The sequence below is a fragment of the Rhinoraja longicauda genome, chromosome 14 (assembly GCF_053455715.1).
Source record: "Rhinoraja longicauda isolate Sanriku21f chromosome 14, sRhiLon1.1, whole genome shotgun sequence".
Classification (NCBI taxonomy): Eukaryota; Metazoa; Chordata; class Chondrichthyes; order Rajiformes; family Arhynchobatidae; genus Rhinoraja; species Rhinoraja longicauda.
The window spans coordinates 53,188,215-53,465,240 of NC_135966.1; the positions used below are offsets into that span (position 1 = coordinate 53,188,215).

The following is a 277,026-nucleotide window of genomic DNA, read 5'->3' on the forward strand; positions in this document are numbered from 1 at the left end:
AGCACTAAGTGACCGCGAATGTTTCAAAACCAGCACTTAACCGCGAATGTTTTTTTAAAAAGCACTTAACCGCGAATGTTTCAAAACAAGCAATTAAAAAGCACTTTTTTTTTTTAAAGTATTTTTTTTATTCCAAGAGAATGGGGGGGGGTCTGAGAATGGGGACTGGGGAGGGGGACAACAGGGGTCGTTGCGGAGGGGGCTTGGTGGTGGGGGAAAGAGGGGTACTGGGAAAAGGGGAGGTCCCACTTCCCCCTCAACCCCTTCCTCCCCCCTTCTTCCCACCTCCATCCCCACTCCCTCCCCCCCTCCCTCCCCCTCAATCCCAACCTCCATCACCACTCAGCCCCTAACTCACCCCTCCCTCCTTCCCTCCATCCCACCCTCCCCCACTCCCTCCCCCCCTCCCTCCACCCTTCCATCCCTCTCCCCCTCCCCCCTCCTTCCACCCTCCCTCCCCCCCTCCCGGTTACAATGGAAACCCTACGGGGACGGGCCCAACGGGGAAAGAGGGGTACTGGGAAAAGGGGAGGTCCCCCTCCCTCCCCTACCCCTACCCCCTTCCCCCCTCCCCTCCCTCCCCCTCCCCTCCTCCCTCCACACCTCACTCCACACCTCCCTCCTCCCTCCCTCCCCCCTCCCTCCCCCCTCCCGGTTACAATGGAAACCCTACGAGGATGGGCCCAACGGGGAAAGAGGGGTACTGGGAAAAGGGGAGGTCCCACTTCCCCCCTCAAACCCTTCCTCCCCCCTCCTTCCCACCTCCATCCCCACTCCCTCCCCCCCTCCTCCCCCTCCCTCCCCAACTCCCTCCCCCCTCCCTCCCCACCTCCCTGAACCCTCCCCACCTAACTCCCCCCTCCCTCCTTCCCTCCATCCCTCCCTCCCCCAATCCCTTCCCCCTCCCTCCACCTTCCATCCCTCTCCCCCTCCCCCCTCCTTCCACCCTCCCTCCACCCTCCCGGTTACAATGGAAACCCTATGGGGACGGGCCCAACGGGGAAAGAGGGGTACTGGGAAAAGGGGAGGTCCCCTCCCTCCCCCTTCCACCCTCCTTCCCTCCCCCTCCCCCCCTACCCTCTCCCTCCCCCTCCCCCCCTTCCCCCCTCCACTCCCCCCTCCCCTCCCCCTCCCTCCCCCTCCCCTCCTCCCTCCACACCTCCCTCCTCCCTCCCTCCCCCTTCCCTCCCTCCCCTCCTCCCAGTTAAAATGGAAACCCTACGAGGACGGGCCCAACAGGGAAAGAGGGGTACTGGGAAAAGGGGAGGTCCCCCTCCCTCACCCTTCCCCCCTCCCCTCCCCCCTACCCCCCTCCCTCCCCTCTCCCTCCCTCCCCCCTTCCCCCCTCCCTCCCCCTCCCCTCCTCCCTTCACACCTCCCTCCTCCCCCCTCCCCCTTCCCTCCCTCCCCTCCTCCCGGTTACAATGGAAACCCTACGAGGACGGGCCCAACGGGGAAAGAGGGGTACTGGGAAAAGGGGAGGTCCCCCTCCCTCCCCCCTCCCCCCCTCCCCCCCCTACCCCCTCCCCCCCTCCCCCCCCTACCCCCTCCCTCCCCTCTCCCTCCCCTACCCTCCCCCCTCCCCTACCCCTCCCTCCCCCTCCCCCCTACCCCTCCCTCGCCCTCCCCCTACCCCCCTCCCTCCCCTCCCCCCCTTCCCCCCTCCCCTCCCCCCCTTCCCCCCTCCCCTCCCCCCCATCCCCCCCCCTCCCTCCCTCCCCCTTCCCTACCCCCCACTGCCCTCCCGGTTACAATGGAAACCCTACGAGGACGGGCCCAACGGGCACACTTGTGCTAGTTACTCATAAAAGCCCGTATTCCCAAGTTCCAGATTTGTTTTATTAACACTCGTATTTTCTGTACTATCAGCCAAACCTCTAGTTTGCTTTTCTAGTAATATGCCACACAATACTGTTAGTAAAACTCAATTTCTGACTAATACCCCACACTCGCTTTCCCAACTTGCTATTGTGTCCCTCCTTTTCAAATATTTGTCACGATAAGAATCAGTCTAAGAGCTATTGGTTCAATGAAATGGCTTTGCTCTTCATTTATAGCTGTTTATGTTCTCCAACTCCCCACCGAGGAAGCAACCCTGAATTAGTTGTCTCCCTTTTCTCCCATTGCTGTACCCAGATTTGTAGGAATGCTGACACAAGGAGCTGGTTCGAGTTGGGACAAAGGATGTCATGTTTCTCCAAGATGAAGTTCTCTTCCCATGTGCCCAATCTCCCAGTCTGAATCCTTCTCCCACTGAGCCACCAGATTCCAATCACTCCAAGCAGCTGAACCTCTATTCTCCTATCTCATAGTTCATCCCCATTCGAGAATCCGCTTTGCGGATGACACGAAGCTGGGTGGCAGTGTTAGCTGCGAAGAGGATGCTAGGAGGCTGCATAGTGACTTGGATAGATTGGGCGAGTGGGCAAATGCATGACAGATGCAATATAATGTGGATAAATGTGAGGTTATCCACTTTGGCGGCAAGAACAGGAAAGCACAGTATTACCTGAATGGTGACCGATTAGGAGAAGGGGAGATGCAACGTGACCTGGGTGTCATGGTGCACCAGTCATTGAAAGCAAGCATGCAGGTGCAGCAGGCAGTGAAGAAAGCGAATGGTATGTTGGCATTCATAGCAAGAGGATTTGAGTTTAGGAGCAGGGAGGTTCTACTGCAGTTGTACAGGGCATTGGTGAGACCGCACCTGGAGTATTGTGTGCAGTTTTGGTCTCTTAATCTGAGGAAAGACGTTCTTGCCTTAGAGGGAGTACAGAGAAGGTTCACCAGATTGATCCCTGGGGTGGCGGGACTTTCATATGAAGAAAGACTGGATAGACTAGGCTTGTACTCGCTGGAATTTAGAAGACTGAGGGGGGATCTTATAGAAACATAAAATTCTTAAGGGGTTGGAGAGGCTAGATGCGGGAAGATTGTTCCCGATGTTGGGGGAGTCCAGAACCAGGCGTCACAGCTTAAGGATAAGGGGGAAGTCTTTTAGGACCGAGATGGGAAAACATTTCTTCACACAGAGAGTGGCGAGTCTGTGGAATTCTCTGCCACAGAAGGTAGTTGAGACCAGTTCATTGGATATATTTAAGAGGGAGTTAGATGTGGCCCTTGTGGCTAAAGGGATCAGGGGGTATGGAGAGAAGGCAGGTACAGGTTACTGAGCTGGATGATCAGCCATGATCATATTGGATGGCGGTGCAGGCTCGAAGGGCCGAATAGCCTACTCCTGCACCTATTTTCTATGTTTCTATGAGAACACTCTTACCAATTTGGGGAGGGGGTGGGTGGAAAGAGAAAAGAAAGTGGGCTGCTGGTATGGGAAAGAGATGGGACTTTTGGGAGTAAAAGAGATAAAATTACCCACCTCAGCTTGAGAAAATGGAGAGTGCCAAAATAGTAAAAAAATATTTCACAATAAATATTTAATACTGGTATGGTCACTCGCATGTTGTCAATGAAACAAAGTTCCTGGTCAGCTTGCAAATTGGTCACACTTTTCAGAGTGATTGGGCTTGATTTTTACTTTTGATCACAGCTTGAAAGATTTGGAGGTGGGTAAATCAGTCAGTTGATTACATATAATTAGGCAAAAGTGAAATTGATAGATATTCCTGGTCACTGCCTTGCTTCTACACAGTTGGAATATGGCAAAGCAGAATCAGTATTTAATTGTTCCTTCCCACTCAAAGTTAAACTTGCAATCAACTTACTATAAAAGTTAGCAACTTGCGTAGCAAGTGGGATTGTCACTTGCACAGTCAGCACTTTTAGAAGCATACAGAATACAGAATACAGAGCTTTATTTGTCATTCGGTACCGAGGTACTGAACGAAATTACGTTACCAGCAGTCACACAAAAAAAAGAAGAACACAAGACACATAACCCCAACACAAACATCCATCACAGTGACTCCAAACACCCCTTCACTGTGATGGAGGCAACAAAACTTCCGCTCTCTTCCCCACGCCCAAGTCCCCGCGGCCGAGCCGCACCGGGCGCTGAAACATCCCGCGGCCGAGCCGGGCGATGGAAGGCCCCGCCGCCGTACCGTGTGCAGCTAAGTCCCGCGGCCGAGCCGGGCGATGGAAGGCCCCGCGGCCGAGCCGCACCAGCGATGTATATCAAGAGGCAACAAAAATAGATTTATAACGATGTATATTTTTGGAAGTAATTCCAACCCACTTTCCAAGTTTAATATTACCTGCAAATAAACCAAAGCATTGTGCGCAACATTTCACAATCATGTTCCCGAATTTAGCACAGATGGGCATTCAGTCAGAGGGCTGAACTCAATTAACAGCATTCAATGCTATTTATAGAAAGGTTATTGAACAGAAATACTTTTTACAACAAAGAAAAAAAAATTAAATTGTTTTTTCTATTTTGTTTTTTCCGTACACATCCCAATTCTCTTGGTAATGAATAAAAGAACAATGGTCATAAAATGTATGACTTAAGTTATGAAGAAAGAGTTTCATTTAAAACTGCACATACCTAATTTCATTGAAGACATACTTGTTTACCAGTGGTCTTCTTTTAAAGAGCAACAAAAGTTAACTAAAAAGGCAATACGGGGAGAAAAGATGAGGTACGAGGGTAAACTAGCCAATAATATAAAGGAGGATAGCAAAAGTTTTTTTAGGTACGTGAAGAGGAAAAAAATAGTCAAGGCAAATGTGGGTGCCTTGAAGACAGAAGCAGGGGAATTTATTATGGGGAACAAAGAAATGGCAGACGAGTTAAACCGTTACTTTGGATCTGTCTTCACTGAGGAAGATACACACAATCTCCCAAATGTTCTAGGGGCCGGAGAACCTAGGGTGATGGAGGAACTGAAGGAAATCCACATTAGGCAGGAAATGGTTTTGGGTAGACTGATGGGACTGAAGGCTGATAACTCCCCAGGGCCTGATGGTCTGCATCCCAGGGTACTTAAGGAGGTGGCTCTAGAAATAGTGGAAGCATTGGAGATCATTTTTCAATGTTCTATAGATTCAGGATCAGTTCCTGTGGATTGGAGGATAGCAAATGTTATCCCACTTTTTAAGAAAGGAGGGAGAGAGAAAACGGGTAATTATAGACCAGTTAGTCTGACATCAGTGGTGGGGAAGATGCTGGAGTCAATTATAAAAGACGAAATTGCTGAGCATTTGGATAGCAGTAACAGGATCATTCCAAGTCAGCATGGATTTACGAAGGGGAAATCATGCTTGACAAATCTACTGGAATTTTTTGAGGATGTAACTAGGAAAATTGACAGGGGAGTGTCACTGGATGTGGTGTACTTCGACTTTCAGAAAGCCTTCGACAAGGTCCCACATAGATTAGTGGGCAAAATTAGAGCACATGGTATTGGGGGTAGGGTACTGACATGGATAGAAAATTGGTTGACAGACAGAAAGCAAAGAGTGGGGATAAATGGGTCCCTTTCGGAATGGCAGGCAGTGACCAGTGGGGTACCGCAAGGTTCGGTGCTGGGACCCCAGCTATTTACAATATACATTAATGACTTAGATGAAGGGATTAAAAGTACCATTAGCAAATTTGCAGATGATACTAAGCTGGGGGGTAGTATGAATTGTGAGGAAGATGCAATAAGGCTGCAGGGTGACTTGGACAGGTTGTGTGAATGGGCAGATACATGGCAGATGCAGTTTAATGTAGATAAGTGTGAGGTTATTCACTTTGGAAGTAAGAATAGAAAGGCAGATTATTATCTGAATGGTGTCAAATTAGGAAGAGGGGATGTTCAACGAGATCTGGGTGTCCTAGTGCATCAGTCACTGAAAGGAAGCATGCAGGTACAGCAGGCAGTGAAGAAAGCCAATGGAATGTTGGCCTTCATAACAAGAGGAGTTGAGTATAGGAGCAAAGAGGTCCTTCTACAGTTGTACCGGGCCCTGGTGAGACCGCACCTGGAGTACTGTGTGCAGTTTTGGTCTCCAAATTTGAGGAAGGATATTCTTGCTATTGAGGGCGTGCAGCGTAGGTTCACTAGGTTAATTCCCGGAATGGCGGGACTGTCGTATGTTGAAAGGCTGGAGCAATTAGGCTTGTATACACTGGAATTTAGAAGGATGAGGGGGGATCTTATTGAAACATATAAGATAATTAGGGGATTGGACACATTAGAGGCAGGAAACATGTTCCCAATGTTGGGGGAGTCCAGAACAAGGGGCCACAGTTTAAGAATAAGGGGTAGGCCATTTAGAACGGAGATGAGGAAGAATTTTTTCAGTCAGAGAGTGGTGAAGCTGTGGAATTCTCTGCCTCAGAAGGCAGTGGAGGCCAGTTCGTTGGATGCTTTCAAGAGAGAGCTGGATAGAGCTCTTAAGGATAGCGGAGTGAGAGGATATGGGGAGAAGGCAGGAACGGGGTACTGATTGAGAGTGATCAGCCATGATCGCATTGAATGGCGGTGCTGGCTCGAAGGGCTGAATGGCCTACTCCTGCACCTATCCACTCCCACTCTACCTCCACTCCCCCCACTCCCTCTCTACCCCTACCCCCCTCCCCCTCTACCTCCACTCCCCTCCCACCCCACCCCTCTACCTCCACTCCCCTCCCACCCCCACTCCACCCCTCCCCCTCTACCTCCACTCCCACCCCCACTCTACCTCCCTCCCCATCCCCCTCTACCTCCACTCCCCCTCTACCTCCACTTCCCCCTCCCACCCCCTCCCCCGCTCCCCTCCTCTGACCCCCACCCCCTCGAACCCCACTCCCCTCCCCCATTCACCCACCCCATCCCCTCGCAACATCAACGGCCTTACGCGACATAGGGAGGCCGGGCCAGCGGCGAGAGGCCAGGCCAGCGGCGAGCGGCCAGGGCAGCAGCGAGGGGCGAGAGGCCAGGCCAGTGGTGGGAGGCCAGGCCAGCGGCGAGGTCAGCGGCGAGGTCAGCGGCCAACGGTGGGGCCAGTGGCGAGAGGCCGGGCCAGCGGCGAGAGGCCGGGCCAGCGGAGAACAGCCAGGCCAGCGGCCAACGGTGGGGCCAGCAGCCAGAGCCAGCGGCGAGGCTGGGCGAGGGGCGAGTGGCGAAGCATGGGTTTTGCGGAAAAATATGAGGCAAAATCGGAATGGCGGAAATGAAATAAAGCTGAAACTTTCCGCCAAATTCAGAAGGGTTGGGAGGTCTGCCTGTGTCCAGATAATTAATTGGAATAAGTATCTAATGGTCTGTACACATTTTGAAAAAATATTTCCTTTGGTGCTACAATTTCTAAAAGTTATTTGGTAGACAGAGTATAGAAGCTAGAGTGGGCTTGAGTTTAATACTGACTAGCTAATTAATTTATTGCATCGTATGGGAGGCGCATTCCCAATCTCATTGTACCCCTGTACAATGACAATAAAGATATATTGTATTGTATTGTATAGTTTATGAAGACAAGTTCATAAAGGCCATAACTCTTCCCCATTCACAAAAAATGGTAAGAGATTTGACTCCAGTTGACCTATTGCGATTGCACCGGATTGAACGCAGGTGAGAGAGCATGTAGCAGATGTGGCTGTGATTGAACACAGGTGAGAGAGCATGTAGCAGATGTGGCTGTGATTGAACACAGGTGAGAGAGCATGTAGCAGATGTGGCTGTGATTGAACACAGGTGAGAGAGCATGTAGCAGATGTGGCTGTGATTGAACACAGGTGAGAGAGCATGTAGCAGATGTGGCTGTGATTGAACACAGGTGAGAGAGCATGTAGCAGATGTGGCTGTGATTGAACGCAGGTTACTGGAGTTATGAGGCAGTAGCTCTACTAACTGCCACATTCTTCAAATTGATAATATTTTGCTTTTGATAGTTATTATATTTGCTTCAACACCAGCATTTAAACAAAACTAGTTTATATGGACACATTGATTCATGAATATAATAGCAAGGAACTGCAGCTGCCAGTATATACCAAAGATAGGCAAAATGCTAGGCAGGTCAGGCAGCATCTCTGGAGAAAATGAATAGATGAAGTTTCAGGTTAGGCCCCTTCTTCAGACTTCTGAAGTGTGTGACAAAGGGTCCTAACCTGAAAAGTCACCTTCCATTTTCTCCAGAGATGCTCCTGACCCACTGACTTACTCCAGCATTTTGTGTCTATCTTTGATTCATGAATAGCTCCACGTTCCCAGATAAAGATGAAAATTACTGCAAAGCTCACATCAACCACAATAAACACAGTAACTGCTTGAAAGGTTTCAGAGTTATTTTTGTTGGTTTTATTAAAATATCTCATACCAATGATTACAGCCACAAACATGATTGTTTCTAACAAAAAATATATGATCAGGGAGCAAGAAGGCATGTAAGATTAAAAACTTATTTAACAATCGGGTGCTGGGACTCACAGTTTCAATGGCCATAACAGCACAACAAAATGCTTCTGTTTGAATTCCTAACCTGGTTTCTACTTCACATTACAATTGACAAAAATTCTCATTCTAAACTGGAAAAAAAACCTTGGGTATGTTTTGTTTCAAATGTCAAAATGCATTGGTGAAAATTATGGTGCAAATATAATACTGTTGCTTGAAGTCCCTTCAGGTGCACTTGATGCAAAGTTGCATTGGGACACTGGTGAGTGCCAACAATATTTAATGCTTGTAGAAACAAATCCTAAAAAGCTAACTGCTTTTAAAAATTGAGATAAAGGAGGAAAGCCAACTCTCCAAAGCAGTTACCCAATCCACACTTACTACTAGTGCTCCATGCAACAAGCCAAATAAAAGCCCATGTGCTGCATATTAAATTAAAACCATTTCTCATCCAGACCATTTTTGGGAGATGGGAGGGGTTGAGGGAGAAAAGAAATCGGTGGGGGGTGGGAGAAAGCAAATGAGAGGAGAGCGTGAAAAGGAAGGGAAAAAGAGGCAAAAGTATGAATAAATTGATGCCACAAAAACAAATGACGACAGGGGCAGCAAAATTGATATGGCAGATATAAAATCAGTAAATGAACTTCTCCGAGACTGGACCAAAAACATCAGAAGCATTATTCTTTTTCTTTTAATTTGATGGGATACAAGGAATCTGTCAGAGTAATCACATTTTCTGTCTACTCTTACATTGTATTTTCCACCAAATACTGTAATTGGGAGACCAGTTATCTGACTGTGGTTTCTTGAACCTCCATAGCCACTGTAATAAAGATGTTGAAGGGACTTGGTGCAAGTTGCCAAGCTAAAATAAGACAAGAAAAATCATGATTTTTTTTTCGCCTGAGAATTCTGTGCATTGACAAAGCATCTCCATATGCAAAAGTAGGAAGTATTGTATATTTTCACTTTTTCTTTTTAAAAAGTATATTCACAGCTAAACAAACCTGTGGCTTCTACAAAACTGTACACAGACAGAGTACATTCATGGCTGACTTGAGGTACTACAAGGTTTCTTTCCTTTTCATACAAGGTCACAGAATTACAGACGTCAAATGCAGTAAGACTCCACGCTTCATTTAACTGCATTAACTACACTTTGTAGTCCCAGTTATGTTTCTTTTTTGCTGCGAACTTTCGGGCTGCTTCCTGACAGAAGGTTAAAAGGTCAAAAAGGTGAGGAATGCCATTTCTTTTCTTTTCAAAGCTGCTATTGGTCAGCAGGGATATCTCTGTCTGGTTCTGCTTTGACTGTCTGGCTTGGGGATGGTGTATGCGAAGGATGAGCTACCGAAGGCATGCCGTGTTGCATAGGGATGGCAGCTGCTACAATTCCTTCGACCGCTGCTGCAGGGATGCCTGCTGCCGTTACCCCAACCACTCCACTTGGGAATCTGAAACAAACGTAACAGCCATTAAACAACAGCACCACAGGGGAATAAATTGCATTATTCAAAACATGCAGTTTCATAAGCCTCATTCTAGATAGCTCTCTAGTTCATAATGAGCCAGATAAAATTAAGTTCAAGGGTACCTTATTGACATTGAGGGCTGAGGGAATGAAGCAGAAACCCAATACTGCATTAGACTTTAGAGTATAGCACACAACAGGCCCTTCGGCCCACCGAGTCTATGCCGACCAGCAAACACACTGTACACTAATCTACACGCACTGGGGATAATTTTACAATTTTTACAACTTACCAAAGCCAATTGGTACTGATCGGGGTGCTGATTGTGAATGATCAGCCATGATCACATTGAATGGCGGTGCTGGCTCGAAGGGCCGAATGGCCTCCTCCTGCACCTATTGTCTATTGTCAATTAACCTACAAACCTGTACTTCTTTGGAGTGTGGGAGGAAACTGGAGGAACCGGAGAAAACCCACGTCAGCACGGGGAGAATGTACAAACTCCGTACAGACAGCACCCATAGTCCGGATCGAACCCAAGTCTATGGCACTACAATGCCGTAAGTCTACTGTTGCGCCAATGTGCCGCCTTTAGATGCAGAATTAATTTGTTTTTAAAGTGCTGTTAAATATTTGTCTGCACAGATTTAAAAAGTAAAGAGATTAGGAAGAGAAGAGATATAAGAAAATAACTGCAGATGCTGGTACAAATCGATTTATTCACAAAATGCTGGAGTAACTCAGCAGGTAAGGCAGCATCTCAGGAGAGAAGGAATGGGTGACGTTTCGGGTCGAGACCCTTCCTCAGACTGATGTCAGGGGGGCGGGACAAAGGAAGAATATAGGTGGAGACAGGAAGATAGAGGGATATCTGGGAAGGAGGAGGGGAAGGGAGGGACAGAGGAACTATCTAAAGTTGGAGAAGTCGATGTTCATATCACTGGGCTGCAAACTGCCCAGGCGAAATATGAGGTGCTGCTCCTCCAATTTCCGGTGGGCCTCACTATGGCACTGGAGGAAGCCCATGACAGAAAGGTCAGACTGGGAATGGGAGGGGGAGTTGAAGTGCTTGGCCACCGGGAGATCAGTTTGGTTAATGCGGACCGAGCGCAGGTGTTCAGCGAAACGATCGCCGAGCCTGCGCTTGGTTTCGCCGATGTAAATGAGTTGACATCTAGAGCAGCGGATGCAATAGATGAGGTTGGAGGAGGTGCAGGTGAACCTTTGTCTCACCTGGAAAGACTGTTTGGGTCCTTGGATGGAGTTGAGGGGGGAGGTAAAGGGACAGGTGTTTCATCTCGTGCGGTTGCAGGGGAAAGTGCCCGGGGTTGGGGTGGTTTGGGTAGGAAGGGACGAGTAGACCAGGGAGTTACGGAGGGAACGGTCTCTGAGGAACGCAGAGAGGGGAGGGAATGGGAAGATATGGCCAGTGGTGGGGTCCCATTGTAGGTGACGGAAATGTTGCTGGATGATATGTTGGATCTGCTGGCTGGTGGGGTGGAAGGTGAGAACGAGGGGGATTCTGTCCTTGATGCGAGTGGGAGCAAGAGCGGAGCTGCGGGATGTAGAAGAGATCCGAGTGAGAGCCTCATCTATAATGGAGGAGGGGAAGCCCCGTTTCCTGAAGAACGAGGACATCTCTGAAGCCCTAGTGTGAAACACCTCATCCCGGGCGCAGATGCGGCGTAGACGGAGGAATTGGGAGTAGGGGATAGACTTTTTGTAGGGGACCAGGTGGGAAAAAGTGTAGTCCAGATAGCTGTGCGAGTCAGTGGGTTTATAGTAAATGTCCGTCACTAGTCTGTCTCCTGTGATGGAGATGGTGAGGTCCAGAAACAGGAGGGAGATGTCGGAGATAGTCCAGGTATATTTAAGGGCAGGATGGAAATTGGAGGTGAAGTGTATGAAGTCAGTGAGTTCTGCATGGGTGCAAGAGGTAGCACCAATGCAGTCGTCGATGTAGCGGAGGTAGAGTTCGGGGATGGGGCCGGTGTACGTCCGGAACAGGGATTGTTTGACATACCCGACAAAGAGGCAGGCGTAGCTAGGGCCCGTGCGAGTGCCCATAGCTACGCCTCTGGTTTGGAGGAAGTGGGAGGAGTCAAAGGAGAAGTTGTTGAGGGTAAGAACCAGCTCTGCTAGGCGGAGGAGAGTGTTGGTCGATGGGGATTGGCTGGTTCTACGGTCGAGGAAGAAACGGAGGGCTTCGAGACCATCCTTGTGGGGGATGGAAGTGTAGAGTGACTGGACATCCATGGTGAAGATGAGGGAGTGGGGGCCTGGGAACAGAGTGTTGGTCGATGAGTGTTGAACAATGAAAACGGCCAAGGGGGATATGTGAACAGACTGGATGTCCTGCGATGTGGAAATTGCACTGATTTCGGCGATTTCAGATAGGGAAGTTCCAGCTGCTCTATAAATAAGTAAGTACGTGTAGGAAGGAACAGCAGATGCTGGTTTAAACCGAAGATAGACACAAATGCTGGACTGACTCAGCGAGAGGAATGGGTGATGTTTCAGGTCAAGACCCCTCTTCAGACTGAAAGTTTCGGGAAAGGGAGGGATAGGGAAATGAGAGATATAGACAATGATGTACTGAGATATAGAACAAATTAATGAGAGATATGCAAAAAAGTAACAATGATAAAGGAAAGTAACATTGTTAGCTGTAGCTAGATGAGAACGAAAGCTTGTGTCACTTGGGTGGGGGAGGGATGGAGAGAGGGGGAATGCCGGGGTAACTTGAAGTTAGAGAAATTAAATTCATACCCTGGGTTGTAAGCGGTTCAAGCGAAATATGAGATGCTGTGCCTCCAATTTGCGTTTAGCCCCACTTTGACAATGAGGAGGCCTAAGACAGAAAGGTCAGCGTGGGAATGAGAAAGGGAATTAAAGTGTTTAGCAACCGGGAGATCATGTAGAGCCAGGCGGACTGAGCGAAGGTGTTCAGCAAATTGATTGCACAGTCTAAGTTTGGTCTCCAGGGGTTTTAACAAACAAAAGGCTGACATCCCGATTCATTACTGGATTTGTTTATCTGATGTAATTTTGAACTGAGAAGAGAAAGATATGATGGCACAAAGATGCTTAGCCTTGGTGGTCTGGGAAATACTCATTCTTCACACAATATCCTAAACAGATCATTGACACTTGCTGTTAATGGAACTTCTCAGTGGGCAAAACAGCTACCATGTTTCCTACATTAAAATCGTTCAAATATTACTATACTTTAAAACTTGACTGGTTGCAAAGCATTTTGAGTTGTACCAAAGTGAGTGTGAAAGGTGCCTGTTTTATTTTTAAACCTCATTAACTGACTATTTAATAAGCTAACCACCCATTCCCGACTGCTGCAGGTAATTGAGATGATCTTTAAAGACGCCAGAATCACGTTTATATGCATAATCAATATTTTCAGATGTAGGAGATTTTTAACAAAGTACTCTAGGACAACCATGGAAAGACCCAAATCGTCAAAAGTGCCCTTGTGACAGGAAATTAGTGAGTGGACAGGGTTTCAGGTTTACAGAAAGAGAGAGAGAGAGAGAGAGAGAGAGGTCAGCGATAGTGGGGTTCTGGTAGATAGAGTGAGAAAGAAAATAATTTCACCTCAGTTTAGTTTAGTTTACAGATACAGCGTGGAAACAGTCCCTTCAGCCCATCCAGCCTGTGGTCCGTACACTGCTTATATCCTACACACTCGGGACAATATACAGACGCCAATGAAACATGTCTAAGTTTGCGGATGACACAAAGCTGGGTGGCAGTGTGAGCTGCGAGGAGGATGCTATGAGGCTGCAGGGTGACTTGGATAGGTTGGGTAAGTGAGCAGAAGCATGGCAGATGCAGTATAATATGGATAAATGTGAGGTGGCAACAACAGGAAGGAGGCGGATTATTTTCTGAATGGTGTCAGATTAGGAGAAGTGGAGGTGCAACGTGACCTGGGTGTGCTTGTACATCAGTCACTGAAAGTAATCATGCAGGTACAGCAGCCAGTGAAGAAAGCCATTGGCTTTCATTGCGAGAGGATTTGAGTTTTGGAGCAAGGAGGTCCTACTACAGTTGTCCAGGGCCCTGGTGAGACCGCACCTGGAGTATTGTGTGCAATTTTGGTCTCCTAATTTGAGGAAGGACATTATTGCTATTGAGGGAGTGCAGCATAGGTTCACCAGGTTAATTCCCGGGATGGCAGGACTGACGTATGATGAAAGAATGGGTCGACTGGGCTTGTATTTGCTGGAATTTAGAAGGATGAGAGGGGATCCTATAGAAACATATGAAATTCTTAGAGGATTGGGACAGGTTGGATGCAGGTAAAATGTTCCCGATGTTGGGGTAGTCCAGAACCAGTGATTACAGTTAAAGAATAAGGGGTAGCCCATTTAGGACTGAGATGAAGAAATTATGAAAAACGTTTTCACCCAGAGAGTTGTGAACCTGTGGAATTCTCTGCCCAAAGGCAGTTGGAGGTCAATTCAGAGGATGTTTTCAAGAGAGAGTTAGATATAACTCTTCGGCTAACGGAATCAAGGGATATGGGGAGAAGGCAGGAACAGGGTATTGATTTTGGATGGCGGTGCTGGCTCGAAGGGCTGAATGGCCTACTCCTGCACCTATTTTCTATGTTTCTAACCTACAAACCCACACATATTTGAAATTTGGGAGGAAACTGGAGCACCCGGATAAATCCCATGTGGTCACAGGGAGAACACACAAACTCTGTACAGATTGCACTGTAGTCTGGATTGAACCCTGGTTTCTGGCGCTGCAAGGCAGCAACTCTACCGCCATGTCACTCAGAAATAGAATTACAGGGCTATATGCTGGCACTTCCTGAAAGTCAGTCACAAAATTGTGTCAAGAGCTGGGCTCTCTTACCCAGGTGCATCCTGGGACCAAGGATCTGGTAGTAACTTTTCTTCTTGTTGTAAAGAATGGGAATTTCTCTGCTTAGCCAGAAATGCAAATAATGAAAAATTCAATGATCTTCCATTGTCCGCATCGACTGGCAGCCAGAAACACACTGTTAAAGAGAGTGTACCACTTCACAATCTGCATGGATGACATCCTCACACGTTGGTCATTTACCATATATTCACAACACTAAGTGTGATGTTGAACACACCAGCTATCAATTTGCTGACAAAGATAAGTAACTTGGGCACATTTACAACAGGAACTGAATGGGAAAATCTTTCGATAATGTCCATATGAATCAGCAATAGCTATGAAAAGCATTCATTTCCCACACCATATCAAGAAATGAGGGTAAGTGGGTACAAAGCCTCATTTTATTTAATGATCCAACATCAAATATTCATACAAGAACAAAAATATTAATGTAATGTTCACTTTTGATTAAGTGAGGTTTAACTTAACCAAATCAGGGCTCCTCAAAACATTTACTTTAACGCCATATCATCTCCAAACTCGTGGAACTTGTGAGTCTGCACTCCCCCTCTGCATTCATTCGATCCTCAACACACTGACCAACAGATCACAATTGGCGAGGATCCGTGACAAATCATTCTCCATAATCCTCAACACAGGTGCCCTCAGGGTACTTTCTCAGCCTCCTACTATACACTCATGTAGGCCCACCTCAGTCATGGCTGACCATGGGTGATGCATGCCTACTATACACTCATGTAGGCCCCCCTCGGTCATGGCTGACCATGGGTGATGCATGCCTACTCTACACTCTACACTCTACACTCCCACCTCAGTCATGGCTGACCATGGGTGATGCATGCCGACCATACACTCATGTAGGCCCCCCTCGGTCATGGCTGACCATGGGTGATGCATGCCGACTATACACTCATGTAGGCCCACCTCGGTCATGGCTGACCATGGGTGATGCATGCCGACTATACACTTATGACTGTGTAGCCAAATACCAATACAACTCAATATCACCGCATCGATTAATGACAATACAAAGTACAGAAAGGTGATCGAGAACCTTGTTGTAAGGGCGAACATTCGGCATGTAGCCATGTGGGTTTTATTGCAGGGGTGTAAAAGGGGTGTAAAAGCTCCAGCTCGGATTATTCTTGGGGCATCCTGTTGTCAGCATGGAAGCGCGGTTTATGGCTGATCGTATCCTCTGATATCAGCAACTGGCCTCAAAGCTTTGAAGTGTTAAGAAGAACATCTTGCCATATGGACTGCCCTTTGTTCCCAAGAAAGAAGAGGTCACGATGGACACAACGGACAAGGAGGTCCCGAAAAACACATAAAGATTTATAGGACATTGTAAAACTTGCCATATAAGGTAGCAATGGAAATGTACTGGCACATGTATTAAGGGTAAAATGTGTGTAATTGTTAGCATTCGGAGAGAGAGGCTACACTGGCTGCCTGAACGTTTCCAAGAACGTTCCGGTATCCTGGCTCTCAGACGTTGACGTTTTTCAGACACTGAAGTCCCTCGTTTGGGGTTGTTTTTGTGTTCAACTGAGATTCACAGACGAACCGATAAGGAAAAGGGCAAGGATAAGGATGATATTGAGGTAAGAGTCTTTATCGCATGAGTCTGTGGTCTGGGTAAATTTAGGAGTAATTTCATAACGTGATATAGTGATTGGTTGTCAGGCCAGGAATGGGACAGGCTATGGATATAAGAGAGGTTGATCGTTTGGTAATTGGATGTCAGACATGTGAGACGGACTTTGGATAAGAGTGATGGCGGTGCCCCGGTATTATAACGTAAAGGGCGGTCACTCTTGTTGACATTGTTTTGGTCTGGGTAAATTGATCGTTTGGTAACAATTAATGTGGGAGCGAGAAGCAGTGAAGAAATGGAAAAAGAGGATTAAAGAATGGAAAGAGGGGGAAGCACCATCAGGAGTCAAGGGAGCGAAGTTGGAGGGGAAATGCAAGTAGTAGAGGGATATCAGTGTGTGATAGGTTGGGAATACCGAAAACATGCGATATTTTGCAAGCGGAATGTAAGGTGTATGATCTAAGACTTGACCGTGCTACCCGAGCTCGAGGTGAATTTAAAACTGGTACCAAAGGGATATATCCCGCCCAACAACAACAAAAGTCAGAATCCGAACAACTGGAGTCTATAGCGGTTTTATTAGGTAATCAGGAGTCTGAGGGTGACGAGGAACCCTGGACGTGTCCGATCCCCACAGGCAGAGCCACCGGCTGCGGTGGTGCCAGTCCCGGTTCTACCCTCCCCGCCAGGATATTGGGGACTACGCCCCTATTATGAGACAGCATCAGGGAATATGGATAGGTCCCAGACAAAGGGTTAAGTTGCGCCACGAACAAGAATCCGCACGATCGGCGCTAGAGATTGAGGATACTGCCTACCCTCGCCTTTTTCAGTACACCTCATTGTGCCCAGCAGGTTGAGTTATTTGCCCTCACGCAGGCCTGCCACCTTTGCGTTGACCAATGTGCTAATATTTACACCGACTCACGATATGCTTTTGTGGTTGCACATGATTTTAGTAACCTGTGGCAGCACAGGGGCTTTTTGACTGCAGCAGGCACTCCTATTAAAAATGCCCTGTTTGTCCGAAATCTACTAGCGAGTTTAACATTCCCGAAAACCTTGGCTGTCATTAAATGTAATTCGCATACATCTGTCAAGGATCCCATTTCTTTTGGGAATGCATTGGCTGACACATTGGCACGCACAGAGGCCCTGGCCCCTACCATTTTAGTTCCTTCAGGCGAACAACAGCAGTTTTCTGCAACTACCGCTATGCCCAGTGCTTCAATATTCTGCCAGCTTCAGGGGGAAGCCCCCGAGGCTGAGAGACACCAGTGTTCCCCTCGTGAATCTGACTCGCTTTGGTTTACTGCCTCTGGCAAAGTTTGTGTCCCTAACGCGCTTTTACCTGTTTTGTTGCATTATGTGCACTCTCTTACCTATGCTGGTAAGAGGGGAATGTTGGATGTAATAAATGCTACATGGTATCACCCCAAAATACATTGGGGTTTACAAATTGATTTTATTGAATTGCCACGTGTACATAGTTATAAGTATTGCTTAGTTATTGCTGTTAGATTGATTTTGCTATTGATGTTGCTATTTTGCTATTGTTACTCCCGCTATTAGGGGAAGTGCACTCAAGATCTATATGGGATTGTGGTTAATCTGTATTTACTTCATGACATTTATGTAAAGACGATCAGATGATGTGCAGAGGAGGCAATAGCACAATACTAATACCCTGGAAGGCAGAAAGAATAGGACCCTGCTCAGGATGGTTTAATAAGACCAGAGCTAAACAATTGAGAGACCAAGCCTATTGGGTTGTACCCTGCGGACATGCTTTGTGCCAGTTTAATTTCCAATGCCTGACAGATGAATTTAGTTTTCCATGTAAGAAGCAGCAGCCATATCAGGGTCGGTCTAGACGAACTCGAGGGTTACATCAGTCGTTCCTACGAGAAGAGATGAGGGGAAGAATAGACTGGAGAAGGGACTATTGCAGAAGAACGCAGGGGAGCTTTACATGTCCAGCCAACACAGCATGCGCAGTAGAGAAGTATGAAGTACAATGCCCTGAGGGGTGCGGAGGGTATGCAGCAAAAGGACAATTAATGGTTATTACACATAACCAAGGGAAGGTCAATTTGACCACTAAATGGAATGTAAGCATGACTTGTGAAAGAGGAGATGGAACCGCATGGTTGAGTAATCAAACTGCGTTAATGGAATGGAGCAGAAAGGGCTGGAACGGCTGGGGGGCAAGTAGCAGCACTTACATTCTGAAGAACGATGATTGGTTGGCGTGTACAAATGCTACCCAGATAGAAGGAAGGCACCCCCTAGTAATAATCTGGTCAGTACAAGAGACTACCCAGGAAGAATCCAATGTAGGACATTTAAGGCGAATGTATACAACTTGTACCCCTATGGTTAGATCCCCGAATGTGTTAAATTTGACTATCAGGATAGAATATGAATCCAGGAAGCAGAGTGAATGTAACGTTGCTGAAATTACAATGGAGGTGTTGGAACTGGAATAGGAACGTTAAATTCCTTCAATATAGAGACGCTACAAAATAAGATACTGACAGTAGGAGGATTGATGGGAGAAGGAATAAAACTACAAAATGCTTGGGATAGAGGATGCAATTTTCAGGATGGTTATCTGATGTAGTGACTTGGAGACAGAATGAAGAGGTAGAAAAAGAACTGGAAAGGGTAATGCAGAATCAAACGGAGTTAAATTCGAATTACACCCACTGTATGATGAAAGAAATAGTGCCGAGGTTTGGGCTACTGTGTACATTGAGCACTTTGGACAATGGACCCTATTTTACAGCCAAAGTTAATGAGGAAATGTGCGAACAGTTAAATATCTGCCAGCAGTTCCACTGCGTACAACATCCACAAGCTGCAGGTATAGTGGAATGTGCAAATGGCACACTAAGAAATAAATTGGCCTTGTACTTTGGAAAAATTGGAGGTTACACGGGAATTTTGTTTTTGTCTTTCAGTCCAGGTATTTTTAAATTCATGTTACAAGTTGACAAAGCTTTTAATCAGGCATAGCAACGTCATGGTGAACTATTTTATGGATAACACCTTTCCTTACTCCTATTCCATGCACGCTTTACTATTGACTTATTTACTGCCTAGTATTGAGAGCGATAACCATTTGCTCGGAGGGTGAGCTGGTGTTTTAGAACACCAGGTCAGCATGTGACAGCCGATGTTGTCATCCAACGATTATCAATGCCAGTTTTTGCAGGAACAAAAACGGTTGATAGCAGCTGTTCTACACACGTCCAGTATTCTGGCTGTTCCACGTGTTCAGGATGTGCATGCAATAATTCAGCATTTCTCATTGAGGTACCCCTTCATACAGGGATATAACAAAGAAGGAAACTTGAGCACAAGACTGCTGGACTAGTGTAGATGGTCTAAACGAACTGGGATCTGTACCTTTGGCTTCACATTTCAACATTTGTTTTTTAACTGGATGAATTGAATATTTGAGAATGAATTGAAGATTACAATTGTGCTGGAATTGTGGACCCTTCCCATTTTGTGCTAGCTTAGTTGATAAATTAGCCTTTGAAGCCTAGTTACTTGGGTCAGTGGGTACATAAGATATTTAAAGGAATATTTTGCTTTTCATTTATTCAATGCCTGAGGACCACATTTAGAAAACCTCTATGCGTATAACCCCACTCTACTACAGGATTAACCCCAGCTGAGGTATTATACGGGAAACCACTCCGAACCCCTTGGGGGATGGAGGGAGAGGGGTGCATCAACCTCCATGAACTGTACGACCTGGATGAGCGTTTAATTGAATATATGAAATTATTAACCCAATCTTTATCAGCCTAGCATTCTCAGGTCCGAGACCTCCAGAAACCACGGGACAACATGAGGCTAAGATGGGATTGTGGATTATATTGACCCTCGGTAGTCAGATAGAAGGACGAACCTCGGATCTCCGGCGAACCAATCGTTTCCTTTCTTTATGTCAGACATATGCTTCCCAGGTGGAACGGTCTGCCTGTTGGGTGTGCGCCCCAGGTTCCAACACATGATGTCTCCTTACACGGTCCCCTTCACTCCGAGTGAAATCAGGTCTGCCGGGTTCTTTTTGAATCACTCACAGAGCCCTGGCCCCAATAATTGGTGTACGGATTATGACAACCAATCAGATGACTGTGGATGTCAGTGTTTTAATGGGTAGTCCTTGAGACCCTATCTTAATCAAACACAGGAGAATTGGCCCCGGATACAAGTTAATTCTCCTCATGACTCTCCAGAAACACCAATAAATACAACCTGTTTCTGTAGAATGGGATCTAGACCAAATGAAGGGTCTAGATCCCTGTCTGTGGGATTCAGCACATGCACCCATATCAGTACTGCAGTTCCTCCAAGACCTCTTAATGGGACATTTAATATGTGGGAGCTGTGCATATGTCTGGTTACCAGGACTTTCGCCACGGTATGATCAGGGATCTTATGAGACCTGGACAGGGTGCTGTTATCTAGCTTTTGTAATCCCACATTTACGAATCATAAATCATCCTCTACAGCATCCAGAGTGGAGCTCTAAACGAGCTGTATCGGAGTTTGAGAGGTTTTGGTGGATAATATTCCCGAGATGGGGAACCGCTCGGGCGGGAACTGAAATTTGAGACTTAGCTAGTGCCCTGGAACAATTAGCAAATTGTACCGCTGATGGACTGTACGAGACTCAGGAACAAATAGGCCAGCTAACAACTGAAATGATGGCCCTGCGTCTTGTCGCTCTCCAGAATCGTATGGCTCTAGATTTCTTGCTAGCCGAGAGAGGGGGTACCTGTGCTATGATAGGGCAAGAATGTTGTTCATTTGTACCAGATGTATCCTCTAATATCACCAATATCACGGGGCATGTGAAGGAGGTTATAGAAAGATCGTTTAGCGTTTGAGCCCTCTGAGGGGGTGCTGTGAACTGTTAATGTGTGTGCTGTTATGTTTGTGTGCCTTTGTATGTTTGTTCTTAGTACCTGAACTGATGTACAGCGCTTTGGTCAATGTGGGTTGTTTTTAGATGTGTTATACAAATAAAATTGACTTGACGACTAAGAAAATAGGGGCAGATTTAGCCCAAGATCGAATTAATGCTTCAGGATGGGATTGGTTTGGTTTAGGATATTTGTGGGGGCCGATTCTCCATTATGGCAGTATCATTGCGTTAATTGTTGTGATTCTGTTAATCTGTTATTGCTTCGGTCCATGTATATGCCAGATATTTGTCAATCGACCACTTTAAAAGACTGTGATTATAGTATAATCAAAGAGGGGAATGTAAGGGCGAACATTCGGCATGTAGCCATGTGGGTTTTATTGCAGGGGTGTAAAAGGGGTGTAAAAGCTCCAGCTCGGATTATTCTTGGGGCATCCTGTTGTCAGCATGGAAGCGCGGTTTATGGCTGATCGTATCCTCTGATATCAGCAACTGGCCTCAAAGTTTTGAAGTGTTAAGAAGAACATCTTGCCATATGGACTGCCCTTTGTTCCCAAGAAAGAAGAGGTCACGATGGACACAACGGTCACGGAGGTCCCGTAAGACACATAAAGATTTATAGGACATTGTAAAACTTGCCATATAAGGTAGCAACGGAAATGTACTGGCACATGTATTAAGGGTATAAAATGTGTGTAATTGTTAGCATTCGGAGAGAGAGGCTACACTGGCTGCCTGAACGTTTCCAAGAACGTTCCGGTATCTTGGCTCTCTCCCACCTGGGTGAGTAGAATAAAGAGGTTAAATGATTTTGGTTGTCTGACTATTCTGTTCATAGGGCACGAACTACAACATTGTAACCTGGTGCCAAGACAACAACCTCTCCCTCAATGTCAGCAAGACAAAGGAGATTGTGACTGACTTCAGGAAGCGAAGGAGTACAGGCACCATGATATCCAATAATGGTGCCTTTCGTGTTCTTGTTCTATGTCTGTATGAAACTTTGCAAGTCTTCAAGGTACAACAGAGGTCTTTATTACATGAACTCAATGCTGGCAGCAAGACAACTAAAATGGCTGCAACCCCATGATCTGACTGAACACTCCACACTGTGTACAGCCAAGATAACTATGTACAAAACATCTCCCTTTGTCCTGTGCAGCGCCACCTGCTGAACGGGAGGAACAACGGGTCCTCCCACCCCACACGGTCCATCAAACATCACAGTGCCGAAGTAAAGATGCTCAAAAGTTTCTAGGAATAAATATCACCAGCAATTTGAACTGGACCAGCCACACCGAAGCTATGGCCAAGAAAGCACATCATGCCTCTACTTCCTTAGAAGCCTTAGGAAGTTAGGCATGTCCCCAATAAGTCTCACAAACTCGTACAGATGCGCGCGCATAGATGGCATTTTATAGTGATGAATTAAAGCCTATTTTGGGAACAGCTCCATCCAAGACCACAAGAAATTTCAGAGAGTTATGCACGTAGGCAGACCATCACACAAACCAACCTCCCTTCCATTGAGTCCATTTATACTTCACGCTGCCTCGGCAAGGCTACCAGCATAAGGACCAGTCTCCCTCTTCTCTCCGCTCCCATCATGGAAGAAGTATTGAAGTCTGATAACGCATACCTCCAGATTCAGGACCAGTTTCTTCCCAGCTGTTATCAAGCAACTGAACATTTCTTTCATCAGCTTTTTGTGGGGTCCTGATCTCCCATCCACCTCAGAGACTTTTGAACTATCTTTAACTGGACTTTATCATGCAATAGATGTTGAACCCTTCATCTGTGCACTGTGGATGGCTTGATTTTAAATTATGTATAGTCTTTTTTTTTACTGCATAGAATGCAAACAAAAGCTATTCACTGTTGGTCAGTACATGCAACAATAATAAACTAAACTTAAGGATGATTTTTAAAGAGAGTTGATTCTGCAGTTAATAGCTTGGTGACATTTGATGACACTGTTTATTAAGCTAGATCACAGTAATGCTAAAAAGAAACACTCCTTCAAGACACTATTTTAGAAAGAAAAGCAGGTTTCAGTGCTAAAAAAGTGTAGATGAAAACAAACTAAATTGGCCAACTCATTGAATCTAAAGACAAATCAAACCACAATAACATAAAAATTGAATTGCTCATGTCATGTCAACTACAAACAAAGCCAATGGATGAGTATTTGCTTGCTTCCAATCAATTTCCATAAATACAAGCAACACAAGCGTTTCACTCAAATTCACAAATTGTCCCAAATCCCAGCACATGTGCATATGGTTCTCAGAACTCAGACCCCACGAAAATACATGTAGAGATCAAGCAGAAACACTGGCAGTCTACACGGACCACACATTACCAAAAAAAATGGTAACTATTCTACAACTGGAATTCTGCAGTTTAATTTTAGGGACTAGACGAAGATATTAAGGCAACAATTCTCAATTTTTTGCATTGCATAACACAACCGCATGAACAGAAGCAAGCACCTTAAATTCATAGCTGCTCAATGAAAGGAGGAAACAAGTCCAGGATGCCTTGTGGAAGGCAATTACAAAATCAAGCACAAAGCTGACAGTTTTGCCAGGATAATTAGTGACCAGGCATATTATCGTTCTATCAAGAGTGAAGCAGAATTTTCAGTTCTTCATAATAAAATTCTGGAGTAGAGTTCTGAAAATTAACATAGGATGAAGGAAGGTCGAAAGAGAAATTGAATATAATAAAATAATGAGATTCTTATAAGGTTATATTGTTTAAAACCAGAAATGACAGTCACCCAGAAAGAATGTGTCGTTGTTTGATGAAGAGGCTTTGGCCATCTTTACTCAGTCCTCTTTGGATAAGGCAGTGCTGAAAGGGCATTGTGAATGTTACGACACTGTTCAAAATATGGGAGGACGATAAATCACAAAGGGGGAGGCCAGTCAGTCGAATACAGCATTGGGAAACTTCAGATAAAACTGGGACGGAATTAACTGGAAGCACAAACTGAAAACCAGCATGCAAGAGCCAAATTATATGTGACAAACAGGTTTTTTGAAAGTTTCAGTATTGATAAGGGGGCGATGTATTTAATTTTTACAGTTTCAAATTGCAGGTGGAAAGTACTACATAAAAAGCAATAGTAAATATGATCTCATAGGATTAGAAAGAATGATTATAGGGAGATCCAAACTTCCAAAAGGCCAAATGTTTGTGGTGAACAGTAACTTTTTCCACACTGTTCGGTGTTTGACAAATTTTAATATCATGTCATCTTGAAGAGTAGATTGCAAATTGAACATTGTGCAGATGAAGCAGGGGGCTTAGAAGAATGAAGAAGGGCAACATAAACTAAATGGCTCTGGTTTAAAAGGAAGGGCGAGTTAAAATGCCCTGGTTTAACCACTCACTGTTTTTGGTTAGCAATTTGAATATATTGCCATGGCCCAATTTGCTGGTGTTTTTTATGGAAATCTTCATTCCTGAGATCCAAAGTTTCCACCTTCTTTAAAAGGTATCTGTAATAATGGTGCCCAAGAAGAGTAAGTTGACATGCCTCAATGACTACTGACCAGAGGCATTATATCCATGATGATGAAATGCTTGCAGAGGTTAGTTATGATGCATATATACACCTGTCTTACTAAGGACTTGGACCCACTGCAATTTGCCTCCCATTATAAGTCAACAAAAGATGTGATCTCGCTGCCTAGCCAGTCTGCACCAGACAAAGAGAACATGTACCCCAGGCTGCTGCTCATGGACTACAGCTCACCGTTCAACACCCCCTCACCACCCCCTCCAAACTTATTAAACTCCGCTCACCATCATGTAATTGGATCTTCAACTTCCTCACAGACAGATCACAATCAGGACGAATTGGCAACAACACTTTCTCCTCAATAATTGACACAAGAACACATCAAGGCTGTGCTCAGTCCCTTGCTCTATTCTCTTCTCTCTATACCAATGACTGTGGAGGCAGACACTTCATCATCATCTTTAAATTCACTGACATCACCACTATTCTTGGCAAATAACGGGTAACAATGGATCAAGCTATAGGTGGAAGATTGATAATCTGATTGAATGGTGTCAGAACAACAATTTTGCTCTTAACTTTAGCATGACTAAGCAGTTGATTATCTACTTTTGATGGGGAATACCGAGGATCCATTAACCTTTCTTCATCAGTGGTACGGCAGTGGAGAGAGTGAACAGCCTCAAGTTCCTGGGTGTGCATATCATTGAAGATTTGCCTGAGCATAGAATATCAATGCAATCACAAAGAAAGGTCACCAATGCCTCTATTTCCTTGGAAGATTGAGGAGATTTGGATGTCAATGAATACTCGATCCAATCACTACAGTGTATAGTGGAGAGCATAATGACTGGTTGCATCACAGTCTGGATTGGCAGCTCGAACATCCAGGAACAATGGAGACTACAGACGGTGGTAGCCAATGCCCAGTTCATCACAGGTTCTGACCTTCCCACCATTGAAGGGGTTTACAGGAGTCGCTGCCTCAAAAAGGCAGCCAGCATCATCAGAAGCCGACACCACCCTGACCAAACTCTTATTTTGCTGTACAGGAACTCAAGAACTATGATCACCAGGTTCAAGAACAGCTTTATCCCAGTAGCCATCAGGCTCTTGAGCACTGCTGAATACTAACCTCAGCAACTGATCATCTATGTCTTTGGTTGCATGGAGGATGTCGGTTTTTGCAATATTCTGGTTACTAAAATACCAAGCCTGTTAGGCTGCAGCAAGTAAAAATTCAGTTGTTCCATAGTCAGTATACAAGACTATTATAACACTCTTGACAGAAGAGCCAAGAGTGTTTTATTGTCATATGACCTGAGCAGAACAATGACATTCTTACTTACAGCAGCATAACCTTGAACAGATCTCAAGATGGAATCTTATTGTAACTTGGGGAGGACCTGTAAACCTCCAAGATCACATGTCAGCCTCCTGCGCCCTAGTGAGCACATCCAAGCCACTGAATCACTCCTTTTAGTGAGAGCCTTCCATTCCAGGCAACATCACGGTGAATCACTTTTAATGCTACAACGTCCTTCTTGCAGTGTGCCGACCAGAATTGTACACAATGTTTTGTACCAATGTAACATGATATCCCAACTCTAATGCTTTTATATGCACATGTCATTGAAAATGCAAAAGACACATGGCAGAGTTTTAAAAGAAAGAACGTGTAGGAAAGAACTACAGATGCTGGTTTATACCAAAGATAGACAAAATGCTGGAGTAACTCATCGGGTCAGGCAGCATCTCTGGAGAAAAGGAATAGATGACGTTTCAGATAGGAACCCATCTTCAGATTGAAAGAGGGTGGGGGTGGGTGGGGGGAGAAAAACAGGAGGTGAGAATATGTCAGAAATATAAAGAAGTGTTAAAAATGTTGTTGAAACATTAGTCACATCTCAGTTGGAATACCATAACCAATTCTAGGCAACACTCATCAGGAAGGATGATCTTGTTTTGGATGATGCAGGCAAAGCAACTTCAAAAGTGAGCAAATTTAGGGGAGAGAAATTGTGACTGTTCTCTTCGCAGCAGATAAGGTTAAGGGGAATCCAAGAAAGATGAAGGACTAAGGAAATTAAGAGAAAATGTCAACAGCAGAAAAGTAAGCACACCACTACAAGATAAATGGCTCAATTCAAGGTAACACAAAAGGTAGTTCGCCAGCAAACCTAGAATCAATTAGTGCAAGTGGCTGCCGGAACTCCATTGCTCAGAGGGAAATTTCCTAGAATATTTTCTTTATTTAGCCCAATTTCTTTTTTATTGTTGCTCCCAAGGAATTTGCATGCGTTCACGAGTAATGGAGTGAGGATATGCAGAAGTCACAACAGGTTATGATGGCATACATTCAAGTGACCAGCTGGTCTTTCTTCAGTATATACACACATCTGTATGTTGGAACGGTGACAGATTCTTTGGAGAGCCATCTGGTATTGCCATGCTGAACAGATCTTTGTTAATCCTCTCATCCCAGTGCTACATTGAGCAAATCTTCTATTTTATCTACTATCCCAGTACTGCAATAATTACATTCTCTAGTTAAATATTGCAGCACTGAGATGTGATGTTTGTCAGGTTTCCTACTACAAATCTTTTTTCCAATTGAATAATGCTTAAAAGGCTCCCCAGGTACTTATCATACCAAAAAAGGCTGAGGAAATAAAGGCAGGGACATACAGCACAAAAAACAAGGCCTACAACTCACCATCTAAACTAAACATCAAGCACCTGCTTATGCTAATCCTCTTTTAGTCTCCATTATTCCCCCTAATACCCCCAAATTCTACCACTCACCCACACATTAAGGACAATTTCCTGTGGTCAATTAACCCACCAACCTGCACGTCGAATGTAGGAGGAAACCAGACCACCATGTGGCCATAGGAAGAATGACATACAGGCAACACTGCGGGTCAGGATTGAACCTGACTCAAGGATGCTCGGGAAACTGGATCTCCCGGAAATAAACCCCACGCGATCACAGGGAAAACGTACAAACTCTGCAGAGTCAGGATCCGCATTCAGGATTGCACCCAGTGTCACTGACACTGTGAGGCAGCACTGTGCCGCCCAAACAGTATTTCTCAAAGTCTCAGTTTTCATCAGTTAGTTTGCTCACCATATGGATGACAGCCCAATGCTCGTGTGCCCGAGGTAGTAACATGTAATTATCCTATGTGATCTCAAGACTGTGTGGATTACTATACAAGGTCTCTAAATTGCACCTTAATGAAAGTGCTTTTCTTTGGTAAAAGCAATGCATATGTACACTCTGATTGTTGCAGACAGAGTTGAAAACAGGCATTTTTAATTCAAAAGGATTGTCAGGCTTCAGAACATAAAATAACATGACCAAATCCCTTTTCTACCTGTAAGCAGCTCCATTCAGCTCAGGATGTACAGCTACAGGGTCAATGCCAGTCCATTGTGCAGCTGTGGCAAGATACTCTTTGTTCACACAGTTTTTCAAGGTATCTGGAATCCTCCCTGTGGAGAAGCAGAGAATACAAGTTAGTATTAATACAATCTGACTCAAGATGCTTAATGGACAAAAGATCTCCAGTCTTAGGCATCAATAGGATACATGTTCACACTACACACCCATCTCCTCAATGAGAAGGTGATTTGCCAAATAAATTCTTGTAGTCTAAAATACACAAATGCAGCACCAAGAGCTATCCTCATGCAATGTTTCTCAGATATGTTTCATCAATTGAAAGGGAAAATCAGAGGGGATAAACTAGGTTTAAATATCACTAAAGTTAACATTCCCGAGCAATTGCTTCATATTCAAAAATTGTGTTTAGCGTTTTTTCATGCTCACTCTATTTTATAATGGGATGGATGGTGCACTTTGATTCTCCACCCAGATCTTTAAATGATCCATATCTTGTTTCATCCTTTGACAGCCTTCCTCAATGTCTGCAACTCCACCAGTTATTGTGTTGTCCGCAAATAACCATTTACGAACCAACCCATTTACAATTTCGACCATGTCATTTACATATATCACAAACTCCAGGAGTCCCAGCACAGATCCCTGCAGACACCACTGGTCACAGATCTCCAACCAGAACAACAGCCGTCCCACACAAATATTTAATAATTGTCTACTCAAGAGCAAGACGTAACATTTTTTATTTTTCTATTAAAGGGTTACAAACCTTAAAGGATGAAGGCAGTAGAAATATTTTTTAAACTATTTTTGAGTACCATATGTAGACAGGAATGAAAAGATGACTCAGCAGTCTCATCATTAAATAATGGAGCAGACTCGAAGGGTAGGGAGGCTACTCATTCACCTACTTCACATGCTCAAAATACCTGCAACCACTGAAATGAAGGCAAAACTTGCTGGAAACACTCTTGGAAATCAGGCAGCATCTGGCCCAGACTTGAAACATTAACTCAGTTTCTCTTTGAACACATGTTGCTCGATATGCTGAGTGTTTCCAGCCTAGGTTTTATTCATTCCTATGCCCGAGTTTTTTTCCCTCGATTTTCATTGGTAACTGCCGATTCATCAGGCAAGACAAAAAGGTACGAGAAGAGTTACAACAAAGCCTTTGCCCAAAAAGCAAGCACACATTTTTACTGAAGTTTGTGCCGTAATTGTTTCCGACCACAGGATGGCACAAGTACACTTTGCCTGCTGACAGCAAAGCACACCGTCCTCTTGTGGCTGATTCATGATTTGGTTCCAGTGCTCAAATTGCACTGGGTTTGTTAAGCAATTAAAACACAGCTGCAATTAAAAACAAAATCAATTTTAAGAACACTTGTGGATGAATAGAATATAAATAATTTTGTCTGCTTTTATGGAAAGCACTGCTTATAATTATAATATATTTAAAATTCTTATCCCTGTACTCAAAACCCTGCACGAGTTTCCTGTCCAACTCTATAACTGTTTCAGATCCCGGGAATCTTCCAATTCCAGTACACCCCAATTTTCTTTGTTCCACGATATGAACACAGCATTTTCAGTGAATTTTATTTGACCCTTTCCCTTAGGACCAGCAGTGAAAGTGTTTCAAAAACAGACACCAGTCGGACGCACATATTTGATGGGTCGTAAACACAACAGCTAGGTCACTGTGCACCACAAGGCCATTCCTCTCAGTTTCCTAGTTAATAGCATCGGAGAGATCAAACATCACATCATACCTGTAATAGCTCTTCGGATTTCTCTAGCCGCCTCTTCTCGTACTTCGATTGAAGCCTGCTCACTGTACCATGCTGTGTGTGGGGTGCAAATGAGATTTGGTGCATCCTTCAAGGCCCCTTGACTAAAGCTAAAAGACATCAAGCAGAAAATAAAAAGATATTATCTTGGAAGTCAGAAAAAACATATAAACGAGCAGACAAATTGCATACATTAATATCTTTTTTATTTTACAGATTCTAATAAACCTGTACCAATTTTCTTCTTTGATTTGAGTACTACTACGAGTGCATGGATATTTGAATATCAGGTTACAGTGGCTCTGAATCCATTCAATGACTTGAGATGAAGCTAAGTGGATGAATGTTATGAAATCATGACAGAATTTTCTAGGACAGAATTCATGATTAAAAACTGCAATGTGATGGATGGAACTACAATGACTACAGTGGTGTTTTTGTCGTTTTCTATCTGTGTGCTCCACCCTTGGAGCATTCCCTAATAGTTCAATGTGGACAAAGGCTTCAGAGAAAGATTGAAACTTGAGACATCAGATTCTATATCCAAATGCAGTTGATGATAATATAAGCAAGAGAAGGGCAGTCATGTCAGACTTTGTCCCAGGGCTTGGGCTGCATTTGTGGAATGTCCAAGGTCCTCTATTAATGGCAGTAACTCATTTGACTGCCAATCTAATCAATAAAATCAGCTTATTAACAACAGGCAGAAGGTTCTATGTGCGACCCATGTTAGCTGCATTGAATCACAAAATGGTCATCACATCTGTCAATTATAGGAAGGATGTCGACAAAATGGAGAGGGTACAGAGGAGATTTACTAGAATGTTGCCAGGGTTTCAGCACTTAAGAACAGGTTGGGTCTTTATTCTTTGGAGCGTAGAAGGTTGAGGGGGGACTTGATAGAGGTTTTAAAAATTTTAAAGAGGGACGGACAGAGTTGACGTGGGTAGGCTTTTCCCTTTGAGAGTGGGGAAGATTCCAACAAGGGGACATAGCTTCAGAATTGAGGGACAAAAGTTTAGGGGTAACATCAGGGGTAACTTCTTTACTCAGAGGGTGGTGGCTGTATGGAATGGGCTTGTGGTGGAAGTGGTGGAGGCAGGCTTGATTTTATTATTTAAGAGTAAATTGGATAGGTATATAGATATGAGGGGATTAGAGGGTTATGGTCTGAGAGCAGGTAGATGAGACTAGGTCAGAGAGAGTGGTCGGCGTGGACTGGTAGGGCCGAACGGGCCTGTTTCCGTGCTGTAGTTGTTATATGGTTATATGGTTAAGTTTCGTACTACATTTTTATTCCCCCGACAACAGGGCTCATGGAAATAATTCGGTAGGTTAGTTAATTTTCATACCAAACCAGACTAGCTTTAAAAACTGATTTAATGCTGAAGCGTGAAATTTGCTTTACTCAAACCCCACCCTGTCCCCTTTGCAGTTTCAACAGCTAAGCATTTCATCAGCAATAGATGGACAGAAGAAATTAAGATATTAATACAACTGACACCAACACCTTTCTACGAAGAGGACGACTAGAGAAGAGTGGAGAAAAAAAGGTTCCTTGCTTTCCCCTTAACCACCAGGTACATCTGGAGGTGAGGGGGGGGGGAGGGAGTTTCAAGTGCGCTCTCGTAATTTTGTCTGGATTAAAGGAGGTGCCGGACCCCCTCTGCCATCCAATCACTAATTGACAATAGATGTCAAGATACATATATACTATCCAAAGCAAAACACTGTAGATGCTTATGTAAAAATCAGAAAGTGGAGTTTTAAATATACATCCTACAAATGCTCTGGCTTTCAATGAAGCCCGAGGAATAACATCCGATTTAAAATACATGTCCACCACCAATTTTCTGGCATTCTTGATTCCAGGGCTTTTCTGGATTGCACATTTTGTCGTACCTACAGAGGTTGCGGCCTCCTGGAGAAGTCCAACAGTACCAGAATGGTCCACCTAGACAGCAGAGAAGAGACATTGGCCCGCAAAGTCGGCTACGGGAATGTATCTGTTGCCTCAAGTCCCGATGAGGTTGAGATCGGCCGCCTCACCAGGGGGTACATCTGGAGGTGAGGGGGGGGGGGAGGGAGTTTCAAGTGCGCTCTCGTAATTTTGTCTGGATTAAAGGAGGTGCCGGACCACTAGTTGCCTGTGAATCGGTGGTGAAACTGTATTTATAGACCAGATGTCAACTATTTCAGGTGATCAGCAATGCCAGTTCTGCATCTCACATTTTCAGCAGTTTTTAATACCCTTCCCTTCCTTGGTGTATTCTTTCTCACCAAGCACAGACCTTCAATTTAATTATTTGTTTTGCCCTTTCCCTACATTTTAAAATTATCTCACTTCTAATCTCCAGTTCCGATAGGCAATTTAAAATGTTAATAGTTTCTCTTGACAGATGCTGTCGTGTTTTTCTGACACTCTGTTTTACCCTGACTTGATCAAGCTACCTACCCTATTTTTGGGGGTCACACCAACTCACCTGAAAGGTTCAGATTCATGAACATCCAAAGCTGCCCCTCGTATCCGGCCATCTTTCAGTGCCTGTGCCAATGCTTTCTCATCCACCAGTCCTCCTCGTGCAGTGTTCACCAGGAATGCTCCCTGACGCATCTGTGAATCGGATTCATAATGTTATTAACAGCAGATCCAGCACATACCTGGAGGGCAATGCTGATGTGCAATAATTAATTAATTTAATAAAATAATGCAACAAACTATATAATTGGCAAGCAGGACAGCTTGGAATATGTAAAAAGGCAGGTTTTTCCAATCATACATGGATTACTACTCAATAAACCAGACATATCAAACTTCTGCAAATAATAACTAAGTATTTATCATCTCGTAGATATTGAACACTGGAGTATTAATGCTACGCAGAAAATTGAGACTGCAGAGAATTAATTGTAAACGTGGAGCAATTTGCACTAATTTAAACTGCTATTCAATTATCTTATTCTCACAATTTATCCATTTTCAAATCAGTTCACTACTCAATTAGCCGATTTCAGCAATCTATTCCATTATAAAAAAATAATCATCATGACTCACTGTATTAACAGATAACTATGCAGGATGAAATACTGAAAGTGAAGAATGCCTTTTGGACAAAAGCAGTTTCAAAAATTGTTGGTTAACTCAGTACAGACTTGAGATGAAGGGATATTCATGATCTGTTTGTGATTCATTTGGCAACGGGAGTATCCAACTTCAAATCTAGTAGTTCAAGCTTTTGATTCAAATGGGAAAAATATATAAAATCTGTACATATTAAAATCTGCAAAACTGATTGAAAAAAGTTTGGGGTTATTGATTCACTGATGTTCATTAGGGAAAGAACCAATTCAGACTCCAGCATATGGTTTTATGAAGGGGAAATCTTGCTGCTCGAACTTGTTGAGGAAGTAAATAGCTGGACAGACAAAGGAGAGTCAGTAGATGTTGTTCGCCTAGATCTTCAGAAAACCTTTGATAAGGTGCCGCTCGTGAGGCTGCTAAGGAAGATGAGAGCAAATGGCATCAAAAGGAAGTTACTTGCATGGATAGCAGGTTGGGTGGATGGCAGAAGATAAAAAGAGAGGCAATAAACGGGGCTTTTTCTGGATGGCTGCGAGTGACTAGCGGAGTTCCGCAAGAGTCGGTGCCGGAGCTGCTACTCTTCACGATATATATTAATGATTTGGATAAGGGGATTAATGGCTTTGTGGCCAAATTTGCAGATGATACGAAGATAGGTTGGGGCAGAGGTAGTGCATAAGGACTTGGGACAGATTGGGAAAGTGGGCAGATGGAATACAGCATAACAAAGTACGGCGTCATGGATTTTGGTAGTAGGAATAAAGGCGTAGACTATTTCTATTTTCTAAATGGGGAGAGAATCCAAAAATCGGGAGGTGCAAAAGGACTTGGGGGTGCTGGTGCAGAATTCCCCAAAAGTTAATTTGTAAGTTGAATCAGCAGTAAGGAAGGCAAACGCAATGCTAGCATTTATTTCAAGAGTGCGAGAATACAAAAACAGATGTAATGCTGAGACTCTATAAGGCGCTGGTCAGGCCGCATTTGGAATAATGAGAGCAATTTTGGGCACCATATATATCCGAGCAAGGATGTGCTGGCTCTGGAGGGGGTCCAAAGGAGATTTATGAGAATGATCCCAGGAATGAGTGGATTAACATGTGATGAACATTTGATGGCAATGGGTCTCTACTCGCTCAAGTTTAGAAGGATGAGGGGGGACCTCAGACACTTACCAAATAGTGAAAGGCCTGGAGAGTGGATATGGAGAGATATTTTCACTAGTCTAGGACCAGTCATAGCCTCAGAATTAAGGGACATTCCTTTAGGAAGGAGATGAGGAAGAATTTCTTAAGTCAGAGGGTGGTGAATCTGTGGAATTCATTGCAACAGATGGCAGTGGAGGCCAAGGCAATGGATATTTTTTTAAGGCGGAGATAGATAGATTCTTGATTAGTACAGTGCCAGGGGTTATGAGGAAAAGGCAGGAGAATGGGGTTAGGACGGAGAGATAGATCAGCCGAATGGCCTAATTCTGCTCCTATCACTTATGAACTTAACCTGGTTTGCTGTGGATTGCTCCTGGAAGTGGACTGAAAGCTAATAAACTGTTCTGAGCATAAAGACATAAATCAACCTTTTCTGCAATTCAAGGTGACTTTTAGGATCAAGTAATGAATACTTGGTAGTGATGTCCATATATGTAGAATGAATTAAAAACTTTCCTGACGCAACACTCTCTATATTGTATTCAGATTGGTTTATCGAGCTTTTTATTTGATTTTAAAAAACACTTTTAAGCAGCGCAGCTACCCCAAGGATTAAGTTTATGTGTGATGTATTGATGCAGTGAACCACATTACCCTGGCATTTATACCTGTTTGATGGTGAAGTCATTGATGAGGTGATGATTGTGCTCGTTTAGGCTGCAGTGCAAGGTCACACAGTCACTGTGAACCAGCAAATCCTGTAAGGTGCTAATTCTCTGCAGACCAAGTGACTTCTCCACTCCATCTGGCAGGTACGGATCATAGAAGATCACGTTGAATCCAAATGTTTTTGCCCGCAAAGCTACTGCCTGACCAATGCGGCCTGCAAGGGGAAAGAGCCATTTTCTTTCAGTCTTTAATCAAAGAATACTAATCAATAATTTAAAAAATATGAAATTATATTAAATTATATTAAAAAATTAAAAACATTGTAAGCTGAAGGAAGACAATGGACCACTAGGAGAGACAATGGATAAGTAGGCATACCTGAGAACGTCATAAAAATACAGGAACTCGGTGGGTCTGACAGCAGGTTTGGAAGGAATGGACAGGCTGACAGTTTTGGGTCAAAACCCAAAACACTGCCTGTCCATTCCCTCCAAAGATGCTGCCTGATTCACTGAGGTTCTCCAGCCATTAACTTTGCCTTAGATTCCAGCATTAAAAAATGCAATGCATTGAATGAAATTAATTATTTAGGATCACATACAGAATGCAACATAAAAGGACTGCAAATGACTGGAAGGGATCACAAGTTATCAACCACCATAGATGAAGGTATGGCTTAGTACCAACTTTTGGATCTATCAAAGTGATGTCCTTCATTAGAAAAACAGAAGTGGAGAGCCAGGAAGACACGCAGCTTGATTACACATTGTCAGGTAAACATACCCAGTCCAATGATGCCCAGAGTTTCTCCACGGATCCGAGCTGCTCCGGCTGCTACCTCGCGGATCTGTTCAACACTCGATACTCTTGTTCCCTCTCTCAAGGCCTGATGGAGCCATGTTGACCGTCTGTATAGGTTTAATATGTGACACAGCGCGGAGTCCGCTGTCTCTTCCACTGATGAAGAGGGAATGTTGCACACTGCAATCCCTGTAAAATAGAATGAGATTCAACATTTACCACTAAACACCAGGGCTAAAATGATAATCTGAACAAAACAAAATGGCATACTAAATTGCAGTTTCAAATGTACTGCTAAACAATCCTAATATTTTTGAATTATGCAATCATTTCACAGTCTAATGTTACAATTTAAAATCCCCATTGTGATCCAATTTCTCTGTTATTTTCCATCCATCTTTTAACTTCTACTCCTACAATGTTCAGATCTCTTCAATTCCAGTTCCCCACGCTTCTCCAATTTCCATTCTCCCATCATTTCTGGTGGTACATCCTTACACAGATTAGTTGCATTCACTAAGATGACACCATAATCAAGGGAAAAGGTGCCAGCTTATCAGTTCGAGATCAGTTTGTTTCATTGCAACTTGCTCTCTAATTGCCATGGGTGCTGTTTGTCCAACAAGCTTATCAAAGATGAACACATGGGGTGGGGGGGCGGGAGATGCAAGAGGTGGGGAGGAAAAGGGGAGATGATGCAAACCAAGTCCTAACTTCTTTCTGAATACTTCGAAAAAAAATTGCAGCATGACAACTTGAAGAAGTGATATTCCACTTAGAACACTGTTAGGCAAAATGTCATCTGGAGGAAGAGCCAAGAATTGAAGTGGCAAAAGGAAAAGCTAATTTAAAAAAAAAATCCTTCCATTGGCAGGCTGCAAGTTTATTTTTTATATGATGATTAAATAAATTGGTGTGTTTCACAAACCCTGGGCAGCCCTTGTGTTAGATGCATGAATGTCTTTCTTAATCACTGTGTAGTGAATTTGATGCCAATCATATTTATTGCTGTCATCATAGTATACAGATTTCCACCACAGGAAATTGCAAGACGACAGGCATCAAATTATATTAAAAGGTAGCAAGTTTACCTTTAGTGTTGACATTTTCACATAGTCCAGTCTCATCAGTCAAGAGAGCTTGCAGTTGACTCTTCATAAAGGTTTTATTTTTGTGATCAGGCATTGCTAACAAGGCCGGTATATATTGTCCGCCCCTAATTGCTACGGGCCACCTTCTTTATCCAGTCTGCCTTTCATGGTACTTCCATAATGCTGCTGGGGAAGGAGCTCTAAGATTCAGACGCAGTGACAATCAAAGAAAGGTAATATCTGTGTGACTTGGAGGTGAACATGCAGGTTGTAGTGTCGCAGAGTGTCCGTTGCTGCTGTTTCTTGATGGTAGAGGTGATGGGTTTAGGGGGTGCTGTTGAAACTCACCCAGGTGAGTAATTGCAGTCTCTTTTGTAAATGGTACTCACTGTAGGTACAGTCTTCTTCTTCTTGCGTATGGCGTGCACAGCCTAAAGTTGTAGGTCAAGGGTAGACATTCAGGCCAGGGCAGCATCAGTTGCTGGGTAGATGGCCTTGATGCCACCAGGGAAAAGCCTCAGTGAGCAGTCATTCACCATGTGTGGGATGGCCTGGTCTGGATATCCGCAGTGGCAAGCAGGGATGTCTGTCTGTCATCCCCCACTTGTGCAGGTGATGGGGCTGTTCTTGCATGGAGGTTGCGGATCCTGTTCAGGGTTAGCCATTGCTTGCGATGGAGGTCAAATCCCGATGGTTTCACTGTGGGGTCTGTGATGACCTCTCCGTTGTTGGTGTTGGCATCTTTCCAGGCTCTGTGCCACTCAGTCTTGGTGTAGGAACAGTGCACCAGTGGTGGAGGGAATGAATGTTTCAGAAGGTGGATGGGTTGGCTTCCTTATGGGCTGCCTTGTCCAGATGGTGCCAGGCTTTGTTAAGATTATTCCATCATGCTCTTAACTTGTCCATTTTAAATAGTATGAAGACTGATGTGTCTGGTGACGTCATTTACTGAACATACAGCCTCCTCTGCCTCAATATTTATATGGCTGCTCCAGTTTAATCTCCAGTCATTGGTGATCCCCAGGACATTGATGGAGAATCCAACAATAGCAATGCCATTTATTAGCAACGATAAATGATTGACTCTTCATTGTTGGATATGGTCATTATCCGCGATCTTCAAGGTGTGAATTTTACTTAGCACTCAGTTGTCTAGAAATTATTCCACGCAGGCACGGATTGTTTAATTTGCTGAGGCGTTGTGAATTAAACCAAACACAGCAAATTTATGCAGCTGAAGACAGAATCTGGACAAATTATGTGCTCACTTTTCTATTGAGAACGGCCTCACCATGCTCAGCCAACATTTGGGGAGACCAACATTGGAAGCAGGCAATGAAAGGCTCCAATTCACTATTTCAGAAGCATATCACAGAGCTCTTGTGTGCTGCCCCAGTGTGAAGGGAAAGTTGGTGCTTCAGGGCAAACTGTATTAATAGTAAATTCTTTACTTGCCGTTCATAATAAATTTCAACCATAAGCAAAAACATATCAAAACTAATACACAGAAATACACAGATACAGCAAACAAAGCAACTAATTGTAGAGAGCTCACTGTATCCATACGATTACAGAGAATACATTACATCTGCAGAATGTAATGTATTCTCTACCACCTAACAGGTCTCATAAATAAACAGCCCCAGCTCTTACCCATATCAGCTGCAGATTTGATGTCAACATTGTCATAACCGCTGCCGATCCTGACAATAATTCGAAGTGCTTTGAATTTCTCAAGGTCTTCTCGTGTTAACGTAATGGTATGGTACATTAGTGCACCCACTGCTTCATTCAGTACCTGTTTTAAAAACAAACTTCATCAGCTTGATTATGAATTTCTTCAGGTACATCCAAATGAGTACAGTGCTTTTGTAGATTAGAGCTCAATGATCAATTCAGTCAATTTTCTATGAAAAGCGAGATAGTATAAAATAAGAATGAAATAAAAGGCTCAAACCACAGAGCAATATATCAAGTAGTGTAAGAAAATAACTGCAGATGCTGGTACAAATCGTAGGTATTTATTTCACAAAATGCTGGAGTAGCTCAGCAGGTCAGGCAGCATCTCGGGAGAGAAGGAATGGGTGACGTTTCGGGTCGAGACCCTTCTTCAGACTGATCTGAAGGTTTGTTCGGATTAGATGGTCAACATAAACCTTTCTCTGCACCATCAAACATTTTCAGCATAAATTCAGTATGGGTTCAATATGCCATTAAGACCACCCAAGCACCACATCTAAGTCAAGTGTAAAATATGACATACAATTTACTTTCATTATTTTTGGAATTGTAGTTCAGTGTTGGATATTTCCATGCACCTAAAAATACATCAGCTCTTAGTGAATGGAATTCCAAGGTCACTACCCAGCAATTTCTCTCCGACAAAGATTTATTTTACTTCAGGGAATATAAACACATTCGATTCCAAATTTTCACAAGTCATGTTGTTCTAATGAATTAACGTTAGCATTTCGATACAACACTAAGTTAAGGATTTTTATTTCTCAAATTCCAGTCACTATTTGCATTGGCAGGAGAGAATTAGACCTTCACTCTATAGTCTTTGCAATGCCTGCACTCAGTTTCAGTGCATTCCTCAGGAATGGTGTTGCATTTGCAGCAACGATGTTGGAAGCATTCCGTCTTGTGCAACATTAAGCACTGGATGACCTACATGCATGTCTCAGGCAGACCAGAAGGATTCTTTTATCAAGATGATGGTTCATAAGCAGTCGATACTTAGAATATATAACATATGGACACAGGAACAGGCTCTTCAGCTCACAATGTTTGTGCCGAATATGATGCCTAGTAAACTGATCTGATCTGCCAGTATTGCCATAGGATCCATATACCTCTATTCCCTGCACTTCCATGTGTCTATCTAAAAGCCTCATATGCCACTATCGTATCTGCCTCCACCAAGACCCCTGGCAATGCATTCCAGTCCACCACCCTGTGTAAAAAAAAACTTGGGCCACACATCTCCATTAAACTTTCCCCCTGTCACCTTTTAGCTAGACCCTCTAGTGTTGGATATTTCCACCCAGAGAATAAGGTTCGGACTTTCTACCCTAACTATGCTGCTCAATTCCATATACTTCTATTGTCTCCCCTCAGCCTCCAATGCTCCATAGAAAACATTCCAAGTCTATCCAACCTCTCCCTGTTGCTGAAACCCTCTAATCCAGGCAGCATTCTGGTAAACCTCCTCTGCATCCTCTCCAAAGCGTCCACGTCTTTCCTGTAATGTGACAAACAGAATCGCATGCAATATTCCTAATGCGGCCCACCAAAATTGCTATAGACCTGCATTATATATTCAATGCTCCTAGCAATGAATGCAAGCATCCCATACGCCGGCTTTACCACCCTATCTACTTGTGCTTCCACCTTCAGTGAACTATGAAATTGGACTCCAAGATGCTCCCTGTGCTGTTCAGGGTCTTGCCATTAAATGCAGACTCTCTCCTTGCTTTCAACCTCCCACAGTGCAACACCTCACACTTGCTCGCATTAAACTCCATCTGCCATTTCTACACCCATTTCTGCAGCTAATCTCTATCCTGCTGTATCTTCTGACAGCATTCTTCACTATCTGCAAATCCTCCAATTTTGGTGTCGTCAGCAAACTTACTCACCAGCCAATCTACATTTCCATCTAGGTCTTTTGTATGTATCACAAACAGCAGAGGTCTCATCACAGATCCCTGCGGAACTCCACTGGTCACAGATCTCCAGCCAGAATATCACGATGCTCCATCTTCTATGATTAAGCCAGTTCTGAATCCATACGAATTATCTCAGTTCACCTCCCTGGAAACAGCCCTTAAAGCACAAAGTCCTGTATTTATGTGGCAGTTTAGGATGAAACTGAAAAGTACACTCTCATCACTTCCCAGACCTACTTGGCATGTGATAAAGATGACCATCCCATTTTCACATGGACAGCAGAGTGTCACTGATGTTCCGACAGCAAACAAAAGGGAGGCTTTTTAAACACCAGCCAAGCAAGGTCTTGGTGCTGGATTGAAACCTCCAGTGATAAAGCACTTTGGCAAACAACTGATAATCGGTTCAGGAAATCGGAAAGAATCCACCATCTTTTTATAATGTTTCTTCTTTCTAGACCACTCGCCAATAGAATGAGGGCCTTGTTATATGCATTTTCAACACCCTTTTCCTGGACCTCTGTATATGAAGGTCCTGAGCAGACAAACTGGAAGAAGTTTGTGTAGAGATGAGCAACATACAGTTGCTCTTTAACTTGCCTATATACTTCACCGAGTTTTTTGTTCATACTCCTTCTCCTCCGAACCATATCCCCAGCAATAGACAATAGGTGCAGGAGGAGGCCATTCGGCCCTTTGCGCCAGCACCGCCATTCACTGTGATCGTGGCTGATCATCCACAATCAGTACCCCGTTCCTGCCTTCTCCCCATATCCCTTGACTATGCTATTTTTAAGAGCTCTTTCTAACTCTCTCTTGAAAGCATCCAGAGAATTAGCCTCCACTGCCTTCTAAGGCAGAGAATTCCACAGATTCACAACTCTCTGGATACTTTCATGTACTGTGACCTGGGAGTGAAGGGGACAACTAATCAATTGAGCCAGCTGCCAAAGAACAAGGCCATTTCAAACTGGTTGCATTTGTGCATCAATTTGTGCAAGGACATTGAGTCCTTAGCTGAAGGTGATGATGGCATATACAGGGAAACTTTTACGCAGCATGCATCTCTGCCTGGGATAATCATTCGTGTAAACCTATATCTTTCTTGATAGACTGAACAGAAATCACCATGCAACATACAAAAAGACTGAGGAGGTGCAGCTCCAGATTTGATCGGGATGTTTTGTATTTCCTACCTATTGAATAGACTTCTACTACAGAGCAGCCATATCGAATTTGGATTCCCTCCTCGAGTCTAATTTCTGAGTGCACAGACGTGTTCAGGCATTTACAAACAAGCAATGCTATGCTCTATTTCATCCTTTCCAACCTCTTTTCCATGCAGACCCCTGATCGGATGAATGGTGGCATAGTGGTGTAGCGATAGACCTGCTGCCTTATAGGGCCGGAGACATGGTTTTGATCCTGACTATGGGCGCTGTCTGTACGGAGTTTGTATGTTTCTTCCGTGACCGCATGGTTTTTTTTCCAGGTGTTCTGGTGCCCTCCCACACTGATGCACAAGTTTGTAGGCTAAATGGCTGCTGTAAAGTGTAAATTGTCCCTAGTGTGTAGGAAAATGCTGGTATGAATGACCAAAGACTCGGTGGGCCGAAGGGCCTCTTTAAACGTTGCATCTCTATTCAAATTCTGAAGTAAAGCATGGAGTAGGAATAAAGGGGGCTTTTTCTGGTTGGTTGTTGGTGACCAGTGATGTTCTGTAAGAAAATAACTGCAGATGCTGGTACAAATCGTAGGTATTTATTCACAAAATGCTGGAGTAACTCAGCAGGTCAGGCAGCATCTCAGGAGAGAAGAAATGGGCGACGTTTTGGGTTGAGACCCTTCTTCAGACTGATGTCAGGGGGGGCGGAACAAAGGAAGGATATAGGTGGAGACAGGAAGACAGTGGGAGAACTGGGAAGGGGGAGGGGAAGAGAGGGATAGAGGAACTATCTAAAGTTGGAGAAGTCGATGTTCATACCACTGGGCTGCAAGCTGCCCAGGCGAAATATGAGGTGCTGTTCCTCCAATTTCCAGTGGGACTCACTATGGCACTGGAGGAGGCCCATGACAGAAAGGTTAGACTGGGAATGGGGGGGGGGAAGTTGAAGTGCTCAGCCACCGGGAGATCAGATTGGTTAACGCGTGATGTTCTGTAGATCGATGTTGGGTCCACTATTTTTCACGTTGTATATGAATGATTTGGATGATGGAATGATTTGGATGATGGAAATGATGTCTGGGATAGGATTTACTCATGTTTGAAAGAGAATGAGATAATCAGAATGTTTTTGTGCACAGGAGTTCATATCTTATGAACTTGGTTGAGATGTTGACAAAGTGATCGATGCTAGTAGAGCAGCTGATGTTGTCTACATGGATTTTAACAAACCATTTGCTAAAATGCTTCATGATAGCTGAATCAGAGAATAAAAGTATATGAGATCCACGGTGACTTGGTCATTGGAATTCTGAACTGGTTTACTCATAGATGACAAGGGTAGTGGTGGAAAGCTGTTATTCAGGCTGCAGGTCTGTGACCAGTGGAGATCTGCAGGGATCTGTGCTGGGATCACTGTTTATATATAAACAACTTGGATGTAAATATGGTTGGGTTGGTTAGTAAGTCTGTAGACAACACTAAAATTATTAAAGTTGTAGACAGTGAGAAAAACACCAGATGGAATCTGAGCAAGTGCTAAGTGTTGAATTTTGGGAGGTCAAATAGAAACATGGAAAATAGTTGCAGGAGGAGGCCATTTGGCCCTTCGAGCCAGCACCGTCATTCATTGTGATCATGGCTGATCATCCACAATCAATAACCTGTGCCTGCCTTCTCCCCATATCCCTTGATTCCACTAGCCCCTAGAGCTCTATCTAACTCTCTTTTAAATTCATCCACTGCCTTCTGTGGCAAGGAATTCCACAAATTCACAACTCTCTGGGTGAAAAGGTTTCATCTCACCTCAGTGTTAAATGGTCTCCCCTTTATTCTTAAACTGTGTCCCCTGGTTCTAGACTACCCCAACATTGGGAACATTTTTCCTTGTCCAGTCCTTTTATAATTTTATACATCTCTAGAAGATCCCCTCTCATCCTTCTAAACTCCAGTGAATACAAGCAGTCATTCCAATCTTTTCTCATATGTTGCTGTTTTATAAAACTTTGTTTGGCTGCATTTGGAGTAGTGTGTGCATTACTGGTCACCCCTTAATGGGAAGGGCAAGGAGGCTTTGGAGAGGTTGCACAAGAGGTGTATCACAAAATGCTGGAGTAACTCAGCAGATCAGGCAGCATCTTAGGAGAGAAGGAATGGGTGACGTTTCGGGTCGAGACGCTTCTTCAGACTTCTCTGCTGAGATGCTGCCTGACCTGCTGAGTTACTCCAGCATTTTGTGATACCTTCGATTTGAACCAGCATCTGCAGTTATTTTCCTACACGAAAGGCATAGATAGGGTAAACAATCTCAATTTTCCCTCCGGTGTAAATATCAAAGACCAGAGGGCATAACTTTAAAGTGAGTGGGGCAAATTTTAAAGGAGACGTGTGGGGCAGGATTTTATTTTTTTTAAAGAATATTAGGTGCCTGGAATGCACTGCCAGGATTGGTAGTGAAGGGGGATACAATAAGTGACATTTAAGAGGCTTTCTCAGGACTCATGGATATGCAGGGAATGGAGGGATATGGATCATTTGCAGGCAGAGATTAGTTTAAATTGCCATCATGTTAGGCACAGACACTGAGAGCTGAGGGGACTGTTCCTGGAGTGCACTGTTCTAAGGACCCATCAATTATACTTTTATTTTCACAATATGATGAGTGCACTGGTGCTGTTTTCTGTTGATTCAGAAGTGAAACATTTCTTCTTTGTTGCCATTTTTCACCTTGCCTTTACTTTCACATACTCCATCTCACACTCTCCCCTTCCCTTTCTCTATCTGCATCTCAGGGAGAGGCCAATATTCACTACAATCTCTCAGACTTCCAGCGACATCTTATATTTCTCTCTCCACAGCTGCTGCCTGACCTGCTGCATACATCCTTTTTTTCTTTCAGATTTCCAGCCGCTGGTGCTTTTGGCTGAAAATACTGCCATATTTATTAAATATTCTGTACTACTTCAGGGTTAGGAGGGAGAGATAGATCAGCCACGATTGAATGACGGAGTACAGTTGATGGGCTGAATGGCCTAATTCTACTCCTCTTCCTTATGACCTTATAACTTCAAACCCCTGAGCTGCGTCTGGTTACACAAACACAAGATGAACATCCAATAATCTTTGAACATTAAACCTAATTATATCTAGAGTAAACCGTTCCTGTTCAGTGAAGCTGTAGAAAAATGTCAAGTTTTGAACTATGCTGGCTTCATCAGATGCTCAAAGCTGACAGAAATTACAATTGAAATGTTAATATCACCAAAAACACCTAACTTTTAACAGAGTGGAAGATGGCATTTCTTTGTGAATATGCGGTTAACAATATTGGTTTCAGCAACAAATGTTAACAGAGGAAAACTAAAACTGAAGTTGAAAGCCAGCAATATTAATGGTGTATTACTGCAAAATAATCCAGATGCAGAAAACACTACATAAAAACAATACTGGAATGTTTGTGTCAGATGACATTTGTGGAGAGAGAGGGTCATAATTAATATTTCAGGCTGATGACATATTAGAAATGATCATGGTGCACTGACACAAAATACAGGCTCCATTATCTTAGAATGGCAAATGGCCACTTGTTCAGTATATCTTTGCCCTTACAAACTACCATCTTGTTTTCAGTCTCCCCTTCTCTCAAGAAACCGCAGGTGATCTTTCCTAGAGGGGGGGGGGGGGTGTCTGTGTGTGTGTGTGTGTGTGTGTGTGTGTGTGTGTGTGTGCGCGCATGTGCGTGTATATATACACACACACATATACATACATCTTATGTCATATATATCTTATGTAGTGTGACTATCATACACCATGTGAAAGTTGACCACACAATATTCCAGTAACATACATCTTTCAAAGATTATCCGTGATTATCTTTGCTATTTCAAGTTTTAATTATCCATTTTAAGCCAGCGAGTCACTTACAATGAAAAAAGGTGTAGGAAATTAATTGCAGATGCTGATACAAATCGAAGGTATCACAAAATGCTGGAGTAACTCAGCAGGTCAGGCAGCATCTAGGAGAGGGGGAATGGGTGACATTTCGGGTCGAGACCCTTCTTCAGTCTGAAGAAGGGTCTCGACCCGAAACGTCACCCATTCCCTCTCTCCTAGATGCTGCCTGACCTGCTGAGTTACCCCAGCATTTTGTGATACAATGAAAAAATGTATCCCATTTTTGCCCCTTTGCTTCTGCAGTTTTTGCTCCTTCCTATTTCATATTTATCTGCTTATTTTCAGTGGGATAATGCAAAAACAGCTGACCAAGTTTTGATATTAAGATGGGAATATCTAGTGTTATGTTGCCGCTAACTATTGTACACTTCATGCTACTTGTCTGGCATCCTGCGATGGATGAACTAAAATTCTGTCAGCTCTTATTACCACCTGGGCCTCTGCCAATATGACAGCTGTTTGCAACCATGCAACCTTCTCCTTCCCATAAAATCACCTCGAAAGAAAAACTCTCAATAAGTAAATTTACCTTTCACCAAGTGCCTATTCATTGCCTTAACAAATTAATATCTATTGACAAAGAACAGGTGATGTACTGAAATGAACTGTCACAAAACTGTCACAACTGTCACAATCAAACCAATGTTGTCTTCACCCAACATCTATGCAGCATGCTCAGCAGCAGGAACAATTAATAGAAAAAGCATTAAAATATTTCTGCCTCGAATTCTGATGAATTCTAGTACAATAGAGAATACAATTCCATTTTATCCATTCAAATCAGTCCAGTGGATGCTTCGTCATGTAAAACTACTAGTCAGCCAACATGGACTCCTGCTTCTAAACAACATATCAAAGCAACAATTGAGATGGCTGCTCAGGAGTAGTTTGCTGGGATGTAATTTGTCTTGGGATTTTCTCTCACCTGGGAGATAAACCACAACTCCTAGAAGCTGTGGCTTAGAAATATTGTATTGCACTGGAGTTTTTCCTATATTAATATACTAAAGCGGAAGTGGCGGCGCCTAACGGCAGCGGCTCGCTAGCAGTCTGTTCGTCTTTTTTCCTTTTTTTTTGTTGTGTGTCGGTGTTGGGATGGTTTTTGTATTTTTTTTTGGTTGTGTATGTGTGGGAGGGGGTGGTGGTGTGGGTGGGGGGGGGTGGGGTGGGGGAAACTTTTCTCTTCCTCACGGCGCGGGGTGCGGCTCGGCTGCGGGGCCTAACATCGCCCGGTGCGGCTTGGCCGCTGGACTTAACGTGCCCGGTGCGGCTTGGCCGCTGGACTTTACATCGCCCGGTACGGCTTGGCCGCTGGACTTTACATCGCCCGGTGCGGCTTGGCCGCTGGACTTAACAGTGCCCGGTGCGGCTTGGCCGCTGGACTTTACATCGCCCGGTGCGGCTTGGCCGCTGGACTTAACAGTGCCCGGTGCGGCTCGGCCACGGGACTTTACATCGCTGGTGCAGCTCGGCCGCGGGACTTTTCATCGCTGGTGCGGCTCGGCCGCGGGACTTAACATCGCCCGGTGCGGCTCGGCCGCGGGACTTAGCTGCGCAAGGCTTGGTCGCGGGCCTTTCATCGCCCGCGAGACGTTTCAGCGCCCGGTGCGATTCGGCCGCGGGGACTTCCATCCCCTTGCGGGGACTGTGCGGGTCGGTCGGGGACGAGCTGTCTGTCCGTGGGCGTGGGGAAGAGAGTGGAAGTTTTGTTGCCTCCATCACAGTGAGGGGGTGTTTGGAGTCACTGTGATGGACGTTTGTGTTGGGGTTATGTGTCTTGTGTTTTTTTTTTTCTATGACTGCTATGTAGTTTCGTTCGGTACTTCGGTACCGAATGACAAATAAAGCTCTGTTATACCTGTTATACCACCGGATTTTAATAACCTCATTCTAAATAAACCCCCTCAAGAAGAAGGCACGTAAAAACATGCAATACCAAATGCATATTCCCTTTGGACCTCATTAACACTTCTTCATGAGATATGATCCTCAATTACCAGGAGACATCTGTATCTGTTATTTAGTTTTGCAACCATTTATTCTCAATGCTTGTGATTTTAATTAAACAAACAATTATTTTAAACAAACAATTATTCTCCAATAACCTGGAGCATTAGGCTTTAATGAACAGGAAGTAAACCATCCAGTGATCATCAGAATGTTCCTACCTTCTCGTGTATCTCCTGAGTAGACTGTGCATCACAGAAGGCCACCGTTGCCACATCTTTTAGGACTGGCATCTCCACAGTGCAATCCCGGCCATCCAACAACGCCACTAATGGGCGTGGGTGCATCGGGCCATTTAAAATGGGAGGACGAATGCCTAGAAATAAGTGGAACAAAGGCAACAAATTCAGCAACCCACAAGAATTCTTACACATGATTCTTACACTTCTGACTTTTTTTCAATTTGCCATAGACACAAGAGACTGCATATGCTGGAATCTAGAGCAAAGTACGGAATGTTGGAGTAACTTAGAAAGTTAGGGAACATCTGTGGAGGGAATAGATGTTTCTGGTCAGTTTTCAGAAACCCATTTTTATTCCACTTCTCATTCTGTCCTTTCAGTCTCTGGCCTCTTCCACCACCAGAGCTAGTCCGCAGGCAAACTGGAAAAACAGCATCTCATATTCTGCTTTCTAGCCTATTTTCCAACAGCATGAACACTGAATTCTCCTATTCCAAATTATAACTCCTTATGTGTGCACATTCTTTCTATTACCTCCCACTACCCTAATTACTGTGTTTCTTTCTCACCTCTCTCCACTCATCTCCAACTTACCCCATCCCCAGATTACCCCATTTCCCTTATATTCCCCCTTTCTGCTCTTTCACCTATGTCCTTGCATCTAGCTTTACATTTCACTCCTGTTTCTTTCCTTATCTCATACCCCTTATTTTCATTTTCACCTTTAGCCTTTGTCACTATCTCTTCATCTGCCAATTACTCACAACCACCACCCCCCACCCCCAATCACTTGCGGGGCTTTGCCTCATCCCCATCTCCCTTTTCCAGCTTTCTCCCCTCCTATTCCATCAGTCAAATGGGTTCCAACTCAAAATATCCATTCCTTCCACTAATGCTGCCTGACTTGCTGAGTTCTCCTAGCATTCTCCCCCACCCCCCAATTGCCAGCTTGACTGAAAACATTCCTCTCACGAGGGTCACAGAAATGAGCAATTAATTCACAATCCAGAATCAAAACTTCATTGAAGTGCAATATCTCCACAGACACCCGAGATACAAATCATTGTTAGACACAAGCAAAATGCCAGATAACTGAAGATTGGCTGATTTTATGCCCCTATTTAAAAAGGGATGCAAAGACAAACCTGGGAATGATATATCAGTAAGCCTAACATCTGCTGTTGGAAAGTTACTGGAAAGAATATCTTAGGGATACCATATACATTCATTTGGAAAGGCCACGGCTGACTCGTGATAATCAACATGGTTTTATACAAGGGAGATTGTGTCACATGTATTTGATTTGAGTTTTTTGAACAACTAAGAACGTTGTCAAAGGTAGGGCTTCAAACGTGGTCTATTTGGACTTCATCAAAGCATCTGATAAGGATCTGCACGTCAAGCTGATCTGGAAGGTTAGATCGAATAGGATCCAGAGAGAGCTGGCTACTGGATACAGTATTGGTTTCATTGTGGGAAGCAAAAGGTGGTGGTGGAAGTTTGTCTTTAGGACAGGAGGCTTGCGGCTGATGGTGTACCTCCGGGATTAATGTTAGGATGACTGCTGTTTGTCACATGTCAAAAATTTGGTTAAAAATATACAATCATGTTTCATTGCCGATGACACTATAAGAAGTGATAAAGTAGACAGAGAAGATGGTTATAAGAATTACAGCAGGATTTAGATCAGTTGGGCATGTGGGCCAAGGATTGGAAAATTGAATTTAATTCAAAGTGGTGCAAGGTGTTGCATTTTGGTAAGTCAAAACAGGGCACTGGCCAGTTTTGTAGAGCAGAGGTACCTTGGAGTACAAGTACATATTTCCCAGAAAGTGAGGGCTCAGGTAAATGGAGTGATGAAGGCGAGTTTGAGCAAATTGGCTTTCAGTCAGGGCATTGAGTATAGAACTTGGAACGTTATGTTACAGTTCAACAGGACATTGGTGAGGCCGCAAGGGATTATTGGGTTCCTTTCAGTCACTCTGCTCTAGAAAAGATGCCACCAAGCTGGAAAGAGTGCAGAGAAGATTTAGGAGGCTGTTGCCAGGACTTGAGAGCCTGAGCTAAAGGGAGAGATTGGACAGCCTAGGACTTTATTCCTTGGAGTCCAGAAGGCTGAGGAGTGATCTCATGTGTATAAATCATAAATCATGATTGAGTGAATGTGTCAAGTCTCTTATTCTCAGGACAGTGGAATCAAGAACTGGAGGGCGAAAAAGAAAAAGGAAAAGATTTAATAGGAACGAACTGCCAGAAGAAGTATTTGAGGCAGGTACAATAACATTTAAAAGACATTTGGACAGGTTCATGAAGAGGGATAAGGGCAAAACAGTTCAATTGTAACAGCTTTGATAGGGCATTACTGTTGGTGTCAATGAGTTGGGTCACAGGCTTGTTTCTGTGCTCTATTACTCAATAACAGTGTCCAATTATCTGCATCCTCCACAGTGCAATCACATTTTCCCCCCAACATTGCTCTCAAACTGTGGTTTGATTCATGTTGTATAAACTCAATTAATAATCTTCAGCTCAAACAGTTAACCAATTCTCCTTCCACAATCTGCTGGGCATAACCTGAATTCCCTTACAATCTCTGCAGATCAACGACCACTCAACAGAACTGAAACAAGTCGGAAATGGAAGAGTAAAGGTGGGGGTTGGTGGTGGCCGCGGGGAGAGCAAGGGGCCACAGTTTAAGAATAAGGGGTAGGCCATTTAGAACGGAGATGAGGAAGAACTTTTTCAGTCAGAGAGTGGTGAAGGTGTGGAATTCTCTGCCTCAGAAGGCAGTGGAGGCCAGTTCGTTGGATGCTTTCAAGAGAGAGCTGGATAGAGCTCTTAAGGATAGCGGAGTGAGGGGATATGGGGAGAAGGCAGGAACGGGGTACTGATTGAGAGTGATCAGCCATGATCGCATTGAATGGCGGTGCTGGCTCGAAAGGCTGAATGGCCTACTCCTGCACCTATTGTCTATTGTGAGGGAATGGACAGTAAAAACAACAGAAAACCACAAAAGGGAAGATCTGTGATAGGGACATCAAAAGCCATCTGCAGGTCCCTCATGGTTGCTTTAGAGGACATCCTGAATAACATGAACAACACTTGAGGTTGGCTAGATATAATGAGGTGCATGCAATTTTCAATGTGCAGTTGCTATATCGATAGGTCAGCTTCAAGAGCATCAAAACGCTGCTTAATTAGGTCATGAAATCTGAAAACCATCATGGCATCAAAATTAATCTACACATGGAATAAATGAATTATTTTTTTATTAAATGTTGTGCATATGATTAAATGCTATATGCTCCAAGTCAGGTGAATTTACCTACATACCAAATACATAGAATAAAAGCAAATACAAAAAAACCTCCCTCATGTCTGTCTGTGGAGCAGGTTCTGAGCGGATTGAGAGGCCTTTTCTAACCTACAGCGCAGAGATGCCCCCAAAAAAACTTATTAGCAGAAAGGGTCACCCCCTGGGTGGAGGCCCCCAAGTGCCAAATTTTACCCGAGGCACAGTTTCATAAATAATTTCCAGACGTGCCAATTGTACCTTACAAAAGGAATAAAAAGTATTTTGCTGTGATTGATGGGAACACATGAAAGCAATGAAGAGTTTGAATATCTCACTTAGTTGCCATTATGTAGATTGCTATTTCTCAAACAGCCGCAGGGTTTCTGCAAACCCTTCACCGCCTCCCCCCACTCCATCCTACCCATGCCAAGACTGATAGTTCAGTAGTGTTGAGGGAGATCCTGTTATCAGCCGCGATGCATCCCGCACCACTCCCAATATCATAGCAAAAATCAACCTCGCCACCTTTTATACCAAGGCCCAGTAGAGCCTCAAGATTTTCAGAACCTATAGAAATGACTATAAGATTAAGGGTCGGCCGAATTCAGTTCAGAAAAATTGCAGCAGGCAACACGCTTCTCACCAATCTTAGGTGTTTTGCTATTGTATTAAATTGATTTCTGAAGTTTAGTGTTTTCACAATATGTAATACTTTTAATGTACTATTGAACCATTGTTTCTCAGTTATGATTGAATAACTAACTTCAGCTATCACATTCAATCATTTGTGTTTTGCACAATTTTTATAAAAATTAACAGATTTTCAGATTAATTATTTACTGCAATCCCAAAGACAAACTCAGATGTACATTGTGGATACCCAGGGGTAGATTCATAGAGCTATAAAGAATTAATACAGACCCTTCGGCCTAACGTCCATGCCAATCAAGTTGGCACTCTGGGCTAGCCCCATTTGCCTGCATTTGGCCATATCCTTCCAAACTCTTTTTATCTGTTCAAATGCCTTCTGGAAGTCGCAATTATATCTGCTTCTATAGTATCTTTAGGCTCATTCTAGATATGGACCGGTCCCCGAGTGAAAAGGTTCCAAAGTCATCCTTAAATCTCTCCTCTCTCACCTTAAATCTATGCCCTCTAGTTTAAGAGTAAGCTACAAGGGGTGGACAAAGCTCCCCCTGGGGGGAGGGGGGGGAGAATGAAGTGGGAGTACATGGTCATCAACACAGATATACGACATGTACTGCGGAGGAACAAGAAATGTAGGTGTCTGTACAAATAAATTACTAAAATGTTACTAAAAGCACTGCTTCGGTTGTTAAGCCTTGGTCAGACTCCACCATCAGTTTGGATCCAATCCTCAACATAATGGAAGGCATTTAGCTCAGACTCACCAATGCCATAGATTTTTAAAAGGGCAGATTACAAAAATCTGATGATAATCTCTTGAGATAAGGAAGTTTTAAATAGCTACGGTACACAATGGGAATTACAGAAATTTTGTGGACCCTGTTTTCTTGCTTGAAACTACACCCACATTGAAAATCCACATCACGCCAGGTCTCTCTGGTTGTGGTCAAATTAAATTGTCAAAGCAGGTTGCTTAACCTGTTGGCCAAGGACATAAAATATAAAAATTGCAGCCAAGTTTGAATTGTCTAAAATGCCAAGTGGTCTTGATTTATGTATGGCTTCCTCTGCACCTTCTGCTTGTGATAGTCTTAGTTATAAACACACTTTTAAAGGGCATTGCACACATTCCCTCTAAGCAACTCTGCCAGAAATGCTGTTGAAATTTGTACTTCACAGCTACTCTCCTACTAAAAATTCAACAACACAAGTTCAGAAAGATCAAGTAATGCAGACTTTTAAAATGCAGAGCCTATAAAAATGGAACCAATGAACAAACAAAATTAGACTCTTTTTGCAAAGCCGAGCATTAACCATTAGTGGATTTAGTATTCTAGAAACCACAACAGATTTAAGCAAACAGGGAAAGTTGCCAGGGGAAAATATTGCGCAGGCCTACTCAGTCGTCATTTTCACAGAAAGCTGGAGATACTCGTTCCAAAGGAGTTAAAATGGAATCTCATTGCAGACAGGAAATCACCAATGTAATAAGGAGCTCACACAACATTGAAACTGGCCTCTTCATTGCTAAGTAAACAGAACTCTTCCAGACTAAAATGCAGCACAGATTCTTATTCTTTCCCCTACTCCCCCTCCCAACCCCACTTTCCCTGCAATTTCTCAGACAGTCTTCAAAAGCAGTGATAATGAATAAGTATCTTATTCACAAACCTTGTCACTTCAATTGATCAACACAGGAAAAGGAAAGCAGGTTGGGTGGGGGTGGGGATGGGGGAGTGGAAATTATGTATGGTGAGGTTAGGACCAATTTTGTTCAGCTTACTCTTCATTTAAGTGGCTGACCTTTTCATTGTTCCTGATTGTTTATGCTGCAACTTTTGCAATTAAATGTGGGGTTGAAACTTTCAAAAGTATTTTTAAACATCCTTCAAAATAAAAAGATCACAATTTTAGTTTTCTGGGGATTCAGAGGTAACAAAAAGTGAGAAAATACACTATTTTCAATTCACCAAAATTTTACAGTATTTTTTTATTACACAACATATGAGGAAGCATGGTTCTTATAATCAAATACCTATATTTCTGTATATCTTTTTAATGTAGTCAACATTGCAGAGCATTTTTAAAGGGACTAACAACAAATTTCAAGCACTATACTGAGCAAAAAATACCAGAGAATTATTTTTTCTGAAACTCAAGTCGTTATAATGAGTTTACTTATAGAATCGCCTCAGACAGTGCAAGAGAGATTGAAAATAACCTTTAACAAATTTTGAATTTATGAAACTTTACCCATAATTCACTAGTTGCACAAATCTATAGAAAATCATCCTTCAGTAAATGTACAAGCAAATATTAACAAGTTACTTGATTGTGTCGGTCAGAGTTTCATGAGATACTTTGCATCAAGTTATCATGAGGACCAACTAGGTGCACTTTACCCCTTTACCAGCGTATATCAAGCCCACCTTTGAAGCTGTCACAAAAAGATCAAACACATTTACGATTGCTCAATAGACTCAATACCCCCAAGCCCTGTAAAGAAAACCATACTACGGAATAATTAGACTGCTATATTTGTTGATCTACAAATGGGACTCTAAAGCCTTGTTTTTTTCAAAAGTTTTCATTTTCATATCTGTTCATTATATTGTCTCCCAAACAACAATTTTCTGCTGGCAGACCCAGCATGGGAGGACCGCCGTGAGGGAGGGGGAAGAACAATGGAGGACCTGGCGTGGGGGGACCGCTGGGAAGGGGGGAGTGAAGAGAACAAAGGGGAGCCGGTGGGGCTACTTTGTTAGCGTTGTTAGCTCGGCCGCTGGACTTAACATCGCCCGGTGCGGCCGCGGGACGTTTCGGTGCCCGGGGCGGCTCGGCCGCGGGGCCTTCCATCCCCTTGCGGGGGCTGTGCGTGTCGTTTGCCTCGGTAGGGGTCGAGCTGCCTGTCCGTGGGTGCGGGGGGAAGAGAGTGGAAGTTTTGTTGCCTTCCATCACAGTGAGGGGGTGTTTGGAGTCACTATGATGGATGTTTGTGTTGGGGTCGTGTGTCCTGTGTTCTTTTCTTTTTTTGCTGTGTCTTGTGACTGCTGAAATTTCGTTCGGTATTTATACCGAATGACAATAAAGTTCTGTTATACTGTTATATGTTATATTTGCATACCTTGCGTAAGCAAGCAAAGAATTTCACTGTGCTTGTCACATGTGCCCAAAGTATTCCATTCCAATCCTCAAAGAACTCTGTGCTCTACAGCTCAGTTCTCTTGACCATCATCAATTGCCTCACTTGAGGCTGTACAATTCAACTGACATGCACCTCAAGTCCTAGGTCTTGCTTCTCCATCAAAACCCTTAGATTAAGTTTAACCATGTGTAAATTGTTGTCCGATTAGGCTCCTTTAAAGCAACGATATAATTTACCGTGTCAACGATGCATTGCAAATACAGGTTTGCAAAAATGGCACCTAGTTATTGTCTGATCTACACAGGTTGGACAGGTAATCAGGTTCTAAATCTCCAACATCTCCAAAATTTGGATGTGAAGAATAATAAGTGATCTTTCATAGATGTTTTAACCTGGATTGACAGCAAAACACATTTCGAAAAGCAAGTGGGACTGGATGAATGATGAAATCCTGAGGGATCTTTACAGGATGGATACGGAAATGACAATTCCTTGTGGGAAATCTCATAAGCAATCTGGAATAAGGGATCACTGTTTAAAATATGGAGTCGACCATTTAAGATAAAGACTGAGAAAAAAATTATCTCGGAGTCATGCATCTTTGAAACACTCTTCCTCAAAAGGTGTTGGAAGCAAATCCTTAAATATTTAAAAAGCATTGGTAGATAGATATCATATCATATAATATATATACAGCGCGGAAACAGGCCCTTCGGCCCACCAAGTCCGCGCCGCCCAGCGATCCCCGTACATTAACACTATCCTACACCCACTAGGGACAATTTTTACATTTACCCAGCCAATTAACCTACATACCTGTACGTCTTTGGAGTGTGGGAGGAAACCGAAGATCTCGGAGAAAACCCACGCAGGTCACGGGGAAAACGTACAAACTCCTTACAGTGCAGCACCCGTAGTCAGGATCGAACCTGAGTCTCCGGCGCTGCATTCGCAGTAAAGCAGCAACTCTACCGCTGCGCTACCGTGCCTTCATGAAGGGGGCGATAAAGATACCACGGGTACACCAAAATGTGAGATTGAAGCTTTGATCAGTTACAGATTCCTCCCAGGAGGAAATGTTCCCTCAGTATTTCCATGCAGGATAAATTGCGGGTTCCATAGCAATGTTCAGGAGACAATGTGATTTAGAAGGCAATTTATTTGACTGCGACTTGGAGAGGAATAAATGTGACAAAGATGAGGAAGACTTTGTCAAGTAATTTTGGTACAAGATTGAATGATTAGAACTAAATGCATTTGTAAACTCTAGTGAAATATTGAATAGGAGCTTCAAATTCCTTGCCAGGTATTTGCTATTATAAATAACCAGAATCTAAATATAACATTGAATGCCTTTCTCACATGTTGGCCTTCATAACGAGAGGATTTGAGTATAGGAGCAAGGAGGTCCTTCTGCAGTTGTAAAGGCCACTGGTGAGACCACATCTGTGTCCCGTTTTGGTCTCCTAATTTAAGGATGGACGTCCTTGCTATTGAGGCAGTGCAGCGTAGGTTCACGAGGTTAATCCCCGGGATGGAGGGACTGTCATATGATGAAAGATTGGAAAGACTGGGCTTGTATTCACTGGAGTTTAGAAGGATGAGACGGGATCTTATAGAGACGTATAAAATTATAAAAGGTCTGGACAAGCTAGATGCAGGAAAAATGTTCCCAATGTTGGGGGAGCCCAGAACCAGGGGCCACAGTCTAAGAATAAAGGGGAGGCCATTTAAAACTGAGGTGAGAAGAAACCTTTTCACCCAGAGAGTTGTGAATTTGTGGAATTCGCTGCCACAGAAGGCAGTGGAGGCCAATTCACTGGATGAATTTTAAAGAGAGTTAGATAGAGCTCTAGGGGCTAGTGGAATCGAGGGATATGGGGAGAAGGCAGGCACAGATTACTGATTGTGGATGATCAGCCATGATCACAATGAATGGGCCAAATTGCTTGCTCAAAGGGCCAAATGGCCTCCTCCTCCTGCACCTATTTTCTATGTTTCTATGTTTCTACATCATCAAGGTCAAATAGAGTCGGAAGCAAAACCTTTGCACTTTTGTTTCCATTTTTCAGAAGAAAATAACTGCAAATTACATTAGTGCTTTGTTTCAAATTCCATTTGAAGCTACCAGGAAACGAGTGACTGGACAAGCCAGACTAGAAGCCTATGAATTAATGTTGCTAATTACAAATCTTTTACAAAGTCATTCCTAAACAGGCACTTAACTTGATAAGGGCAATATTAAAAGCCATGAGAGAAATTGAATGCATTACAATTTCTTTTAGGGTGTGTCAAGCGAAATTTTACTATTTATGGGAGCTGCTGCCATGCCTCAACTCTTCCAATTGACTAGGTTCCCTCATCATCGCAAGTGTCAATGGCAAAGAGAATTGCAACACCAACTGCCTCAATCAGCAACATCTGCGTCTAGATTTAAGGTTAAACTACACAAAGTGCTGTGGTAACTCAGCAGGTCAAGCAGCATCTTTGGAGAACATAGATAAGGTGACTTTTTGGGTCATGAAAATTCTTCAGACAGATTCATCCTGAAGGGCCCTGAAACGTCACCCATCCGTATTCTCCAGGAATGCTGCCTGACCAGCTGTGTTACTCAAGCACTTTGTGTCATTTGGGGCAGCTCTCTGTTTCTACTAGTTTTATGGCAATTCCAACTTGTGTAAAATCTGACTTGGGCAAGGGATTAGGGAACGTAACCTTTATGCAAGTCGGGGAGTGTCTGTACATCCTATCACAATATTCAAGAGGGTTCTCTTTACTTGTTGGAAACATTAAACATTGTTGTTGTTTACTTCACCTATATAAAGAGGAACAGACCAAATAAAATGATCTGGATATACATTAAAAATGCAGTGTATTATTCCAGATCCAAAGGCCTCAATGTGGTGATTATCAAGCCCCCAATTTGTCAAGATTGGCATTAATTGGTTACGCAGGCAGTAATAACACTTGCTTAGCTTTTAAGCTCATTACCTATTTGTACTTTACTTAGTGCCAGGAGTAAAATACAAAATTGAAACAAAGTTCTATTGCAGGTGATCCAAGTGGCAGTAATAGAGGGTTTTATTCCATGAAATGAGTAGATTTGCAAAACCGGGTTTATGGGCAGGAGGTGGAGAGGATTGAGCATATTTATAATGATCATTTCACTTATTTGCTGTTCTGATGGAAGGCAAGCAACATGCAGCAATGACCATTAGCTAAGCTGCTGAATATATTTTAGTATATTTTGTTATTACTACTGCCTTTCTTCCCCAGGAATGAATATTTGATTCGCTGACACCAAGTTTTAAACAAAAAGGGTGGTTGCCATTTGTGGGCAGATATCCTGGAATTTTCCAATATTCACCAGCATTCCCTTGGGAAAGCTTGGGCATGACAGCAAGAGACAGCAGATAAAAAGGAGTCCCTTACAGAAACATAGAAAATAGGTGCAGGAGGAGGCCATTTGGCCCTTCGAGCCCGCACCACCATTCATTGTGATCATGGCTGATCAACCACAATCAATAACCTGTGCCTGCCTTGTCCCCATATCCTTCGATTCCACTAGCCCCATGAGCTCCATCTAACTCTCTTTTAAATTCATCCAGTGAATTGGCCTCCACTGCCTTCACTTGATCATGGGGAACAAGGACATGGCAGACCAATTGAATAACTACTTTGGTTCTGTCTTCACTAAGGAAGACATAAATAATTTGCCGGAAATAGCAGGGGACCGGGGGTCAAATGAGAGGGAGGAACTGAGTGAAATCCAGGTTAGTCGGGAAGTGGTGTTAGGTAAATTGAATGGATTAAAGGCTGATAAATCCCCAGGGCCAGATAGGCTGCATCCCAGAGTGCTTAAGGAGGTAGCCCCAGAAATAGTGGATGCATTAGTGATAATTTTTCAAAACTCTTTGGATTCTGGAGTAGTTCCTGAGGATTGGAGGGTAGCTAATGTAACCCCACTTTTCAAAAAGGGAGGGAGAGAGAAAACGGGGAACTACAGACCAGTTAGTCTAACATCGGTAGTGGGGAAAATGCTAGAGTCAGTTATTAAAGATGGGATAGCAGCACATTTGGAAAGTGGTGAAATCATTGGACAAAGTCAGCATGGATTTATGAAAGGTAAATCATGTCTGACGAATCTTATAGAATTTTTCGAGGATGTAACTAGTAGAGTGGATAAGGGAGAACCAGTGGATGTGTTATATCTGGACTTCCAGAAGGCTTTCGACAAGGTCCCACATAAGAGATTAGTATGCAAACTTAAAGCACACGGTATTATGGGTTCAGTATTGATGTGGATAGAGAACTGGCTGGCAGACAGGAAGCAAAGAGTAGGAATAAACGGGTCCTTTTCAGAATGGCAGGCAGTGACTAGTGGGGTACCGCAAGGCTCAGTGCTGGGACCTCAGCTATTTACAATATATATTAATGATTTGGACGAGGGAATTGAATGCAACATCTCCAAGTTTGGGGATGACATGAACTGGGGGGCAGTGTTAGCTGTGAGGAGTATGCTAGGAGGCTGCAAGGTGACTTAGATAGGTTAGGTGAGAGGGCAAATGCATGGCAGATGCAGTATAATGTGGATAAATGTGAGGTTATCCACTTTGGTGGCAAGAACAGGAAAGCAGACTATTACCTGAATGGTAGCCGATTAGGAGAAGGGGAGATGCAACGAGACCTGGGTGTCGTGGTACACCAGTCATTGAAAGTAGGCATGCAGGTGCAGCAGGCAGTGAAGAAAGCGAATGGTATGTTGGCATTCATAGCGAGGGGATTTGAGTATAGGAGCAGGGAGGTTCTGCTGCAGTTGTACAGGGCATTGGTGAGACCACACCTGGAGTATTGCGTACAGTTTTGGTCTCCTAATCTGAGGAAAGACATTCTTGCCATAGAGGGAGTGCAGAGAAGGTTCACCAGATTGATTCCTGAGATGGCAGGACTTTCATATGAAGAAAGACTGGATAGGCTTGGTTTGTACTCGCTGGAATTTAGAAGATTGAGGGGAGATCTTATAGAAACTTACAAAAATTTTAAGGGGTTGGACAGGCTAGATGCAGGAAGATTGTTCCCGATGTTGGGGAAGTCCAGAACAAGGGGTCACAGTTTAAGGATAAGTGGGAAGTCTTTTAGGACCGAGATGAGTGGTGAATCTGTGGAATTCTCTGCCACAGAAGGTAGTTGAGGCCAGTTGATTGGCTATATTTAAGAGGGAGTTAGATGTGGCCCTTGTGGCTAAAGGGATCAGGGGGTATGGAGGGAAGGCAGGTACGGGATACTGAGTTGGATGATCAGCCATGATCATATTGAATGTCGGTGCAGGCTCGAAGGGCCGAATGGCCTACTCCTGCACCTATTTTCTATGTTTCTATGTTTCTATGTAACCCCTTAATAATCTTATATGTTTCGATAAGATCCCCTCTCATCTTTCTAAATTCCAGTGTATACAAGCCTAGTCTCTCCAGTCTTTCAACATATGACAGTCCCGCCATTCCGGGAATTAACCTAGTAAACCTACAATAGCAAGAATATCCTTCCTCAAATTTCGAGACCAAAACTGCACACAGTACTCCAGGTGCGGTCTCACTAGGGCCCTGTACAACTGCAGAAGGACCTCTTTGCTCATATAATCAACTCCTCTTGTTATGAAGGCCAACATTCCAACGGCTTTCTTCACTGCCTGCTGTACCTGCATGGTTTCTTTCAGTGACTGATGCACTAGGACACCCAGATCCCGTTGTACGTCCCCTTTTCCTAACTTGACACCATTCAGATAATAATCTGCCTTCCTATTCTTACCACCAAAGTGGATAACCTCACACTTATCCACATTAAACTGCATCTGCCATGCATACGCCCACTCACACAACCTGTCCAAGTCACCCTGCAACCTCATAGCATCTTCTTCATTGTTCACACTACCACCCAGCTTTGTATCATCTGCAAATTTGCTAATGGTACTTTTAATCCCTTCATCCAAGTCATTAATGTATATTGTAAATAGCTGCGGTCCTAGCACCGAGCCTTGCGGTACCCCACTACCCACTGCCTGCCTTTCTGAAAGGGACCCATTTATCCCCACTCTTTGCTTTCTGTCTGTCAACCAATTGTCTATCCATGTCAGTACCCTACCTCCAATACCATGTGCTCTAATTTTGCCCACTAATCTCCTATGTGGGACCTTGTCGAAGGCTTTCTGAAAGTCGAGGTACACCACATCCCCTGTCAATTTTTCTAGTTACATCCTCAAAGAATTCCAGAAGATTAGTCAAGCACGATTTCCCCTTCGTAAATCCATGCTGACTCGGAACGCAGTTTTCTTCACTGCCTGCTGCACCTGCACACTTACTTTCAGTGACTGGTGCACAAGGATACCCAGGTCTCGTTGCACTTCCCTTTACCTAATCTGACACCATTGAGATAATAATCTGCCTCCTTGTTTTTGCCGCCAAAGTGGATAACCTCACGTTTATCTAGATTATATTAGACTACATCTGCCAGGCATCTGCCCACTCACTCAACCTGTCCAAGTCACCCTGCAACCTCCTAACATCCTCTTCGCAGTTCACACTGCCACCCAGCTTTGTGTCATCTGCAAACTTGCGAGTGTTACTTCTAATTCCATCATCCAAATCATTAATATATATTGTAAATAGTTGCGGCCCCAGCACCGAGCTTCATGGCACTCCACACGCCACTGCCTACCATTCTGAAAAGGACCCGTTTATCCCCACTCTTTGCTTCCTGTCTGCCAACCAATTCTCTATCCATGTCAATACCCTACCCCCAATACCATGTGCTCTAATTTTACTCACCAACCTCTCGTGTGGGACCTTATCAAAGGCTTTCTGAAAGTATAGATACACTAAATCCACTATCCACTACATCCATTTTACTTGTCACATCCTCAAAAATGTCCAGATTAGTCAAGCAGGATTTCCCCTTCATAAATCCATGCTGACTTGGACCAATCCTTTTACTGCTTTCCAAATGCACTGTTATTACTTCTTTAATAACTCCAACGTATTCCCCCCCACCATTGATGTCAGCCTTCAGTCCCATCAGTCTACCCTATACTATTTCTCACCTCATGCAAATTTCTTTCAGTTCCTCTGTCTCCCTAGATCCTCTGTCCTCTAGTGCATCTGGGAGATTGTGTCTTGGAGAAGTTAAAGTGTTGTATTTGAATGTGCGAAGTATAAAAAATAAAGTGGATGAGTTTGAGGCTCTGTTAGATATTGACAAGTATGATGTGGTGGGAATTACAGAGACATGGCTGCAAGAGGACCAGGGCTGGGAACTGAATATTCCCAGGGAATATTCCCTGAATATGCCTGGGAACTGAATATGACCTATCGAAAAGACAGACATGTTGGCAGAGGGGGTGGGGTAGCTCTGTTGGTAAGGAATGATATTCAGTCCCTTGCAATCAGGAAATATAGAATCAATATGGACAGAACTGAGGAATTGTAAGGGTAAAAAGACCCTAATGGGAGTTATCTACAGGCCCCCAAACAGTAGACTGGATATAGGGTGCAAGTTGAATCAAGAGTTGAAATTGGCATGTCGCAAAGGTACTGCTACAGTGGCTATGGGAGATTTCAACATGTAGGTAGACTGGGAAAATCAGCTTGGCAATGGACCCCAAGAAAGGGAGTTTGTGAAGATGGATTCTTGAAGCAGCTTCTACTGGAGCCTACCAAGGAGAAGGCAATTCTGGATTTAGTGTTGTGTAATGAACCGGATTTGATAAGGGAACTCAAGGTAAAACAGCCATTAGGAGGTAGTGATCATAATATGATCAGTTTTAATCTAGAATTTGAGAGGAAGAAGAGAAAATCGTCAGTATTGCAGTTGAGCAAGGGGGACTATGGAGGCATGAGAGAGAAGCTGGCTAGAGTTGGCTGGAAAGAGACCCCAGCAGGGAAGACGGTGGAATAACAATGGCAGGAATTTCGGGGAATAATACAGAAGGTGCAGGGTCAGTTCATTCCAAAGAGGAAGAAAGATTCTAAGGGGAGTAAGAGGCAACCTTGGCTGACAAGGAAAGTCAAGGAGAGTATAAAAATAAAGGAGAAGTATAACATAGCAAAAATGAGCGGCAAGCCAGAGGATTGGGACTCTTTTAAAGAGCAACAGAAGATAACTAAAAAAGCAATACGGGGAGAAAAGATGAGGTACGAAGGTAAGCTAGCCAAGAATATAAAGGAGGATAGTAAAAGCTTCTTTAGGTATGTGAAGAGGAAAAAATAGTTAAGACAAATGTGGGTCCCTTAAAGACAGAAGCAGGAGAATTTATTATGGGGAACAAGGAAATGGCAGACGAACAGGTACTTTGGATCTGTCTTCACAAAGGAAGACATAAACAATCTCCCAGATGTACTAGTGGACAGAGGTCCTAGGGTAACGGAGGAACTGAAGGAAATTCACATTAGGCAGGAAATGGTGTTGGGTAGACTGATGGGACTGAAGGCTGATAAATCCCCAGGGCTTGATGGTCTGCATCCCAGGGTACATAAGGAAGTGGCTCTAGAAATTGTGGACGCATTGGTGATAATTTTCCAATGTTCTGTAGATTCAGGATCAGTTCCTGTTGATTGGAGGGTAGCTAATGTTATCCCACTTTTTAAGAAAGGAGGGAGAGAGAAAACGGGAAATTATAGACCAGTTAGCCTGACAGCAGTGGTGGGGAAGATGCTGGAGTCAATTATAAAAGAAGAAATTGCAGAACATTTGGATAGCAGTAACAGGGTTGTTCTGAGTCAGCATGGATTTACGAAGGGGAAATCATGCTTGACTCATCTTCTGGAATTGTTTGAGGATGTAACTAGGAAAATGGACAAGGGAGAGCCAGTGGATGTAGTGCACCTGGACTTTCAGAAAGCCTTTGATAAGGTCTTACATAGGAGATTAGTGGGCAAGATTAGAGCACAAGGTATTTGGGGTAGGGTGCTGACATGGATAGAAAATTGGTTGACAGACAGGAAACAAGGAGTAGTGATTAACGGGTCCCTTTCAGAATGGCAGGCAGTGACTAGTGGGGTACCGCAAGGCTCAGTGCTGATACTGCAGCTATTTACAATATACATTAATGATTTAGATGAAGGGATTAAAAGTAAATGTAAATTTCCCCGGTGTGGGACGAATAAAGGAATATATTACAACATTAGCAAATTTGCGGATGACACAAAGGTAGGTGGTAGTGTGAACTATGAGGAGGATGCAATGAGCATGCAGGGTGACTTGGACAGGTTGTGTGAGTGGGCAGATGCATGGCAGATGCAATTTAGTGTGGATAAATGTGAGGTTATCCACTTTGGTGGTAAGAACAGAAAGGCAGATTATTATCAGATTATTAGTGTCAAGTTAGGAAATGGGGAAGTACAAAGAGATCTGGGTGTCCTTGTTCATCAGTCACTTAAAGTTAGCATGCAGGTACAGCATGCAGTGAAGAAAGCTAATGGCATGTTGGCCTTGACAAGAGTAGTTGAGTATAGGAGCAAAGAGGTCCTTCTGCAGTTGTACAGGGCCCTAGTGACACCGCACCTGGAATACTTGTGCAGTTTTGGTCTCCAAATTTGAGGAAGGACATTCTTGCTATCGAGGGAGTGCAGCGTATGTTCACTTGGTTAATTCTCGGAATGTCGGAACTGTCATATGTTGAAAGACTGGAGCGACTAGGCTTGTATACACTGGAATTTAGAAGGATGAGAGGGGATCTTATTGAAACATATAAGATTATTAAGGGATTGGACACGTTACAGGCAGGAAACATGTTCCCAATGTTGGGGGAGTCCAGAGTCCAGACCGAATGGCCTACTCCTGCACTTATTTTCTATGTTTCTATGAATGCCATACCGCTAATTCATAAACTGTGGCCCCTTGTTCTGGACTACCCCAACATTGGGAACATGTTTCCTGCCTCTAACGTGACCAACCCCTTAATAATCTTATATGTTTCGATAAGATCTCCTCTCATCCTTCTAAATTCCAGTGTATATAAGCCTAGTCGCTCCAGTCTTTCAACATATGACAGTCCCGCCATTCCGGGAATTAACCTAGTAAACCTACGCTGCATGCCCTCAATAGCAAGAATATCCTTCCTCAAATCTGGAGACCACAACTGCACACAGTACTCCAGGTGCAGTCTCACTAGGGCCCTGTACAACTGCAGAAGACCCTCTTTGCTCATATAATCAACTCCTCTTGTTATGAAGGCCAACATTCCAATGGCTTTCTTCACTGCCTGCTGTACCTGCATGATATTAGCGAAAATCTTAGCTCAGAGATTAAGTCGTTATAGACAAATTGATACACCCCGATCAATCAGGCTTTATAGCCAAACGATATTCATTTTTCAACTTGAGACGCTTGTTTAATATAATTTATTCAAATAGACTATTAAATGAAGATTTAGCAATCATCTCGCTAGATGCTGAAAAAGCATTTGATCAAGTAGAATGGCCCTATCTTTTCTCAGTGATGGAAAAATTTCAACTAGGTGAAACTTTTTGTGCATGGGTGAAACTTTTATATACATCCCCAACAGCTAGAATATTAACTAATCAAATGCTGTCATCTAAATTTCATTTAGCTAGGGGTTGTAGACAAGGATGTCCACTATCACCACTTTTATTTGCCCTTATTATAGAACCACTTGCTGAGAGGATTAGATCAAATTCAGATATTTATGGCTACAACACTAAACATACAACCAATAAAATTTCTTTATATGCGGATGATGTATTAATATATATTACAAAGCCAGAAATTAGCATTCCGAATTTATTAAATCTCATAACTCAATTTGGTTCATTTTCAGGTTATAGAATTAACTGGTATAAAAGTGAAATTATGCCAATAATGGAGCATAATCCGGCCATACCAACAATTTCCTTTCAAAATTGCCTATGAAAAGTTTAAATATCTTGGAATTTACGTGACTAGGAAATATACTTCTTTATTTAAATCAAATTTTCCTCCTTTACTTGCTAAATTACACAGAAATATCCAATTTTGGAAAACACTTCCTATATCATTAGTTGGTCGTAGTAATGCTATAAAGATGATTTTTCTTCCACAGCTACTATACTTATTTCAAGCAATTCCGATCTACCTTCCAAAAAAGTTTTTTTTTTAAATTGATTCAATTGTTACTAATTTTATTTGGGACTACAAGACTCATAGAATAAATAAAAGACACTTATGTAAGTCTAAAATTAATGGAGGAATTGCTTTACCTAACTTTTTATTTTATTATTGGGCGGTTAATATTAAAAATATAACCTGCTGGTTGGATGATTCTGATCAACAACCGGATTGGTTAAAGATGGAGAAAGAGGATTGTTTACCATTCGATATTGGTGCGATCCTCTTAGCTCCAATAAATTTAAATAAAAAAACATATGGAGGTAATCCCATTATACATAGTGTTATCCGTATCTGGAAACAATTAAAGCTTACGTTAAAATTGAGTAAATTATCTGTTTTCCTTCCTATTGCGAATAATCCTTCTTTTAAACCGTCTGTCTTAGATAGAGGCTTTGCTCAATGGAAAAGTTATGGAATCAAAAGGGTGGGAGATCTTTATCATAAGGGAACTTTTCTTTCGTTTCAGGAGTTACAGCAGAAGTACGGATTACATGTTAATAATTATTTTAGATATTTACAACTTAGAGATTATGTAAAATCACACATGCAAGAATATAAGTTTAGAGGTCCAGAAACACTTGATGTATGCCTGAATCGACATTATAACTCAAAAAAATTAATATCTTTTATTTATAATATTCTCCTTGACATTGACATTCCGTCATCAGAATCTTATAGACGAGCATGGGAGGACGAATTGAATCAATTTATAATGCAAGATATATGGGATGAAAGTTTACAACATATACATCAATGTTCATTGAATACTAGACATTCCAGAATACAATTTAAAATAATACATAGATTACATTATTCGAAGACGAAATTAAATAGGATTTTTCCTAGTATCTCTCCTATGTGTGATAAATGTCAATTTCAAGAAGCTAATTTAACTCATATTTTCGTAACTTGTATAAAAATGCAAAACTTCTGGTTGGAGATTTTTAAAATAGTTTCTAAAGTTATTAATAAAAAATTAGATATGGACCCAAAATTAATTATATTAGGATTATCAGAACATACTACAAATTTTACAGTAAGTCAGGTACATTTTCTTGATTACAGCGAAAAAACTAATACTTAAATTTTGGAAAAAACCAATAACCCCCACAATTAAAATGTGGACTATGGAAATGACAGAGACCCTGCATTTGGAAAAAATAAGGTTTGCCTTAATCGACAAACCTGAGTTATTTTTAAAAATATGGTCTCCATTTATTGAATTTTTAGAAAAGTAAATGGGTTTGGCACAGGACTAAAATTAAAAAAAAATTTAAATAAAAAGTTGAAACTTGAGTTGGGGGTTGGATGTACAGCTGTGGTTTTTGTCTCCCGGATCTACTCCCGTTAATTTTTATTGTTAGATCCTTTTTTTTTTTTTTTTTAACCCTCTTACTCTCTCTCCCCAAGTTTATAGTTTTATATTTTTATTTTTACTTTCTCTCTTCAAAAATTTTAAAATTGAAGCTATGTAAGAACTTTGTAACAAATGTGTTTTTTCTTATTTCGATTTGTACATATGCTTTTCAAAAATAAAATATTAAAAAAAAAAAAAAAGAAGACCCTCTTTGCTCCTATACTCAACTATTCTTGTTATGAAGGCCAACATTCCATTGGCATTCTTCACTACCTGCTGTACCTGCATGCTTCCTTTCAGTGACTGATGCACTAGGACACCCAGATCTCGTTGTACATCCCCTTTTCCTAACTTGACACCATTCAGATAATACTCTGCCTTCCTATTCTTACCACCAAAGTGGATAACCTCACACTTATCCACATTAAACTGCATCTGCCATGCATCTGCCCACTTACACAACCTGTCTAAGTCACCCTGCAACCTCATAGCATCTTCCTCACAGTTCACACTACCACCCAGCTTTGTATCATCTGCAAATTTGCTAATGGTACTTTTAATCTCTCCATCCAAGTCATTAATGTATATTGTAAATAGCTGCGGTCCCAGCACCGAGCCTTGCGGTACCCCACTAGTTACTGCCTGCCATTCTGAAAGGGACCCATTTATCCCGACTCTTTGCTTTCTGTCTGTCAACCAATTGTCTATCCATGTCAGTACCCTACCTCCAATACCATGTGCTCTAATTTTGCCCACTAATCTCCTATGTGGAACCTTGTCAAAGGCTTTCTGAAAGTGAAGGTACACCACATCCACCGGCTCTCCCCTGTCAATTTTCCTAGTTACATCCTCAAAGAATTCCAGAAGATTAGTCAAGCATGATTTCCCCTTCGTAAATCCATGCTGACTTGGAACGATCCGGTTACTAGTATCCAAATGCTCCGCAATTTCGTCTTTTATAATTGACTCCAGCATCTTCCCCACCACTGATGTCAGACTAACTGGTCTATAATTTCCCGTTTTCTCTCTCCCTCCTTTCTAAAAAAGTGGGACAACATTAGACAATAGACAATAGGTGCAGGAGTAGGCCATTCGGCCCTTCGAGCCATTCAATGTGATCATGGCTGATCATTCTCAATCAGTAACCCGTTCCTGCTTTCTCCCCATACCCCCTGACTCCGCTATCCTTAAGAGCTCTATCTAGCTCTCTCTTGAATGTATTCAGAGAATTGGCCTCCACTGCCCTCTGAGGCAGAGAATTCCACAGATTCACAACTCTCTGACTAAAAAGGTTTTTCCTCATCTCTGTTCTAAATGGCCATTAGCTACCCTCCAATCCACAGGAACTGATCCTGAATCTATAGAACATTGTAAAATGATCACCAATGCGTCCACAATTTCTAGCGCCACCTCCTTAAGTACTCTGGGATGCAGACCATCAGGCCCTGGGGATTTATCAGCCTTCAGTCCCATCAGTCTACCCAACACCATTTCCTGCGTAATGTGGATTTCCTTCAGTTCCTCCATCACCCTAGGATCTCTGGCCACTAGAACATCTGGGAGATTGCTTGTATCTTCCTTAGTGAAGACAGATCCAAAGTACCGGTTCAACTCGTCTGCCATTTCCTTGTTCCCCATAATAAATTCCCCCGCTTCTGTCTTCAAGGGACCCACATTTGCCTTGACTATTTTTTTTCCTCTTTACATACCTAAAAAAGCTTTTACTATCCTCCTTTATATTATTAGCTAGTTTACCCTCGTACCTCATTTTTTCTCCCCGTATTGCCTTCTTAGTCATCTTCTGTTGCTCTTTAAAAGAGTCCCAATCTTCTGGCTTCCCACTCTTCTTTGCTTTGTTGTACTTCTTCTCTTTTATTTTTATGCTGTCCTTGACTTCCCTTGTCAGCCACGGGTGCCTCTTACTCCCCTGCAACTTCTGCATTATTCCCAGGAATACCTGCCATTGCTGTTCCACCGTCTTCCCTGCTAGGGCCTCCTTCCAGTCAATTCTGGCCAGTTCCTGCCTCATGCCTCTGTAATCCCCTTTGCTATACTGTAATACTGACACTTCCGATTTTCCCACCTCCCTCTCAATTTGTAGAGTAAAACATCATATTGTGATCACTGCATCCTAATGGCTCTTTTACCTCGAGTCCCCTTATCAGATCAGGTTCATTACACAACACTAAATCCAGAATTGCCTTCTCCCTAGTAGGCTCCAGTACAAGTTGTTCTAAGAATCCATCTCGGAGACACTCCACAAACTCTCTTTCCTGGGGTCCATTAACAACCTGATTTTCCCAGTCTACCTGCATGTTGAAATCTCCCATAACCACCATAGCATTACATTTGAGACATGCCAATTTTACCTCCTGATTCAACTTGCACCCTATGTCGAGGCTACTGTTTGGGGGCCTGTAGATAACTCCCATTAGGGTCTTTTTACCCTTACAATTCCTCATTTCTATCCATACTGATTCTACATCTCCTGATTCTATGTCACCCCTTGCAAGGGAGTGAATATCATTCCTCACCAACAGAGCGACCCCACCCCCTCTGCCCACCTGTCTGTCTGAAGAAGGGTCTCGACCCGAAACGTCACCCATTCCTTCTCTCCCGAGATGCTGCCTGACCTGCTGAGTTACTCCAGCATTTTGTGAATAAATGTCTTTTCTATATGTTGTGTACCCCTGAATATTCAGTTCCCAGCCCTGGTCCTCTTGTAGCCATGTCGCAGTGATTCCCACAACATCATACTTGCCAATGTCTAACTGAGCCTCAAGCTCATCCACTTTATTTCTTATACTTCGCGCATTTAAATACAACACTTTAATTTCGGTATTCACCTCCCCTCTCACACCGGTCACAATTGGCCCTGACCTTACTCTCTTATCCCTTCTAGAACTTCCCTCCCCATACATTCGAGAGTCCTTTGCAATTTCTCCTGTATTCGCTTCCCCTTTAACTCCATCTTCCTATTCCCAGTTTGTCAACCCCTCCACCCCACTACTTAGTTTAAAGCCACACTTGTAGCACTAGCAAACCTACCTGCCAGAATACAATACAATACAATACAATATATCTTTATTGTCATTGTACCCAGGGGTACAACGAGATTGGGAATGCGCCTCCCATACGATGCAATAATTTAAGTAATTTAGACAGCAGCAACCCAACGAAACGAAACAGTTGTAACAGTTTTGGACAGGGTAAAGTGCAAGTTGATCTATGCGTTGTGGCCATCCAGCTCAGCAGGACCGGTTCATAGCAGCTATGGCCCTGGGGATGAAGCTGTTCCTGAGTCTGGAGGTGCGGGCGTAGAAGGCCTTGTATCGTCTGCCCGATGGAAGGAGTTCGAACAGACTGTTGCAGGGGTGTGAAGAGTCTTTGTGGATGCTGGTGGCTTTTCTGAGGCATCGTGTGTTGTAGATGCCCTCTAAGTCTGGTAGCTGTGTTCCGATGGCCCTCTGAGCTCTATGGAGTACCCGCTGTAGAGCTGTCCTTTCTGCCTCCGTGCAGCTGAGGTACCACACAGGGATGCCATGCGTTAGGATGCTCTCTATGGTGCAGCGGTAGAAGGTCGTCAGCAGCTGTTGGGGTAGACCAGACTTTTTCAGTGTTCTTAAGTAGAACAGTCTTTGTTGTGCCTTCTTGACCAGCGCAGCAGTGTTATTGGACCATGTTAGGTCCTCCGAAATGTGAGTGCCCAGAAACTTGAAGCTGGACACTCTCTCCACACTGTCCCCGTTGATAGAGATCGGGGCATATTCCCCGTTATGTGACCTACGGAAGTTGATGATCAGCTCCTTGGTCTTGGTGGTATTTAGGGACAGGTTGTTATCTGAGCACCAGTCCGCCAGGTTCTGCACCTCCGCTCTATAGTTTGTTTCATCCCCGTTGGTGATCAGCCCGATCACCGTTGTGTCATCTGCAAACTTGACAATGGTGTTGGTGTCGAATGCAGGAACACAGTCGTGTGTGAAGAGGGAGTAGAGCATGGGGCTCAGAACACAGCCCTGTGGTGTGCCGGTACTCAGGGTGATAGTGGAGGACAGGTGCGGGCCCATTCTCACTGCCTGCGGTCATTCCAGCAGGAAGTCCAGGATCCCCCTGCTGTTAAGGTGCAACCCGTCCTTCTTGTACAGGTCACCCCTACCCCAGAAGATATCCCAGTTGTCTAGAAATCTAAATCCCTGCTCCCTGCACCAGCCCCTCAGCCATACATTCATATCCCCGATCTCTCTGTTCCTGCCCTCACCAGCACGAGGTACAGGCAGCAGTCCAGAGACAACCACCCTCGACATCCTACTTCTCAGTCTTCTTCCTAACTCTCTAAACTCACGTTGCAGTATCTCCTTCCTCTTCCTCCCGACGTTGTTCGTGCCCACATGCACAACTACTTCCGGTTGATCGCCTTCCCTCGCTAGGATGTTCTGAAGCCGCTCCGTGATGTCTTGAACCCTGGCACCAGGGAGGCAACAGACCATCCTCGACTCCCGCCTGTCGCCACAGAATCTACTGTCCGTACCTCGAACAATGGAGTCACCGACTACTATGGCTCTTCCTGACTTCGGTCTCCCCGGTTGAGTTTCCTTGCCTGGATTAGATCTGCCAACCCGTCCGCCGCTCGGACTGGAAGCGTTTTCTGCCCCGACAGTTCCCAAGAGGGTGTACATGTTTGTAATAGGCACAGCCACTGGGGTCTCCTGTAGTCCACATTCGCTCCCCCCTGAAACGGTCTCCCACCTTCGCTCGACCTGGACCCTTGGCGTGACAGCCTCACAGTAGGTCCTGTCCAGGAAACTCTCGCATTCCCGGATGGCCCCGAGGTCTTCCATCTGCTTTTCCAACTCCGCCACACGTCCATTCAGGAGCCGCACCTGGACACAGTTCTTGCAGGTGTAGCTCCCAGAAGCTCCAGCGGTGTCCCTACCTTCCCACATCCTGCAGGAAACACACTGCACCAACTTGTCTGCCATTACTTTAGTGGTCAAAAACAATTTAGGCTCAAAAACAAGCGTATCCTCCTCACCTCAGCCTCCTCGCCAAAGACTCGCCAGTCCGATCCTCCTGCAGCCACGTCTCTGTAATCCCCACAATCTCTAACTGAGCCTCAAGCTCGTCCACTTTACTTCTTATACTTCGTGCATTCATATATACTTTTAATCCATTGCTCATCTCACCTTTCACATTGATTCCTATTACACTTGGCAACACTCTCCCATCCCTTTGTGAGCTTTCTGCCCTGTTAATTCTGGGGTCTTTCTTAACTTTTCCTATACGCTCTTTCCCTTTAACTCTATCCTTGTCTATCCCATTTGACCCCCCCCACCCCCCCACACTATTTAGGTTAAAACCACCCATGTAGCAGCGGCAAACCTGCCTGCCAGAATGCTGGTCCTACACCTGTTGAGGTGCAACCCGTCCGTTTTGTAATGATTCCCTTACAATGATTCCCTTGTGGCGGCTCCCAAGGGTCGGGCCATACCACTACCGAACCCCTCGGCACGGGGATGGACCAGTCCAGGGGGGCGGCCCTTAGCTATGGGGATAAAGGACGGGATTTTAGGCGCGATCTCTCTCTCGCAGACTCGACCGAACTAGAGAACACAATAAATAAATCCCTCCCGAAATACTTGGCTCTCGCCTTTATTTCGGGCTTTTTGACGCGCCACATTGATGACCCTGACGCTCCATTGCTGTCATAATGGAGTTGAAATATAGAGCCGACCGTTCGTCCGCCTCACAGGCCGACCAGGCCCTGTCTATTGATACAATCTCCATCAAACTGCAGACATTCTGGACCACCCGGCCTCGCGTTTGGTTTCAGCAAGCGGAGGCCCAGTTCCAGCTGCGGGGCATTATGGCAGACGACACCCGCTTTTTCTACCTGGTGGGAGCCCTTGACCAGGACATGGCCGAAGAGGTCACCGAGTTCCTCGAGGACCCCCCGGCCTATGATAAGTATAAAGCCCTTAAGGAGCTGCTGCTCCAAACTTATGGGCTTACGAGGATGGAACGGGCTGACAGGCTCCTTCACGTGCCAGGCCTAGGCGACAGGCACCCATCAAGCCTCCTGAAAGAGATGGTCGCGCTGCTCGATGGGCTCAGGCCGTGCCTAATGTTCGAATACACATACCTACACCTGCTGCCGGCAGACATCCGCCTGCAGCTCACAGACGCCTCCTTCGACGACACCCGGGCCCTCGGCAGGTGTGCGGACGCGCTGTGGATGGCGCGCCGGAATGACGTCAGCGCGCTGAACGTCACTCCGGCAGCGCCCGATTTCCTCCGGTCGGGGGAGCTGTGGAAGGAGTGACAGCTGCGCCCCGGAGACCTGTAAGATCACCCCCCGCGGCCGTTGCAGGTCCTGCACTTGCAGTCCCGCACCAGCAGGCTCCAGGCAGCACCAACAGGAGGCACTGGTGCTATTACCACCAGCGCTGGGGTGCTGCAGCCCGACGATGTCGCCAGCCGTGCACGTTAGTGGGAAACGCCGGGGCCTGCTGCCAATAGTCCCCGCGGCGGCCGGCCAGATTCACCGCCTCTTCGCCTGGGATCGGCGCTCCGGGGGTCGCTTCCTCGTAGATACCGGGGCGGAGCTGAGCGTCCTGCCCCCTTCGCTGGTGGACATTCGTTCCGGTAATTGGGGGCCCGTCCTCACCGCTGCAAATGGAAGCCACATCCGTACATATGGGGTCCACACGATACCCATCGTTTTGGGCTCCTGTCATTTCACGTGGCAGTTTACAATCGCCGACGTCTCCCCGCCATTGCTCGGTGCCGACTCCCTCTTGGTGGGCGTCAGGCAGCAGCGCTTGGTCCACGCCGCCACGATGGAGCCCATCGCATTGCGCCTGGATGAGCCCATCGCACGCCCGCTGTCTTCTGTAGACTCCTATTTTGCTCGGGTTCTGGCGGAGTTCCCGGAAATTATGACCCCGCAATTCCGGTCGTCGACCCCCAAGCAGGGGGTGGTCCATTTCATATTAACTACCGGCCCGCCCTCCTCGCACGAGCACGCCGACTGCCGCCCGATAAACTACGCCTGGCATGGCAGGAGTTCCGCGCGATGGAGTCCTTGGGGATCGCCCGCCCTTCCAACAGCCCACATTGTCCCCAAGGCAAACGGTGGCTGGAGACCTTGCGGGGATTATCGGCGGCTGAAGAAGGGTCTCGACCCGAAACGTCACCCATTCCTTCTCTCCCGAGATGCTGCCCGACCTGCTGAGTTACTCCAGCATTTTGTGAATAAATCAAGTTCAGTTTTCTTTGCTTTCTTCCCTCAGCCTCCACATCGAGTGGCACCTTTGATGATTTCAGTCTCCATCTCAAATAATCATGCTTCTGCCTCGGAATTCACTGGCCTCTTATTCCTCCTTAATTTACCCTTCTGAAGCCACATTCACGATCACCCTCTGAATCTTCCCATCACATGTTGTCTCATCATCTTAATCACAGATAAACAGATGTAACTGCCACTGGAGGCATGCATTATATGGAGAGAATGGATAGGCTGAGACTTTTTTCCCCTGGAGGCAAAGGGACGATCTTGTGGATGTATGCAAAATCATGAGGCAGAGATATAGAATGGCCAGTACATAGGGCATTTACAACTAAAGAGCTTAGATACCAGGTGAGAGGGGAGGTGGAATGAGCTGCCAAAGGATGCAACGGAAGCAGGTACAATTTACAACGTTTTAAAACGATATTTGCATATGTGTGTGGATAGAAAAAATTAGAGTGCAGGCAAATGGGACAAGCTCAGGTAAGTAACTTGGTCGCAAGTATAGGTTGGGCAAAGGGACTTGTTTTAGGTCATAAGGGATAAGGGAATTAGGCCATTCAGCCCATCAAGTCTACTCCGCCATTCAATAATGGCTAATCTATCTCTCCCTCCTAACCCCATTCTCCCCATAACCTCTAACACCTGTACCAATCAAGAATCTATCTCTGCCTTAAAAATATCCACTGACGGCCTCCACAGCCTTCTGTGGCTAAGAATTCACAGATTCATCACCCTCTGACTAAATAAATTTCTCATCTCCTTCCTAAAAGAATGTCCTTTAATTCTGAAGCTATGATCTCTAGTCCTAGACTCTCTCACTAGTGGAAACATCCTCTCCACATCCACTCTATCCAAGCCTTTCACTATTCTGTATGTTTCAATGCTTCATTCTTCTAAACTCCAGCGAGTACAGGCCAAGTGTCGACAAACACTCATCATAGACCTACTCATTCCGGGGATCATTCTTGTAAACCTCCTCTGGACACTCTCCAGAGCCAGCACATCCTTCCTCAGACATGGTGCCCAAAATTGCTCACAATATTCCAAATGTGACCTTACCAGCGCCTTATAGAGCATCAACACTACACACCTGTTTTTGTATACAAGCCCTCTAAAGAGTTTACTTTCTTTACTACTGAATTGACTTGCAGATAAACTTTTTGGGAATCCTGCACCAGCACTCTCAAGTCTCTTTGCACCTCCGATTTCTGGATTCTCACCCCATTTAGAAAATAGTCTACGCCTTTATTCCTACTACCGAAATGCATGACTCCACACTTTGCTACACTATAGTCCATCTGCCACTTCTCTGCCCACTCTGCCAGCCTGTCCAAGTCCGTCTGCAGAGCCCGTTTTCTCTGCACTACCTGCCCCTCCACCTATTTTCGTATCTGCCACAAAGCCACCAATCCCCTCGTCCAAATCATATACAATGTGAAGAGTAGAAGCCCCAGCACAGACCCTTGCGGAACTCCACTAATCTCTGGCAGCCAACCAGAAAAAGCCCCCTTTATTGTCACTCTTTGGCTTCTGCCATCCTGCTATCCAATCTTTGAGTTTTCCTTAGCATATCTATGCTGTCATTAAGATGTAGCTGCATCAACGACATCCATGTCCATAAGTGCCAAAGAAAAACTTCCTCCTGGGGTCGAATCAAGCTGGGCTGAATGGAAATGCCTCAACAGACTGAGAGCTGGTACTGGTCTCAAGAAATGGGGTTATATAGACACTGAAGACGTCATCTGCACATGTGGCACTGAACCACAAACTATGGAGCACCTATTGAGATGTCCTCTATTGGAGCACGAATACAAAGCTGAGGACCTTGCAGAGAACAAAGACATTGCTAAGAGTTGTGTTCAGTTTTGGATGAAACACAATATCTAGCATGTGTGGACACGATAAGAAGAAGCTGTATCTCCACATCATTTGACCATGCTCCTGCCTTTGTTCATTTACTGATAAAACTCTCCTCTATGATCATGAACAGTAAAGCTGCAATTGTGGCCAACCTCCCACATTATTCATCTAAATTAAAAATCATCCAAAGGTCTGCTACCCATATCCTACTCACTCTCAGTCCTGTTCACTCATCAGCCCCATCTTTACCAACTCATATTGGCTGCTTGTTAAGGCACTTCTCAGGTTTAAAATTCTTACCTTGTTTTTAAGGCCATCCTTAGTTTCATCCCTCGCCAATGTCTCCTGGCCCTAAAACTTAAATCTACACTCTTTCAGTTACAGGTGTTTGATTATCCTAACACATATCTGTTCCATAAATGACAGCTGTGCTCCCACCTTTCTTCCCAAGAAACCTGCCACCTGTCTATTCCACTTATCTCCTTTCAAACCGACCTCTTCAAATTGCCCTTCTCTCACCTGTGCCTTGAATCATGTTTAATAATGCCTGGTGTCTTGGCATATTTTGCCATGTTGGAGCTACCACTTAAAATATTCTTGCTCAATTAGAATGGGTGGAAAGACACCTCACCCGATGGGAATACAAACAACGCAATTCTGAACAAGGGATGAAAAAGTTCAGTGTTGCTTCTGTTGCCCACATTTGCATAGCAGAAGCAACAGCAGGAACACAAGAACTGGCTACAGTGCCATCATGGAGGAGGAAGTACTTTAAAATAAAACCTATTCATCCAAGCCTGCGTCAGGTTCCTATGAGTATTATAAGAAGATAACTGCAGATGCTGGTACAAATCGATTTATTCACAAAATGCTGGAGTAACTCAGCAGGTCAGGCAGAGAAGGAATGGGTGACGTTTCGGGTCGAGACCCTTCTTCAGACTGATGTCAGGGGGGCGGGGCAAAGGAAGGATATAGGTGGAGACAGGAAGATAGAGGGAGAACTGGGAAGGAGGAGGGGAAGGGAGGGACAGAGGAGCTATCTAAAGTTGGAGAAGTCGATGTTCATACCACTGGGCTGCAAACTGCCCAGGCGAAATATGAGATGCTGTTCCTCCAATTTCCGGTGGGCCTCACTATGGCACTGGAGGAGGCCCATGACAGAAAGGTCAGACTGGGAATGGGAGGGGGAGTTAAAGTGCTCGGCCACCGGGAGATCAGTTTGGTTAATGCGGACCGAGCGCAGGTGTTCAGCGAAGCGATCGCCGAGCCTGCGCTTGGTTTCGCCAATGTAAATAAGTTGACATCTAGAGCAGCGGATGCAATAGATGAGGTTGGAGGAGGTGCAGGTGAACCTTTGTCTCACCTGGAAAGACTGTTTGGGTCCTTGGATGGAGTTGAGGAGGGAGGTAAAGGGACAGGTGTTGCATCTCGTGCGGTTGCAGGGGAAAGTGCCCGGGGTTGGGGTGGTTTGGGTAGGAAGGGACGAGTGGACCAGGGAGTTACGGAGGGAACGGTCTCTGCGGAACGCAGAGAGGGGAGGGGATAGGAAGATATGGCCAGTGATGGGGTCCCGTTGTAGGTGACGGAAATGTTGGTGGATGATATGTTGGATCCGCTGGCTGGTGGGGTGGAAGGTGAGAACGAGGGGGATTCTGTCCTTGTTGCGAGTGGGGGGAGGGGGAGCAAGAGCGGAGCTGCGGGATGTAGAAGCGACCCTAGTGAGAGCCTCATCTATAATGGAGGAGGGGAAGCCCCGTTTCCAGAAGAACGAGGACATCTCGGAAGCCCTAGTGTGAAACACCTCATTCCGGGCGCAGATGCGGCGTAGACGGAGGAATTGGGAGTAGGGGATAGACTTTTTGCAGGGTAGCAACTACCCTCACTAGAACTTTTTATCTCCAACTGCCGGCGTGACATCAACCGCCTCAAATTCTCCGCTCCCCTGACTCACTCTAACCTCTCCCCTCCTGATCGTGCAGCCCTTCACTCACTCCGCAACAACCCGGACTTAATCATCAAACCCACTGACAAGGGAGGGGCTGTGGTAGTCTGGCGTGCTGACCTCTACCGGACCGAGGCCAGACGACAACTATCAGACACCTCTTCCTACCTATCCCTGGACCAAGACCCCACCGATAAACACCAGACCTTTATCATCAGCACCATCACTGACCTCATCATCTCCGGCGATCTACCCCCCAGTGCCTCCAAACTCATAGTTCCCCAGCCCCGCACGGCCTGATTCTACCTCCTACCCAAAATCCACAAACAGAACTGTCCCGGCAGACCCATTGTCTCTGCCTGCTCATGCCCCACCGAACTTATCTCTACCTACCTCGACTCCATCCTATCCCCCCTGGTTAAATCCCTCCCCACCTACGTCCAAGACACCTCACACGCTCTCCATCTCCTTGATAACGTCCGGTTCCCAGGCCCCCACTCCCTCATCTTCACCATGGATGTCCAGTCACTCTACACTTCCATCCCCCACAAGGATGGTCTCGAAGCCCTCCGTTTCTTCCTCGACCGTAGAACCAGCCAATCCCCATCGACCAACACTCTCCTCCGCCTAGCAGAGCTGGTTCTTACCCTTAACAACTTCTCCTTTGACTCCTCCCACTTCCTCCAAACCAGAGGCGTAGCTATGGGCACTCGCATGGGCCCTAGCTACGCCTGCCTCATTGTCGGGTACGTCGAACAATCCCTGTTCCAGACGTACACTGGCCCCATCCCCGAACTCTACCTCCGCTACATCGACGACTGCATTGGTGCTACCTCTTGCACCCATGCAGAACTCACTGACTTCATACACTTCACCTCCAATTTCCATCCTGCCCTTAAATATACCTGGACTATCTCCGACATCTCCCTCCCGTTTCTGGACCTCACCATCTCCATCACAGGAGACAGACTAGTGACGGACATTTACTATAAACCCACTGACTCGCACAGCTATCTGGACTACACTTCTTCCCACCCGGTCCCCTGCAAAAAGTCTATCCCCTACTCCCAATTCCTCCGTGGGTGCAAGAGGTAGCACCAATGCAGTCGTCGATGTAGCGGAGGTAGAGTTCGGGGATGGGGCCAGTGTACGTCTGCGCCCGGGATGAGGTGTTTCACACTAGGGCTTCCGAGATGTCCTCGTTCTTCAGGAAACGGGGCTTCCCCTCCTCCATTATAGATGAGGCGCTCACTAGGGTCTCTTCTACATCCCACAGCTCCGCTCTTGCTCCCCCTCCCCCCACTCGCAACAAGGACAGAATCCCCCTCGTTCTCACCTTCCACCCCACCAGCCACCAACATTTCCGTCACCTACAACGGGACCCCACCACTGGCCATATCTTCCCATCCCCTCCCCTCTCTGCGTTCCGCAGAGACCGTTCCCTCCGTAACTCCCTGGTCCATTCGTCCCTTCCTACCCAAACCACCCCAACCCCGGGCACTTTCCCCTGCAACCGCACGAGATGCAACACCTGTCCCTTTACCTCCCCCCTCAACTCCATCCAAGGACCCAAACAGTCTTTCCAGGTGAGACAAAGGTTCACCTGCACCTTCTCCAACCTCATTTATTGCATCCGCTGCTCTAGATGTCAACTTATTTACATCGGCGAAACCAAGCGCAGGCTCGGCGATCGCCTCGCTGAACACCTGCGCTCGGTCTGCATTAATCAAACTGATCTCCCGGTGGCCGAGCACTTTAACTCCCCCTCCCATTCCCAGTCTGACCTTTCTGTCATGGGCCTCCTCCAGTGCCATAGTGAGGCCTACCGGAAATTGGAGGAACAGCACCTCATATTTCGCCTGGGCAGTTTGCAGCCCAGTGGTATGAACATCGACTTCTCCAACTTTAGATAGTTCCTCTGTCCCTCCCTTCCCCTCTCCTTCCCAGATCTCCCTCTATCTTCCTGTCTCCACCTATATCCTTCCTTTGTCCCGCCCCCCTGACATCAGTCTGAAGAAGGGTCTCGACCCGAAACGTCACCCATTCCTTCTCTCCCGAGATGCTGCCTGACCTGCTGAGTTACTCCAGCATTTTGTGAATAAAGCAGGTACCTATGATACTTCTTCCACTGGATTAAAGATTTGTACAAACAGAAACTTGTAAATTCAATTGAGTTATGTAGTAAACAATTTAATAATAGATCATTACAAGTCCGATGTCAGTACCTAATTTCCAGACAGCAAAACTATAGATTGAAGTACTATTAGGTTATTAACAATAAGCATCAAACTCTGGAGTAGATTTGTTAGATTTCTTCACAAAGGATTGGAATTGCCAAATATGGCATTGAAGAAATGCAACAGCCTTCTTATCTTAATATTCACATTCCAGGATTCTCAGGTTTAGTTTAATGATGATACAGTGTGGAAACAGGCCCTTCAGTCCACTGAGACAGCAGCAGTCACCCCATTCACACTAGTAAAATCATACACACTTGGGACAATTTACAGAAGCCAATTAACCTACAACCCTGAAATATGGGAAGACACCAGAGCACCCGGAGAAAACCCACTGCAGATACTCAATACACTGCTGCATCTTTGAATCTATCATTATGTTCTGTAGCTCTACTGACACAAAGGTCCTATCCAGATTTTCCCTGAACTTGGTCAGTGCAATAAAGACCCTGAAAGCGTCCAGGTTCAATTGCCAGATTGCACAGCCCTTTCTAAGAGACAAAGCACATATCTTTTTGCAGAAAGAGGGATCTGGTCTGAATGAACAAACACCCCATCGTCATTGGTACGACGATAGAGGAGAAGGGAGCAAAAAATTGTGCAGAAGCAAAAAAATATTTTTTTTTTTAATCCCACAGTTTCAGTTAAATGACACTCCCTTAATTTTTTTCTGTTCTCTTCTTAGTACACTGACTTTTCTTGGGGTACAAGCTTTGATCTAACATTGAAAGATGAATTAATTCTGGACAGCCTAAAATGTAAGCCACTATTAATCTTCCCATGTGAAATGTCGACAAAAATTAAACATTTCAACTATAGTTGAATGGACTGTACTCTCTATTGCCTCCAACACCTTTTAGTACAGCTACAAGTGACTTTAAGAAGGAAATAGAGATAATCTTGGAATATCGTTTGAGCCTCATAGTGGTAGTGAAGCTCATGGAGGATTTATTTGGGGATATGATTTTCTCGCATTGTGAGGAGACTGAGCTGAATACGGGACAATCAGCATGACTTTGTCCAGGGCAGGTCATGCCTTACTAAACTGTTTTTCTATAGGGGGCAAGGGGCAAAGTTAATTGATGAAGATAAGGCAATGGATGTTGTCTACTGGACATCAGTGAGGTATTTCTAGGAGCAGAATTAGGTCATTTGGCTCATCGCGTCTACTCTGCCATTCAATCATGACCGATCTATCATTCCCTCCATGTCTCAATCTCCAGCTTAAAAATATCGATTGACTTGGCCTCCACAAGCATCTGTGTCAATGAATTCCATGGATGCACCATACTCTGACTAAAGAATTTCTTCCTCATCTTTTTTCTAAAGGTACATGCATTTATTTTGAGGCTATGGCCTCTGGTCCTAGACTCTCCCGCTAGTGGAAACAATCTCTCCACATTCACTCTATCCAGGCATTTCACTATTTGGTAAGTTTAATGAGTTCCATCCTCATCCTTCTAAACTCCAGGAAGCACAAGCCCAGTGCCTTTAAACGCGTATTATATGTTAACCCAATCATTTCTGGGATCATTCTCCCAAACTCTTCTGGACCCTCTCCAACACCAGCACATCCTTCCTCAGATTTGGGAAATTTGACAAGGTCCCCCACAGAAGGCTGATCCAAAAGATCAAGATGCATGGGAGCCATGGTGATTTGATAGGTTGGATTCAGGACTGGTTTACTCTGAGAAGGCAGAGGGTAGTGGTGGAAGGGTGCCATTCTGTCTGAAAGTATGTGACCAGTGGTGTTCCATGGGGATCAGATCTGGGACCTCATTTATTTTTGTGACATATACCAATAACGGATAAGAATGTAGACAACACCAAAATTAGAGTTGCAGACAGGGTGGAAGGCTGTCAAAGGAAACATCAGGACATAGATCAGTTGCAGATATGGGCAGAGATAGTGCGAGGTCTTGCACTTTGGGAGGCAGGGCCCTTAACAGCATTGATATACAGAGGGATCTTGGGGCTCAAGTCCACTGCTCCCCAAAGTAGTAGCATGTAGATAGAGTGGTAGAGAAGGCGTATGGTATGGTATGCTTCATCATTGCAGCATTGAGTATAAGAGGCAGGTAGTCATGTTGCAGCTTTATCAAAGTTTTGATAAGGCCACATCTGGAATACTGTGCGCAACTCTGGTTGCCCATTACAAGGAGGATGTGAAGGCTACAAAGAGGGTGCAGAAGAACTTCAAGCAAGACTTCAGGCCCGATGACATCTTTTTGCAAAAAGGCAAATATAGGCATTGAATACCATCTTCTGTCCTCTCTCATGTGATTTATCAGTCTTCAATGCTGAGCAATATTAGAAGCAGCACTAAAAGCAGCAAGGTTACAGAATCTATGCTGGCTGCAGAACTTCAATGCCCACTGTCAAAAGTAATTTGGTATCAACACCATTGACCAATGTAGTGGAGTTCTGAAGGGCTGAGCTGCTTGACTTTATCCTCAATGCTGGTAGAAGCATTTACCAAATAATTCTTGTGGAGATAATGTATGCTCCTTCACATTGAGGATAACTGACTTGCTGTGTGGCACTATAATCATGCAAAATGGGATAGATTCTGAACAAGATCCTCCTAATCCTCATTGCCCACCATCTTTCCCAAGGTACCACTACTATCAAGCCATGGAATTAACCCTAGTTCAGCAAGTGTAAAAAGGCATGCTGGAATAGCACCGTGCACATTTGAAAAAAGAGATAACAATTTGCTGAATAGAATAGAATATTGCTTACACAATAGGACTATGGATGTCGAACCTGTAATAGACAGGTCTACCTAAAATCACAACTAATGGACCAGATCAGACTTCTAGCCTGACCACATCAAGTCATCAATGTGGTGAATAATTAAAGATCTAATCAGAGGACCCAATTGCAAGAACATCCCCATCCTCAATGGTGGTGGGCCCAGCACACAAGTGCCAAACAGAAGATCAGCTTTTGCTTATCCCCGAGATGACTTGCATCGCAGAAGCTGGTCTACAGCCTACTGCACTCATTCTACCTGACAGTGAAAAATAATGGGTGGAAGCACTAGATACGGCAATGGCTTGGGACCAAACAATCTCACTTGTAGTGCAGATGATCCAAGTACCTCAAATAGCTGCACTTTGTCAAGCTGTTACCAAGTTACCAAAAGGTAGCATCTACCCAATAAAGTAGAAAATTACCCATATCTGTGCTGTTGATTAAAAGCAAAACTTGTTTGTTGATTGAGAGCAGAGTGAAAAGATTTTTACAAAAAACAATTAAGTGGCACTTGCTCAATATTTAGATTGGTGTTTTGCCAGGGCCATTCTGCTCTAGAGCACACCATAGACTTGGTCCAAATACACGTCAAGCAACTTAACTTCACGGTGACAAGGACAACCTTTTTCAGCAAGGCTATTTCAGCAACACCTCAACCTGTGATGTGCTTCAGGCACTCGGCAGCACTACCATCTCTAAATCTCACACCATTCTGAATTATATTGCCATGGCTACATTTTCCAGTTAGTCCAAATTCTGGAATTTCTTCTCCAACTTATCCATTCTGACCAAGATGCCCATCTAAGAGTCGTATTTTTCCAGAGTTTGGCCCATCTCTCTGCACCTTTGCCAGTTGGACTGTTATGATTTGATGAAGCAGTTCACAACCACCTTCTTTTTCTTACTTACTATAATACAAGCACTTACTATTTGGACCGTTGTGTTCATGCCAACTCAGAAGAGCAATCCCATTTTCCTGCTCCTTCACTTCTGAAACGTACTCTTTGGTATACCCATCAACTCCCCTTTGATTTTTTCCCGACTTAACCTACGCCAAGAACTGATTTACAGCGGCCATTACACCACCAGCATATCATTAGACAGTTGAAAGAAACTGAAGCAGCTAGTAAAAACCCACAGCAACAGGAGAATATGCAAATCCACACAGTAATTCAAGGCTAGAATAGAATTCAGATGCCAAGAACTCTAATATTGCAGCATTACCTGCTGCTTCACCATGGCTCTTTCTCAAGAGCAATTAACAATGGGCAATATATGCCAGTAACACTAAAATCCTCAAAAAGTAATCAATAAACTTGAACCAAAATGCTGATAGGGAGTGGTTCTTGACATTGGGTGCAACGTGAAAAGATGCTGCTGCTGAGCAAAAATTCTGCACTCTCCCCATACCCCTCAAATAATTGAGGCTATTAGTGAACTTTGCTTTGACAAAATAGCCCTTTCCTGAAATTAACATAAATGATTATTAATTCTCAATAAACAAATTATGAATTGAGCTTAACTTCTGGGGCTGCAGCCACTCAAGTTTGGTTCCCCCTCTCACCAGTTTTCAGGTTGGCTACACAATGGACCTTGACGACTATAAAAACGGAAGACAGAAAAAAAAAAGCTGGCTGGTTCAACCATGTCTATTAGAGTTAGTAAAAATAAGAGCCTTCAATGTTATATTATCTTATGACAGAAACACATAAAGGTTCAGGTGCCCACACTGATGAAAACCAGAAGGCATTTCCTGGTCTACATATGGATCACCTTTGATCTCAAACTTTTACTCATCCCATTAAAATGTAATTTTGATTGTAATTACACTACAGTGCTCTCTGTCCCAATCTCAAGGATTTCTTACTGCCCCACTGACATGTTTCTTGCTTGCAGTTTTTGGAGAGATTTTTGGAGATAGTTTAGGGCGGCACAGTTGCTGCATCACAGAGCCAAAGACCAGGGTTCGATCCTAACCTCGGGTGCAGTCTGGGCGGAGTTTTCCCCATGACCATGTGGATTTCCACTAGGAGCCCCGGTTTCCTTCCTCATCCCAAAGACACGTGGATTTGTAGGTTAATTGGCCTCTACATTCCCCATAGGGATCGGTGCAGAGGTGGGATAATGTAGACCTAGTGTGAATGGGTGATCAATGGTCGGTGTGGACTAGGTGGGCCAAAGGGCCTGTTCCCATGCAGTATCTCTTAAAAAAATTAAAAAGGTACAAGTGAATTTAGGGAGAAGTTGGCACGGGTTAGTCAAAACCGGTCACCGAAAAAAGTCAGAAAGAAATTTCCCAGAGATATATTTCCTAAGATTTCTTTGGTTGCTTCTTAAGCTAATTAATTGCACAGCTTTTGAAGTCCAGAAGTCAGAAAGCTCAAGATAAGAGTGATACAAATACCCAACCATACAAGCACACAGGAAATATGAGTAAAATACTTCTTATTGGGAGATATCTTGATTTTTGGATCACTGTGGGCCAGTGTCGTAAATCCCAAACTAGCTGCAGCATTCAAGCTCATGGAGAAACATGATACCACACCTTAGTGTCTTGGCTTATCCTTTTTTCATTGACACAAATGCTGCCATTAAATTGAGTGCCATCACATTCTGCTTTAATTTCAATCACTTCAGACAACTCACATTGGCAGTCAATTGATGACATCCTTCTCACACTCCTACCACAAAATTCAACGAGTTAGATATACAATTGCTAGTTTCTCTATTTAGCCGTAAAGTTTATTACTTCTGCATTTTCTACTCCACTTTAAGACCACAAACTGAATTACCACAAATTGCTGCTGTACAGAGTGGATCCGATAGATAATAGACAATAGGTGCAGGAGGAGGCCATTCGGCCCTTCGAACAGCACCGCCATTCAATGTGATCATGGCTGATCATTCTCAATCAGTACCCCGTTCCTGCCTTCTCCCCATACCCCCTGACTCCGCTATCCTTAACTCTATCTAGCTCTCTCTTGAATGCATTCAGAGAATTGGCCTCCACTGCCTTCTGAGGCAGAGAATTCCACAGATTCACAACTCTCTGACTGAAAAAGTTTTTCCTCATCTCAGTTCTAAATGGCCTACCCCTTATTCTTAAACTGTGGCCGCTTGTTCTGGACTCCCACAACATTGGGAACATGTTTCCTGCCTCTAACGAGTCCAACCCCTTAATAATCTTAGACGTTTCGATAAGATCTCCTCTCATCCTTCTAAATTCCTATTCTTACCACCAAAGTGGATAACCTCACACTTATCCACATTAAACTGCATCTGCCATGCATCCGCCCACTCACACAACCTGTCCAAGTCACCCTGCAACCTCATAGCATCTTCCTCACAGTTCACACTACCACCCAGCTTTGTATCATCTGCAAATTTGCTAATGGTACTTTTAATCCCTTCATCCAAGTCATTAATGTATATTGTAAATAGCCTTGCGGTACCCCACTAGTTACTGCCTGCCATTCTTAAAGGGACCCATTTATCCCCACTCTTTGCTTTCTGTCTGTCAACCAATTTTCTATCCATGTCAGTACCCTACCTCCAATACCATGTGCTCTAATTTTGCCCACTAATCTCCTATGTGGAACCTTGTCGAAGGCTTTCTGAAAGTCAAGGTACACCATTTTCCTTATATCAGTTATTCCAACTAGCCAACATCATGCATCTCCATCTCGTGATCACGACGCTATAGGTCTCGACCAGAAACGTCACGCATTCCTTCTTGCTAGAGATGCCGCCTGTCCCGCTGAATTACTCCAGCATTTTGCATCTATCTTTGGTTAAACCAGCATCTGCAGTTCCTTCCTACACTCTGCACCGTGCCATCCAGTTTAGTGACCCCTCCCAAACAGTACCCTCAATTTTTATCCATTTTATTACATTAGCTCTTATAAAACAATACTATATAGACAGATCAAGTGAGATAGAATTGTGGATGGGTGATTGGTGGGGTGCAGGAGCAAAATTACTAAGGATGTATGGGTAAAACAAAAAACTGCTTTGATGCATAAATTTATTCTGAAATGTAGAAGTGGACTATGGCTCTACCATATTCAAAAAGAGACTAGCCCACACTATTCACAGAAGAGAAGAAATAATCATGTCAGGGGGTACGGGGAGAAGGCAGGAACGGGGTACTGATTGAGAATGATCAGCCATGATCACATTGAATGGCTCGAAGGGCCTACTCCTGCACCTATTGTCGATTGTCTATAAAACACTATATAAATGTAACATTATAGTATTTTGTCACAATGCCCCATTTTCTAAATTATATACATTTTTAATACAAGAACAATTAAATGATTAATAACTTGCACCCATTCAATGCTTAAATTTTCTCAGTAGTCGTATAGCAGAGACCCTTCAACAGAAATCATGCTCATCTTCCAAGCTGGGCAGAACATCCAGTGACAAGAATCAATTCCATTAGACACTTTTTAACACCTGCATACCTCAAAATAAAAATAATGCAGTTTCTTGCACTGACAATAAAATTGAGAGAGGAGCAATTTCCCAGACTCTTTCCCCACTCACTCCCTCCCTCCAAAAGCACTTAAAAACACTAATTGCATTTCATTCTCAAAACCTTGATGCTGAAGGGAGTTTACTGTGGAATTATCAGTTGGTTCAAGCAAAGACTTTTCAGTTAAGAACAGTTGTGGATGCAGAAATTGAGATGCACAATAGAGCAATCTTATTTTGGGATCAATGCGCCAGTCACAAAAGATTGCAGTTTGTTTCTCAAATCACGGGGTGATGCTCCCGAAGCAAACTGACACCATCCAGAAGCCAATAAGACTTTCTTCCAAAATGTTCAATCCCTGTACAATGACGAGACCTGCACTAAATGCTTTCGTTTCCTAGCTTAAGTAGGTCAAAAATGCAAAATGAGGCTTATTTCTCTAACCACCCCCCCCCCCCCCCCCCCCCCAAACCTTTGCATTGCCAGAAATATTAGGCTGAATACTCCAGGATTTTGGCCCGAAGACCGAACACCAATGTCCAAGTCATGATGGCATGTGCCGAGAACTTGGTGCTCCCAAACAACACTTGTGTTGGTGTTGGTTCATTATTGTCACGGGTACCGAGATACAGTGCAAAATAGTTTGCGTGCTATTCAGTCAAATCTTACTATACGAGTCAATCAAGCCATATACAAATAAACAGGTAGTGCAAGAAAAAGACCAGAGTGCAGAGTTACAGCTACAGACAATGTGCACAAAAGAAAAAGAAAATCCAATGACTATCGTGAGGTGGGGTGAGAAATCAGGGCTACACTCTTAACATGAGAGGACCATTCAGCAGTCTGATAACTGTGGGGGTAAGATGCTCTTCAATCTGGTGGAAAGTTCTTTCAAGCTTTTGCCTTCTACCTTACGAGGAAATAGAAAAACATAGAAAAACATAGAGGAGGAGTTGATTATAGGAGCAAAGAGGTCCTTCTGCAGTTGTACAGGGCCCTAGTGAGACCGCACCTGGAGTACTGTGTGCAGTTTTGGTTTCCAAATTTGAGGAAGGATATTCTTGCTATTGTATGTTTACTAGGTTAATTCCCGGAATGGCGGGACTGTCATATGTTAAAAGATTGGAGCGACTAGGCTTGTATACACTGGAATTTATGAGAGGGGATCTTATCGAAACATATAAGATTATTAAGGGGTTACATAGAAACATAGAAAATAGGTGCAGGAGTAGGCCATTCGGCCCTTCGAGCCTGCACCGCCATTCAATATGATCATGGCTGATCATCCAACTCAGTATCCCGTACCTGCCTTCTCTCCATACCCCCTGATCCCTTTAGCCACAAGCGCCACATCTAACTCCCTCTTAAATATAGCCAATGAACTGGGCTCAACTACATTCTGTGGCAGAGAATTCCACAGATTCACCACTCTGTGTGTGAAAAAAACATTCTCATCTCGGTCCTAAAAGACTTCCCACTTATCCTTAAACTGTGACACCTTGTCCTGGACTTCCCCACACCATCGGGAACAATCTTCCTGCATCTAGCCTGTCCAACCCCTTAAGAATTTTGTAAGTTTCTATAAGATTCCCCCTCAATCTTCTAAATTCCAGTGAGTACAAGCCGAGTCTATCCAGTCTTTCTTCATATGAAAGTCCTGCCATCCCAGGAATCAATCTGGTGAACCTTCTCTGTACTCCCTCTATGGCAAGAATGTCTTTCCTCAGATTAGGAGACCAAAACTGTACGCAATACTCCAGGTGTGGTCTCACCAATGCCCTGTACAACTGCAGCAGAACCTCCCTGCTCCTATACTCAAATCCCCTCGCTATGAATGCCAACATACCATTCGCTTTCTTCACTGCTTGCTGCACCTGCATGCCTACTTTCAATGACTGGTGTACCACGACACCCAGGTCTCGTTGCATCTCCCCTTTTCCTAATCGGCCACCATTCAGATAATAGTCTGCTTTCCTGTTCTTGCCACCAAAGTGGATAACCTCACATTTATCCACATTATACTGCATCTGCCATGCATTTGCCCTCTCACCTAACCTATCTAAGTCACCTTGCAGCCTCCTAGCATACTCCTCACAGCTAACACTGCCCCCCAGTTCATGTCATCCCCAAACTTGAAGATGTTGCATTCAATTCCCTCGTCCAAATCATTAATATATATTGTAAATAGCTGGGGTCCCAGGTACCCCACTAGTCACTGCCTGCCATTCTGGAAAGGACCCGTTTATTCCTACTCTTTGCTTCCTGTCTGCCAGCCAGTTCTCTATCCACATCAATACTGAACCTACAATACCGTGTGCTTTAAGTTTGCATACTAATCTCTTATGTGGGACCTTGTCGAAAGCCTTCTGGAAGTCCAGATATAACACATCCACTGGTTCTCCCTTATCCACTACTAGTTACATCCTCGAAAAATTCTATAAGATTCGTCAGACATGATTTACCTTTCATAAATCCATGCTGACTTTGTCCAATGATTTCACCACTTTCCAAATGTGCTGCTATCCCATCTTTAATAACTGACTCTAGCATTTTCCCCACTACCGATGTTAGATTAACTGGTCTGTAATTCCCCGTTTTCTCTCTCCCTCATGTTTTGAAAAGTGGGGTTACATTAGCTACCCTCCAATCCTCAGGAACTACTCCAGAATCTAAAGAGTTTTGAAAAATTATCACTAATGCATCCACTATTTCTGGGGCTACCTCCTTAAGCACTCTGGGATGCAGCCTATCTGGCCCTGGGGATTTATCGGTCTTTAATCCATTCAATTTACCTAACACCACTTCCCGGCTAACCTGGATTTCACTCAGTTCCTCCATCTCATTTGGCCCCCGGTCCCCTGCTATTTCCGGCAGATTATTTATGTCTTCCTTAGTGAAGACAGAACCAAAGTAGCTATTCAATTGGTCTGCCATGTCCTTGTTCCCCATGATCAATTCACCTGTTTCTGACTGCAAGGGACCTACATTTGTTTTAACTAATCTTTTTCTCTTCATGACTGGGGTGTAAATTGTCCAGGATAAATTGTTGGTGTTGTTTATGCCTAGGAACCTTCGGAACCATTAGGCTGACTGGGGCATTTACACCACATCATCAATAACTAGCGCCTTCATCTTGACTTTGTGGGAGAGGTGGTTATCTTGATACCATGTTACTAAGCTCTCTAGCTCCTTCCTGTACTCTGTCTCATCACTATGATGGTGTCATCTGCAACCAAACATGCAAATGGACTTATTTGCACAATTGTGACGCCATAGGGAGTATAGTAAGGGATTGAGAATATATTCTTGTGGGACACTGCTATCGAGATTTACCACAGAGGATATCCTGTCACCTGTCCTCACTGATTGTGGTCTAGGGATCAGGAAGTCGAGGATCCAACGGCAGAGAGGTCCAGGAGTTTTGTTGACATTATGGCATTGAAGGCACAGCTATCATAAATAAACAGGAATCTGACATAGGGGCCTGAATAATTTATTGCAAAATATCCTATAAACACACACAACATCCATGGTATGCCACAGAGGATTGGCAGGATGGGAGATAGAGGCTGTTTCCTCTAGCTGGCATTGTTAAAATAATCAAGTCCCAGAATAAGGAATCAGGTATTGAGAATGAGGAGAGATGAGGGGAGGCATTGGGATGAGGGGAGTGTCCCGGGGGAGAAGTGCGTGCCGTGGGAGTGCCCCGGGGAGCCACGTGCGCCCAATCCACCTGCTGAACAACCACGTAAAACCGTGCCGCCGACCGGAAATCGCAACGGTGGGCCTGACTCACCCCACAGGTCTCCCAGGGGACTGCTGTGAAGCCAGGCAACGCTGGGCCTAAGGAGTCTCAGTGGCGGCGGCAATGGGAGCCTTGGTGGCCATAGCAGATGCCTAGGTGGTGGGGCCTTGGCGGCAACAGGAGCCTCGGTGGCGGTGGGGCCTTGCGGTCGACCAGCAATCAGCGGTCGATGAGCGTGAGGGGGAGGGAAGACAATGCCGGCGTGGGGGGACCGCCGTGATGGACAGTAGAAGAACAAAGGGAGACCTGGTGTGGGGGAGGGGGACTATAGTTTAGAATCCCCTGCCCAGGGGATAAGCCTGTGTTCATTTGTTCATTTATTTCGGTGAAGGCGTTGTGCACACAACAGCCATCAACAATCACTTGTCTTTTTCCTTTTGATTTCACTTTTAATTTAAAGTTTTTGTGTACCTTGTGTGTTGTGACTGTCGGCTGGCCATTTTCCCTCCGGGGATGAATATCGTATCGTATGAGGAGGGATTTATTTAGTCATTGGGCTGCGTGCTTGAATATTTTACCTCACAAGGCCGTGAATATTTAAGAGTACATTCAGGGCCAAGATCCATAAAAGTTTGGGAACCAAGAATGTGGGGATCAAATTGGAAAAGATACAAGGCACAAAATCAGCCACGGTCTCACCAAATACCAGAAAATAAATGCTGATGCCTTGAGGCTTACTCCTATTTCTTCTAGCGATGGCAGAGGAAATGCTTGTGATGGCGAATGGGATGGCAACCAACTACAGCATATAAATGGAGCTGCAGAACATTGTTCCGTAAGCTTTCAGCTACTGTGCAAACTATTTTAAACAGCTTCATTGTGTGTTGCAAAAACAGCAAATTAGCAGATATTACATTTTGGAGTTATAGTAAATGCTTTCTTTTCTATAAACTCACTTATTATTTGCATAAATCCTTCAAGTAGCAGGGAGGGATGGGAGCTTATTTGCATAAATGGAGATCCTGAAGGTCACCATGCATTCAATTACAAGAGGCATTCCCCAAACCTACAACTTATTGGCTTGGGTCTTAGGAATTATTGAGCATGCCACTTTCATAGAGTATTGAAGTGAATAAACTATTTACTGTAATATTTGATGAATGAACACTTCATTTTGAATTTTGCTACTACAAATTTACTTTCTCTTTAGCCAAATTGGACGACACTTTTTTACCCTTTAACTAATAACACATCCAATGCAAACAACTGATGTAACTAACCAAATAAAAATCCTGCAGGTTTTAATTCTTAAACACTTTTTGCCTTGCACCTAAAGGCAACATTAGAGTGAAATGCACCTACTCCATGGATCTATTACAGCCCACAGCACCAACTTGAAATCACTGAGAAATATCAAGGGAAACTTTGTGGATTGAACAGAACTTCTGGTCAAAATTACTCTCATCTCCTTTCAAATAAGAAGCACAAAGCACAAGTAGGTAAGCAAATGCACATGTGCTTCAAGAAATGAGATGCAAGTGTTTAGCAACAAAATACAAATAGGTAAAGAAAACAAAAACAACTAGGTAAAGAAAACAAAAACAACTCAAACGCAGCATTGCCATTCAATCAGCATGACAAGATGCACATTGCCAGTTTTAAATGTTCCTGTGGAGTGTCAACCTCAGTTCCATTGCTTCAGGATCTACTTTTAGAGGATACAGTGCAACATCCAGCTGGACACTCCAGTGCATTAATGTGGAATGGTGCACTGCTGCAGATGCTACCTTTCAAATGAAATAGTAAATCAAAGTTATATTTGACTGTCGGTAGATCATCCTATTGTATTTTTAAGAGAGGTTTTATCACAATTCTGATCAATATTTATTTCAATATGTTTATTTAATTGAAAACTTCAGTTCCGATAGTCTCTCTACCTAAAATGGTAACTTTTTCTGCATAGATGCTACCTGATCTGCTAAATATTTCCAGCATTCAGTTTTTATTTCAGATTTCCAGCAGCTTTCGATTTTAGCTTTTGTGCTTTTTATTAATTTTATGAGTGCCTTTTCTATACCTAGGCAATTACAAGACCAGATCCCAAAATGTAATGCATGTGCTTAGGAAATTATAACATTCCATACATAATAATGCACATGGTATTGTCTCTGTACAATAGCATATTAGATTACACAATGACTGGATTATAAAATATTACAATACAATGTTACCGATGTGCTATCATACTTCAAACAAAATATACACTAAGGGGATAAAGTTTTTCTTTAATTAAAGATCAAGTAGTTCGAAGACTTAACATTTCTTGCTTATTCTATTTAATGTAACACTGCTAGATAGAAACAACCAATCTCCAGCCCTCCAACAACAGCAGAAGCTGAACTAACCTCTGAATATCCGACAGAACCAGAAATGTTTAAGAAAACATTGCACAAAAAGCAGAGGCCAGCAAATTAAAAACATCTAGCTACATAGTTGACCACTGAATAGGGTTAAAACACAGAAGCATCCTTTCATTGCATCACTCTTCAAGTGTTAAGATCTTTGCTCTGTATTTTCCAGTTGCATTGCTATTCATCCAGTTGACTGACAGGCAATGCCATTCATTTCCCCCTCTTTCTGTGCACAGAGTTGGCATCTGTGCACTCTCCCGAACAACATAAATTACTCCAACAGCTCTGACAGGCCGAGCTTACTTGACCTAACTGCATTTGGAGAGCATTGTGTTAAAAAAAAAAATCACTATACTCTTTCACCTTCTATGGCAGTAACGCAGGGAACAGGGTGGGGGGTGGTAGAGAACGGGACTGTAGTCGAGTTCTGTAAAATGATAAAGCAGTTTTTATTGACTGTCTTCTAGACCTTTAACTGCAGGTTGTTTATCTTTTGGGGGGGAAACTGCTTTCAAATCATCCCGTGTGTTGTCCCAGCAACAACATGGTGCTGGATATCATGGATTTTGCAACAATAAAGCACCAATCTCAGCCGATAGCTCCGAGGAGTACACAGAAACCACTGTTCAAGCCTACCTTCAAAGGAGCGGCAGGAACAGTAGCAACCCAGCTGCTGCAACCCCACCCTGACCTTGCCAACAAGGAAAAAAACTCAGTCCCCTCCCCCCTTCAAACCAACCCTGTGCAACATTACAGCTTTAAAACAAAACGCATGTGTGCAGGCCTGAATCCAGAGACAAAAAGAAAATTAGCGAGAGAGAGAGAGAGAGAGAGAGAGAGAGAGAGAGAGAGAGAGAGAGAGAGAGAGAGAGAGAGAGAGAGAGAGAGAGAGAGAGAGAGAGAGCACGAAAACTAACCTTGCATTCCTGTCTGTGCTGCTTTCTCCCAGAGTCTCAGCTAGTCCAGTGAAGCAATGGAGAATGTGCAGTGTGTAGCTCTACTCACTTTCTACACACACAACACACTGCCTCAAGACAAACCAATCAGACACAGACATTATTCAGTGCCAGCCAACCATGACAAAGCTCATTAGCTATACATCTTGCTCTTTTGGTTAAAGAGCCCAAACGACTAACAGTGGATTTTATTCAGGGAGATTTTTTTTTCTTAAAGCCATTAATTCCCATCGGGAATAACCCGAACAAAGCATCAGTCAGCCTCCCTTGGGAGAGGCTCTGGATAAGATGTCGGGAGCAGCAGAGTAGCTTTGAGATAATTCAGCTGGCCCCTCTGCCTGCCGTCTTACAAGAATGCCTTACAGCCCACAGCACCAACAGGAATAATTACTATAATATGCTTGTAATTACTCAACAAGGAATTTATAGGTCACTTCAAGAATAGCCACCAGGCTCCTGAACATTTTAAAGGAGAGTACCACAATTTTGCATATTTAAAATCATATCTAGACTTTTAGATGTACCCAAATCCACTGTAAAGTACAGCAGTGACCTCTTAAAACTGTCAACATATTTTAACATATTCATACTTAATTTGGATCATCCTGGAGAGTAGAACCAAAATCACTACACAACTAATCTCCCCAAAGACAGAACCTAGTTAACATTGTTCAATTTCAAGGTTGGTACAGTGCAAATTAAAATTTGGAATATAACCAGGTTAAATAGTGCTGAAACTATTGCAGGCTAACCGAGGCATGGAAATGGATATTCCAAGATATTTGACATTTTAGAAATTGATGGACAAATGGAAAAGGATTTTATGACCAAGTTGGGTCCAAACCTCTCCTGCATTGGTGCAGCACCCCATCCTCCCCTTCACCCATCCCCTTCACCCATCCCTCCCCCTCATCCCCCCGACCCCTTCCCTCCCCTCCTCCGTACCCCCCTTGGCCCAACCATGGCCGTGTGCGGGCAAGGGGGTACAGGGAAAAGGCAGTGACCTCGACCCCGTTTCTCCTGCGGAGCCGAAGTGTCTCCTGCAGCTCGGCTGCAATCTATGGCGGGAAACGGTTAACATAGAAAATAGATGCAGAAGAAAGCCATTCGGCCCTTCGACCCAGCACCGCCATTCATTGTGATCATGGCTGATCGTCCCCAATCAATACCCCGTGCCTGCCTTCTCCCCATATCCCTTGATTCCACTAGCCCCAAGAGCTCTATCTAACTCTTAAATCCATCCAGATTTGGCCTCCACTGCCTTCTGTGGCAGAGAATTCCACAAATTCACAACTCTCTGGGTGAGAAAGGTTTTTTCTCACCTCAGTTTTAAATAATAATAATAATAATACATTTTATTTATATAGCGCTTTTCAGATACTCAAAGACGCTTTACAGAGATTTTGAGAACATAGGGAAATGAATAAATAGATAAATAAGTAAATAAATAAATGAACAGAGAAAGGAGACAGAAGGTGAGGTGACCTTCAGTGGTTGAAGGCAGTACTGAACAGGTGAGACTTCAGCGATGTTTTGAATGTGGTGAGTGTGGAGGAGTCTCTAACGGTTTGGGGTAGTGAGTTCCATAGGGTGGGAGCAGCGATGGAGAAAGCCCTGTCCCCCCAGGATCTGAGTTTGGTCCGGATGTGGGGGGACAGGAGATTGGCAGCGGCAGAGCGGAGGGTGCAGGTGGGAGTGTGCCTGTGGAGGAGGTCGGTCAGGTAGGATGGGGCCAGGTTATGGAGGGCTTTGTAGGTTATGAGGAGGATTTTGTACTGGATTCTCTGGGGGATGGGGAGCCAGTGGAGGGGGTTTGTAAATGGCCTCCCCTTTATTCTAAGTCTGTGGCTCTGGACTCGCTCAACATTGGGAAAAAAAAATTCTTGCATCTAGCTTGTCCAATCCTTTTATAATTTTATATGTTTCTATAAGATCCCCTCTCATCCTTCTAAACTCCAGTGAATACAAGCCTAGTCTTTTCAATCTGTCCTCATATGTTGCGACGGCATGGACCCGTTGCTGGGCGGGGAGCGTCTCCCGGGGCCGTGGGTGGACGAGAGTGGACAGGGAGAAGGCACTGACCTCGGCCCCATTTCTCCAGACAGCTGGGTGTGAAACCGAAGCCACCCCTGCTGCGATTAGCGGGGAGCGGCAGCGACGGCCATCTTGTTGGACCCTCTACCACCGTCTCTGCGGCGTGCGGCACCATGGGAGGAAGGTCAGGCGTGGGGCACGCCGGAAGGGTCGCCGGTCCACCAACTGGTCCTCCGGGGGGGGGGGGGCGCATTTATTAAAGTTTATTAGGTAAATCGTTTTTAAAAAGTAATAAAAGTGGGTTTATTCACACCAGAGGGGAATGGTGAGTAGGGTGGGCCGCTGGGGATGTGCACACATTCTCGGTGTCCATGCATGACGTGAGGTGGGCTCTGATGCGTGTGAACACGAGGAAAGCTGTAGGCCCAGATGGCATATCTGGGCAAGTACTAAAGTCTTGTGCCACTCAGCTTGCTCCAGTACTCACCACAATATTCAACCTCTCCTTGGCCAAGTCCGTGGTCCCTGCATGCTTCAAAAGATCCATCATCGTACCAGTGCCAAAGAATGCCTCTCCAGCTTGTTTGAATGACTATCGACCGGTGGGCCTCACCTCATGAAATGCTTCGAGAGGCTGATCAAGAAACACATCTGTGCCTTCCTCTCTCGCAATATGGACCCGCTGCAGTTCGCATACCGTCTGAACAGATCCACGGACGATGCGGTCTCCCAGGTTCTGTACACCGCTCTCTCGTCTTGACAGCCAGAAGGGGGGCTATGTGAGGATGCTGTTCATTGATTTTAGTTCAGCTTTCAACACAAAGTCTCCACCAGCGGCTGAGAAGCTGCTCAAACTGGGGCTTAACACTCCCCTGTGTGCCTGGGTCCTGAACTTTCTCACCGCCAGGCCCCAAGTGGTCAAGATGGGGAGACATACATCTAACCCCCTCACCCTGAACACAGGATCCCCTCAGGGTTGCATCCTTAGCCCCCTACTGTACTCCCTGTACACACATGACTGTGTGGCCAGGTTCAGCTCCAACGCCATCATCAAGTTTGCTGACGACACTGTGGCGGTGGGCCTGATCTCCGATAACGAGGAGGAGGTGGCTGATCTGGCACTCTGGTGTCAGGACAACAGCCTCCTCTTGAATGTCACAATAACTAAGGAGCTGATTGTAGACTTTAGAAGGGCTCAACATCCGAGGACGTACACGCCACTGGAGATAAGTGGGATTACTGTGGATAGGGTGAGCAGGTTTAAATACCTGGGAGTCCACATCACAGAGGATCTGACATGGACAACACACATTTGCGCATTGGTGAGTAAGGCAAGGCAGCGCCTTTACCATCTCAGACAGTTGAGGAAATTCAGAGTCTCTCTGAGGATCCTTCAGTGCTTCTATTCTGGGGCTGTAGAAAGCATCTTGTCCGGAAATATCACAATCTGGTTTGGAAATAGCTCTGCCCAGGACAGGAAGGCTCTGCGGAGAGTAGTGCGTTCGGCTGAACGCACTATGGGAACTACACTCGCCCCCCTGCAGGACCTATACATCAGGAGATGCAGATCCAGAGCCAGCAACATTATGGGGGACCCCTACCATCCCAGCAACGGACTGTTCCAGCTGCTACGGTCAGGCAAACACCTCCGCTGTCTCGCTGAGAAAACAGAGAGGATGAGACGGAGTTTCTTCCCACAGGCCATCAGGACTGTTAACTCTCATATCACCAGGGACTAATTTAATTTACTGTATTAATCTATTTTTTTGTGTTTAAAAAAAATTTAAAAATTCTATCGTTTTGTAATTTTAGCACAATCCGCAGGCGTTGCCACTTTCATTTCACTGCACATCTTGTATATGTATGTGACAAATAAAGTTGACTTGACTGAGACGGAGCAGACGGTCCCGCTAACGCCATCCATCTTGTTCGGTCGAGTGAGGAGAGAGGTCGTGCGTGCCCCATTGTGACGTCATATGCAGAGCACTTTGAAAAATTTGGTTTGAAATTAAATTAGAAATGAAATTTTGAAACTTTAAAATCTCTCTAACTTAAAAAATAAGACCAATTTAAATAAAACTTGTTTTAAACAGTCGCCAGGAGAGTGGTGATTAAGGTGGCGCTAAAATTGTGGCGCTATAGTTTACCGTTTTGGCTGTTGCCCCACATGTCCACAACCAGAGATATATATACATAACAGAGCTATATATACACAAGGACGGACAGACTATTAAGTAATACCAGACCAAGTGGGCCCGTCCTCGTAGGGTTTCCATTGTAACCTGGGGAAATTGCTTTTTTCTTTAAAATAAATTGTTTGTTAAAAAAAATTTAAATCAATCTCAGTGGAGGGGGGGAGAGGAGGAGGGGGGGCGGAGAGGAGGGGGTGGTGGTGGAGAGGACGGGGGGTGGAGAGGGGTGGTGGTGGAGAGGACGGGGTGTGGAGAGGGGTGGTGTCGGTGAGGAGGGGGGAATGGGGTGGGGGAGGGGAACGGGGAGAGGGAGCCACTGACACCATCCTTCCAGCGGCCATCTTCTTTCTCCTTCACTCCAAAATTCTTAAGGGGTTGGACAGGCTAGATGCAGGAAGATTGTTCCCGATGTTGGGGAAGTCCAGAACAAAGGGTCACATTTTAAGGATAAGGGGGAAGTCTTTTAGGACCGAGATGAGAGGGTTTTTTTCACACAGAGAGTGGCGAATCTGTGGAATTCTCTGCCACAGAGGGTAGTTGAGGCCAGTTCATTGGCTATATTTAAGAGGGAGTTAGATGTGGCCCTTGTGGCTAAAGGGATCAGGGGGTATGGAGAGAAGGCAGGTACAGGATACTGAGTTGGATGATCAGCCATGATCATATTGAATGGCGGTGCATGCTCGAAGGGCCGAATGGCCTACTACTACACCTATTTTCTATGTTTCACTGTGGTGTCGTGCTCCTCCAGGGGAGGGGGAGCGCAAATAAAGGCGGTACAGGGAAGGGGAGAGGGTGTGACCGTGGAGCCTTGGACCCAAAGCCTCTCCTGTATTGGTGTAGCACCCTCAACCCCCTACTCAATCACCCTTATCCCCCCCACCCCCCACCTTCCCTGATCCCACTGTCCCATCTTCCCTGACCCCCACTGTCCCTTCTCGGTTGACCGTTTTGCCGAAATCACTGATACGTGCATAGATACATAGGGATTCATATAAACATAGCACAAAAAGTAAGGAAATTTGTGTTTGGTAGATTATTTCTTTGTTGTAACAATGCTTCTTGGCAATAAATCTTATACCGTTGGAAAGCCTGTTTATTTCCTTTTTAAATGGTGCCACATTTGTAAGGAACATGCATTTGTGGGATGAGCAGCAGAGCTGAGTATATGGGATGCGCCCATGAAAAATTTGCCAAATCTTCTCTGCCAATGCCAAACAGCTTATTCTGCCATTGACTCTTGTTCGGTGTTGTTTGGTGGATTGGATGATTGGTCTGAAGAAACAAGACATATTGGCAATTTAACAATTTATTCATTTAATAAACAGGAGCCACAGTAGCGTGTGGAAGAACCATACACAGCCACAACAGCCTGGCACCTCCTCCTCATGCTGGTCACCAGCCTGGTCACACACTGTTGTGGGATGGCATCCCATTCTTGTCAGCACCTGGGGGTACCAGAAGCTCAAAACAAGAGTCAATAGCAACAGCAGAATAAGCTGTTTGGCATTGGCAGAGAAGATTTGGCAAATTTTTCATGGGCGCATCCCATATACTCAGCTCTGCTGCTCATCCCACAAATGCATGTTCCTTACAAATGTGGCACCATTTAAAAGGGAAATAAACAGGCTTTCCAATGGTATAAGATTTATTGCCAAGAAGCATTGTTACAACAAAGAAATAATCTACCAAACACAAATTTCCTTACTTTTTGTGCTATGTTTATATACAAGATCTGAGTTTTAGTAGTATACTAAACATGGACATAGAAGCATAGAAAATAGGTGCAGGAGTAGGCCATTCTGCCCTTCAAGTCAGCACCACCATACAATATGATCCTGGCTGATCATCCAAACTCACTACCCCTTTCCTGCTTTCTCCCCATAATCCCTTGATTCCATTAGCCCTAAGAGCTATATCTAACTCTCTCTTGAAAACATCCAGTGAATTAGCCTCCACTACCTTCAGAGAATTCCACAGATTCACAACTCTCTGGGTGAAAAAGTTTTTCCTCATCTCAGTCCTAAATGGACTACCCCTTATTCGTAAACTATGACCCCTGGTTCTGGACTCCCCCAACATCGGGAACATTTTTCCTGCATCCCCCCTCATCCTTCTAAATTCCAGTGAATATAAGCCCAGTCGATCCATTCTTTCATCATATATCAGTCCCGCCACCCCAGGAATTAACTCGCTGCATTCCCCCAATAGCAAGAAGTGTAGGAAAATAACTGCAGATGCTGGTACAAATCGAAGGTATCACAAAATGCTGGAGTAACTCAGCAGGTCAGGCAGCATCTGAAGAAGGGTCTCGACCCAAAACGTCACCCATTCCTTCTCTCCAAGATGCTGCCTGACCTGCTGAGTTACTCCATCATTTTGTGATATCCTCAATAGCAAGAATGTCCTTCCTCAAATTAGGAGACCAAAACTGCAAAAAATACTCCAGGTGTGGTCGCACCAGGGCCCTGTACAACTGCAGTAGGACCTCCTTGCTCCTCTACTCAAATCCTCGTGCTATGAAGGCCAACATGCCATTTGCTTTCTTCACTGCCAGCTGCATCTGCATGCTTGCTTTCAATGACTGATGTACAAGGATACCCAGGTCTCGTTACACCTCCCTTTTTCCTAATCTGACACTATTCAGATAATAATCTGCCTTCTTGTTTTTGCCACCAAAGTGCAAAACCTCACATTTATCCACATTATACTGCATCTTCCCACTCATCCAACCTACTCAAGTCACCCTGCATTCTCCTCGCAGGTTACACTGCCTCCCAACTTTGTGTCATCTGCAAACCTGGAGATGTTATATTTAATTCCTTCGTCTAAAATTGTTTATATTGTAAATAACTGGGGTGCCAGCACAGAGCCTTGTGGCACCCGACTAGTCACTGCCTGCCATTTTGAAAATGACCCGTTAATTCTTACTCTTTGCTTCCAGTCTGCCAACCTATTTTCTATCCATGTCAATACCCTACCCCCAATACCATGTGGTCTAATTTTGCACATGGTGGGCCAAAGAACCTGTTTCCATAATGTATAGCTCTATGACTCTACTAGATTCAAGCGGGAAATTTAAACTCCATGTAGACTACGAAAGTCACAAAGAAAAGTCGCAGGTAAATTCTTTGTATCCATGCTTTGTAATTGTACTATGCACCCAATCAGAGAATACTCTATTTTAGCTCTGGTCACACATAACGAATCGGGAGTAATTAGTGGTCACACCACACAGTAAAGAATTCTCTGGCAAAGGTGATAAAACAATAGTCTCACATTCAAGAGAAAAGTGGTCCATCTTAGGCTACTTAAAATGGTCAAAGTCGGTAGTAAATTTAAAAACAGAAATAAAGATTAGTCAAAATTGAGGTTTGGGAGAATTTTGGAAACATGTAAAGGATATCCAATTAAAAAGATAATGCCAGAACAGAAACAGGCCCTTCAAGCTAACTTGCCCATCCCAACTGCCCACATTTGGCCACATTTCTATACAATTACCTGCCCAAATGTCTTAAATGTCGTTATAGCACTTGCCTCAACTACCTCCCGGTATACATTGATGGCGCCGAAGTAGAGATGGTCGAAAGCATCAAGTTCTTTGGAATAAATATCACCAGCAATTTTCCCTGACCAGCTACGTCAAAGATATGGCCAAGAATGCATACCAACGCTTCTACTTCCTTAGATGGCTTAGGAAGTTCGGTATGTCCCAAACAACCCACACCCATTTCTATAGATGCACCATATAAAGTATTTTATCTCAAAGCATGGTTTAGATATAGCTTCATCCAAAACCGCAAGAAATTGCAGGATTGTGGACATGGCCCAGACCATCACGCAAACCAATCTCCCTTGCACTGATTCTATCTACACTTCATGCTGCCTTAGCAAGGCCACCAACATAAATCAAGGACCAGTCGCACCCTAGTCACTCCCTCTTCTCCCCTCTCCCATCAAACAGGAGGTACAGGAGTTTGAAAACGCATATATCCAGATTCAAGGATAGTTTCTTCTCAACTGTTATCAGGCAACTGAATCCTCCTTTCACGACACGCTGGAGTGTCGTCGTGACCTCCCATCTACCTCACCAGAAGCCTTTAAAGTATTTTTAATATCAAACTTTATTTTGCACAAAATGTTGTGCCCTTTATCTGTACATTGTGGGTGGTTGGATTATAATCCTGTATAGTCTTTTCCATGACTAGATAGCATGCAACAAAAAGATTTTCATTGTATCTCAGTAGACATGACAATAAACTCCCCTGCAGCTTATTCCATATGCCCATGGGCCTCTGCATGAAACTGCATATTCAAGTTTGCTTTTCTAAATTCTCGGTTATCATTTCCTTAATGAATCGAATGAGTGGGGAGGGAAGTTCTAGAAGGGATAAGAGAGTAAGGTCAGGGCCAATTGTGACCGGTGTGAGAGGGGAGGTGAATACGGAAATTAAAGTGTTGTATTTAAATGCACGAAGCATAAGAAATAAAGTGGATGAGCTTGAGGCTCAGTTAGACATTGGCATGTACGTTGTGGGAATCACTGAGACATGGCTACAAGAGGACCAGGGCTGGGAACTGAATATTCAGGGGTACACAACATATAGAAAAGACAGACAGGTGGGCAGAGGGGGTGGGGTCGCTCTGTTGGTGAGGAATGATATTCACTCCCTTGCAAGGCGTGACATAGAATTAGGAGATGTAGAATCAGTATGGATAGAAATGAGGAATTGTAAGGGTAAAAAAACCCTAATGGGAGTTATCTACAGGCCCCCAAACAGTAGCCTCGACATAGGGTGCAAATTGAATGAGAAGCTAAAATTGGCATGTCGCAAATGTAATGCTATGGTGGTTATGGGAGATTTCAACATGCAGGTAGACTGGGAAAATCAGGTTGGTAATGGACCCCAGGAAAGAGAGTGTCTCCGAGATGGATTCTTAGAACAGCTTGTACTGAAGCCTACTAGGGAGAAGGCAATTCTGGATTTAGTGTTGTGTAATGAACCTGATCTGATAAGGGGACTCGAGGTAAAAGAGCCATTAGGATGCAGTGACCACAATATGCTAAGTTTTACTCTACAAATTGAGAAGGAGAAGGGAAAATCGGAAGTGTCAGTATTACAGTATAGCAAAGGGGATTACAGAGCCATGAGGCAGGAGCTGGCCAGAATTGACTGGAAGGAGGCCCTAGCAGGGAAGACGGTGGAACAGCAATGGCAGGTATTCCTGGGAATAATGCAGAAGTTGCAGGATCAATTTATCCCAAAGAGGAGGAAAGATTCTAAGGGGAGTAAGAGGCACCCTTGGCTGACAAGGGAAGTCAAGGACAGCATAAAAATAAAAGAGAAGAAGTACAACAAAGCAAAGAAGAGTGGGAAGCCAGAGGATTGGGACTCTTTTAAAAAGCAACAGAAGATGACTAAGAAGGCAATACGGGGAGAAAAAATGAGGTACGAGGGTAAACTAGCCAATAATATAAAGGAGGATAGTAAAAGCTTTTTTAGGTATGTAAAAAGGAAAAAAATAGTCAAGGCAAATGTGGGTCCCCTGAAGACAGAAGCAGGGGAATTTATTATGGGGAACAAGGAAATGGCAGACGAGTTGAACCGGTACTTTGGATCTGTCTTCACTAAGGAAGATACAAGCAATCTCCCAGATGTTCTAGTGGCCAGAGATCCTAGGGTGATGGAGGAAATGAAGGAAATCCACATTAGGCAGGAAATGGTGTTGGGTAGACTGATGGGACTGAAGGCTGATAAATCCCCAGGGCCTGATGGTCTGCATCTCAGGGTACTTAAGGAGGTGGCGCTAGAAATTGTGGACGCATTGGTGATCATTTTCCAATGTTCTATGGATTCAGGATCAATTCCTGTGGATTGGAGGGTAGCTAATGTTGTCCCACTTTTTAAGAAAGGAGGGAGAGAGAAAACGGGAAATTATAGACCACTTAGTCTGACATCAGTGGTGGGGAAGATGCTGGAGTCAATTATAAAAGACGAAATTGCGGAGCATTTGGATAGTAGTAACAGGATTGTTCCGAGTCAGCATGGATTTACGAAGGGGAAATCATGCTTGACTAATCTTCTGGAATTCTTTGAGGATGTAACAAGGAAAATTGACAGGGGAGAGCCGGTGTATGTGGTGTACCTTGACTTTCAGAAAGCCTTTGACAAGGTTCCACATAGGAGATTAGTGGGCAAAATTAGAGCACATGGTATTGGAGGTAGGGTACTGACATGGATAGACAATTGGTTGACAGACAGAAAGCAAAGAGTGGGGATAAATAGGTCCCTTTCAGAATGGCAGGCAGTAACTAGTGGGGTACCGCAAGGCTCTGTGCTGGGACCGCAGCTATTTACAATATACATTAATGACTTGGATGAAGGGATTAAAAGTACCATTAGCAAATTTGCAGATGATACAAAGCTGGGTGACAATAGACAATAGACAATAGGTGCAGGAGTAGGCCATTCAGCCCTTCGAGCCAGCACCGCCATTCAATGCGATCATGGCTGATCACTCTCAATCAGTACCCCGTTCCTGCCTTCTCCCCATACCCCCTCACTCCGCTATCCTTAAGAGCTCTATCCAGCTCTCTCTTGAAAGCATCCAACGAACTGGCCTCCACTGCCTTCTGAGGCAGAGAATTCCACACCTTCACCAGTGTGAACTGTGAGGAAGATGCTATGAGGTTGCAGGGTGACTTGGACAGGTTGTGTGAGTGGGCGGATGCATGGCAGATGCAGTTTAATGTGGATAAGTGTGAGGTTATCCACTTTGGTGGTAAGAATAGGAAGGCAGAGTATTATCTAAATGGTGTGAAGTTAGGAACAGGGGACGTACTACGCGATCTGGGTGTCCTAGTGCATCAGTCACTGAAAGGAAGCATGCAGGTACAGCAGGCAGTGAAGAAAGCCAATGGAACATTGGCCTTCATAACAAGAGGAGTTGAGTATAGGAGCAAAGAGGTCCTTCTGCAGTTGTACAGGGCCCTAGTGAGACCGCACCTGGAGTACTGTGTGCAGTTTTGGTCTCCAAATTTGAGGAAGGATATTCTTGCTATTGAGGGCGTGCAGCGTAGGTTTACTAGGTTAATTCCCGGAATGGCGGGACTATCATATGTTGAAAGACTGCAGCGACTAGGCTTATATACACTGGAATTTAGAAGGATGAGAGGAGATCTTATCGAAATGTATAAGATTATTAAGGGGTTGGACACGTTAGAGGCAGGAAACATGTTCCCTATGTTGGGGGAGTCCAGAACAAGGGGCCACAGTTTAAGAATAAGGGGTAGGCCATTTAGAATGGAGATGAGGAAGAACTTTTTCAGTCAGAGAGTGGTGAAGGTGTGGAATTCTCTGCCTCAGAAGGCAGTGGAGGCCAATTCTCTGAATGCATTCAAGAGAGAGCTAGATAGAGCTCTTAAGGATAGCGGAGTCAGGGGGTATGGGGAGAAGGCTGGAATGGGGTACTGATTGAGAATGATCAGCCATGATCACATAAGGTGGATGCAATACCAGCCAATGGGTTGACTGCCACCCTTAGCCGCGCCGTTGTGTTTGGCTGCCTGCCACTGTATGTTTCTTTTTTTTTTCCTAATCAGATGTGCAGCACTTTGGTCAACGTGGGTTGTTTTTAAATGTGCTATACAAATAAAATTGACTTGACTTGACTTGACTTATGGGTTGACTGCCATCATTATTCATGGGTCATTGAAACCTTCTTCCATATATTAGGATATTGGAGAATATTCTAATATATGGAAGAAGGTTTCAATGACTCATGAATAATGCTATACCATGATTTGAGAAGCTATGAGAAATAGGGAACTACAGCACTATCCACGTTTAAAAATGTAAATCCTGACTGAAATCAAACCAGATAATGGCCAATCCGAGTGTGAACTAGAAAGGGTACTTCATTTTTTCTGACACAGAGTGAACCAAATGTGATACATAGTTAGATCCACTAGGTTATGTCAAACAGCTGGGGGGCCAGATCCATTTAACACAATATCAGATGTCAAAAACAACTGATGCAACTAGCAAAATACGGAAACCAACATACTTGTATTCATTATTTAGATTTCCAAGTGGCATTTAATAAGGTGCTAGGTGCACAAGGTTCATATGGATAACTACCATTAATTAGGATTAATAGGGAGAAAAAAGGTACAGATAAACAGATCATCTTCAAATTAGAAATATGTAATCAGTAAATAAATGATCATCGCCCTTTATTGCGAGATAATAAAAACAGAAAATAAGGATGCCTTGCTGCAATTTTAGCGACCACACGCATGGAGTTCATGACAGTTTTGATAATCTTATAAACTATAACTGGCTATTCTTGCCTTCGGCAGGCCACAGAGAAGACCCATGAGCTTGATTTGTGGAAAGTCTTATGAGGAGAGATTTGTACCTAATAGGCCTACTGTCTCTGAAGTTCAGACGACTGAGAATGAACTCATTGAAACATATTACATACTTCCTTAAGACACTAGAGGAGGTCATTTAGCTCATCAGCTTTGTGTGTCTATATAATCTAATTTCCCCACATTCTCATTTTATAAGTAGCCGATTCTACCCATGATCCTCTCAGTTCCACCATCTATCTCGACAAGGGGCAATTTAAGGAGCCAATTAACTACTAACCAGGAAAAATGTTCCCAATGTTGGGGGAGTCCAGAACCAGGGGCCACAGTCTTAGAATAAAGGGGAGGCCTTTTAAAACTGAGGTGAGACGGAACTTTTTCACCCAGAGAGTTGTGAATTTGTGGAATTCTCTACCACAGAGGGCAGTGGAAGCCAAATCACTGGATGGATTTAAGAGAGAGTTAGATAGAGCACTAGGGGCTAGTGGAATCAAGGGATATGGGGAGAAGGCAGGCACGGGTTATTGATTGTGGACGATCAGCCATGATCACAATGAATGGCGGTGCTGGCTTGAAGGGCCGAATGGCCTCCTCCTGCACCTATTTTCTATGTTTCTATGTTATGTGGGAGGGAACAAGTGCAACCATAGGAATCCAACGTGGTCTCATGGAGAACATGCAAACCACAGTCAAAACATCCAATCTGATATTTCAAAACAGGAAGGAGGGACAACTACACCGCCAGAGACTTACCCTTCAACCATGTACTACAGTAAACCCTCCATATAACAGATCAGTCGGGGCAGATAAGGAGAATGGTATCCGTTATTGCCGATTGTCCGCTATAACTGTAAGGGGGTCAATGTGAACAGCATTATTCGAAAAACAGGCAATAAGCATACACTGCACAATAAACAAGAAATGGCCCAAAGTACACAATCCTTTGGAGGGGGGGGGGGGGGGGGGGGGGGGGGGGGGGAGGCCACAGCAATGCGTGATAGAGTTACTGCCTTACAGCGCCAGAGATCCAGGTTTAATCATGACCTTGGGTGCTATCTGTATGGAGTTTGCACTTTGTCCCTGTGAACACGCGAGTCTCCCCCAAGTGCTCTGGTTTCCTCCCACATCCAAAGACGTACAGGTTTGTAAGCTAATTGGCTTCCGTAAATGGCACCTAAAGTGTAGGATGCGAAACTAGGATAATGTGGAACTATGTACGGATGATCATTGGTCAATGCAGACTTTGGTGGCTTTAAGGGCCTCTTTCCATGTTGTATCTCTAAACTGGGAAGGAAGCAAAACCATAATGCAATCTTTGATTCTTTTGGTAAGCACTTTCAATCCATAAATCGCCTTGTTCCTGATTCTTCAGTCTTAGAAATAATCCATTTACTCCACCAAAAATCTATTTGTGATTTTAGACTCCTTTCAAAAATCTCTGAAGAACAATCCCAAATTTCTCCTACAACCTTGACGTCCCTCATAAAGTTAGGAGATGCCAAATCTGCTTGATGGTGTTTCTGGAGGTTCGATACCTGCCATGCAAGTACTTTTACAAGAAAGTTTAATTACACCATACTTTTATGATACATGAAATGCCATCTTGCATACAATGAAAATGTTACAACATAAATGATTAGTGGAGAAAACAAAACAGGCATTCTGACACCATAGAAGGCTCCAAATTAACTGGATGAATATGCATAAAGCATCTTCTTTCAGCCTAATTTTCCCAGCATTAATGTCTTCCACTCACTTGGCTCAATTGGAGAGGCCTTGTATGTGTACCAATATTCCACTTCCAAAAGCAGACATTCTTTTTAGAGCAGTCATAAAAAGAGATCATACAACCAGAATTAAGGATTTTTTTCAAAGCCTCCTTTGTAGATAGGGATCTGTAGGTCATGACTACTCAACGTGGAAAAGAAGAGTTAACGATGACGCCAATAATTCCAAGACTGGGCATTGGGAGCACTCAACAGCAGAAGGAATGCATCACTTCACAAACCACCCACCTGCCTACATCATTAGATATGGTCTACCCCATCTGTAGCAGAGTCTGTAGGTCCCCCAGTGGCTTCAGCAGTCATCTCACAACCTACAGAACTGGAGATGTACCTTAATCCCAGCCAATGGCCCGAGAATAATCATTTACCATACACATGTGGCTTAATTAATTAACAAGAGAAACCATTCTCCAAGTTATGTAAATGGTTGAAGAAACAAAAAGCCAAGCATATCAAAATTGAGAGGTTCAAAATCAGGGTGCTGTGATTATTGCTAACCATTTAAAATAAAGCAAGCTGCAGTGACATATCCAGAAAAAATATTAAGAAAGAGTTCTTTGCACAACTCTACAATTGGAACAAGCCTTTTAGCAGAGCATTTGTGGAGTTATTTAAGTTCCTTGGAACCATCATCTCCAGGGACCTTAAATGGGGGGCCAGCATCGACTCCACAGTCAAAAAGGCCCAACAGAGGATGTACTTCCTGTGGCAACCGAGGAAACACAATTTGCCACAGGCAATGATGGTCCAATTCTATACTGCTATCATTAAGTCCGTCCTCACCTTCTCCATCATGGTCTGGTTTGGCTCAGCCACCAAGCACGACATCCGGAGGCTGCAATGGATCGTTCGAACAGCTGAGAAGGTTGTTGGCTGCAACCTTCCCCCCATTGACGAACTGTACACTGCAAGGGCCAGGAAGTGAGCGGGCAAGATCATCATCTCTTGCCCCTCTCACCCTGGCCAACTCTTCGAAGCACTTCCCTCTGGAAGGTGACTCCGGACTGTCAAAGCAGCCACAGCCAGACATAAAAACAGCTTTTTTTCCCACGAGTGATAGTTCTACTCAATAACCAAAGTCTGTAGTCTCTTTTTTGCTCTGGTTTATTTTCACCCACATGCTTAGACTGCAATGTTGTATCCTTATTGTTTTGATGTGGTTATTATTTATTCTTAATTGTTAACTGTATGTTTGTGTTGTCATTTGTGAGCGGATCACCAAGGCACATTCCTTGTATATGCATACTTGGCCAATAAACTTATTCTTTCATTAATTTCTACGAAAAAAATTATGAAACTGGCAAAAAATTGAAGATATTAAGCAATTGCTTAATTAAAACATTTTATTTCAAGTGTTACGCAAAATAGGTGTGAAACTATAGTTTTGTTACATTTATGCACAAGGACAATGCAGTTGGAGATTAATTAGTAGTTACTTAGCCTGAAGATTTGGCACTTTGTGAAGGCGAGTGCAGCCTTTCCTTTGATTTATTTTCCCTGGATTTTACATTGACACTTTGGCCTTAAAATACAGAATTTCAGTATAATCCAATGTTCTTTAAAAAAAGGAATGACATATAGTTTGATAATTTATTTAAAGATTGATCTACAGAACACCTAGTGAGTGATACATGCTAATATTCTTATTGGACAATTCTCATGCAACCAGTAAGCAATACCACAGTTCCCCAGAAAATCCGGATGGCTAAAGGTATATTGTACATTGAGCTGGGATGGTCTAAACACTCTTCTAAGAGTCAACCAGTTATTCAAGAGATGACAGCAATAATTTTTGAAATGAACAATCTTGACACAATTGGAAGCTAGCTAATGAGAAAGTCTCTATTGTACCATGTTCATGATCCAGCAAGTAAACAAGGTGCATAATCACAAAGCACGCACAAATAACTGGATTGCAATCGTGAAAAGAAATTTCTAATAAAAAGATACATCATGTCACCTTCAATTCACCAACGAATAAATGATTTGGCAATGTAATTCATTCATTTTCATAGTTTGAACATAATGTGTTGTACCCCAACAGATAACAATAATAATTACGGGCACTGTTGGTAACTTCTTCAAAGGAAGAGCTAATCGAGCACCAGCGATTGTATGCCAAGTTACTACTGCCTTGTAGTTACAGCGGAGTTGGGAATGGAATTCTTCCAAACACCCAGATCCGGACGGTATTTGGCAATCCTTTATCAAAATGCATTGACATTATGACAAAAAACAAGCACCACCAGATTCATAACAATTTCATCGGTGCATGGAAAAGTGGCGACCATCGATCTGGATGATCAAATTTTAACTCCCATTCATATCCAAAATTCCTTTCAATAACAATCACATGTTTAAGGTTTTAAAGAGTAGCCATCAACCCGGATAACTATTTCAGCAGTCACAAGTTAGCAAGGGAAAAAAATGACACTGGTACACTCAATAAAGACATATCAGATTATCAAGCCCCATGCAATGCCTGTTGTGCAGAACTAACTGTGATATGCATTTCATATAATAGAAGCAAAAGTTATCAATGCTGCGCAGGAAGAAACAACATTTCTGTGGACTTTGGGCAAGTTCTGCTGTTTTCCTAAGTCTTCAAGTTAATCTACAGAGAAACTGATAAAATAAACATGGAAACCAAGGAACACGAGACAGTAGGAAATAGTAACCATGTGCACTAGAAATTCAACAGTAAAGAGGAACAGTAATTGGGGGTATAGATTTGGGATCACTAGTCAAGATACAAAAGGCTAATTTCATTTTGCCCTGCATTAAAGTTTAAGTGATTATTGATAAGGTAATCAATCGAGGCATTTAGACAAATCATTTGGGGAAAGAAGAATGTACAACAAAGGCATTGGACCACATCCTGGTTAAAGTTTATATTCTATAATTCAGCAAAATGGAAGGGACAAATAGATGATACTCGGTGAATAGAACACTGTTTTTACTGCAAACTTTGAGCATTTATAACTTAATAGATTTCTTGGGTAATATTTTGATGAAACCCATCATTATTATATACTAAAACTCTCGTTTGTTATCTTGTTTGTGACTGAACATCAGCCAAAACGGTATACGATAGCACGACAATTTTAGGCCCACCTTACTCACCATTGTCACTTTAGTGATAATGCAAGTAGTTTTATTGAAATCGGTCTTATATTTTTAAAGTTATTCACATTTTAAAGTTTAAAAGGAGGGGAGGGGGAGAGGAAGAGGGAATGGGGGAGAAGGGGGTGGGGGGTTGAGGAGAGAGGGGAGGGGGGGGGAGAGGACAGTGTGCTGCACCAATGCAGGAGAGGGTTTGGGCCCAACGGATCCACTTGGTCTATTTAACATTAAAAACAAAGTAACCAATGACTGCCTGAGTAAAGAATCTGAGACCACATGCAGACCCATTTGAGAGAGCGCTCAAAAGACATTGCACTAAATGCCAAACCAAAGGTAGCCCATCTGGTATTCATCAAGTTGGGTCAACAATGCAAGTGTTATCACTTGAAGCAGCATGGCACTATCCAATAAAAAAACTAACCTAAAAAAACAAATTCTAAATACATTATTAGGTAGAACTCAAAATGGAATGGATTAGAATATATTTACGAATCTTACTACTTTCTGAGCCTTTCCTCACAGACTTGAGGACAAAGATAAATGTTTCCTCCCACAAAACAAACAAACTAAAACCTATGTACCTTCCTTCCTTTAACTCCGATGTTGTATTAACACTGATTGCTGTTACAATGACCTCCACAACCCTTTCCGGACTTCTCACTGAGCACCATGAAAAACTTATCCTCTAGATCAGGGAAGGATGTTGTTTCTGCACACAGCTTTTGTGGAGAATGTTCTGCAGTAATATTCATTTGCCATATTAAGACTATGAACAACTGATGAAGAATCTGCATCACCAAATGCAGACCTCCCAACATTTGATTTTACAAATTCATCATTTTGATGTCCAAAATTCAGAATTTCACATCAAAATTCATAATATGGCGCGTAATGCAACTTTTCAGCAAAAAAAAGTATGCACGCCAAATGCGTGTACGCTTTGCGCTACATCCATGTGTGAAAAACGACTATTATTTCCAACAGTCTGCAGTTCTTGGACTACATGTACAATATCTGACTATATTCTGCTATTTATAGAAAGGTTATTGAACAGAAATACTTTTTACAACACAAAAAAAAAATTGTTTGCTTTTTCCTTACACATCCCAATTGTCTTAGTATTGAATAAAAGAACAATGGTCATAAAATATATGACTAAGTTATGAAGAAAGAGTTGATATATGCGACTCAACTAAGCATACGGAAGTACTTCAAGTAAATTCGCACATTAATTGAGAATAGAAACATAGAAAATAGGTGCAGGAGGAGGCCAGTCGGCCCATCGAGCCAGCACCGCCATTCATTGTGATCATGGCTGATCATCCGCAATCAATAACCCGTGCCTGCCTTCTCCCCATATCCCTTGATTCCACTAGCCCCTAGAGCTCTATCTAATTCTCTCGTAAATCCATCCAGTGATTTGGCCTCCACTGCCCTCTGTGGCAGAGAATTCCACAAATTCACAACTCTTTGGGTGGAAAAGTTCCTTCTCACCTCAGTTTTAAATGGCCTCCCCTTTATTCTAAGACTGTGGCCCCTGGTTCTGGGCTCGCTCAACATTGGGAAAAATTTTCCTGCATCTAGCTTGTCCAGTCCTTTTATTATTTTCTATGTCTCGCTGCACTGCCTCAATTACAAGGATGTCCTTCCTCAAATTAGGAGACCAAAACTGTACACAATACTCCAGATGTGGCCCTATACAACTGCAGAAGAACCTCTTTACTCCTATACTGAAATCCTCTTGTTATAATCAGGCCAAAAAGATGGTAATTGGCTTTTCTGTTGTGTTTTATATTTTAACCCCGTCTTAATTAATTAATATAGTTATATAACCTTGCTCTTAAATTTAATATTTACTCATTACAGTTCCACCACTGATTTTTTGGCTCTCTTGGTTCCAGAGCTTTGCTGGTTTATCCAGCCGGCCAAGGGAGATGGCTATGGGGATAGATGTGCTGGCTCCAGCTGGGCTGGAGTTCCAGCGCCCCGGCCGCAGGTTGGCTATTCAACCTACCGATCGGCCATGGAAGTCCCGATGAGGTCGAGATTGGCTGTCTTGCCCAGCCTAGGTGCCACATTTTCGGGGAGACTTCCAGGGCACGGGGGATTTCTCGCAGAACCCCTAGCAACCTCTAGCGGCCGACTGTTTTACCGACTGTTTTACGGAAAAATGTGAGGTGAAATCGGAAAAGCGAAAATGAAATAAGTGGAAACTTTCCGCCAAATTCGGAAGGGTTGGGAAGGGTGCATTGTTGGCAAGGAAGAGGTAAGCATAGCAAGATGTGTAAACAGACACCCCTCAAGAGCAGATAAAAGTAGAATTTGGAGTGGATGTGATATAAACTGGTAAATAACCACATGCAACATGAACAAATATATTTAACTTAAAAACATAATAATTTGAGGCATATACTCAGATGAGTTTTTTCCAAATTTAAACTCTTACCTTCACATATACGATCAAGGCGTGCTCGCTTTACTTTGTGTTTGTCCATAACAGGCACAGACATGAGAGCTACTGGCCAGAGGTCAGCACCACCACAACAGGAGGACGATTAGTTTTGCAACCACACCAAAAACTGGAGACAGGCATCAAAAACGCAGATGTTTCGATATCTCCAAAATTGCCTGTTGGCCTGTTTTTTAAAAAAAAGATAAACATTTATATAATTTCCAGCAGAAGTAGAATTTCCGCTGCCTTCGCCAAAGTTCAGCCAAAAACTATTTTCAGAACTCCAAATGACAAGTGTAAAGATGACAATTCCCCATTAATATGCTACAGAACTCGCTCATTTTCAATGAACCACCTGTAAGATTCCCACATAATATGCAACAGTTGTAGTATTCAATGCTATTTTAATGTACTTGCTCATTTACAAAGGTGCAAGCATACACATCCTGGTTACCCACTTGTGCACATATTAATTACAAGCCAACGTAATTCCAGATAACGGTGTCCAGGCAGTCATAATTCTGAAATGTTTTGGGTGGGATTGATCTCAGACTTGGCCTTTCATACACTTAAACTCAGATAAAACTGTTGTATCCACCGTTGCTCAGTGTCAGTGATTGAAAAATCAACTCTGTGGCAGAAAGCGAGTGCCTTTATCACTGGAAGACCAGTGTAGTTCCACATGGCTCAGCTATACTATGCACATGGAAGACAGAGGGTTGTGGTGAAAAACTATTGTTCTGGCTGGAGAACTGTGACCAAGAGCTATATGTGAAGTTGCGGACATTGAAGTGGGCTGTCAAAGTATACAGCGGGACATGGATCAGGCAAAAATGGGCGGAGAAAAGACAGGTGGAGTTTAACCAGAGCAAGTGTGAAATGTTGCATTTTAGGGAGGTGGAATGCAAGGGAAAGTATAGAGTTAATGATTAGACCCTTAGCAGCATTGATGCACAGAGGGATCTTGGAGTTCAAATCCATAGCTCCCTGAAAGTAGCAACACAAGTAGAGAGTGGCAAAGAAGCATAGGTTATGCATGCCTTCAGTCGGGCATTGAGTACATGTCAAGCTGCAAATTTAATGACTTCAGTTAGCCCACAATTGGAGTAGTGCACAGTCTTGTCGCCTTTTACTGGAAGGATGTGGAGGCTTTAGAGACGATGCAGAAGAGGTTTATCAGAATGCTGCCTGGATTAGAGGCTATTGTTTGCAAGGAGAGGTTGAACAAACTGGGATCATTTTCACTGCGATATCAAGAGATTAAAGGGAGACCTGTTGAAAGTGTATAAAATTATGAGAAGCATAGATAGGGTAGACTGTCAGAACCTGTCTCCCAGGATGGAAATGTCAAGGACTAAAGGCCATAGCTTTGGGGGGGGGGGGGGTTGAGAGCTTAAAGGAGATCTGTAGGGCAATGCTTCTTTCGATTTTTTTTCCACAGAACGGTGAGTGCCTGGAATGCGTTGCCAAAGTGATCGTGAAGTCAGATATGATAATGGTAATCAAGAGGCATTTAGATAGACCCACGGATATGCAGAGAATGGAGAGATATGAATCACTTGAAGGCAGAGAATATTGGTTTAATTTGGCATCATGTTCATTACAGACATTCTGAGCCAAAGGGATCATTTCTGTTCTGTCCAGTGAAACGATCACCAAGCCTGCGCTTGATCTCGCCGATGTAGAGAAGTTGACATCTGGAACAGCGGATACAATAGATAAGGTTGGAGGAGGTGCAGGTGAACCTCTGCCTCACCTGGAAAGTCCAGATGTCAACTTCTCTACATCGGCGAGACCAAGCGCAGGCTCGGCGATCATTTCGCTGAACACCTCCGCTCAGTCCGACTCAACCAACCTGGTCTCCCGTCTGCTCAGCACTTCAACTCCCCCTCCTATTCCCAATCTGACCTTGCTGTCCTGGGCCTCCTCCATTGTCAGAGTGAGGCCCAGCGCAAATTGGAGGAACAGCACCTCATATTTTGCTTGGGCCGTTTACACCCCAGCGGTATGAACATTGACTTCTCCCACTTCAGGTAGTCCCTGCTTCCCCCGTCTCCGAATACATCCTATCTTTGTCCCGCCCCTTCCCCTGACATCAGTCTGAAGAAGGGTCTCGACCCGAAAGGTCACCCATTCCTTCTCTCCAGAGATGCTGCCTGACCCGCTGAGTTACTCCAGCATTTTGTGTCTACCTTCGATTTAAACCAGCATCCAGTTATTTTTCCTACATAGGGGAATAATACTTCACTATAAAAATGGAAGCTGTTACAAAATCACAAAAGGAACATTTGACAGTTCTAATATTGTCATCTGAATCCAGACAAGGTAGACACATAACCTGGAACATGCATGTCTAATAACCTTGATGTGGTACTGCAAATCAGAATTATAATTTGCATTTCACCAGAATTTTCAATGCACTTCCTGTTGAACCTTTTTAATATAGAAATCCATACACAATCTAAACACACGTTTCCTGATCAGAAGGTCTTCAGGAAGGCTCTGCCAGAATCTCCGATGTGTCAGAGCTCAATAAGGCAGCAACCCCCAAGCTTCCATACTTTTTGCCTCAGTAAATTCTCATCACTACATCTTTCAAAAGATATTGATTGTGTTAGTTTCACAAGTCAATCATCATTTTATCATCTGAAGAAGTCTCCACCAGAAATGTCACCCATTCCTTCTCTCCAGAGATGCTGCCTGACCCCCTGAGTTACTCCAGCATTTTGTATCTAGCATTATTTTATACCATGGCTCTAGTTATTCTTAAATTTAAGACTCAACCAGAAAACTATGATTAGTCTGAAGAACGGTCCCGACCTAAAACATTGCCTCTCCATGTTCTCCAGAGATGCTGCCTGACTGTCAATAAGACACTTTTTTTTGTGCAAATCAGCATCTGTAGTTCCTAGTATCTACACATAAACTGGTAAACTATTCAACAAAGCATAACATTGCAACTATACTTATTCCATAACATCAATACCCAAAGTGACTTTGTAACAATAGTTTCTAGGAGGCAATTTTCACAGTGACTATGGCTAACCTCCCAACATCAACTCGAGGAAGATTTGTTGCCAGACAGGAATTAACTCAGCAAATAATGAATAAAGATCTGGATCTTTTTTGCCTCAAATGTGATCCTTCCCGCTACAAGCTATTGGAGAAGCTAGTTTGCAATATCACTTTTACCATATGGAGAATCACTGGACAACTGATTTTGTATTTGCAATGGCTAAACATACCAGTAACATCCTTAATTCAGGGAACAAGATAGAATGAAAGAATAGGAGAGATCTTCCAGCAGGAGGGTACTGCTGTCAGACTTGCCTGCACTTCTCCATGAGAGTCTCAAATCTGACTCTGCCAAAATCCAAATCCATCTTCCATTGTGCTACTGATGCAGTTGGCACCAAGAGTGGATGGACTCCCCATGGAATCTAAAAGGGCAGCTCAGATTTGTAAGCTCCACTAGACCAAGTGGACCCGTTGGGCCCAAACCTCTCCTGCATTAGTGCAGCACCCTCTCCTCCTCCCCCCCTCTCCCCAACCCCATCCCCCCCTTCCTCCCCTACCCGATCCCCCTCTCCCCCATCCCCCCCTCTCCCACCCCATCCCCCCTCCTCCCAACCCCATCCCCCCCTCCACCTCAACCCCCCTTATCCTCCCTCCTCCCCCCATCCCTCGGAGAAAGATTTAAACGTTAAAATGTGAATAACCACAAATATAACACCAATTTCAATGAAACTTCTTCCATTAGCACCAGTCAGTATGGTGGGCCTAAAATTGTTGTGCTTTCGTGTACCGTTTTGGCTGTAGTTCAGGAATAAACAAACAAACAAGAGATTTTGTAGATAGATATTGGAAATCTCCCCACTGAGTGGCCACAAAAAAAGTAATTAGCAGCAAACTAATCCCATACAAAGTATTTTGAGTCAGACCTAGTGAGCTTAAAAACCTATGGTTATGGTTAAAAACTCATGACGAGAGCGCAAAGGGTCATTCTTCAAATGTCTTCACCTTCCTGACCTAAAAGATAGGTCATCAATAATAGACGGAGAAGTACAAACATAACCTGGACTTTTCATGGACTTGCTCTCCCACCATTAACAATATGCAACGTATCAAGTCTATGTCCACATCAGCCACTGTGTACAAGTAAATTAAACTGTGTACCACTTAACAGAAGAAGCAAAACAGAATCAGAGATCCCTCATAATATGCATTAGGTAAAAGGGACTTACCAATAGCTATCTCATCTGTAAGACAGGAGCCGATTACCAAGAGTTCCTGGTCGCCAGAACATTATCCACAGAATACTCCTCAAAACACATTACAAGTGACCATGTAGACAGTACAAAATCCAAACAACTATGTAAAAGCAAAGTATTAACCTTCTCCAGAAGGAAACTGTTCCGCTCAACTCCAGAACAGGAAAGTACTGGATCTCTCCAGCTTGCTCCACCATTCAACATGATCATGGCAGATCTACACTAGTCTCAACATTTCTCTGTGCCAGTTCCCATAACTTACTCTTTCAAAAATGTATCTAGCTCGACTAGAAATGCAAATATCTGGCCTCCACCACATTCAGGACCAGAGAACTCAAGAGATCCTCTGACAGTAGCTTTTATGCACCATAGTTTTAAATGACTGACCCCTTATTTTGTAGCTACATTCCCTTGTTTACAACTCTCCCATTCGGGGGAAATCAACATACAAGATCCTAAGGGAGCTTGGACATGTTGTTCTATAACATGTGCTTCCAGAACGCTAACTGGATGTACCATAATTGATGAATATGGGAATAACATTTATATTATGCCAGCTGAATTGGTAATACAAAGATTTACAATGGGCAGAAGTTACTTGGAAATTTCACAAGCAGAAAAAAACGCTGTCTTGGGGAAAAACTGTCTAGGGAAAAAATGTTTCTTTAGATTTAGAGATACAGCGCAGAAACAGGCCCTTCAGCCCACCGGGTCTGCGCCGCCCAGCGATCCCCACACACTAACACTATTCTACAACCACTAGGGACAATTTTTACATTTGCCCAGCCAATTAACCTACATGGAGTGTGGGAGGAAAACGAAGATCTCGGAGAAAACTCACGCAGGTCACAGGGAGAACGTACAAACTCCATACAGACGGCACCCGTAGTCAGGATCGAACCGGGGGCATTCGCTGTAAGGCAACAACTCTACCGCTGCGCCACCATGCCGCATATAAACTTTTCCATATAAACTTCCCACAGTAATCAGACACTATTGATCTCTTCAAAACATAGTCTGCCTGTTTCACTGCAGGTAGCCATTGAAATACAACTGTTTGTATAAACACATGCAACTATATTCTATTATAATAATGTGTCATATTGCCTTTGGTAAAGTAAACATTGCTGTTGCGAAGACTTTTATTTTGAAAATCTTGCAGGAAAAATAACTTTGTTTTTGCTAGTCTGAAAGTCTCTAGCCCCTGAATCCCCTTTCCCAATGAACACAATTGTTTCTACAACATTATTTTTGCTATAATGAATGTCCTTAGGAACACAACTATTGGATTATAGCAGAACAATCTGAATATGTTTAAACAAGATTCATCCCTCGTTCTTCTAAACTTCCAAGGTGTACAAACCCACACCATTCAGCCTGTCTTTCCAGTAATTAGTCTGGTGAATCTCCTTTGGATCCCCTCCCATCCTTTTTAAGGAAAGTACACCATAGCGCTACATTTTTTGCACCACCATATTCACCATTATCCTGGCCATATATTAAAACTACTTTCATTCAAATTGAAGCTACATTTTTAAAGCTAGAGAGATTTTAAAGTTTAAAATTTTCAATTCTATCCCATTTCCTGAAGGGCTTCAGCGTGTGACGTCACAATGGCACACGTGCACCTATGAGAGATCAGCTCGCGCTCCCACCCCCCGCGTTCAGCGTGTGACGTCACAATGCAATGCGAGCCGCACGTCTTCAACAGATCAGCCCCCCCCGGACCTTTCACTAATGCGCTCCCCCGCCCCCTCCCGGACCTTTCACTAATGCGCTCCCCCGCCCCCCCCCCCCCCCCCGGACCTTTCACTAATGCGCTCCCCCGCCCCCCCCCCGGACCTTTCACTAATGCGCTCCCCCGCCCCACCCCCCCCCGGACCTTTCACTAATGCGCTCCCCCGCCCCACCCCCCCCGGACCTTTCACTAATGCGCTCCCCCGCCCCCTCCCGGACCTTTCACTAATGCGCTCCCCCCCTACCTTTCACTAATGCGCTCCCCCCCACGGAGCAGAGCCGCCCGTCCCGGCATGCCTCGCGCCTGCCACTCCTCAGATCGGGCCGCGCTGACCGCCGGGAGGTGTAGTCGTCTCTCCCACACCGAGAGGGGGGGGCACCCGCCCGACTGGTGGCAGTGCTGACGGGGGATGGAGTGGGTGAAGGGTGACGGACTGGGTGAGGGGGAGGGGGGAGGAGAGGGGGGAGGGGGGAGGAGAGGGGGGAGGAGGAGGAGGGGGGAGCGGACCACCTCGACCCCCCCTTAAAACTCCCCCAAACCTCTCCTGCATTAACTGAAATAGTGTTTGGGATTTTTTTCAGAACCCCGCTCACGCACTCCATTCCCCCCTTAATCCCCCTTAAAACTCCCCAAACCTGTGCTGCATTAACTTAAATTGTTATCAGGTTTTTGTAAGAGCCCCACTCCATCCACACCCCCTCAACCCCACTTATCACCCCCCGCCACAACCCACCTCAACCCCCCTTATCCTCCCCTCACCCACTCCATCCCCCTTATCCCCCCCTCCATTCACCCAATTCATCCCCCCTGAGCCCCCTTTAAAACTCCCCCAAACCTCCACTGCATTGGTCTAAAACCCTCCCCTTACTCAGCCACTCCATTCCCACCTCAACCCCCCCTCTCAGGCACTCCATTCCCACCACAACCCCCCCCTTAAAACTCCCCCAAACCTCTCCTGCATTAACTGAAATTGTATTTAGAATTTTTTTCAGAGCCCCGCTCACGCACTCCATTCCCCCCTCAATTCCCCTTCACACCCCCAAACCTGTGCTGCATTAATTTAAATTGGCTTCAGGCTTTTTAAAGAGCCGCACTCACCCACTCCATCCACACCCCCTCAACCCCACTTATCATCCCCCCCACAACCCACCTCAACCCCCTTATCTTCCCCTCAGCCCCCTTATCCCCTCTCCTCCATCCCCCATAAGCCCAATGCATCCTCCCTGAACCCCCTTTAAAACTCCCCCAAACCTCGACTGCATTGGTCTAACACCCTCCCCTTACTCAGCCACCCCATCCCCTCACTCACGCACTCCATTCCCACCTCAACCCTCCCCCTTAAAACTCCCCCAAACCTTTCCTGCATTAACTGAAATTGTGTTTAGCATTTTTCTTCAGAGCCCCACTCACGCACTCCATTCCCCCCTTAATCCCCCTTAAAACTCCCCCAAACCTGTGCTGCATTAACTTAAATTGGTTTCAGGTTTTTCTTTTTTAAGAGCCCCACTCATCCACACCCCCTCAACTCCTTATCATCCCCCCCCCCCACAACCCACCCCCTTATCCTCTTCTCACCCACGCCATTCCGCAGCCCCATTATCCCCCCTCTCTTCCACCCTCCATTCACCCAATTCATCCCCCCTGAACCCCCTTTGAAACTCCCCCAAACCTCTACTGCATTGGTCTAACACTCAGCTACTCCATCCTCCCGCGTTCCCGGGTGGGGGCAGGGGAGGGGCAAGTGGGGGTGGCTAGGGGGGATGGAGTGGGTTAGTAGGGGGAGGAGGGGGGATTGAGTGGGGGTTGAGGGTGCTACAATACAAGAGAGGTTTTGGGTCCAAGCCTCACTCAATCACACCCCTCTACGAGGAATGGGCCCAACGGGTCCACTTGGTCTAGTCTATTCTAAATCTGTTTTCACTTTACAGCCTGGTTTCAATCCAAGCTAACAAACTTCCTCCAATACTTTGTGCTGTTAACTTAATCATGAACATCTTATGCGACACCTTTTCGAATGCTTTTGAAAAACTAAATCCATTACATCTACTGGTTCCTTTCTAGGCAGCACAATAGCACAGTAGTAGAGTTGCTGTCTTAGAGCTCCAGAGACCCAGATTCGATACCCTCTGTATGGAGTTTGTACATTCTGCCTGTTACCGTGTGGGTTTTCTCCGGGTGTTCCTGTATCCTCACACTCCAAAGACATGGGAAGCAGGTTAATTGGCTTCTGTAACTTGTAAATTGTCCCTAGTGTGTGTAGGATAGTGCTAATATATGGGGTGATAGCTGGTCGATGCTGGCTCGGTAGGCCGAAGGGCCTATTTCCATACTATATCGATAAAGTCTTATGTATCAGTCCAACCTGCCATATATTCAGCAAATTCAAACATATTTGTTAAACATAATTTTCATAAAATGATATTGATCAGGTTTAATTATATTCAGGTTCTGTTACACTCTTGTATCTTGCCAACAATAGATGATAAACCAACTGTCAAGTAGTTCCTCATCTTTGATTTTGCTCTCTATTTGAGAAAATCCACCTTAGTGCCGGTGCCGAAAAAAGCAAAGATCACCAACCTGAATGACTACCGTCCGGTTGCCCTAACTCCTATAGTCATGAAGTGCTTTGAAAGGCTGGTTCTCTCACACATCAAATCCAGCATCCCTGCCTCACAGGGCAAACAGATCCACAGAGGGCTCTTCACACTGTCCTGACTCACCTGGAGAGACAGGGCATGTACGTGAGGATGCTATTCATTGACTATAGCTCTGCCTTCAACACGGTCATCCCCACCAAGCTCATCACCAAACTCCACCAGCTAGGCCTCAGCTCGTCGTTATGCGACTGGATCCTGGACTTTCTGCTGGAGCGACCGCAGGCAGTGAGAATGGGCCCGCACCTGTCCTCCACTATCACCCTGAGTACCGACACACCACAGGGCTGTGTTCTGAGCCCCATGCTCTACTCCCTATTCACACACGACTGTGTTCCTGCATTCGACACCAACACCATTGTCAAGTTTGCAGACGACACAACGGTGATTGGGCTGATCACTAACGGTGATGAAATAAAATACAGAGCGGAGGTGCAGAACCTGGCGGACTGGTGCTCTGATAACAACCTGTCCCTAAATACCACCAAGACCAAGGAGCTGATCATCAACTTCCGTAGGTCACACAACTGGGAATACGCCCCGATCTTTATCAACGGGGACAGCGTGGAGAGAGTGTCCAGCTTCAAGTTTCTGGGCACTCACATTTCGGAGGACCTAACATGGTCCACTAACACTGCTGCGCTGGTCAAGAAGGCACAGCAATGACTGTTCTACCTAAGAACACTGAAAAAGTCTGGTCTACCCCAACAGCTGCTGACGACATTCTACCGCTGCACCATAGAGAGCATCCTTACACATGGCATCCCTGTGTGGTATCTCAGCTGCACGGAGGCAGAGAAGAAAGCTCTTCAGCGGGTAGTCCATAGAGCTCAGAGGACTATCGGAACCAAGCTACCAGCCTTGGAGGGCATCTACAACACACGATGCCTCAGAAAAGCCACCAGCATCCACAAAGACTCTTCACACCCCTGCAACAATCTGTTCGAACTTCTACCATCGGGCAGACGATACAAGGCCTTCTACGCCCGCACCTCCAGACTCAGGAACAGCTTCATCCCCAGGGCCATAGCTGCTATGAATCGGTCCTGCTGAGCCGGATGGTCACATCGCACGATGAACCGGCACAGACATACTTGCACTTTATTCTGTTTTAAAACTGTTCTAATTTGTTTCTTTGGTTTGTTTAAATTAATACTGACTAGCTAATTAATTTATTGCATCGTATGGGAGGCGCATTCCCAATCGCATTGTACCCCTGTACAATGACAATAAAGATATATTGTATTGTATGAGATACATTGACCATTTTCCAATCTTCTGGCACCATCTTTGATTTCATCAAGTTTGAAAACATTCCAAAAAAAATTTCATTATCTCGAAGATAGATACAAAATGCTGGAGTAACTCAGTGGGTCAGGCAGCATCTCTGGAGAGAAGGAATAGGTGACGTTTCGGGTTGAGACCCTTCTTCAGATTGTCTATCTTCGGTGTAAACCAGCATCTGCAGTTCCTTCTACACTGTTCGTTATCTCTGCAGCCACTTCCCTTAAAACCCTTGGATGCAAACTCCACACATATAGCAGAGGTCAGCTTTAAATGTGTGTCACTAGAGTTGTGTGTCAGCAACTCTACAAACTGCACCACTGCAATACTCTACGGTGAATGCATTAGCCAACATCTTGATCCAAATTAATGAATGAGTCTCTGAGAAAATAAAAGCTTCCTGCCTTCTGCAAGAAGCTGTATGCACATATCCTCACTTTCAGTTTGGCCATCCATATAAATATCAAACATGCCCCTTTATTATCACAAATCAATTCTGCTGAAAGTCGATACATTTCTCCTACCCCCTCAAAACCTTTTTTTGAGCAATGGAACTTGGAATGCACTGGCTAAAAATATGGCCAATCCAGATTCAATTAAAATGTTGATGAGGGAACAAAATACATAGAAGTAAAATAGTGCAAAGCTAGGGGAAGGAGGACTAAATGGATTGCTTTTCAAAGAACCAACAGATTCAATGGGCAGAATTCTGTAATAATACTTCGAAGATGTTATCAAGTAAAATGCAGTAGCTCTTGCTTTTTGCAAAGATGTCTGCGTTGACCAAAACAACCAGAAGCAAAGATCTCAAAAACTAAAATATCCATACCAGCCAAGTCACTAGAAAATGCTGAGCTAAGTAAAGTCAATGGAAAGGATGGTGTGGTCAATTGCATCAAAAACTGCAGAAAGTTGATGAGCGATGAGAAAGAAATGCACTTGAGTTTTTCTTAAATTTCACTGGGCTTCCAGTAAAATTTCTGAGGCACATATCCAGATTCTCCACTCTACATAGTAGACACCCAAATGTTTGTTCTACACACAAATCCAGCAGTACAGTTTAACGCCACACGGGGGGGGTGGGGGGGCAGAAAGCTTATGATAATGTTCTGCACGGTGAAACATTAGACATATTTTCCAGGATCTGTTCAACACCAAAGTTCAAGCTCCTTATTAGCATTCTTTTAAATCAATAGCAGCACTTACCAAGAGCGCTACCCATGTTTCCTCCAACATCACATGCAAATCAAATGATGTGAAATTATCAACAGGCATGTGCCCTTGAATTTTCATAACCATGCAATGGTCACCTTCCACTTTATTTACATTCATTTAAGGTTAGGTTGCAATCAGACACTGAACACTACTAAAATTAAGCGCATGTCTTGAAAAGATGGAGCTCCAAGTTGCCCATATTTACTTGCCGCATAGAACAAGAGCAGCAGGTATATGGAAAATACCACCACCTGAGGGCTTCCCTTCACGGCATGCACTACCTGACCTGGAAACATACTGTAACTACTACTTCATCACTGGAATTAAATCCTGCAACTCTCTACCCACAACACTGTTGGAGTCTTTCCAAAGGGACTGCAGCATATCAAAGCAGTAGCCCACAACAATTTTGAGGTCTATGAGGATGTGGGTAATAAATGCTGGCCTGGCCAGCAACCCACAAATTATATATATTTTTTGCATTCAGCTGATGCTTTTACTAGATTCAACCACTCCAGTGCTCCTACTTTCATTCTGTATACACCAACAATATTCAACTTCTATCCTATACCATCAAATCCTACTCAGCCATCTTTGATGACATATTAGTTTCAGGCTTCATATTCGCATCATGATGACAATTCTTCGAGAAATACTAAAATTTCCTTACTCTCACCTCATTAATTTTCTTGCCTCCACCTTCAGCTTTTTGCAAGCATTCCTTCACCACCCGCAGGTCATCTTTCAATCCCCGCCCTAAAACCCATTGTTTGTTTTTTGTACAGCTCCAATTCTTCCCCTTTGACTTGCCTCACATTTCTGTCCTCGACTATCTGGGGACATTTCCCTACTATAAAGCAAGGCTTATTGTGTGCAAATTGGAGTTATCAATCTATGAGTGGGAGTAAAAGAATTTAGCTAAAACAATCAGTTTCCGTGTGAAATCATCACTCTCACAGCTCAAGGAGCATTTACATCTGAAAAATTCTAATATCAATCACTGACATCAAGCTTTAATTATACATTTTATTACAGCAAAGATATCAGCAATTTGACAATACAAATTGCCTCAACATATCTAATTTCTAATTATACGAAAGGGAAAAAAAACAGCAGAGGATTCCCTGCCAAAAAGAACACCGAAGAACCACAAAGCTTGGTTGAACAAAATCCTGAAACAATCAAGATTTGTCGGCCTTTGTGCAATGGATCCCTGTGTCCCAATAAATAACTGACTGCAAGAGAAATGGAGGAATTTGGGACTGAAGCACTGTATGATCTTTGGAAAATAGTCTCAACGACATGTCAAAAAAGTAAAGTGAAGGTAAACTATCCCTCACAGGGCCTGTGGACTTACAAACCAAATGACATCTACCCAAGACCCTTCCGCACAACAACGACAAAATATTTAGTGATAATATATTAAATGACAAAATATTTTCCCCAACCATGAAACACTAGAGCAAGGGACAGTGATCTAATGCTTGTAGATACCCTATCATTTTCTTCAATAAGCATTTTGTGCCATACACTGAGAGAATGCCACAAATACAATTCAGGCTCCTGTGGCAGCCCAAATATCCTTTTCCAAATGGAAATCTGTAATGTCACTTCAGGCATTCAAAAATAACAAGCATGCCGAGCAGACTTTGGCACTGGTTCTCCTCACTCTCTATGCTGTATATTCAATCTTCTTGAGGAATTGGATAAATTGTTGAGAATGTCAAACAAATGAATTCTCATTTCCAAGTCAGATGGTTGCTTGTTCTTATTCCATTCAAGACCGAAGCACAAAAAATCCAGACTAACACATAGTACAGTTCCAAGGGAGAACAGTTGTGTCAGAGGTGCCATATTTTGCATACGCCAAAATAATACAGCTAGTACCTTTTCGGGTTTCAAAGCTCCACCACCATCAGTCTCCACCACCGACCTCTCTGACCTCTTCACAGGAATAAAAACTGCCACCTGCTCTCAGGACCCCATCCCCTCCAGCTTTGTCAAGGCCTGCCTTCCTGCTCTCTCTCCACTTATCACTGCAACAATAAACTCCTCCCTGTCCACTGGCATCGTCCCGCCATCCCTCAAAATCGCTGCTGTCACCTCCATTCTGAAAAAACCTGGACTCAACCCTGACACCCCAAACAACTTCAGACCAATCTCCAATCTACCCTTTCTGTCCAAAGTTTTAGAACGCGCTGTAGTTTCTCAACTCAAATACCACCTCTCTACCAATAACCTGTATGAAACTTTCCAATCCGGATTCCGCTCCAACCACAGTACTGAAACTGCGCTCCTCAAAATCACCAACGACCTTTTCCTCTCCTCTGACGCTGACAACCTCAACATCCTCATCCTACTTGACCTCAGCGCCGCCTTTGACACCATAAATCACTCCATTCTCCTCACCCGACTTGAAACCTCCTTTAACATCACCGGCACAGCCCTATCCTGGATCAAATCTTACCTCTCCGACAGGCACCAGTTCATCTCCATTAACAACTGTAAATCCCCCACCGCTCCCCTCCCCCAAGGTGTCCCCCAAGGCTCAGTCCTTGGCCCCCTCCTCTTCATCCTCTACCTGTTCCCCCTTGGTCAATTAATCCACCGTCATGGTCTCAACTTCCACTGCTTCGCCGATGATATCCAGCTCCTCATCTCCACCAAGTCAATCTCCACCACCACACACTCTACACTGACAAACTGCATCACTGAAATAAAATCTTGGCTTCAATTAAATTTCCTCCAACTCAACTGCAACAAATCCGAAATCATCATCATTGGTCCAAAAACCCTCACCAAATCCACCCAAAACTTCATCCTCAATATTGATGGTCTCCCAGTATCCACCTCCCATCACATCCGGAATCTTGGAATCATCTTTGATCAAACCTTCTCCTTCGACAAACACATCAAACACATCACCAAGACAGCCTTCTTCCACCTCAAAAACATCGCCCGTCTCCGTCCATCCCTCTCCTCCACAGCTGCAGAAACCCTCATCCACACCTTCATCACCTCCCGTCTGGACTACTGCAACAGCCTCCTCTATGGCTCACCCTCAAAAATCATCAGTAAACTTCAATACATTCAAAACTCCGCTGCCCGTCTACTCACCCACTCCCCGGTCCGTGACTATATCACCCCCGTCCTTTACAAGCTCCACTGGCTCCCCATCCCCCAGAGAATCCAGTACAAAATCCTCCTCATGACCTACAAAGCCCTCCATAACCTGGCCCCATCCTACCTGACTGACCTCCTCCACAGACACACTCCCACCTGCACCCTCCGCTCTACTGCTGCCAACCTCCTGTCCCCCCCCATCCGGACCAAACTCAGATCCTGGGGGGACAGGGCTTTCCCCATCGCTGCTCCCACCCTCTGGAACTCACTACCTCAAACCGTCAGAGACTCCTCCTCACTCACCACATTCAAAACATCACTGAAGTCTCACCTGTTCAGCACTGCCTTCAACCACTGACCGTCACCTCACCTTCTGTCTCCTTTTTCTGTTTGTTTACTTATTTATCTATTTATTTTCTTCTCTATGTTCTAGTAATCCCTGTAAAGCGTCTTTGAGTGTTTGAAAAGCGCTATATAAATGTAATGCATCATTATTATTATTATTAAAGTAACATTTTCCAGGTACCTAGGAGTGTTTTCCAGCATTTTACCTAATACTTATAACAGTCAGCATCTCATGCACAAATTATGTGATAATTACCCATTGCTGTATTGTGGGATAAACAGGCTCCCTTTTTTTATAAAGGAGAACAATGGTTATCCCTCAGAAATGTTTTTTTGGTTTTGAAGCATTTAGGACAACATGAGGCCCAATAGAATTATCAAAGAGAGCCTTGCATATGACCCATTCATGACCCATTCAAACCATCGTAGTTTGCATTGATATTGAATTGGGGGATGCTTGCCTTCATTTATTTTTAATACTTCTATTCCCTGTATTGACAAGACCGTAGAAACATAGAAAATAGGTGCAGGAGGAGGCCATTTGGCTCTTCGAGCCAGCACCGCCATTCATGGTGTTCATCCACAATCAGTAACCTGTGCCTGCCTTCTCCCCATACGTCCACGTCACGGGCTGGAAACTGGAAGTGTCCTGAGCTAATTCTGCTACCACCATTGTCTACTGTACAAGTGAGGCTCCCACTGATTGTCGCCGGCAGCTTGCGCCCTTTTCAGGACAGACGATGATAGTGATGTAACATTTGAATGATGGACACAAAAGAACAAAACAGTCTGCTGTGTTGGAAGGAGGTGCCATCACACTGTTAGGTAGGTGTTCCATGAACATTTCAAAGTGACATTAAGAGAATGACAAGGATTCGTAGAACAGCTTGTACTGGAGTCTACTAGGGAGAAGGCAATTCTGGATTTAGTGTTGTGTATTGAACCTGATCTGATAAGGGGACTCGAGGTAAAAGAGCCATTAGGAGGCAGTGATCACAATATAAGTTTTACTCTACAAATTGAGAGGGAGAAGGGAAAATCAGAAGTATCAGTATTACAGTATAGCAAAGGGGATTACAGAGGCATGAGCTGGCCAGAATTGACTGGAAGGAGGCCCTAGCAGGGAAGACGGTGGAACAGCAATGGCAGGTATTCCTGGGAATAATGCAGGATCAATTTATCCCAAAGAGGAGGAAAGATTCCAAGGGGAGTAAGTGGTACCCGTGGCTGACAAGGGAAGTCAAGGACAGCATAAAAATAAAAGGGAAAAAGTACAACAAAGCAAAGAAGAGTGGGAAGCCAGAGGATTGGGGCTCTTTTAAAGAGCAACAGAAGATGACTAAGAAGGCAATACGGGGAGAAAAGATGAGGTACGAGGGTAAACTAGCCAATAATATAAAGGAGGATAGTAAAAGCTTTTTTAGGTATGTAAAGAGGAAAAAAATAGTCAAGGCAAATGTGGGTCCCTTGAAGACAGAAGCTGGGGAATTTATTATGGGGAACAAGGAAATGGCAGACGAGTTGAACCGGTACTTTGGATCTGTCTTCACTAAGGAAGATATAAGCAATCTCCCAGATGTTCTAGTGGCCAGAGATCCTAGGGTGACGGAGGAACTACAGGAAATTCACATTAGGCAGGAAATGGTGTTGGGTACACTGATGGGACTAAAGGCTGATAAATCCCCAGGGCCCAATGGTGTGCATCCCAGAGTACTTAAGGAGGTGGCGCTAGAAATTGTGGACGTATTGGTGATCATTTTCCAATGTTCTATAGATTCAGAATCAGTTCCTGTGGATTGGACGGTAGCTAATGTTGTCCCGCTTTTTAAGAAAGGAGGGAGAGAGAAAACGAGAAATTATAGACCAGTTAGTCCTACATCAGTGGTGGGGAAGATGCTGGAGTCAATTATAAAAGACAAAATTGCAGAGCATTTGGATACTAGTAACAGGATCATTCCGAGTCAGCATGGATTTACGAAGGGGAAATCGTGCTTGACTAATCTTCTGGAATTCTTTGAGGATGTAACTAGGAAAATTGACAGGGGAGAGCCGGTGGATGTGGTGTACCTTGACTTTCAGAAAGCCTTCGACAAGGTTCCACATAGGACATTAGTGGGCAAAATTAGAGCACATGGTATAGGAGGTAGGGTACTGACATTGATAGAAAATTGGTTGACAGAGAGAAAGCATAGAGTGGGGATAAATGGGTCCCTTTCAGAATGGCAGACAGTAACTAGTGGGGTACCGCAAAGCTCGGTGCTGGGACCGCAGCTATTTACAATATACATTAATGACTTGGATGAAGGGATTAAAAGCACCATTAGCAAATTTGCAGATGATACAAAGCTGGGTGGTAGTGTGAACTGTGAGGAAGATGCTATGAGGTTGCAGGGTGACTTGGACAGGTTGTGTGAGTGGGCGGATGCATGGCAGATGCAGTTTAATGTGGATAAGTGTGAGGTTATCCACTTTGGTGGTAAGAATAGGAAGGCAGAGTATTATCTGAATGGTGTCAAGTTAGGAAAAGGGGACGTACGAGATCTGGGTGTCCTAGTGCATCTGGAGTACTGTGTGGAGTTTTGGTCTCCAAATTTGAGGAAGGATATTCTTGCTATTGAGGGCATGCAGCGTAGATTTACTAGGTTAATTCCCGGAATGGCGGGACTGTCGTACGTTGAAAGACTGGACGGGCCGCTGCGGACCGTCCGGCGCGGCCTGCAACCACAACAACCTGACCGCGGGAGAAGACGGCAGGAGAAGGGAAAGACATTGTGGCCTTCCATCACAGTGAGGAGAGGACTGGAGGAGACTCACTGTGATGGATGTTTCTTTGATGGATGTTTCTTTTTTTGTGTGTTTTTGGGGTTGTGTAATTTTAATGCCTATTTAATGCTTTTATTGTTGGACTGTGGGTGACTGAATTTCGTCCAATATTGGATGACAAATAAAGCTATCTTGAATCTTGAATAGGCTTGTATACACTGGAATTTAGAAGGATGAGAGATCTTATCGAAACGTATAAGATTATTAAGGGGTTGGACACGTTAGAGGCAGGAAACATGTTCCCAATGTTGGGGGAGTCCGGAACAAGGGGCCACAGTTTAAGAATAAGGGGTAGGCCATTTAGAACTGTGATGAGGAAAAACTTTTTCAGTCAGAGAGTTGTAAATCTGTGAATTCTCTGCCTCAGAAGGCAGTGGAGGCCAATTCTCTGAATGCATTCAAGAGAGAGCTAGATAGAGCTCTTAAGGATAGCGGAGTCAGGGGGTATGGGGAGAAGGCAGGAACGGAGTGAAGGCAGGAACGGGGTACTGATTGAGAATGATCAGCCATGATCACATTGAATGGTGGTGCTAGCTCAAAGGGCCGAATGGCCTCCTCCTGCACTGTCTATAATGTTCAGAGATAATCCAACTCCATCTTTGAACCCTATCTGGCTCTGCTTCAATTGTAATCAAACCAACGCGGGAGCAAACTACCATTCCTTCTACCCAGAGGTGCCACCTGTCCTGCTGAGATACTCCAGCATTTTGTGTCTATCTGGCAGCAAGAGAAGTTCTTTGAAATGGAGACTCAATACAGGAGTTAGCCAAACCTGCACCAGTGCAAAAAAAAATTAAAAGTAGGCAAAAATATGTATCCTGGCAACAGGAACATATGTAAGTCAAACCCAAACCCACAAGAAAGTTCAGTCATATGAACACTGTGAATTCATAAACCAAAACTATTAAAACATGGAAAAAGTTTTATCTGGTTCAATTTACATTCTGACAGAGGTAGATTCGGGACAGCGAGAAACGATAGCTTTTGATGTGATTTTGTTTAATAGCCAAAAGCTGGAAAGTTGTAAAAGTTGGGACATCCATCTCTCTACAGAGGATGTGCCAGGAAACGTTGAGAATCTTAGTAACACTGCAATTAAAACAACAAGAAATGCGCAGAGCTGAAACCTCACTCTCACTCTCACTCTCCCTTCCCTTTCGTTGAAGCCACGGTAACTACCCCTCCCTGCGTTTGTTAGTTACCTTGACCGTCCCTTTTACAACAGTGGCTCAGGCTCCTTACACCATGCTGCTTCCTGTTGACTCGCACGGCGAGGCCGTTCCTACCGGAAGTATAAAGAGAGGAAGAGAGAGAGGGAGAAATATAAATAAACAGTAAAGTGCGTGAGCGCCGCCGCTGGGCTCAGGGAGAGCGGGACGGGGTAGAGTGGAGAGGACAGGACACGACACGGGTCGCCGGGCGGCGGCGGCTCTGCCTCGGGCACTCACACGGGTCGCCGAGCTACACACTTCACCCCCGGCACCACGACGTCGCCGCTCCGCGCCGCACGGCCGACAAACCCCACCCACTCCACGCCCGTGACGTCACCGCGCACTGCCAGACCCCGCCCAACCTGTGCATGACGTCACGCGGTGGTGGCCAAACTCGCCGCGCAACCAAGCTCCGCCCCTTCCCGTGCGTGATGTCACCGCGCACTGCCAAGCCCAGCCCCTCCCCGTACGTGACGTCACGCGGCGACGGTACACGTAACCGCGCAACGCCAAGCCCCTCCCCTCCCCGTGTAAGACGTCACTGCGCACAGCCAAGCCCAGCCCCACCCCGTACGTGACGTCACCGCGCACCGGCGAGCACCGCTCCTCCCCGTGCGGGATGTCACCGCGCATGGCCAAGCCCAGCCCCTCTCCGTGCGTGACGTCTGCGCGCACTGCCAAGTCTCCGGCCGTGCGGCGTCGTAAGTGCGGGACGGGCAGCATCAATGGGTGGCGTGTCGGTTGGTCGTGACCCTTCAGACTGAGTCAGGGTAGAGGGTGATACATAGATATGAAAGGGTGTGAAAATACTGATCAAAGCAGACGATAAAAAAATGTGGAATGGTTTATTGTGACTATAGGGAAGGTGACAAGGAGGCATATAAACAGTAAAACTAATCAGGACGGTGAAACGAATCTAATTAATTAGCCAGGTATTTATTCACAAAATGCTGGAGTAACTCAACAGGTCAGGCAGCATCTCAGGAGAGAGGGAATAGGTGTCGTTTCGGGTCGAGACTCTTCAGACTGATGTCAGGGGGGGGGCGGGACAAAGTCAAGTCAAGTCCATTTTATTTGTATAGCACATTTAAAAACAACCCACGTTGACCAAAGTGCTGTACATCTGATTAGGTACTAAGGAAAAAATGAAACATACAGTAGCACACAAACAGTTCACAGCGCCTCCTCAATGAGCCTCAAACGCTAGGGAGTAGAAATAGGTTTTGAGCCTGGACTTAAAGGAGTCGATGGAGGGGGCAGTTCTGATGGGGAGAGGGATGCTGTTCCACAGTCTAGGAGCTGCAACTGCAAAAGCGCGGTCACCCCTGAGCTTAAGCCTAGACCGCGGGATAGTGAGTAGCCCCAAGTCGGCCGACCTGAGGGACCTGGAGTTAGAGATTTTTGATGTAGGGGGGGGAATGTCCATTTATCCTTCCACAAAGGAAGGATATAGGTGGAGACAGGAAGATAGAGGGATATCTGGGAAGGAGGAGGGAAAGGGAGTGACAGAGGAACTATCTAAAGTTGGAGAAGTCGATGTTCATACCACTGGGCTGCAAACTGCCCAGGCGGAATATGAGGTGCTGTTCCTCCAATTTCCGGTGGGCCTCACTATGGCACTGGAGGAGGCCCATGACAGAAAGGTCAGACTGGGAATGGGAGGGGGAGTTGAAGTGCTCGGCCACCGGGAGATCAGGTTGGTTAAGGCGGACTGAGCGAAGGTGTTGAGCGAAGCGATCGCCGAGCCTGCGTTTGGTTTCGCCGATGTAAAGAAGTTGACATCTAGAGCAGTGGATGCAATAGATGAGGTTGGAGGAGGTGCAGGTGAACCTCTGTCTCACCTGGAAAGACTGTTTGCATCCTTGGATGGAGTTGAGGGGGGAGGTAAAGGGACAGGTGTTGCATCTCGTGCGGTTGCGGAGAAAGTGCCCGGGGATGGGGTAGTTTGGGTAGGAAGGGACGAGTGGACCAGGGAGTTACGGAGGGAGCGGTCTCTGCGGAACGCAGAAAGGGGAGGGGATGGGAAGATGTGGTCAGTGGTGGGGACCCGTTGTAGGTGACGGAAATGTTGGAGGATGATTTGTTGGATACGCTGGCTGGTGGGGTGGAAGTTGAGAACGAGGGGGATTCTGTCCTTGTTACGAGTGGGGGGAGGGGGAGCAAGAGCGGAGCTGCGGGATGTAGAAGAGACCCTAGTGAGAGCCTCATCTATAGTGGAAGAGGGGAAGCCCCGTTTCCTGGAGAATGAGGACATCTCTGAAGCCCTAGTGTGAAACACCTCATCCCGGGCGAAGATGCGACGTAGACAGAGGAATTGGGAGTAGGGGATAGACTTTTTGCAGGAGACAGGGTGGGAAGAAGTGTAGTCCAGATAGCTGTGCGAGTCAGTGGGTTTATAGTAGATGTCAGTCACTAGTCTGTCTCCTGTGATGGAGATGGTGAGATCCAGAAACGGGAGGGAGATGTCAGAGATAGTCCAAGTATATTTAAGGGCAGGATGGAAATTTTATTGCGGTTGCAGGGGTAAATGCCCGGGGATGGGGTGGTTTGGGTATTATTGCGGTTGCAGGGGAAAGTGCCCAGGGATGGGGTGGTTTGGGTATTATTGCGGTTGCTGGGAAAAGTGGGCAGCTTGCAGCCCAGCGGTATGAACAATGACCTCCAACTTTAGATAGTTCCTCTGTCCCTCTTTTCCCCTCCCCCTTCCAAGATCTCCCTCTATCTTCCTGTCTCCACCATTATCCTTCCTTTGTCCCGCCCCCCTGACATCAGTCTAAAGAAGGGTCTCGACCTGAAACGTCACCCATTCCTTCTCTCCTGAGATGCTGCCTGACCTGCTGAGTTACTCCAGCATTTTGTGAATAAATACCTTCGATTTGTACCAGCATCTGCAGTTATTTTCTTACACGTAATTTATTAGCCAAGTATGTTGTGCAACATACGAGGAATTTGGTTTGCCATGCTGTCATACCTAAAAAGCAACAAGACACACAACTACATAAAAATAATAGGAAAACTAGGTGGGAGAGAGGGAAAACAAGGGTTACTTGAAGTTAGAGATATCAATATTCATACCACTGGATAGACACAAAATGCTGGAGTAACTCTGGAGAGAAGAAATGGATGACATATCGGGTCGAGACCCTTCTTGGGTTGTAGGCTGCCCAAGCAAAATATGAGGTGCTGTTCCTCCAATGGGATGTTGAGGGAGATGAGTGGCAACACCACGGGATAATGTTGAAGTGAATGCACAAGACTGAGATGAGGAAGGCAGTGTTGGCAGTGCTCAGCAGCTCAGGGGGCATATGTGGAGAGAAGAACTGAGAAGGCTGACAACCCTTCCCCAGAACAGAACAAGGCGTCAGTATCAATGGTGCTGGAGCTAGAAATGGTGGATGCCTTCAAGTTCCCAGGCGGAATTATCACCAACAATTTGTCATGGTCAAACCACGTTGAAGCTCTCGGCCAAGAAAGCATGGACTAACTTCTCTACTTCCCCAGAAGACTACAGGAGTTCATCATGTCTCCAATTTCTTACCAACTTCTACAGATGCGCCATCAAAAGCATTCTATCAGGATGTATTGCAACTTGGTTTGACAGCAGCTCTGCCCAATATGGCAAGCTTCACCCTATATCCAGGCTACTGTTTGGGGGGCTGTTGATAGCTCCCATTAAGGTATTTTTACCCTTACAATTCCTCAGTTCTGTCCATACTAATTCTACATCTCCTGATTCTATGTCCCCCCTTGCAAGGGACTGAATATTATTCCTTACCAACAGAGCAACCCCACCTCCTCTGCCCACCTGTCTGTCTTTTTGATAGGTCGTATACCCCTGAATATTCAGCTCCCAACCCTGGTCCTCTTGCAGCCATGTCTCTGTAATTCCCAGAATATCATACTTGCCAATATCTAACTGAGCCTCAAGCTCATCCACTTTATTTTTTATACTTCGCGCATTCAAATACAACACTTTAACTTTGGTATTCACCTCCCCTCTCACTATTGCCCCTGACCTTACTCTCTTATCCCTTCTCGAACTTTCTTTCCTTTGGGAGTCTTTTGCAATTTTTCCTGCATTCGCCTCCCCTTTAACTCCATCTTTATACTCCCAATTTGTCAAACCCCCCCCCCCCTCACTACTTAGATTAAACCCACACGTGAAGCACTAGCAAATATGCCTGCCAGAATGTTGGTCCCCCTCCAGTTAAGGTGTAACCTGTCCTTTTTGTACAGGTCACCCCTACCCCAGGAAAGGTCCCAGTGGTCTATAAATCTAAATCCCTGCTCCCTGCACTAGCCACACAGCCATACGTTCATATCCCCTAACTCCCTGTTCCTGCCCTCACTAGCACGAGGTACAGGAAGCAATCCAGAGATAACCACCTTCGAAGTCCTGCTTTTCTGTCTTCTTCCTAACTTTCTAAACTCACTTTGCAGAACCTCCTTCCTCTTCCTCCCGACGTCCCACATGCACAACTACTTCTGGCTGTTCACCTTCCCTCTCGAGGAAGTTCTGAAGTGACATCTTTAACCCTGGCACCAGGGAGGCAACAGACCATCCTCAAGTCTCGCTTGCCGCTACAGAAACTCCTGTCCGCACCTCGGACAATGGAGTCACCCACTAGTATGGCTTTGCCTGACTTCGGTCTCCCCGGTCGAGTCTCATTGCCGGGATTGGAGCCACAGACCTGTCCACCGCTCGGACTGGAAGCGTCTTCTGCCCCGACAGCTCCCAAGAGGGCGATTCCATGAATGTAGAGACCAACTCCTATAACATATAACATATAACAACTACAGCATGGAAACAGGCCTGTCCGGCCCTACCAGTCCACGCCGACCATTCTCCCTGACCTAGTCTCATCTACCTGCACTCAGACCATAACCCTCCAATCCCCTCCTATCCATATACCTATCCAATTTACTCTTAAATAATAAAATCGAGCCAGCCTCCACCACTTCCTCCGGAAGCCCATTCCATACAGCCACAACCCTCTGAGTAAAGAAGTTCCCTCTCATGTTACCCCTAAACCTTTGTCCCTCAATTCTGAAGCTATGTCCCCTTGTTGGAATCTTCCCCACTCTCAAAGGGAAAAGCCTACCCACGTCAACTCTGTCCGTCCCTCTCAAAATTTTAAAAACCTCTATCAAGTCCCCCCTCAACCTTCTACGCTCCAAAGAATAAAGACCCAACCTGTTCAACCTCTCTCTGTAGCCTAAGTGCTGAAACCCAGGCAACATTCTAGTAAATCTCCTCTGTACCCTCTCCATTTTGTCGACATCCTTCCTGCCAAGAGGAACATCCATAAGAATGAATGAATGAATGAATGAATGAATAAGTTTATTGGCCAAGTATGTGCATACACAAAGAATGTGCCTTGGTGCTCCGCTCTCAAATGACAACACATACAGTTAACAATTAAGAATAAAGCATAAACACATCAAAACAATAAGGATACAACATTACGATCTAAACATGTGGGTGAAAATAAACCAGAGCAAAACAGAGACTACAGACTATGTTTATTGAGTAGAACTAATACTCGTTGAAAAAAGCTGTTTTTATGTCTGGCTGTGGCGACTTTGACAGTCCGGAGTCGCCTTCCAGGGGGATGTGCTTCAAAGAGTTTGTGGCCAGGGTGAGAGGGGTCAGAGATGATCTTGCCCGCTCGCTTCCTGGCCCTTGCAGTGTACAGTTCGTCAATGGGGGGACTTTTGCAGCAACAACCTTCACGGCTGATCGAACGATCCGTTGCAGCCACCGGATGTCGTGCTTGGTGGCTGAGCCAAACCAGACCATGATGGAGAAGGTGAGGACGGACTCAATTATAGCAATATAGAATTGGACCATCATTGCCTGTGGCAGATTGTGTTTCCCCAGTTGCCACAGGAAGTACATCCTCTGTTGGGCCTTTTTGACTGTGGAGTCGATGGTGGCCCCCCATTTAAGGTCCCTGGAGATGATGGTTCCAAGGAACTTAAGTGACTCCACAGATGTGACTGAGGTGTTGTTCATGGTGAGTGGGGGGAGGGGAGGAGGAGCTCTTTGAAAGTCTACAATAAGTTCCACTGTCTTAAGAGCATTGAGCTCCATGTTGTTGCGATGGCACCAGGACGCTAGCTGTGTCACTTCCCGTCTATGGGCAGATGCCTCTCCATCCTGGATCAATCCAATCAGGGTTGTGATCTCCGCAAACTTGAGGAGCTTGCCAGAGGAGTCTGTGGAAGTGCGGTCGTTGGTGTAGAGAGAGTAAAGGAGAGCATCCATGATATTGAGAAGGTCGTGAATAGCACGTACAGTGAGTTGACCACACCACAGGTAAAAGTTAAGTGGACAGAAGGGGAACGGGTGGCCACTAGCCAGCGTAGCAGTAGGCAGGTAGTGCAGTAGTCCCCTGCGGTCATCTCCCTCCTAAACAGATATACCATTTTGGATACTGTTGGGGGAGATGGCTCATCAGGGGAAGGCAGCAGCAGCCAAGTTCATGGCACCGTGGGTGGCTCTGCGGCAAAGGAGGGGAGGAAAAAGAGTGGAAGGGCTATTGTAATAGGGGATTCAATTGTAAGGGGAATAGATAGGCGTTTCTGAGGCCGCAAACGAGACTCCAGGATGGTATGTTGCCTCCCTGGTGCAAGGGTCAGGGATGTCTCTGAGCGGCTGCAGAACATTCTGGAGGGGGAGGGTGAACAGCCAGTTGTCGTGGTGCACATTGGCACCAACGATATAGGTAAAAAATGGGATGAGGTCCTACAAGGTGAATTTAGGGAGCGAAGAGATAAACTTAAAAGTAGGACCTCAAAGGTAATAATCTCTGGATTACTACCAGTGCCACGTGCTAGTCAGAGTAGAAATAGGAAGATATTTCAGATGAATACGTGGCTTGAAAAATGGTGCAAGGGGGAGGGATTCAAATTTCTAGGACATTGGAACCAATTCTGGGGGAGGTGGGACCAGTCCAAACAGGACGGTCTGCACCTGAGCTGGAATGGAACCAATGTCCTTGGGGGAGTGTTTGCTAGTGCAGTCGGGGAGGATTTAAACTAATGTGGCAGGGGGATGGGAGCATGAGCAGAGAGACAGAGGGGTGTAAAATGAGGGTAGAAGCAATAGGTAGCAAGGTGAAAAGCAAAAGTGGCAGGCAGATAAATCCAGGGCAAAAATCAAAAAGGGACACTTTTCAACATAATTGTATAAGGGGTAAGAGTGTTCTAAAAACAAGCCTGAAAGCTTTGTGTCTCAATGCAAGGAGCATTCGTAATAAGGTAGATAAGTTGAATGTGCAGATAGTTATTAATGAATATGATATAGTTGGGATTACGGAGACATGGCTGGGAGCTGAACATCCAGGGATATTCAATATTCAGGAGGGATAGACAGAAAGAAAAAGGAGGTGGGGTAGCCTTGCTGTTTAGAGAGGAGATTAACGCAATAGAAAGGAAGGACATTAGCTTGGAGGATGTGGAATCGATATGGGTAGAGCTGCGAAACACTAAGGAGCAGAAAACGCTAGTGGGAGTTGTGTACAGACCACCTAACAGTAGTAGTGGAGTTGGGGATGGCATCAAACAGGAAATTAGAAATGCGTGCACAAAGGTAAAACAGTTATAATGGGTGACTTCAATCTGAAGAAGGGTCTCGACCCGAAACGTCACCCATTCCTTCTCTCCCGAGATGCTGCCTGACCTGCTGAGTTACTCCAGCATTTTGTGAATACTTCAATCTACATATAGATTGGGTGAATCAAATTGGCAGAGGTGGTGAGGAAGGGGATTTCTTGGAATGTATGCGGGATAGTTTTCTAAACCAACATGTAGAGGAACCAACGAGAGAGCAGGCTATTCTAGACTGGGTATTGAGTAATGAGGAAGGGTTAGTTAGCAGTCTTGATGTGCGTGCCCCTTGGGCAAGTGTGACCATAATATGGTTGAGTTCTTCATTAGGATGGAGAGTGACATAGTTAATTCAGAAACAACGGTTCTGAACATAAAGAAACGTAACTTTGAGGGTATGAGAAGTGAATTGGCTAAGATAGACTGGTAATTGATTCTTAAAGGGTTTACGGTGGATATGCAATGGAAGGCATTTAAATACCACATGGATGAACTACAGCAATTGTTCATCCCAGTTTGGCAAAAGAATAAATCAGGGAAGGTAGTGCATCCATGACGAACAAGGGAGATTAGGGATAGTATCAAAACAAAAGATGAAGCGTACAAAGTAGCAAGAAAAAGCAGCCTACCAGAGGATTGGGAGAAATTCAGAGTCCAGCAGAGGAGGACAAAGGGCTTAATTAGGAAAGGGAAAATAGATTATGAAAGGGAACTGGCAGGGAACATAAAAACTGACTGCAAAAGCTTTTATAGATATGTGAAGAGAAAAAGATTAGTTAAAACAAATGTAGGTCCCTTGCAGTCGGAAACAGATGAATTGATCATGAGGAACAAGGACATGGCAGACCAATTGAATAACTACTTTGGTTCTGTCTTCACTAAGGAAGACATAAATAAGCTGCCGGAATTAGCAGGGGACCGGGGGTCAAATGAGATGGAGGAACTGAGTGAAATCCAGGTTAGTCGGGAAGTGGTGTTAGGTAAATTGAATGGATTAAAGGCCGATAAATCCCGAGGGCCAGATAGGCTGCATCCCAGTGTGCTTAAGGAGGTAGCCCCAGAAATAGTGGATGCATTAGTGATAATTTTTCAAAACTGTTTAGATTCTGGAGTAGTTCCTGAGGATTGGAGGGTAGCTAATGTAACCCCACTTTTCAAAAAGGGAGGGAGAGAAAACGGGGAATTACAGACCAGTTAGTCTAACATCGGTAGTGGGGAAAATGCTGGAGTCAGTTATCAAAGATGGTATAGCAACACATTTGGAAAGTGGTGAAATCATTGGACAAAGTCAGCATGGATTTATGAAAGGTAAATCACGTCTGACGAATCTTATAGAATTTTTCGAGGATGTAACTAGTAGAGTGGATAAGGGAGAACCAGTGGATGTATTATATCTGGACTTCCAGAAGGCTTTCGACAAGGTCCCACATAAGAGATTAGTATGCAAACTTAAAGCACACGGTATTGTGGGTTCAGTATTGATGTGGATAGAGAACTGGCTGGCAGACAGGAAGCAAAGAGTAGGAATAAACGGGTCCTTTTCAGAATGGCAGGCAGTGACTAGTGGGGTACCGCAAGGCTCAGTGCTGGGACCCCAGCTATTTACAATATATATTAATGATTTGGAAGAGGGAATTGAATACAACATCTCCAAGTTTGCGGATGACACGAAGCTGGGGGGCAGTGTTAGCTGTGAGGAGTATGTTAGGAGGCTGCAAGGTGACTTGGATAGGTTAGGTGAGTGGGCAAATGCATGGCAGATGCAGTACAATGTGGATAAATGTGAGGTTATCCACTTTGGTGGCAAGAACAGGAAAGCAGACTATTATCTGAATGGTGGCCGATTAGGAAAAGGGGAGATGCAATGAGACCTGGGTGTCGTGGTACACCAGTCATTGAAAGTAGGCATGCAGGTGCAGCAGGCAGTGAAGAAAGCAAATGGTATGTTGGCATTCATAGCGAGGGGATTTGAGTATAGGAGCAGGGAGGTTCTGCTGCAGTTGTACAGGGCATTGGTGAGACCACACCTGGAGTATTGCGTACAGTTTTGGTCTCCTAATCTGAGGAAAGACATTCTTGCCATAGAGGGAGTACAGAGAAGGTTCACCAGATTGATTCCTGGGATGGCAGGACTTTCATATGAAGAAAGACTGGATAGACTCGGCTTGTACTCACTGGAATTTAGAAGATTGAGGGGGGATCTTATAGAAACTTACAAAATTCTTAAGGGGTTGGACAGGCTAGATGCAGGAAGATTGTTCCCGATGTTGGGGAAGTCCAGGACAAGGGGTCACAGTTTAAGGATAAGGGGGAAGTCTTTTAGGACCGAGATGAGTACGTTTTTTTTCACATAGAGTGGTGAATCTGTGGAATTCTCTGCCACAGAAGGTAGTTGAGGCCAGTTCATTGGCTATATTTAAAAGGGAATTAGATGTGGCCCTTGTGGCTAAAGGGGTCAGGGGGTACGGAGAGAAGGCATGTACAGGATACTGAGTTGGATGATCAGCCATGATCATATTGAATGGCGGTGCAGGCTCGAAGGGCCGAATGGCCTACTCCTGCACCTATTTTCTATGTTTCTATGTCTGTTTCTATGAGAGGGGAGAGTACGCAGCCTTGTGATGCTCCTATGTTGAGGGTCTGCGGGTCCGAGATGTGCTTTCCCAGCCTCACATGCTGCTTCCTGCCTGTCAGGAAGTTGGTGATCCAGAGTTAAAGTTGATGATCCAGAGTTAAAGTCCACAAACAGAATCCTGGCATAGGTCCCCTTGTGACTGCATAATCCACCGATCTATTGGCCGTGTATACAAACTGCAGGGGGTCCGGCAGGGTGTTTGTGATGTTTTTCAGCTGGGCCAGCACATGACTTTCAAAGGTCTTCATGACTACAGAGGTAAGTGTGACAGGCCTGTAGTCATTAAAACCAGTGATCCTTGTGTTTTTGGGTACAGGGACAATAGTGGAGACCTCGAAGCAGGCAGGGACAGTGCAGGTTTGCAGGGACTGGTTGAAAATGTCTGTGTAGATCGGTGCCAGTTGTTCGTCACAGAGCTTGAGGATAGAGGGGAAAACATTGTCCGATCGTGGAGATTTCCGGCCTTTCTGTATCCTGGATTGCCTCGCCAGAGGAGGTCGGGGGGGGGGGGGGGGGGGGGGGGGAAGGGATCAGTCTTTGCAAACTGGAGTCAGTCTGTGAGTAGGTGTGAATTGCTGCTTGGGGAGGAGTGGGTGGGGAAGGGTCCAGTCTTTTCAGAACGGAGTCAGGCTGTGAGTATGTGTGAATTGCTGCTTAAGGAGGAGTGGGTGGGGAAGGGACCAGTATTTGCAAACTGGAGTCAGTCTGTGAGTACATGTGAAGTAATGATGGGGGTGGAGGGAGTGGAGAGGGGTTCCCAGGATTATGTTTCTGTTTCTCGAACCTGCAAGAAAACTCTTTCAGGTCGTTGGTCAGCTGCTGATTTCTTGCAAGCCCCTCCAAACTGAAGAAGAGTCATTAGCTGAGATATTTGCAGCCATATTTGCATATGTTTAGGTGTTCAATATTTTTAGCCCCTTGGCATTTCAGAATGATCAATTATCAATGTATAAAAATGACAACACAAATGTGATTTTACCAGAATAAGCACGCATGTGAAGGAAGCTATCTTTGAAATGTTCCTCATCGTTTCCAATCCAATTCCCACAGTGCTGCTTCCTGCATGGGGTTGACCAAATCATTACCACTTGGTTTCTATGTCATGCAACTGTTGTGCTCATGACATACATACCTGGTTCTATTTACAAGTGAAAATTAGGAGGCATTTTTTTGTGGAAAGGGTGAACGAAATCTGACATCACCTTGTGCAAAATACTGTGGTGTCAGTTCAATCAAGCTTTTAAGTCCAAAATGAACTTGTGTTTAATTGGTAAGGATTTTACAGTACAATCTTTGGGTCAAGGGTAAAATTATGGAGTTGTGATTATAGATCAGCCATCATCAAATTGAATGGTGGTCATATTCAATAGTTTGCATAACCTGGGACATCACTGAGCACTAGGCTGAAATATACTTAGCAAAATTCAACTTTTAAAATCATTGCATCACTGTCCATCATCTGTTCAGGCATAGATCACCTGTTCAGGGATAGATCACCTGTTCAGGGATAGATCACCTGTTCAGGAAGAGATCACCTGTTCAAAGATAGATCACCTGTTCAAAGATAGATCACCTGTTCAGGGATAGGCTGTTCTGTCGAACCAACAAAAAATGACACCATAATTTTCATGCATGTTTTATTCTGATCAAATATGCTGAATTAATCTCCAGAATTTAACTGTCACCCTACCCTTCAACAACAAACATAACAGAAAAACAAAGATAGACACAAAGTGCAAGTCAATTTTGTAATAGTAATGCAATTCTCGCACCCGAGTAACCAAAATTGTTAATTTGTTTCTTAATCATTCAAATTTCTTGACGTACTTCACTGCATCTCCTCCAGTGTTCACAGTTAGTGTTGCTTTTACTCCATAATAAACCCATTACAAAAATAAAGGTAACTCTTCAAAAATTGTACTGGTGTTTCACAATCAATCACAATCATACTTTATTGGCCAAGTATGTTTTGCAACTTACAAGGAATTTAATTTGCCATACAGTTATATCATTAAAAAGCAACAGGACACACAAAATTCATTTTAACATGAACATCCACCACAGTGATTCCAGCAGCATTACTCCGCATTCCTCACTGTGATGGAAGGCGAAAAAAGTTCATCTCTTCCCTTCTTTGTCCTCCAGCGGTCGAGGGCCTCTAACCTTCCGTTGACGGGACAATCTTGACTCCCGTAGCCGGCGGCGGGCCTTCCTAGTCGAGGCGATGAAGCTCCTACATCAGGGGGGGGATCTCAGCACCCCTGTGCCAGGCGATCTACCCCGGGTCGGGACCAGTCAAACCTTCATGCAGCTTGGAGCTCCCATAGAAACATGGAAAACATAGAAAATAGGTGCATGAGGAGGCCATTCGACCCTTCGAGCTAGCACCACCATTCATTGTGATCATGGCTGATCATCCACAATCAGTTACCCGTGCCTGCCTTCTTCCTATATTCCTTGTTTCCACTAGCTCCTAGAGCTCTATCTAACTCTCTTTTAAATCCATCCACTGAATTGGCCTCCACTGCCTTCTGTGGCAGAGAATTCCACAAATTCACAACTCTCTGGGTGAAAAAGTTTTCTCACCTCAGTTTTAAATGGCCTCCCCTTTATTCTAAGACTGCGGCCCCTGGTTCTGGACTGCCCCCACCATTGGGAACATTTTTCCTGCATCTAGCTTGTCCATTCCTTTTATAATTTTATATGTCTCTATAAGATCCCCCCTCATACTTCTAAACTCCAGTGAATACAAGCCTAGTCTTTTCAATCTTTCCTCATTTGACAGTCCCACCATCCCAGGGATCAATCTCGTGAACCTATGCTGCAATGCCTCAATTACAAAGATGTCCTTCCTCAAATTAGGAGACCAAAACTGTACACAATACTCCAAATGTGGTCTTACCAGGGCCCTATACAACTGCAGAAGAACCTCTTTACTTCTATACTGAAATCCTATTGTTATGGCTAACTTGCCATTAGCTTTCTTCATTGCCTGCTGTACCTGCACGCCAACGTTTAGTAACTTTAGTTTACAAGGATACCCAGGTCTCGCTGCACTCCCCCTTACCTAACCTGGCACCATTGAGATAATAATCTGCCACCTTGTTTTTGCCACCAAAGTGGATAACCTCACATTTATCTACATTATACTGCATCTGCCATGCATCTGCCCACTCACTCAACCTTGCCCAGGTCACCCTGCAACCTCCTAACATCCTCTTCGCAGTTCACACTGCCACCCAGCTTTGTGTCATCTGCAAACTTGCTAATGTTACTTCTAATTCCTTCATCCAAATCATTAATATATATGGTAAACAGTTGCGGCCCCAACACCGAGCCTTGCGGCACTCCACTCGCCACTGCCTGCCATTCTGAAAAGGACCCATTTACTCCTACTCTTTGCTTCCTGTCTGCCAACCAATTCTCTATCCATGTCAACACTCTACCCCCATTACCATGTGCTCTAATTTTGCTCACCAATATCCCGTGTGGGACCTTATCAAAGGCTTTCTGAAAGTCTAGATACACCACAGCCGCTGGCTCTCCTTCATCTATTTTACCTGTCACATCCTCAAAAAATTCCAGAAGATTAGTCAAGCATGATTTCCCATTCATAAATCCATGCTGACTTGGACTTATCCTTTTACTGCTATCTAAATGCATCGTTATTACCTCTTTAATAATTGACTCCAGCATCTTCCCCACCTCCGATGTCAGACTAACTGGTCTGTAATTCCCTGTTTTCTCTTTCGCTCCTTTCTTGAAAAGTGGTATCTTGAAATGACTTTACTTATTTTAATATTATGTGCTTCTAAATGCATCTAAGACAACCTAGCAAACCTGTGACAGTGCCTGCAATAAGCAAAGATACCTGGCAACAAGCCAGCTGTCGCTGAGAAATTTCACTCCGGTTGATTTCTCAGTGACGTGCTGAGATCCACTACGATTCTTGGAAGACTCCTCATGATCAATCCCGCAACACCCCAGCGAACTGTCGGCGACAGCCTAGTCATCGGCAGTAATCTTAAAATTACCTAAGTGGGACAGGCCCTTACCCAATACTATTTCTCGCCTAATGCAAATTTCTTTCAGTTCTTCTATCCCCCTAGATCCTCTGTCCTCTAGTACATCTGTGAGATTGTTTGTGTCTTCCTTAGTGAAGACAGATCCAAAGTACCTGTTCAACTCTTCTGCCATTTCCTTGATATCTATAATAATTTCACCCGTGTCTGCCTTCAAGGGACCCACATTTGACTTTGCTAATCTTTTTCTCTTAATATATCTAAAGAAGCTTTACTGTCCTTCTTTATATTCTTGGCCAGCTTCCCCTTGTACTTCATCTTTTCAGCTCGTATTGCCCGTTTTGTTACCTTCTGTTGTCCTTTGCAAGTTTCCCTATCCTCTGGCTTCCTGCTACTCTTCAACCCTTTCCTAACTTCCCTTGTCAGCCACGGTTGCCTCCTACTCCCCTTAGAATCTTTCTTCCGCTTTGGAATGAAATGATTCTGCATCTTCCGGATTATGCGCAGAAATTCCTGCCATTGCTGTTCCACCGTCATTCCTGCTAGGATCCCTTTCCGGTCAACCTTGGCCAGCTCTTCTCTCATGTCTTCCAAGTCCCCTTTGTTCAACTGCAACACTGATACTTCCGATTTAACCTTCTCCCTCTCAAATTGCAGATTAAAACTAATCATATTATGATCACTACCTCCAAGCGGCTCCTTTACCTCGAGCTCTTATTGGACAACACTAAATCCAGAATTGCCCTTTTCTGGTAGGTTCCAGCACAAGCTGCTCTAAGAATCCATCTCGGAGGCACTCTACAAACCCTCTTTCTTGGGGCCCAGAACCAACATAATTTTCCCAGTCTACCTGCATATTGAAATCCCCCATCACCACAGTGGCATTACCTATGTTACATGCCAGCTTTAACTCCTGCTGCATCTTACACCCTACATCCGGGCTACTATTTGGGGGTCTGTAGATAACTCCAATTAGTGTCTTCTTACCTTTACAATTCCTCAACTCTATCCACAGTGACTCTACCTCGTCAGTCCCTATGTTACCCCTCGCAAGGGACTAAATTTCCCGTCTCAGTCTCAACCCGAGACTGCGAGCTCCTTGATGTTAATGTCCGCAGGCCGCGTTGGAGCGTCGAACCCAAGCAAGGAATTGCATGCTCAGATGGTAAGTCCATGCTCGACAAAGTCAAAGTCAGTCCTCAGCAAAGCCGCTAGGCGACTTGAGATACGATCCGGAAAACAATCGCATCTCCAGCAAGGTAAGAGATTGAAAAAAAGGTTTCCCCCGACCCCTCCAACCCCCCACATAAAACAAACCAGAGAACATTAACACAAACTTTTAAAACTCACCAAAAATAACAAAAAAAGGATGAAAAGGACAGACAGACTGTAGAGGAGGCTGTCATCGCGACGCCACCCAGTGGTTTGTGCCCAATAGTTTGGTTAATAACTACGAATAAATTTATCACACTTTATCTGTTAATTAATTCGATCTACTCACCTTAATTGTATAACCCTTATCTAACAACCATCAAAGAGTCTCTGTTTTAAGCATTTCATTGTCTGAGCCTTCACTGATTCAGATTCAGTTATTGTCATATAAACAAGGGTACAAAGAAATTCCTAGTTTGCATAAAGCTTGTAGTGTAAACCATACATACATTAGTACAACAATAGATACAATGGCAAATGCAAATCTGCAGATTATGTAAAGATTGTACTGGAATTGGAAGTAGTATAAAAAACTGTAAGAACAGAATAACTGAATTATGTAGAGCTGCAGTAAGAGCTTGTGGCAGTACGTCCGGAAAGGGTTGTGAAAGAGTTGATTGTTTCTGGAGACTGACAGCTGTGGGGGGAAAAAGATGTTCTTAAGCCTAGCTTTCAAGTTGCAAACTCTTCTCCCCGAAGGTAGAAGAAAGAAAATGGAATGGCCAAAGTAACAGACATCTTTGATGATATATCCAGCCTTCCTGATGCAATGCGTCGTGAAGATGGACTAGATGGAAGGATGAGCATGTGATGGACTGAACTATGGTCACTAATCTCTGCAGGTTCAGGTGATTTGAAGCAGGTTTGTTGCCATATGCAATTGAGATGCATCTCATCAATATACTTTCAATAGTGCAACTAGAAGTTTGAGAGAATCCTGGTGTACGTGCCAAGTCTTCTCAGTTGCCAAATATATATGTTATTCTATATGTTATTCTCTACAGCAGCTCCAGTGATGGCAAAAGCTTTTCACTGTATGACAATATGACAATATGTCATTTAGAAGGATGAGAGGAGATCTTATCGAAACGTATAAGAGTATTAAGGGGTTGGACATGTTAGAGGCAGGAAACATGTTCCCAATGTTGGGGGAGTCCAGAACAAGGGGCCACAGTTTAAGAATAAGGGGTAGGCCATTTAGAACTGAGATGAGGAAAAGCTTTTTCAGTCAGAGAGTTGTGAATCTGTGGAATTCTCTGCCTCAGAAGGCAGTGGAGGCCAATTCTCTGAATGCATTCAAGAGAGAGCTAGATAGAACTCTTAAGGACAGCGGAGTCAGGGGGTATGGGGAGAAGGCAGGAACGGGGTACTGATTGAGAATGATCAGCCATGATCACATTGAATGGCTCGAAGGGCCGAATGGCCTCCTCCTGCACCTATTGTCTATTGTCTATTGTCTAAGTGCAACCTACACCCCTTGCTTCCTTAGGTCAACAATCAACTCTTTCTCTTTCCAATGTTTCGGGCTAGGTTTTTGTTCTATATCATGACACAAGGTTCTGGATCAGTTTACCGTACTCCGGAACAACGACTCTTGTCGTTGTTCTTGATCGAGCTGACAACATCAGTGAACTTAAAGATCAGATTGGTGTCACGGATTTACAGAGCACAGAGCAAGGGATTGAGTACACAACCTTGAGGTGCATCAGTGTTGAGGATAAGGATAGAGGAATTGGATAGAGGAATTGTTTTGATAAATTCTAACCAAATGAGATCTGCTGGTCAGGAAATCCAGAAGCCAGTTGCAGATGGAGGGCCGAGCCAAGGTCCAGAAGTTTAAGGATGAGCTTCTTCAGTGTTATGTTGTTGAAGACTGAATAGCATCCTGACATTCTTATTGTCATAATGATCCAGAGCTGAAAACAGTGCAAGGGAGACCTATTTGTCCTGTATGTAATTTGCAAAATGCTTACATTGTCTGGGAGACTGGTGCAGATGTGGGCCAATCTTTCAAAGCACTTAATTATGGTTGATGTTTGAACTACTAAGCATATAACTCTAAGACAGGTCACTTGATTTTTGTTTGGAACTGGAATGAGAGAGGATTCCCTTAAATCGATGGGGACAGTAAACTGTTCGGGTGGGAGTTTGACCATGACTGGCCAGTTGATTGGTATACATTTTCAGCACCTGTCCAGGGACTCTCTACGGTCCACCCACTTTGCGAGAAAGCAGATCTGACTTCTTCCACTGAGACGTCTGAGAGCGAGCCAGAGGACAATAGGGGAGACGTGCCTTTGTGGAACCTTGTTTGCCTGCCGAAAACAGGTGTAAAAGGCATTGAGTTCATCTGTTGGAGATGTTGGTAGAGATAGCCCCACATGATAGTAATCAGGCTTTGTCACTGTTACCGGGAACCCTCTTGATTGAATTATGCCTCTAGCTGGACATCCGCTGACCGATGCTTCTCCCGCTGACCCGGACTCCAGTTCCTCACGGGCCTCCACCAGCGACTCTGCCGACCCTCGCCGCCCCACCTCCCAGCAGCGGGCTGCAGCCGTCGCCGTAGCCGAGTCCCAGACTCAGCGCCGGGCCCACACCTCCCAGCAGCGAGCCGCAGCCATCGCCATACCCGAGTCCCAGACTCAGCGCCATCTGCTGGCCGCAGCCGTCGCCGTACCCGAGTCCCAGACTCAGCGCCATCTGCTGGCCGCAGCCGTCGCCATACCCGAGTCCCAGACTCAGCGCCATCTGCTGGCCGCAGCCGTCGCCATACCCGAGTCCCAGACTCAGCGCCATCTGCTGGCTGCAGCCGGCTTCGTGCCCAGCTCACAGACTCCGCGCCACCGCTCAGCAGCGGGCCGCAGCCGTGCCCGGCTCACAGTCCCTACGAGGCAGAGTCCCACAGTGCGGGGTCTGACTCCGCTGGGTCCTACTGCCCCTCCCCCCTGCAGGGAACCTCAGCAGGCGTTCCACTGGGTCTCCCCCTTCCCCCTCTAGCCAGGCGACCCTAACTACTCCCCGCCCATACATAGGTCCTCATGCCTCCTTCTGCTTTGTTAACCTACCACCCCCCACCATACATCCCCTCCCCCTCCGTCTGCTCCCCTGCCTTCATCCGACCCCAACCCCCACACTTGCCATCTCCCCTGACCTCCCCTTTCAGATACCTAACGGCACTATATTCTCGACAAAGGCCTTGTCAAAAAAGGCCTCTTCGACAGTAAATAACTGCAGATGCTGGTACAAATCGAAGGTATTTATTCAAAAAATGCTGGAGTAACTCAGCAGGTCAGGCAGCATCTCAGGAGAGAAGGAATGGGTGACGTTTCAGGTCGAAACTCTTCTTCAGACTGAGGACTAGGCACTATTCCCGACAAAGCACATTTTTCTCGAAAAGGCACTTTTTTTCAGGAAAAACTTTCCAGAAAAGGGCCCTTTTCTTGACATGGCACTGGTCTCGAAAAGACCACTTCTTCACGACAGTGCGCTTTTTTCTCGCAAAGGGACTTTTTCTCGACAAGGCAACTTTCTTGACGAGGTACTTTTCTCGACAAGGCACTGTTTTCTTCATGAGGCATTTTTCTTGACAAGGTACATATAACATATAACATATAACAACTACAGCATGGAAACAGGCCTGTCCGGCCCTACCAGTCCACGCCGACCATTCTCCCTGACCTAGTCTCATCTACCTGCACTCAGACCATAACCCTCTAATCCCCTCCTATCCATATACCTATCCAATTTACTCTTAAATAATAAAATCGAGCCAGCCTCCACCACTTCCACCGGAAGCCCATTCCATACAGCCACCACCCTCTGAGTAAAGAAGTTCCCCCTCATGTTACCCCTAAACCTTTGTCCCTCAATTCTGAAGCTATGTCCCCTTGTTGGAATCTTCCCCACTCTCAAAGGGAAAAGCCTACCCACGTCAACTCTGTCCGTCCCTCTCAAAATTTTTAAAACCTCTATCAAGTCCCCCCTCAACCTTCTACGCTCCAAAGAATAAAGACCCAACCTGTTCAACCTCTCTCTGTAGCCTAAGTGCTGAAACCCAGGCAACATTCTAGTAAATCTCCTCTGTACCCTCTCCATTTTGTCGACATCCTTCCTATAATTTGGCGACCAGAACTGCACACCATACTCCAGATTCGGCCTCACCAATGCCCTGTACAATTTTAACATTACATCCCAACTTCTATACTCGATGCTCTGATTTATAAAGGCAAGCATACCAAGCGCCTTCTTCACCACCCTATCCACATGAGATTCCACCTTCAGGGAACAATGCACAGTTATTCCCAGATCCCTCTGTTCCACTGCATTCCTCAATTCCCTACCATTTACCCTGTACGTCCTATTTTGATTTGTCCTACCAAAATGCAGCACCTCACACTTATCAGCATTAAACTCCATCTGCCATCTTTCAGCCCACCCTTCCAAAAGGCCCAAGTCTCTCTGTAGACTTTGAAAATCTACCTCACTATCAACTACTCCACCTATCTTAGTATCATCTGCATATTTACTAATCCAATTTGCCACACCATCATCCAGATCATTAATGTAAATGACAAACAACAGTGGACCCAACACAGATCCTTGGGGTACTCCACTAGACACTGGCCTCCAACCTGACATACAATTGTCAACCGTTACATTACTTGCCAAAGCAGCCTCATATCTTTTTTTCGCTTTTCTAATTTCCTTCTTAAGATTCCTTTTACATTCTTTATATTCCTCAAGAACCTCATTTACTCCCTGCCGCTTATATTTATTGTATATCTCCCTCTTTTTCCGAACCAAGTGTCCAATTTCCCTGGAAAACCACGGCTCTTTCAAATTATTATTCTTTCCTTTCCACCGAACAGGGACATAAAGACTGTACTCTCAAAATTTCACCTTTAAATATCCTCCATTTCTCTATTATATCCTTTTCATAAAACAAAAATTTCCATTTTACTCCTTTTAAATCCTTTCTCATCTCCTCAAAATTAGCCTTTCTCCAATCCAAAATCTCAACCCTTGGTCCAGATTTGACCTTCTCCATAATGATATTGAAACTAATGGCATTGTGATCACTAGACCCAAAATGTTCCTCAACACATACCTCCGTCACCTGACCCATCTCATTTCCTAACAGGAGGTCCAACACTGCCCCTTCTCTGGTAGGCACCTCTACGTATTGCTGCAAAAAACTATCCTGCACACATTTTACAAACTCCAAACCATCCAGCCCTTTAACAGAATGTGATTCCCAGTCTATATACGGAAAATTGAAATCACCCACAATCACCACTCTGTGCTTACTACTAATATCTGCTATCTCCTTACATATTTGCTCTTCCAATTCTCGTTCCCTATTTGGCGGTCTATAATACACCCCTATAAGTGTTGCTAAACCTTTCTCATTTCTGAGTTCCACCCAAACAGCCTCCCTAATCGAGCCTTCTAGTCTGTCCTGCCAAAGCACTGCTGTGATATCCTCCCTGACAAGCAATGCAACACCCCCACCTCTTGCCCCTCCGATTCTATCACATCTGAAACAATGAAATCCTGGAATATTTAATTGCCAATCGCAACCCTCCTGCAACCATGTTTCACTGATCGCCACAACATCATACTTCCAGATGTCAATCCAGGCTCTAAGCACATCCACCTTTCTTACAATGCTCCTAGCATTAAAATATACACATTTAAGGGACCCATCATTTCTTATTCTGTTTATTTCTTTTCCCTTCTTTCTCTCCTACATATTGGGTCTGAGTGTTTCCCTTTTCTGCCTCCTGCCTCACACACTGCCAATCAGCTATCTGTGTTTGAGTCCCTCCCCCCAACCGTACTAGTTTAAAGTCTCCGCAATTATTTTAGCAAATCTCCCCGCCAGGATATTGGTTCCCCTCGGGTTCAGATGCAACCCGTCCTTTTTGTACAGGTCATACTTCCCCCAGAAGAGGTCCCAATGATCCAATCACTTGGAGGTCCCAATGATCCAATAGTGCCTTGTCGAAGAGGCCTTTCCGAGAATATATGCCCTTTGAAAAAAGGTCATTTTCGAGAAAAGTGCCTTGTCGAATAAAAAGGTTCTTTGCAAGGAAATGGGCTTTGTCGTAAAAAGTGCTTTTGCGTGAAAAAAGTGCCCTGTCCTGAAAAGGGGACCTTGTCGAGAAAAGTGCCTTGTCGAGAAAAAAGGGCCTTGTCGAAAAAAAAGTGCCTTGTCGAGAAAAGTGCCTTGTCAAGAAAATAACTGCAGATGCTGGTACAAATCGATTTATTCACAAAATGCTGGAGTAACTCAGCAGGTCAGGTAGCATCTCGGGAGAGAAGGAATGGAAGAAGGAATTCCTTCTCTCCTGAGATGCTGCCTGACCTGCTGAGTTACTCCAGCATTTTGTGAATAAATCGATTTGTACCAGCATCTGCAGTTATTTCTTATACTACTTGTTGCTCCACTGCGATTTCTACTCAAGGTATTGTTGTGATATTGCTGGGACTACTTTGTGTATCCAAGGACTACTTTGTATGCCTGTGTATATAAGTGATTGGTGTGATTAGGCGGTCACTCTGGAACCAGGCGGCCTTGGAATAAACAGCCTGGAGTTAAGCTCCACCATGATAACATCTTAAACATGTGTACTCGTGGTCCTTCCAGAGTCACAACAAAGGTACAACAAGTACCGGACCACGAAGTACAACATGGTGGCAGCGGTTTGGGTGTTTGGCCTAGAAAAGGAAAACAAGAAAAACCCCAAGAAGAAAAGTTAACAAGTGCGTAAAAACAAACAAAAAAGAAGGTTAACAAACAGGAACCAGCACAAAGGTTAACAGGAAGAAAGGATAGAGCCCTGAAGAACGAAAACAGTTTCCCGCTCGGTAAGGGGCCAATATATGTAGGTATACTTACCTGCGCAGTAGTCAGCGGCGAGCTGCCGACGTGACGCTGCAAGCTGCTGAGGGCGGTGTGTGAAGGCCCACATCGCGCCCCAGCACCTGTGTAGGCCCGAGATTAGAAGCCTGCGACTGCTTCGCGGGGGAGAGACCGGGAGAGCCGACACACACGGAGATGTGCGGTGACCGGGGAAGACCGACACCCATGGAGGTGTGCGGCGACCGGGAGAGCCCCGGAGGAGACCGACACCCATGGAGGTGTGCGGCGACCGGGAGAGCCCCGGGGGAGGCTGACACCCACGGAGGTGTGCGGCGACCGGGAGACCCGACACCCACGGAGGTGTGCGGTGACCGGAAAGACCGGGAGACCCGACACCCACGGAGGTGTGCGGTGACCGGGGAAGACCGACACCCACGGAGGTGTGCGGCGACCGGGGGAGGCTGACACCCATGGAGGTGTGCGGCAACCGGGAGAGCCCCGGAGGAGACCGACACCCACGGAGGTGTGCGGCGACCGGAGGGGGTCGGCGACCGGAGGGACCGACCACCCGCGGAGGTGCAGCGGCCGGTAAGGCTGAGGCACTGTGTACTTACCCAGGCGCGTCGACCGTAGAGTCGGGACGGCCCTGGGCCCGAGGCAGCGGCAGCGTGTTCGAATTTGAGCGGCAGCTGCCGGGAGCACCTGTGGGCGGGGCCGGGGAGCACCTGTGGGCGGGGCCAGCGGCAGCGCGTTCGAAAAGTTGAACGGCAGTTGCCGGGGAGCACTTGTGGGCGGGGCCAGCGCACCGCGATTACAGCAGTGGCAGCCCAGCAGTGGCAGCCCAGCAGTGGCAGCCCAGCAGTGGCAGCCCAGCAATGGGAGCCCAGCAATGGGAGCCCAACAGTGCCAACCCAGCAGTGGGAGCCCAGTAGTGCCAGCCCAGCAATGGGAGCCCAGCAGTGGGAGCCCAACAGTGGGAGCCCAGCAGTGCCAACCCAGCAGTGGGAGCCCAGCAGTGGGAGCCCAACAGTGCCAGCCCAGCAGTGGGAGCCCAGCAGTGTTAGCCCAGCAGTGGGAGCCCAGCAGTGGCAGGCAAATCATGGTGGTGGAGCATCTAGAGCCTACACTACGTTTGATCTACACAGCACGTCTTCTTGAGGGGAAGATATGGAACAAAATGAATATTTTGTGTTTTAATGACCTGTGTAGTGATCTGTGTAATGAAAGCTTAATGTATTATATTTGATGCTTTTGTATAAATGTATATATCTGTGGAGTGACCACACGGAGTGAGTGACCACCCGGAGATGAGTGACCACACGGAGTGAGTGACCACACGGAGATGAGTGACCACCCGGAGTGAGTGACCACCCGGCGATGAGTGAAATTCCGCAGAGGAGTGACCACCATGATGGCGAAAAAAAGCAATTGTGTTTAATTGTGTTTAGTTGTGTTATTGGTTTTGTTTGCAAAAAGCAATGGTGTTTTGGTTTTGTTTGTTAAATATATTTTAGCCCTCGAATGGTAAAGAAAACAATTTTATATAAGACAAGGGGGATGTTGTAATATATAAGACAAGGGGGAATGTTGTGATATTGCTGGGACTACTTTGTGTATCCAAGGACTACTTTGTATGCCTGTGTATATAAGTGATTGGTGTGATTAGGCGGTCACTCTGGAACCAGGCGGCCTTGGAATAAACAGCCTGGAGTTAAGCTCCACCATGATAACATCTTAAACATGTGTACTCGTGGTCCTTCCAGAGTCACAACAAAGGTACAACAAGTACCGGACCACGAAGTACAACAGGTATGTCCACTTTGAAGAAGTTCTCCTCCTCTCTTCGACGAGAGTTTAGCATAATGCTCTCTCGCTGCTTCCCTCTGTGATTTCTCCTGCCCTCCTACTCTACGACCACATCTTGACAGCATTACTTCTCTCCCGAGATGCTGCCTGACCTGCTGAGTTACTCCAGCATTTTGTGAATAAATTGCCTTGTCAAGAAAGTTGCCTTGTCGCAAAAAAAGTGCCTTGTCGAGAAAAGTGCCTTTCTGTGAAAATGTGCCCAGTCTTGAAAAAAGATCCTTTTCGAGAAAAGTGCCTTGTCGAGAAAAGTACCTTGTCAAGAAAGTTGCCTTGTCGAGAAAAATTGCCTGTGCGAGAAAAAAAGCGCACTGTCGTGAAAAAGTGGTCTTTTCGAGATGAGTGCCATGTCGAGAAAATGACCTTTTTCGAGAAAGTGTCTTTTCCTGAAAAAAGTGCCTTTTCGAGACACTTTGTCGAGAATAGTGCCTTTTTGAAGAGGCCTTTTTCGACAAGGCCTTTCCGAAAAAATGTGCCCTGTCTTGAAAAAAGGTCATTTTCGAGAAAAGAACCTTGTCGAGAGAAAAGGTCCTTTGCGAGAAAATGTGGTTTGTCGAAATAATGTGCCTTTGCGAGAAAAATGTGCCCTGTCGTGAAAAAGGGGCCTTGTCGAGACAAGTGCCTTGTCAAGAAAAAACTGCCTTATTTTTTATTTTTTTTTCATATTTCAGATACAGCGCGGAAACAGGCCTTTTCGGCCCACCAAGTCCGCGCCGCCCAGCAATCCCTGCACACTAACACTATCCTACACACACTAGGGACAATTTTTACATTTACCCAGTCAATTAACCTACATACCTGTACGTCTTTGGAGTGTGGGAGGAAACCGAAGATCTCGGAGAAAACCCACGCAGGTCACGGGGAGAACGTACAAACTCCTTACAGTACAGCACCCGTAGTCAGGATCGAACCTGAGTCTCCGGCGCTGCATTCGCTGTAAAGCAGCAACTCTACCGCTGCGCCACCGTGCCGCCTTGTCGAGAAAATTGCCTTGTCAAAACAAAAGTGCCTAGTCGGGAAGAACGTGCCTTGTCGAGAAAATTCCCTTGTCGAGATAAAAGTGCCCTGTCGTGAAAATGGGGCCTTGTCGAGGAAAAAGTGCCCTGTCAAGAAACCAAGCGCTTTGTAGAGAAAAACGTGCGCTGTCGAGAAAATTCCTTTGTAGAGAAAAAAGTGCCTTGTGGACAAAGGTCCCTTGTTGAGAAAAAAGAGCCTTATCGAGAATGTAGTGCCTAGTCGAGAAAAATGTGCTTTGTCAAGAAAAGTGTCTTGTGGAGAAAAAAGTTTGTTGATGGGTAAAAAGAGAAAAAGGTGTCCTGACACGCAAATTGCATTATGGAGAAAAAAGTGCCATGTGGACAAAAGTTCCTTGTTGAGAAAAAAAGAACATTGTCGAGAATATAGTGCCTCATCGAGAGAAAAGTGACATGTCAAGAAAAGTGCCTTGTCGAAAAAAAGAGCCTTTGCGAGATAAAAGTGCCCTGTCTTGAAAATGGGGCCTTGTCGAGAAAGGTGCCTTGTCAAGAAGAAAGTGCCTTGTTGAGAAAGGTGCCTTGTCGAGAAACAAGTGCCTTGTCGAGAAAAAAATGTCATGATGATGACTCATGGTAATGAGATGCAAATATCTTGCCCTTTGTATCAGCTGACGTGGAGGTCAGCATGGTGTGTGTGCCGTGTCAGCCAAGGCAGGAGGCCACGTTTGGCAGTGATAATAAACATAGACACCAAGCAATGTAACCTGTAAATATTGTGCCAGTATCATTATTCCACATCAGAGGAGAAGATATGACATCTACCTCCCTCCCTCCAGCGGCTCTCGCTTTGTCCCGGGTCCTTTTCAGAATGGCAGGCAGTGGAGAGTGGAGTGCTGGGGTCGCAACAATTTACAACGCATATTAATGATTTGGATGATGCAATTAGAAGTAACACAAGCAAGTTTGTGGATGACACAAAGCTGGGTGGTAGTGTGAACTGCAAAGTGGATGTTGGGAGGTTGCAGCATGACTTGGACAGGTTGAGTGAGTGGGCAAATGCATGGCAGATGCAGTATAGTGTAGATAAATGTAAGGTTATCCACTTTGGCAGTAAAAAGATGGAGGCAGATTATTACCTCAATGGTGTCAGATTAGTAAAGGGGAACTGCAACGAGATCTTGGTGTCCTTGTACACCAGCCACTGAAAGTAAACGTGCAGGTAGAGCAGGCAGGGAAGAAAGCTAATGTACATCACTAGGTACAGCACTAGGTACAACAAAAGGTACAACACCAGGTAGAGCACCAGGTACAGAACCATTTAGAGTACCATGTACAGCACCAGGTACAGCACCAGGTACAGAACCAGGTACAGTACCAGGTACATCACCAGGTACACCACATCGTACACCACTAGGTACCTGTTACTGGGAATAGCACCAGGTACAGCACCAGGTACATTAACATGCACAGGACCAGGCACCAGGTCCAGGGGCAGGTACAGCAACAGGTGCAGCACCAGGTATGGCATCAAGTACAGCAATACCTACAGCACTAGGAACATCACTAGGGTCAACACTAGGTACAACAAACGTACAACACCATGTAGAGCACCAGGTACAGCACCACTTAAAGAAACCAGGTACAGCTCCAGGTACAGCAGCAGGTACAGCATCAGTTACAGCACCACGTACTACTCCATTTACCGCACCAGGTACATCACTAGGTATAGCACATCGTACAGCAATTGGTACAACACGAGGTACAGCACTAGGTACACCAGGTAGAGCACCAGGTACAGTACCAGGCACATCAACAGGCACAGGACCAGGCACAGCACTAGGCACCAGGTCCAGCAACAGGTACTGCAAAAGGTGCAGCATCTCGAACAGCTTCAGGTACATCAATACCCACAGCACTAGGTACATCACAAGGTACAGCACAAGGTACAACAACAGGCACAGCACCAGGTGCCGCATCAGGTACAGCACCACGTACAGCACCGGCTCCAGCACTAGTACAGCTCTAGGTACAGCACCAGGTACAGCATCAGGTACAGCACCACGTACAACTCCAGATACCACACCAGGTACATCACTGGGTATAGCACATCGTACAGCACTGGGTCAGCAATTAGTACAGCACGAGGTACAGCACTAGCTGCAGTACCAGGTAGAGCACTGGGTACAACACCAGGCACAGCAACAGGTACAGCACCAGCACCAGGTACAGCACCAGGGTACATCACCAGGTACACTACATCGTATAGCACTAGGTACAGCAATTGGTACAGCACGAGGTACAGCACTAGCTGCAGTACCAGGTAGAGCACTGGGTACAACACCAGGCACAGCAACAGGTACAGCACCACTTAAAGAAACCAGGTACAGCACCAGGTGCAGCACTAGGTACAGCACTAGTACAGCTCCAGGTACAGCACCAGGTACAGCATCAGGTACAGCAGCACGTACAACTCCAGTAACCGCACCAGGTGCATCACTGGGTATAGCACATCGTACAGCACTAGATATAGCAATTGGTACAGCACCAGGTACAGCACCAGGTACAGCACCAGGTACAGCACCAGGTACAATACCAGGCACAGCAACATGTACAGCACTAGATACAGCAATTGGTACAGCACCAGGTACAGCACCCGGTACAGCACCAGGCACCAGGTCCAGCAACAGGTACGGCAAGAGGTGCACCACTATGTACAGCAGCATGTACAGCAGCATGTACAGCACTATGTACAACACCAGGTACAGCACCAGGTAGAGCACCAGGTACAGTACCAGGTACAGCATCGGGTACAGCACCACGTACAGCTCCAGGTACAGCACCATGTACAGCATCAGGTACAGAACCACGTACAACTCCAGTAACCGCACCAGGTGCATCACTGGGTACAGCATTATGTACAGCACAAGGTACAGCACGTGGTACAGCACTAGTTGCAGCACCAAGTACAGCACCAGGTACAGCACCATGTACAGCTTCTGGTGCAGCACCAAGTTCAGCTCCAGGTACAGCACCAGGTACAGCACAAGGTACAGCAATAGGTTACAGCATCGGCACAACACTAGCAACATCACCAGGTGCTGCACCAGGTATAGCACCAGGTACAGCACCAGGTGCAGCACGTTAGAGCACCAGGTACAGCATCAGGTGCAGCACCTGGTACAGCACTAGCTAGGTGCAGCACGACGTACAGCACTGTGTACATCACTACGGACTGCGAACAATAGCTACTTGGTACAATAAAAGGTACAGTTCCAGGTACAGCACCAGGTACAGCACTAGGTAAAGCACTATGTACAGCACTAGGTGCAGCACTGGGTACATCACTAGGTACCGCGCAAGGTACAACAAAATGTACATCACCAGGTGCAGTACCAGATAGGGCACCAAGTAGACCAGCGGCACAGCTCACGTACAGCACCAGGTACAGCAATATGTACAGCACGATGTATAGCAACAGGTACAGCACCAGGTATAGCACAGGTCGAACAACAAGTACAGCATCAGGTACAGCACTATGCACCTACTGTACAGCAATAGCTACCAGGTACAAGCACTAGGTACACCATGTACAGCACTAGGTCCAGCACGAGGTACAGCACTATGTATAGCACTAGGTACAGCAACATGCGCAACATTAGATAAAACACCAGGTACAGCAAAAGGTACAGCACCAGATAGAACACCAGGTACAGCACCAGGTATAGCACCCGGTACAGCAAAATGTACAGCACTAGGTAAAGCACAAGGTACAGCACAAGGTACAGCACAAGGTACAGCACAAGGTACAGCACAAGTACAGCACAAGGTACATCACAAGGTACAGCACAAGGTACAGCACAAGGTACAGCACAAGGTACAGCACAAGTACAGCACCCGGTACAGCAAAATGTACAGCACAAGGTACATCACAAGGTACAGCACAAGGTACAGCACAAGGTACATCACAAGGTACAGCACAAGGTACAGCACAAGGTACAGCACAAGGTACAGCACAAGGTACAGCACAAGTACAGCACAAGGTACATCACAAGGTACAGCACAAGGTACAGCACAAGTACAGCACCCGGTACAGCAAAATGTACAGCACAAGTACAGCACAAGGTACAGCACAAGGTACAGCACAAGGTACAGCACAAGTACAGCACAAGGTACAGCACAAGTACAGCACAAGGTACTGCAGTTGTCTTGTGTGTTTTATCGTATTATAGTGTACATATTATAGTGTAATATAACAGTAGTGTACAGTAATGTATTTTGTAGGGAGATACATTGCGTTACAGTGTATTAATGTGTTCTAGAGTTGTCTTGTGTGTTTTATCGTATTATAGTGTACATATTATAGTGCATTATAACATACTGCAACACACTATATCACACAGCAGAATGTAATGCACATTAGCACTAACACCATACACTATGACACACTATAACAAACTATACACACTGTAACACACACTGGAATACACTATTATCCACAATAACACATAAGACTACACTAGAACACACAATAAACTGTTAAACACCATAACACACTATAACAAGCTATAATTCAATGGAACACAGTATAACCCACTAAAATAATCTATAATACACTATAATAATACACTATGATACGACAAACAAACTATAACACACTGTAACACAATAGATCCCACATTACTCATATAGCATACACTTCACTAGAACAGACAGAAGCACTGAAACACACAATAAAATAGTATAATACACTATACTATTAACAAACTATACTATTAACACACATAACAAACTGTAACACACATTATAACACATAAGCACATTATAACACAATAACACAAAATGACACTATAAATCACTAGAACACAAAATTACAATGTAACACACTACAACACCCTATAACACACTTTAATACTATAACACACACGATAACACCAGAACACAAAATATACTGTTAACCACCATAATACAATATAATACTCTACAGCACGCTATAATGCAATGGGACACAATGGGACACATACACTAGAACACACGATAAAAAACTGTGATACAATAGAATATGTTAAAACAAACTGTAATACACTATTACACTAAAATACACTATAATGCACTACAACGCACCACAATAGTCCATAAAACACTGTACACCATAACACTTTAACGCATTATAAATACGTTATGACTATAATACGCTGTAACACACGATAATACACATACTCTATAACATACTCTAACACTTTCACACAAAAGTACACTATAAAACACTATAATACAAAGTAATACACTATAACAGCATAGCACAAAGTAAGTAATTTTAACAATATAACACTGTAAAACACTGAAAAACACTATTACATGTTATAACACAGGAACACAGTATATCCCACTAAAACATTATAAGACTAAAACACACTTTACCACAATGTAGTGCACCGCATCACGCCATAACACACTACAACACTATATAAGACTCTAGGACACTCTGACACAAACTGTTACACAATAAAGCACAATATAATCCGCTTTATCACACTGCAATACACCATAACACGATGTTACTACACGATAACACACTCCACTACTCCAGACACACTAAAACAACCTATAACATACTTTAACAATTTAATACAATGGAATATACTATAACACAACCTGGAACACAGTATAGCCCTCTACAATACTCTACAATACATTATAATGCATTATGTAATGCGTTAGAGTGTAACATAGTGTTATGGTGTATTGTTATAATGCGATAGTGTTATAGTGTTTGTGGTGCGTTACTGTGCGTTATAGTGTATTTTAGTGTAATATTACATTACAGTATTCCAGGGTATTACAGTGTGTCTTATCGCGAAACTGTGTGTTCTGGTATGGTATCCGTGTTAAAATGTATTACGTTGTGTATTACGTTGACAGTATGCTCTCGTGTGTTATAGTGTGTAATTGCGTCTTTAATAGTGTATCTTGGGTGTGAAAGTTTTAGAGTCCGTTTTAGGGTATTTTAGTGTATGATCGTGTTGTAGCGTCTTATAACGTGTTTTCGTGTTTGATAGTATGTTATAGTGAGTTACATTGTGTGCCAGGAAAGTGTTATAGTGTGTCATGTTGTGTAAACAGTGGATTATAGTGTGTTAATGTGTGTTGGAGGGTGGTAGTGTGTTAGAGTGTAATTTTGTGTAGTGATTTATAGGTGTAATTTTGTGTTATTGTCATTTACAGTAACACAATAGACCACACATTACTCATATAACATACAATAATCCATATAACACACAACATTACACTGAACACATAATGTAACACACTATAAAACACTACACACTGTAACACACCATAACACCAATGTAACACACCATAACACACATCATAGCAGCACATTAGAAATCTATAATACGTTTTGACTATAATACATTGTAACACACTGTAATACAGTACAACAAGTACAACACCTTATAACATACTCTAACATACACTATAACACAAACTGGAACACAGTATAACCCACTACAATACTACAATACACAATAATGCATTACATAATGCATTATGTGTAACATCGAGTTATGATGTGAGAAAGCAACGATATAATGCGATAACGTTTAGTGTTTTGTAGATAATTGTGCGTTTTAGTGCATTATAGTGTATTTTAGTGTAATATTGTATTACAGTTTGTATTCTCGTATTCTAGGGTATTACAGTTTGTCTTATTGCATTACATTGTGCTCGAGTGTATTATAGATTAATTTAGTGGTTTACACTGTTCCAGTGTATTATAGCATGTTATGGCGTATTATATTGTACTATGGTGTTTAACAGTATTTTATGTTCTAGTGTGTTACAGTAGATTAAAGTATGTTTTAGTGTATTACAGTGTATGGTATCCGTGTTAAAGTGTATTACTTTAGGGGGGGCGTGTCCAATGCTTGGCTGAGTAGACATAATTTTTCAGCACTCCCGAAAACAAAGCCCTAAACTGCTAAAAAAAAAGACGAACTAAAGGAATCAAGTACTTTAAATTAAATCAGAAAGAATACAGAACGTACAGATGCCTTCCAAGAAAGTAAAAGGAGGAGTACAACTGCCACAGAAGCAAGCAAAGGAATCAAGGAAAAAAATCGAAGGAAGGCCCACAGCTCTGATGGAGCAGGGGACTAGATTTGGTGACCCCTCGGCAGGCGGTGAGTCTGGGGAGGGTTCCGGTATGAAGCTGGAATCTACTACTCCCAGCAAGCGCTCTTTGACTCGGGTCAAAATACGAGGGAGTCGCCGTGAGTTACCAAAAAAGCCCACTGTTTGCCGAGAGGCTGCTGATGTTTTGTCTGTTTTGTCTGGAGTTTCGGACTCGAGTGACGATGAGGTAACGGGAGACTCCACTAGCAGTGGAAGTGGAAATGAAGAAGAGGAAGAAAAGCAAGAAGATACAGAGACTAATATGAAAACGATGCTTCAAGAAATTATTAACAGGCTCAAGAAAATTGAAGGAGATAACAAATTAATGAGGAGAGATAACAAGAAATTTCGTAAGGCTTTGAAAAAAATGGAGGAGAAAGTTCAAACAGTGACAAATAAAGTGGATAATATGCAAATGGAAAATGAAATGTTAAAATCTAGAGTGGAAAAAAATGAAGACAGTATTACTGCAGCAGCAATTGAAAGCAAAAAGACGGCGGAGAGGTTGGATGCCTTGGAAAACTATAGCAGGAGAAATAATGTTAAAATTGTCGGTTTGCCAGAGGGAGTGGAGGGGGAAGACCCAATTAACTTTTTTCAAGATTGGATAGTGACCACTCTGGGAATAGATAAACAAGGTCCGATGAAAATAGAAAGAGCACATAGGGCTCTAAGACCGAAACCCTCGGCTAATCAAAAGCCAAGATCTGTGTTGATTAAATTTTTAAGATACCAAGATCGAGAATTGGTTTTCAAAACAGTCGGGAATAATATAAGAGAGGGAAAACCAATAGAACATGAAGGTACTAAAATAATCTTTTACCCAGACATCAGTAATGCCTTGTTGAGCAGAAAAAAAGAATTTAATAAGGCAAAAAATATTCTATGGAAGAAAGGCTATAGGTTTATTTTACTGCATCCGGCTACTTTGAAGATTATGATCAACACTGGAGAAAATAAATTTTTTAAAGACTTTGTCAAAGCAGAAGAGTATGCGGAAGAATTGCCATCGAGAAATGCTTAAGAAGATTCATGAATGATTGATTATTAATAATATCTGTATACTATAGAGGGGATTAACTGTATTAAGGATTGTTAATTTTTAGAAGTACTTGATATATCGGGGGGGTTGGAGAATGTGGATGCTCCACCATAATCATGGGCACAAGTGTGGTGCTCGTATAATAGAGGGGGGTAATGTTGCTAATCTATTTATTAACAACATTAGAGGGAGGGTCTATTTCTCTATCTTTCTTATTTCTTTTCTGTTTTTATACCTGGACTATGGAGGGGAGCGCACTGAAATACGGCACAATGTAAATACCGGAAGAGGTATCAAGGTAAGGAAACAAAAAAAAAAAGGAATGAATGGATAACACATTAAATTTTTTAAGCTATAATGTGAATGGGTTAAATGGACCGATAAAAAGGAAGAGAATTTTAACACAGATGAAAAAATTGGAAGTAGATATAGCTTTCTTGCAAGAAACACATCTAACGGAAAAAGAGCATCAAAAGTTAAAGAGAGATTGGGTAGGAAGTATGGTCGCATCTTCTTTTAACTCAAAAGCAAGAGGGGTTGCTATCCTATTTAAGAAAACGCTACCAATTAAGATACAAAATATTGTAAGTGACCCAGTAGGTAGATTTATAATTGTACATTGTCAAATTTTCTCAGAATTGTGGACTTTAATGAATATATATGCACCAAATACAGATGATGAGAAGTTTGTGCAGGATACTTTTCTAAACCTAGCGGAAGCACATGAAAATATATTGATAGGGGGAGATTTCAATTTTTGTTTAAATCCAGTAATGGATAGATCATCAAGGACAACGACAAGGACAAGAGCAGCGAAGACAACCTTGAATTTAATGGAAAGTTTAAATTTAATAGATGTTTGGAGGAAAAGCCATCCCAAGGAAAGAGATTACTCTTTTTATTCCAATAGACATGATACATATTCTAGAATAGATCTATTTTTGATTTCAGCTCAATTAAGCGGTAGAATAATACAAATAGATTACAAGGCTAGATTGTTATCGGATCACTCACCATTATTAATGAAAATTACGATGCCAGATAAAGAACAGTCAGTGTATAGATGGAGACGCAACTCTTTACTATTGAAAAGACAAGACTTCTGTGATTTTATTCGAGGACAAATTGAATTATATTTGGAGACAAATTTAAATTTAGTGGATGATAAATTTATTGTATGGGATGCAATGAAGGCTTATTTGAGAGGCCAAATTATAAGCTACTCATCTAAGATAAAGAAAGACTATAGGAAGGAATCTGAAAGATTAGAAAAAGAAATCACCGTATTAGAAAAAGACTTACAGAAAACTTCTTCAAATACAAAAAAAACACAACTTGCAAATAAAAAATTTCAATACAATACTTCACATACTCACAGAACAGAAAAACTAATATTACGAACTAACCAAAGATATTATGAATTAGGAGAAAGAGCGCACAAGGTATTGGCATGGCAACTGAAAGAAGAACAAATATCAAGAACAATAAATTCAATTAGAACAGATCAGAACATTATTACTTATAAACCTAGAGAAATCAATGAGGTATTTAAGCAATTCTACATTAATCTGTACCATTCTGAATCTGAAAAGGATGAAATTAAGATAAATAATTTTTTTCCAAGATACAATTACCAACAATCTCTAATGAGGAGCAGATGGGCGGCACGGTAGCGCAGCGGTAGAGTTGCTGCTTTACAGCGAATGCAGCGCCGGAGACTCAGGTTCGATCCTGACTACGGGTGCTGCACTGTAAGGAGTTTGTACGTTCTCCCCGTGACCTGCGTGGGTTTTCTCCGAGATCTTCGGTTTCCTCCCACACTCCAAAGACGTACAGGTATGTAGGTTAATTGGCTGGGTAAATGTAAAAATTGTCCCTAGTGGGTGTAGGATAGTGTTAATGTACGGGGATCACTGGGCGGCACGGACTTGGAGGGCCGAAAAGGCCTGTTTCCGGCTGTATATATATGATATATGATATGGGACTAAATGCCTCCTTTACTTTGAGAGAGGTGGAGGAAGTATTATATTCTTTACCAAGTAATAAATCTCCAGGGGAAGATGGTTTTCCGCCTGAGTTCTATAAAAAATTTAAAGATTTGTTGTTACCACTATTTATGGAAGTGATACATCAAGCGGAAAAAACTTCTACATTACCAGACTCCTTCTCATTGGCAATTATAACTGTAATTTAAAAAAAAGGGAAAGACCCTTTAAATGCATCTTCTTATAGACCAATATCATTGTTGAATGCAGATTATAAAATAGTTGCTAAACTTTTAGCAAGGAGATTGGCAGAATATTTACCGAAGCTGGTTAAAGAGGACCAAACTGGATTTGTCAAAAAAAGGAAAATATCTGATAATGTAGCAAGATTTATAAGTATTTTACATTTAGCACAGAAAAGAAAGGAATTGAGCGTAGCAGTTGCTTTAGATGCTGAAAAGGCGTTTGACAGGTTAGAATGGGATTTTTTATTTAAAGTATTAGAGAAGTACCGATTAGGAAATGGTTTTATTAACTGGGTAAAAGCTCTTTATAAACAACCTAAAGCCAAAGTGGTGACAAATGGCCAATCTTCTCAATCATTTAATTTGGAAAGATCTAGTAGACAGGGATGTCCCTTGTCACCGGCTTTATTTGTATTGGCCATTGAACCTCTGGCAGAGCTAATAAGAGCAGATTTAGATATTAAAGGATTTTAAGTTAATCAGGAAGATCACAAAATTACTTTATTTGCTGATGATGTCTTAATTTGTCTTACTAGACCATTGGAATCCTTAAGAAAATTATATTTCAGACTGGAAGAATATGGGAAAGTATCAGGATATAAAATTAATAAAGATAAAACTGAAATAATGCCTCTTGTTGAAGGCAATTATGATCAATGTAAAAGAGAAAGTCAGTTTAAATGGCAAAAAGAAGGCATTAAGTTTTTAGGAGTTAAGGTAGATAATAAGTTAAATAATTTGTATAATTTAAATTATAAACTACTAATAAAAAAAATAGATGAGGACCTGAAGAAATGGATGAATCTTCCAATTACATTGATAGGGAGAGTGAATTGTATTAAGATGAATATTTTTCCGAGGATACAGTATTTATTTTCAACACTGCCTATACCTTTGGCAAATAAATTTTTTCAAGAATTGAACAAAACTGTGAGGAATTTTCTTTGGAAAGGGAAAATGCCAAGAGTGTCTCTGGAAAAATTAACATGGAAATTTGAATTAGGTGGATTGCAATTACCAAATTTTAAAAATTACTATCTGGCAGCACAAATGAGTTTTATTTCATCCTTTTATCAAGAGGGTGGAAAAACAGCATGGGTTAAAATTGAAATGGATAAAATAAAAGAATCTTGTCCAGAAGAATTTATATATAAACTAGCACAAGTGTGCCCGTTGGGCCCGTCCTCGTAGGGTTTCCATTGTAACCGGGAGGGGAGTGGGGGGGAGGGAAGGAGGAGGGAGGTGTGGAGGGGAGGGGGGGGGAGGGGAGGGGGAAGGGAGGAGGGAAGGGGGGGAGGGAGAGGGGAGGGAGGGGGTTAGGGGGGAGGGGGGAGGGAGGGGGACCTCCCCTTTTCCCCGTTGGGCCCGTCATCGTAGGGTTTCCATTGTAACCGGGAGGAGGGGAGGGAGGGAAGGGGGAGGGAGGGAGGAGGGAGGTGTGGAGGGAGGAGGGGAGGGAGGGAAGGGGGAGGGAGGGAGGAGGGAGGTGTGGAGGGAGGAGGGGAGGGAGGGGGGAGGGTAGGGAGGGGGGTAGGGGGGAGGGGGAGGGAGGGGGGAGGGGAGGGGGGAAGGGGGGAGGAAGGGGGACCTCCCCTTTTCCCAGTACCCCTCTTTCCCTGTTGGGCCAGTCCTCGTAGGGTTTCAAATGTAAACGGGAGGGGGGAGGGAGGGTGGAAGGAGGGGGAGGGGGAGAGGGATGGAAGGGTGGAGGGAGGGGGGAGGGATTGGGGGAGGGAGGGATGGAGGGAAGGAGGGAGGGAGGGAGTTAGGGGGGAGGGGGGAGGGAGTTGGGGAGGGAGGGGGAGGAGCGGGGGAGGGAGTGGGGATGGAGGTGGGAAGGAGGGGGGATGAAGGGGTTGAGGGGGGAAGGGGGACCTCCCCTTTTCCCAGTACCCCTCTTTCCCCGTTGGGCCCGTCCTCGTAGGGTTTCCATTGTAACTGGGAGGGGGGAGGGAGGGAAGAGGGAGGTGTGGAGGGAGGTGTGGAGGGAGGAGGGGAGGGGGAGGGAGGGGGGAAAGGGAGGGGGGAAGGGGGGAGGGAAGGGGGGAGGGGGTAGGGGGGAGGGGAGGGAGGGGGATCTCCCCTTTCCCAGTACCCCTCTTTCCCCGTTGGGCCCGTCCCCGTAGGGTTTCCATTGTAACCGGGAGGGGGGAGGGAGGGTGGAAGGAGGGGGGAGGGGGAGAGGGATGGAAGGGTGGAGGGAGGGGGGAGGTAGTGGGGGAGGGTGGGATGGAGGGAAGGAGGGGAGTTAGCGGCTGAGTGGTGATGGAGGTTGGGATTGAGGGGGGAGGGAGGGGGGGAGGGAGTGGGGATGGAGGTGGGAAGGAGGGGGGAGGAAGGGGTTGAGGGGGGAAGTGGGACCTCCCCTTTTCCCAGTACCCCTCTTTCCCCCACCACCAAGCCCCCACCGCAACGACCCCTGTTGTCCCCCTCCCCAGTCCCCATTCTCAGACCCCCCCCCCATTCTCTCTCTCCCCCAGACACACCCTCAGTGCTTTTTTCGAAACACTTGCCCCTGTGGCCCACGAGCATAGGGGCCCAATGCTGATCTGTGACTTGCAATAAAAAAAAATACTTTAAAAAAAGATAAGTGCTTTTTAAGTGCTTGTTTTGAAACATTTGCGGTCACATAGTGCTTCTCACTCCGATCTGTTAGTGGTGCTTTTCGAAACAATGTAGCACCCATCTCAAACAAGCATTGGGAGGATGGGAGGGAGGGAAGGGGAGGGAGGGAGGAGGGAGGTGTGGAGGGAGGAGGGGAGGGAGGGGGGAAGGGGAGGGGGGAAGGGGGAGGGAGAGGAGAGGGAGGGGGATGGGATGGGGGAAGGGGGGAGGGAGGGGGACCTCCCCTTTTCCCAGTACCCCTCTTTCCCCTTTGGGCCCGTCCTCGTAGGGTTTCCATTGTAACCGGGAGGAGGGGAGGGAGGTAAGGGGGAGGGAGGGAGGAGGGAGGTGTGGAGGGAGGAGGGGAGGGGGGGAAGGGAGGGGGAAGGGGGGGAGGGGGAGGGAGAGGGGTAGGGGGGAGGGGGAGGGGGAGGGGGTGGGGAGGGGGAAGGGGAGGGAGGGGGACCTCCCCTTTTCCCAGTACCCCTCTTTCCCCGTTTGGCCCGTCCCCGTAGGGTTTCCATTGTAACCAGAAGAGGGGGAGGGAGGGTGGAAGGAGGGGTGAGGGGGAGAGGGATGGAAGGGTGGAGGGAGGGGGGAGGGATGGAGGGAAGGAGGGAGGGGGGAATTAGGGGAGGAGGAGTGAGGGAGGTGGGGAGGGAGTTGGGGAGGAGGGGGGGAGGGAGTGGGGATGGAGGTGGGAAGGAGTGGGGAGGAAGGGGTTGAGGGGGGAAGGGGGGAGGGAGGGAATAGGGGCCCCATGCTGATCTGTGTATGTTAAGTGACTTGCACAACTTTAAAAAACTGGCAGTTGCTTTTCGCAACAATGTTGCAACCATCTCACACAAGCATTGTGACGTCACAAGCTGAAGACCTTGAAAAAAAAGTCAGAAAAAAAATAATGTAAATTTAAAACCTCTGTAAAGAGTAAACACCCAATAGCAGCTGCTTGTCCATCGCGAGCTGATCTCTCATTGGTGCACGGGTGCCATTGTGACGTCACACGCTGAAGCCCCTTCAAGAAAAGGGTTAGAAATGAAAAATTTTAACTTTAATATCTCTCTAGCTTTAAAAAGGTAGCTTCAATTTGAATGAAAGTACTTCCAATAGTTGCCCAGGTTAATGGTGAATATGGCGGTACAAAAATCGTAGCGCTTTGGTGTACCGTCTGGGAGGAGTAGGGTTTGTAAGTTAAGCGTCAAGCAAAGACACTTCGGAATCTTCCGTACATACACACGTAATGTTTGCGTACATACACACGAACGTCAGAGTTTTAGTAGTATACCAGCACGAGTGTGCCCGTTGGGCCCGTCCTCGTAGGGTTTCCATTGTAACCGGGAGGGGAGTGGGAGGTAGGGAAGGGGGAGGGAGGGAGGAGGGGAGGGGGAGGGATGGGGGGAGGGGAGGGGGGGAAGGGGGGGAGGGGGAGGGAGAGGGGAGGGAGGGGGTTAGGGGGGAGGGGGAGGGAGGGTTAGGGGGGAGGGGGAGGGAGGGGTAGGGGAGGGGGGAGGGTATGGGAGGGGGGAGGGAGAGGGAAGGGAGGGGGGTAGAGGGGCTTTGTTGCAACCATCTCACACAAGCATTGTGACGTCACAAGCTGAAGACCTTGGAAAAAAAGGTCAGAAAAAAAATTATGTAAATTTAAAACCGAGCTGATCTCTCATTGGTGCACGGGTGCCATTGTGACATCACGCGCTGAAGCCCCTTCAAGAAAAGGGTTAGAAATGAAAATTTAAACTTTAATATCTCTCTAACTTTTAAAAGGTAGCTTCAATTTGAACGAAAGTACTTACAATAGTTGCCCAGGTTAATGGTGAATCGTAGCGCTTTGGTGTACCGTCTGGGAGGAGTAGGGTTTGTAAGTTATGGAGAGAAATCTTCGGAATCTTCCGTACATACACACATACACACATACATACGAACGCAGAGTTTTAGTAGTATACTAGCACAAGTGTGCCCGTTGGGCCCGTCCTCGTAGGGATCCATTGTAACCGGGAGGGGAGTGGGGGGTAGGGAAGGGGGAGGGAGGGAGGAGGGGAGGGATGGGGGAAGGGGGGAAGGGGGGGAGGGAGGGGGGTGGGGGGAGGGAGGGGTAGGGGAGGGGAGGGGGGAGGGAGACGGGAGGGGGGGGGAAGGGAGAGGGGAGGGGGGGGAAGGGGGGAGGGGTGGAGGGGAGGGGGGAGGGGTGGAGGGGAGGGGGAAGGGGGGAGGGGAGGGGGGAGGGAGGGGGACCTCCCCTTTTCCCAGTACCCCTCTTTCCACGTTGGGCCCGTCCTCGTAGGGTTTCCATTGTAACCGGGAGGAGGGGAGGGGAGGGAGGGGAGGGGAGGGGGGGGAGGGAGGGGAGGGGAGGGGAGGGAGGGAAGGGGGAGGGAGGGAGGAGGGAAGGGGGAGGGAGGGAGGAGGGAGGTGTGGAGGGAGGAGGGGAGGGGGAGGGAGGGGGGAAGGGGGGGAGGGAGGGAGGGGGTAGGGAGGGGGGAGGGGAGGGGGGAAGGGTGAGGGAGGGGGACCTCCCCTTTTCCCAGTACCCTCATTCCCCGTTGGGCCCGTCCTCGTAGGGTTTCCATTTTAACCGGGAGGAGGGGAGGGAGGGAAGGGGGAGGGAGGGAGAAGGGAGGTGTGGAGGGAGGAGGGGAGGGGGGAGGGAGGGGGGAGTGAAGGGGGGGAGGGGGAGGGAGAGGGGAGGGAGGAGGGTAGGGGGGGGAGGGGGAGGGAGGGAGGGTGGAAGGGGGAGGGAGGAGGACCTCCCCTTTTCCCAGTACCCCTCTTTCCCCGTTGGGCCCGTCCCCGTAGGGTTTCCATTGTAACCGGGAGGGAGGGTGGAAGGAGTGGGGAGGGGGAGAGGGATGGAAGGGTGGAGGGAGGGGGAGGGATTGGGGGAGGGAGGGATGGAGGGAAGGAGGGAGGGGGGAGGGAGGGTGGAAGGAGGGGGGAGGGGGAGAGGGATGGAAGTGTGGAGGGAGGGGGGAGGGATTGGGGGAGGGAGGGAGGAATGGAGGGAAGGAGGGAGGGGGGGAGTTAGGTGGGGAGGGTTGAGGGAGGTGGGGAGGGAGTTGGGGAGGGAGGGGGAGGAGGGGGGGAGGGAGTGGGGATGGAGGTGGGAAGGAGGGGGGAGGAAGGGGTTGAGGGGTGAAGGGGGACCTACCCTTTTCCCAGTACCCCTCTTTCCCCCACCACCAAGCCACCTCCGCAACGACCCCTGTTGTACCCCTCCCCAGTCCCCATTCTCAGACCCCCCCCATTCTCTCTCTCCCCCAGACACACTCCAAGTGCTGTTTCGCAACACTTGCTCCGGTGGCCCACGAGCATAGATGCCCCATGCTGATCTGGAGGGAGGAGGGGAGGGGGAGGGGGAGGGGAAGGGGGGGAGGGGGAGGGGAAGGGGGGGTGGGGGAGGGGAAGGGGGGGAGGGGGAGGGGAAGGGGGGGAGAGGGGAGGGAGCAGGGTAGGGGGGGGGAGGGAGGGGGAGGGGAAGGGGGAGGGGGGAAGGGGGAGGGAGGGGGACCTCCCCTTTTCCCAGTACCGCTCTTCCCCCGTTGGGCCCGTCCTCGTAGGGTTTCCATTGTAACCGGGAGGGGAGTGGGGGGGAGGGAAGGGAGGAGGGAGGTGTGTAGGGGGGAGGGGAGGGGGAGAGAGGGGGAGGGGAGGGGGGAGGGGAGGGAGGGGGTATGGGGGAGGGAGGGGAAGGGGGGAGGGAGGGGGAAGGGGGGAGGGAGGGGGACCTCCCCTTTTCCCAATACCCCTCTTTCCCCGTTGGGCCCGTCCCCGAGGGGTGAGGGAGGTGGGGAGGGATGGGGAGTTAGTTGGGGAGGAGGGGGGAGGGAGTGGGGATGGAGGTGGGAAGGAGTGGGGAGGAAGGGGTTGAGGGGGGAAGGGGGACCACCCCTTTCTTTTTTCGAAACACTTGCCCCGGTGGCCCACGAGCATAGGGGCCCCATGCTGATCTGTGTATGTTAAGTGACTTGCAATAAAAAACACAACTTTAAAAAACAATCAGCTGCTTCACACAAGCATTGTGATGTCACAAGCTGAAGACCTTGAAAAAAAAGGTTTAAAATAAAAAGATGTAAATTTGTAAAGAGTAGACACCCAATAGCAGCTGCTTGTCCATTGTGACATCACACGCTGAAGGGGACGGGGGACGGGGGTCAGCTCGAGCTCATCTCACAGGGGCATTGTGACATCACAAGCTGAAGACCTTCAATAAATCCGCACCACAGCGCCCCCTATAAATTAGGGGGGGGGGGGAGCGCTTTAAAACCTCTGTAACTTAAAAAACATGCGACCGAATTAAATAAAAAACAATTTTCCAGCAGATAACCGCGTGGTGATTAAGGCGGTGCAAAAATCGTGGCGCTACGGTTCACCGTTTTGACGAAATCAGAGAAACCGTTGTTACGCGCATATCAGGTCAAACCCCCAAAAAAAATATACACAAGAAGTGAGTTTTAATAGTATATAGATAGACTAGACAAAGTGGGCCCGTTGGGCCCATTCCCCACTCCCCCATTCTCTCGTCCCCCATCCCCACTCTTACTCTCCCCACACTCTCCCCTTTGGCCCGTCCATTGTATCCGGGAGGGGGTGAGGGAGTGAAGGGGGGGAGGGAGGGAGAGGGAGGTTTGGGGGAGGGAGGTGTGGAGTGATCGAGGGGGAGGGAGTGGTGGAGGGAGGGATGTGTTGAGGATGGAGGGTGGAGGGAGGGGGGAGGGTGATGAGAGATGGGGTGGTATTTGTGGAGGGAGGGGGGGAGGGAGGGATGGGGGAGAGGGGAGGGATATGGACCTCCCCTTTTCCCAGTACCCCTCTTTCCCCCACCACCAATTCCCCTCCGCACTACCCCTGTTGTCCCATTCCCCATTCTCAGCCCCCCCCCCCATTTTCTCTCCCCCAGACACACTCTTAGCATCAGTTAAAGGCCCGGGGGGGGGGGGGTGCGGGTGATCGGATCAGTGAAAAGTCCGGTGGGGGGGGGGCTTCGGGAGATCGCATCATTCAAAGGCCCGGGGGGGGGGGGATAGCGGGGAGATGTTCTCCGGGTGTGGGAGAGAGGAGAGAAGCAAGGGGAGAGAGGAGAGGTGAGCCGGTGATCGCGGGCTGGCGCCGCTAACGGCGTCCATTGTTTTGGTGCGAGTGAGGAGATGCCGCGCATGCGTGCTGAGTACAGAGTGAGGAGATTCCGCGCATGCGTACTGAGCACTGCCGCACCGCAGCGCCCCCCTTCTGTCAAAACTTCGATAAATGAGGGGGGGCAGCACTTTTAAACCTCTGTAACTTAAAACATATGCGTCCGAATTAAATAAAAATATCATTTTCCAGCAGCGAACCGCGTGCTGATTAAGGCGGCCACGGTTCACCGTTTTGCCGGAATTGCCGTATTTAGCCGACATCAGTGGAATATATATATATATACATACAAGATCTTGTATGTATATATATATATTCCACTGACTAGCACGAGTGTGCCCGTTGGGCCCGTCCTCGTAGGGTTTCCATTGTAACCGGGAGGGGAGTGGGGGGGAGGGAAGGGGGAGGGAGGAGGGAGGTGTGGAGGGGAGGGGGAGGGGGGAGGGGAGGGGGGGAGGGAGAGGGGAGGGAGGTGGGGAGGGGGGAGGGGGGGAGGGAGGGGGACCTCCCCTTTTCCCAGTACCACTCTTTCCCCGTTGGGCCCGTCCTCGTAGGGTTTCCATTGTAACCGGGAGGGGGGAGGGAGGGAGGAGGGAGGTGTGGAGGGAGGAGGGGAAGGGGGGGGAGGGGAGGGGGAAGGGGAGGGGGGAAGGGGGAGGGAAGGGGGGAGGGGGGAGGGCAGGGAGGGGGATCTACTATTTTCCCGGTACCCCTCTTTCCCCGTTGGGCCCGTCCTCGTAGGGTTTCCATTGTAACCGGGAGGGGGGGAGGGAGGGAGGAGGGAGGTGTGGAGGGAGGTGTGGAGGGAGGAGGGGAGGGGGAGGGAGGGGGGGAGGGGAGGGGGAAGGGGAGGGGGGAAGGGGGGAGGGAAGGTGGGAGGGGGTAGGGGTAGGGGAGGGAGGGGGATCTCCCCTTTTTCCAGTACCCCTCTTTCCCCGTTGGGCCCGTCCCCGTAGGGTTTCCATTGTAACCGGGAGGGGGGTGGGAGGGTGGAAGGAGGGGGGAGGGGGAGAGGGATGGAAGGGTGGAGGGAGGGGGGAGGGAGTGGGGGAGGGTGGGATGGAGGGAAGGAGGGCGGGGGGGAGATAGGGGCTGAGTGGTGATGGAGGTTGGGATTGAGGGGGGAGGGAGGGGGGGAGGGAGTGGGGATGGAGGTGGGAAAGAGGGGGGAGGAAGGGGTTGAGGGGGGAAGTGGGACCTCCCCTTTTCCCAGTAACCCTCTTTCCCCCGCCACCAAGCCCCCTCCGCAACGACCCCTGTTGTCCCCCTCCCCAGTCCCCATTCTCAGACCCCCCCCATTCTCTCTCTCCCCCAGACACACTCTCAGTGCTTTTTTCGAAACACTTGCCCCGGTGGCCCACGAGCATAGGGGCCCAATGCTGATCTGTGTATTTTAAGTGACTTGCAATAAAAAAAATACTTTAAAAAAAGATAAGTGCTTTTTAAGTGCTTGTTTTGAAACATTCGCGGTCACATAGTGCTTCACATTGCGATCTGTTAATGGTGCTTTTCGAAACAATGTAGCTCCCATCTCAAACAAGCATTGGGAGGATGGGAGGGAGGGAAGGGGAGGGAGGGAGGAGGGAGGTGTGGAGGGAGGAGGGGAGGGAGGGGGGGAAGGGGAGGGGGGAAGGGGGGAAGGGGGAGGGAGAGGGGAGGGAGGGGGGATGGGATGGGGGAAGGGGTGAGGGAGGGGGACCTCCCCTTTTCCCAGTACCCCTCTTTCCCCGTTGGGCCCGTCCTCGTAGGGTTTCCATTGTAACCGGGAGGAGGGGAGGGAGGGAAGGGGGAGGGAGGGAGGAGGGAGGTGTGGAGGGAGGAGGGGAGGGGGAGGGAGGGGGGAGGGTAGGGGGGAATGGGGGGGAGGGGGTAGGAAGAGGGGTAGGGGGGACGGCGAGGGGGGAGGGGAGGGGGAAAGGGGAGGGAGGGTTAGAAAAGGGTTAGAAATGAAAATTTTAAACTTTAATATCTCTCTAGCTTTAAAAAGGTAGCTTCAATTTGAATGAAAGTACTTACAATAGTTGGCCAGGTTAATGGTGAATATGGTGGTACAAAAATCGTAGCGCTTTGGTGTACCGTCTTGGAGGAGTAGGGTTTGTAATTTAAGCGTCAAGCAAAGACACTTCGGAATCTTCCGTACATACACACGGAATGTTTGCATACATACATACGAACGTCAGAGTTTTAGTAGTATACTAGACCGAGTGGGCCCGTTGGGCCCGTCCTCGTAGGGTTTCCATTGTAACTGGGAGGATGGGAGGGAGGGAAGTGGGAGGGAGGGAGGAGGGAGGTGTGGAGGGAGCAGGGGAGGGGGAGGGAGGGGGGGAGGGGAGGGTGGAGTGGAGGGGGGAAGGGGGGGAGGGAGGGGGACCTCCCCTTTTCCCAGTACCCCTCTTTCCCCGTTGGGCCCGTCCCCGTAGGGTTTCCATTGTAACGGGGAGGGGGGAGGGGGGTAGGGGGGAGGGGGAGGGAGGGGGAGGGGGAGGGAGAGGGGAGGGGGAAGGGGGAGGGAGGGGGACCTCCCCTTTTCCCAGTACTCCTCTTTCCCCGTTGGGCCCGTCCTCGTAGGGTTTCCATTGTAACCGGGAGGGGGGGGAGGGAGGGAGGAGGGAGGTGTGGAGGGAGGTGTGGAGGGAGGAGGGGAGGGGGAGGGAGGGGGGGAGGGGAGGGGGAGGGGGGAAGAGGGGTAGGGGGGAGGGGAGGGAGGAGGGGAGGGAGGGGGAACTCCCCTTTTCCCAGTACCCCTCTTTCCCCGTTGGGCCCGTCCCCGTAGGGTTTCCATTGTAACCGGGAGGGGGGGAGGGAGGGTGGAAGGAGGGGGGAGGGGGAGAGGGGTGGAAGGGTGGAGGGATGGGGGGAGGGAGTGGGGGAGGGTCGGATGGAGGGAAGGAGGGAGGGGTGAGTTAGGGGCCGAGTGGTGATGGAGGTTGAGATTGAGGGGGGAGAGAGTGGGGATGGAGGTGGGAAGGAGGGGGGAGGAAGTGGTTGAGGGGGAAGTGGGACCTCCCCTTTTCCCAGTACCCCTCTTTCCCCCACCACCAAGCCCCCACCGCAACGACCCCTGTTGTCCCCCTACCCAGTCCCCATTCTCAGACCACCCCCCATTCTCTTGGAATAAAAAAAAATGCTTTTTAAAAAAAAGTGCTTTTTAATTGCTTGTTTTGAAACATTCGCGGTTAAGTGCTTTTTTAAAAAACATTCGCGGTTAAGTGCTGGTTTTGAAACATTCGCGGCTACTTAGTGCTTCTGTCAGTTGCTTTTCGAGGGAGGGAGTAGGGAGGTGTGGAGGGGGGAGGGGAGGGGGAGGGAGGGGGGAGGGGAGGGGGAAGGGGGGGAGGGAGAGGGGAGGGAAGGGGGTAGGGGGAGGGGGAGGGAGGGGGGAAGGGGAGGGAGGGGGGAAGGGGAGGGGGAGGGAGGGGGGGAGGGAGAAGGGAGGGAGGGGGAGGGAGGGGAACCTCCCATTTTCCCAGTACCCCTCTTTCCCCATTGGGCCCGTCCTCGTAGGGTTTCCATTGTAACCGGGAGGAGGGGAGGGAGGGAAGGGGGAGGGAGGGAGGAGGGAGGTGTGGATGGAGGAGGGGAGGGGAGGGGGAGGAGGGAGGGAGAGGGGAGGGAGGGGGGTAGGGGGGGAGGTAAGGGGGAGGGAGGGGGAGGGGAGGGGGGAAGGGGGAGGGAGGGGGATCTCCCCTTTTCCCAGTACCCCTCTTTCCCCGTTGGGCCCGTCCTCGTAGGGTTTCCATTGTAACCGGGAGGAGGGGAGGGAGGGAAGGGGGAGGGAGGGAGGAGGGAGTTGTGGAGGGAGGAGGGGAGGGGAGGGAGGGGGAGGGGAGGGAGGGGGGTAGGGGGGAGGGGGAGGGAGGGGAAGGGGGGAGGGGAGGGGGAAGGGGGTAGTGAGGGGGACCTCCCCTTTTCCCAGTACCCCTCTTTCCCCGTTGGGCCCGTCCTCGTAGGGTTTCCATTGTAACCGGGAGGAGGGGAGGGAGGGAAGGGGGAGGGAGGGAGGAGTTAGGGGAGGAGGGGTGAGGGAGGTGGGGAGGGAGTTGGGGAGGAGGGGGGGAGGGAGTGGGGATGGAGGTGGGAAGGAGTGGGGAGGAAGGGGTTGAGGGGGGAAGGGGGGGAGGGAGGGAATAGGGGCCCCATGCTGATCTGTGTATGTTAAGTGACTTGCACAACTTTAAAAAACTGGCAGTTGCATTTCGCAACAATGTTGCAACCATCTCACACAAGCATTGTGACGTCACAAGCTGAAGACCTTGAAAAAAAAGGTCAGAAATAAAATTATGTAAATTTAAAACCGAGCTGATCTCTCATTGGTGCACGGGTGCCATTGTGACATCACGCGCTGAAGCCCCTTCAAGAAAAGGGTTAGAAATGAAAATTTAAACTTTAATATCTCTCTAGCTTTAAAAAGGTAGCTTCAATTTGAACGAAAGTACTTACAATAGTTGCCCATGTTAATGGTGAATACGGCGGTACAAAAATCGTAGCGCTTTGGTGTACCGTCTGGGAGGAGTAGGGTTTGGCCCCTTCAAGAAAAGTGTTAGAAATGAAAATTTAAACTTTAATATCTCTCTAGCTTTAAAAAGGTAGCTTCAATTTGAACGAAAGTACTTACAATAGTTGCCCATGTTAATGGTGAATACGGCGGTACAAAAATCGTAGCGCTTTGGTGTACCGTCTGGGAGGAGCAGGGTTTGTAAGTTATGGACAGAAATCTTCGGAATCTTCCGTATATACACACATACATACGGAATGTTGGACCGCAGAGTTTTAGTAGTATATAGATAGATACTAGCACGAGTGTGCCCGTTGGGCCCGTCCTCGTAGGGTTTCCATTGCGACCTGGGGAAATTGCTTTTTTCTTTAAAATAAATTGTCTGTTAAATAAATTGTCTGTTAAAAAAAAAGAATCTCAATGTGGGGGGGTGGCGGTGAGGTAGGGGGGGGTTGGAGAGGGGAGGGGTGGGTGAGGAGGGGGAAATAGTGTGGGGGAGGGGAAAGGGGAGAGGGAGCGCAATTAAAGGCGTGCATTGAGATGTCACACGCTGAGGACGATTAAGCAGGTGGAAAAGGAATTTATTAAAGTAAAAAAATGTGAATAACTTAAAACATAACAATTTGAACATTAAACATCTATTTTATTAACTTGTCAGTTTCTGTTTTGCTTTCTTCCTCGTTGATCATCGAGACATTGAGTTCTTTCTTCTTGGGTCTTTTATTGCCTTCTGTTTCGCACTTTCTTTTTTGTTGTTGCATATCTTGCCCTTCTATGTTTTGCTTTCTTTCTCGATGATCATTCACGTTCAGTTATTTGTTGTTGTTCCTCTTGTTCCCTTCTGCGCCTCACTGTCTGTCGATGTCTCTTTGCGTCGTTCCTTCCTTGACTAAGCTGTGACTTGTTTGCTCCCTCCTCCTGGCATGATCTAAAAAGCATAGAAATATTAGGATGTATATTTTTATAAATTCTAAATAAAAACCTACTTGCTAATGAAAACGAAAGCATTAGATCAAAATGGCATTTTTCTTCTTGAAATAAAATAAACCTCAAAGAAAAAGTTTCTTTAGTACCTGTCACTTTCTGTTTGCTTTCTTTCTCATTGATCCTCACACGTCTAGTTATTTGTTGTTGCTCCTCTTGTTCCCTTCTGCTCCTCACTGTCTTTCGATGTCTCTTTGTGTCGTTCCTTCCTTGACCAAGCTGTGAATTGTTTGCTCCCTCCTCTTGGCATGATCTCAAAAATATTGAAATATCAATAGACAATAGACAATAGGTGCAGGAGTAGGCCATTCAGCCTTTCGAGCCAGCACCGCCATTCAATGCAATGATGGCCGATCACTCTCAATCAGTACCCCGTTCCTGCCTTCTCCCCATACCCCCTCACTCCGCTATCCTTAAGAGCTCTATCCAGCTCTCTACGTATATCAGGATGTATATATTTATAAAATCTAAATTAAAAACCTACTTATTAATGAACACGAAATCATTAGATCAAAATGGCAACAAAAAAAATTCTTGAAATAAAATAAATCTCAATCAAAAAGGTTCTTTAGTACCTGTCACTTTCTGTTCTGCGTTCTTTCTCGTTGATCCTCACACGTCCCGTTATTTATTGTTGCTCCTCTTGTTCCATTCTGCCACTCACTGCCTCTCGATGTCTCTTCTGCTCCTCACTCCCTTTCGATGCCTCCTCGCGTCGTTCCTTCCTTGACCAAGCTGTGACTTGTTTGCTCCCTCCTCCTGGCATGATCCAGAAAGTATAGAAATATCAGGATGTATATTTTTATGAATTCTAAATAAAAACCTACTTACTAATGAACACGAAAGCATTAGCTCAAAATGGCTTTTTTTTTCTTGAAATAAAATAAATCTCAATCAAAAAGGTTCTTTAGTGCCTGTCACTTTCTGTTTTGCGTCTTTCTCGTTGATCCTCACACGTTCCGTCATTTATTGTTGCTCCTCTTGTTCCATTCTGTCCCTCACTGCCTCTCGATGTCTCTTCTGCTATTCACTCCCTCTCGATGTCTCCTTGCGTCATTCCTTCCTTGACCATGCTGTGACTTGTTTGCTTCCTCCCCTTGGCATGATCTAAAAAGTATAGAAATATCAGGATGTATATTTTTATAAATTCTAAATAAAAACCTACTTACTAATGAACACGAAAGCATTAGCTCAAAATGGCTTTTCTTTTCTTGAAATAAAATAAATCTCAATCAAAAAGGTTCTTTAGTGCCTGTCACTTTCTGTTTTGCGTCTTTCTCGTTGATCCTCACACGTTCCGTCATTTATTGTTGCTCCTCTTGTTCCATTCTGTCCCTCACTGCCTCTCGATGTCTCTTCTGCTACTCGCTCCCTTTCGATGTCTCCTCGCGTCGTTCCTTCCTTGACCAAACTGTGAATTGTTTGCTCCCTCCTCCTGGCATGATCTAAAAAGCATAGAAATATTAGGATGTATATTTTTATAAATTCTAAATAAAAACCTACTTACTAATGAACACGAAAGCATTTGATCAAAATGGCATTTTTCTTCTTGAAATAAAATAAACCTCAAAGAAAAAGTTTCTTTAGTACCTGTCACTTTCTGTTTGCTTTCTTTCTCATTGATCCTCACACGTCCAGTTATTTGTTGTTGCTCCTCTTGTTCCCTTCTGCTCCTCACTGTCTTTCGATGTCTCTTTGCGTCGTTCCTTCCTTGACCAAGCTGTGAATTGTTTGCTCCCTCCTCTTGGCATAATCTAAAAAATATTGAAATATCAATAGACAATAGACAATAGGTGCAGGAGTAGGCCATTCAGCCCTTCGAGCCATCACCGCCATTCAATGCGATGATGGCTGATCACTCTCAATCAGTACCCCGTTCCTGCCTTCTCCCCCATACCCCCTCACTCCGCTATCCTTAAGAGCTCTATCCAGCTCTCTTTAGTACCTGTCACTTTCTGTTTTGCATTCTTTCTCGTTGATCCTCACTCGTTCCGTTATCTATTGTTGCTCCTCTTGTTCCATTCTAGTCCTCGCTGCTACTCGATGTCTCTTTGCTGTTGGTGACTCAATGCGAACCCAACGGGTCCGCGCCTGTGCAGTTGGGGCCAATAGACAATAGACAATTCCAGTGTATACAAGCCCAATCGCTCCAGCCTTTCAACATACGACAGTCCCGCCATTCCGGGAATTAACCTAGTGAACCTACGCTGCACGCCCTCCATAGCAAGGATATCCTTCCTCAATTGATCTAATACTTACGTTAGAAGGACTTTTCCATCTCCAGTGCCCGTCATCCGTGTGTGACGTTACAATGTGATTGGCACCTGCCGCTCCTCCACACGTGCGACCGATTAATATGCTCTGACCTCCCGCTCGACGCCTCATTGGTCCAGGTCCCACTTGGGGAGTCATTGTTCAGCGAAGCACGCTTCGAATGACAACATTCTTTGTTGATATACTATCCTTTAGGAAAACTTTGACATTTTCCCTAGCCTTTCCTCGGCTAAGAGCCACATACAATTGACCATGCTGAAATACCGGTTTCTCCAGGTATATCAACACTTGTGCTCTGTGGATTGTCATAGCAAAACACGTCTGAACGGGGAATTGTCTCCGCTGAAAGGGAATGTCTTCGCCTTCTGTCAAAGTAAGCGGTATCCTAGGAATCATCACAATTTCATTTCTGAAGGCTCCAATGGTGATTTTTGCAACGATCAAATTGTTGTGTAGCTGTTCCACAATCATCCTCGTTCCGTTGCATAGTCTTGGTGGTGCCAAATTCCTCATTAAAATGATCGGAGATCCCTTTTTCAACTCCAATTTGTGCGGTGGTAATCCAGAGATCTCCACTGAATCGAGGAATTCTGTTGGGAAGTGAGTAGCATTAGTTCCCTCAGTCACAGTATTGAACGAAAGGTATGTCTTCATGATCCCAGGGAAGCATCTGATACATCTAGAATTGATGCTCCTCATAATGTCATTGAGCGGAACCAAGATACAATTGTTAGAGAATAATTCGGCAGGATTGTCGAAGGTGGGATATATAAAATCCATGCAATCCTCCAGTGATCTTCCAGCTAGAACCATGTCTTGTGGGATTTCAATCTCATCGTCTTCATTTTTCAAAATCCTGTCTTCTCCAACATTCAGCAAAAATTGAGAATAGTCGTCTTCTCCATCTCCCAATCGCATATTCCTCTTCAAGTTGAACATGGTAAAAGTCCTCCACAAGTAGGATTTCTTGATGCATGAATTTTCAATATCAGCATCGTTTCCCCTTTTCACAACAGGAAGGAGTTGTCTAAAATCACCACAACAAACGGTAATAATACCGCCAAAAGGCTCATCCTTGGTGCATATATCCCGAAGAGTTCTATCCACGGCTTCGAAGCTCTCCCTCCTAATCATCGGACACTCATCCCAAACAATCAGTCTCACTTGCCTGATCAACTGTGCCGTGTAGGAATTCTTTTCAATGTTGCACATTGTATTCTCGCTCACTTCGATGGGTATCTTGAAGCGAGAATGTGCAGTTCTTCCACCAGGCATCAATGTAGCAGCTATCCCAGAGGATGCTACAGCAAAAGCAACATCATCTTTACCTCTAACTTTGGAGAGGATCAAATTTGTGAGAAATGTCTTTCCCGTTCCTGCTGGGGAATCAATGAAAATCATTGAAGGAACATTCCTATCCAAGCACCCGCACACATGGTCATACACGACTCTTTGCTCAGCATTCAGCATCGGCTCCTTCTCTGCAACAAACTGCTGTTGTTCAGGCACACTATACTGCAACTCATGCAGCAATTCTGGATTGTCAACAATGTTCATCCTTCCATTTCTTGGTTTGGGCAAATGAAAGTATCCCAGGGTCTTGTTATAATTCGCAAGCTTGTCTTGAATATACAACAGAGCTTGATCATGATGCCTCTCATCAATCATGATATTTTGATGACTGCTTAGTGTCGATTCTTTTTCAAGGAAATTCTCAGACATGGAATTCTTGAAGCGATCCCATAGTTGTCGAGGATTGTTGACCTCGTCGTTCATCAGCAAAACGACAAATAAATCTCTTATTGCACCAGGGAGCTTTGTCTTCTCAGCATCTTCCATCGTCTGTCGCCAATGGTCATCATCTTGCAACAAACCTCTTTCTATGCAGACGTCTTTGAATGAAGAAAGAATATGTCCATCATGTGTCCTTAATGAATCAAAGGATACTGGCCCCTTTACGTGATGGAGAAGCAGTCTCAAGTAGTACAGATCACCACATCTTGGAGAAACTGTATACACACGTCCCAGAACGTTGACTTCAAAAAAACCTGGAAAATCCTCCACTATCTTTCCAACCTTCCTTTTTTGCCATTTCTTATTGTTCCACGTGTAAAACCGGGGAACATCAGCGTAATACAAAGTCCGTGCAAATTGATCTCGAGAACACAATTCCATGAATGCAGTTAAAGTTGTTCTCGCGAAATCATCATTTCTCACCCGCTGAACAGCATCGGCTGTGATAAGGACTCGTTGTTCTTCTGGTAGATGTACCTGGAGTCGAATGACAGGAGGGTGTCTCTCATGAGTTGTAAATCCAAGGATTGATCCCACTGCTTCTGATGGACCAATGTATCTTCCAGTCAAGTACTGTATAATCTCGTCATCCATGTTAAGTCCCAAAACTGCTTGATCACTCCCCTTCAAGGTGTACTTGATGACGTATTTGACCGACTTGACAGAGGAGCATATCTCAACATTCAAGTGACATTGGAACAACTTCAAGAGTTGAGCATTATAGGGCACAACCCATTCAGAAGTAATAGGTCGATGCCGGCGTCGTTCTTGATGTCCTTGAAATCCTCCCATATCCGGAGATCTTCTCCTGTACATAGGATAAGAATCATCTCCACACCTTGTGCTCTCGATAAATGGCTTCGGGAATCTCTTACTGCATCTTCCATTCTTCCAACACTGAGAGGTGTGGTTGCAGTACGGTCCATGAATCATGTGCTTTAGTACCAATCCATGCAGCTCGGGATCTAACTGCGGGTCTGGTATTTCAGCTTGCACAAATCTGTCAACATCTCGTGGCCGTGGCTTATTCGCTTCGTCAAGCCACAGCAGACAGTGCAAATGAGGCAGTCCTCTCTTCTGATATTCCACAGTCAAGTCAAAAGCTATACAATTTCCAAAGAGGCCATCCGGTCCAGTAAGGCACTTGATGAAGAGTTTTCTTTTCAGATCGAAGACCCTTGTAATCAAGTCTGGTCTATCACACGGCTGCTGATTCAAAAAGAGGCAGCGTTGGATCTCGCTCCACTTCGGATTACAAGTCATCGTAATGAAAAACGAAGCAGTGCCGTACTTCCGAACATACATCATGGCGTCCTGGCATCGTTCCATCATGTATCTCGGTCCACCGACAAATGTTGAGGAGAGGATTATGCGCTTTCCAATGTTATCCAAATCGTCATTATCATTTAAGGCATCCGTCAGGCCTTTGTAAGTTGTTGATCTCAACGATGCTTGATTTAGGCGAATATAATTGAGCCTATCGCTCTCAATCTTTGCAGCCATGTCGACGACATATTGTTGAAAGAGTCGTCCTCCTCTCAAAAGTTGGTTAAATTCATTGTCACGATTCATAATCCTATAGGCATAAAATCTCATCGCTGTCACTTTCCTGGTCTCACTCCTATCAAAAAGTTGGTGATGCCATCCATCATCTCCAAGCGGAAAGAAAAGGACGTATTGAAGACTGTCATATGACCTATGGGACTCTGAAATTATTTTCAGGCCACCTCCTCTTTCTTTTAAGACAATGTGCCGTGATGCTGTCCCAGGTTCATCATTGTTTGGTATTACGACAGCAACTTCGTTGGCAATTTGGGTATTAAATCGCCTTTCATGTTCACAGGCTGGCCGACGATCTGGATCAATGACGATTGATGCCTCTGGCAAATCTCTAATTCTATCCTTGGCAATGTTAAGTGAATTAATGTAAGGATTATTTAATCTTATCAATTGTTCAAGAATCTCGACAATCTCCCTTTGAATGCCAGCATCTTGCAATATACCCATTCGCAATTGAATGCTATCTTGGGGGTCCATGAAATAGATCTGCAAGAATTTACTTGGCTGGTCTAGGTCAGGCATCAACGGACCAAGGAAATGATGAATCTGCCCTTGAATGATGACTGAGGGACTCCATCCAGGCCTTGGTGGCAGCACTTCCTTGGCACCAAATGATGTCATTTGAAAGAGGCAGTTGTATTGTCGAATATTCTTTCTGAACTCGTTTGATTGTGGTGTGTCAGTAGTGTACAATGTCATGAGTTCAGCAGGTAGTGGCCGGAGAGGAGCAATGTTGACCTTGCCCTTCATGCAGCAAAAGTTTGTGGTTTCTCCAGAGAAACGGTACGCCCGACACTGAGGGCAAATCTTCGTCATGTCACCAACATCAGCAGAAAGATTTCTCCGTGCGAGTTGTGCATTTCTTCTAGTTGTATCTCTATCTCTGGACCGCTGTTCAGCCAGCCTTCTAGCTTCTTCACCTGCCGTCTCTTCATCCCTTCTGGTTTGTTCTATTTCACGGCGATCCTCTCGACGTTCAGTTCTCTCTTGTTCCGTCCCTTCATCCCTGCTGCTTTGCGCTCTTTCTCGGAGAACCTCTCGACGTTCAGTTCTCTCTTGTTCCGTCTCTTCATCCCTTCTGCTTTGCCCCCTTTCTTGGAGATCCTCTCGACGTTCAGTTGTCTCTTGTAGGGTCTCTTCATTCCTTCTGTCTTGTGCTCTTTCTCGGAGAATTTGGAGACGTTGAGCTCTTTCTTGTTGCGACTCTTTACCCCTTCTTTCTCGTGCTCTTTCTCGGAGATTTTCAAGACGTTTAGCTCTTTCTTGTTGCGTCTCTTTAGCCCTTCTTTCTCGTGTTCTTTCTCGGGCATTTTGGAGACGTTGAGCTCTTTCTTGTTGCGTCTCTTTATCCCTTCTGTCTTGCGCTCTTTCTCAGAGATATTGGAGACGTGCAAGTTGTTTGGTCCCTCCTCTTGGCATGATGTTAAAAAGAGGACACCTAAACACAATCACAGTTATTAAGGAACACAGAAGTACTTGATGAAAATGGAAGACAATTAAAGTTATGAAGTAATAGATGAAAATGAAAAATCTTAAATTTATAAAGTCATAAACACAATCTGTGTGATTAATTTATAAACTGCCAAAGAAAATTTGAGTTACTAATGAACACAGAAGTATTAGATGAAAATGGAGACTGCTTTTTTGAATGAAACAAATATCAATGAAAAGCACGTCTTTTCTTTAAAAGGACACGGAAGTATTAGATGAAAATTGAGTTTAAAAAAATGTATAAACTCCTCAAGAGAATTTAAGTTAGATCAAAATGGGAAACTTATGTGAAATAAATGTCCCTTTGTTAAAAAAGAAAGTAAACTTATCTATGAAATCTCTGTCTTTTAAAAAATAAAATTAAATGCAATAGAAATCTCATACCGTTTAAAATAAATAAGGCGACTACACCTCCCGGCGGTCAGCGCTGCGGGGACGGGGGGAGGGATGAGGGGAGGAGAGGGGGGGGGAGAGGAGGGGGGGAGAGGAGGGGGGGAGAGGAGGGGGGGAGAGGAGGGGGGGGAGAGGAGGAGGGGGGAGAGGAGGAGGGGGGAGAGGAGAGGAGAGGGGAGAGGAGAGGAGTGGGGGAGAGGAGGGGGGGGTGGTTGAGCGCATTAGTTAAAATGGTTGAGCGCATTAGTTAAAATGATCTCTTTCAAAAAATGAAATTAAACCCAATGAAAAAACCCCGCTATTTTACTTTAAAATAATCAGCGTTCTTTGTTGAAAAGGAAATTAAACTTATCTATAGAGCAGCAGCTCTTTTTAAAGAAATAAAATCAAACTTAATGAAAATCACATTCCTCATTTAAAATAAATGTCTTTGTTATAAATAAAATTAAACTTATGTGAAATAAATGTTCCTTTGTTAAAAAATAAAGTAAACTTATCTATGAAATCTCTGTCTTTTATCGTTTTTTTAAAATAAAATTAAATGCAATAGAAATCTCATACCGTTTAAAATAAATGTGATTTTTCTGTTGGAAATGATAAGAAACTTATCTATAAAGATTCTGTATGTATTAGGATTAAACTGCCCTGAGCAATGCTGGAGCCTGTCCTCAAGCAGCAGCAGCGCGGTGGACTGTCGGTTACGGCAGTTGGTGTCAGTTCAAACCAACTGCTCCACCCTCGTCGTGGTGAGCGGCCAATGGGTCTTCGAGCCGGCGTGCAAGGGAGGGAGGGGGGAGGGAAAGGGAGAGCAGCAGCAGAGCTCTCGTCACCCTGCCCGCTAATTGGCAGGCACAGCCGTCAGTCGGGCGAGTGCTGCATCCCTCCCACCAGCGGGAGAGGCGACGGCGACTACAACTCCCGGCGGTCAGCGCTGCGGGGACAGGAGGGAGAGAGGGGGGGGGGAGACACGCACTCTCCCCACCACCCCCCTTCCCACCACTTTCCCCTCCCCCCACCATCTTTGTGAAGTCGCGACGGGCCGTCAATTGCACAGCCGCCGCTGAAGGAGAATAAGAAGCTCCCCTTTTCCCAGTACCCCTCTTTCCCCGTTGGGCCCGTCCTCGTAGGGTTTCCATTGTAACCGGGAGGAGAGGAGGGGAGGGAGGGAAGGGAGGTGTGGAGGGAGGAGGGGAGAGGGGGAAGGGAGGGGGGGAGGGGGAAGGAGGAGGGAGGAGGGAGGGTGACCTCCCCTTTTCCCAGTAGCCCTCTTTCCCCGTTGGGCCCGTCCTCGTAGGGTTTCCATTATAACCGGGAGGAGGGGAGGCAGGGAAGGGAGGGAGGTGGGGATGGAGGTGGGAAGGAGGGGGGAGGAATGGGTTGAGGGGGGAAGGGTGACCTCCCCTTTTCCCAGTACCCCTCTTTCCCCCCATCACCAAGCCCCCTCCGCAACGACCCCTGTTGTCCCCCTCCCCAGTCCCCATTCTCAGACCCTCCCAATTCTCTTTCCCCCAGACACACTCTCAGTGTCTTTTCACAAAATTTCCGGTCACTAAGCTTACGGTCTTAAGCTCAGGGGTGACCGAGCTTTTGCGGTTGCAGCTCCTAGACTGTGGAACAGCATCCCTCTCCCCATCAGAACTGCCCCCTCCATCCACTCCTTTAAGTCCATGCTCAAAACCTATTTCTATTCCCTAGCGTTTGAGGCTCATTGAGGAGGTGCTGTGAACTGTTTGCGTGCCACTGTATGCTACATTTTTTTCCTTAATACCTAATCAGATGTACAGCACTTTTGTCAACGTCCGCTATACAAATAAAATTGACTTGACTTGACCAAGTGCTTCTCACAGCGATCTGTATTTGGGGGGAGGGAGAGGGGAAGGGGGAGGAAGGGGGAACTCCCCTTTTCCCAGTACCCCTCTTTCCCCGTTGGGCCCGTCCTCGTAGGGTTTCCATTGTAACCGGGAGGAGGGGAGGGAGGGAGGAGGGAGGTGTGGAGGGAGGGAGGAGGGGAGGGGAGGGGGGAAGGAGGGAGGGGGGAGGGGGACCTCCCCTTTTCCCAGTGGCCCTCTTTCCCCGTTGGGCCCGTCTTCGTAGGGTTTCCATTGTAACCGGGAGGGGAGTGGGGGGGGGGGTAAGGGGAGGGAGGGAGGTGTGGAGGGGGAGGGGAGGGAAGGGAGGGAGAGGGGTAGGGGAGAGGGAGGGATGGAGGGGACGGGGGGAGTTAGGGGTGAGGGAGTTGGGGAGGGAGGGGGAGGAGTTTTAGGAGGGAGTGGGGATGGAGGTGGGAAGGAGGGGGGAGGAATGGGTTGAGGGGGGAAGGGTGACCTCCCCTTTTCCCAGTACCCCTCTTTCCCCCCCATCACCAAGCCCCCTCCGCAACGACCCCTGTTGTCCCCCTCCCCAGTCCCCATTCTCAGACCCTCCCCATTCTCTCTCCCCCAGACACACTCTCAGTGTCTTTTCACAAAATTTCCGGTCACTAAGCTTACGGTCTTAAGCTCAGGGGTGACCGAGCTTTTGCGGTTGCAGCTCCTAGACTGTGGAACACATCCCTCTCCCCATCAGAACTGCCCCCTCCATCCACTCCTTTAAGTCCATGCTCAAAACCTGTTTCTACTCCCTAGCGTTTGAGGCTCATTGAGGAGGTGCTGTGAACTGTTTGCGTGCCACTGTATGCTACATTTTTTTCCTTAGTACCTAATCAGATGTACAGCACTTTTGTCAACGTGCGCTATACAAATAAAATTGACTTGACTTGACCAAGTGCTTCTCACAGCGATCTGTATTTGGGGGGAGGGAGAGGGGAAGGGGGAGGATGGGGGACCTCCCCTTTTCCCAGTACCCCTCTTTCCCCGTTGGGCCTGTCCTCGTAGGGTTTCCATTGTAACCGGGAGGAGGGGAGGGAGGGAGGAGGGAGGTGTGGAGGGAGGGAGGAGGGGAGGGGAGGGGGGAAGGAGGGAGGGGGACCTCCCCTTTTCCCAGTACCCCTCTTTCCCCGTTGGGCCCATCCTCGTAGGGTTTCCATTGTAACCGGGAGGAGGGGAGGGAGGGAGGTGTGGAGGGAGGAGGGGAGGTGGAGGGGGGGAGGTGGAGGGAGGGGAGGGGGGAAGAGGGGAGGGGGGGAAGGAGGGAGAGGGGAGGTGGACCTCCCCTTTTCCCAGTAGCCCTCTTTCCCCGTTGGGCCCGTCTTCGTAGGGTTTCCATTGTAACCGGGAGGGGAGTGGGGGGGGGGTAAGGGGAGGGAGGGAGGTGTGGAGGGGGAGGGGAGGGAAGGGAGGGAGAGGGGTAGGGGAGAGGGAGGGATGGAGGGGACGGGGGGAGTTAGGGGTGAGAGAGTTGGGGAGGGAGGGGGAGGAGTTTTAGGAGGGAGTGGGGATGGAGGTGGGAAGGAGGGGGGAGGAAGGGGTTGAGGGGGGAAGGGGGACCTCCCCTTTTCCCAGTACCCCTCTTTCCCCCCACCACCAAGCCCCCTCCGCAACGATCTCTCTCCCCCAGACACACTTTCCGGTCACTAAGCTTCCGGTCTTAAGCTCAGGGGTGACCGAGCTTTTGCGGTTGCAGCTCCTAGACTGTGGAACAGCATCCCTCTCCCCATCAGAATTGCCCCCTCCATCCACTCCTTTAAGTCCAGGCTCAAAACCTATTTCTATTCCCTAGCGTTTCCGGTCTTAAGCTCAGGGGTGACCGAGCTTTTGCGGTTGCAGCTCCTAGACTGTGGAACAGCATCCCTCTCCCCATCAGAATTGCCCCCTCCATCCACTCCTTTAAGTCCAGGCTCAAAACCTATTTCTATTCCCTAGCGTTTGAGGCTCATTGAGGAGGTGCTGTGAACTGTTTGCGTGCCATTGTATGTTTCTTTTCTTTTTTTTCCTTAGTACCTAATCAGATGTACAGCACTTTGGTCAACGTGGGTTGTTTTTAAATGTGCTATACAAATAAAATTGACTTGACTTGACTTGACCAAGTGCTTCTCACGGCGATCTGTATTCGCAACAATGTATCACCCATCTCACAGGGGCATTGTGACATCATAAGCTGAAGACCTTCAATAAATCCGCACCCACAGCGCCTGTATTCGCAACAATGTATCCCCCATCTCACAGGGGCATTGTGACATCATAATCTGAAGACCTTCAATAAATCCGCACCACAGCGCCCCCTATAATTTAGGGGGTGGGGAGCGCTTTAAAACCTCTGTAACTTAAAAAACATGCGACCGAATTAAATAAAAAACAATTTTGCAGCAGATAACCGCGCGGTGATTAAGGCGGTGCAAAAATCGTGGCGCTACGGTTCACCGTTTTGACGAAATCAGAGAAACCGCTGTTACGCGCATATATATATATATAACACAAGATCTGAGTTTTAGTAGTATATAGACTAGCACAAGTGTGCCCGTTGGGCCCGTCCTCGTAGGGTTTCCATTGTAACCGGGATGGGAGTGGGGGGAGGGGAGGGAAGGGGGAGGGAGGAGGGAGGTGTGGAGGGGAGGGGGAGGGGAAGGGGAGGGGGAGGGGAGGGGGGAAGGGAGGGGGGAAAGGGGGGAGGGAGAGGGGAGGGAGGGGGGAGGGGGGAGGGAGGGGGACCTCCCCTTTTCCCAGTACCCCTCTTTCCCCGTTGGACCCGTCCTCGTAACCGGGAGGAGGGGAGGGAAGGAAGGGGGAGGGAGGGAGGAGGGAGGAGGAAGGGGGGAGGGAGGGGGACCTTTCCCAGTACCCCTCTTTCCCCGTTGGGCCCGTCCTCGTAACCGGGAGGAGGGGAGGGAGGAGGGGGAGGGAGGGAGGAGGGAGGAGGGGAGGGGGAGGGAGGGGAGGGGGGAGGGGGGAAGGGGGGAGGGAGGGGGGGAGGGGAGGAAGGGGGGAGGGAGGGGGACCTCCCCTTTTCCCAGTACCCCTCTTTCCCCGTTGGGCCCGTCCTCGTTGGGTTTCCATTGTAACCGGGGGGACGGGAGGGAGGGAAGGGGGAGGGAGGACGGAGGTGTGGAGGGAGGAGGGGAGGGGGGGAGGGGAGGGGGAGGGGAGGGAGGGAGGGGGAGGGAGGGGGGGAGGGGAGGGGGGAGGGGGAGGGGGAAGGGGGGAGGGAGGGGGACCTCCCCTTTTCCCAGTAACCCTCTTTCCCCGTTGGGACCGTCCTCGTAGGGTTTCAATTGTAATCGGGAGGGGGGAGGGAGGGTGGAAGGAGGGGGGAGGGGGAGAAGGATGGAAGGGTGGAGGGAGGGGGGAGGGATTGGGGGAGGGAGGGATGGAGGGAAGGAGGGAGGGGGGAGTTAGGAGGGAGGGGTGAGGGAGGTGGGGAGGGAGGGGGGAGGGAGTTGGGGAGGGAGGGGGAGGAGGGGGGGAGGGAGTGGGGATGGAGGTGGGAAGGAGGGGGGATGAAGGGATTGAGGGGGGAAGGGGGACCTCCCCTTTTCCCAGTACCCCTCTTTCCCCGTTGGGCCCGTCCTCGTAGGGTTTCCATTGTAACCGGGAGGGGGGGAGGGAGGGAGGAGGGAGGTGTGGAGGGAGGTGTGGAGGGAGGAGGGGAGGGGGAGGGAGGGGGAGGGGAGGGGGGAGGGGAGGGGGGAAGGGGAGAGGGGAAGGGAAGGGGAGGGGGAAGGGGGGAGGGGGGAGGGGGGAGGGAGGGGGACCTCCCCTTTTCTCAGTACCCCTCTTTCCCCGTTGGGCCCGTCCCCGTAGGGTTTCCATTGTAACCGGGAGGGGGGGAGGGAGGGTGGAAGGAGGGGGGAGGGGGAGAGGGATGGAAGGGTGGAGGGAGTGGGGGAGGGTGGGATGAAGGAGGGAGGGGGGAGTTAGGGGCTGAGTGGTGATGGAGGTTGGGATGGAGGGGGGGGAGTGGGGATGGAGGTGGGAAGGAGGGGGGAGGAAGGGGTTGAGGGGGGAAGTGGGACCTCCCCTTTTCCCAGTACCCCACTTTCCCCCACCACCAAGCCCCCTCCGCAACGACCCCTGTTGTCCCCCTCCCCAGTCCCCATTCTCAGACCCCCCCCCATTCTCTCTCTCCCCCAGACACACTCTCAGTGCTTTTTTCGAAACACTTGCCCTGGTGGCCCACGAGCATAGGGGCCCAATGCTGATCTGTGTATGTTAAGTGACTTGCAATAAAAAAAAATACTTTAAAAAAAGATAAGTGCTTTTTAAGTGCTTGTTTTGAAACATTCGCGGTCACATAGTGCTTCTCACTGCGATCTGTTAGTGGTGCTTTTCGAAACAATGTAGCACCCATCTCAAACAAGCATTGGGAGGATGGGAGGGAGGGAAGGGGAGGGAGGGAGGAGAGAGGTGTGGAGGGATGAGGGGTGGGAGGGGGGGAAGGTGAGGGGAGGGAGGGGGGAAGGGGAGGGGGGGAAGGGGGGAAGGGGGAGGGAAAGGGGAGGGAGGGGGGATGGGATGGGGGAAGGGGGGAGGGAGGGGGACCTCCCCTTTTCCCAGTACCCTTTTTTCACCGTTGGGCCCGTCCTCGTAGGGTTTCTATTGTAACCGGGAGGAGGGGAGGGAGGGAAGGGGAGGGAGGGAGGTGTGGAGGGAGGAGGGGAGGGGGAGGGAGGGGGGGAGGGGGGAGGGGGAAGGGGGGGAGGGAGAGGGGTAGGGGGGAGGGGGAGGGGAGGGGGAAGGGGAGGGAGGGGGACCTCCCCTTTTCCCAGTACCCCTCTTTCCCCGTTGGGCCCGTCCCCGTAGGGTTTCCATTGAGGGAGGAGGGAGGTGTGGATGGAGGAGGGGAGGGGGAGGGAGGGGGGAGGGGAGAGGGGAAGGGAGGGGAGGGGGAGGGAGAGGGGTAGGGGGAGGGGAGGGGGGAGGGAGGGGGACCTCCCCTTTTCCCAGTACCCCTCTTTCCCCGTTGGGCCCGTCCTCGTAGGGTTTCCATTGTAACCGGGAGGAGGGGAGGGAGGGAAGGGGGAGGGAGGTAGGAGGGAGGTGTGGAGGGAGATGGGGTGGGGGAGGGAGGGGAGGGGTTGGGAAGGGGAGGGAGAGGGGTAGGGGGAGGGGGAGGGAGGTGGAGGGGAGTGGGGGAGGGGGGAGGGAGAGGGGTAGGGGTGGAGGGGGAGGGAGGGGAGGGGGGAAGGGGGAGGGAGGGGGACCTCCACTTTTCCCAGTACCCCTATTTCCCCGTTGGGCACGTCCTCGTAGGGTTTCCATTGTAACCGGGAGGAGGGGAGGGAGGGAAGGGGGAGGGAGGGAGGAGGGAGGTGTGGAGATGGGAGGGGAGGGGGAGGGAGGTGGAGGGGAGTGGGGGAGGGGGAGGGAGAGGGGTAGGGGGGGAGGGGGAGGGAGGGGAGGGGGGAAGGGGGAGGGAGGGGGACCTCCACTTTTCCCAGTACCCCTATTTCCCCGTTGGGCACGTCCTCGTAGGGTTTCCATTGTAACCGGGAGGAGGGGAGGGAGGGAAGGGGGAGGGAGGGAGGAGGGAGGTGTGGAGATGGGAGGGGAGGGGGAGGGGAGGGGGAAGGGGGGAGGGAGAGGGGAGGGAGGGGGGTAGGGGGGGAGGGAGGGGGAGGGGAGGGGGAAGGGGAGGGAGGGGGACCTCCCCTTTTCCCAGTACCCCTCTTTCCCCGTTGGGCCCGTCCCCGTAGGGTTTCCATTGTAACTGGGAGGCGGGGAGGGAGGGGGAGGGAGGGAGGAGGGGAGGGGGATGGAGGGGTGGAGGGGGGGAGGGGGGAAGGGGTGGGAGGGGAGGGGGGAAGGGGTGGGAGGGGAGGGGGAAGGGGGGAGTTGGAGGGAGGGAGGAGAAAGGGGGTAGGGGGGAGGGAGGGGGAGAGGAGGGGGGAAGGGGGACCTCCCCTTTTCCCGGTACCCCTCTTTCCCCGTTGGGCCCGTCCCCGTAGGGTTTCCATTGTAACTGGGAGGCGGGGAGGGAGGGGGAGGGAGGGAGGAGGGGAGGGGGATGGAGGGGGGGAGGGGGGAAGGGGTGGGAGGGGAGGGGGAAGGGGTGGGAGGGGAGGGGGAGGGGGGGAGTTGGAGGGAGGGGGAGGGAGGGGGGAGGGGAGGGGGAAGGGGGAGGGAGGGGCTGAGGGGTGAAGGGGGACCTCCCCTTTCTTTTTTCGAAACACTTGCCCCGGTGGCCCACGAGCATAGGGGCCCCATGCTGATCTGTGTATGTTAAATGACTTGCAATAAAAAATACAACTTTAAAAAACAATCAGTTGCCTTTCGCAACAATGTAGCAACCATCTCACACAAGCATTGTGACGTCACAAGCTGAAGACCTTGAAAAAAAAGGTTAAAAATAAAAAGATGTAAATTTGTAAAGAGTAGACACCCAATAGCAGCTGCTTGTCCATTGTGACATCACACGCTGAAGACTAAATCCGCACCGCAGCGCCCCCTATAGAAACTTCAATAAGGGGGGGGGCAGCGCTTTAAAACCTCTGTAACTTTAAAAACATACGAACAAATTAAATGAAAATATCGCGGCCGGTCAGCCGGGAGGTTGGTGATCAAGGCGGTGCAAAAACCGTGGCGCCACGGTTTACCATTTTGCCGGAATCACTGATATATACACAAATCCTGATACAAACCTACAAGATCTGAGTTTTAATAGTATATAGACTAGAACAAGTGTGCCCGTTCAAAGCGGGCCCGTTGGGCCCGTCCCCACACCCCCCATTCTCTCCTCCCCCAGCCCCACTCTTACTCTCCAAGTGTGCCCGTTGGGCCCGTCCTCCTGATCTGTGTATGTCAAGTGACCACTATAACCTTCTTTTTTTTTTTTCCTAATCAGATGTGCAGCACTTTGGTCAACATGGGTTGTTTTTAAATTTGCTATACACATAATTGACTTGACTTGACTTGCAATAACAAAACAATCAGTGCTTTTCTGGAAACTTTTCGAAACAATGTAGCCGTCACAAGCTGAAAACTAAATCCTTTTCTGGAAACTTTTCGAAACAATGTAGCCGTCACAAGCCACAAGCTGAAAACTAAATCTGCACCGCAGCGCCCCCCTGAAAAAGGGGGGGGGGCAGCGCTTTAAAACCTCTGTAACTTAAAAAACACGCGACCAAATTAAATGAAAATATCACAGCCGAGCGAGCGCGAGATTGGCGATTGAGGCGGTGCCGAAACCGTCGCGCTACGGTCCGCCGTTTTGCTGCAATCGCTGTTACGAATATATCAGGCCAAACCACAAAAAAAAATATACACAAGATCTGAGTTTTAGTATTATACTAGAACAAGTGTGCCCGTTCAAAGTGGGCCCGTTGGGCCCGTCCCCACACCCCCCATTCTCTCCTCCCCCAGCCCCACTCTTACTCTCCAAGTGTGCCCGTTGGGCCCGTCCTCCTGATCTGTGTATGTCAAGTGACCACTATAACCTTCTTTTTTTTTTTTTTTCCTAATCAGATGTGCAGCACTTTGGTCAACATGGGTTGTTTTTAAATGTAGTATTGTAGCGCGTCGATAAAGGCAAGGAGCCAGGTATTTCGGGAAGGTATATTTTATTGTATCGTGGGTCTCAGACGGGTCTAGTCTGCCGGAATGGCTTGGCGCCCAAACCTTGTCCTTATATACCTGAGTCCAGGACCGCCTCCCGGGACTGGTCCATTCCCGTGCCGAGGGGTCGGTAGTAGTATGGCCCGACCCTTGGGAGCCGCCACAGTACCCCCCCCCAGATCCGGAGGCACGAAACGCACTGGTGGTCGCACAACCCGACCGGACCGCGTACGGTAATCGGTCGACAGAGGGGTCTAGTCTGCCGGAATGGCTTGGCGCCCAAACCTTGTCCTTATATACCTGAGTCCAGGACCGCCTCCCGGGACTGGTCCATTCCCGTGCCGAGGGGTCGGTAGTAGTAAGGCCCGACCCTTGGGAGCCGCCACACTATACAAATATAATTGACTTGACTTGACTTGACTTGACTTGCAATAACAAAACAATCAGTGCTTTTCTGGAAACCTTTCGAAACAATGTAGCCGTCACAAGCTGAAAACTAAATCCTTTTCTGGAAACTTTTCGAAACAATGTAGCCGTCACAAGCCACAAGCTGAAAACTAAATCTGCACCGCAGCGCCCCCCTGAAAAAGGGGGGGGCAGCGCTTTAAAACCTCTGTAACTTAAAAAACACGCGACCAAATTAAATGAAAATATCACGGCCGAGCGAGCGCGAGATTGGCGATTGAGGCGGTGTGAAAACCGTCGCGCTACGGTCCGCCGTTTTGCTGCAATCGCTGTTACGAATATATCAGGCCAAACCACAAAAAAATATATACACAAGATATGAGTTTTAGTATTATATAGATAGATAGATAGATAGATAGATAGATAGATAGATAGATAGATAGATAGATAGATAGATAGATAGATAGATAGATAGATAGATAGATAGATAGATAGATAGATAGATAGATAGATAGATAGATAGATAGATAGATAGATAGATAGATAGATAGATAGATAGATAGATAGATAGATAGATAGATAGATAGATAGATAGATAGATAGATAGATAGATAGATAGATAGATAGATAGATAGATAGATAGATAGATAGATAGATAGATAGATAGATAGATAGATAGATAGATAGATAGATAGATAGATAGATAGATAGATAGATAGATAGATAGATAGATAGATAGATAGATAGATAGATAGATAGATAGATAGATAGATAGATAGATAGATAGATAGACTAGCACAAGTGTGCCCGTTGGGCCCGTCCTCGTAGGGTTTCCATTGTAACCGGGAGGGGAGTGGGGGGGGAGGGAAGGGGGAGGGAGGGAGGAGGGAGGTGTGGAGGGGGGAGGGGAGGGGGGAGGGGGGAGGGAGAGGGGAGGGAGGGGGTAGGGGGAGGGGGAGGGAGGGGGGGAGGGGGAAGGGGAGGGGGGGACCTCCCCTTTTCCCAGTACCTCTCTTTCCCCGTTGGGCCCGTCCTCGTAGGGTTTCCATTGTAACCGGGAGGAGGGGAGGGAGGGAAGGGGGAGGGAGGGAGGAGGGAGGTGTGGAGGGAGGAGGGGAGGGGAGGGGAGGGGGAAGGGGGGAGGGAGAGGGGAGGGAGGGGGTTAGGGGGGAGGGGGGAAGGGGGAGGGAGGGGGAGGTAGGGGAGGGGGGAGGGGGGAAGGGGGAGGGAGGGGGAGGGGGGAAGGGGGAGGGAGGGGGACCTCCCCTTTTCCCAGTAGCCCTCTTTTCCCGTTGGGCCCGTCCTCGTAGGGTTTCCATTGTAACCGGGAGAGGAGTGGGGGGAGGGAAGGGGGAGGGAGGGAGGAGGGAGGTGTGGAGGGGGGAGGGGAGGGGGAGGGAGGGGGGGAGGGGGGAGGGGGAGGGAGGGGGAGAGGGGAGGGAGAGGGGAAGTGGAGGGGGAGGGAGGGAGGTGTGGAGGGGGGAGGGGAGGGGGAGGGAGGGGAGGGGGGAAGGGAGGGGGTGGGAGAGGGGAGGGTGAGGGGTAGGGGGGAGGGTGAGGGAGGGGGGGAGGGGGGAGGGGAGAGAGGGGGGAAGGGGGAGGGAGGGGGACCTCCCCTTTTCCCAGTACCCCTCTTTCCCCGTTGGGCTCGTCCTCGTAGGGTTTCCATTGTAACCGGGAGGAGGGGAGGGAGGGAAGGGGGAGGGAGGGAGGAGGGAGGTGGGGAGGGAGTGGGGAGGGGAGGGGGGGAGGGGGGAATGGGGGGAGGGGGAGGGATAGGGGAGGGAGGGGGTAGGGGGGAGGGAGGGGGACCTCCCCCTTTCCCTTTTTTCGAGAAAGTGTCTTTTCCTGAAAAAATTGCCTTTTTGAGAAAAATATGCCTTGACGAAGAGGCCTTTTTCGACAAGGCCTTTCCGAGAAAATGTGCCCTGTCTTGAAAAAAGGTCATTTTCGAGATAAGTGCCTTGTCGAGAAAAAAAGGTTCTTTGCAAGGAAATGGGCTTTGTCGAAAAAAGTGCTTTTGCGAGAAAAAGTGCCCTTTCGTGAAAAGGGGGCATTGGCGAGAAAAGTGCCTTGTCAAGACGTGCCTTGTCGAGAAAAAGTGCCTTGTCGAAAAAAAAGAGCCTTGTCGAGAAAAGTGCCTTGTCAAGAAAGTTGCCTTGTCGTGAAAAAGAGCCTTTGCGAGAAAAAAGCGCACTGTCATGAAAAGGTGGTCTTTTCCACACCAGTGCCATGTCGAGAAAATTGCCTTTTTTGAGAAAGTGTCTATTCCTGAATAAAGTGCCTTTTCGAGAAAATATTGCCTTGTCGAGAATAGTGCCTTGTCGAAGAGGACATTTTCGACAAGGCCTTTCCGAGAAAATGTGCCCTGTCTTGAAAAAAGGTCATTTTCGAGAAAAGTGCCTTGTCAAGAAAAAAAGGTTATTTGCGAGAAAATGCGCTTTGTCGAAAAAAAAATGCCTTAGCGAGAAAAATGTGCCTTGTCGTGAAAAAGGGACCTTGTCGAGAAAAGTGCCTTGATGAGACAAGTGCCTTGTCGAGAAAATAGGGCCTTGTCGAGAAAATTCCCTTGTCGAGAAAATTGCCTTGTCAAAACAAAAGTTCCTTGTCCTGAAAAAATTTGACTTGTCTAGAAATGTGCCTTGTCGAGAACATGTTGCCTTGTCGAAACAAAAGTGTATTTTCCTGAAAAAAGTGCCTTTTCGAGGAAAAAGTGCCTTGTCGAGAATAGTACCTTGTCGAAGAGGCCTTTTTCGACAAGGCCTTGCGAGAAAATGTGCTTTGTCCAAAAAAAATGCCTTAGCGAGAAAAAAAGGCCCTATCGTGTAAAAGGGGCCTTGTCGAGACGTGCCTTGTCGAGACTAGTGCCTTTTCGAGAAAAATGTTCCTTGTCGAGAAAAAAGTACCCTGTCGAAAAAGGTAGCTTGTCAAGAAATATGCCATTCTTTTCGAGACCAGTGCCATGTCGAGAAAAGGGCCTTTTTGAGAAAGTGTCTTTTGCTGAAAAAAGTGCCTTTTTGAGAAAAAAGTGCCTTGTTGAAGAGGTCTTTTTCGACAAGGCCTTTCCGAGACAATGTGCCCTATCTTGAAAAAAGGTCATTTTCAAGAAAAGTGCTTTGTTGAGAAAAAAGGTTCTTTGCGAGAAAATGTTCTTTGTCGAAAAAAAGTGCCTTTGCGAGAAAAATGTGTCAATGTCGAGAAAAAAGTGCCCTGTCGAAAAAGGTACCTTGTCAAGAGAAATGCCTCATCAAGAAACAAGTGCCTTGTCGAGAAAAGTACCTTGTCAAGAAAGTTGCCTTGTCGAGAAAAAGTCCCTTTGCGAGAAAAAAGCGCAGTGTAATGAAAAAGTGGTCTTTTCGAGACCAGTGCCATGTCGAGAAAAGGGCCTTTTTCGAGAAAGTGTCTTTTCCTGAAAAAGTGCCTTTTGAGAAAAATGTGCCTTGTCGAGAAATGTGCATTGTCAAAAAAAAGTGCCTTTCTGTGGAAATGTGCCCAGTCTTGAAAAAAGGTCATTTTCGAGAAAAGTGCCTTGTCGAGAAAAGTACCTTGACAAGAAAGTTGCCTATTCGAGAAAAAATGCCATTGTGAGAAAAAAGTGCCTTGTCGAGAAAGTTGCCTATTCGAAAAAAAGTGCCTTTGCGAGAAAAAAGTGCCTTGTCGAGAAAATAGGGCGTTGTCGTGAAAATTGCCTTGTTTAAAGAAAAGTGCCTTGTCCTGAAAAAAATTGACTTGTGGAGAAAAGGGCCTTTTTCAAGAAAGTGTCTTTTCCGGAAAAAAGTGCCTTTTTGAGAAAAATGTGCCTTGTCGAGAATAGTGCCTTGTTAAAGAGGCCTTTTTCAACAAGACCTTGCCGAGAAAATGTGCCCTGTTTTGAAAAAATGTGCTTTGTCGAAATATAGTGCCTTGTCGAGAAAAAAGGTTCTTTGCAAGGAAATGGGCGTTGTCGAAAAAAAGTGTTTTTGCGAGAACAAAGTGCCCTGTCGTGAAAAAGGGACCCTGTTGAGAAAAGTGCATTGTCGAGAAAATTGCCTTTGCAAAACAAAAGTGCCTTGTCCTGAAAAAATTGACTTGTCGAGAAAAGGGCCTTTTTCGAGAAAGTGTCTTTTCCCGAAAAAAAAGTGCCTTTTTGAGAAAAATGTGCCTTGTTGAGAATAGTGCCTTGTCGAAGAGGCTTTTTTCGAAGAGGCCTTTTTCGACAAGGCCTTTCCGAGAAACTGTGCCCTGTCTTGAAAAAACGTCAATTTCGAGAGAAGTGCCTTGTCGAGAAAAAAGGTTATTTGCAAGGAAATGGACTTTGTCGAAAAAAAGTGGTTTTGCGACAATAAAGTGCCCTGTCGTGAAAAGGGGACCTTGTCGAGACAAGTGCCTTGTCGAAAAAAAAGTGCCTTGTCGAAAAACAAGTGCCTTGTCAAGAAAGTTGCCTTGTCGTGAAAAAGTGCCTTTGCGAGAATAAAGCACACTGTCATGAAAAGGAGGTCTGTTCCATGTCGAGAAAAGGGCCTTTTTCGAGAAAGTGTCTTTTCCTGACTAAAGTGCCTTTTCGAGAAAAAAGTGCCTTGTCGTGAATAGTGCCTTGTCGAAGAGGCCTTTTTCGACAAGGCCTTTCCGAGAAAATGTGCCCTGTCTTGAAAAAAGGTCATTTTTGAGAAAAGTGCCTTGTCGAGAAAAAAGGTTATTTGTGTGAAAATGTGCTTTGTGGAAAAAAAAGTGCCTTTGCGAGAAAAAAGTGCCCTGTCCTGAAAAAGGGACCTTGTCGAGAAAAGTGCCTTGTCGAGACAAGTGCCTTGCCGAGAAAATAGGGCCTTGTCGAGGAAATTGCCTTGTCGAAACAAAAGTACCTCGTCGGGAAACATGTGCCTTGTCGAGAAAATTCCCTTGTCGAGAAAATTGCCTTGTTGAAACAAAAGTGCCCTGTCCTGAAAAAAAATGGACTTGTCTAGAAAAGTGCGTTGTCGAGAACATTGTCGAGAACTTTCTGAGAAAATGTGCGCAGTCTTGAAAAAAGATCTTTTTCGAGAAAGGTGTCTTGTCGAGAAAAGTACCTTGTCAAGAAAGTTGCCTTGTCGAGAAAAAGTGCCTATGCGAGAAAAAATCGTACTGTCGTGAAAAAGTGGTCTTTTCGAGATGAGTGCCTTGTCGAGAAAATGGCCTTTTTCGAGAAAGTGTCTTTTCCTGAAAAAAGTGCCTTTTCGAGAAAAAAGTGCCTTGTCGAGAATAGTGCCTTGTCCTCAGTCTGAAGAAGAGTTTCGACCTGAAACGTCACCCATTCCTTCTGTGCGCAGTCTTGAAAATATATATTTTTCGAGAAAAGTGCCTTGTCGAGAAAAGTACCTTACAAAATTCTTAAGGGGTTGGACAGGCTAGATGCATAAAGATTGTTCCGGATGTTGGGGAAGTCCAGAACAAGGGGTCACAGTTTAAGGACAAGGGGGAAGTCTTTTAGGACCGAGATGAGAAAGTTTTTTTTCACAGAGAGTGGTGAATCTGTGGAATTGTCGAGAAAAGTGCCTTTTCGAGAAAAATGGTCCATGTCGAGAAAAAAGTGACCTGTCAAAAAAGGTACCTTGTCAAGAAAAATGCCTCCAAGAAACAAGTGCCTTGTCGAGAAAAGTACCTTGTCAAGAAAGTTGCCTTGTCGAGAAAAGTCCCTTTGCGAGAAAAAAGCGCAGTGTAATGAAAAAGTGGTCTTTTCGAGACCAGTGCCATGTTGAGAAAAGGGCCTTTTTCGAGAAAGTGTCTTTTCCTGAAAAAGTGCCTTTTGAGAAAAATGTGCCTTGTCGAGAAATGTGCATTGTCAAAAAAAAATGCCTTTCTGTGGAAATGTGCCAAGTCTTGAAAAAAGGTCATTTTCGAGAAAAGTGCCTTGTCGAGAAAAGTACCTTGTCAAGAAAGTTGCTTATTCGAGAAAAAGTGCCATTGTGAGAAAAAAGTGCCTTGTTGAGAAAATATGGCCTTGTCGAGAAAATTGCCTTGTTGAAACAAAAGTGCCATGTCGAGGAAATTCCCTTGTCGAGAAAATAGCCTTGTCGAAACAAAAGTGCCTTGTCCTGAAAGAAAACTGGCAGGGAACATAAAAATTGACTATAAAAGATTTTATAGATATGTGAAGAGAAAAAGATTAGTTAAAACCTTGCAGTCAGAAACAGGTGAATTGATCATGGGGAACAAGGACATGGCAGACCAATTGAATAACTACTTTGGTTCTGTCTTCACTAAGGAAGACATAAATAATCTGCCGGAAATAGCAGGGGACCAGGGGTCAAATGAGATGGAGGAACTGAGTGAAATCCAGGTTAGTCGGGTAGTGGTGTTAGGTAAATTGAGTGGATTAAAGGCCGATAAATCCCCAGGGCCAGATAGGCTGCATCCCAGAGTGCTTAAGGAGGTAGCCCCAGAAATAGCGTATGCATTAGTGATAATTTTTCAAAACTCTTTAGATTCTGGAGTAGTTCCTGAGGATTGGAGGGTAGCTAATGTGACCCCACTTTTTAAAAAGGGAGGGAGGGAGAAAACGGGGAATTAAAGACCAGTTAGTCTAACATCGATAGTGGGGAAAATGCTAGAGTCAGTTATTAAAGATGGGATAGCAGCACATTTGGAAAGTGGTGAAATCATTGGACAAAGTCAGCATGGATTTATGAAAGGTAAATCATGTCTGACGAATCTGATGGAATTTTTCGAGGATGTAACTAGTAGAGTGGATAAGGGAGAACCAGTGGATGTGTTATATCTGGACTTCCAGAAGGCTTTCGACAAGGTCCCACATAAGAGATTAGTATGCAAACTTAAAACACACGGTATTGTGGGTTCAGTATTGATGTGGATAGAGAACTGGCTGGCAGACAGGAAGCAAAGAGTAGGAATAAACGGGTCCTTTTTAGAATGGCAGGCAGTGACTAGTGGGGTACCGCAAGGCTCAGTGCTGGGACCCCAGCTATTTACAATATATATTAATGATTTGGACGAGGGAATTGAATGTAACATCTCCAAGTTTGGGGATGACACGAAGCTGGGTGGCAGTGTTAGCTGTGAGGAGGATGCTAGGAGGCTGCAACGTGACTTGGTTAGGTGAGTGGGCAAATGCATGGCAGATGCAGTATAATGTAGATAAATGTGAGGTTATCCACTTTGGTGGCAAGAACAGGAAAGCAGGCAATTATCTGAATGGTGGCCGATTAGGAGAAGGGGAGATGCAACGAGACCTGGGTGTCGTGGGGTTGAGGGGTGAGCGCCAGCACTGACATTCCTTGCCTGAAACAGGGACAGGAGGTCCACTCCTATCAAAGATCCTCCCCACCTTGCTGTTTGTGCCAGCTTGCTTCACAGCTAAACGTCGCACCGTTCCCCACAACAAAACAACCTCCTGGTTTGTAGCAAGCCCCGCGAAAGCGTGCTTTGTAACCGCAGCTTACTGATTCTGGGCTGGGTGTGTCAAATGAGAAGTAACTTCACGTCCCTGCTAATGAAGAGTGAGTTCCAGCCCGCGGGGAAGGGAGGGGGAATACCGTCCAGGGTTGGAGTCTGAGACACAAATAACAGGGTCTCGGGCAGCTCCCGGAGAGTCCGTGTGGGGTGGCCACAAAGGCAGAGAGAGTCGTGGGGTATTAATGACCCCGCGCCCCGCGATTATTGACCCATTAATTATTTGTTAACGTTACGCAAGTTTCTTGGGCGGGCTGGCTTGGTCGGTGCTGTGCTCGGAAGCGACGAGAGTGTGTGCTGGGTCGGGTCGGGTCGGGGCTGGGCTGGGCTGGGCTGGAAGCAGTCTCACTGCCGGGGTAAGTGGATTTGTGCGGCATCGTGTGCTCCGGATCGCACTCCTTGAAGAACTTTTCTAAACCCACTTTGTCTTCCTTCCTTGTTATCCATGCGCTGGCTCTAAGCGGGCTGCCTCTGCCGGCCACTGCTCCACTGTCTGAAGAAGGGTCTCGACCCGAAATGTCACCTATTCCCTTTCTCCAGAGATGCTGCTTGAGCCGCTGAGTTACTCCAGCATTTTGTGTCCATCCTCCCCATGATAATGTCCTCTCTACCGGGGTGCTACGTTCATGTTTCCTTTACCTTGCAGTAAGTAGTTTAGCCGCGATGAGTTGTCATGATTTCTCGCAGGTAGGGAGGGGTTTCATCTTTGCACTCTGATTCTCCACAGTTCTTGTGTTAAATGTGTGTGTGTGTGTGTCCCGAGTTAGGATGAATCCGCGGACTGTCGGATCAAGCTGTACTTTGGGATGGTTGCCACACCGGGGGGGGGGGGTCCAGAGATAACAGCACAAGCGGAGAGATAGTCTGGAGGAGATTAGTGGAGTTAATGAAAGTTCCCGGCCAGGGGTTTCTGCTGTCAGTGTGTTGTGCTAGTTCCAAAGAACAAACGCTGAATTCTCACGGGTCAATAGATTGGCCGCCCAGTGGCGTGGGACGTGGCCACTGATTGAGATCTGTGAATTCTCACTGTGCTTTCACAGCGGTAAAGGCATCTTTTAATCTCGCAAGTAAACCGCCGTCTATGTTGTGCTTCTGTCTTCATCTAAATTATTATGCAAAACATATGAACGAAAGGGGCGGAGCGAGTTGGAGAAGGAGTGAGCTTTTGTGAGAGGGAAAATGAGGAAATGTTCTGAGCATGTAAATGCAAAACAAAATAAAGTTTCCGCTGAGCTTTTAGCAGGTGAGGACAAAGGTGCAGTTGGGTGGATGGAAGGGAAAGGATTTATCTCTGGCTGGGGCTGGCTGTGATTGAACAGATGGGGAGTACTGTACATTTATTTATATTACTTCACGATATCTTCTAAGTATTTGGCCATTGAGAGAAGGTGAGACTACTACAAAGACCACTCGTCACATCCTGCCTGCAGCTTCAGGGAGCTGAGTGGAATTTGATCATGTTTCTGCCCTGATGATTAAATCTTTGAACAATAATTGGGTTGGACACTGACATGTGGAAGTAATAATGAGTGTAATGGATATCAGGGTAAAATGGAGTAGTGGGCAAGCACAATGAGGCAAAGAAATATGAACAGTTATGGGCAAACTTTTATAGTTTTGATATGATCCAATATTCAGTGTCAGAGTGAGGAGATGATGAAATGAGATATTGAGATGGTATTGGTAGTGGGGGAAAGATTGGGCAGCTGCAATACAGGTGGTTAATTTGATGCTGTTTGACAAGTCAAAATAAACATTTCAGCCTGCTGATTATGAATTGATGAAAAGTTGCACTCTGTGTTTTATTTTCTATTAATGAAACTGCTTTTGATATATTTAAGGTGCCATAATGTCATACTACAATAATTAAGATAAACCAATCTTTAAGTATTACTCTTTTGATAAGCAGTTGATGCTTGGGAATTTAGCTGGTGTTCCTATAATGGAATGGCTTGAAGAGCTGAATGGCCTACTCCTGCATCTATTGTCCATTGACAAGATTCATCTGATTGTAGAATGTGTGATTAAATGATGGTAATTATCTCTGCTACATGCCACATACATGAAGAACTGTTTCACAACAATCTGATCGATTTTGCACTTAGGTACTTTAAGAAATCTGGTCAAATCACAACAAAGTCTTAGGTAGACACAAAATGCTGGAGTAACTCAGCGGGTCAGGCAGCATCTCTGGAGAGAAGGAATGGGTGACGTTTTCAGACTGAAGAAGGGTCTTGACCCAAAACATCACCCATTCCTTCTCTCCAGAGATGCTGCCTGACCCGCTGAGTTACTCCAGCATTTTGGGTCTGCCTTCGATTTAAACCAGCATCTGCAGGGGTTTTTTCCTACAACAAAGGCTTGATATCATTCATGCCATGATCCATGAACAGTATCGACACGAGTGTGCATGGCTTCAGTCATAGAGCGATACTGTATGGAAACAGGCTGTGTGGCCCAACCTGCCCACACCGGCCGACATGTCTGCATTTGGTCCATATCCCTCCAAACCTGTCCTATACATGTGCCTGTCTAACTGTTTCTTTAATGTTGGGATAGTCCCAGCCTCAACTACCTCCTCTAGCAGCTTGTTCCATACACCTACCACCCTTTCTGTGAAACAGTTACCCATCAGATTCCTATTAAATCCTTTCCCCTTCACCTTAAGCCTATGTCCTCTGGTCCTCAATCACTTACTCTGGGCAAGAGGGTTGTTGTTGGTTTGGGTTTGATCTCTGGAGTATTCGAATAATTACATTCGGAATCAATATTTTATTTGAAACTCGGGCTATAAGCGATGTCCTTCAGAGATAATGGTCTCGTGATTTGACTTATTTTTCATTATATCGGTAGGCTTACAAGCCTACATTCCTATCAATCAGGCCTGACTGACACGCAATGTAATAAAAAGGTACAATGGATGCTGTTTTATCCCAATGGAGTAACTCAGCGGGACAGGCAGCATCTCTGGAAAAAATGGATAGGTGGAATTTTGGGTTGGGACCCTTCTTCAGATTGATTGGAGGTTATGGGGGGAGGGGGGAGATGGGGGGGGGGACGACTGGAAGCAAGAAAAGACCAAGGCAAATCAGGGCCAGCAACAGATAACCTCAGGCGGGTGGTTCCCTGATAGGCTGATTGTTGGATAGGGAAGGTGTGATCACGAGGGATATCACCAAATGCTGGAGTAACTCAGCAGGTCAGGCAGCATCTAGGAGAGAGAGAATGGGTGACTTTTTGGGTCGAGACCCTTCTTCAGTCTGAAGAAGGGTCTCAATCTGAAACATCACCCATTCCTTCTCCTAGAGGCTGCCTGACCTGCTGAGTTACTCCAGCATTTTGTGATACCTTCGATTTGTACCAGCATCTGCAGTAATTTTCCTACACAAGAGGGATACATCTTTGTGAACTGCGGAACTGGCTTACTGACTTTTAGTGGGGAAAGGGGGACAAGGCGGAGGAGAGTGTATGTAGAAGTTGCCTAAAATTAATCAGTGTTCATGTTGCTGGGTTGTAAGCTACCCAAGCGATATACGAGGTGCAGTTCTTCCAATTTGTTGGTGCTGCTTTGACATAATGAATGATTAAGGGATATTCTCCAAACCTTCGTGGGGAAAAATCCAATATCTCCAATACCTTTAGAGATAAATGTGGAAACAGGCCCTTTGGCCCACTGAGTCCTTGCTGACCATTGCCAGTCACGGTGGCGCGGCGGTAGAGTTAGAAACATAGAAAATAGGTGCAGGAGTAGGCCATTCAATATGATCATGGCTGATCATCCAGCTCAGTAGCCTGTACCTGCCTTCTCTCCATACCCCCTGATCCCTTTAGCAAAAAGGGCCACATCTAACTCCCTCTTAAATATAGCCAATGAACTGGCCTCAACTACCTTCTGTGGCAGAGAATTCCACAGACTCACCACTCTCTGTGTGAAGAAATGTTTTCTCATCTTGGTCCTAAAAGACTTCCCCCTTATCCTTAAGCTGTGACCCCTGGTTCTGGACTCCCCCAACATCGGGAACAATCTTCCCGCATCTAGCCTCTCCAACCCCTTAAGAATTTTATATGTTTCTATAAGATCCCCCATCAGTCTTCTAAATTCCAGCAAGTACAAGCCCAGTCTATCCAGTCTTTCTTCATATGAAAGTCCCGCCATCCCAGGGATCAATCTGGTGAACCTTCTCTGTACTCCCTCTAAGGCAAGAACGTCTTTCCTCAGATTAGGAGACCAAAACTGTACGCAATACTCCAGGTGTGGTCTCACCAAGGCCCTGTACAACTGTAGCAGAACCTCCCTGCTCCTATACACAAATCCCTTCACTATGAATCCGCTTTCTTCACTGCCTGCTGCACCTGCATGCCTACTTTCAATGACTGGTGCACCACGACACCCAGGTCTCGTTGCATCTCCCCTTTCCTAATCGGCCACCATTCAGATAATAGTCTGCTTTCCTGTTCTTGCCACCAAAGTGGATAATCTCATATTTATCCACATTATATTGCATCTGCCATGCATTTGCCCACTCGTCGAATCTATCCAAGTCACTATGCAGCCTCCTAGCATCCTCCTCGCAGCTAACACTGCCACCCAGCTTCGTGTCATCCGCAAACTTACAGCGAATGCAGCACCAGAGACCCGGGTTCCATCCCGACTACGGGTGCTGTCTGTACGGAGTTTGTACGTTCTCCCCGTGACCTGCGTGGGTTTTCTCCGAGATCTTCGGCTTCCTCCCACACTCCAAAGACGTACAGGTTTGCAGGTTAATTGGCTGGGTAAATGTAAAAAACTGTCCCTAGTGTGTGTAGGATAGTGTTAGTGTGTGGGGATCACTGGTCGGCGCGGACTCGGTGGGCCGAAGGGCCTATTTCCGCACTGTATCTCTAAACTAAACCTCGTACATTATCCTACACACTATCCTACACACTAGGGACTAACATTATCCTACACACTAGGGACAATTTACAATTTTTACTGAAGCAAATTTACCTGGGAAAGCGGCGCATCCGGGGAAAACCCATGGTCACGGAGACAACGTACAAACTCCGTACAGACAGCGCCTATAGTCGGGATCAAACCCGGGTCTTCGGCGCTGTGAGGCCGCAACTCAACTGCTGCGCCACCGTGCCGCACCAACATTTTGGCATTCCCTGGCTCAATGATTGTTGATCCATTACCATAATTGTTAATAGTTAATGACATCATTTTAGTGAGGTAATAAACTTACTTTTAGTCCCCACCACCCTCACCCCAAATGTGGGTGGGATTTAAACTAAGAAAGGAATAACGAAGAAAAAACAAAGTCAAACCAGGACAGAACCTTCATAGGGAATGGTAGGGCTCTGGGGAGTGTTGCAGCCCAGATATCTAGGAGTGCAGGTGCATAGTCCCTTGAAAGAGATGTCATAGTTTCATATGGTGGTCAAGAAGGCTTTCGGCAGATTGGCCTTCATCAGACAGGGTATTGAGTAGAGAAAATAGACACAAAAACTTGGAGTAACTCAACAGGACAGGCACATCTCTGGAGAGAAGGAATGGGTGATGTTTTGGGTCAAGACCCTTCCTCAGACTGGTCAGGGATAAGGGAAACGAGAGGTATAGACAGTGATGTAGAGAGATAAAGAACAATGAATGAAAGATATGCAAATAAGTAGAAATGATAATGAAACTGGACATTGTAAGCTGTTTGTTGGGTGAAAATGAGAAGCTGGTGCAACTTGGGTGGGGGAGGGATAGAGAGAGGGAATGCCAGGGTTACTTGAAGTTAGAAAAATCTTTCATTCATTGTTCTTAATCTCTCAACGTCATCGTCTATATCTCTCGTTTCCCTAATCCCTAACCAGTCTGAAGAAAGGTCTCTACCTGAAATGTCACCCATTCCTTCTCTCCAGAGATGCTGCTTGTCCTGCTGAATGACTCCAGCTTTTAGTGTCTATCTTCTGTTTACACCAGCATCTGCAGTTCCTTCCTACATATTGAATGGAGAGGTTGGGGTGTTATGTTGCACGTGTACAAGACATTGCTGAGGCCACACTTGGAGTATTGTGTTCAGATTTGGACACCCCGCTGCAGCAAAGATGTTATAAGCAGGAAGAGTGCAGAACAGATTTATGAGGATATTACAGGACTTGAATGCCTGTACTAAAGGGAAAGGTTGGACAGGCTAGGACCTTGTTCCTTCTAGCGCAGCATGATATTATAAAGGTATATAAGATCATGAGGGGACTAGATGGGGAGGTGCACAGTCTTTTACCCAGAGCAGGGGAATCAAGAACCATAGGGTTAATGTGAGGGGGGGAATTTAATGTGAAGCTGAGGGGCATCATTTTCACACAGAGGTTGTGTGGAAGTAGCTGCCAGAGGAGGTAGTTGAGGCAGGTACAATAACAATATGTAAAAGACATTTGGACAGGTACATGGATTGGATCGAGATATCAGCAATCAGTAAGCAACAGCAGCAGTAGCAGTAATCAGTGTGTGTGTGTGTGTGAGAGAGAGAGCAGAGACCGTAGTATTGTGTGGGGGATAGTAAGGAGTAAGACCTGTGTGATCTCCCGGACAAGTTTCGATCGCCTAGCTTGGGGTCGGAGAGGAATTTCCCGGATTTTTTCCCCAAATTGGCCTGGGTTTTTATCCGGTTTTTCGCCTCTCCCAGGAGATCACTCAGTTCTTTTGGGTGGGCGGTTGGAGCGGTTAAGGGGGAGTATGAGTGCCAGGGCAGTTTATTGTTCTGGGTGTCGGATGTGGGGAATCTGGGAGTCTGATAGTCTTCCAGACATCCACATCTGCGCCAGGTGCGACGAGATGGGGCTCCTAAGGGACCTATTAGGAACCTGGAGCGGCAGATTGATGACCTCCGTCTGGTCAGGGAGAGTGAGGAGGTTATAGAGAGGAGTTATAGAGAGGTGGTCACTCCAAGACCACGGGAGGTAGACAAGTGGGTCACGGTTAGGGGGGACAAGGAGCAGAGGCAGGGACTAGAGAGTACCCCAGTGGATGTACCCCTTGGCAATAAATACTCCTGTTTAGGTACTGTTGGGGAGTACAGCCTACCTGGGGGCAGCGACGGCGCCCGGGCCTCTGGCACGGAGTCCGGCCCTGTTGCTCAGAAGGGTAGGGAAAGGAAGAAGAGAGCGATAGTGATAGGGGACTCTATAGTGAGGGGGTCAGATAGGCGATTCTGTGGACGCAGTCGGGAGACCCGGATGGTAGTTTGCCTCCCTGGTGCCAGTGTCCGGGATGTATCTGAACGTGTCCAAGATATCCTGAAAAGGGGAGGGAGAGGAGCCAGAGGTCGTGGTACATATAGGTACCAACAATATAGGTAGGATAAGGGAAGAGGTCCTGAAATGAGAATTTAGGGGGCTAGGGTTTAAAAAAAAAGGACTTCCAAAGTGATAATCAGGCTTACTGCCTGTGCCACGCGATAGTGAGAATAGGAATGGAGTGAGGTGGAGGATAAATACGTGGCTGAGGGACTGGTGCAGGGAGCAGGGATTCAAGTTTCTGGATCATTGGGACCTCTTCTGGGGGAAGTATGACCTGTACAAAAAGGATGGGTTGCATCTGAACCTGAGGGGAACCAATATCCTGGCGGGGAGATTTGCTAAGGTAATTGCGGAGACTTTAAACTAGTACGGTTGGGGGGAGGGACTCAAACACAGATAGCTAATAGGCAGTGTGTGAGGCAGGAGGCAGAAAAGGGAAACACTCAGACCCAATATGTAGGAGAGAAAGAAGGGAACAGAAATAAACTGAGAATAAGAAATGATGTATATTTTAATGCTAGGAGCATTGCAAGAAAGGTGGATGAGCTTAGAGCCTGGATTGACATCTGGAAGTATGATGTTGTGGCGATCAGTGAAACATGGTTGCAGGAGGGTTGCGATTGGCAATGAAATATTCCAGGATTTCATTGTTTCAGATGTGATAGAATCGGAGGGGCAAGAGGTGGGGGTGTTGCATTGCTTGTCAGGGAGGATATCACAGCAGTGCTTTGGCAGGACAGACTAGAAGGCTCGATTAGGGAGGCTGTTTGGGTGGAACTCAGAAATGAGAAAGGTTTAGCAACACTTATAGGGGTGTATTATAGACCGCCAAATAGGGAACGAGAATTGGAAGAGCAAATATGTAAGGAGATAGCAGATATTAGTAGTAAGCACAGAGTGGTGATTGTGGGTGATTTCAATTTTCCGTATATAGACTGGGAATCACATTCTGTTAAAGGGCTGGATGGTTTGGAGTTTGTAAAATGTGTGCAGGATAGTTTTTTGCAGCAATACGTAGAGGTACCTACCAGAGAAGGGGCAGTGTTGGACCTCCTGTTGGGAAATGAGACGGGTCAGGTGACGGAGGTATGTGTTGAGGAGCACTTTGGGTCTAGTGATCACAATGCCATTAGTTTCAATATAATTATGGAGGTGGTCAAATCTGGACCAAGGGTTGAGATTTTGGATTGGAGAAAGGCTAATTTTGAGGAGATGAGAAAGGATTTAAAAGGAGTGAAATGGGACATTTTTTTGTTCTATCAAAAGGATATAATAGAGAAATGGAGGATATTTAAAGGTGAAATTTTGAGAGTACAGAGTCTTTATGTCCCTGTTCGGTGGAAAGGAAAGAATAATAATTTGAAAGAGCTGTGGTTTTCCAGGGAAATTGGACACTTGGTTCGGAAAAAGAGGGAGATATACAATAAATATAAGCGGCAGGGAGTAAATAAGGTTCTTGAGGAATATAAAGAATGTAAAAGGAATCTTAAGAAGGAAATTAGAAAAGCGAAAAAAAGATATGAGGTTGCTTTGGCAAGTAAAGTAAAAGTAAACCCCAAGGGGTTCTACAGATATGTCAATAGCAAAAGGATAGCGAGGGATAAAATTGGTCCATTAGAGAGTCAGAGTGGACAGCTATGTGCTGAGCCGGAAGAAATGGGGGAGATATTAAACAATTTCTTTTCTTCGGTATTCACCGAGGAGAAAGATATTGAATTATGTGAGGTAAGCGAAACAAGTTGAGTAGTAATGGAACTTATGAGGATCAAAGAAGAGGAGGTACGGACACTTTTGAAAAATATAAAAGTGGATAAGTCTCCAGGTCCTGATTGGATATTCCCTAGGACATTGAGGGAAGTTAGTGCAGAAATAGCAGGGGCTATGACGGAAATATTTCAAACGTCATTAGAAACGGGGATGGTGCCGGAAGATTGGCGCATTGCGCATGTTGTGCCTTTGTTTAAAAAAGGTTCTAAAAGTAAACCTAGCAATTATAGACCTGTTAGTTTGACGTCTGTGGTGGGAAAATTAATGAAAAAGATACTTAGGGACAATATATATAATCACATGGATAAACAAGGCCTGATTAGAAACAGTCAACATGGATTTGTGCCTGGAAGGTCATGTTTGACTAATCTTCTTGAATTTTTTGAAGGGGTTACCAGGGAAATTGATAAGGGCAAGGCTGTGGAAGTTATCTATATGGACTTCAGTAAGGCATTTGACAAGGTTCCACATGGAAGGTTGATTAAGAAGGTTAAATCGTTGGGTATTAATAGTGAGGTTGCAAGATGGATTCAACAATGGCTGAATGGGAGATACCAGAGGGTAATGGTTGACAACTGTATGTCAGGTTGGAGGCCAGTGTCTAGTGGAGTACCCCAAGGATCTGTGTTGGGTCCACTGTTGTTTGTCATTTACATTAATGATCTGGATGATGGTGTGGCAAATTGGATTAGTAAGTATGCAGATGATACTAAGATAGGTGGTGTAGTTAATAATAGAGTCATAGAGTCCTACAGCACAGAAAGAGGCTCTTCGGCCCTTCGGCCCTTCGTGTCCGCGCCGCCCGTTACCAAACACAGTCTAGTTTTAATCCCATTTTCCCGCATTTGGACCGTAGCCCTGAAAGTTGTAGCATTTCAAGTGCCCATCCAAATGCCTCTTAAACGTTGTGAGTGTTCCCGCCTCCACCACCACCCCAGGCAGTGAGTTCCAGACTCCAACCACCCTCTGGGTGAAAAAGTTCTTTCTCACATCCCCCCGAAACCTACCTCCCCTTACCCTGTATCTATGTCCCCTCGTTGTTGAACCTTCCACCAGTGGAAGAAGTTCCCCGCCATCTAACTTATCCATGCCCCTCATGATCTTGTACACCTCGATCATGTCCCCTCTCAGACTTCTGCTCCAGGGAAAACAACCCCAGTCTGCTCAGTCTCTCCTCATAGCCGAGGCCCTTCATCCCTGGCAGCATCCTGGTGAATCTCCTCTGCACCCTCTCCAAAGCTATCACATCCTTTCTATAATGTGGTGACCAGAACTGTAATGAAGTAGATTTTCAAAGTCTACAGAGAGACTTGGGCCGTTTGGAAGGGTGGGCTGAAAGATGGCAGATGGAGTTTAATGCTGATAAGTGTGATGTGCTGCATTTTGGTAGGACAAATCAAAATAGGATGTACAGGGTTAATGGTAGGGAATTGAGGAATGCAGTGGAACAGAGGGATCTGGGAATAACTGCATTGTTCCCTGAAGGTGGAATCTCATGTGGATAGGGTGGTGAAGAAGGCGTTTGGTATGCTTGCCTTTATAAATCAGATCATCGAATATAGAAGTTGGGATGAAATGTTAAAATTGTACAGGGCATTGGTGAGGCCGAATCTGGAGTATGGTGTGCAGTTCTGGTTGCCAAATTGTAGGATGTCGACAAAATGGAGAGGGTACAGAGGAGATTTACTAGAATGTTGCCTGGGTTTCAGCACTTAAGCTACAGAGAGAGGTTGAACAGGTTGGGTCTTTATTCTTTGGAGCGTAGAAGGTTGAGGGGGGACTTGATAGAGGTTTTTAAAATTTTAAGAGGGACGGACAGAGTTGACATGGGTAGGCTTTACCCTTTGAGAGTGGGGAAGATTCCAACAAGGGGACATAACTTCAGAATTAAGGGACAAAAGTTTAGGGGTAACATGAGGGGTAACTTCTTTACTCAGAGGGTGGTGGCTGTGTGGAATGAGCTTCCGGTGGAAGTGGTGGAGGCAGGCTCGATTTTATTATTTAAGAGTAAATTGGATAGGTATATGGATGGGAGGGGATTGGAGGGTTATGGTCTGAGAGCAGGTAGATGAGACTAGGTCAGAGAAAGTGGTCGGCGTGGACTGGTAGGGCCAAACAGGCCTGTTTCCGTGCTGTAATTGTTATATGGTTATATGGGCGAAAAGCATGCAGGTAGATGGGGCATGTTGATCGGCATGGGGAGGTTGGGCTAAAGGTCCTGTTTCTACGATATATGACTGTATGACTATAAAAAGTTTTATAGATTCATAAAGCACAAAAAACAGGCCCTTCAACCCAACTAGTCCATGCCAACAATTATACCGCCCTGTTTCTGGACTCCCCCAACATTGGGAACATTTTTCCTGCATCTAGCTTGTCCAGTCCTTTTATACTGTCTATACGTCTCAAAAAGATTCCCCCTCATCCCTCTAAACTCCAGTGAAGATTGAGGTCTTTCCAATCTTTCCTCATCTTTCCTCATATGACAGTCCCACCATTCCATGGATTAACCTTGTGAAACTCCACTGCACTGCCTCAATTACAAGGATGTCCTTCCTCAAATTAAGAGACCAAAACTGTACACAATAGTCCAGATGTGGTCTCACCAGGGCCCTATACAACTGCAGAAGGACCTCTTTACTCCTATTCTCAAATCCCCTCATTATGAAGGCCAACATGCCATTAGCTTTCTTCACTGCCTGCTGTACCTATGCGCTTACTTTCAGTGACCGCTGTACAAGGACATCCAGGTCTCGTTGCATTTCCCCTTTACCTAATCTGAGACCGTTGAGATAATAATCTGCCTCCTTGTTTTTGCCACCAAAGTGGATAACCTCACATTTATCTACTTTATACTGTATCTGCCACGCATCTGCCCACTCACTCAACTAGTCCAAGTCACCCTGCAACCTCATAACATCCTCTTTGCAGTTCACACTGCCACCCAGCTTTGTGTCATCTGCAAACCTGCTAGTGTTACTTCTAATTCCATCATCTAAATCATTAATATATATTGTAAATAGTTGCGGCCCCAGCACTGAGCCTTGTGGCACTCCACTCGCCACTGCCTGCCATTCTGAAAAGGACCTGTTTTTTCCTACTCTTTGCTTCCTGTCTGCCAACCAATTTTCTATCCATGTCCACCCCCAATACCATGTGCTCTAATTTTGCACACCAACCTCCCATGTGGGACCTTATCAAAGACTTTCTGAAAGTCTAGATACACTACATCCACTGGCTCCTCTTCATCCATTTTACTTGTCACATCCTCAAGAAATTCCAGAAGATTAGTCAAGCATGATTTCCCTTTCATAAATCCATGCTGACTTGGACCAATCCTTTTACTGTTATCCAAATGCGCCATTATTACCTCTTTAATAATTGACTCCAGCATCTTCTCCACCACCTCCTTAGCCCCTGCCTAATGTTATTGTCAACAGTCTTAAATCTCACGTTTCCACATGATAGGCTGCTCTGGAAGGTTAAATCGGATGGGATTCCAGGGAGAGCTAGCCGACTGGGTCGGAAATTGGCTTGGTGGAAGGAAGCAGAGTGTGGCGGTGGAACACATCACTCTCTGTGAGGAGTTTGCACATTTCCCCTGTGGTTGTGTGGGTTTGCTCTGGGTGCTCCGATTTGCTCCCACATCTCAAACGTGGGGGTTTGTCGGCCTCTGTATAATTTTTGCTCGTGTGTAGGGAGTGGACGTGAAAATAGGATAATATAGAACTAGTGTGAATGGGTGGTCAGTGGTCGGCGTGGACCAAGTGTGAATGGGTGGTCAGTGGTCGGCGTGGACCAAGTGTGAATGGGTGGTCAGTGGTCGGCGTGGACCAAGTGTGAATGGGTGGTCAGTGGTCGGCGTGGACCAAGTGTGAATGGGTGGTCAGTGGTCGGCGTGGACCAAGTGTGAATGGGTGGTCAGTGGTCGGCGTGGACCAAGTGTGAATGGGTGGTCAGTGGTCGGCGTGGACCAAGTGTGAATGGGTGGTCAGTGGTCGGCGTGGACCAAGTGTGAATGGGTGGTCAGTGGTCGACGTGGACCAAGTGTGAATGGGTGGTCAGTGGTCGGCGTGGACCAAGTGTGAATGGGTGGTCAGTGGTCGGCGTGGACCAAGTGTGAATGGGTGGTCAGTTGTCGGCGTGGACCAAGTGAGCGGAAGGGCCTGTTTCCTTGCTGCATCTCAAAACTAATCCAGTACTCGATGCCCCGACCAACGAAGGCAAGTGCACTAAATGTTGTATTAACCACTCCATCGATGAGTGTTCCTGATTTATAGGAGCTATGGATGTGGACCTCACCATCCCTCTGTACCTTGAGGCAGTTAAGCGTTTTGCCATCAATCATATGCCTTCCCCTTATATTCAAAGGTTCAGCACCCAAAGGGCAACACCTCACGCTTGCTTAGATTAAACTGAATCCCTCATTTCTCTGCTCATTTCTGCAGCTGATCTATATCCCACCGCACACCTTAACAGCCTTCCCCACTGTCTGTAGCACCACCAATCTTGGCGTCTTCTGTACACTTGCTAACCAACTGGACATTTATGTCCAAGTCATTTATATACTTCACAAACAACAGATTTTCCACCACAAGCCCCTGCAAAACTCCATTAGTGACAGCCCTCCACCCAGGATAACACCCTTCCCCCACAACTCGATGAGTAAGCCAGCTCAACGAACATCCATGCATCTTAATATTCTGAATATTGGGAACTTTATGAATTGCCTTACTAAAATCCACGTAGTCAAAATCGACTGCTCATCGATCTCCAGCATATCGTCCAAAATCTAGATCAAGTTAGTAAGACATAACCTGCTTTGGGCAAAGTCATGCAAATTAGCCCATTCCCTTCCAAATTAGAGTAAATGCTATTCCCCTTGAGGCGGCATAGTGGTGCAGCGGTAGACCCAGGTTCAATCCTTACCATGGGTGCTGTCTGTACAGAGTTTGTACATTCTCCCTGTTACCTGCGTGGGTTTTCTCCGGGTCTGGTTTCCTCTCACATTCAAAGGACATGCAGGTTTGTCGGTTGCTTGGCTTCTGTAAGTTGACAGTGTAAAGTGTGTAGGATAAAACTAGTGTATGAGTGATCGCTGGTTGGTGCAGATTCGGTGGGCTGAAGGGCCTGTTTCCAGGCTGTATCTTTAAACTAAACTAAACTGAACAAAAAGTCCCCAATAAATTCCCTACCACTGAGGTGAGGCTCACTGGCCTATAATTTTCTTGATTATCTCTACCTTTCTTAAAGAATAGACAATAAACGCAGGAGGAGGCCATTTGGCCCTTCGAGCCAGCACCACCATTCAATGTGATCATGGCTGATCATTCTCAATCAGTACCCCATTCCTGCCTTCTCCCCATACCCCCTGACTCCGCTATCCTTAAGAGCTCTATCTAGCTTTCTCGAAGCATTCAGAGAATTGGCCTCCATTCCATGAGGGATGATCTTAATAGAATTGAAAATTCATGAGGGGGATTAGGGCTAATGCGTGGAGTCTTTTATCCAGAGTAGCGGAATCAAAAATGTTTCCTGGGCGGTACGGTAGAGTTGTTGTCTTACAGCGCCAGAGACCCAGGTTCGACCCCGACAACGGGTGCCCTCTGAATGGAGTTTGTACGTTCTTCCTGCGACTGCGTGAGTTTTCTCCGGGCGCCCCAGCTTCCTTCCACATTCCAAAGATACACAGGTTTGCAAGTTAATTTACTATTGTAAATTGCTCCTAGTTCATAGCATTGAACTAGTGCGAAGTTTCCACACTGTATCGCTAAACTAAACCAGAGGAAATAGGTTTAAGGTTAGGGGAGGAAAGATTTAATAGAAATCTGAGAGGCCTTTTTTTTTTTCTTTCACAAACTCTTTCACATTTCTGCAAAGATGTTCAGAAAATGGTGCTGCACCTGCTGCAACTTACCATGGGTCTCTGTTCAACCCCTGACATGCCATGGATTTACTTGTATTTATTTGAAGTCTAAGCACCTGCTTTTAAAAATAGCTTATTCTGTTGCACGCTGTTGGTGCTGGTTCAGTTAATAGTAGACTTGTATCCAAGTTCACTTCTCCGTCCAGTAAATAAAGGTTAAATAATGCAGTTGAATGGGAATGCTCCATGGTCAGATGATTCAGCTGCTTTGTTCTTTTGGTGAATGAAAAAGATAAATGGCAATATCTTGAATAAGATTAGCAATGTTGTTTGTGGTTGATAGTTCTCCCTCAACTAACGTCGTACAGAGTAAAGCGGGCTTGGACAGGTTGGGAGAGTGGGCAATGAGGTGGCAAATGGAATACAGTGAAGTTACATGCACAGACATGCACTTTGATAGAAATAATGAACTACTTTTTAAATGGGGAGAGGATTCAGAAATCAGGGGTGTAAAGGGACTTGAGAGTGCTGGTGCAAGATTCCCAAAAGGTTATATTTGCAGGTTGAATCAGCGGTAAGGAAGGCAAATGCAATGCCAGCATTCATTTTGAGGGCACTAGAATATAAAAGCAAGGATGTAATGCTGAGGCTTTGTCAGGCACTGGCGAGGCCACATTTGGAATATTGTGAGTAATGTTGGGCCCCATATCTGCGGAAGGATGTGCTGGCTTCAGAGAGGGTCCAGAGGAGGTTTACGAGACTGATCTCAGGGATGGTTAGGTTAACATACGAGGTGCATTTTAATGTTTTGGGCTCGTGCCCGCTGGAGTTTAAAAGGATGAGGGGGATCTCATTGAAACCTACCGGATAATGAAGGGTCTAGATTGAGAGGACATGGAAAGGATATTTCCAGTAGGCAGAGCCTCAGAATGAATGATGTACCTACAAAACGGAGATGAGGAGGAATTTCTTTAGTGAGAGGGTGGTGAATCTATGGAATGTGTTGCCATTGACGGCTGTGGAGCTGATACTGGGTATTTTTAAGGTGGGATTGATAGATTTGTGATTTGGAAAGACATCCGTTATGGGGAGAAGGCAGGAGAATAGGGTTGAGAGAAAAAAATAGATCCGCCATGATCGAATGGCGGAGGATGGGCAGAATGGCCTAATTCTACACCTATGTCTTATGAATGTTATTGCAGTCATATAAATGCAAGTTCTCTCTCTATGACTTTTTTGTTGATCTGTCTTGGTAGAACAGATTGAAAAGAGCAATTCTTTGTGTTGCCATCGGCCTCCTTAACCCTGTCCGGATGCTTTCCCATTTCTCTGGCATTCAGCACCATTGCAATCTGTTCCTTCGTACAGAACTGAGTTTCAATCCGCAATGGTGACAAAGATTTCATTGTTCACCTTGCTTTGAGATTGGCCTGGTCAGTAATGGCCTCAGCATTCAGTATTCACAAGATGTTGCCTAGAAAGTTTACAGTAACCTTGGAAATATTTTGTTCCTTTGCTAACTCACTGGAGTAGCACTTTGAATAGGATGTCTGCATTGCAAATTCTATGCACAAACCAAACACATACCTTCTCCATGGTAAGAGTGGTCTGAGTGCCTCTTATCTCATATTTCAGTACTGACTGCTAAGAGTAAAAAAGATATTATTCATTTGGCACACAACTCACTTCACACAGAAGTAGTATTTAACTCCAAGGTATGTGTCCCACATAGGAGATTAGTGGGCAAAATTAGGGCACATGGTATTGGGGGTATGGTACTGACATGGATAGAAAATTGGTTGACAGACAGAAAGCAAAGAGTGGGGATAAATGGGGCCCTTTCGGAATGGCAGGCAGTGACCAGTGGGGTACCGCAAGGTTCGGTGCTGGGACCCCAGCTATTTACGATATACATTAATGACTTAGACGAAGGGATTAAAAGTACCATTAGCAAATTTGCAGATGATACTAAACTGGGGGGTAGTGTGAATTGTGAGGAAGATGCAATAAGGCTGCAGGGTGACTTGGACAGGTTGTGTGAGTGGGCGGCTACATGGCAGATGCAGTTTAATGTAGATAAGTGTGAGGTTATTCACTTTGGAAGTAAGAATAGAAAGGCAGATTATTATCTGAATGGTGTCAAGTTAGGAGGAGGGGGAGTTCAACGAGATCTGGGTGTCCCAGTGCATCAGTCAATGAAAGGAAGCATGCAGGTACAGCAGGCAGTGAAGAAAGCCAATGGAATGTTGGCCTTCGTAACAAGAGGAGTTTAGTATAGGAGCAAAGAGGTCCTTCTACAGTTGTACCGGGCCCTGGTGAGACCGCACCTGGAGTACTGTGTGCAGTTTTGGTCTCCAAATTTGAGGAAGGATATTCTTGATATGGAGGGCGTGCAGCGTAGGTTCACTAGGTTAATTCCCGGAATGGCGGGACTGTCGTATGTTGAAAGGCTGGAGCGATTGGGCTTGTATACACTGGAATTTAGAAGGATGAGGGGGGATCTTATTGAAACATATAAGATAATTAGGGGGTTGGACACATTAGAGGCAGGAAACATGTTCCCAATGTTGGGGGAGTCCAGAACAAGGGGCCACAGTTTAAGAATAAGGGGTAGGCCATTTAGAACGGAGATGAGGAAGAACTTTTTCAGTCAGACGGTGGTGAAGGTGTGGAATTCTCTGCCTCAGAAGGCAGTGGAGGCCAGTTCGTTGGATGCTTTCAAGAGAGAGCTGGATAGAGCTCTTAAGGATAGCGGAGTGAGGGGGTATGGGGAGAAGGCAGGAACGGGGTACTGATTGAGAGTGATCAGCCATGATCGCATTGAATGGCGGTGCTGGCTCGAAGGGCTGAATGGCCTCTTCCTGCACCTATTGACTATTGTCTATTGTCAGAAGGGGGTGGAGGTAGAAAGATGTGGCTAGTAGTGGCAAATATGTCGGAGGATTATGTGTTGTATGTAACTGCTGAAAGGTGGGGACGAAAGGGACTCAGGGGAGGGGGAGCAAGAGCAGAGTGTGGGGTACCGAGGAGATACGTGTGAGGGCCTCATCTATGATGACTCCCGAAAGAATGAGGAAATCTCGGATGTTCTAGTGTGGAACATTTCATCTTGGGTGCAGATGCGATGCAGACGGAGGAATTGGGAGATGGCGGTAGTCTTTGGAGGAAACAGGGTGAGAAGGAGTGTAGTCCACCTGAAGTCTATTAAAGTACATACTCAACTATTTAAGGTGAGGGGAGAAAGATTTAATAGGAACCTGAGGGGCAACCTTTTTAAGATAGTCGGTATATGAAATAGCTGCCAGAGGAGAACGTTAGGGCAGATACTATCGTAACATTTGAAAGAACATTTGGATATGTTCATGGATAGGATATGTTTAGGAGGATATGGGCTAAACGCAGACAGGTGGGACTAGTGTAGATGGAGCATGTTGGTTGACGTGGGCAAGTTGGGCTGAAGACAATGTTTCCACACAGTATGACTCTATACCTGCCTGCATACCAGGAGTAACTGACCGCAGCCAATTAATCTATCAGCCAACATATCCGTGGAATATGCGAGAAGCCCAGAGCACACAAAGAAAACCCAAGCAGTCACTGTGTGAAGGTGCTGATTCAACACGGACTACATTATATTGGTCCCCATCCTGGGGGACAAACCACTGGGGGAAATCATTCTCACAGAAGAGGGGCAGAAGGACTCTGCCCAGGGACTTCATCTCCCAGAATGTATCTCCAGAGTGCAGAACACACCGTGAGGTTTGGTAAATCAATACATCCCTTACGAAAGGCCGATGAGTAGAATGAGTTGGAATATAAGATCCAAAGGAATGACAGCGTTGATCATATTACCTTCTGCATTGTTTCCAAGACTGGTGGAGAATTATGGTTTTATGGTTTTTCTGCTTTTACAGAGTGGAAATGTAGCATGGACTTGCATTAACAACACGTGATTTTCACGACCTTTGTTTCTTTGTTTCCTTTAGCTCCTGTTGGGAGTATTATTAGTAACCGTTATTCTACCAGAGTAGCAGTGATTCTCGGAGGACTATTGGCTGCTGGTGGCCTTATTCTCAGTTCATTCGCCACTTGCCTGGAGTATCTATACCTTTCACTGGGAGTTCTGACTGGTAAGAGCCCCAACTATGTTACGATTAGAAATTAAAACAGGCTGATGCTGAAAATCTGAAAAAATATACTCATTTACTTGGCGGGAAAACCGGATCAGTGGAAAGAGAAATCCAGCACAATTCAGTTCAGAAATCCTTCATCAGAACTCAGTCCACACCTGGAATGGTTTCCGGCACTTTTCTTGCCTCTCTGACCTTTCTTTGAGATGTGGAAGGAAGCTGGAACACCCAGGGGAATCCCACGTGCTCACAGGGAGAACGTGCAAACCTATCACAAAGGTTGTCACTCTAGCTGTGCAGAAACAGCTTCAATGCTGTGACCCATTCATTTAACATTTGAATTTTACATTGCCATGGAAAAATTTAAACTCACTGGCCTGGCCCAATTCCTTTTAGAAAATAGGTGCAGGAGGAGGCCATTCGGCCCTTCAAGCCAGCACCAGTTCCAGTTTTATTAGGCAAAAGTATTTGGTGTCATAGAGTACAGAAGCAGACCCTTTGGTCCAACTTGTTCAAGCAATTAAGTTGTCCACCTGTGCTAGACTGCATTTAGCAAATCCCTCTAAATCTTTCCAATCCATGGACGTGTCAAAATGTTTGTTGAACATTATAATTGTAATTGTAGGCCTGCTGGTGTCCTCTGGCATCTTGTACCATATACCCACCATCCTCTGTGTCAAACAATTAGCAAACATAGAGTACAGAGCTGTACTGCATAGGAATTGGCCCTTCGACCGACAATATTTGTGCTGAACATGTTGCCTAGCTGAACTGATCTTATCTGCCTGCACATGATTCATATCCATCTTTTCCCTGCATTTCCATGCACTAATCCAAAAGCCGTTTAAATGCCATTATCATTTCTGCCTTCACCACCTCCAAGCCTGGCAATGCGTTCCAGGTCCCACCATCCTCTGTGTAAAAATACTTGCCCCGCACATCTCCTTTAAACTTTCCCCCTCTCACCTTCTAGCTTCCCTTTAGTGTTAGACAGTTCCACCCTGGTTCTAACTGTCTTCCCTATCTATGCTTCTCAGAATGTTATATATTTCGATTAATTCCACCCTCAACATCCGACATTCCACAGAAATTCAGATTTCGTTCCCACTCAGATGTTCCTTCCTCCAGTCAATGTGGTTTCACTCCCCCATTTTAACTCCCCTTCCCATTCCCATGCGCATTATTCTGTCCTTGGCCTTCTCCATTGCCAGAGTGAGGCCACACACACACACACTGGAGGAATAGCTCCTCATATTCCAGCTGGGGTATCTTACAACCAATATAAGAATATTGAATTCTCCAGTTTTATGTAACACTGCCTTCTCCCTCTCTCTTTCCTGTGCCCCCACCCCCCACGCACATCACCCACTATCCACCCCCTTATCTCTCTCTCCCCTCCCCTTACACCTTCCACATCTCTCCCTTCCTCTAGATTTAAACCTTCTCTCTTTAACGGACACTCTTTTGTCAACTTTTCATCTCTAGCCTTTGTCACAATCTCCACCTGCCTAACAACCCCCCTTATCTGTCTTTACCTATCACTTGCCAGGCTTTGCCTTGCCCCCAACTATTTGCCAGCTTTCTCCACTTTATCAACAGTCAGTCTGTAGAAGGTCCCCGACCCAAAACCACACCTATCCCTGTCCTCCACAGATGCTGCCTGACTCGCTGAGTAACATCCAGCACTTTGTGTTGCCCTCTTGTTTTGGATTTCACTGCAACGGGACAAAGACTGTGTCCATCTACATTATCTGTGCCCCTCAAGATTTTATATACCTCTCTGAGATCACCCCTCAGGATCTTCGGCTCCAGGCCCAGGATCCAGGTTTATAACTCAATTGCTCTCATTTCAGTAACATCTTTGTGACTCTTTCCTGCATCCTTTCTAACTTAATTATATATTTTCTATAGCTGGATAATCAGAACTGTTCAGAGTACTCGAGCGTAGTCTCAATAAAGACGTATGGTTACAACATGACGTTCCAACTCCTCTACTCAATGCTGGCATGCGTGCTAAACACCTTCCTCACCACCCTGTCCACCTGTGTCTCATTTTCAGGGAATTACCTTGCTGTCTCCCTAGATCCTGAGGGATAGGATATATAGACATTTAGATGGACAAGGGCTGATTAGGGAATTGCGGAAAACCAGAGAGGGAATTGCGGGAGCCCTGGTTGAAATTTATGAGTCGTCTTTAAATACAGGAGAGGTGCCGAAAGATTGCAGGATGGCAAATGTTGTGCTTCTATTCAGGAAGGGCTGCAGGGAATGCTGGGAACTATAGGCCAGTGAGCTTAACATCTGTAGTTGGAAACTTACCCCAGAGTATTCTGAGGGATGGATATACAGGCATTTGGATGGACAAGGGCTGATTACGGATAGTCAGCATAGGTTTGTACGTGGGAGGTCGTGTCTCACAAATCTAGGTTTTTTGAAGACGTGCCCAAAAAGGTCAATGAGGGCAGAGCTGGAGATATATATATATATATATATGGGCTTCAGCAAAGCATTCGGCAAGGTTCCACATGGTAGGCTGCTCTGGAAGGTTAGATTGCATGGGATCCAAGGAGAAATAGCTAATTACATAGAAAATTGGCTTCATGGAAGGAATGAGAGGGTGATGGTGGAAGGTTGCTTCTCGGACTGGAGGCCTGTGACTAGTGGGATGTTGCCAGGAGTCGAGGGCCTGAGCTGTAGGGAGAGGTTAAGCAGGCTCGGACTCTTTAGAGCGCAGGAGGTTGAGGTGTGATCTTATAGAGGTGTGCAAAAGCTTGCGAGGAATAGATTGGATAAACGCAGAAAGTCTCTAGGGGAATCGAAAATCAGAGGAAACAGGTTTAATGTCTGAGGGGAAAGATTTAATAGGAACTTGAGGAGTAACTTTTTTACACAAAGGCTGATAGGTATATGGAACGAGCTGCTGGAGGAGATGGTTTAGGTAGATACTATTGCATCGTCTAAGAAATTTTTAGACAGGTACATGGATAGGACAGGATTAGAAGGATATTGGCCAAATGCAGGCAGGTGGGACTAGTGTAGATGGGACATGTTGGTCGGTGCAGGAAGTTGGGTCGAAGGGCCTGTTTGCACTGAATCAATCTATGACTCGAACGAGAACTGGTTACATTTCTAATTTCTTGTGGCACTTGGATCAATGACTAAGTTTCATCTGCAGCTCCTCAGAAAATGAAGTGCTCTGCTAACGTATGTTGCAAGAATGGGGAAAGATTCCTTTGGATTCTGCACAGTGGCTGGACAATGACTGTCTCCAAAAAGAGATCTTAGCAACTGTCCTTGACATTCAGTGACATAAAGTGACAGGGCAGCCACTCAGCTGCCCTGCTGACATAGTTGCAGGTCACCTTTCATCAGGAACATAATGATGACCAGTCCTTGCGCTTTGAACACATCCTGTGGCCATTGTTTTTCTTGCAAAGATGCTCTACTGGTTATATCCAGATTCTTGTTTTTATACATTTCTGGCAATTACAATTTAAATAATAATAATCTATTCCTTTATTTGTCCCACACCGGGGAAATTTGCAGTGTCACAGCAGCAAAGTGGATAACAAGAGATCATTCATTATAAATAAAAATAAAGATAAGGATAATTGTCATCATTTGCTGTGTTTTTTTAACTGTTACTGTTAACGGGTCAATTTTCCCTTTTGTATTTAAAGTAGCAATACACAATAGACAATAGGTGCATGAGTAGGCCATTCGGCCCTTCGAGCCAGCACCGCCATTCAATGTGATCATGGCTGATCATTCTCAATCAGTACCCCATTCCTGCCTTCTCCCCATACCCCCTGACTCCGCTATCCTTAAGAACTCTATCTAGCTCTCTCTTGAATGTATTCAGAGAATTGGCCTCCACTGCCCTCTGAGGCAGAGAATTGCACAGATTCACAACTCTCTGACTAAAAAAGTTTTTCCTCATCTCTGTTCTAAATGGCCTACCCCTTATTCTTAAACTGTGGCCCCTGGTTCTGGACTCCCCCAACATTGGGAACATGTTTCCTGCCTCTAACGTGTCCAACCCCTTAATAATCTTATACGTTTCGATAAGATCCCCTCTCATCCTTCTAAATTCCAGTGTATACAAACCTAGTCGCTCCAGTCTTTCAACATATGACAGTCCCGCCATTCCGGGAATTAACCTAGTAAACCTACGCTGCACGCCCTCAATAGCAAGAATATCCTTCCTCAAATTTGGAGACCAAAACTGCACACAGTACTCCAGGTGCGGTCTCACTAGGGCCCTGTACAACCGCAGAAGGACCTCTTTGCTCCTATACTCAACTCCTCTTGTTATGAAGGCCAACATTCCATTGGCTTTCTTCACTGCCTGCTGTACCTGCATGCTTCCTTTCAGTGACTGATGCACTAAGACACCCAGATCACATTGTACGTCCCCTTTTCCTAACTTGACACCATTCAAATAATAATCTGCCTTCCTATTTTCACCACCAAAGTGGATAACCTCACACTTATCCACATTAAACTGCATCTGCCATGCATCCGCCCACTCACACAACCTGTCCAAGTCACCCTGCAACCTCATAGCATCTTCCTCACAGTTCACACTGCCACCTAGCTTTGTATCATCGGCAAATTTGCTAATGGTACTTTTAATCCCTTCATCCAAGTCATTGATGTATATTGTAAATAGCTGCGGTCCCAACACCGAGCCTTGCGGTACCCCACTAGTCACTGCCTGCCATTCTGAAAGGGACCCATTTATCCCCACTCTTTGCTTTCTGTCTGTCAACCAACTTTCTATCCATGTCAGTACCCTACCTCCAATACCATGTGCTCTAATTTTGCCCACCAATCTCCTATGTGGGACCTTATCGAAGGCTTTCTGAAAGTCGAGGTACACCACATCCACCGGCTCTCCCCTGTCAATTTTCCTAGTAACATCCTCAAAAAATTCCAGTAGATTAGTCAAGCACGATTTCCCCTTCGTAAATCCATGCTGACTCGGAACGATCCTGTTACTGCGATCCAAATGCTCCGCAATTTCGTCTTTTATAATTGACTCCAGTATCTTCCCCACCACTGATGTCAGACTAATTGGTCTATAATTTCCTGTTTTCTCTCTCCCTCCTTTCTTGAAAAGTGGGATAACATTAGCTACCCTCCAATCCACAGGAACTGACCCGGAATCTATAGAACATTGGAAAATAATTACTAATGCGTCCACAATTTCTAGAGCCACCTCCTTAAGCACCCTGGGATGCAGACTATCAGGCCCTGGGGATTTATCAGCCTTGAGTCCCATTAGTCTACCCAAAACTTTTTCCTGCCTAATGTGGATTTCCTCCAGTTCCTCTGTCACCCTAGGATCTCTGGCCACTAGAACATCTGGGAGATTGTTTGTATCCTCCTCAGTGAAGACAGATTCAAAGTACTGGTTCAACTCTTCTGCCATTTCCTTGTTCCCCATAATAAATTCCCCTGCTTCTGTCTTCAAGGAACCCACATTTGCCTTGACTATTTTTTTCCTCTTCACATACCTAAAAAAGCTTTTACTATCCTCCTTTATGTTATTGGCTAGTTTACCCTCGTACCTCATCTTTTCTCCCCGTATTGCCTTTTTAGTTGTCTTCTGTTGCTCTTTAAAAGAGTCCCAATCCTCTGTCTTCCCACTCTTCTTTGCTTTGTTGTACTTCTTCCCTTTTATTTTTATGCTGTCCTTGACTTCCCTTGTCAGCCACGGGTGCCTCTTACTCCCCTTAGAATCTTTCCTCGTCTTTGGGATCAATTGATCCTGCAACTTAGAAACATATGGAAACATAGAAAATAGGTGCAGGAGTAGGCCATTCGGCCCTTCGAGCCTGCACCGACATTCAATATGATCATGGCTGATCATCCAGCTCAGTAACCTGTACATGCCTTCTCTCCATACCCCCTGATCCCTTTAGCAAAAAGGGCCACATCTAACTCCCTTTTAAATATAGCCAATGAACTGGCCTCAACTACCTTCTGTGGCAGAGAATTCCACAGACTCACCACTCTCTGTGTGAAGAAATGTTTTCTCATCTCGGTCCTAAAAGACCCCCCTTATCCTTAAGCTGTGACCCCTGGTTGTGGACTCCCCCAACATCGGGAACAATCTTCCCGCATCTAGCCTCTCCAACCCCTTAAGAATTTTATATGTTTCTATAAGATCCCCCCTCAGTCTTCTAAATTCCAGCGAGTACAGGGCGGCACGGTAGCGCAGCGGTAGAGTTGCTGCTTTACAGCGAATGCAGCGCCGGAGACTCAGGTTCGATCCTGACTACGGATGCTGCACTGTAAGGAGTTTGTACGTTCTCCCCGTGACCTGCGTGGGTTTTCTCCGAGATCTTCGGTTTCCTCCCACACTCCAAAGACGTACAGATATGTAGGTTAATTGGCTGGGTAAATGTAAAATGTAAAAATTGCCCCTAGTGGGTGTAGGATAGTGTTAATGTACGGGGATCGCTGGGCGGCACGGACTTGGAGGGCCGAAAAGGCCTGTTTCCGGCTGTATATATATGATATGATATGATATGATACAAGCCCAGTCTATCCAGTCTTTCCTCATATGTAAGTCCCGCCATCCCAGTGATCAATCTGGTGAACCTTCTCTGTACTCCCTCTAAGGCAAGAATGTCTTTCCTCAGGTTAGGAGACCAAAACTGCACACAATACTCCAGGTGCGGTGTCACCAAGGCCCTGTACAACAGCAGCAGAACCTCCCTGCTCCTAAACTCAAATCCTCTTGCTATGAATGCCAACATACCATTCGCTTTCTTCACTGCCTGCTGCACTTGCATGCTTGCTTTCAATGACTGGTGCACCATGACACCCAGGTCACTTTGCATCTCCCCTTCTCCCAATCGGTCACCATTCAGGTCATACTCTGCTTTCCTGTCTTGCCGCCAAAGTGGATAACCTCACATTTATTCACATTATATTGCATCTGCCATGCATTTGCCCACTCGCTTAATCTATCCCAGTCACTCTGCAGCCTCCTAGCATCCTCCTCACAGCTAACACTGCCACCCAGCTTCGTGTCATCCGCAAACTTAGAGATGTTGCATTCAATTCCCTCATCCAAATCATTAATATACACTGTAAATAACTGGGGTCCCAGCACTGAGCCTTGCGGTACCCCACTAGTACCCTTCCTCATTACTCAACTTCTGCATTATTCCCAGGAATGCCTGCCATTCCGAAAAGGACCCGTTTATTCCTACTCTTTGCTTCCTGTCCGCCAACCAATTTTCTATCCACCTCAACACTGAACCCTCAATACCATGTGCCTTAAGTTTGTACACCAATCTCCTATGTGGGACCTTGTCGAAGGCCTTCTGAAAGTCCAGATATAACACATCGACTGGTTCTCCCTTATCCACTCTACTAGTTACATCCTCGAAAAATTCTATAAGATTCGTCAGACATGATTTGCCTTTGGTAAATCCATGCTGACTTTGTCCGATGATTTCACCACTTTCCAAATGTGATGCTATCACATCTTTAATAACTGACTCTAGCATTTTCCCCACTACCGATGTTAGGCTAACTGGTCTATAATTCCCTGTTTTCTCTCTCCCTCCCTTTTTAAAAAGTGGGGTTACATTAGCTACCCTCCAGTCCTCAGGAACTACTCCAGAATCTAAAGAGTTTTGAAAAATTATCACTAATGCATCCACTATTTCTGAGGCTACTTCCTTAAGCACTCTGGGATGCAGCCTATCTGGCCCTGGGGATTTATCTGCCTTTAATCCATTTAATTTACCTAACACCACTTCCCGACTAACCTGGATTTCCCTCAGTTCCTCCATCTCTTTAGACCCCCGGTCCCCTGCTATTTCCGGCAGACGGTTTATGTCTTCCTTAGTGAAGACAGAACCAAAGTATTTGTTCAATTGGTCTGCCATCTCCTTGTTCCCTATGATCAATTTACCTGTTTCCGACTGCAAGGGACCTACATGTGTCTTAACTAATCTTTTTCTCTTGACATATCTATAAAAACTTTTGCAGTCAGTTTTTATGTTCCTTGCCAGTTTACCCTCATAATCTATTTTCCCTTTCCTAATTAAGCCCTTTGTCCTCCTCTGCTGGACTCTGAATTTCTCCCAGTCCTCTGGTATGCTACTTTTTCTTGCTAATCTGGATGCTTCATCTGTTGTTTTAATACTATCCTTGATTTCCCTTGTTAGCCACGGATGCACTACCTTTCCTGGTTTGTTCTTTTGCCAAACTGGGATGAACACTTGTTGTAGTTCATCCATGCGACCTTTAAATGCCTTCCATTGCATGTCCACCGTCAACCCTTTCAGCATCAATCGCCATTCTATCTTGGACAATTCACGCCTCATACCCTCAAAGTTACCTTTCTTTAAGTTCAGAACACTTGTTTCTGTATCGACTTTGTCACTCTCCATCCTAATGAAGAACTCTACCATATTATGATCACTCTTGCCCAAGGGGCCTCGCACAACAAGACTGCTAACTAACCCTTCCTCATTACTCAACTTCTGCATTATTCCCAGGAATACCTGCCATTGCTGTTCCACAGTCTTCCCTGCTAGGGCCTCCTTCCAGTCAATTTTGGCCAACTCCTGCCTCATGCCTCTGTAATCCCCTTTGCTATACTGTAATACTGACACCTCCGATTTTCCCTTCTCCCTCTCCATTTGTAGAGTAAAACTTATCATATTGTGATCACTGCCTCCTAATGGCTCATTTACGTCGAGTCCCCTTATCAGGTCAGGTTCATTAAATAACCCTAAATCCAGAATTGCCTTCTCCCTGGTCGGCTCCAGTACAAGCTGTTCTAAGAATCCATCGCGGAGACACTCCACAAACTCTCTTTCCTGGGGTCCATTACCAACCTGATTTTCCCAGTCTACCTGCATGTTGAAATCTCCCATGACCACCGTAGCATTACATGTGCGACATGTCAGTTTTAGCTCCTGATTCAACTTGTACCCTATGTCGAGGCTACTGTTTGGGGGCCTGTAGATAACTCCCATTAGGATCTTTTTACCCTTACAATTCCTCATTTCTATCCATACTGATTCTACATCTCCTGGTTCTATGTCGCTCCTTGCAAGGGAGTGAATATCATTCCTCACCAACAGAGCGACCCCACCCCCTCTGGCCACCTGTCTGTCTTTTCTATATGTTGTGTACCCCTGAATATTCAGCTCCCAGCCCTGGTCCTCTTGTAGCCATGTCTCAGTGATTCCCACAACATCATACTTGCCAATATCTAACTGAGCCTCAAGCTCATCCACTTTATTTCTTATACTTCGCGCATTTAAATATAACACTTTAACTTCGGTATTTACCTCCCCTCTCACACCGGTCACAATTGGCCCTGACCTTACTCTCTTATCCCTTCTAGAACTTCCCTTCCCATTCATACGAGAGTCCTTTACAGTTTCTCCTGTATTCGCTTCCCCTTTAACTCCATCTCCATATTCCCAGTTTGTCAACCCCTCCCCCCCCACTACTTAGTTTAAAGCCACGCTTGTAGCACTGGCAAATATGCCTGCCAGAATTTTGGTCCCCTGCTGTTAAGGTGTAACCCGTCCCTCTTGTACAGGTCTACCCTACCCCAGAAGAGATCCCAGTGGTCCAGAAATCTAAATCCCTGCTCCCTGCACCAGCCCCTCAGCCATACATTCATATCCCCGATCTCTCTGTTCCTGCCCTCACCAGCATGAGGTACAGGCAGCAGTCCAGAGACAACCACCGTCGACGTCCTACTTCTCAGTCTTCTTCCTAACTCTCTAAACTCACGTTGCAGTATCTCCTTCCTCTTCCTCCCGATGTCGTTCGTGCCCACGTGCACAACTACTTCCGGTTGATCGCCTTCCCTCGCTAGGATGTTCTGAAGCCGGTCCGTGATGTCTTGAACCCTGGCACCAGGAAGGCAACAGACCATCCTCGACTCCCGCCTGCGGCCACAGAATCTACTGTCCGTACCTCGAACAATGAAGTCACCCACTACTATGGCTCTTCCTGACTTCGGTCTCCCCGGTCGAGTCTCCTTGCCTGGGATAGAACCGCCAACGCGACTGCCGCTCGGACTGGAAGCGTTTTCTGCCCCAACAGTTCCCAAGCGGGTGTACCTGTTTGCAATAGGCACAGCCACCGGGGTCTCCTGGAGTCTACGTTCGCTCCCCCCTGAAATGGTCTCCCACCTTCGCTCGACCTGGCCCCTTGGCGTGACAGCCTCACAGTAGGTCCTGTCCAGGAAACTCTCGCATTCCCGGATGGCCCTGAGGTCTTCCAGCTGCTTTTCCAACTCTGTCCCACGTCCATTCAGGAGCCGCACCTGGACACAGTTGTTGCAGGTGTAGCTCCCAGAAGCTCCAGCGGTGCCCCTACCTTCCCACATCCTGCAGGAAACACACTGCACCAACTTGTGCGCCATCACTTTGGTGTCAAAAACAATTCCGGCTCCAAAAACAAGCGTATCCTCCTCACCTCAGCCTCCTCGCCGAAGACTCACAGCCAAAGACTCGCACTTTTCTCACAGGGCACTTCCCTCAACAGGGCTGCACCCCTTGTGCAAGCCTTGCTTATATCAGCTACTAAATTACTTAAATGGCCAATTCACCAATCGTCTGCTTTAATTGATCAACCAATTTCACTTCTCTGCTGCCTTCCTGACCAGCTTGGAGTTATGCGCTCTTTTTAAACTGCCTTTTCCACTGCAATTAACACTTACTTTTCTTGTCAGCCAACGGGCGTCCTTGCTCTGCTTAGTAAGTGGTAAGTGCTGATGGGGCATCTTGGTCAGCATGGGCAAGTTGGGCCAAAGGGCACGTTTCCATGCTGTATGACTGTATGACTCCATAATGCCTATCGCCTGTATGCATCTATCATGTGGCAGGTATTGTCCCATCCTACCTTCGCTTTGCTTTCCAGCTTTCTCCCCCTATTCCCATCAGTGTGAAAAAGGGTCACTGCCCAAAACATCGTTTTCCATTTCTTCCACAGATTCTGTCTGAACTGTTGAGTTCCTCTAGTACTTTGAGTTTTGCTCAGGGTTTTTTTGGCAGGCAGTAACTAGTGGGGTACCGCAAGGCTCGGTGCTGGGACCGCAGCTATTTACAATATACATTAATGACTTGGATGAAGGGATTAAAAGTACCATTAGCAAATTTACAGATGATACAAAGCTGGGTGGTAGTGTGAACTGTGAGGAAGATGCTATGAGGTTGCGGGGTGACTTGGACAGGATGTGTGTGTGGGCGGATGCATGGCAGATGCAGTTTCATGTGGATAAGTGTGAGGTTATCCACTTTGGTGGTAAGAATAGGAAGGCAGAGTATTATCTGAATGGTGTCGTTAGGAAAAGGGGATGTACAAAGAAATCTGGGTGTCCAAGTGCATCAGTCACTGAAAGGAAGCATGCAGGTACAGCAGGCAGTGAAGAGAGCCAATGGAATGTTGGCCTTCATAACAAGAGGAGTTGAGTATCGGAGCAAAGAGGTCCTTCTGCAGTTGTTCAGGGCCCTAGTGAGACCGCACCTGGAGTACTGTGTGCAGTTTTGGTCTCCAAATTTGAAGAAGGATATTCTTGCTATTGAGGGCGTGCAGCGTAGGTTTACTAGGTTAATTCCCGGAATGGCGGGACTGTCATATGTTGAAAGAGTGGAGCGACTAGGCTTGTATACACTGGAATTTAGAAGGATGAGAGGGAATCTTATCGAAACGTATAAGATTATTAAGGGATTTATTCACAAAATGCTGGAGTAACTCAGCAGGTCAGGCAGCATCTCGGGAGAGAAGGAATGGGTGACGTTTCGGGTCAAGACCCTTCTTCAGACTGATGTCAGGGGGGCGGGACAAAGGAAGGATATAGGTGGAGACAGGAAGATAGAGGGAGATCTGGGAAGGAGAGGGGAAGGGGGGGACAGAGGAACTATCTAAAGTTGGAGAAGTCGATGTTCATACCACTGGGCTGCAAACTGCCCAGGCGAAATATGGGGTGCTGTTCCTCCAATTTCCGGTGGGCCTCACTATGGCACTGGAGTAGGCCCATGACAGAAAGGTCAGACTGGGAATGGGAGGGGGAGTTGAAGTGCTCGGCCACCGGGAGATCAGTTTCGTTAATGCGGACCGAGCGCAGGTGTTGAGCGAAGCGATCGCCGAGCCTGCGCTTGGTTTCGCCGATGTAAATAAGTTGACATCTAGAGCAGCGGATGCAATAGATGAGGTTGGAGGAGGGGCAGGTGAACCTTTGTCTCACCTGGAAAGACTGTTTGCGTCCTTTGATGGAGTTGAGGGGGGTGGTAAAGGGACAGGTGTTGCATCTCGTGCGGTTGCAGGGGAAAGTGCCCGGGGTTGGGGTGGTTTGGGTAGGAAGGGACGAGTGGACCAGGGAGTTATGGAGGGAACGGTCTCCGCGGAACGCAGAGAGGGGAGGGGATGGGAAGATATGGCCAATGGTGGGGTCCCGTTGTAGGTGACGGAAACGTTGTTGGATGATATGTTGGATCCGCTGGCTGGTGGGGTGGAAGGTGAGAACGAGGGGGATTCTGTCCTTGATGCGAGTGGGGGGAGGGGGAGCAAGAGCGGAGCTGCGGGATGTAGAAGAGACCTAGTGAGAGCCTCATCTATAATGGAGGAGGGGAAGCCCCGTTTCCTGAAGAACGAGGACATCTCTGAAGCCCTAGTGTGAACCACCTCATCCCGGGCACAGATGTGGCGTAGACGGAGGAATTGGGAGTAGGGGATAGACTTTATGCAGGGGACCGGGTGGGAAGAAGTGTAGTCCAGATAGCTGTGCGAGTCAGTGGGTTTATAGTAAATGTCCGTCACTAGTCTGTCTCCTGTGATGGAGATGGTGAGGTCCAGAAACAGGAGGGAGATGTCGGAGATAGTCCAGGTATATTTAAGGGCAGGATGCAAATTGGAGGTGAAGTGTATGAAGTCAGTGAGTTCTGCATGGGTGCAAGAGGTAGCACGAATGCAGTCGTCGATGTAGCAGAGGTAGAGTTCGGGGATGGGGCCAGTGTACGTCTGGAACAGGGATTGTTCGACGTACCCGACAAAGAGGCAGGCGTAGCTAGGGCCCATGCGAGTACCCATAGCTACGCCTCTGGTTTGGAGGAAGTGGGAGGAGTCAAAGGAGAAGTTGTTGAGGGTAAGAACCAGCTCTGCTAGGCGGAGGAGAGTGTTGGTCGATGGGGATTGGCTGGTTCTACGGTCGAGGAAGAAACGGAGGGCTTCAAGAACATCCTTGTGGGGGATGGAAGTGTAGAGTGACTGGACATCCATGGTAAAGATGAGGGAGTGGGGTCCTGGGAACCGGAAGTTATCGAGGAGATGGAGAGCGTGTGAGGTGTCTTGGACATAGGTGGGGAGGGATTTAACCAGGGGGGATAGGATGGAGTCGAGGTAGGTAGAGATAAGTTCGGTGGGGCATGAGCAGGCAGAGACAATGGGTCTGCCGGGACAGTTGTGTTTATGGATTTTGGGTAGGAGGTAGAATCGGGCCGTGCGGGGCTGGGGAACTATAAGTTTGGAGGCACTGAGGGGTAGATCGCCGGAGATGATGAGGTCGGTGATGGTGCTGATGATAAAGGTCTGGTGTTTATCGGTGGGGTCATGGTCCAGGGATAGGTAGGAAGAGGTGTATGAGAGTTGTTGTCTGGCCTTGGTCCGGTGGAGGTCAGCACGCCAGACTACCACAGCCCCTCCCTTGTCAGCGGGTTTAATGATTAAGTCCGGGTTGTTGCGGAGTGAGTGGAGGGCTGCACGTTCAGGAGGGGAGAGGTTAGAGTGAGTCAGGGGAGTGGAGAATTTGAGGCGGCTGATGTCACGCCGGCAGTTGGAGATAAAAAGTTCTAGTGAGGGTAGTTGGCCACACGGGGGGGGGGGGGTCCAAGTGGAGGGGGTCCATTGGAGACGGGAGAAGGGGTCATCAGGGGGGGGTCGGGAATCCTTACCATGGAAAAAGGCTCGGAGGCGGCGGAAGAAGAGCTCCACGTCATGGCGGACGTGGAACTCGTTGATGTGGGGGCGGAGGGGAACAAAGGTCAGGCCTCTGCTGAGGACAGACCGTTCGATGTCTGAAAGGGGTAGGTCAGGGGGGATGGTGAACACCCGGCAATGGTGGGGGTTGGGGGTCGGATGGAGGCAGGGGGCAGGTGGAGGTGGAGGGGATGTATGGTGAGGGGGTGGTGGGTTAGCAGAGCAGAGGGGGGCATGAGGACCTATGTATGGGCGGGGAGTAGTTAGGGTCGCCTGGCTAGAGGGGAAAGGGGGAGACCCAGTGGAGGACTGGCTGCGGTTACCTGTAGTAGGGGGTGGGCAGTAGGACCCAGCGGTGCTGTGGGACTCTGCCTGGTGGGGGCTGTGGGCACAGCACGGTGTGTGTGGGCCGGGTAGTTACCTGTAGTAGGGGGTGGGCAGTAGGACCCAGCGGTGCTGTGGGACTCTGCCTGGTGGTGTCTGTGGGCCCAGCGCGGTGTCTGTGGGCCCAGCGCGGTGTCTGTGGGCCCAGCGAGGTGTCTGTGGGCCCAGCGAGGTGTCTGTGGGCCCAGCGAGGTGTCTGTGGGCCCAGCGAGGTGTCTGTGGACCCAGCGAGGTGTCTGTGGGCCCAGCGAGGTGTCTGTGGGCCCAGCGAGGTGTCCGTGGGCCCGGCGAGGTGTCTGTGGGCCCGGCAGGGTGTGTGTGGGCCCAGCGAGGTGTGTGTGGGCCCAGCGAGGTGTGTGTGGGCCCAGCGAGGTGTCTGTGGGCCCAGCGTGGTGTGTGTGGGCCCAGCGTGGTGTGTGTGGGCCCAGCGTGGTGTGTGTGGGCCCAGCGTGGTGTGTGTGGGCCCAGCGTGGTGTGTGTGGGCCCAGCGTGGTGTGTGTGGGCCCAGCGTGGTGTGTGTGGGCACAGCGAGGTGTGTGTGGTCCCAGCGAGGTGTCTGTGGGCCCAGCGAGGTGTGTGTGGGCCGGGTGGAGCTGTGGCCTGTTGTTGGTCCCGGGGGCCGGGTACAGCGACGGCTGCGACCTGCTGCTGGGCGGTGGGGTTGGACACGTTAGAGGCAGGAAACATCTTCCCAGTGTTGGGGGAGTTCAGTTTAAGAATAAGGGGTAGGCCATTTAGAACTGAGATGAGGAAAAAGTTTTCAGTCAGAGAGTTGTGAATCTGTGGAATTCTCTGCCTCAGAAGGCAGTGGAGGCCAATTCTCTGAATGCATTCAAGAGAGAGCTAGATAGAGCTCTTAAGGATAGCGGAGTCAGGGGGTATGGGAAGAAGGCAGGAATGGGGTACTGATTGAGAATGATCAACCATGATCACATTGAATGGTGGTGCTGGCTCGAAGGGCCGAATGGCCTCCTCCTGCACCTATTATCTATTGTCTATTGTCTTGGGGTCCAGAACCAACCTGATTTTCCCAGCCTCACTATATATTGAAATCCCCCATAACCACTGTGGCATTATCTTTGTTAAATGCCAATTTTAACTCATGCTGCAACTTACACCCTATACCCAGGCTACTGTTTGGGGATCTGTAGATAACTCCCATTAGTGTCTTCTTGCCTTTACAATTCCTCGACTCTATCCACAGTGACGCTATCTCGTCAGTCCCTATGTCACCCCTCGCAATCAACTGAATTCCATCCCTCACCAGCAGAGCTACCCCACCTCCTCTGCCCACCTGCCTGTCCTTTTTATAGGATGTATAACCCTGAATATTCAGTTCCCAGTCCTGATCCTACTGCAGCCACGTCTCTGTAATCCCCACAATGTCATACTTACCAATCTGTACCAGCCTCAAGCTCCTGCTGCAACTTAATTAATAATTGACCTCTTAATAATTAAGAGGTCAACTATTACCTTATGGCGAGTCCGGAAACTTGTTCTTTGTGGAAGAAGTTTATTGCGACAGCAATATTCGAATACAAAGGTTTAACAACAAGGTAACGGACAACCATCAAAAACTCACTGTCTTCTTCGAAGACGTCTCTGAACTAACTCTTTTCGGGCGCCAAAAGCGCACATGACCTCGCTGTCCAATCAGCGATGTCGCTCTCTTGACCAATCCCTACGGTCGCGCCCACACATGACCTTGCCGGCCAATCTGAGGGTTCGACGACCAGGACCACTCTCTATGGTCGCTACATGACCCCCCCCCCCCCCCCCCCCCCCAGAACCCGAGGTACGGAACCTAGCAGGGAGCCGGATTTCGCGACCAGAACGAGTAAGGAGAGGAGCAGCCTGAACCACAGGAGCCTGGGATTCCGGGCTTGGTGAAACAGCCTGAGCGGGGGGTTCTGGACTGATCGGGACTGCTGGAGGCCGGCCTCTCCTAGGTGGTTGGCCGACCAGAATTGGTTGATCCGGATCCAAGTGTGCAGGTTTAAGCCTGGACACCGAGACGAGCTCACTCCTGCCGCCCACGTCTAAGGTGAAGGTAGCCGTCCCCTTACGCAAAACCCAGAACGGCCCTTCATAGACCTTCTGCAACGGGGCACGATGGGAATCCTTTCGCAAAAACACAAACTCACAGTCCTTCAGGGAAGGCGGTTCGTGTACCATGGGACACCCATGACGTGAAGTTGGAACTGGGGCCAGGGAACCCACCCGTGCCCGGAGCGAAGCTAAGACTGATGGGACTGGAGGCAGCTGGTCGGGGGGGTCCAGAAGCAAATCCCCGGGTATTCTAAGTGGCGAGCCATATACTAGCTCCGCGGACGAAGTACCGAGATCTTGCTTAGGAGCAGTCCGGATGCCCAGAAGGACCCAGGGGAGTTGGTCCACCCAGTCCGGGCCTTCACGCCTCGCACTGAGGGACGCTTTAAGTTGACGGTGGAACCTCTCTACAAGCCCATTTGCCTGGGGGTGGTATGCAGTAGTGGGTTGTAACTTGGAACCGTACAGCTCTGCTAGCGCGGGCCAGAGGGACGAAGTGAACTGCGGCCCCCTGTCAGTGGTAATAACTGCCGGAACCCCGAAACGTGCTACCCAATGGAGGGCGAAAGTCCTGGCACAAGAGGCTGCCGAGATATCGGACAATGGGAAAGCCTCTGGCCACCGGGTGAACCGATCCACCACCGTGAGGAGATGGGTGTAGCCCCGGGAGGAAGGTAAGGGCCCGACTAAATCCACGTGGATGTGGAAAAAACGAACTGCTGGAACCTCGAACTCCTGTACGGGGGGCTGGACATGTCGCTGGACTTTAGCGGTCTGGCAGGGAACGCAGGAACGGGCCCAACCAGCTACCTGTTTGCGCAGGCCATGCCAGACAAATCGAGCGGCTACTAACGCAGAGGTGGAGCGGATGGACGGGTGCGCCAGCCCGTGAATGGTATCGAAAACCCGGCGCTGAAGGGAGGGCGGCACGACCAGCCTGGGACGGGGAAGGGAAACATCACACCAGACTTTTGTGCCTTCCGACCCGCAGGCTAACTGAGCCAACTTCAACCCCGAAGTGGTGGACTGGTATGCCGAGGCGGTATCCGCCAGAAGCTGTGCCTCCACAAGCTCCTGGGGATCCACCTCGCAGTCCACCGCCGAAATGGGGGAAGAAGCAGGCCTAGACAGGGCGTCAGCAACGGCATTAAGCTTACCCGCGACATGACGGACATCGGTGGTAAATTCGGAGATGGCAGTCAGGTGCCGCTGCTGGCGGGCCGACCATGTGTCAGACAATTTGAAAAATGCAAATGTTAATGGTTTATGGTCCGTAAAGGCCACAAATGGGCGGCCTTCAAGGAAATACCTGAAATGACGAACAGCTAAATAGAGGGCCAGAAGCTCTCGGTCAAATGCGCTATACTTCAGCTCAGCCGAATTCAGTTGCCGGCTGAAAAACGCCAAAGGCTGCCAAAGGCCACCGACCTGCTGCTCCAAAACCCCACCCACCGCCACGTCAGACGCATCAACCGTCAGGGCCGTGGGGGCGGAGGGGCTCGGGTGGACCAACATTGCTGCCTTAGCTGCTGTAAAAGCCGACTCTGCAGCCGGGGACCATATCAACTCTACCGGTTTACCCGCAAGGCACTGGAAGAGCGGGCGCATGACCTGCGCAGCGGCTGGAACGAACCTATGGTAGAAGTTAACCATACCTACGAACTTCTGCAGCCCTTTCACTGTGGTGGGCCTGGGAAATGCCCGGATAGCCTCCACCTTCTCGGGCAAATGGGTGGCGCCGTCAGGGGTGATTCTGTGCCCTAAAAAATCGAGAGAAGGAATGCCGAATTGACACTTGGAGGGTTGGATAATGAGCCCGTGGTCTTGGAGCCTCTGGAACACAGTCCGCAAGTGGACCTGGTGTTCCTGCACTGAGGGGCTGGCGACCAGGATGTCGTCTAAATAAATAAACACAAAGGGTAAACCCCGGCCCACACGGTCCATCAGTCGCTGGAAAGCCTGTGCCGCGTTCTTTAAACCGAAAGGCATGCGCAACCATTCGAACAACCCGAACGGAGTGATCGTGGCAGTTTTTTGTATGTCCTCCGGCCGCACAGGAATCTGGTGGTATCCTCGCACCAAATCGATCTTGGAGAAAACCACAGCCCCTTCCAGCCCAGACGAAAAGTCCTGCAGGTGCGGTATGGGGTAGCGATCAGCCGTGGTGACAGCATTGAGACGCCGATAGTCTCCACCCCCCAGATGCTTTGGAGACCATATGCAACGGCGAGGCCCACGGGCTGTCGGACTGACGGACAATGCTCATTTCCTCCATTTTCCTGAATTCCGCCCGCGCCACCACCAGTTTGTCTGGCGGTAGTCTCCTGGCCCGAGCGAAAACGGGAGGCCCCTCGGTGCGAATGTGGTGGACCACGCCATGCTTGGCCGAAAGGGCGTCAAAACGCTGGATGAGCAGCTCTGGAATCTCCGCCAGGACCTCAGCATACGAGTCAGGGGCCGCGACAACGGCCTGGACAGTAGGGCTGAGCGGGGAGGCGATTGTCGGAGCGACGGGCTCCTCGCTGGCGGAGGGTCGGAGGCCGTTACCGCGGACATCAGGGACCAGTGAAAAGGCCCAGAGAAAATCTGCGCCTAGGATCGCTTGTCTGACGTCTGCTACGATGAATGGCCATTCGTACGTGCGGAGGCCTAACACAAGGGACATCTTCCGCGTACCGAACGTGCGAATGGGGCTGCCATTAACCGCGATGAGGGTAGGACCTGTCTTACCCGATCTGGTCTCGAGGTCGGTCGGCGGCACTATACTGACAATGGCTCCCGTGTCCACCAAAAATTCTGTGTCCGTGAATCGATCTCGGACGTAGAGGCGTCGGTTCTGGCCAATCGCAACTGCCCCTATGTACGATCGGCCGAGGCATTTCCCGCGAAAGTGCAAGGTGAGCGGCAGTTGCGGGATTCTCTATCCCATCGTAGGTGATAATAGCACCAGCCGCGCTTGTGCGGATCTTTTTGGCGGGCTTTTGGAGAACTGGCGGGAGACGCGGCGCCATCTTGATGTCGCTGTGGCGTGGTCACTGATGTCGAGACCTTGTTGATCGAACCGCTTCCCTTCGATTTGGCCGCTATGAGCGCATCAGCTTTTTCTGCATATGCTTCGGGGTCCTTAAAAGAACAATCCGTGAGCAGAAGTCTGACATCTTCGGGAAGCTTCTCTCGGAATGCCTGCTCGAACATGAGGCAATCCGTATGTTCACCGGCTAGCATCATCATCTCGGCCATGAGAACGGACGGCAGTCGATCTCCGAGAAGTTTTTTAGCGCGAAGGTGCAGAAGCTTTTTTAGCGCGATCGTGCCTATGGAACCCGAAGGTTCGTAGTAACAGTGCCTTCATTGCCTCGTACTTGCTTTCCGCAGGAGGATTTACGATGAACCGCATCACGCGTGTGGTCGTCTCCGGTGATAGAGCGCTGACGAGATAGTAATACTTCGTCGCGTCGGCCGATATGTTTCTTAAATGAAACTGGGCTTCGGTGTGGACAAACCAAGATTGCGGTTGATGTGTCCAAAACGACGGAAGGTGAACGCTTACTGCGCTTAACTCCGGTGTGCCAGGCGCAGCATCCAACAACGGGGCGTCGTGTTCGTTCATGGTCGGTGATCGTCCAGATCACGTCGGGGTCACCAATATGGCGAGTCCGGAAACTTGTTCTTTGTGGACGAAGTTTATTGCGACAGCAATATTCGAATACAAAGGTTTAACAACAAGGTAACGGACAACCATCAAAAACTCACTGTCTTCTTCGAAGACGTCTCTGAACTAACTCTTTTCGGGCGCCAAAAGCGCACATGACCTCGCTGTCCAATCAGCGATGTCGCTCTCTGGACCAATCCCTACGGTCGCGCCCACACGTGACCTTGCCAGCCAATCTGAGGGTTCGACGACCAGGACCACTCTCTATGGTCGCTACAACCTCTTTAATAATTGACTCCAATATCTTCCCCACCACCAATGTCAGGCTAATTGGTCTATAATTCCCCATTTTCTCTCTCGCTCCTTCCTTGACAAGTGGGATAACGTTAGCTACCCTCCAATCCACAGAAACTGATCGTGAATCTATAGAATATTGGAAAATGATCACCAATGCGTCCACGTAGTGTAAGAAAATAATTGCAGATGCTGGTACAAATCGAAGGTATTTATTTCACAAAATGCTGGAGTAACTCAGCAGGTCAGGCGAGAAGGAATGGGTGACGTTTCGGGTCGAGACCCTTCTTCAGACTGATGTCAGGTGGACGGGACAAAGGAAGGATATAGGTGGAGACAGGAAGATAGAGGGAGATCTGGGAAGGGAAGGGAGGGACAGAGGAACTATCTAAAGTTGTTAGAAATGATCACCAATGCGTCCACTATTTCTAGAGCCACCTCCCTGAGTACCCTGGGATGCAGATCATCAGGCCCTAGGGATTTATCAACCTTCAGTCCCATTAGTCTACCCAATACTATTTCTCGCCTAATGCAAATTTCTTTCTGTTCCTCTGTCTCCCAAGATCCTCTGTCCTCCAGTACATCTGGGAGATTGTTTGTATCTTCCTTAGTGAAGACAGATCCGAAGTACCTGTTCAATTCTTCTGCCATTTCCTCGTTCCCCATAATAATTTCACCTGTTTCTGCCTTCAAGGGACCCACATTTGTCTTTACTAATCTTTTTCTCTTAACATATCTAACGAAGCTTTTACTATCCTTCTTTATATTCTTGGCCAGCTTCCCCTCATACTTCATATTTGCAACCCGTATTGCCCTTTTTGTTACCTTCTGTTGTCCTTTGAAGGTTTCCCAATCCGCTGGCTTCCCGCTACTCTTTTAGTTTTATTCCATCCCTAACTTCCCTTGTCAGCCACGGTTGCCTCTTACTCCCTTTAGAATCTTTCTTCCTCTTTGGAATGAAATGATCCTGCATCTTCTGGATTATGCCCAGAAATTCCTGCCATTGCTGTTCCACCGTCATTCCTGCTAGGATCCATTTCCAGCTGAATTTTCCTTGGCCAGCTCCTCTCTCGTGCCATCATCGTCCCCTTTGTTCAACTGCAACACTGACACTTCCGATTTAACCTTTTCCCTCTCAAATTGCAGATTAAAACTAATCATATTATGATCACCACCTCCTAGCGGTTCCTTTATCTTTAGTTCTCTTATTAAATCTGGTTCATTACAAACATTAAATCCAGAATTGCCTTTTCTCTGGTAGGCTCCATTACAAGCTGCTCTAAGAATCCATCTCGGAGGCACTCTACAAACTCTCTTTCTTGGGGTCCAGAACCAACCTGATTTTCCCAGTCTACCTGCATATTGAAATCTCCCATAACCACAGTGGCATTACCTTTCTTACATGCCAGTTTTAACTCCTGCTGCAACTTGCACCCTATATCCGGGCTACTGTTTGGGGGCTTGTAGATAACTCCCATTAGTGTCTTCTTACAGTTACAATTCCTCAACTCTATCCACAGTGACTCTACCTCGTCAGTCCCTATGTCACCAGCAGAGCTACCCCACCGCCTCTGCTCACCTGCCTGTCCTTTCTATAGGATGTATAACCCTGAATATTAAGTTCTCAGGCCCAATCCTCCTGCAACCACGTCTCTGTAATCCCCACAATGTCATATCTACCAATCTCTAACTGAGCCTCAAGCTCATCTACTTTACTTCTTATACTTCGCTCATTCCTATATAATACTTATAATCCATTACTCGCCTCACCTTTCTGATTCCTATTTCACTTGGCCATACTCTCCAATTAGGTGATTGCACGTAAGGTTGTTTGGTCAAAATGCGTAACGTATGGAGTCGCTCAAGCCATCTGGAGGACATGGCAGCTTACAGCATACATGAGTAACACATGGAACACGTACATTCTTACCTTTAAACAGCCGCCAAAAGGCCAATTTTGGTGCTGTAAAAAATGAGGAAGAAGCTGGAGGATCTGGCGGAGGAAGAGGAACCAGGAGAAGGGGAAACATGTCCGGGAAGGGAGAGGCAGGAGAGCAAGGCCGAGAAGCAGAGGGTCACTGACCACCCAGTGGGGGGAAATGAGGAGGAGGAGCAGGAGGATAGGCCGGGGTTGAGTGAGTTGGGAGAGGAGCAGTGGGAAGAACCTGATCAGAGGGGCCTGGTGGTCTGAATGGGGCAGTAGCAGTGAGCGCTGGAGGTCGGCGACCGACCTGAGGGCGAAGGGTCCAAGGAGTCGTGCTGGAGGGTCTTGGAGGAGGAGGCGGTGAGGACGAGGAGCGGAGTGTCGAGCCCAAAGAGGAGGCGAATGGGGAGAGCTGGGCTGGGCTGGGCTGGGCTGGGCTGGGCGCTAGGCTGGGCTGGACTAGGCGCTGGGCTGGGCGCTGGGCTGGGCGCTGGGCTGGGCGCTGGGCTGGGCTGGGGGCTGGGCGCTGGGCTGGGTTGGGGGCTGGGCTGGGCTGGGCTGGGCTGGGCTGGGCTGGGCTGGGCTGGGCGCGGCTGGGCTGGGCTGGGCTGGGCTGGGCTGGGCTGGGCTGGGCTCTGGGCTGGGGCTGGGCTGGGTGTGGCTGGGCTGGGCGCTGGGCTGGGGGCTGGGCTGGGGGCTGGGCTCTGGGCTGGGCGCTGGGCTGGGCTGGGGCTGGGCGCTGGGCTGGGCGCTGGGCTGGGGGCTGGGCTGGGCGCTGGGCTGGGGGCTGAGCTGGGCGCTGGGCTGGGCGCTGGGCTGGGCGCTGGGCTGGGGGCTGCGCTGGGCGCTGGGCTGGGCGCTGCGCTGGGCGCTGGGCTGGGGGCTGGGGGCTAGGCGCTGGGCTGGGCTGGGCTGGGCTGGGTTGGGCGCTGTGCTGGGCTCTGGGTTGGGGGCTGGGGGCTGGGGGCTGGGCTGAGCTGGGCGCTGGGCTGGGCGCTGGGCTGGGCGCTGGGCTGGGCGCTGGGCTGGGCGCTGGGCTGGGGGCTGCGCTGGGGGCTGCGCTGGGCGCTGGGCTGGGCGCTGGGCTGGGCGCTGGGCTGCGCGCTGGGCTGGGCTGGGCTGGGCTGGGCTGGGCTGGGCTGGGCTGGGCTGGGCTGGGCTGGGCTGGGCTGGGCTGGGCTGGGCTGGGCTGGGCTGGGCTGGGCTATGCGCTGGGCTGGGCTGGGCTGGGCTAGGCTAGGCGCTAGGCGCTGGGAGCCGAGGCAATAGGTGGAGGACCAGGCCACCACTCTGCCGGGCGGCCCCAGCCTCGAGGTGTTGAGTGCCGGCCAAGTGGAAGCGGAGCCCGGCTGACAGAGATGGCGAGCGGGGAGAAGGGCTGGAGGGCCAGCAAGAGCGGTGAGGGGCCGAAGAGCCACAGGAAGCGAGGCGCACAGCAGGGGCACCGAGCCTGGAGGAGCGAGGAGCGCAGGAACGGGGAGAGGTGTCGGGACGATGGGAGTGTCGGGAGGGAACCGGAAATGTGCTGATGGGAGACACTCACACTCACTCACCAGGGCAGGGGTTCCCATGGCCATGTCCCGTGTCCCAGGGGTACACGGTGTGTCCTCCATGGGAACCCCTGCCCCAGTAAGTGTGAGTGTGTGTGTGTGTGAGTGTGTGTGTGTGTGTGTGAGCGTGTCCTCCATGGGAACCCCTGCCCCAGTGAGTGTGTGTGAGCGTGCCCTCCATGGGAACCCCTGCCCTAGTAAGTGTGTGTGAGCGTGTGAGCGTGCCCTCCATGGGAACCCCTGCCTCAGTGAGTGTGTGTGTCAGTATGTGAGTGTGTGTGTGAGTGTGTGTGTGTGTGAGCGTGCCCTCCATGGGAACCCCTGCCCCAGTGAGTGTGTGTGTGTGTGTGTGTGTGTGTGTGTGTGTGAGTGTGTGTGAGCGTGTCCTCCATGGGAACCCCTGCCCTAGAGTGTGTGTGTGAGCGTGCCCTCCATGGGAACCCCTGCCTCAGTGAGTGTGAGTGTGTGTGTGAGCGTGCCCTCCATGGAAACCCCTTCCCCAGTGAGTGTGTGTGTGATTATGCCCTCCATGGGAACCCCTGCCCCAGTGAGTGTGTGAGTGTGTGTGAGCGTGCCCTCCATGGGAACCCCTGCCTCAGTGAGTGTGAGTGTGTGTGAGCGTGCCCTCCATGGGAACCCCTGCCTCAGTGAGTGTGAGTGTGCGCAGTGCACGTGCCCTCCAGACGGCGTTGCGTGGCAACAGCGCAGGTCAGAGGGCGTGACCTCGCCTGCCGCGCAACCACTCAATTCCTTTATTTTTAATTCCTTACTCATCTCACCCTTCACACCGATCCCTATAACACTTGGCCATACTCTCCTATCCCTTTGTGAGCTTTCTTTCCCGTTAATTCTGGTATCTTTCACTTTTCCTTTACTCTCTTTCCCTTTAACTCCATCCTTGTATCGCCAATTTGTCCCCCCACTATTTAGATTAAGCCCACCCGTGTAGCAGTGGCAAACTTGCCTGCCAGAATGCTGCCATGGATTTATAATAAAGATAAGAGACTGAGTGAGCTGAAGAAGGAATTTGTTACTGAGGAGGGTTTAAACTGAGCCCAGTGCGTGTGTGGGTGTTGAGGCAGGAACTCTCACAATGTTTAAGATGGATCTTGCCGAGCACTTGCCTCACTCAGCCACAGAAGCCTGGTCGGACGGCCGAACCTGCTCGTTAGACGTGGAAGCGCCGGAGGCCCGGTCACTGAACACACACTAAGACTCCACTGAACAGCCGACACCGGGCCCATTCAGCGGGCGGCCGCGCTCGCTTGGAGGCTCCTTGGATGCGGAACCGCCCGGGAGCTGATCGGATGGGGAATACTGGGATGGAGTTGCTGTAGACATTGGGCGGGGACAGCAAGGGCCGGTAGGAAGGTGAAGTGGGACATGCCTCATGCGCCTCTAAGGTCGGCTGCAGGAGGCTGCAGGGACACCAGATGCCCGGCGAGGAGATGAGAAGGTCGTGGGCGATGGAGGGATGGAGAGTCGCTGCGGGAGAAGCAGCACACGGCAATCCAGAGGGTGAACTCAATGGAATGGCCCCACACTTGATGGCACCGGCATTACCTGCAAAATACACGCCACTGTACTGTGTGTTTGCATTGTGACAGAAATATCCATGAGCTGGGAGCAAATAGTGTCGTGGTTACCGAAACCTGAAAGCTGAATCAGATGACATGGAGATTTCTTCAAGAAGTTTAAACCTTTATTTGGAAACAACGGCTGGAACAATCAAGCAGCACATTGCCTGACTGTTGACCGAGTACAATGAGCAGCTTCCTTTTATAGCATGCTTTCATTTCAAAAGCCTTTCCTACCCAGTCACCTTCAAACATTTCCTTTGCAACCAATCACTTGCAAGTGCATCTTAGCAACCTATCACTTGCAGCTGTGCTCCCCCTTAGCAACTGTTGTGAGGCAAATGAAAATTCCAATTTACTTAAACTTTATTTAAGCTTTAAGCAACTCATTTCTGTAATACATATCTTCAAAGCGTCTGGAAATTATCGCTGATTCCGCAGGCCTCGCCCGCCCGAGAGTCCAGCACATGCGCACACTTCATTCTCCCCTCCCATTTATAAGTTGAGATGGCTGCCTGACCTGCTGAGTTACTCCAGCATTTTGTGAATAAAAAAAAAGGGGGGTTTAGTATGTCTTGATGACCGTCGCAGCACTGGAGCATCGGGAGATAATGGTGTTTCCACAGCTGGTGGGACATATATTGCTTGGTCATCAACTTCACTCATATTGTTATTTACATTTTCAATTTTAGAATTACTTATAGAAGTTTTCATAGGGGATGATGGGAGTGTTGAAGGAAGTTCTCGATTAATATTATCAAGGAGTGATGGAGCTGATGGAGAAGATGGACATGGTGCAAGGTCACGAAGTGAGAAGTTGACTGACGTCCATCCTGATACTTGATAGTTGCATCAGTAGGGTTGTCATCAGTCAGTTCAACTTCATCAACAAAGGGCTCATTCTTATTTGATCGGACATATCGACGAAGCAACACTGGCCCAGGGCTAGTCAACCATGATGGCAGAGAAGTACCATTAGAAGAACGCCGTTTGGTTAAAGAACCGCTCATATGGAGTAGTATTGGTAGCAGTTGACAGTAGAGATCTGATGGAGTGTAATGCATCTGGTAGAATACATTCCCACTGCTGATCTAGTATGTCATTTGACTTTAAAGCCAGTTTCACTGCTTTCCAAATGATTCCGCTATACCTCTCAACCTGACCATTTCCAATAGGATGATATGGTGTTGCAATTCCTCTATTAGAAAGGTAGTCCTTTAAATCTTTTGGCATGAATGAGGTGCCCCTTTCAGAATGTATGTAACGTGGAAATCCACAGAATGAAAACAGTTGATCTAAACATTTGATAGCCGTAGCAGCTGACATATTTGGACAAGGAAAGGCAAACCTCGAATATTCATCAACTATGGTAAGTATATAAACATTTTGAGAGGAGGATGGTAAAGGCCCTTTGAAGTCAATACTCAAACGTTCCATAGATTGAGTAGCTTTGATCAATCTTCCTTCTTCAGGACGGAAAACCCTTGGTTTTAATTCAGTACAGATTCTACATGAAGCACACGTCATCTTCACATCTTCTGTAGAGAAAGGTACGTTTTTGGAACGAACATAGAGTAACAAACGAGTGACTCCAGGATGACACAGCCTATTGTGAAGATCAGTGAGTGCAGAAGAATGAATAGAGGCACAAAATGCTCGAGTTAATGCATCCGGAGCAACATTATCCTTACCAGGGCGGTACTCAATTGAATAACTATATGCAGATAATTCAATCCTCCATTCATGAATTTTACTGTTTTTAATCTTCGTTCGCTTCCGATTATCTAGCATAAAAGCCACTGAACGCTGATCTGTTATCAAAGTGAAGTGCCGGCGAGCAAGGAAATGACTCCATTTCCTCACTGCTTCATTAATTGCAGTAGCTTCGTTTTCGACGGGTGGGTAATGCAATTCACTACCTTGGAGAGTACGTGACATGAAAGCCACTGGTCGTCCTCCTTGATTTAATGTTGCTGATAGTGCTAAATCAGAGGCATCACATTCGACAACAAAGGGGAGATCCTCATCGATGGCGTGTAATGTCGCAGATTCTAATTGTTTCTTTAAAGAAATAAAGACACCAATTGCTGTAGAGTCAAGGGGGAAAGATTTTGCTCTAATCAAAGGTTGAATTATGTCAGAAATTTGGTATCCATTTAGCATAATATGCAAACTCTTCGTAGAGAGTTTAATGTAGCTGGAACAGGTATCTCTTGGAGTGGGCGGAGTCTTTCTGGATCAGGCTTAATCATATCATTTCCAACCCAATAACCAAGAATATTAATTGATGACACTGATATTATTGCCTCATTTAATGTTAGATTTTTAGAATGTACAACTTCTAAAAACCATTGTACATTTTTGTCATGTTCAGCTTGGTCTTTTCCTGCAATAGTTATATTATCAAGATAAGGGAAAGTATCTTTAAGGTTTTCCTGTTCAACAAGTTTGTCCATCTCTCTCTGAAAAACTGCCACACCATTAGTTACACCAAAAGGAACTCTGCAGTAATGGTATAATTTTCCATTTGCTTCAAACGTAGTGTATTCCTTTTCAAATTCTTTCAAAGGAATTTGGTAGTAAGCACTCTTTAGGTCAAAAGTAGAGAATACCTTATACTTAGCTAATGTATTGATAATATCTTCTATACGACGTAATGGATATGCGTCAAGCTCCGTGAACTGGTTTATAGTTTGAGAATAATCAATGCAGTCTCTTTCTATGTCTCTCCAAGGTGTCCTTAACCACGCCAACTTGTGCCCTCCAAGGGGAAGAGCTGGGATCATACCTTCTCGTAAAAGATTAGTTACTTCTGTGCTGATAAAGTTTTTGTCATCCTTACTAAAATGTCTTGATTTTGTAGCAATTGGCTTGCACTTAGAGGATAAATTAGTGAATAATGAAGGACATTCAACAGATGCAGCAGAAAAAACACACAGTACTGGTGGATTTGACAACACAAGATCAGGCATAGTTCCTTCATACATTATTTGAAGTGATCTGTGCTGTTTCTGAAAATCCTGACCTAGAATTACATCGCTACACAAATCTTCCAAAATACCAAAACATACAGATTTATAACTAGTTTTGTTCCGAATAAAGTCTACAATACAAGATCCAATAATTTGAATGTTGAGAGATGTCAGAGCCATCGAGATTTCTCTATTTGAAGGAATTATAGTTCGATTTAGTCGACACACAACTTGTTCACTTATAAAACTTTCTGAACTGCCAGAATCAAGTAGTACATTAAGTGTATGGCCATTGATGGATACCGTTGTAACTGCGTGAGACGCTCTGAGGAAATGCAGCTGTAATTGCAGATAGAGAAGGCATATACATGGCAGTAGTCACACTTTTAGTAGTTGCTTTGGACTTGCATACTCTAGAATAATGTCCCTTCTTGCCACAACTATTACAAGTTGCCTCTCGAGCAGGACATATCTCTCTATTATGAATATTACCCCTGCAAAAGTAACACTTCCTTTTGAATAAGTATATGCTGCAGCAAGGGGACATTTACCAGTAGAAATTGTTTCAGCTTGCTCCATATTAGTACTTGGGTGAGATTCTTTTGTAGTAGTTTCAGCAGAATACACATTAGATGAGCCATAAGCTTCTGAATTTCTCTGAGCCAAGTCTAATGAGTAAGCTTGATTGTAAGCTGACTGTAAATCCAAGGTTTTGTTTTCTAATAGTCTCTTTCGTATTAAAGGCGATGCCAAACCATTGATAAACGAGTCTCGAATAAGTTCCTGTTGATATTGATCAGCTGTAACTGCTTTGAAGGCACAGTCTTTACTAAGTCTTAGAAGTTCTTATAAAAACTCATCAATTGACTCACCAGGTTTTTGTTTACGAGTAGCAAGGAGGTGTCGAGCAAATATTACATTGGGTGTCTTGACAAAGAGTCTGCTTAGTACATCAATAGCAGAATCATAAGTTGTACATTCCTCTATGTAATCATACACATCATGAGAGACGAGCTTATTAATGTCCTGAATTTGTCTGGTGCATTGTCGCCACACTCATCAAAGAAGTTATTGAGTGTATGAAGCCAGTGCTTCCATTCCTTTGCTGCAATAGGTGAGTTGGGATCCAGATCCAAGCATTGTGGTTTCAATAGTTTCTCCACCTCGATGTCACACTGCTTAACTTCTGAGATTGAGTTGCTTAAATTGTTGTGAGGCAAATGAGAATTCCAATTTACTTAAACTTTATTTAAGTTTTAAGCAACTCATTTCTGTAATACATATCTTCAAAGCGTCTGGAAATTATCGCTGATTCCACAGGCCTCGCCCGCCCGAGAGTCCCACACATGCGCACACTTCAGCAACCTATCACTTGCAGCTGTGCTCCCCCCTTAGCAACCAATCACTTGCAGCTGTGCTCCCCCCTTAGCAACCAATCACTTGCAGCTGTGCTCCCCCCTTAGCAACCAATCACTTGCAGCTGTGCTCCCCCCTTAGCAACCTATCACTTGCAGCTGTGCTCCCCCTTAGCAACCAATCACTTGCAGCTGGGCTCCCCCCTTAGCAACCAATCACTTGCAGCTGTGCTCCCCCCTTAGCAACCAATCACTTGCAGCTGTGCTCCCCCCTTAGCAACCAATCACTTTCAGCTGTGCTCCTCCCTTAGCAACCAATCACTTGCAAGTTATGGTTCGATTCTGTTGCCAGTTGTTGTTCTATTGTTTATGATTAAATGTACCCAATCTCTGTGCTTCACGAGGACTTTAACGTTATCAAGAGATGATAAAAGGAGGGAATGAAAGAGTTAATGGCTATTAACTTTGCATGATGGGATGCTTGGCCATTGTCTGCAAACCTGTTGTAAATGAAGGAATGCTAATTGCTCATAAGGATGTGTCTGGTAGCTGAAACTTACAATCCCTGGAAACCACAGAAATAATAAAATGGTAGAATGAGTGAACAGGATGAGCCTGAACTTTGGGTCCTGAATAACTGCTGTTTGCAAAATTGCATCAGGCAGGATAAGACTATGCAATTCTTAAAGTCTCTAGAGTGGTACATCCTGTTATCCCTGGGAAAGATGTCCGAGAAAGACGATGGACAATGCTCTCGTTAAGATGAGGATGTGGTTGACTGTTGACTATTTGTGGGAGTGTGAAAATAGGACCATCTGTGGTATGATAAGGGTCCTTACCTTCGACTAATGACTTATTGTGTAAAATAGTTTATGACTACGGTGACAAGTATATTGTGTTCTAATACAATGTGATTGATTTGAAGGAAATGTTGTGTTAAATATTCTTGCTGCAAATTCTGTATAAAAATGCTGCGAGAATGCTGTATCTTTGAGTGGAAGCACGGGGAGTGCTGAGTATGGTCATACACCCTTAGCAATGATCCCCCCACTCCCATCTGACGATAATTAATGCTTTGCTTGGTTTACCTTTAACTGTTTGTGTTATTGTCTGTTTTAAGAACCGAACTTTAACATTGGCGTAGTTGGCAGGATCTCGCTGGGACCAACAACAGATGACTGAGTAAGAGGCTGCAGAGTAACCGGGACTGGACAGAGAGAAAATTGAGCTCTAGTCGTACCCCTTGAGACCAACCTCCCAAAGAAGCTCCTCGGAACATTGTGGTCCCTCGTCAGGAGGTTGACCTGGTTTCAGCTGAGATCCTTAGAAACAGGCAACAAAGGTAAGAGTGGTGAAGGTGTGGAATTCTCTGCCTCAGAAGGCAGTGGAGGCCAGTTCGTTGGATGCTTTCAAGAGAGAGCTGGATAGAGCTCTTAAGGATAGCGGAGTGAGGGGGTATGGGGAGAAGGCAGGAACGGGGTACTGATTGAGAGTGATCAGCCATGATCGCATTGAATGGCTCGAAGGGCTGAATGACCTACTCCTGCACCTATTGTCTATTGTCTATTGTCTAACGCTAATTAAGAGATTATTGCTACTGGGAAAGTAGTCTGCATTTGGCTATAGCAAACTCAAAAGGTTTGTCATTAATTAAAATGAGGAATAATTTGGATAAGAGTCACGGGCAACACATGTGTTATAATAAAGATTCTAGAATATTAAATTATAGGTTAACCAAACATTTGGGTGTTGAGTCTTGGCCAGTTGAAGGAACATGGGATGTAGAAACTGTTAAAAATGCAGAAAGGTTAATTTGGGAGAAAGATGCAGGAAAGAAATGGGAAAAAAGAATTCAAGAATGGAAGAGTGAGGCAGAAAAGAAGTGGGAGGAGATGCGAGAGAGGAGTTGGATGGATAATGCATGTGAGAAGGGGATAGAGTTGAGAAATAAGGATGGAACAATGAAAGAACGGAAGGTGCTCCAGATAGAATGTCAGTGGGCAGAGGAGCAAGAAAAAAGAACTAAAAAAGAGAGCTCAGAACCAAAACAATTAGTAGTTAAGAAAAAACCTGGCACCAGTAAATTCTCCGGAGACCGTATGTCTGGCATGACGACCCTTTTTGCTAGTGAAGATTCAAGATTCAAGATATCTTTATTTGTCATCCAAAAAACAAGTTTTTTTGACGAAATTTAGTCACCCACAGTCCAACAATAAAAGCAGTAAAATAAGCAAATTACACAACCCCAACCAACACAAAAAAAAGAAACATCCATCACAGTGAGTCTCCCCCAGTCCCCTCCTCACTGTGATGGAAGGCTAGAATGTCTTTTCCCTTCCCCTGCCGTCTTCTCCCGCGGTCAGGCTGGTGTCGTTGCCACGTTCCAGGCCGCGCCGGCCGGTGGAAGGTCCGCAGTGGGCCGACCCAAGCCCCGCGATCCGGGGCGGGCGAACACGCTGTCGCTGCCGCTGTTGCTGCACGTCGGGGCGGTCGTGGCTCCCGACATTGAAGCCCCCGCCGAGCAGAGAAAAATCCCGCGGCCTATTTCAGGCCGCGCCGCACGGTGAAATGTTCGCGGCGGGCCAACCCAAGCCCGCGATCCGGGGCGGGCGAACACACTGCCACTGCCGGAGCTCCCGATGTGGTCATCCACGCGCCCCGAGCCTAAGGCGAGTCGCAGCCGCTCCTGCAGCCTCCGAGGACGGCCGGCTCCGGTGATGGTAAGTCCGGTCCGCGGACTCTGCGAACCAGAGCCCTGGAGGCTGCCAGCTCCAGGAGTTGGGCCGATGGTAGGCCGCAGCAGGAACGGAGACACGACCCAGAAAACAAAGGTCAGGTCTCCGTTCGGAAGGGACACATATTACAATTTTACAGTTCCCCCCCACACCCACACACACCCCCACACATAGTACACAAACACAAAAACACAACATCACATCGACAATTAAGACACAAAAAAACACAGAGACAAATGGACCGCAGGTAAGCCGCAGCTGTTAGGGCAGCGCCGCCATTTTACGAAATGGTTTCCCACATGGAGACCTCCTCCATATACTAGTAAGCGCTAGTGCCCATATTGAAATACAGGCACCATTAGTGGCTCCCTTATACCCCAAAATTCCAACAGGGGAAGCCAGGGGAGAAGTAAGTCAAGTCAAGTCAAGTCAATTTTATTTGTATAGCACATTTAAAAACAACCCACGTTGACCAAAGTGCTGCACATCTGATTAGGAAAAAAAAAAGAAGAAACATACAGTGGCAGGCAGCCAAACACAACGGCGCGGCCATCTTGAACAAAATGTTTAACTAAAGCAGAATGGTGTCCCGCGGCCGCGCCGCACCGGGCGATGGAAGGCCCCGCGGCCGAGCCACGCCGGACGATGGAAGGCCCCGCGGCCGCACCGGGCGCTGATCAGTCCCGTGGGCGAGCCGCACCGGGCGATGGAAGGCCCTGCGGAAGGGCACGAGACCAAAAAGATGCAGGTGCGGGAACAGAATCCGAAGAAGCGGAGGATAGGAAAGACAGGGGAAAAGCGGAGACAGCGATGTCAAACGACCGGTGGCATACTTTTCGATCAGGTTAGATGCAGTAGCTCGCGGTTCCCTCCCACGCACCCAGACCTTGCCTGGATTACACGCTTGTGTATCTGCATTAATGCATGCGGGCAAAACCAAATACCTCACCCAGGCATGATTGGGAAGGTATAAGTTTACGTTTTTAAATAATCCTAACCTAACATTTATAATTAATCCATTAGTATTTTTGACACTATTGACGATTTCAAACCCCCTTCTCAGCACAACAAACTGAACTCTTTGAGCTAACTCGTGCATGCATTCTAACCAAGGACAAATGTATCAACATCTATATAGACTCCAGGTATGCATTCGGAGTAGCCCATGATTTTGGAGCGCTAAGGCAACACCGGGGATTTCTCACTTCTGTGGGAACACCAATTAAGAATGCCCTAATCATCAGTAACCTCCTCAAGGCTCTTCTCCTGCCGAAACAATTGGCCATTCTAAAATGTAACGCCCATACAGGGGAAGACGATCCCGCCTCCAAGGGAAATGCCTATGCAGATCACATAACCTGGTACCCCCAGGATGTACAGAACTGGAACGATTGGGCTTGTATACACTGGAATTTAGAAGGATGAGGGGGGATCTTATTGAAACATATAAGATAATTAGGGGATTGGACACATTAGAGGCAGATAACATGTTCCCAATGTTGGGGGAGTCCAGAACAAGGGGCCACAGTTTAAGAATAAGGGGTAGGCCATTTAGAACGGAGATGAGGAAGAACTTTTTCAGTCAGAGGGTGGTGAAGGTGTGGAATTCTCTGCCTCAGAAGGCAGTGGAGGCCAGTTCGTTGGATGCTTTCAAGAGAGAGCTGGATAGAGCTCTTAAGGATAGCGGAGTGAGGGGGTATGGGGAGAAGGCAGGAACGGGGTACTGATTGAGAGTGATCAGCCATGATCGCATTGAATGGCGGTGCTGGCTCGAAGGGCTGAATGGCCTACTCCTGCACCTATTGTCTATTGTCTATTGTCTAACAGTCTTGCCAGACATGAGGGAGGTTCAGGAATTACAGAGGGACGCCTCTGCACATGAGAAACAACTCTGGAAACAAGAGGGATGCGCCATTGATTCCACCACGGGACTTGGTGACGATAATTAACGCTTTGCTTGGTTTACCTTTAACTGTTTGTGTTGTTGTCTGTTTTAGAGGGGGGAGCGGGAGAGAGGGGGAGAGTGCGAGAGGGGGGAGAGAAAGAGGGGGGAGAGAGAGAGTGGGGGAGAGAGAGGCAGGAAAGAGGGAGAGGCAGGAGAGAGAGAGGGCGGAGAGAGATGGGGGAGCAGAGAGAGGGTGAGAGAGAGGGGGACAGTGAGAGCGGGGAGGAGAGGGTTGGGAGAGGGAGAGGAGAGAGAGAGATGGGTGAGAGAGAGGGAGAAAAGAAAGAGGGGAGAGGGAGTGGAAAAAGAGTGACAGGGAGAGAGAGAGTGGGAGGTGGAAGAGAGAGAGGGGGAGAGAGAGTAGGGCAGAGAGGGGGGTAGAGAAAGATGAGGGAGAGAGCGAGAGGAAAGAGGGTGAGAGAGGGGAGAGTTAGAGAGGGAGAGAGAGGGGGAAGAGTGAGGGGGGAGTGCGAGAGAGAGAAAGGAAAGAGGGGGAGGAGAGGGAAGAGAGAGAGGGGGAGAAACAGAGTGGGAGAAAGAGGGGGTGGAGAGAGAGATGGGGAGAGAGAGAGGAGAGATGGTGGAGAGAGAGAGGGGAGAAAGAGAGAGAGAGAGAGAGAGAGAGAGAGAGAGAGAGAGAGAGAGAGAGAGAGAGAGAGAGAGAGAGAGAGAGAGAGGAGAGAGAGAGAGAGAGAGAGAGAGAGAGAGAGAGAGAGAGAGAGAGAGAGAGAGAGAGAGAGAGAGAGAGAGAGAGAGAGAGAGAGAGAGAGAGAGGAGAGAGAGAGAGAGAGAGAGAGAGAGAGAGAGAGAGAGAGAGAGAGAGACGAGAGAGAGAGAGAGAGAGGAGAGAGAGAGAGAGAGAGAGAGAGAGAGAGAGAGAGAGAGAGAGAGAGAGAGAGAGAGAGGGGAGAGTTTGGTTTTTAGTTAAAATTAGTTTCGTTTATTAGTCAAAAGAGAGGAGAGAGAGGGTAGGGGAGAGAGCGTATCGAATATTAATTTAGTTTCTGCACTGCATCTCTAAACTAAACTGGTATGTGACCCATGATGGTCAACATCTTCACTGGATTGGTGGTGGTGTTTCAGATCAGAGAGAGGGGGCAGTGGGAGAGAGTGGTGAGGGAGAGGGAGAGAGGGAGGGAGGGAGAGAGAGAGGGGAGGGAGAGGGAGAGGGAGAGGGAGAGAGAGCAGAGAGAGAGAGAGAGGGGGGAGTCTCGGCTGTAGGGGTGGTTTCCCAGCCTGTGCTCCTCATAAGAGCTACGAGAGTGACTGAGGGGTGTGCTGCCTCACCGGCTGAGGAAGTAGGGGAGAGTCCAGAAACACCGGCTCCTTCAGTGGGCCCCAGTGAGGTTACTCCCCTGGTGGTGGGGGCTGGAGACTCTCTGGGTGATGCTGGGGGAGTGGGTTCCCTGGATGCGGAGGGGGACGGGGCTGTTGCGGGTCATGACAGTCTGATTCTGGGGTGAAGGTGGACCGCGGGCCCTGGGGGCGCCCTGGTTTTGTTCCTCCCCAGGCCCAGTTGTAGAGGGCGGGGAGAGTGTGCAGGAGCCTGGCCATACACTGGCCGGCTCATCGCTGTTGGAGGCGTCAGGTCTCTCCCTCGACATTGATCCCGGGGGTGGGATCATGCCGGAGGGGGGGAGGGTGTTGGAGCCAGCTTACAAAGTGAGGTAAGCGAGCTGGCAGCCAGCGGCAGTCTGCCAAATCTGGGCCATGACCTTGAGTGTAGTGGGGGGGAAGATGTTGCTTCAGGTGTCAGTGGGTTGGCAGAGTGCCAGGGCTCCAGTGCTGTGGCTCGAGTGGCCAGTGGGTTGGCAGAGTGCCAGGGCTCCAGTGCTGTGGCTCGAGCCGGCCAGTGGGTTGGCAGAGTGCCAGGGCTCCAGTGCTGTGGCTCGAGCGGCCAGTGGGTTGGCAGAGTGCCAGGGCTCCAGTGCTGTGTCTCGAGCGGCCAGTATCTGGGAGATTCAACACCAACGCAGTATGAGCAAAGTCCGGCTAGCTTCCGAACGGTGGCCAGAACTGGGGGGACAACGGTTATCCGGACACTTAGTGCTATCCTTCACAGTAAGGATAATGGTCTTGGTGATCGTGATAAGCGCCAATTCGGGGATTTTCTGAAGTGAGAGGGGCTCCACTCCCAAAAGGAGTGGGAGGAAAAAGCCGTAGTGTGTCTTCAAGTTCACTGTAGTTAGCCTAAATATAAACGGTGGAAGGGGGGACCTTCGTAGATTTCACCATCTATCGGTCCTCAGAGAGGGGAAGTATGCAGTGAGCTTTCTTCAAGAGACGCACACTGTTGTTAGTGATGAGCCCACCTGGGTCCTGGAGTGGGAAGGGGGGGTCTACATGAGCCACCTCAGTACAAAGTCAAGTGGGGTGGCTTTCCTGTTGGCCCCGACTTTCCAGCCAGAGATTGTGAAGGTGCAGGAAGTTGTGCCAGGCCGTTTGCTCTATTTGGCCGTGATCCTGGATGGCGTGCCATTACATTTCATTAACGTGTATGCCCACAGCACCGGCACGATGCAGGCACGGTTACTTCAGGAGGTGACTGCTCTGCTGAGCACCATTAATTGCGGGGAGTGTGTCTTCCTTGGGGGGGATTTCAATTGTACACTTGAGGCGCGAGATCGCTCTGGTATTCAGTGTGCCCCTGCAGTGGCGAAGAAGTTGAGAGGTGTGATTGAATCTTTTGAGCTGGTTGATGCGTGGCGGAATCTCCACCCTGACTCCAACACGTTTTCGCGGAGGTCAGAGGGGGGGTGGTTCCCTTATCGATTGTGTGTACATCTCCAGAGTGTATGTCTCCCGGGTCTCGGCGGCCTCTATGTGGACAGTGCCATGTTCGGTCCACTGCCTGGTGCGAGTGGACTTTATTCCAGCGCGCACACGGGCTGGGTCCACGTACTGGCACTTTAATAACCAGCTGCTAGAGGATCGCTGATTCCGGGAGTATTTCAGGCGGTTCTGGGTGAAGTGGAGAGAGAGGCAGAGGGGCTTCCCTTCCCTTAAGCAGTGGTGGGATGTGGGGAAAGCTTACATCTGTCTTTTCTGTCAGGACTACACGGGAGGGTCGACCAGAAGGCGGGACGCGGCGGTCGAGCGACTCGAGAAGGAGTTACTCGACGCAGAGTCTCGCTTGGGCCGGGTCGGTGAGGACTCCTGTGAGTGGGGAGAGTTTCAGGAGAGGAAGGAAGCGCTGAGGGACCTGCAGCTTGAGCGGTCCCGAGGTGCTTACGTGAGGTCGCGAGTCCAGATGCTGCACGATCTGGACCGGGCTTCACCTTTCTTTCTCTCTCTGGAGAAAGGGCGAGGAGCCGGCAAACAGCTCGTCGAGCTGCTCACGGACGATGGCTCCTCGGTCACAGACCCAGAGGGGATTAGTGCGTTAGTTCGGTCCTTTTATGGGACCCTGTTCTCCGCAGATGGTTGCAGCGGGGAGGCTCAGCGGGTCCTGTGGGAGGGACTACCGACTATAGATAGAGGGGTGTTTGAACAGCTTGATGACCCCTTATCATTGGAGGAGGTGACTGGTGCCCTGCACCAGCTCAGAAGGGGTAAGTCCCCTGGGCTGGATGGGCTGACGGTTGAGTTTGCTAGAGCCTTCTGGGATGTCCTGGGGGGTTCTGGGGGAGAGCCTGGTGACCGGGGAGATGCCCCTCTCGTGGCGCAGGTCAGTCGTTGTCCTGCTGCCCAAGAAGGGCGAACTCCGCCTGTTGAAGAACTGGCGCCCGGTCTCTCTCCTCTGTACAGAGTATAAGGTTTTTGCATGGGCGATGGCAAATCGCCTGGGCTCCGTACTATCCCAAATGATCCACTCTGACCAGTCCTGTACAGTCCCTGGTCGTTCCATCCAAGATAACATCCATTTGGTTAGGGACCTGATCCATCACGGAAGGAGCTAGAGACGAAAGTCGTGGCCCAGCTGGGACGCTGGTCAGGCTTGCTTAGGGTTATTTCTTTCCAGGTTAGGGTGCTGGTCATAAACCAGCTGGTGGCCTCAATGTTATGGTACCGGCTGGCAACTCTTGTCCCGCCCTCTGCCTTTGTAACTGCTGTACAGAAGAGGTTAGTGGATTTCTTTTGGGGAGGGAGGAAACACTGGGCATCAGCAGCAGTCCTGAGTCTCCCGCTAGAGGAGGGTGGCCAGTCCTTGGTATGCGTGCGTACCCAGGTGGCGGATCTCCGTCTCAGGACTCTGCGGAGATACGTGTACCGCGATGTGTTGAGAGTGAGGAATTTGGTCATCTTCAGTCAGCGCGTTGCTCCTCAGGGGGAGGGGGGCGTTGTGGCTGTGGGGGGGGGGCGGTGCTTGGAGTGATTCCGGCCGAGCTTACCCCCGCTCCACTGGAACTGCTCATCGGGCCCAGGCTCCGGAATATTTCCCGGGAGCCGGCCCCACACAACTTGAGCTGCCTCTCCCAGATGCCCAGCGTGCCGTTCCGAGATGCAGGCAGACGTTTACTATACAGGATGCTCCTGCACCCTCTGCACCTCCTCGCCTTCGTCTTCCGTCTGGATACGCCTTGGCGATCCGTGTTGCCACCTGATGGCGGGGGTGGTCCCCAGTGGAGGTCTCTCTACAAGGGAGTCCTCCCCCTTTATATCGGGGACCTGGGGTGGAGAGTGTTGCACAGAGCCATTGTGTGTAACAGATTTTTGAGCCGGTTCACGGACTCGCCGGCCGCCTGTATTTTCTGCGTCGAGGAAGAGTTCGTGTTCCACATGTACATGGAGTGTTTGGGGCTCACGTGTACATGGAGTGTGTGGGGCTCCACATGTACACGGAGTGTGTGAGGTTGCTGCCCCTGTATGAGTATTTAAAGGGGTTGCTCCTCAAGTTTTGACTGCATTTCAGTCCTACGATCCTGGTGTTTGGGCTCGGGGCTGGGAGTGGGGAGGCCGGTCAGGAGGGTGGGATTTCCCTGTCGGTTTGCTCCTGGGCCTGGCCAAGATGGCCATTCGTGGGTCCAGGCAGCGGGCGGTCGATGGTCTTGCCAGAGTCGGCTGACTTCCCCTCTTCCGGCCCTACGGCCGTGCGCGTGTGTCCCTAGAGAGGGAACACGCGGTGTCCACGGGGACTCTGGAGGCCTTCCGTGGGCGCTGGTCACCGCGGGGGGTTGAGAGCATTGTAAATAATGAAGGCAACATTGTATTATAATGATTACTTGATGTTTTGTAACCTCTGATTGTGGTTTTGATGGGATGTATCATGTGATTGTGCTGAATAAACTAATTGAAAGGAAAAAAAAAGAGAGAGAGAGAGAGAGAGAGAGAGGTAGAGAGAGAGAGGTAGAGAGAGAGAGAGGTAGAGAGAGAGAGGTAGAGAGAGAGGTAGAGAGAGAGAGGTAGAGAGAGAGAGGTAGAGGGAGAGAGGTAGAGAGAGAGAGAGAGAGAGAGAGAGGTAGAGAGAGAGAGGCAGAGAGAGAGAGAGGTAGAGAGAGAAGGGTAGAGAGAGAGAGAGGTAGAGAGAGAGAGAGGTAGAGAGAGAGAGAGAGAGGTAGAGAGACGTAGAGAGAGAGGTAGAGAGGTAGAGAGAGAGAGAGGTAGAGAGAGAGAGAGGTAGAGAGAGAGAGAGAGAGAGGTAGAGAGAGAGGTAGAGAGAGAGAGGTAGAGAGAGAGGTAGAGAGAGAGAGGTAGAGAGAGGGAGAGGTAGCGAGAGAGAGAGAGAGGTAGAGAGAGAGAGAGGTAGAGAGAGAGAGAGGTAGAGAGAGAGAGAGAGAGAGAGAGGTAGAGAGAGAGAGAGGTAGAGAGAGAGAGAGAGGTAGAGAGAGAGAGGTAGAGAGAGAGAGGAAGAGAGAGAGGTAGAGAGAGAGAGAGAGAGAGAGAGGTAGAGAGGTTGAGAGGGAGAGAGGTAGAGAGGGAGAGAGGTAGAGAGGGAGAGAGGTAGACAGGGAGAGGTAGAGAGAGAGAGGTAGAGAGAGAGGTGGGGAGAGAGGTGAGGTGGAGGTGGTTCTCTCGGCCTATGCCGATGACATTCTTCTTACGTTTACTGATCCTGTTGACCTGCGGAGGATGCGCGAATGCCAGCAGGTGTTCTCAGCTGCTTCGTCCGCTAGGATCAACTGGAGTAAGTGCTCCGGACTTCTAGTGGGCCAGTGGCAGGTGGACTCCCTGCCGGAGGAGATGAAAGATTATGCGTGGAGCACCACGCACCTCCTCTACCAGGGGATCTACCTGAGTCCCACTGAAGATGCTTGGCCGGCGAACTGGCAGGAACTAGAGACGAAAGTCGTCGCCCGGCTGGAACGCTGGTCAGGCTTGCTTAGGGTTATTTCTTTCCATGTTAGGGTGCTGGTCATAAACCAGCTGGTGGCCTCAATGCTATGGTACCGGCTGGCCACTCTTTTCCCGCCCTCTACCTTTGTAACTGCTGTACAGAAGAGGTTAGTGGATTTATTTTGGGGAGGGAGGAAACACTGGGTCTCAGCAGCAGTCCTGAGTCTCCCGTTGGAGGAGGGTGGCCAGTCCTTGGTATGCGTGCGTACCCAGGTGGCGGCTCTCCGTCTCAGGACTCTGCGTAGGTACGTGTACGCGGAGCACCCTCCCAGGTGGCACGCTCTGGCCACGTATTGTTTCCGCCAGGGCCAGTGCCTAAGGAGTTTGGCGGCTCCCGGTGGCGGGCATCAGTCGACCCGCCACGCGGGACATGCCAAGCTTTTACCGCGATGTGGTGAGAGTGAGGAATTTGGTCATCTTCAGTCAGCGCGTTGCTCCTCAGGGGGATGGGGGTGTTGTGGCTGTGGGGGGGGCGGTCCTCACGCTGTCGCGGTGGGTGTTGGGGAGCGGCGTGTGCTTGGAGTGATTCCGGCCGAGCTTACCCCCTCTCCGCCGGAACTGCTCATCGGGCCCAGGATCCGGAATATTTCCCGGGAGCCGGCCCCACACAACTTGAGCTGCCTCTCCCAGATGCCCAGCGTGCCGTTCCGTGATGCAGGCAGACGTTTACTGTATAGGATGCTCCTGCACACTCTGCACCTCCTCGCCTTCGTCTTCCGTCCGGATACGCCTTGGCGATCCGTGTTGCCACCTGATGGCGGGGGTGGTCCCCAGTGGAGGTCTCTCTACAAGGGAGTCCTCCCCCTTTATATCGGGGACCTGGGGTGGAGAGTGTTGCACAGAGCCGTTGTGTGTAACAAATTTTTGAGCCGGTTCACGAACTCGCCGGCCGCCTGTATTTTCTGCGGCGAGGAAGTGTTCGTGTTCCACATGTACATGGAGTGTGTGAGGTTGCTGCCCCTGTATGAGTATCTAAAGGGGTTGCTCCTCAAGTTTTGGCTGCATTTTAGTCCTATGATCCTGGTGTTTGGGCTCGGGGCTGTGAGTGGGGAGGGCCGGTGGGATTTCCCTGTCGGTTTGCTCCTGGGCCTGGCCAAGATGGCCATTCGTGGGTCCAGGCAGCGGGCGGTCGATGGTCTTGCCAGAGTCGGCTGCCTTCCCCTCTTCCGGCCCTACGTCCGTGCGCGCGTGTCCCTAGAGAGGGAACACGTGGTGTCCACGGGGACTCTGGAGGCCTTCCGTGAACGCTGGTCACCGCGGGGGGTTGAGAGCATTGTAAATAATGAAGGCAACATTGTATTATAATGATTACTTGATGCTTTGTAACCTCTGAATGTGGTTTTGATGGGATGTATCATGTGTTTGTGCTGAATAAAGTAATTGAAAGAAAAAAGAAAAAAGAAGAAAAAAAAAGAGAGCGAGGTTGTGTTTCTCTCTGCTCCGGTGACTGAGAAGTTTTGAAGCAACTTTTCAAGGTTCTTGTCGAAGGAAGAGGGACAGATGCAGTGAGATTTCATAGTTTGACCGAACGTCGGACTGTGGAAACTTTCCTTTGTTTAAGGATTTCTCCATTTAGTGAGGAATTCTTGAGTTCTTCGTGGCTGGCGGATTGCCAAGAGTGCCTGGAGATCGTGGGTAGGAATGACTTCGGTGTCTTTGACGTTTCTAGCACCGACTCTCTGCCCCTATACCGTTTTGCACAGTGCAGTTGCCTGGGCTTAATGTGAAGAGGGTACCTTTTGCTTCCGGCAGGGCTTTGAAGAGCCTTCCAAAAGCTGCTCTGGACTGTGGAGTTGAGCTTGGGGACTTTCCTTTCTTCGGCTGGAGGAAACAGCTTCTGCTGCTTATCCAGACTGTGACTGTCTCTGAGGATCGCTTTTGAGCTGAGGTGCTGCTGTCCCTGGAGCTGGGGTGTGCCACTGTCAAGATGTCGGGGGCTCGGCCTAAGGTTCAGAGCTACGCAGTGGTGGCTTCGACGGCGGCTTCGAGGCCACTCGTGGATGAGCCTCATGTTGACTTGCACTGGGATATTTACGGGATCTCGGTTCAAACCGGGTTCGTGTGGAGCAGGGCTGCAATTGCAAAGGGCTTGCATGATCTTTTCAAGAGGGATGTTATTGCCTCTTCTGAGAGTGCAGGAGGGAAGGTTCAGTTGATACTAAAGTCCCGGTAGGATGTGGCCCAAGTGTTGGAGATGGGGCTCACGGTGGAGGGGGTCCATCTACCGGTGGAACCGTGGGTGTCCAATGTGAAACCGGTTCTCCTGCGGAATTGTCCCACGTTTCTCCGGGATGCAAAACTCCTTCCACACTTGGTGAAGATTGGGCAGGTGCGGACTAAGCTTACTAGGCTTATGCACCCCGGGAATGACCCGTATGAGAAAGGGGTCCTGAGCTTCAGAGGCGTGTGTTTATGAAGGTGGAAGTGGGGTTGGGTGCTGAGGGGAGCTTCGCTGTGGAGCATAAGGGTCTCTCCAATCGTGTGTATTGGAGCTGGGTAGAGGCACAGTGTCATGCGTGCATGGAGTTTTGACATCTCCGTAGAGAGTGTCCTAAGAGCCGGGCCGCTGCTAGAAATTCTATCGCAGGGGCCCAGGAATGCAATGATGGCCCGTCCGAGGCGGCCCGCCATGCCTCGGTGGCCCGGCTGGGGCTGCTAGCTCCGCCTCGGTGACCCGGGATGGCATTGCCAACCCATCAGCGGCTGTAAGTACTGCCTTGGTGACCCAGAGCTGTGAGGGCCCCTGGCCCCTACGCCCTGAACCTGTGGTGGTGGTCGATGGCGAGGGGCAGGGGAAGGGCGAAGGGGAGGAGGAAGGTTGGGAGAAGCAGAAGAGTGTGTGTGAGCCAAGGAGGTGCTGACAGAGGGTCAGCCAGGCTAGAGTGCGGGCAGTTGGGTACGTGCTGGGGGAGAGTGTGTGTGAGCCAGGCTGGAGTGCGGGCAGTTGGGTACATGCTGGGGGAGAGTGTGTGTGAGCCAGGCTAGAGTGCAGGCAGTTGGATACGTGCTGGGGGAGAGTGTGTGTGAGACAAGGGTGTGCTGACAGACGGTCAGCTAGAGGGTCCGCCAAAAGATTTATTAGCCAAGATTAATACAAACCACAAAGTAATATCTGGCAGTTTGTATCGATCGCATAAACTGTGGTAAGATATGGAATTGTACCTAGCAATTAATAACCAGTCGATGACAAGAGATATGCCAATATGTTTATTGCACCTTCAAATAAAGAAGACTAACTATTAAACGTGATGGAGGATCTCTGTTATTATTTGTTTGAGTCATTACGCTTATCGCTGACCCGGTCTATGCAAGTGGCAGCTTGGGAGCTAATTGATATAGACTGCTGGCTGCTACATCGCGTAAAATTCCTTCTTAGCTGAAGCGATCAGCTTGAATCCACTTTGGAAAGTTCAGAGAACTTGCCTTCGCGCCAGACAAAGTGTGAGGTCTTATCTGGACTGGAGTGATTCATCGTGAAATCTGCCTACGCTGGAACGGTTTATTGGAATTTACTCTTCGGAAAGTTCAGAAAGCTTGGCTTCGCAAGAGACGAAGGCTACGAGAGCTTATCATCATATCATATCATATCATATATACAGCCGGAAACAGGCCTTTTCGGCCCACCAAGTCCGTGCCGCCCAGCGATACCCGTACATTAACACTATCCTACACCCACTAGGGACAATTTTTACATTTACCCAGCCAATTAACCTACATACCTGTACGTCTTTGGAGTGTGGGAGGAAACCGAAGATCTCGGAGAAAACCCACGCAGGTCACGGGGAGAACGTACAAACTCCTTACAGTGCAGCACCCGTAGTCAGGATCGAACCTGAGTCTCCGGCGCTGCATTCGCTGTAAAGCAGCAACTCTACCTCTGCGCTACCGTGCCGCCCCAGCTTACTGACCAGGGAGAGATTTATGCCAAAAGCTGAAGCATTATATCTGTCTCTAAGAGTTTTTTTGAAGAGAATTAGCTCTTGAAAAGTGACTGTGGGAAAAATCTGCAGAAATCGTAATCTGCTTTAAATTGGTTTTTCTGTATGAGAAAACAAAGTCTGTTTTCGAATGATCAAGAGCTTGGAATGTGGACAGCGTAGCAAACACCTTGGGAGTCCCTGGTTACCAAGTCTTGTTGATAGTGGAAAAGAAAACATATCAAGATCAGAATGTCTGAAATTAAATCTGATGTTCAGTCACAAGGTGGCGATAGTGGAACATGGCCTAAAGTGACCAAAAGTCAGCTTACTCCGATTGGCAAGCACGTGGCTTATGAAGAAACGTAAATATAAGATGGCTGTGAAGACCATGGAAAGCATCAAAGAGCTAATAAAATCTGGAAAGAAGGCAGAGGTGGAGCACAATCTGGATCAACTTAACCACCTCGAGGACGAAATCTACAGTATCCATGGAACATTGAGAGAGCTACAGTTAGCACCAGAAGAACAGGATAAGCAAGAGAAATGGATACGGCAGGTGGACGAACATTTCGATGGATTTATCCAAGATGTTGGATGGCTAAGCAAAGAAGGTCATGAGGCCGCACCCTCCAATATTGAGGGCGCCTTTTGCAAGGGTGGCAATGACGCAGACTCCATCAAACCTGGAGATAGTACTTCAAATATTTCAACCTCTAAGTTGAGCATCAAATCTCGTGCATCTTCGATGCTTTCGGTTCGTAAGGAGGCTGAGGTGGAACTGGCTGTTCTTGTTGAACAAGCTGCTTTCATGGAAAGGAAGCATGAGATTGAGGCACAACAACGACAACTGCAAGAAGAAGACCAACGATTGAAAAGACAGAAAGAACGGTTGGAACTGGAGTCAAGATAAAACTCAGTGTACTTAATGCTCCAAGATCAAGTAGCAGCTCCATAGTATCTGATAGGATGAGTTCTTATCCAGGACGAGGAGCTGCTCAAAGCCAGGTGCCAGTTGGATGGGAACCATCCGTGACTGAACCCTGGCATGAATGGGAGCCACAGGTTGTTAGACCGAAGCAAACAACCTGGAGACCATTGGTTAAAGCTAGTGGGTCGGCACACTTTACCCCACATCCTCTTCAAGGACGGACGGCAGGGTTTCATGAACTGAGAGATGAGCAGGGGCGGGCTCGCACCAAATCCCCGGAACGTCATGATGGAGACCGAAGTAATATATATACGGAAGCAAAATCAAATTACCGAACTTCTGGCTAAACAAAATCTTTCTTCAACCCTACCGGCAAGAGACATTCCTGTGTGTGATGGGGATCCCTTGCAATATCAACCTTTTATCAAGGCATTTGAGAGAGGAGTAGAAAGGAAAACTGACGATGAAAGTGATCGTTATCATTTTCTGGAACAATACACGAGAGGACTAGCCAGAGAATTAGTTCGTAGCTGTCAACATTTGCATCCCGACCAGAGCTATACGGAGGCAAGAAGATTGCTTAAAGAACATTGTGGCCATGAGCAGAAGATTGCCGCTGCTTATATATCCAGAGCATTGGCCTGGCCAATCATCAAGCCAGGTGAGATAAAGGCTTTACAAGCATTCTCATTATTCCTTAAAGGTTGTTGCAATGCAATGCAGCAGCTTAAATACAAGGATGAAATGAACGTTCACTCCAATATGATGACCATCCTTCGAAAGCTGCCTTACAAGCTCAGAGAAAGGTGGAGAGATTGGTCATATGAAATCCAAAGAACCAAGAAACGTTTGCCTGCATTTCCCGACTTGGAAAACTTCATAAAGGAACAAGTGGAGATACTGATGGATCCACTTTATGGGAATATTGATGAGGCCAAAACACCAGCAGTTGCTAAAGGCCACCTGAGCACAAGAGAGCAGCCACCTGGGTACGCACGCATACCAAGGACTGGCCACCCTCCTCTAACGGGAGACTCAGGACTGCTGCTGAGACCCAGAGTTTCCTCCCTCCCCAAAAGAAATCCACTAACCTCTTCTGTACAGAAGTTACAAAGGTAGAGGACGGGACAAGAGTTGCCAGCCGGTACCATAACATTAGGCCACCAGCTGGTTTATGACCAGCGCCCTATCTTGGAAAGAAATAACCCTAAGCAAGCCTGACCAGCGTCCCAGCCGGGCGACGACTTTAGCAGCTGGTTATTAAAGTGCCAGTACGTGGACCCAGCCCGTGTGGCAGTACCCAGTACCCAGTACGCAGCCCGTGTGCTCCACGCATAATCTTTCAACTCCTCCGGCAGGGAGTCCACCTGCCACTGGCCCACTAGAAGTCCGGAGCACTTACTCCAGTTGATCCTAGCGGACGAAGCAGCTGAGAACACCTGCTGGCATTCGTGCATCCTCCGCAGGTCAACAGGATCAGTAAACGTAAGAAGAATGTCATCGGCATAGGCCGAGAGAACCACCTCCACCCCCGGTCCTGGTAGAACCAGGCCTGCCAACCGCCTCGTAAGAAGTCACAGGAATGGCTCAACACAGACCGAGTACAACTGCCCAGACATGGGGCACCCCTGGCGTACCCCTCTCCCAAAGCGAATGGGAGCGAACAATGCACCGTTAATCTTCACGAGACACTCTGCTGCGGTGTACAAAAGCCGGACCCGGGCCACAAAATGCTGTCCAAAACCGGACGCTTGCAGTGTCCCGAAAAGGTAAACATGGTCCACCCTGTCAAAAGCCTTCTCCTGATCCAGGGATAGAAAAGCAGCTGAATGACCAGTGCCCTGGGCCAGATGGATCAGGTCCCTAACCAAATGGATGTTATCTTGGATGGACCGACCAGGGACTGTATAGGACTGGTCAGGGTGGATCAGTTGAGACAGCACAGAGCCCAGGCGATTTGCCATCGCCCATGCAAAGACTTTGTACTCTGTACAGAGGAGAGAGGCCGGGCGCCAGTTCTTCAACAGGTGGAGTTCGCCCTTCTTGGGCAGCAGGACAACGACTGCCCTGCGCCACGAGAGGGGCATCTCCCCGGTCGCCAGGCTCTCCCCAGAACCTTCATGTAATCACCCCCCAGGACATCCCAGAATGGCTCTAACAAACTCAACCGTCAGCCCATCCAGCCCAGGGGACTTACCCCTTCTGAGCTGGTGCAGGGCACCAGTCACCTCCTCCAATGATAAGGGGTCATCAAGCTGTTCAAACACCCCTCTATCTACAGTCGGTAGCCCCTCCCACAGAACCCGCTGAGCCTCCCCGCTGCAACCATCTGCGGAGAACAGGGTCCCATAAAAGGACCGAACTAACACACTAATCCCCTCTGGGTCTGTGACCGAGGAGCCATCGTCCGTGAGCAGCTCGACGAGCTGTTTGCGGGCTCCTCGCCCTTTCTCCAGAGAGAGAAAGAAAGGTGAAGCCCGGTCCAGATCGTGCAGCATCTGGACTCGCGACCTCACGTAAGCACCTCGGGACCGCTCAAGCTGCAGGTTCCTCAAGGCTTCCTTCTTCCCCTGAAACTCTCCCCACTCACAGGAGACTCTGCGTCGAGTAACTCCTTCTCGAGTCGCTCGACCGCCGCGTCCCGCTTTCTGGTCGACCCTCCCGTGTAGTCCTGACAGAAAAGACGGATGTAAGCTTTCCCCACATCCCACCACTGCTTAAGGGAAGGGAAGCCCCTCTGCCTCTCTCTCCACTTCACCCAGAACCGCCTGAAATACTCCCGGAATCGGCGATCCTCTAGCAGCTGGTTATTAAAGTGCCAGTACGTGGACCCAGCCCGTGTGGCAGTACCCAGTACCCAGTACCCAGCCCGTGTGCCAGTACCCAGTACCCAGTACCCAGCCCATGTGCCAGTACCCAGTACCCAGTACCCGGCCCGTTTGGCAGTGCAGCGTAGGTTCAAGAGATTGATCCCTGGGATGGCGGGACTGACATATGAGGACAGATTGAAAAGACTCGGCTTGTATTCACTGGAGTTTAGAAGGATGAGAGGGGATCTTATAGAAACATATAAAATTATAAGAGGACTGGACAAGCTAGATGTAGGAAAAATGTTCCAAATGTTGGGCGAGTCCAGAACCAGGGGCCACAGTCTTAGAATAAAGGGGAGGCCCTTTAAAACTGAGACGAGAAGGAACTTTTTCACCCAGAGAGTTGTGAATTTGTGGAAATCTCTGCCACAGAGGGCAGTGGAGGCCAAATCACTGGATGGATTTAAGAGGGAGTTAGGTAGAGCTCTAGGGGCTAGTGGAATCAAGGGATATGGGGAGAAGGCAGGCATGGGTTATTGATTAGGGACGATCAGCCATTGTCTATATGGACTTCAGTAAGGCATTTGACAAGGTTCCAAATGGAAGGTTGATTAAGAAGGTTACATCGTTGGGTATTAATAGTGAGGTTGCAAGATGGATTCAACAATGGCTGAATGGGAGATACCAGAGGGTAATGGTTGACAATTGTATGTCAGGTTGGAGGCCAGTGTCTAGTGGATTACCCCAAGGATCTGTGTTGGGTCCACTGTTGTTTGTCATTTACATTAATGATCTGGATGATGGTGTGGCAAATTGGATTAGTAAGTATGCAGATGATACTAAGATAGGTGGTGTAGTTAATAATGAAGTAGATTTTCAAAGTCTACAGAGAGACTTGGGCCTTTTGGAAGGGTGGGCTGAAAGATGGCAGATGGAGTTTAATGCTGATAAGTGTGAGGTGCTGCATTTTGGTAGGACAAATCAAAATAGGACGTACAGGGTAAATGGTAGGGAATTGAGGAATGCAGTGGAACAGAGGGATCTGGGAATAACTATGCATTGTTCCCTGAAGGTGGAATCTCATGTGGATAGGGTGGTGAAGAAGGCGTTTGGTATGCTTGCCTTTATAAATCAGAGCATCGAATATAGAAGTTGGGATGTAATGTTGAAATTGTACAGGGCATTGGTGAGGCCGAATCTGGAGTATGGTGTGCAGTTCTGGTCGGCAAATTATAGGAAGGATGTCGACAAAATGGAGAGGGTACAGAGGAGATTTACTAGAATGTTGCCTGGGTTTCAGCACTTAGGCTACAGAGAGAGGTTGAACAGGTTGGGTCTTTATTCTTTGGAGCGTAGAAGGTTGAGGGGGGACTTGATAGAGGTTTTTTAAATTTTGAGAGGGACGGACAGAGTTGACGTGGGTAGGCTTTTCCCTTTGAGAGTGGGGAAGATTCCAACAAGGGGACATAACTTCAGAATTGAGGGCCAAAAGTTTAGGGGTAACATGAGGGGTAACTTCTTTACTCAGAGGGTTGTGGCTGTGTGGAATGAGCTTCCGGTGGAAGTGGTGGAGGCAGGCTCTATTTTATTATTTAAGAGTAAATTGGATAGGTATATGGATAGGAGGGGATTGGAGGGTTATGGTCTGAGAGCAGGTAGATGAGACTAGGTCAGAGAGAGTGGTCGGCGTGGACTGGTAGGGCCGAACGGGCCTGTTTCCGTGCTGTAATTGTTATATGGATATATGGTTATATCACAATGAATGGCGGTGCTGGCTCGAAGGGCCAAATGGCCTCCTCCTGCACCTATTTTCTATGTTTCTATGGCCCATCGTCTACTTCGCCTTTCAATCATGGCTGATCTATCTCTCCCTCTCAACCCCATTCTCCTGCTTTCTCCCCATAATCTCTGACACACGTACTCAGCAAGTATTTATCTCTGCCTTAAAAAAATCCACTGACGGCCTCCACAGTCTTCTGTGGCATAGAATTCCACAGATTGGGGTAAGGGGGAATTGTACAAAATGGACAGATTGCACCTTAACAGGTGGGGGACCGACCGGCATTCTGGCAGGCAGCTTTGCCACTGCTACCTGGGTGGTTTTAAACGAAACAGGGGGGGGTCAAATGGGATAGTCAAGGATGGAGTTAAAGGGATAGTTAATGACCCCAGAATTAACGAGAAAGAAAGCTCACAAAGGGATAGGAGAGTAAGGCCAAGTGTAATAGGAATCGATGTGAAGGGTGAAATGAGTAAGGATTAAAAGTATTGTATACGAATGTGCGAAGTATAAGAAGTAAAGTAGATGAGCTTGAGGCTCAGTTAGAGGTTGGTAGATATGACATTGTGGGGATTACAGAGACGTGGCTGCAGGAGGATCGGACCTGGGAACTTAATATTCAGGGTTATACA

At 46.7% G+C, this 277,026-nt stretch overlaps 1 protein-coding gene across 4 annotated transcripts; it reads right to left on the reverse strand.

Moving 5' to 3' along the window:
* Window positions 1-8,087: 8,087 nt before the first annotated feature.
* LOC144600263 (C-terminal-binding protein 1-like) lies at window positions 8,088-133,978 on the reverse strand. 4 transcript variants are annotated; one of them, XM_078411838.1, is made up of 11 exons: window positions 133,883-133,978; window positions 133,637-133,716; window positions 114,973-115,162; window positions 47,724-47,878; window positions 38,419-38,563; window positions 35,657-35,863; window positions 34,873-35,087; window positions 32,461-32,591; window positions 29,960-30,087; window positions 28,162-28,279; window positions 8,110-9,778 (listed from the first exon to the last, which is right to left on the reverse strand). In XM_078411838.1, the coding sequence occupies exons 3-11, from the start codon at window positions 115,034-115,036 to the stop codon at window positions 9,595-9,597; spliced, it is 1,347 nt and encodes a 448-aa protein (XP_078267964.1). In that variant the 5' UTR covers window positions 115,037-115,162; window positions 133,637-133,716; window positions 133,883-133,978; the 3' UTR covers window positions 8,110-9,594. The 4 variants fall into 4 exon arrangements, with proteins under 4 accessions (XP_078267967.1, XP_078267966.1, XP_078267964.1 ...); XM_078411839.1 differs by lacking the exon at window positions 133,637-133,716 and having other exon boundaries at window positions 133,883-133,939; XM_078411841.1 differs by lacking the exons at window positions 114,973-115,162; window positions 133,637-133,716; window positions 133,883-133,978 and adding an exon at window positions 40,407-40,593 and having other exon boundaries at window positions 8,088-9,778; window positions 47,724-47,856.
* Between the last annotated feature and the right edge of the window lie 143,048 nt (window positions 133,979-277,026).

Bases quoted from the DNA above. Each gene is read 5' to 3' on its own strand.
- LOC144600263 (XM_078411838.1), bottom strand. From the start codon at position 115,036: ATGTCTGTGCCTGTTATGGACAAACACAAAGTAAAGCGAGCACGCCTT. The intron at 47,879-114,972 runs GTAAGAGTTTAA...ACTTATTTCTAG, and splicing joins CCTTGATCGTATATGTGAAG to GCATTCGTCCTCCCATTTTA. The intron at 38,564-47,723 runs GTAGGAACATTC...TTTTTAAAACAG, and splicing joins CTCAGGAGATACACGAGAAG to GTACTGAATGAAGCAGTGGG.